Consider the following 274,250-nt stretch of genomic DNA (forward strand, 5'->3'; position numbering starts at 1 on the left):
GGATTCCGGAGGGGCTGAGCCCATGCCAGGTGGGTGCTTGACCCCTGACCTCTACCCCTCATTCACCCCTCCCCCAGCCTCTCTTGCCATCCCTGGGAGACTTTGCCAGCTTCCTCAGCAGGCGAGAAGAGGAAGCTCCCAGAGAACCTGACCCTGGAGGATGCCAAACGGCTCCGTGTGATGGGCGACATCCCCATGGAGCTCGTCAATGAGGTCATGCTCACCATCACGGATCCCGCGGCCATGCTCGGGCCTGAGGTGGGCAGCCCAACTTACGGACCAGTTGTGCTGGGGGTGGGGTGGTGGCTCACCACCTGAGACCCCAGCTCAACACCCCTCCTCTGGTGCCAGACGAGCTTGCTGTCGGCCAACGCCGCCCGGGATGAGACTGCCCGCCTGGAGGAGCGCCGTGGCATCATCGAGTTCCACGTCATTGGCAACTCGCTCACACCCAAGGCCAACCGGCGGGTGTTGCTGTGGCTCGTAGGGCTGCAGAATGTCTTCTCCCACCAGCTGCCACGCATGCCCAAGGAGTACATCGCCCGCCTTGTCTTTGACCCGTATGTCCCCAGGAGGGCCCAGCCCGAGGCCACCACACCCAGGCGCCTCCTCCTTGGCCTCCCCACTGCTCCCCAGGCCTCTTCCTCCAACCCTGGGCGATTCTTGCTCCTTAGTTCCCAGCACTGTGTACAGCTCAGGCCTCCGGGGTTGTTGTGGGCTCTTGGGGAGCATCTGGGGGACAGGTAGGGCCTGTGACCTGACCCCTCTCCCCTCAGGAAGCACAAGACTCTGGCTTTGATCAAGGACGGGCGGGTCATTGGTGGGATATGCTTCCGCATGTTTCCCACCCAGGGCTTCACAGAGATTGTTTTCTGCGCCGTCACCTCAAACGAGCAGGTCAAGGTGAGTCCGTGCCCCTGGTCCCAGCCCCATCCCACCCCCTGCTTCTGCTCTGGACGAGGTCAGAGCAGCACAATAGTGACACAGCTGCCCCCAACCCTTCTTTTAGTGGCCAGACAGTTCTTCACACCCCCACAAGGTGGCAGTTGTACTTTGATAACTGGATTAAGGAAACACCTGTTGACATATGGCACGCCAGAATCAGTAACACTTTTATTTTGTTTTCTTCTAGTTTTATTGAGATATAACTGTCATGTAGGACTGTGTAAGTTTAAGGTGTACAGCCTGATGATTTGACTTACTTACGTCGTGAAATGATGACCACAGTAAGTTTAGTGAACCTCCGTTATCTCATATAGTTACAAAATTAAAGGAATAGGAAAAAAAATGCTTTCTCTTTGTGATGAGAACTTTCCAGATGTACAGTAACACTTTTAAATGGGCCTGTATTTCTTTCGTCACAAGAATGTTCACATATGCTGGGGAGTTAACTTTTATAACAGCACCCTGTGCTGGGTGATAGTCCTGGTTTCTGTCCTTTAATTGTTACAGTAAACCCACTAGTAAGTTCCCTGGTTTTCCTGTTTTTTTTTTTTTTTTTAATAAATTTATTTTATTTCATTTTTGGCTGTGTTGGGTCTTCGTTGCTGCGCGCGGGCTTTTTCTGGTTGCGGCGAGCGGCGGCTGCTCTGCATTGTGGTGCGCGGGCTTCTCATTGCGGTGGCTTCTCTTGTTGCAGAGCACGGGCTCTAGGCGCGCGGGCTTCAGTAGTTGTGGCACACGGGCTCAGTAGTTGTGGCGCACGGGCTTAGTTGCTCCATGGCATGTGGGATCTTCCCAGACTGGGGCTCGAACCCGTGTCCCCTGCATTGGCAGGTGGATTCTTAACCACTGCACCATCAGGGAAGCCCTATTTTTTATTATTTATTTATTTTTTTAATACTCTTTTTTAAAAATATTTATTTATTTATTGTTTAGTTGGCTGTGTCGGGTCTTAGTTGAAGCATGCAGGATCTTTGTTGCGGCATGCGAACTCTTAGTTGCAACATGTGGGATCTAGTTCCCTGACCAGGGATCAAACCCAGGCCCACTGCATTGGGAGCGTGGAGTCTTAGCCACTGGACCACCGGGCAAGTCCCGTGTCCTGTTTTGTTTTTATTTATTTACTTTTTAAAATGTTGCAGCCACTTTATTTATTTATTTTTGGCCACGCTGTGCAGCTTGCAGGGTTTTAGTTCCCCCACCAGGATCAAACCCGCACCCTCTGCAGTGAAAGTTTGGAGTCCTAACCACTGGACTGCCAGAGAATTCCATGGTTGTCCTGTTTTACGTAACCCGGATCTGCATGGTGCCTCTTTGGTCCTGACGTGTGTGGAAGACAGTCTCTTTGGGGTTCAGATATGATGATGAGTCGGGCCCTTGTGATTCCCCTTCCCCTTGCCTCCAATTCTGAGGCCCAGGGACCGGGAACTAGCCGCCTGAGGAGCACAGCTTCCTGGCTGGGTTTAGATGGAGAACCTCCCTGCCATAGCTGGCCACCTGACTTGGACACATTTCCTAACATAGCTGAGTTTCAGGTGTTTTTCTGTAAAATGGAGGTAACGATAGCTGTTTCATGGGTTAACTTGAGGATTACTCTATAAAGAACCAAGCACCACACCTGTTCCAGAGTAAGCGCTTAGACGTCCAGCATCCTTCACTTTTCTCCCCCATAAACTCCCCTTCCTCTGCCAGTCGCCTTTCCTCCTCCCTGACTTGGATCCCCTGGCTATTCCCACCTCCTTTCCAGTCCGCTCCCTCCTGTCCCTGCCCTCCCCTCCCTGCCCTCCTGAGACCTCTCTAGCCGCAGGCCTGCCCCCTTCCCCTGCAGGGCTATGGGACTCACCTGATGAACCACCTGAAGGAGTATCACATCAAACACAACATTCTCTACTTCCTCACCTACGCCGACGAGTACGCCATTGGCTACTTCAAAAAGCAGGTGACCCTCACCTCACCCCGTTTGCCCACTGCCTGGGGACAGGAGTCATCCTGTCTCATCCCCGATGTGGATGGACTAGGAGTCCTTCATCTCCCCTGTTCCATCCCACACCTGCGGGGAAGTCCTTCACGCCTGTGTTCCTCCTGCTGCTGCTCCAGGGAAGGATGGGGTTCTCTAGGGCAGTTGGGCAGGCTGGGAGAGCTGGGAGGTTCTGGGGGTGAGTCAGATTCAGGTTGGAAAAGGCTTGCTGATGGATTGGTCGTAACTCTCCATGCCCTAGGGCTTCTCCAAGGACATCAAGGTGCCCAAGAGCCGCTACTTGGGCTACATTAAGGACTATGAGGGCGCGACACTGATGGAGTGTGAGCTGAACCCTCGAATTCCCTACACGGAGCTGTCCCACATCATCAAGAAGCAGAAGGAGGTGTGTGTGCATGTGCATGCGTGCACTCGCACATGCACGTCTCCATGGGGCTTTTCAGGAACGTGCACTCGAGGGTGAACACGTGTGGATGTGTACCACGTGTACATGCATGTGCGCATGTAAAGTGGGATGGGCCAGGGTCTTGGTTCTTGCTCTGCGTCTTAGGGGAAATTAGGGGGGCCTGACTGTGGCCTGGGAGGGTGGTTGCTGGAGCTGGGTTGGCCCCTCAGACCCTTCCTTCCCTCAGATCATCAAGAAGCTGATTGAGCGCAAACAGGCCCAGATCCGAAAGGTCTACCCCGGGCTCAGTTGCTTCAAGGAGGGTGTGAGGCAGATCCCTGTGGAGAGCGTCCCCGGCATTCGTGAGCAGGGGTCTCGGCTGGGGAGGGGGTATACTGCTTGGGGTGTGGACAGGCATTCTTAGGGATGTTCTCCCCACTCCCCACTTTGCAGGAGAGACGGGCTGGAAGCCGCTGGGGAAGGAGAAGGGGTGAGTGTTGTGTGCAGGGAAGGGAGGGAGGAGGGGGAGGCGGAGGGCCCGGGAGCCTCAGACTCGGCCTCTCCTGCCCCAGGAAGGAGCTGAAGGACCCGGACCAGCTCTACACGACCCTCAAAAACCTGCTGGCCCAGATCAAGGTGGGGAGACCAGGCTCCCTTCTGGGGGTCCCTGTGCCAATGGCTGTGGCTTTCCGACCCAGTGTGGGGGGTGGCTGTCTCGAGCTGGGCGGGGGCACAGTGGGCCTGGCCTCAGCCCGGCTCTCCTCTGCAGTCCCACCCCAGTGCCTGGCCCTTCATGGAGCCCGTGAAGAAGTCGGAGGCCCCAGACTACTACGAGGTCATCCGCTTCCCCATCGGTGAGGACCCTCCGTTCCAACTCCTTCCTCCCACACCTGCTCCGGCGCCCTGGGCCGTGCAGCCCCTGAAAACCGTGCCCTTCTCTCCTGCCGCCCAGACCTGAAGACCATGACAGAGAGGCTGCGCAGCCGCTACTATGTGACCCGAAAGCTCTTTGTAGCTGACCTGCAGCGGGTCATCGCTAACTGCCGCGAGTACAACCCCCCGGACAGCGAGTACTGCCGCTGCGCCAGCGCCCTGGAGAAGTTCTTCTACTTCAAGCTCAAGGAGGGCGGGCTCATTGACAAGTAGCCTGGCTGCGGACCTCGGTCTCAACCTGGAATGTCTCCACCTCGGGTTCTGATCTAATCCCTGGGGTGCCCTTGTGCCCAGGTCTGCCTCAGTTTGAGACACTCCAGCCAGGGGCCCTCCAGGCCCTGATCCTGCAGCCCTTTCAGGGCCCTGGGACACCCCCAAGCTTGCAGCTCTGTCCCACCCTTCATTGTGTCTGACCTCGGGACGGCGTCTCTCAGGTCTGGGGTTCCGCCCCTCTAAGAGTGGCTGGTGGCCAGAGGATGAACCCTGTCCAGCCCTGGTGGCCCCCAGTCCTGACCCCCCTTCTCCCCACCCCCACCCCCGCCACACACACGCACACACACACACACACACACACCATGCACACACACACTCCCCCAAGCTATGGAATTTTGGAGTCCTGGCCCTGGCCCTGGCCCAGGTCACTGTTCCAGGTCACTGTTTCCTCAAGGGCAGGATCGCCAACTTTTTAGCTTGAGTGAGGGGGCTTCAGGGGTTGGAAGTTCAACCTGGACTGGAGGGGCCATGCCCCACCCTGCACTGTTCTGTTTGTCCCCCAGGGGTGGGGGGCATGGGGACCATTCATTTCCCGGCATTAATCCCTTGGAGGGAACAATAAAGTTTGGGGGATTTTTTTCTCAGTGTGATTGTTTCTTCAGTAGAATCCCCGGCCTTAGCAGGCTGACCCTGTTCCGCCAGTACTGCCTGCAGGCTGGGGCTGCCCTCAGCAAGCCTCGTGCCTGTCCCGCGCCCCTGGGGCGATGGGGCCTGCCGGGCTGCAGCCCCCCACTTCTCCCTGCTGGCTGCTCCCGGTCCAGGTGAAGACTCCACTCCTGGGGGAGGGGCTAGCGGGACCCAGGAGGAAAGAGAGGGTGCCTTGCTGTCAGCAGCGCTTCTCCCCTCCCTCCACCCCTCACCCTCTCACTTGCCCCTTACCCACCGGGCCCCCTGAAGCGCACAAAGTTTTTTCTGTGGGGCAGCGAAGGGAGATTCCTAGGTTGATCTCTGCAGGGCTGGCTCCTCCCCTCAGTTTCAGTTTCCATTTCCTGCTCAGCGGAGCCCAGCAGCATCTGGGCTAAGCCGGCAGGGCTGCAGGTGAGACCCGGGCTGGCACAGGGCAAGTGTGGTCTGTGTGGTACTCAGCCTTTCCCCTGCCCAGATCGGTTTCCGGTAGGTCCCTGCCCACTTCTCCCTCAAGCTGAATGGAGTCCGGGGCACACGGAGTTTCCTAAGCAAGACTGAGCTGGCCAGGAGTGGAGACTGGCTCCGAGGGGTGCCGGGCCTGGGAGGAGGCCAGGAGGACCAGTGGTCTGAGCTCCCTGCCATTTCCAGAATGGAGCTGCGACCCTACCAGTGGGAGGTGATCATGCCTGCCCTGGAGGGCAAGAATATCATCATTTGGCTGCCCACGGGCTCTGGGAAGACGAGGGCAGCTGCTTATGTGGCCAAGAGACATCTAGAGACTGTAGACGGAGCCAAGGTGGTTGTATTGGTCAACAGGGTGAGTGTCCTGCCCGCCCCCCAGCGGCGTCTCCACTCCTCGAGTCCCTCTCAGGACCCTCTGGAACTCCAAAGCGGCTGTGACCGTCTCTAAGCTCACCTGTCTTTTCACCCATTCCAGAACTCAGCTATGTCCTGGGGGTCACCTTGCTCCCCCCATTCCCCAGGCCCCGTTCCAGCTTCCTCTCCCCATCTCATTCTCCACCCCCAGGTGCACCTGGTGACCCAGCATTGTGAGGAGTTCAGCAGCATGCTGGGCAGACGCTGGACCATTACAACCCTGAGTGGGGACATGGGGCCACGAGCTGGCTTTGCCCACGTGGCCCAGAGGCATGACCTGCTCATCTGCACGGCTGAGCTGCTGCAGAAGGCACTGACCAGCCTGGAGGAGGGGGAGCATGTGGAGCTCAACGGTGAGGGCTGGGGGCAGGGGGAAAGGGTGCACCCCTGAGGACCCCTGCCTGCCAACCCCAGGGCTCCTGTTCTAGTAAAGGTGTTGGGACATTTCATGGGATGAGGGGTTCCCCATTCACCAAACCCCAGCATACACCCCAGTAGAAACAGACCTGGCTAGAGTGCAGGATCTTGGGCAAGTACCTTCCCCCAGCTAGGCCTTAGTTTACTAATCTGTAAAATGGAGGTAAATCGTCCCTGCCTGGCCCATTCTCTGGGGCCCAGCTGCAAGCTGTGAAGGGAGGAAGGAATTCTCAGATGAGTTGTGGGGACTACATGAAACAGCTTATGGGAGGAAGGGCTTTGCAAGCTTAGGTAATAACCTTCTCTTGTGTGCCTCCAGCCTTCTCCCTGCTGGTGGTGGATGAGTGTCACCACACGCACAAAGACACCGTCTACAACGTCATCCTGAGCCGGTACCTGGAGCTTAAACTCCGGAGGACCCGGCCGCTGCCGCAGGTGCTGGGTCTCACAGCCTCGCCAGGCACTGGTGGGGCCTCCACGCTCGATGGGGCCATTGACCACGTCCTGCAGGTCAGCTTGGCCCCTGTGACCCTCCCACCAGAAACCTCCCTAACCTGTCCTGCCTAACCCCATGCCCATCAGCCCTCTCCAGACTCCCCAGGCAGGGTTCAAGGCGCTTCCCCACCTAAGCTCCAGCCTCAAATGACTTCTTGTCGCACTTAGAATAATCTCCCAAGTCCACTCTGGCTTACAAAGTCCCATGTGACCTAGGCCTTGCCTACCTCCCACCCTCATTTCCTGCACCCTTCCCCTCACTCCCACTATTCTGGCCTCTCTCTGTATCTTGAGCATGTCAGGCTTGTCCTGTCTCAGGACCTTTGCACTTGCCATTTCTTCTGCCCTGAATGCCTTTACCCTGCACTTTACTTGTCAGGCTCTTTCTTGTCATTCAGGGAGCAGCTTAAATGTCACGTCTTTTTTTTTTTTTAATAAATTTATTTATTTAATTATTTATTTTTGGCTGCGTTGGGTCTTCATTGCTGCACATGGGCTTTCTCTAGTTGCGGTGAGCGAGGACTACTCTTCGTCGCGGTGCGCGGGCTTCTCTTTGCAGTGGCTTCTCTTGCTGCAGAGCACAGGCTCTAGGCTCACGGGCTTCAGTAGTTGTGGCACGCAGGCTCAGTAGTTGTGGCTCGTGGGCTCTAGAGCACAGGCTCAGTAGTTGTGGTGCATGGGCTTAGTTGCTCTGCGGCATGTGGGAATCTTCCTGGACCAGGGATCGAACCCGTGTCCCCTGCATTGGCAGGCGGATTCTTAACCACAGCGCCACCAGGGAAGTCCCACTGTGCTCTTTCATATCATCCAGTTTTATTTTTAAAGAGCTAGTTAACACTACGTCTCATTCTGTTACTCTTTTTTTTTTTAGTTTAAATTTAAATTTATTTATTTGGCTGCATCGGGTCTTAGCTGCGGCACACGGGACACGGGATCTTCGCTGCAGCATGCGGGATCTTTCATTGCAGTGGGCAGGCTTCTCTCTAGTTATGGGGCACGGGCTCCAGACCGTGCGGGCTTAACTGCCCCGCGGCATGTGGGATCTTAGTTCCGGGACCAGTGATCGAACCCGTGTCCCCTGCATTGTAAGGCGGATTCTTAACCACTGGACCACCAGGGAAGTCCCTCATTCTGTTACTCTTTACTTGTTTATCATCTGTCTCCCCATCTCCAACGTAAGATGCTCTGTATCTCTGGTAACTAGAACAGCACTGGGCATAGAGAAGGAGGGCAATAGCTATTTGTTGAACACATGAGTCCCCACTCCCAATGGCCCTGCCTCAGCCCATCCTGCCCCAAAGCTCTGCCCATTGTCCCCACAGAACCCCCCATTCCAGTGAACCCCTCTCTGTTGCCCCAGCTCTGTGCCAACCTGGACACATGGCGCATCATGTCACCCCAGGACTACCGCTCCCAGCTGCAGGAGCACAGCCGCCAGCCCTGCAAACAGTACGACCTCTGCCACAGACGCACCCAGGTGCATGGGGGGAGAGCCGTGGCAGGGGGTGGGGTCTGGTGTGAAGTTAGGGCACCTGGGGTTGAGCTCTGACTCCACCCTCACTAGCTCTGTGGTTTCGGGTTATTTGCTTTTGTCTCAGCCTCCATTTCCCCTTTTTGTGAAATGGGGCAGATACAGCCCACGCCCTCAGCCTGCTGTTTTGTTTGACTCAGATGCCACCGTAGGCATCTCTCAAAACCCTGGGCACGCTTTGCAAACCGTAAAGCTGGGGCACTCTGTGCTGAGGCTGTTCCAAGCTCTCTCCTGCGGTGCAGACACTGTCTGGCGTCTGCCAGGACAGGGCTGCACAAGGACTAGACATCACTGTGCTCAGGCCAGAAGTCAAGGATTCCGACATAGCAGGAGCGGGGTGCAGGACCCCGACCTCTGCCTCCAGCCAGGACTCCTTTCACACCCCAGCCGGCCTCCCTCTGGGGCTCCCTCCTGTCCAGCTCCGATGTGCCGGCAGTAGCGGCGCAGCTTCGCCCGGAGATCAGCGTCCCCACTGGGTGCCCATTCCCCCGATGTGTGTGGGAAACCCCTCACACCCTCACTCTTCTCGTCCAGGAGCCGTTTGGCGACATGCTGAAGGAGCTCATGGACCAAATCCACGACCATCTGGAGATGCCCGAGTTGAGACGGGACTTCGGGACGCAGACCTACGAGCAACAAGTGGTGGAGCTGGGCCGGAATGGTGCGAGGGGCCGTTCTAGGGAAGGGCTAGGTGGCCGGGGCGGTCCGGGGCGGGGCCAGCCTGGGCGGAGCCTTTCGGGGGCCGTAGCCTAGGCGGAAGTGGACCCTGGAGGGGCGTGGCCACTCAGGCGCTGCGAACCCTGCCCTCCCTCAGCGGCTGAGGCGGGGCTGCAGGAGCGGCGGGTGTACGCGCTTCACCTGCGTCGCTACAACGACGCACTGCTCATCCACGACACGGTCCGTGCGGTGGATGCCCTGGCCACTCTGCAGGATTTCTACGACAGGGAGCGCACCACTAAGACCCAGATCCTGCGTGCCGAGCGCTGGCTGCTGGCGCTGTTTGATGGTGAGGCTCGCAACTGAACTAAAGGTCAGAGGCCAGCCAGGACGCAGGTGCCAACGTGGGTGGGGAAGGTGCCAACGAGGGTACTGGGGCCCGAATTTTCTAAGCAAAAGTCAAAGCCGTGGATATGACAAAAGATAATATGCCCTCATTTGTGAAGGTTTGCATAGATATAAAAACGAATTCATGTTTTTGACAGAGATTTTTAAAAAAACATTCAATTGGGACGGTCCTTGAAGGTTTCGGTTGTGTGGTACCTTTAAACTGGGAAAGTGAGGTGGTCAGAGAACGAAATGTAAGGCTAGAGGAGGCCGCAGCACAGGCTGGAGGGCAAGGATCTTTCTGAAGACCCGGGGAGCAAAGATCAGTATGAAAATGTCCAGGGTCATCCTGGTAGCTGGGTTGAAGAGGGGTACTGGATGAGGTATGTGAGCAAAGGATTCTACACTGTAGGCCCCCGACCTAAGGCTGGGCAGGCAGAGGGTATCCTTAAATGTGCTTCTGGTGCTGTTCAGGGGAATTAGGCAGGAGCAGGTGTCGTCAGGCACCCCCGGACCCCCAACTCCTGTAATCTTATCCCCATGAGTCCCCCACGCCCAACCCTGCCCACCTCCAGACCTGAGTCCTGCGCTTCTGCTTTGGGCTTTTCTGGCAGACCACAAGAGTAAGCTGGCCCACCTGGCAACTCATGGCCCAGAGAACCCGAAACTGGCGGTGCTGGAAGAGATCCTGCAGAAGCAGTTCAGGAGCCCTGACAGCCCCCAGGGCATCATCTTCACCCAGACCCGCCAGAGCGCTCACTCCCTCCTGCTCTGGCTCCAGCAGCAGCCAGGCCTGCAGACAGTGGACATCAGGCCCCAGCTGTTGATTGGGGCTGGGAACAGCAGCCAGAACACTCAGATGATCCAGATGACTCAGGTGTGGGTTCTGGGGAACGGAGCTGAGGGTGGGGCTTCCCCAGTGGAGAAAGGGAGGGGACACTCTTCAGCACAGAGCAGTGGGGGATGGATTAACTCCAGGCAGAGGGCCGAGAGCTGCGGGGGGAGAGGGAGACACTGAGATCCCCAGTGTTGAAGGTTCCCCCAATCTGGAGATCTCTGGGGGAAGAGAGGCAGAGGCTTGGGGATCTGCAGGGAGAGGCGAGTGATGTCCTCAGGACAGGGAATCAGGGGTCTGGGGTCCCTTGCATGAGGAGAATAGGTCCTGAGAACTCCTAGAGTAGAGGGGCAGGGGCCTTTAGGGACTCCTAAGGGAGACGGGGGTGAGACGGGTACCTGGGAAGATGAGCAAGGTCCTGGGGCTACTTGAAGATAGAGGTGGGGACGCAGGGTTCCTAGGGAAAGGGGACAAGATTGTGAGTAAAAGGGCTAAACCAGGAGAGGCTGGGCTGGCAGGAAGATAGGCCTCAACCGACCTCATTTACCATCCTCTTTCTCCTCCCCCACTTCCCCCCAGAGGGACCAGCAAGAAGTGATCCAGAAGTTCCGGACTGGTACCCTGAACCTCCTGGTGGCTACGAGTGTGGCAGAGGAGGGGCTGGACATCCCCCAGTGCAAGGTGGTGGTGCGCTATGGGCTCCTGACCAATGAGATCTCCATGGTCCAGGTGCCCAAAGCATCCCTCCCCAAAACAGCCCTCAAAGGATGCTGTGTGGGACCCCAGCCCCACTCAGGCCCCTCTGTTTTCTCTTTTCCCAGGCAAGGGGCCGTGCCCGGGCCAGCCAAAGTGTATACTCATTTGTGGCGGCCCAAGGGAGTCGGGAGCTGAAGCGGGAGCTGACCAATGAGGCGCTGGAGACTCTGATGGAACGGGCAGTGGCTGCTGTGCAGGAGATGGACCGGGCCAAGTACCAGGACAAGGTTTGTGGGCAGCCTGACTACCCTACGGGGAAGGGGACTGAGGACGCTCTGCCTAGAAGGTCTCTGACTGCACACACATACACGCCCCTGGTCCCCCTTCCTCTGGGGGCTAGCCTGGCCCGCCTGGGGAAGATTTGAATGAAGGGAAAGGTAGAGGCTGGGGGTGGGGCTTCCAGGGAAGGCAATGGCCGTTCTCCAAAATGCCTTGGAAACAGGCCTTATCCAGGGCTTTGAATTTATCCTCACCACCAAATATTTTGTGTATCTGTGAGAGCCGCCTTACAGCCCTTCTGGAACCAGGCAGCAGGGAAACAGACAGACACATCCACAAAATAAGCCCAGAACCAGGGCTTAAATCAGTTCCCCTGAGGCAGGGTCACCATCGTCCAGCCTTGTTCAGGATGGTCCCTATTTACTCCTGCTGTCCCAGCATAATTATTAATGATGCCCCATGTTAGATTAAAAGAAGCCACTTTGGGCTTCCCTGGTGGCGCAGTGGTTGAGAGTCCGCCTGCCGATGCAGGGGACACGGGTTCGTGCCCCGGTCTGGGAAGATCCCACATGCCGCAGAGCGGCTAGGCCCGTGAGCCATGGCTGCTGAGCCTGCGCATCCGGAGCCTGTGCTCTGCAAGGGGAGAGGCCACAACAGTGAGAGGCCCGCCTACCGCAAAAAAAAAAAAAAAAAAAAAAAAAAAAAAAAAAAAAGAAGCCACTTTGCACGAAATCCTCCAAAGAGGGAGTAAAGATCCAGCAAAAAGACTTGCCTTCCTCTCATATTTTTTTCCACCCCCATATTTTTTTCCACAGAGCTGCTTCTAAAAACTCCAGGGATGGTTGAGGAAGTCCCTTCTGGGTGCTAATAATCTGAGCCCTTTGGGAGCCCTTTGGCCCCCTGGGAGCATTCCTGGGGTCAGGTCTCTCAGGCCCCAGCCATGCCCCGTGTCCCCTCCCACCCCAGATCCAGGATCTGCAGCGGGCAGCCTTGGTCAAGCGGGCAGCCCAGGCGGCCCAGCGGGAGAGTCTCCAGCACAAGTTCCTGGCAGAGCACGTGCGGCTCCTCTGTGTCAACTGCACGGTGCCCGTGGGCTATGGGAGTGACCTACGGAGGGTGGAGGGTACCCACCACGTCAACGTGAACCCCAACTTCTCGTGAGAACTGTAGAAGGGGCTGTCGGGATGGGAAGTGGGGAGAGAAGAAGGGTATGATGGGAGATGGAGAATCCCTTCCATCCAGACAGTGCTTTGAGGGTTTGGAAAGTTAAGGAGTATTTTAACAACGACCAAGTATGCATTTTCACAGTAGTCTGAGGAGACAGGTCTTATCATCACCCCACTTTACAGGTGAGGAAACAGAGGCTCAGAGAGGCTAAGTGACTTGCCCAAGCTCCCACAGCCACTATGTGGTTGAGCAAAAGCTGGAATTCAGTATGCCAAATGCTGAGGGGCCACAGACTGGCCCCCTGGTCCTACCTACTTTGTTTTTGGTTTTTAATATTTATTTATTTATTTTTGGCTGCATTGGGTCTTAGTTGTGGCACTCAGGATCTTGTGTTGCAGTGTGTGGGCTCTTCGCTGTGGCGCACAGGCTTCTCTCTAGTTGCGGCACGTGGGCTCATTAACTGCAGCACATGGGCTCTGTAGTTGAGGCGCACGGGCTCAGTAGTTACGGCACCTGGGCCTAATTGCCCCGCAGCATGTGGGATCTTGGTTCCCCAACCAGGTGGTCCTACCTACTTTGAAGACATCAAGAGGGGCTAGTTGTCCCTGAGCCATCCCCTCATCTTCCACCCTCTAGAGGGTAACCTTTCCCCATCCTCCATCCATTCATTATTTATTAGGTACCTGCTATGCCAAGGATCTTCACACAGGTTCTCTCATTTGAGGAGGTAGCATTTCAACTAGGGCTTGTCTTGAAGGATGCACTGGGTTGGAATATGAGATGAGAAGAGGCAGGGATGATGCAACGGGAGTAATTCTGGTTGACTTGAGTGGAAGAGATGGTGAAGGATGAGATTCTGAAGGAACACAGACTGGTCCGTGGAGGACCTTGAAGGTCGGGCCTGAAAGTTTAGCCTTTGTCCTGTAGGCAATGCAGAGTCTTGGGGGGATTTTGAGCAAGGGAATGTCAGGGTCAGATGTACATTTGTAGAGGGTCACTCTGACAGTTGGTGGAAGGATGATGTGGGGTTGAGAGTAAGGATGGAATGGGATGGAAGGATGGGGCAGGGAGAGCTGTTGGGGGACTGTTGAAATCATCCAGGTGGGTAGTGCTGAGGCCAGCTTGGGCAGAAGAAGGTGCCGTGGAGGCAGCATAGGCAGAGTGTAACCTCTCGACGGGCAGGAAGGCCCAAGGCCCGGGCGCAGGCTCAGCAGGCAGGAGGGCATGAGATCTGGGGCTGGGGTTGGGGGTTGGGGTCCATGAGGGCTGTGGCCACTCCCATTCTTCTCCAGGATCTACTACAACATCTCCCAGGAGCCTGTGGTCATCAACAGAGTCTTCAAGGACTGGAGGCCTGGGGGTGTCATTAGCTGCAGGAACTGTGGGGAGGTAAGTGCTGGGGCCGTGGCCCTTAGCACTAGTCTTGAGAAGTCCTCAGTCTGAGAGAGGAAGCCCAGCCTCTGCCATCAGGGTGCCCTCACTGGGATGGGGGAGGCAGCCCTGCCCCAGGAGCTCCCAATCTGTGGAGAGGAGTTCCACCCCTGTCTTAGGGAGTCCACAGTGTGATGGGGGAGATGGCTCTCAGGCTGAGGTGGGAGACATAGGCCCAGCATTCATGAACTCCAGCCTGAGGAGAGAAGCCCAGTCTGAGGACAGAGATGCAGACCTGGCCATCTCTGTCCCACCCACAGGGCTGGGGTCTGCAGATGATCTACAAGTCAGCGAAGCTGCCAGTACTCAAAGTCCGCAGCTTGCTGCTGGAGACACCGCAAGGGCGGGTCCAGTCCAAGAAGTGGTCCCGCGTGCCCTTCACCGTGCCTGACTTTGACTACGTGCAGCACTGTGCCCAGAGCCTGGCTGACTTCTCCCTGGACTGACCGTCTTGTCCCTGCAGTGCCTGCTGTAGCCTGCAGGGGGCGGGAGAATCCACAGCAGCCTGGCAGACTTCTCCCTGGACTGACCATCTTGTCCCTGCAGTGCCTGCTGTAGCCTGCAGGGGGCGGGAGAATCCACAGCAGCCACCGTCTCCTGGGCAAAGCCTGGGTCCAGCCCCTCCCTCCGGAGTCACCAGCTCCAGGCTCCCGGCTGACCAGCCACAGAGGAACCCTGGGCACCCAGGCTGGCTTGGACTCCCACACTCAGGAAGCAGCTGGAGAGCCACAGCTCATCCCAGACCCCCCTTAACATGTACACAGACACCTTCGTATGCAATGGATGGAGCTGGTGGGGGGAAACTGAGGCAGAAGAATGGCCCCACTGTACTAGGCATCGCCAGTTTCCCTTGGCTTCAACATTCCTTCCCTGCCAAGGCCACTTGTATTCTTTGAGATTCTCCATAAATTAAAAATAAAGAAGTAGAACTCATGTAGAAAATGGGTAGTATTTTTAAAACAGATGTGTTGAGGTATAATATAATTGACATAACTGTACATATTTACAGTGTGCCATTTGATAAGTTTAACGTATGTATGCGCTTCCACAATCAAGATAATGAACATCACCATCACCCTCAAAACTTCCTTGCTCCCAATGTAATCCTCTTCCCTTTCCACATCCACCAATCTGCTTTGTGCTGTATTTCTCTCTTTTTTTTTTAGTTAGTTTTGTTTTAATTAATTTATTTATTTTTTGGCTGTGTCAGGTCTTGGTTACGGCATGTGGGTTTCTTTCTAGTTGTGGCACGTGGGCTTCTCTCTAGTTGTGGCTTAACTGCCCGTGACGCGTGGGATCTTAGTTCCCCGACCAGAGATCGAACCTGCGTCCCCTGCATTGGAAGGTGGATTCTTAACCACTGGACCACCAGGGAAGTCCCTGTGCTGTATTTCTAATGTTCAAAGCTTTAAAAAAATTTTTTTAACACCCCTCTTTATGGCTATCGTGTAACCTTGATTTGGAGAGAGCATCAAAAGTCTAAATTTGAGAGCCACTGAGAATGTGAGGCCTTTCTGCCTCCTCCACCCCATAATAGGCTCAAACCCCAGTGCCCCCCTCTCCAGCCTCTCCTAACCCCCAGGTCATCTCCCCTGGGCTGAGAAGAGGCTGAGATCCAGGATTTGAGGGGTAGGGCTCAGGTAGGCATGGGGGGTGGGAGAAGTTGTAAAGGCCTAAATTTTCTGTTCTCGTTTTAACAAGAAAGAAAGAAAAAGAAAGGCAAGATCTAGGTTGATTCTTCAGGGAAAGGGCTATTTCTGTAGTAAGCAGCCCAGCAGGCAGGAGTCACCTTCAAGAGGAAGGGAGGGGGCTAGGGCAGAGATTTGAGAGCAGGATGGCAGTCCTTCCTGCCGTCTAACCTCCTTCCCTCTGGCTACATCCCTGGTCCTGCCTAAGGGTAGATGGGAAATGATGCGCACTCCCTTCTCCCAGCATCTTTCTTCAGTCTGCCTCTTGCCTGATTGAAGGGTGACATTTCAGTACCAGTCTTTTTGGCCTCCACTCCCGCAGAGAGGGTACCCCTCTTTCCTAGGGCCTCTCTTCCTGCTATTCTCCGGTGTTCCTTGGCCGTGGCTCCAGGAGTCACCCTCCTCCTCCCTCCTGTCCCATCTCTGCCTCCCGGGGCCCCTTCTTCTGCCTCTCTGCTCCCCACTTCACCTTCACTTGTGATCTCTCCTGCCAGCAACGTGCCTTTTACAGGTCAATAAAATTAGTGACTGGGGGCAGAGGGAGGGGGGCAGGGGCCCAGGGGTGCTAAGCTCAATGGCCTTGAGTGTGGCTGGATGCACGGAGTCCGGATGCCTGTCATTCCAGGGCTAAACAGTGACAGCTGAGGGACCTGAGCTGGCGCTGAGGGCAGGGGTTGGGGTGGCGTGGTGTGTGTGTGTGTGTGTGGCTGTGTTGCTGGGAGAGAGATGGACTGAGGCTAAAGATGACCTGGGCACCTAATGGTCCCCTCGGTGGCCTGAGCCCCTACACAGCTGACCCCTGGATGGGGGGGCCCTGACTTTAGAGGACGTGTCCTATCGCGCACCCACCTTGCCTGGCTGGGAGAGCTTTCCTGAGCTCAGATGGAAGGGGGAACGCAGACGAGGAGGGGTTCCCGGGCTTGCTTCTTCGTGTGAGGGGGTCTTCATGTGCAGCCACTGCCTCCAGGGCACTTGGGTAAGGCTGCCTGAAGGAGGGCATTTCATGAGGTCCTCAGGACCCAGGAATCCTAACTCCCAGCCCTCAGAATAGCTAGAGCGCCAGAGCCTCCCTAGAGGCCCGGATGCTCCCCCCCCCCCCGCTTTATGCCCACCTGAATAAACCGGCCCGCTCCTCCCCGCGGAGACTCGGGGAGGGGCTCGGCCGCCGCTCCCCCAGGCCCCGCCCCCGCCCCTGGCCCCGCCTCCGCCTCGGCAAGCGCGAAGCCGCTGCGCTACGGAGCGCGGTGAGAGCAGGTGGCCGCGACGGGCTCGTCTGTGCCCCGCAGGTAAGTCAGCGACGCAGGCTGGTCCACGCTGAGGACCTCGAGGGCAGTGCGGGAGAACAAGGCAGCCCCTTCCACCTGTCCTGTGCCCTCGCCTCAAAACTGGGGGACCCCAAGGGGCAGGGAGGATATCCCTACTGGCTCTACGCACTGATGCTGGGCATCTAGGTAGCGGGTGAGACTAAACTCTGGAGAAGTTTAGAGGCTGGCTTTCCCTGATGCCGAGGCAGGCTGTGAGGGACGGACAAGGACAGAAACGGGCCTGAGGCGCGCAGCTTTCTGGAGGAGAGCAGGTTGCGGGTGGTGACTGCGGGGCTCCGCGTAAGAAACCTCACTGACTCAGAGTGCCCCGTGCCTCAGTCAGTGCAGCATCTTACTCCCTCCCCCCACTTAGGGGCTGATGGGGTGACCCAAACGGCCTCTGAGGGAAAATGCGGCAAGAGACACCGCATACCTGAGTTGGAGCCTGGGTTTTCCGGTGTGCCCCAGGGCACCTGCATCATTTCTTTACGCCCTGGAAACAGATGTGTGGGGGTGAAAGGGATGAGGGAGCAGGGGCTGGTCCGGATGGCCTGGGGAGCCCAGAGAGCCTGGGGACTGAATAGATCTTCCCTGCGTCCATGTCCCGGAGCCAGATGGGGGAGGTGATCACAGAAGTGGGCGTTATTGTAGACGTGGGTGCATTTGCACCTTGTGTGTTGGGATTTGGGCTGTAGGAAAGGGGCCCTACCTCCTAGGACCTCGAGGAAGGCTTCCTGGAAAAGGAGGTCCTGGGTTGACAGCTCAGATGGGATGCTTAGAGCTCTGAGCCACAAAGGAGAGTCAGACTTTGGGCCTAGCTGCTGTGTTAGGGTAGAGCAGGGGACCCCAGATAGTAGAATGGAGGGAGGTCAGGATATGCTGCTGTCTGGATCCAGCCAGGACCCCATGGACCTTCTAGAGATCATCGCAAGCCAAGAGACAGACCAGGACCCAACTCAGGTGGCGGGGCTTTCTGTGTCTGTCTAGTTTCCCCATTCCATTGTCTCCTCTCACCACATACACTGTCACTGTCAGGAAGTTCTCTCTCATATCTGACCTTCATCCCTTCTGCTTCTGTGCCAGCTTCTTGCTTCTGGGAGGCAATGTGCTGTGGTGGAAAGAGTGGGGACTCTGGGGTCACTTAGACTTGGGTTCTGTCACCTCTACCTACTGTGTGACCTTGGGCGAGTTAGTTCACCTATGAGTTCGCTTCCCCACCTGTAAAATGGGGATAATAATAGAACCCACCTCATAGGGTGGCTGCAAGGATTAAATGAGAATGCGCACATAGAGTGCTTAGCACGGTGCCTGGCGCCTGGTGAGGGCTCAACAAGTGCAAGTGTCCCCTCCTGTGTAGGACAGCAAAGCCGATCTGCCAGGGGTAGGGGTGGGGTTGGAGGTTCTTTTTTAAACTTGGCCGGAGAGAGCCGTGCCCTTCACCACCACCCCACCCCCCCCCACCCAGCCCCTGCTGGTCCCTGGATCTTGACTGGATCTGTCTGGGCTGCCCAGGTCCCCTCACCACCTTCTCCCTTAGTCACCCTGTTTTTTGTCTCCAGGGTGAGAAGACGGGGCAGGGACCAGTAGCAGCCCACTTGGGGAGGGCTATGCCTCAGGGGAACAAAGTGGCTTAGAGACCCAACCAAAAAAAAAAGGCCCGTTGTCATCACCTCTCTGCCCTCCCCACATCCAGAAATCCACAAGTTGGGATCAAGCTGCACTAAATTTTTCCAGGGAGATAAATAATACAAGTGACTGAAAGTCCTGCTTGGGGATTGTCCAAGCTGCCCTCCAACGGAAAGACAGCTCCAGTTCCTGGCCCGAGTTCTGGAGGCTGCCAGGGAAGTCTGGGTCTAATAAGTGCCCTTAAACCTGGGCGAGGGAGGGGTTGCCCATACCCTGGCTGGGTGCTTTCAAGGTCTCTGCTCTGGCCCTCCTCTCGCCAGCCCTCTCCCTGTGGGGTGAGGAGTAGTCAGCAGGGCCAAGGGGATGAGCCTGGGTATCCCCTTCAAGACCACATGCCCATACCTGTGACTCTGGAGGTCCCTGCCCAGAAGGTCGCCGGCTTGCTCCCAGCTATGCAAGCCTCTTCCCTGGGCCCGTTCTCCTCAGGGCAGGTCATGCCACTAATGTGTGCACCCCTAGACCTGAAGGACACCTGAAGATGGCTAAGGGACAGCTGTTTGCAGCGCATAAAGATGGAACCAGGTTGTGAGTTGAGGCTGGGTGTCGACCTCCATGCCTGTGAGTCCCTTGCAGTAGAAAGGGGGGCTGCTGGCGGGGCGCAGGGTGGGAGTGGAGCTGTCTCTCCCTATACAGAGTTGTTCTGCAAAACTCCCAGGAGTCAGAGACATCTAAATGGGAAGCTGGTCTTCCAGGACATTATGACAGTGTATTTGTCAAGGTGGGAGGTTAGAACTTACTTTTTATTTTATTTGGTTTGACTTTGGGCCGCACCACGCAGCTTGCAGGATCTTATTTCCCCAACCAGGGATCAAACCCGGGCCCTGGCAGTGAGAGCGCTGAGTCCTAACCACTGGACCGCCAGGGAATTCCCGGAACATATTTTAATTAGCAGGTTCCTAGCTCGATTTATAACTTTTAAATATTTAGACATGGGCAGGTGGGCCCTTATTTATCCTCCTGCTCCAGGCCCTGCAAATGTTCGAGGTGGGCCTGGCAGCATCTGTGACTGAAACCGCTATGTGGTGAATTCCCTTCCTGCTTTCTCTGTCCCCCAATAGCACCCCTGTAAAACTGGGCTTAGGACACGCCCACCTGGACCAGGAGGGAGTCTCAAGGTGAAATGAAGAGTGTCAGCTGCCACCGACAAGCAGTCCCCCCTTGGGCCTGCTGACCTCATTCTCCATGCCAAAACTGGGACATTTAAAACATGTCCTGCGATGCTTAAGAGGGAAGGGGTGAGGGGGAGAGAGGTTGCTTATCTCCTGACTGTGGGGCGGGTGTGGGCACTCACTGGACCCAAGGAGCAAGGAGGGAGTTCAGTGGGGCTGCAGCAGCAGGAGGGAGGGAAGTCAGACTGGGGGAAGATCAGGGCTGGACCATTTCTCCAGCTGCCTTTCTCAGAGGGCGCTGGACCCGCGGCCAAGAAGGGGGCCATGTGTCTGGAATGTGGGTCCTCCTCTAAGTTTGGATCTTGGGCTTTGGGTGAGGAAGAGTGTGGGGGCCAGCTGGCCAGGCAGTGGGGGTCATCCCCAGCAGGAAGGAATGGCACGTTGGTCTCGACCGTAGCCGAGTGCCCTGTGGCACCTGAACACACCGTCTGTTCAGAACAGGAGACGCGCAGCCTTCTCGTGGTCGTCTCTGACTCCCTCACGGATCCTGATTGGGCTGCTTGAGGATCAAACCTGCTGCCTTGGCCTCATTAGCGCTGTGAAGTGCTTGGTTGAACCGGACACACACACACTCGCATTCAGACACACACCCAGGCAAGCACGCCCACCTACACTAACCCACAGACGTCGCTGAACGGTGGCGCACCCCTAATCACCACTCCAAGTGCAATCCGAGATACAGATCCCCCGTGGACCCATCCTGACACGTGCCCTACACCAACTCCTTTGCCTTCATTACAGTTCACATTCCCTCTCCCCTATTGGTGACTTTTCATTCACCTTGGGTGACCCACCAGCTCCAGTGGCCAGGGCTTGGCTTACTTGAGGGTGGTTGGGGGCCAGATGCCTGCAGGGGTTCAGCGTTAGGGACAGGAGGCAGCCATGCCGCCCTCCTGGGACTCCCCGCAAACCCCGCCGGGCTCAACAATCGGCCCCTCTGTTTCCCCGCGGCTCGCAGGGAGTGTCTCCAGGTCCCTGTGTAGTTCTGGAAGCCTCTCAGCCTGTACGGGTGTCTGTCCCTGTGTCCCGTGTGCTCACTGGGCGGCCCTCCCCCTGCTCCTGTGCCTGTCATTCTCTGTCCTTCTCTGAGTCTCTCTTTTTCTGTGTGTCTTTCTTTATTCCTCTCCCCTTTTCTCTGTACATCTGTCTCTGTCTCTCTTAGTCTCTTTCTGTGTGTGGCTCTGCCCTTCCGTCTGTCTCTCTGGCACGGACGCATGTCGCCTCACTCTCAATCTCCTTCCTTGTCCCTTGGCTCTGTGTCTCTGATCGTGTGGCGTCTCACTAGTTCATCTTTCTGTGTCTGTTTGTCTTTGCCTCTCCCCCTCTTTGCCTGTGAGTCTAGGTCTCTGTCTCTCCCATCTCTTTTCCTCTCATGAGGCGTCCCAGGGAACAGGACAGCCAGGTGTCTCTGAGTGCAGAAAAAGGTGATAAAGCACCCCAGGCACTGCCATCACCTCTGGCCCCTCCAACTGCCAGGAGGGGGAAGGACTATCAGGTTCTGGGGAGGACGGCTGTCGGCCCACCTGCCCCAGCTCCTCTGTTGAGAACTTGAGAATTTGGGGGCTTTGGCTCCAGACGGAAATATTCAGCATCTTCTTCTGCAACAAGGCCCCGGGTCATAGGCCTGGGAGCAGGGCTGGGGATTCAGAGTGACGAGGGAGAGAGCCCCTTGTCTGTGGCCTTGAGCCAAGGGAAAGGTCTTGGGGACTAGGAGTCTTCCTCAGAAGCGTCACTGACCACTGACGGTTTTCGTTTTCCTCGAAGCAGCTAAGCTCAGCGCACCCACCCCAGGCCCCAGCTTCCAGATCCAAGCCTCCACTGTGCTCCCCGCCCTATTCCAAACATTTCTGCCAGCTGCCCCAGGGCCGCGGGGCCTGTTCAAACAGCCTCCCTGCCCTCTCCCCCAGCCTCCCCACTTCAGGGGGCCTCTCCTCACTGCCACGGCTTCTTGGCTTCTCTTACAGGAGCGGCTGTGTTGGCTGTTTGTTTATTTGACTAAGGTTTCCTTGGGTGGGGTGGGGACCGACTCCATAGGTGCTTTTTTTCCCCACTTCAGATGCACAGGCCAGAGGCCAGGCCGGGCCCTGCCACGCTCCAGCTGCCCTCCCCCAGCACCCCCATCAGCCTCTCCTACCTCCCCAGGCCCCAGACATCTCTACCCTCCTGATCTCAGGTCTGTTGGTTCCTACATCTGATGCCAGCGACCCCCTCCCACTGGCTGGACAGGAGAGGGAGCTATGACACAGCCCTGTAACCCCCATCCCTCACCTGGCGTTGGCGGAAATACCCTGAGAAGGTGTTGGGAACTGGATCCCTTGGGTCCTCTGGGGGTTCCCAAAGGGAACACATGGGGTGTAGTCTTCAGAATGTGGGAGAAGTCTGCCCACCTGCCTACCCACCCTCACTGGCTGAGCCTGGAGCCAGCGGTAGAACAAGACTTCAGCGGAGGAATGTTTCTCTAATGGGTTTGGGGCCCTTCCCAGGATTCATCCCAGAATGATCTCCCTCGGACCCCAAGGGTCATTCTGTCCCTGGATTTTGCATGGTACTGTACTGTGTACAGAACTACTACATCCCCCCCTGTGAAGCCTGGAGAGGTCATGAAGGCCCCATCCAGGCAGAGTCTGGACTCGACGCCAGGTCTCCTCATTCCCCACAGCTAGGCCTCCTCCCCGGGCTGAGCCAGAACTGCTCTGTGGGCAAAAAGGAGCCCAGGCTGCCTTGGCTGTCCCTGCATCTCACCCTCACCCACGCCTCCTCCATCTTCACGGGCTGCAGTGGAGACTCCTGGTCCCCACCCGTGTCTCCAGCTGGGAAGGGAGTGTCGGGGCACGAGTCTTGTGACCTTGTTCTGAGATCGGCTGTCCTAGTTAGCGGCTTCCTGAGGGGAGAGGGACACGAGAAGCTTTTAGAGATGGTTGCAGCCATCTGGGTGCTAATTGAGAATGCGACTGTCCCTAGGTTGAGGCTGGGGACAGCTATTCCGGGGCTGTGGGATGAGGTGTGGGAGCAGAGAGGCCAGAGGGGGGATCAGGAAGTTTCCCCAAATAGCCTGGCCAACAGCCAAATGTGGGAGCCAGGCCTGGGGGGGCAGGGTGCCTAGCCCAGCTGGGGTGGGGGTGGGGCCGCTGGCCAGTTGGCACATGGGCTTGGACCTTGGGAGGCTGGGCAAGGGGCAGAAATGAAGCAGAACTGGTACTGTCCCCTCCTTTGTGCTGAAATGGGCTTCTCCAGAACCTGGTGTCATGAGTAAGAGGGGGTTAGAGGTGGAAGACTGTTTCCTTGCCCCGTCTCTTTACTCTCCTGGGGCTTTTGTAAGCCCTAACCCATCCCCCTGCCCCTCACCCTGGTGCTACTGATTTATTCATTCATTCATTCATTCATTCATTCAACAAATATTTATTGGGACTTCCCTGGCGGTCCAATGGTTAAGAATCCACGCTTCCATTGCAGGGGGCACGGGTTCGATCCCTGGTTGGGGAACTGAGATCCTGTAAGCCGTGTGGCACAACCAACCAAACAAACAAATATTTGTTGAGCACCTACTATGTGTTACAATTTGCTAGGCCCTGCCCTACAATTTGCTAGGCCCTGCCCTGGGAAGTCAAGGAGGAATAAGACAGGGGGAATAAGAGAGCACATGAGGAGGCAGGAAGACATCTACCTTAAAGAAGGCAAGGAAGGAAGGCCTCTCACGGTATTTCAGCATCAGCCATGAGAAAGAGAGGTAGGAGTCAGTAGGAAAAGAGCGCTGCAGCCAGTAAGAACAGGTTCTGAGACCCTCCGAGGTGAGGGAGAGCTTGCTGTGCTCCGGGGAGAGAAAGAGCCCAGTGTGGCTGGAGTATCATAAGAAAGGCAGGGAGAGGTACGAAAACAGATCCGAGGGGCACAGGATATTTTGACCTGGACAGTTTGACCCAAAGGATGTTTTGAATGCAAACATTTTAAATCAAAACATACCAACACTGAAGACTTTTAGAAACTGTTTTCCAGTTTGGACTCTATTCATCCAGCTTAACTCCTTGATCACATTTTTCCATTTTTCCTCTACAATTAAACAAATTTCCTTTTTTTCCCCAGTCTATTTTAATTTTACTGAAATTATTTTCACTGGCATCAATTCTGTATAGATTTTGCCGCCGAGATTTGATTCACTGATCAATTTCACAACGATCAAAGACCCCAACCCTAGTCTCTGACGTTGCGTGAATGACTGGGTAAACTCCAATTTTGGAAGATTCAAATGTAAAAAGCGATTTGTGGTCAAGATTGGATTCCTGTGTCCACTTTGTCAATAACGAGTCTTCTTGTATCTGGTTCCTAGCTGTTACCAGTGTTACTTCTACCAGCCATAGCCTTAGGTGGAGGGTTGCATTTATATCTCAGTTAATCTGTGGGCGGGATGGTGGGTTGCAGAAGAGAAGGGTTTTCGGGAGATGGGTAGGGGCCAGATCTTCCAGGTGGTAAGGATTCTCTTAAAGTGAAGGAGGGACTTCCCTGGTGGTCCAGCGGTTGGGACTCTGTGCTTTCACTGCCATGGCCCAGGTTCAGTCCCTGGTGGGGGAACTGAGATCCTGCAAGCCGCACAGTGCGGCCAAAATAAAAAAAAATAATAATATAATAATAAAGATAAAAACCAGGGAGTTCCCTGGTGGCGCAGTGGTTTAGAATCTGCCTGCCAATGCAGGGGACATAGGTTCAAGCCCTGGTCCAGGAAGATCCCACATACCGCGGAGCAACTCAGCCCATGCTCCACAACTACTGAGCCTGCGCTCTAGAGCCCGTAAGCCACAACTGCAGGGCCCTCATGCCCCCACTTGCCGCGACTAGAGAAGCCCACGTGCAGCAAAGAAGACCCAACGCAGCCAAATAAATAAATAAATAAGTTTTTTAAAATAAAAATCAGATTTGATATTTAAATAATAATAATAATAAAATAAAGTGAAGGAGAAGCCTTTGGAGGTTTTAGGCAGGAGAGTGACAAGTTCAGATCTGCCCTTTTTTTTTTTTTTTGCGGTACGCGGGCCTCTCACTGTTGTGGCCTCTCCCGTTGCGGAGCACAGGTTCCGGACGCGCAGGCCCAGCGGCCATGGCTCACGGGCCCAGCCGCTCCGCGGCATGTGGGATCCTCCCGAACCGGGGCACGAACCCGCGTCCCCTGCATCGGCAGGTGGACTCTAAATCACTGCGCCACCAGGGAAGCCCCAGATCTGCCTTTTAAAAAGGCTCTTCTGGGGCCTCCCTGGTGGCGCAGTGGTTGAGAGTCCGCCTGCCGATGCAGGGGACGCGGGTTCGTGCCCCGGTCTGGGAGGATCCCACATGCCGCGGAGCGGCTGGGCCCGTGAGCCATGGCCGCTGGGCCTGCGCGTCCGGAGCCTGTGCTCCGCAACGGGAGAGGCCACAGCAGTGAGAGGCCCGCGTACCGCAAAAAGAAAAAAAAAAAAAAAAGGCTCTTCTGGCCACGTGGAGAATAGATTGGGAGTGTGGGAGGTGGAGGAGTGGAGGCAGGGAGGCTGGTGAGGAGGCTATGGTGCTAATCCAGGTGGTAAAGAGACGTGAACAGATTGCAGACAGAATAGGGAGGTAGAAAGGGCCAGGTAGTCCCATCCCACTCCCTGAATCCCACCATGGCCCTCCCCACTCCCCCAGAGTGACCTCCATGTCATTCCTCACACCCTCAGCTCCTGCCCCTCCCTTCCTCTGAGGCCCCAGACACCCCAGGGTCCGACCACTTGAAGTTTGCACAGGGTAGAGACCGAGAACTAGGGTGTTTTCCTTGGGGCTCCCTCCCAGTCTGTCTCCTGGCTGAATGTGGCGAGGGAGGGTCAAGGATGCCCTGCTGAGGTTGGGGTGGGGGGCTGGGAGGGGTGGGGCTGGCCCTCAGGCCCACCTGCCCAGAACACATGGCTGGAGCAGCCAGGGCGACCACAGATCTGGCTGTGAAACAGACCCAGACACAAGGCGCTTGTCTGGTCCGTGGCTCCGAGCTCTGGGTGTGACCCTGGGCAGGGGTACAAAGGGGCCTCTGTCGGTGCGGGGCACAGAGCCCACCTGGGCCAGGCCAGGCGGCTGAGGAGTAAGGGAGGTGGGCCTTGGGGTGCTTGAAGGGAGAAGGCTTGAAGGAACTGACCTGATCCTCAGTCTCCTCGCCTGTAAAATGGAATCTTAATCCCAGCCTCCCAGAACTAGTGCATCGTCAGGACCCACTTTGTTGATTGACTAAAGCATCACCTTCCTGGAATCGTGTAGTTTTTAAAAATTAATTAATTAATTAATGTTTTGACCGTGTTGGGTCTTCGTTGCTGCGCGCGGGCTTTCTCTAGTTGCGGCAAGTGGGGGCTACTCTTTGTTGCGGTGCGCGGGCTTCTTGTTGCGGTGGCTTCTCTTGTTGCGGAGCACGGGTTCTAGGTGCGCAGGCTTCAGTAGTTGGGGCACGTGGGCTCAGCAGTTGTGGCGTGCGGGCTTAGTTGCTCCGCGGCACGTGGGATCTTCCCAGACCAGGGCTCGAACTCATGTCCCCTGCGTTGGCAGGCGGATTCTTAACCACTGCACCATCAGGGGAGCCCGTGGAATCATATATTTTTAAATATTATTTAACAAGCACACAGAGTGTATGATGTACCTGTTTGCTAAACACTGTACAAATATTGACTCATTTAATCCCCATAACAACTCTCTAAGAAAGATACTATTTATCCTTATCTTACAGATGGGGAAACTGTGGCACAGAGGTGGCCAAGGTCCCACAGTTGGGAAGTGGCAGGGGCAGGATTTGAACCCAGTGTGGGGATATGGCTGTACTATGCTGCTTCCCTAAAGGGTGGGCATCCCTTAGGCCAGGCAGCTAAAGCATGACGGGTGGCGGCGGGGACCTGATTCTTCAGCAGGGATGTAAGGGGATTCTCTCCCATCCCAGGGCCTGGCCCTTAGGGCAGGGCTAAGAGTGTAGTGGGAGGGAGAGAAGTCAGATTCCACGGGAGGAGTCCTGGGATCAGAGACCCAGGACAGGAGAAGGGGGTGGAGCAGGGATTTCCAGGAGCAGGTCACAACCCTTCCACCTTTGGCCCAGTTGTGGGAGCAGCTGTGTCCAGCAGAGGCTGGGGTAGCTTTGGTACTCCTTCAACTAGGACGAGTCATACCTGTGGGGTGCCAGACTTGGAGCCACATGGTTGAACATGAAGCATGGACATGGAAACAGAATGGCGTGGGGGCTTCGGCCAAGAGGCTGAGGATGCTGGGGAAACAAGAGTCCAAGCCCACAGCGGTGGGGACCTTCGGTCTTCATGGTTAAGCCTAGGAGCATGCGCAAAACTTGATTGCCTGAGAAAGGAGGCGGGGCTTCCCGGGCTGAGGTCAAAGAGGTGGGTCCTTTTGATCCTAAGCAGCAGGGCGTGGCTCTGGGCAGGACAGTGCAGGAACTTGGTCTTCCAGACACATCTCTAAGCCTGTCTGCTCTTCAGAATCACCTGGGTGCTTGTTAAAAAGGCAGAGCCTGAGCCTCACTCCAGCCCCTGAATCCGAACCTCCGGGATTGGGGCCCAGCCCAGGATGCCCAACAAGCTCCCAGGTGATGTTCAAGTGGCCAGCCATTTGGGAAAACTGCAGGGTGAGGGGTTCTCACCCTTGGCTGCGCATGAGAATCACCTGGGCAGAATTGAAAAGTCCTGGTGCCCAGGCTGCACCCTGGACCAAGCTCATCAGAATCCCTGGGGAGGGGCCCCAGCATCATTTTCAAAGCTGCCCAGGTGATTCCAGTGAGCAGCCACAGTTGAGGACCCTCAAGCAGGCCTGTCCCTCATATCAGCCAGCTCTGGGCTGAACTGTCCTGTCCTCAGAGAAGCCTTTCCTGGCCTCTTGTTCTCCCTGACTTTGTGTGTTTATCTGCTTATTGACCTGACCATCTCCCTAGATTGCAAGCTCCATGAGGGACCCTTAGGACTTTTGTTCACTGCTGGATCCCCGGGGCATAGAATGGAGGGCCTGGCATATAGTAGGTATTCAATGAATGTTTATTGAGTGAGTTTATCGAGCCCCTACTCTGTGCCAGGCCCAAAGGGAGACACTCTCCATATATATCTCTTAAGTTTCCCAACAACCCTGCAAGGTAGATACTACTGTGCCCATTTTACAGATCAGAGGGGTGAAGCGACTTGCCCAAGGTCTGATGGCTCCTGAGCCCAGGCTCTGTCCTGGGCCCCGAGCTGCCTCCCAGCCAAGGCCTTCTGGCAGCCTCTACTGTGGGAAGCAGCTTGGCAGCCTGGAGGCTGAGCGGAGGGCCTGGGGGGCATAGGGCATGTTGACACAGCCCATCCCCAGGGCGTTTCTTGGAACCTCTCTGCTGGTTTTGAAAGGCTTCCTTCATGGCCTGCAACAGCCATGTGCTTCCACCCACCCGACTGATTTGAGAGGAGGACTCGTTGATGTGGTCAGCAGCTGCTCCCTGGCCAGCAAGGTGGACCGCGGCCACCCCACCATCTCGCTCAGCCAGTGGGCTTGGAGTCTCTCCCCTGGCCCCAGGTGACCCCAGATTCTCAGGGTCATCTTCAGCCTCCCCCTGCCTCCATCCTTCTGAGGTTAGGGTGCATTAGGTTCAGTTACTTATACTGAGGAAGAGGAGAGGACCTCAAGGTCCGGTGGGGTGGGAGCATTCTGCTGGACAAACTAACTAAATAAAAGCATCAGGAAATGAAGGGTGGGTTGGGGAAACTCAAAGATCTTAATTTCCTCAGGGTTGATCCTGGCTGGTAGTCAGGGCCTCTCCCGGCCTCTTCTGAATGCAGCTCTTTAAGTAAGAGGGAAGGTAGCCAAGGTCCCAGTGAGGACCCCTGGGCCCTCAGCCTTTCCTTCTCTTCCATGGGGCAGTATGGGGAAGTCCCCCCAGTAAGCTGACTGCCTTCTAGACTGCTGCTGTTGCAGTGAATATTCTGGGGAGGGGGCTACCCCTGCTGTGGACACGCCAGTTCCCAGCCTCCTCTCCTCCAGCTTCGGCCTCTCGTGCACAACACAGGCAGCTTTGCCAAGCTGAGTGAGGAGGTTGGAATAATTTCCATTGCGTTGGTAACAAAAACAAGTTGGATATAGCTCTGGGCTGGGAAAGCCTGGGGACGGGCTGATAGCCTCGTGAGGCAAGATGCCAGGCAGGAGGGGAGGGGTCTAGTCTGGATATGGGGAAGGGCACCCTGTGTTGGGAAAGGGGATCGTTGGTGAGGTTTTGGGGGTTCTTCCCAGGCCCGTTTGTCTTCCCTCTCTTTTGCCCCATTAGTTTCCATTGCACAGCTGTGAGGAAGTTCTTTCTGCAGTCTTACCACTGTCCCTCCTGCTTTAACTAACAGTGTCATCCCCTCACATCACAATGGCTCTTTATAGCCTGCAGGGTATTTTCTGTTTGTTATCTTATTTAATCTTCTTAGCTGCCAGCCTTGGGTTAGGGGTGTTATTATTAGTTACTGTTATTGTCATCCCCATTTCACAGATCAGGAAACTGAGATGTGGGGAAAAGGGCCGTGTTCCCAGTCACAGGTCAGTAAGTGGCAGAGTTGTACTTAAATGCATGTTTCCCTGATTCCAACTTACTCCGGTTCTCATGAGACTCCCCCAACTTACTTTCATAGACACACACTCATCCCCTCCCCTGGCTCCTCCCCTTTCCATCTCACCACAGCTCAGAAGCAGCCCAGGCCTGGAAAGGTCATCCTGTCCATTCCATTGCCTCTAAGCCAATGCGATGGCGCCTCCATGTGGCACGTATTTGGAGCTCATCTGGCCATGTTTCCAGGAGAGGGTGATGGTGGCAAAGTCGGGGGAGTCAAAGGTGTCAGCTGCTGCTGCTTCTTTTTATTGTTTGTTTGTTTTATTGCATTTATTTATTTATTTATACCGCAGGTTCTTATTAGTTATCTACTTTATATGTATTAGTGTATACAAGTCAATCCCAATCTCCCAAATTCATCCCACCACGACCACCGCCGCCCGCCCCGCTTTCCCCGCTTGGTGTCCATACGTTTGTTCTCTCCATCTGTGTCTCTATTTCTGCCCTGCAAACCGGTTCACCTGTACCACTTTTCTAGATTCAACATATATGCGTTAATATACGATATTTGTTTTTCTCTTTCTGACTTCATGCTGCTGCTTCTTTTTGAGCAAAGACTTTTAAAGTTTAATGTGATCATCTCATCCTGATCACTGAAAACTGAGGACCTCTTGCCGGTCCTAGAATCCCCTACCGACCATGCATGAGGAGCAGGGACACTGTGCTGGGCCCTCCCCACCTCCCCACCCCCATCCTCATGCATGTTGAGGCGGCTGAGACTTTTGGTTTGGTTTTGTTTTTAGTGGGAAGAGGTATTTTTAGATCATGGTAGGCATGACTTGGGCCTCCCTACTTCAAGACCTGGACCAGGGGATCCCAATCCTTCCCTTTTACATCTAAGAAGTTGATGTTCTAGGAAGGAACTGCTGGCGAGTCTGGGTGTGAAGCCAGTCAGAGGGCACAGAAACTCAGGGACCCAGAAGGTCATCACGTCTCCCCACCCCATCTTCCTGGCTGAGAAACCGAGGCCTGTGGCTGTTGTCTCCACATCATGCCTGCCCAGAAGTAAACCAATTAGCACCGTGTCTGGTTCTGGTTCCCAGCGCCTGTCTCATTATTTGGGGATTTATGTCTCGGTCACCGTGAAGGACAATTGTCCCGGCTTCCACTGGGGGGAGCCCGGTCAGCCATAGAGCCCGGAGGCAGCAGGTGGTGCCATCCTGCGGGGGGCAGGATGGGGATTTAATTTCAGAGGGATTTGCAACAAGTGAGGAGGCGCCCTGGGCACATGGTGGCTCTGGGCTATTTTAGGAGGCAAAGCCTGGCCCCGTGGGGGGAGGGCTCTCAGCCATTAGTGATTCTGCCCTTTCAGTGGGAACGGAAAGGACCCATGATGGACAGGGCAGGCCCACCTGAGGTTGGGGCTTCCCCCGCCTTCCTGGAACACAGGGGCCTAGAATTACTCTGTACCCCCAACCCCAGGTGGGGCCATGAGCAGAACAGGAGCTGCTGTCTGGGCAGGGGTCTTTGGCTTCTCTCCTGAGCCCCTTTGCTACAGGCTTTGCCTCAGCTGGGGCCCTTGGTGTTATTAGTAAGAGTGATTAGTATAACCATCTCCGATCTTTATGATAGGGGTTATATTTATTGAGCGCTCAGGGAAGGCCCTGCGGTGCAGGGAAAAGGGCACAGCCTTAAGGCCAGACATACCGGGCTCCCATTCTATATGGGCCACTTCCAAGCTGGGCATAACAGCTTGTGTGTGTTACGTAAGTCCCTTCACCTCTCTGAGCCCCGGCACCCCGTCTCTAAAGCAGGGACCATAACGCCTCATTAATGATACCCGTTTTATTAATTGGGCACATATGTCAGTCGCTCTGCAGGGATGATCTCACATCACCCTCTGCCATGTTATTATGTGTTCTCTTTTCCTTTCTTTAAAAAAATTTTTTTAAATAAATTTATTTATTTTTGGCTGTGTTGGGTCTTCGTTGCTGGGCGCAGGCTTTCTCTAGTTGCGGCGAGCGGGGGCTACTCTTCGCTGTGGTGTGCAGGCTTCTCATCGTGGTGACTTCTCTTGTTGCGGAGCACGGGCTCTAGGCACACGGGCTTCAGTAGTTGTGGCTCGCGGGCTCTAGAGCTCAGGCTCAGTAGTTGTGGCGCATGGGCTGAGTTGTTCTGCGGCATGTGGGATCTTCCCGGACCAGGGCTCGAACTCGTGTCCCCTGCATTGGCAGGCGGATTCTTAACCACTACGCCACCAGGGAAGCCCTATTACCTGTTAATTGTCCTGTTTTACAGATAAGGAAACTGAAGCTCAGAGAGGGAAAGTAACTTGCCTCAGCCCACACAGCCAGAGCAAGGAACCCGATCTATTTTTTGTGCCCACAGTGAGAGTTGGTTCATTCCTCAAATCCAGCAATATGTATTGGTTGCATTTGGTGTGCCAGGCACTGTTCTAGGGCTGGGGCTTCATCACAGACAAAACAGGGGAAGAGAAGATAATGTGATGAGACTGAGCAGCAGGGAGAACTGAGTGGCCCAACTAGAGACTCAGTAGCTTTATTTAGACTAAGGGTCATTTTTCTGGCGGCATTGGAGGGGGAGGGCAATAACTAGGGGCCTGACTCCCTCCTTGGATGAGTGATAGGTGGGAAAGGGAGCACCAGCACCACCTGGCACCTCCAGACTAAGAAGAGGTTTTCTGTGTTTTCTTCCTCCTCACCCACTTTTATAGGAAAAAAGTCTGGGTATATTGGGATAAGGCCTTTAGAGGCACCATTACATAGAGGAAAGAGGCCCTAGAGTTTAGAGTCAACCAGATGGGGTTCAACTTCAACCCTTTCTAATGTGTGACCTCGGGCAGGTAAACTAACCTCTCAGAGCTTCCCTTTCCTTATCTTTAAAGTGAGGAGAGAAATGCTGACTTTTCAAGGCTATTTGGGAGGTTAAAATGGATCGATAAAGCTGTGGGAAGGGTCTGGAAGGCAGAAGGCTCACAGCTAAGAGCAGTGTTTTGTTTGTGTGCAGGGTTGGAGTTCAAGGGTATGTTATCCCTGTGTATCTAGGTGAAGCCACGTCTTTGTGGTGGCACTAAGCTGGCGCTCGTGGTCCTCCTGAATGATTTCATCAGGCTGGGCAGAACGGGAGAGCCAGCAAGCCCAAACACAAGGTCTGGTGCTCATAGTTCAAGAAATCACGCTCTGGGCAACTAGATGGGGAGGCTGAACTTGCCAACATATCACGTGAAAATAGACATGGGAGGTTCCCTCAGGTCTGTATAGAGCTGACTCAGGAGGGCAGCAAAGCTAAGGGCTGGGCAGCATTAATAGAGGACAGGATGGAGGACGGGGGGAGGGGATCATCTCCTTTGCTCTGTTCTAAGCAGGACATTGAAAGCCTAGATAAGTTTAACAGGGATATGAGTGGGGTCATAAAACCTCTGGAGACAAATTTTTATTGAGTTGTGCAGTTCAGGTCACTGGATCACCGTGCAAGTGACTGAGCAGAAGGGACTGAGTAAAGGCCCAGAACTAGCCTATTCAGCCCAGTGGGATGGCTGGGGCAGGGTTTGGGGGACACAGTTCAATACAGTATGATAAGTGCAGTGTTAGGGCCCATACAAGATGCCCTAGGAGCATGTAGGAGGGGCTTCCTGGAGGAGGTGGCCATGTAAGGGAAAGGATAGTTGAGGGAAATAGGTCTATTTTGCTGGGAGAAGAGACCCCTGAGGAAGAGGCTGCCAGCCGTCTTCGGCGGGCTGTGGAAGGTGGGGTGGGCTTTTTCTACATTACCAGAGAGCAGCTCTAGAACCCTTGCATAAGCATTGCAGGAAAGCAACTTTCAGACCCCACAGTGATGAGCTTCCTATCCTTGAGAACCATCCATCAGTGGAACGGGCTGTGTTGTGAGAGAGTGAGTCATCAGTGTAGTCAAGCAGAGGCCAGAGGGTAACCTGTCAGGGACAAATTACAAAAGGGACAGGATGACCGCTAAGATCCCTTCCAAGTCTGAGCAACTGCAGTTCCCCATGGACAGACACAGGATGTGGACTGTGACGGAGAGAGATGTGACTGGATCAAGTTAGAGGGTGGGTGTGCTGGGGGATGGCGCGGTACCCGTGGTGGACCATGACTGTCAGCCCCACCCTGCACTGATGGATTTTTGAGTAACCACTTTATTGAGATATGTCACATAGCTTACAATTCGCCCATTTTAAAAATAATTTTATTTATTTTTGGCTGTGTTGGGTCTTCGTTGCTGGGCGCAGGCTTTCTCTAGTTGCGGCAAGTGGGGGCTACTCTTCATTGTGGTGCGCGGGCTTCTCATTGTGCTCCTCTTGTTGAGGAGCACAGGCTCTAGGTGCGTGGGCTCAGTAGTTGCGGCTCGCAGGCTCTAGAGCGCAGGCTCAGTATTTGTGGCGCACGGGCTTAGTTGCCCTGCGGCATGTGGATCTTCCCGGACCAGGGCTCAAACCCGTGTCCCCTGCATTGGCAGGCGGATTCTGAACCACTGTGCCACCAGGGAAGCCTAATTCACCCATTTAAAGTGTACACTTTAATGTGGATTGACTCTTAGAGTGGAAATGAATTCATGCATTCATTCAACGACTCTTTACATGGAGCATTTATTAGGTACGCATCGAGCTTTGTGTTGGTGCTTCCAATATCTGGGAAATAAAGGCCCTGCCCCCATGAGGGAGACAGGCAAAAGCATTACATCCTGGGAGATGTGCTAAGAGGGAAATTAACCAGGGGCTGGGATAAAGTATAACGGGGCTGGGGAAATGGGGTCCTGGGGAGGTGATATTGGAGTTGAGGCCTGAATGGCAAAGAAACAGCCCTGTGAAGGTCGGTTCCAGGCCGAGGCCACAGCAGAGGCCTCAAGACAGGAGTGAGTTGGTGGGTGTGAGAACCAGAAGAAGTGCTGGGAGGGAGCAGGCATGGCATCTCCAGGGCTCCCCACAGTGGGACCTCCTCTCTGGAAGGCCTCTTTCTCATGAAGCCTGCCCGGAGCATGAGGTGGGGTGAGCAGCAGTGGTACATCTTCTTTAGATACATGAGCCATTCCTATCCCCTTTTGGGGGGACTCCCCGATAATGGAATAATGGCAAGTGCTGTTAGGAGGTTATGCCCCTGGCCCCTGCCCTCCTCTGCTTGGCTTCATACTCCTGCCTTGTGCCCTGATGCAGGCCAGACCCAGTGCACTGATTCCCTGGGAAGAATCAGAAATGTCTCCCAGCCGCACACACGGGTGATACTTCCCCAGCAGGCGCACTGGCCTGGTTTGGTGCTCTGACCTCGGAGCAACCTGGCGTCTCCTTTTCGGTGCTCACTTCCTGAGTGACTTTGGGCCAGTTACTTAACATCCCCAATCTTTCATCTCCTGGTGTGTAAAATGGGAATGAAACCAATCTGAGCTGAGTTGTTATGGGGATTGGATGCCATCCTCCTGGCACCCAGGAGGTGCTCCATGAATGTCAGCTTCCTCCTTCTCCCTGAGCTTCCCTGAGAAGAGGGGCTGGTTTGCAAAGGGGTAGGGAAGGTCACAGCAGGCCACTGGGAGGTGACCACTATGGGGTCCCCTCCCCTAAGCTCCGGGACCCCTCGGAAGGCGGGGAGCCCTCAGGACTGGCCAGCCAGGGGTAGGGAGGATACTCACCCATGGGCCCAGCCCCGCCACCAAGAGAGCCCCTGGGTCTCCCCTCCTCTCCCTCCTGGGGAGCCCCATCGAGGGGAGCAGCCCCCCTCCCAGCCTGCTCGCCTGCCCTCCGTTCGGGGCGGCGTGGCGCCTGGCACCTGCTTCCCGCTGGCCGCCCAGGGGCAGGCTCCGGAGACTCAGCGGCTGCCCCGGGACGCGGGGGCCTGGGACTCACCCGCCGCGCACCTCTGGGAGCCGAGAATCCAGGTCGCCCCGGGTGGCTGCGGGCGGCTGGATGCGGCCCCGCTCCGGTCGGTCGGGAGCGCCCTTCAGGTAGGGGCGGGCGCAGGCCGTGGGACCGCACTCCTGGCTCCCCATCCGGGACCGACGCGCCGCTGGGGCTGAGCGCCCAAGGGGGCCCGCGCGCGGGGTGGCGGTTTTGGGGTCTCTGTAGGGCTGGTGGCAGCGGCGAGGACCCTGCCCCGCCTTGTGTTGGGGGAAGGTGGGAGACAAGAATCACGACTTAACCGGAAACAGAGGTTGGGAGCGGGGAACCCGGGTGATGGCCAGAAGGACTTCCAGCTCCCAGGAGGTAGGGGAAGGGAGGCTGGGGACCACGGGGCAGAGACGGTGAGGCTCTCATCCTAAAAAGGAAGGGACCATTCTCTGCAGACAGGGGGCTCCACCAAATAACCTACCTTCTTCGTCTAAGTTGTTTAGAGACTCCAAAAATCAACCCCCCCTTATCAGCCCCTGGGATAGAATAGAATGGAAGGGGTGGGGGGTGGGAGATCTGTTGTCTTTTGGGGCAGGGGTGCAGAGAGTATGCTCTCCACCCCCGGTTCCCATCCCTGTCATGCACCGTCTTTGGAGGCCTTCCTGCCTGTCCCTCCCCCTTCAAGCAGAATGCTTCCTCTTCTATCAGGGTCAGGCGCAGAGGTTGGCCCTCGTGGTCCACGGGGGAGGCAGGATTCTACCTCCCACCCACAACTCTCAAACAGTCCCAGGACGTCTCAACCCTCCTTCCTCTGGCCCTCAGGACGCATTCACTCAGCCCCAGCTTGGAAGTGCTGATAGGGAAGTGCTCCCCATTGTGGGACAATGGCGGTGGGGAGCACGGATTGGGGGAGCCACTGTTCAGTCTTCTGGGGAGTTGTGCTGGGCGAGCAGGCGGTGGATGAGGCTGAGCTGTGCCAGCGTCCTGGGCAGGCGGTGTGGAGGGTCTCCTGCACAGCAAGTAAGGTTCCTAGGCCTTGCCTGGCAGCAGAGGCTAGAACAGGGGATACTGAGGCTCATACCCCCTCCCCCACCCCCACCTTAGAGGCAGCTGTTCTGTGTTGCCACTGTGGACCCTGCAAGGATGGATGCAGCTTGGATCGCAAGAAGGACTTCCTTCCTGAGGGTGGCCTGAGGGTCTTTCAGGGGAGTCTCAGTGTCCAGGAGAGGCAGCCCTTATCTCTGGGGGTGTCAGGAGGGAAGGAGGCCCTCTGGGACTCCCAGCCAATAGGGGGTGAGGACAGATTGGAGGAGGAGAGGGTCGGGGGGGACGGTGACCTCATCTCTGGACCGTCGCTCTCCATCACCTCCCATGCCCCCTCTCACCCATCCTTGGAGCTGGAGTGTTGACTTTCAGCACCTCTTATCCAGCTCACCCTTGAAATCCCCAGCACCCAGTAGTCCCCAGGGAGAGGTGACCGGCTTCCTCTGTCATCACTTCGGGTGGGAAGACAGACATGGCTGTCTTGGCTTGCCCAGTGGATCCCCCCCCCCACTGCATCTGACACCTGGACCAGCTGTTGCCCAGCCCCAGGGCCTCCTCTTCTGGCAAAGCAGGGACGTGTGGGTTGGGGGTTGCCGTGGCTGCCCCCACTCGGGCCATCCCACTCCTCTAGGTGGGGGTCTCTGACTCCTTTGGGGAGTCTTGGGTGTGAGTGTTGAGAGACCCCCAGCTCTCTGGGCCATCCCATGGTGGGTGCCGCTCTATGGTGGCCACACAACTGAAGTGAGTTACTGCCCTTCCTCACCCTGCAAAGTGTCAGCCTTGGGAGAGTAGAAGTGGCGGGAAAGAGAGACCAAAATGCTCAGTGGTGGCTCCTTGGGGACACTGAGGGGGCAGCCAGGCCCAGGAGGGCTCACACTCCATTAGGACGAGAATGGATGAGGCCTCTCTTCTTCCAGGTACGATTCCACACTCGTGCTCATGACCCTGTGAGTGACGGGAATGGGGGCCACCACGGTGTGCACGCCCTGCCCCTGCATCATGGGATGGTACAGAACTGACCCTTTTCACCTGCCTGTCTTTTCGACTGTGAGCCTCAGTTTCCTCATTTGTAAAGCCTCACAGGGTTGTTATGAGGCTTAACGGGGGTGCTGTCTATACAGTGCCCAGAAGGCAATGGACACTCGCCATGGGGCGGTTCTTTCTCTATCCCCACCCTGCCTTTCTCTGGTGGCTGAAACAGACAAATACAACTTGGCTTCCCCCCTCCCGCCCCAACCTGAGTGACAGCTGCTCTGTGTTGCCACTGCCCACCTGCAAAGGACCTGAGAGATTAGCCGAGCCCCACCCTCTCTCTTTAAAGAAGGGGAACTGAAGCCCAGAGGGGCAGGAACTGGCCCAAGGTTGGCGGGCCAGCCAGGCTCCCTTCTCAGAGGCAGGGCCTGGGACCTGGCTCAGGGGGGCAGGAGGGTAGATATTGACAGACGTGGGGAAAAATACCAGAGTGTAGTTGGGTTCATTAAGGGTTTGGTGAGGGAGCCCTTCATGCCCTGCCAAAGGCTGGAGACAGGCCTAGAACCTTCTTCTCCTGTTAACCCTTTGGCAAAAGCAGCGCTTTCCCGAGGACACCCTTCCCCAGGCTGCGGCTGAAACAACTCCCTGCTCTGCACTTACGGCCTCCAGAGTTCTTTCTATCCACCCCTCTTTGGGTAGTGCAGTCAGAGAATCCCACGCAGTGCCCGAGGACTCCACTGAAACCTGGGGCCCTGGGACTTCCCTGGTGGTGCAGTGGTTAAGACTCCGCGCTCCTGGTGCAAGGGGCCCAGGTTCAATCCCTGGTCAGGGAAATAGATCCCACGTGCATTGCCACAACTAAGAGTTCGAATGCGACAACTAAGGAGCCCGCGTGCTGCAATGAAGACCCGGCGCAACCAAATAAATTAAAAAGAAAAAAAGAGGGGCTTCTCTGGTGGCGCAGTGGTTGAGAATCCACCTGCCAGTGCAAGGGGATACAGGTTGGGGCCCTGGTCCGGGAGGATCCCACATGCCACGGAGCAATGGAGCCTGGGTGCCACAACTACTGAGCCTGTGCTCTGGGGCCTGCGAGCCACAACTACTGAAACCTGCACACCTAGAGCCCGTGCTTGGCAACAAGAGAGGCCACCGGGGTGAGAAGCCTTCATACCACAACGAAGAGTAGCCCCCGCTTGCCCACGCAACTAGAGAAAGCCTGAGCGCAGCAACAAAGACCCAATGCAGCCAAAGCAAGAAAAAGAAAAAAAGAAACCTGGGGCCCTGAAGTCCACTGTCGCCCAGGAAGAAGGGATGGAAATGGGCCCTGGGGCCTGCCTGAGTGCTCCTTTCCGACCCCCTCTAGCTCCATATGGATGGACACACAGACAGACAGGCAGGCAGCAACCCTGGCCTCCATCCACTCTCCAGCGCTGCTTTGAGCCTGCCTTCAGGTGGGTGGCTCCCTCCCTGCTGCAGCCGCAGCCCATCTCTCAGGGAAGGTGAGAGCAGAGGGAGCTTTACCCGCTTCCTGTGTAAACCAGACAGACAAGACAGACACCTAGGTACACGCATGCTCTTTTTCTCTGCTTTCACCTGGTCTTTTCCCAAGTTCAGTTCAGTTCTCCCCCTGTCTTCACACCCCTTCCTCCCAGCCTCTCTGGCTCTGGCCCCCACTCTCCCTGCCCAGGGTGTGGCACCTCCCTGCCTGCCAGGTAGGGGCTGGGCAGCCCTGAGCCTCCCCAGAAGCCCTTCTCTGTATCCGTAGCCCCCCTTCCCACCCAGCAGTTCAGATCAGGACTTGGCAGGCTTTAAGGAGAGGTGACAGGGCCATGAAACCTCTCCATGCTTGTTCTCTAATCTATGAAATGGGATCATAGGTCAAGAATGGTGCCCACCTCATGGGGCTGTGAAGTTTAAAAGAGATCCTGTGTGTAAAGCACCTGGCACACAGTAAGCTCTCAGTAAACGGGTGTAATGATAAAGAAGAGGTGGTCTGGGCAGCTGAGTGGTAGAGGGGGAAGCAGGGAAGCTTCCAGAAGCAGTTCTTGTACTGCCTGTCCATGTACTTTGAAGCAAGTCCCCTCCCCTGCTCTGGGACTCGATTTCCTCTTCTGTTAAAGGCAGTGTGTCCTACCCAAACGTGGGTCCAGCGAGGGTGAGTCATGCTGGTTCTGAATAGGAGCCAGCAGGGGGTGTACTGACCTCTTGATGCCCACAGCAGGGGTTAGACCGACCTGTGTGTGCCCTAAAAATTGCCCACCCCTCCACATTTTCTTGCTGGGAGTCTTAGCTGAGCTGGAGTGGTGGAGCTGCCGAGAGGACAGCTGTGAAGCCGGGGTTAGGCAGGGCAGGCTGCAGCAGGCCCAGCAGCCTGGCTGGGGGGGCACAGTTAGCCCCGGAATCCAGGAGGGCTCTGTGAGCTCAGAGGCTGTATGTCACAGGGGTTTAATCAGCCCCATGGCAGATATTTGTCTGCTGTCTTGGACCATGTCCTGGGCCTGCCTGTCATAAGTTGCACTGAGATTTCAAAATATCCCTGTCCCCTTGCTGGTGAAGCAGGCAGCTCTCCTGGGCATGGCCAGGAAAATCTCATTCCCCTGAAGCCTCTTCCCCCTGGCTGGTTGGACCCACCTCCCAATACTTGTACCCGGTACTTTCTTCCTGCTCCTCTTTCCTGCTGGGAGAGTGGGGGAGGACTTGTAAAGGCAGGAGAATAGCTGTGATGACCTCCATCTAGAGGTGAGAGGATGTAGAATCTCACAAGGTGATGGAGTGACTTTCCAGTGTGCCCTCCGTGGGCAGAGCTGTCCCCTCGACCCCAGACATGGTGCCCAGGAGTTTGGCATGGCTCAGAGGGGCAACCGAGTTGCCTCAAGAGTGTGGAGGAGTGGGGTCCGCCCTGCCGGGTGGGGTACCGAGTTCCACCTCTTATCTTCCCGCTAGATGCTCCCTGCGCCACCTGGAGGCTATCTCTCATACTGCAGCCCAGCCAAACCACCGGGCACAGTGCCAGGGTCCCTCAAGTCACCAGGCACCTAGGACTGCACAAAGGTCAGATCCATGGTGTATTCGTTTTCTAGGGCTGCCATAACAAAGCACTACAAGCCAGGTGGCCTAAACAATAGAAATGTCTTGTCTCACAGTTCTGGAGGCTGGAAGTCTAAAATCAGTGTCATCAGGGTTAGTTCCTTCTAAGGGCTGAAAGGAAGTCTGTTCTATGCTGTCGTGGTCCGAACGCGGGTTGGAAAAGAATTTCCAGACACAAGGCAGAATGTAAAGAAGATAGAATTTATTAGAGGGAAGGGTCACTGCCAGAACAGCAGGCCAACTTCCTAATAGCCTGGGAGAGTCGAGCCCAAACATGTGCTACTGATCAGTTTTTATAGCCAGAAAACAAAAGAATGGTCCGAGGTGAAAATTTCCTTTACTGATTGGTCGAGGCACATATACTTTCCTTCTATAGGGTGGGAGTGGGACGGGGCATATGCCTTTCCTTATTTGGGACAGGTCCCGTTGCCCAGGTGGGCGTCTGCAGGGCATGCTTCTGGTGGCCGCCCCCAGGAGCCAGGCAGAAGTTCCGGCCCTTCCTGACTCTCACGCTAGGCCTGGTTCATAACCTGTTTCCCCTGCTGGCCAGCAGCCTGCTGCTCCTGGTCTCTCCCATGACTCCCATGTGCTGACGTTTATAGGACCCTGAGAGGCATTTTACATAGATCAGCTTGTCTAATCCTCACAGTGCCCTTATGACTTGGGAACTGTTCCTCATCACCCCCATTTTACAGATAAACAGATGAGAGGACTGAGGCTCAGGTCACACAACCAGTAAGTGACAGAGCTGAGATGTGAAACCGGGTGGGGGTCAATATAGAGCTCGTGCTCTTTTTTTTTTAATTTTAATTTTTTTAATTTTTGGCTGCATTGGGTCTTCGTTGCTGCACGCAGGCTTCCTCTAGTTGTGACGAGCGGGAGCTACTCTTTGTTGTGGTGCGCAGGCTTCTCATTGCAGTGGCTTCTCGTTGTGGAGCACAGGCTCTAGGCGCGTGGGCTTCAGTAGCTGTGGTGCGTGGGCTCAGTAGTTGTGGCTCGCGGGCTCAGTAGTTGTGGCGTATGGGCTTAGTTGCCCCGCGGGACGTGGGATATTCCCGGACCAGGGCTTGAACCCGTGTCCCCCGCATTGGTAGGTGGATTCTTAACCACTGCGCCACCAGGGAAATCCCAGAGCTCGTGCTCTTAATTACTGTGCCCCTCTGTTCCATTCACTCACAGTCCCCACACACGTCATGACAGCCCATTTTGTGGGAGCGTTGCCTGCAAAAGTGACAAGCAGCTTACGAAGAGCAGGGGGTGGGGTCCAGGGACTGCAGGCAAGGTTCTTGGCTGTGAACTTGAGAAATTAATTTTCTGTGTTCAGATGTGGGCTCCACTACTAGACGTGTGGTCTTATGGGAACGTTATGGCATCACTTGACTTCACTGGGTTTAATTTGCAAAATGAACACAAGTCTAAAGACACAGGAAATGTCTTTTAGGAGGATGTATTGGTTCGCTTAGGCTGCCGTAACAAAGACCCACAGACTGAGTGGCTTAAATACCAAAAATTTGTTTTCTCCCAATTCTGGAGGATAGGAGTTTGGGCTCAAGGTGTAGGCAGAGTTGGTTTCTTCTAAAGCCTTGTTCTTTTGCTCACAGATGGCCAACTTCTCCCTGTGTCTTCCCATGGTCTTCTCTCTGTAAATGTCTGTGTCCAAATTTCCTTTTCTTTATTTTTTTTTTTGGCCGTGCCACATGGCTTGTGGGATCTTAATTCCCCAACCAGGGATCTAACCCGGGCCCTCGGCAGTGAGAGCATGGAGCCCTAACCACTGGACTGCCAGGGAATTCCCCAAATTTCCTCTTCTTACAAGGACAACAGCCATATTGGATTAGGGACCACCCTAATGACCTCACCTTAACTTAATTACCTCCTTAAAGACCCTCTCTCCAAATACAATCACATTGTGAGATGCTAAGAGTTAGGACTTCAACATATGAATTTGTGGGGAGGGGGGCAGGATGGAGGTCACCAGACATAATTCAGCCCATACAAGAGAAATGGGCTCAGTCAATCCTCACTCAGGCCCTAGCCTTGGGGCTCCCCGACTCTGAGCGAGGGACACAGTCCCTGACCTCAGGAATTCTCTGTCCTGGTGAGGGGGACACCAGGCCTGCCCTCGGGAAATACCCAATCTGAAGCAGAGGCAGGAAGCATGCACACAGATTCAGGAAGAAAGTGAAAATCAACCCATTTCAGTCTGAGGAAGGTCATGGGTCAGAATAGAGCCAGTTAGAGGCAGAAAAGTCCGGTGGGAAAGGTTCAGAGAAGTGAGTGGGAAAGGAGAAGGGGAGGGGCCTGGAGGGGTGATGCCTGGAGGGGTGATGCACATGCTCTGCAGGACCCAGCGCAAGCGGGCCCCGTGTGTGTGTGTGTGTGTGTGTAAACACCAACGTGGGGCAGGGGTGGGGATGGCTTCACACACTGTCACCGTGTGTGCATGTCACCGGCACTGGGCACGAGGTGGTTGGGTTTCTGCAGTCATCCTCTGGCGGGCAGCTCCTGCATCTCCAGCAGGCACCACAGGCCTGCCTGTCCCAGCACTGTCAGCGCCTGGCCTGCCTTGGGCCAGGCTAGTGTCTCCACTAGCCTCTCTGCTGGCTCTCCCTCCACGTCGCCCGCTTTCTGAGAGCCCTGCTCTCCCTCTCAGCGCTTTGCTCTGAGCCCTCAGGTGTCGGCCACCCAGTGTGTGGCTGTTTCTGACACTCTTCCAGATACCCCCGCATTTTACTGCTGCTTTGTTTAAAACAGCCCCCCTTCTGCTCCCTTTTGCCATCCTGGCGTTGGGGCTTTCAGAAGGCCAGGGAATTTCAGCTGGGATACGGGGCACAGGCATCTCTGGGTCCCGAAGCCCTCTTGCTCCTTCGCCTTTGTTTACTTGTCTCCTTATCTGCCCAGGTATGAAGCGGCCACTGAGCCCATCTCCCCCGGGTGAGAAGGATCCCCCCGGATCTGGAGCTGCTGAGTGCCCCCCTCGGCCTCCAGAACCACCTAAGCCCAAGCGGGAGAGAAAACGGCCGTCGTACACCCTCTGCGACGTCTGCAACATCCAGCTGAACTCGGCAGCCCAGGCCCAGGTGCACTGTGGGGGGCGGGCCCACCAGAGGCGCCTGCGGCAGCTCAGCTTGGGAAAGACACCCCTGGGGCCAGGTCAGTGTGGAGGGGCGCTGTCCCACAGATTGGGTTCTGGGCCCCTGTGGGGGGCTCTGGGTCTGTGGCCTCTCTCTGTGGGGTCTTTTGGTCTGGGGTACCCTCAATGGGGTCTTAGAGTCTGAAGTTCCCCAGATGCCGTCAAAGTTTTCCTGCATCTTGACAGCCCTCTATGGGGTCTCTCAGGGCCTGAGGTCTGAGGCCTCCTCTGGATCTGGGGCTCTCCCTGTGGGGTCTTCTAGGACTAGGCCCCCTAAGCAGCATTTCTCCAACCAGGAGCCCCCTGGCAGATAGTTTTCCAGATAAGGGCCTCGCCTACGGGGCGTCCCGGGCTCCAGCTCTGGTCTCTGAAGGCCAGGGTCAGCGATGTGCACGACACTCCAGCTAAGGGCTGAGAGGTGGTCAGGGGAAGAGCGGGGAGAAGCCCCTCTCCCTTTGGCCACTGGACTCCTGGCCAGGATTTCGGCCTCTCCCTGGCTGGCATGACTCTGCAGAGGTTGGGCTGCAAGAGGACCGCTGACTGCAAGGCAGATTCTGGGCAAAGTGGGTGAATGGATTCGTGAGGATGATTCCAGCTGACAGGCACATGGGAGTCATGGGAGAGACCAGGAGCAGCAGGCTGCTGGCCGGCAGGGGAAACAGGTTATGAACCAGGCCCAGCGTGAGAGTCAGGAAGGGCCGGAACTTCTGCCTGGTTCCTGGGGGCGGCCACCAGAAGCATGCCCTGCACACATACCTTGCAGCCCAGGTTGGTAGCTTTGCCAGAGGGCTACACTCTGACCTCCTGAGGGCTGCCTGTTGTTTGGGTGAGTGTTTATGGGATGCCGTCCGTGTTCCCCGCACTGTGCTGGGGCCTGGAGACGTTCCAGTCTTACTCCTCCCCCCGCGGCCCCCGAGACTGAAACTGTCTTTTAGGCCGAGACAGACACGAAATGAGCAGATGAGTGTTGTGGGTGGTACGTGGGACATGCCCTCAGGGGTACAAAGGAGAAAAGGTGATTCTACCTGGGGGTACCACGAAAAGCCTCCCGAAGGAGGGGGGCTGCAGTGAGCTTCGGAACAGGGGTGAGAAGAGAAGGGACCTCGCAGGCAGAGGTCACTGCATAAGCAAAGCAGGGAGTGCTCTAATGGCTGGTACCATCTTCCCCACCTGAGCACTTGGGGCTGGACCCCAGGATGTGACTCTGAATAAGAGCATATTCAACTGTATGGATGTTTCTGCAGTGTGTGTGTGTGAGTGTGTTCAAAAGTCATTCATTAATTCATCAGATACTTACAGACAGCTTACCATGTGCAAGCTGCTGATTGGGGGTATTCATATTTTTATTTATTTATTTATTTTCTGTCGAAGTAGAGTTGATTTACAATGTTGTGTTAGTTTCAGGGGTACAGCACAGTGATTCAGAGAGAGATATATATATATATATATATATATATATATATGTTCTTTTTCAGATTCTTTTCCCTTTTAGGTTGTTACAAAATATTGAATATTGAGTATATTTCCCTGTGCTATACAGTAGGACCTTGTAGTATTTTTTCTTTTTTGTACTTTTTCTTTATTGAGATATTACTGAGATATAACAAATGTAAACTTAAGGGGTACAGTGTGATGATTTGATACATGTATATATTGTGAAATGATTACCACAGTAAAGCTAGTTAACACCTCCATCCCCTCACATAATTCTGAGCGTATGTGTACAGATAACAGTTAAGGTTTACTTTCTTAACAACTTTCAAGAGTATAAGGCAGTACTGCTAATTATAGCCACCAAGCTGTGCATTAGATCCCTACATCGTATTTATCTTACAGCTGGGACTTTGTACCCTTTGACCGGCATCTCCCCATTTCCCCCACCACCAGCCCCTGGCAACCACCCTTCTACTCTCTATGTCTATGAGTTCAGCTTTTTTAGATTCTGCATGTAAGTGAGAACATACAGCATTTGTCTGGGAATTTGTGCTTTTAGAAGGCAACAGAGCTGCCTGTCAGGAAAGAGCTGTCTAGATAACTACACGCAGACAAGCGTGTCCAAGATAACAGCAGGCTTCATAGATGTGGGGATGGGCTCCCTTGAGAAGTGGGAGGGAGTGGTGACTTGACAGAAGTCAGGGGACGCTTCAGAGAAATGACCCTGAAGGTGGATCTTGGTGGATCTTGTCTCCCAGGCAGGGAGACAGCTAGAGCAGCTAGAGCAGTGGTCTCCAGTCTTTTTGGCACCAGGGACCGGTTTCTCGAAAGACAATGTTTCCACGGACTGGGGGGCTGGGGGAATGGTTTTGGAATGATTCAAGTGCATTACATTTATTGTGCACTTTATTTCTATTATTATTACATTGCGATATATAATGAAATAATTATACAACCCACCATAACGCAGAGTCAGTGGGAGCCCTGAGCTTGTTTTCACTTGCCACTCACCGATAGGGGTTTTGTTTTGTTCTGTTTTTTAGTTTATTTATTTTGGCTGTGTTGGGTCTTTGTTGCTGTGTGCAGGCTTTCTCTAGTTGCGGCGAGCGGGGACTACTCTTCCTTGCGGCGTGTGGGCTTCTCGTTGTCGTGGCTTCTCTTGTTGCGGAGCACAGGCTCTAGGCGTGCAGGCTTCAGTAGTTGTGGCACGTGGGCTCAGTAGTTGTGGTGCACAGGCTTAGCTGCTCCGTGGCATGTGGGATCTTCCCAGGCCAGGGCTCGAACCCGTGTCCCTTGCGTTGGCAGGCAGATTCTTAACTGCTGCACCACCAGGGAAGCCCACTGATAGGGTTTTGATGTGAGTCTGCAGGCAATTGATTTATTGTGGTCTCTGTGCCGTCAAGCCTCTCTGCTAATGATGCTCTGTATTTGCAGCCGCCCCCCAGGGCTAGCGTCACCGCCTCAGCTCCACCTCAGATCATCAGGCATTAGATTCTCATAAGGAGCGCACAGCCTAGATCCCTCCCACGCGCACTTCACAGTAGGCTTCGCGCTCCTGTAGAATCTAATGCCGCTGCCGCTGATCTGACGGGAGGCGGAGCTCAGGTGGTAATGCAAGCAATAGGGAGTGGCTGTAAATACAGATGAAGCTTCGTTCACTAGCCCACCGCTCACCTCCTGCTGTGCGGCCTGGTTCCTAACAGGCCACGGACCAATACCAGTCTGAGGCCCGGGGGTTGGGGACCCCTGAGCTAGAGCAAATGCACCCAGGCCTGAGGCCGTGGCTTTGCAGGAACAGCAGGCGGTGCTGGGCTGGGCAAGTGGCTGGCGTGGCAGGAGGTGAGCAGGGGCTGCCTGTGAAGTCCTCAAAGCCAAGCTGGGCATCTGGCCTTTGTCCTGAAGGTGATGGGCATCACTGAAGTGTTTTGAGCAGGAGTAATTAGTGTTTTTAGAGGTCTCTGGTGAGGGGGAAGGGTAAGTCTTGGGGGTACATGAGAAGGAAGTGGGTAGGATGGTGGAACCAGATTCCGGGGTCTTTTCTGCAGGACTTGGTGACTGACGGGATGTGGGGCCGAGGGGAAGGGAGGTGCCAAGGATGACTCTGGCTTAGGGGATGCTGTGATGGACAGTTCCGTTATCAGAAAGGGGCCGCTGAGAGGGAGGCAAGGGTGGGTGGGGAAGGCCATTCCTGTGACCAGAGGACTTGGTCCCACCCCTGCTCCCCTCTAACTCTGGCTTCTCAGGCCTTCCTTCCGGGCAGTGGTCCTTCCTTCTCTCCCCCACCCACCATCCCAGTGCGGAGAGAGCAGGTGGGGTGTGAGAAAAAGGACAGCAGCACCAGACGCTGGTGGCCACAGACAGGCTGCCCAGAGGGATGGGGTCCCCCTTCACTTGGCTTCCCTTTTCTCACAGTCCTTATCCCCCGAGTACAGGGTAGGTTTGGGGGGGGGGTCACCAGGAGACACGATGCCTGGTACTCCCTCCCGAGATTGTTAAACAACACCTCGTAAGTCACTGGCCCTCCAGTCACCTGTCCTGCATCACCAGCCTTCCAGCCCTGCGCTGGCCCCGTGCAGGATGCTGGGATTCTGTACTGAGCAGTGCTGGGCATTCACGGTCTGGAGGGAAAGATAGCCACGGGGCCAGACCTTCCCCACCGCCATGCTAAGAGGAGTGAGCGGCACTGTGGGAGCATGCTGGGCCGGGGGGTGATGGCTGTGACTAGGGCGAGGATGTTGCATCCTCAGATTTCTGGGAACCCTGGGATCCCGGGGCTCCAGCGGAGAACCTGTGTTCCATTGGCCTGGTTATCTTTTTTTTTTTGGCCACACCAAGAGGCACATGGGATCATAGTTCCCTGACCAGGGATCAAACCCGCGCCCCCTGCATTGGAAGCACGGAGTCTTCACCACTGGACCGCCAGGGAAGTCCCTTGGCCTGGTTATCTTTGACTCTACTTCAGGTCATGACCCCCCAGCAAACCACCCCCTCCATGGACTCTCCTGTCTCCTTGGCCCTCTGGGAGTTGCGGGTGGGAGAGGCAGCCCAATGCTAGCAACTTCCCCCTGGGGTGAGGGGGTGGGGACCTCCGTCGTGCGGAAGTCCGCTTGAGGAGGCTGGACCAGGGCAGAGATCCCTGAGGGCACGGCTGACTGGGGCACCTCCGGAAATGGAGAGTCACGTCTACTTTCAGGAGGCTTGAGGCAAAGGAGCCCTTAACGCACGGCTTTGTTCCTGGACACCTGAGATCTCAGTCCTGTGGCAGCCAGGAGGGCCGCCCGTTCCCTGGGAGGGCGCTGAAGTGGTGGGGGTGACGGCCCAGTCATGCCCCTTCGAGGCTCCCTTTCTGGGAGGCCTCCTGGAGCTGTCACTCTGATTAGGGGTCTGGGGGGCTGGCGCCTTGCACAGTGACAGGCCGTCACAGGCAGTGAGGCGGGATCCTGTCTGGAGGATCCTGTCCCTGAGGCCGTCTGTGGGAGGGAGATACGGGGGGCGGCTCTCCCCTCTCTCAGCTTCCTCCCCAATGCCTGCGTCAGAGGCCGCCTTACTCAGCCTCACCCAGCTGCCCACCATGAGTCAGCCTGGAACACCTAGGAAGGGGAAACAGCACAGGGTGCGGAAACAGCAGGAACCGCGCCCTTCCCCAGCCCCTTCTCCAGGTCATTCCCCCACCTGCCCTCCTCCCGATCTGTCTCCCACACAGCAGACCCTTTCATGCTTCAGGAAGGAGCCATCTTTCACCCTACCTGCCCCCCATGGGAGGTGTGGGCACCAGGAACCTCCGCCTCAATGTGGCTGAACTCAATGACCCTATTGACCATCACACACACACACACATGCGCGCGCGCGTGCGCGTATCCCTAAACAATTTTAGGTAGTTCTTGAACATTGCAGAGAGAAAGGTTTGCTGCCTCAACCCTCCTCCCTCCAACCTCTAGTGTGGATGTTGGGCCAGCACCGGGCTTGGGGGACGGACACCAGGACCTGGACCTTGGGGAAAGAGCTGTGACCTACCCCCAGGGCCAATGAGCATGTGCTTAGGAGATGAACTGTTTGCAAAGCACTTCCACAAGCAGTACAGCATTCCCTCCTCACCCAGCCATCCCCGGGCGTAGCTGACTGGCATTCAGCCCTCACTTGAGAAACTGAGATACTAGAACTCAGAGAGTGTAAGCAACGGGCCTAAGGCCACAGCCAGGTTCAGATCCCAGCATCTCTGACTCTAAATCCTGTCTCTCACGTGCCTTCCTCACCTTGCTGCTGAGGAGAACAGCATACATTAAGAGAGATGGAGCCTTAATGTTTCAGGAATGGGGAGGAGGGATGGCCCAGCGCAGGCAGACCAGCTCCCATGACAGGCAGTTCAAATGCTCAGAACCCATGCCTTGGTGTCCTCAACTGAAAAATGGGGAGATGCCAGCCATCTCCCGCTCTGCTTAGGCTGGCTAGGGACAGGGAGGGGAGCCTTCTAAATCCAACTGGCTCCTCCCCCTGTCTCTTGGCAGGACTGACCCAGCTGCGCAATTTAGGGCGCATCCCCTGTTCCCCACCATTGCAACATGACACCAGAGGGGAGAGAAGATTTCAAAAATGACTTAAGCTCTGGCTTACCGAAATGGCCAGAGGGGACTTGGATGGGGAGCACAGGGTAGACACTAAGGGGGACAAGAAAGCGGAGACGGAGTCAGACTATATTGGATTTCAGGGCAAAGACGGCTGCAGCTGTACCAGACACCCCTGTGCCTTTGGGGACGGGAAGGCATCAGAGTGGCAGATGGAGGCTGTCCCCTGCCCTGCGCCCTCAGACCTCTCCTAGATCCCGTTCTAATCAGTCCCTCCATCTCCTCTCCTAGTCTTTGACTGCAGAAGCCTCTGGCTGCATTCTGAGCCCCAGAGATCAAAGGCCTTGAGCTTGGGTCACACCTGAGTCACGGGCTTGATGAGCTCTTCACCCTCCACTCCCTGCAGATGGATTAATTTCAGTCCCATCAGGAGGCCCCAAAAGCCCTCCAGCCTGTCCCCCCCATGGCTTCAGTATCTCCCTGGATTTCCAGTTCCTCCTCAGTGGCCCTCCCAGCCCATCCCGAGGCCTCTGGATGCCTGCTTCACCTTGGCTCCCCCAAGGCCACTAAGAAGTTCTTGGGGGGTCTAACCAGTGCCTCCTGAGGTTCTCCTTAAGTGGCAGGTGATGGCGGTGCCCTCACTCACCCCCTCACAGATGTGAACCTGACCATCAGCACCTCCCCCCAGGGGCCACCAGGAAAGGCAAGGCTGTCTGGGTGGAACTTAGGGGGCTTAGCTCAGATCCCTGCCCCCGCAGAAGACAAAGGTTCCGTCTGTGTCTCTGGGTGGGTTAATTAGCTCTGGGCTTGAGTTTCCGTCCTCTCCCCACACCAGCAAGCCCTTTCCCCCACAGAGCCTCTTCCTAACAAACCTGTTCTCAGGGGCTGCCGCCGCCACCCCCTCCCCAGACCTTCTTTGCAGCTTGAGAACTGGCTGCTGCAGAGATTACGGGTTATTGTCTGGTGGAGACAGGATGCTGAGGGGGTGGGGGGCTAGCGCTGGGACCCGGGCTTGGAATGCGAGACTGGATCCAGCTGTGGCTTGGCTGTCTCCTCTCCCGCATTCCACCCCCCTCCCGGCACCAGGTGCTCAGGTGAGTTAGGAGCCCGCAGGTTTCAGGAAGAGGCGGAGGAGGAAGGAGTCAAATAAGAAGAGAAAAGATGGGTGGGAGGGAAGGGTGCGGGCGGATGAGGGGCGTCAGAAGTTCTCGGTGACCGATGAACACCCCTTCCCCGCTTCCTGGCATCGCCCAGGTAGCAGGTCCGGCAGTCCAGGTACTGAACTGCAAGCCACCTGCGCTCCCTTCCCCTTCTCTGAGCCTCGGTTTCCCCTGCAGCAAAAGGAGGTTAATAAAAGGGGATGGGGGCAGAGGATACGTAAGGCTAGATAGGAGAACGGGCCCCCTGCGGCAGCAAGCCCTCAGGCAGGGCTTCAAAGTTCAGAAGAAGAATTTTCTGGCAGGCAGAGAAGGGGCTGGAAGCACCTCCTGTCCTGGAGGCCTCTGTGGGCAGGGTCAACTCTTCGCCTCGGTATAAGAGGCACTAGGCCCCGACACCCTCCCGCTGCCCCCATACCTTCGGGGAAGAAGTGCCCTGTGCTTTCCACCGGTGGTTGGGGTGGGGAAACCGGGGAACAGGCAGCGCCTTCCTGGAGAGGGGAGACTGGGCCCGGTAACCGTGGCTTCCCAGCAGAAGCAGGAGCCCCTCCCTCGCACCCTCCCCTCCTGTCCCTCCACTCCCCCACCCCTTCCCTCTGTCACTCTCCGGCTGGGTTTCATTCGCTTCGCACTCTGCGCTCAGCGGTTCCTCCAAAGGCAGAGAATGCTCTTGGGTGAGTGCTGAGGACGCCTGAGCTGGGGGCTTGGGGTGGGGGCTTCGAGCCGAGGGTGGGCCTCTCCCCTCTCCCCTGCCCTATCCTTTTCCTCCTGTTGTCGACCCGCCCCCCCCCCAGAGTCGTCTGTTTAGAGGCTCCAGTAGCCAGCGGACTCTTGGTACCTTTTCCCAAGTTCAAGGATGGGCAGGGGGAGCCCCCACTCTGGCCGGGAGCAAAGGTGGGGCAGGGGTGGCAGGAATGGTCGGGAATCTGGAGGTCCAGCCTGCAGGAATGAGGCTGCTGCACTTTGGGGCAGGTGTGCGTCCTCCGAGGAGCCCCCGCTACAAAGGTTCCTGGTATCAAATCATACCTTCAGCTGCCTCTAAGGGGCCGCCTGGAGGAGCAGGGCTCGGGGGTTAGAGGCAGTTGTCAATGAAGCAGAGAAGGAGAGAGCCAGGCGCCCGCTGAGGTCCAGCCATCGCGCTGGGGTCAACATCAACGCCCCCCGTGCTTTGTTCGTGGTCTCCTGGCTCACCTCCCCACACAGGGCTTGCCTGGTCCTTTTTGAGGGAAACAGCCATTACCCTTTAAGGATTTGGGGGATCCCCTTCCACAAGGGCAAGGGCTGGAGGCCGTGGGGCTGGGAACAGAGTTCCTCTTGTGACTGGGCTCGGGGGTCTTCCTCAGGTGCAGGGAGGGCGGGAGTCTGGAACATCAACGCCTCCACAGTGCTGGCCAGCCCAGGGTGGGTTGGGGGCGCTGGAGAATGTGGGGAGGAATCCTAATCCTAGCCGGGGGTGAGCAAGCTGGGGTCTTGGTTCAACCTCTCATTCCCTGCCTTTGGCTCTCTCTCCCTCCTGGACGCCCTTTCTTCACAGAGTTTTGGTTTGATTTGTGATAGAAACGGCAACTTTACTATTTGAGGGGTGTGTGTGTGTGTGTGTGTGTGAGCGCGTGTGCACGCTGCCTCTGGGAGGACCCTACCATCTGCCCCTATGACTCGAGACGGGGGTGGGAGGGGGACTTGGTTTGGCTACATGAGCTTGTGTGTATGTCAGATGCGTTTAATTTTGTCAGGGGTGTGTGTGTTTCTGTATATGGATCTTTGTGTACGTGCACCTCTCTGTGATGCTGTGTGCCACTGCATGCCTGTTGTTCTGTGTTGTCTGTATGTGCATCTGTAGGGGTCTGCGTGTCCTCGTGTGTGTGTCCCTCTGGGTGTATATGATCTGAGTGTGTCTTTGTTGCTCTTGCCTGTGTGTTCATGCATGCTCATGCGTGGCCTCTGTGCCCGCCCCTTGGCCAGCAGGGGTATCTGTCTGTCTCTGCGTGGGTACCACCTCCGTATGTACACACACACATCAGTGTGCATAGACGGTCTCACCATGGGGAGATGTGTGTGAGTGTGTGCCTTGGTGTCTGTCCCTGTCACTATCTGTGTGGATGCCTGTGGACCTCAGGGTGTGTGTCCCTGTGCTCTTTCGTGTGTATCTTTCCCAGTGATGGCAACACAGCAGGACGTAGCTTCCCCGGATTCTCTCCCGTGGATGGTAGGCAGGGTGATGTTATTTCATGAGACGCCAGCTCTGCACCCCTGCCCTCATCTCTGTTGGACCCCTGGGGGTGGCCTTTTCTCCGTCACTTAGTCTGGTTTATTCCTGTTCGATCAGAGTAACAACCCACCCTCTTGAGGCAGCCATCCAATGAGCCCTGGGTCCCGGCTGTGGACCCTTGGCCAGGGGTGGGGAGGGACTGCTCTGAGACACTTAGCCAGGGTGGCTGTTCTGTTGCAAGATGCTACCCGAGAAGACCCCCTAACACACACCTGACCGTTTTGGGGGTGCAGAATTCTAGACCCGTCAGGCTGTGTGGTGCCATCTTGGGACGGGGGTGGGGGCTGCAGCGTCTCCCTTCATCTGAGTGTACCCACAAGCCAAGTGGCCACACGTGTGTGTGCATGTGCCATGACTCGTGCGTCATCCCAGCGGCCCTGGGGGCCAGGGCTCACAGTGAATGTCAGAGGCAGGTGGTGGGCGGCTCAGAGCAGCGCTGCGTGAAGGGGGCTGCGGGGAGCTCCCAGCAACCACTGAAGAGGCCCTGACCTCAACGTGTGCCTTAGGCCTTGAGTGGGAGAAGAGTGTACCCAGTTGTGCGGGGGCCGGAAGGCATTTCCGGGTGACTTTGTGCTGACCAGAAGGGGAGACTGGGTCACCAAGTGCCCTGTACCGCCTGTGCAAACGGCCTCCACACCCAGCACCTCATTTGGTCCTCAGGCCCGTTCCTGTCCTGCTCCCTCCTCCTTACCCAGGTGTAATTCCCACTTCACAGGTGAGGAAACTGAGGCTAAGTGCTGGGCTGCCAAGGCCTCAGAGTTTGATGTCGTTACTGGAGCTCCACTGCAGGCCTCTAGGTCTAGGAGGGTGGGGTACCACCCACATTCCTCCTGCAGGGAAACCCACACAGGGGTGAGGGTCTCCTGGGTGTCTGAGAGTTCTAGGAAGAGGTCACTCCTCCCACCCACCCCATTTGTCATCCCTGTTACAAATAACTCATTAGATTAAAACACCGATTTCCTGGGAATTCCCTGGTGGTCCAGCAGTTAAGACTTTGCGCTCTCACTGCTGAGGGCCCGGGTTCAATCCCTGGTCGGGGAACTAAGATCCCACATGATTTTCTAGCTCACCCACCTCCCGAGGTTCCCCACAAGGCCGGAAGGTCAAAATCCCCAGCATTCACTGTAGAGCTTCCACACCTCTGTTCTACCTTGAGCTTTGAGAACCTGCACTCGACTTTGAACTTCACGATGGTTCCCAATGGCTCTGCCATTCCCACTGCTGAAATGCCCTTTGCCTGGTAAAATCTCACTCACTGACCCTTTTGTGAAACCTAATTGCCTCTCCAGGCTGATGACCTTCAGCTGACAGCCTGCTTCTCTGTGATTCCCAAAGCATTTTGTTCATCGCTCTCGCTCGGGGCACTTGCCAGAGTGTAGCCTCCCTAGCGCCCCGCCTGTTTGGGTCTCACCAGTCAGTTCTCACCTGTGAGCTCCTCTAGGAACCCACGGATACCTGTGGTGAATGAATGACCACTGTCCCTCCCGCTGGCGGGGAGCATCCTTCCTGCGGTCTAACCTGAGTTGCTCCTGCTGCAGCGCACGCGGTGGGGAGGGTGAGAGCGACGCCGGGCTAAGGGTGCGCCGGGCCAGAGCGGCGGCAGGCGGGCGCGGCCGGCCGACCCCCGGGGCGCCGCCGCCCTGCCCGCGACCCCGGCCCGCGCCGCCGCTGGCGCCTCTTTGCCCCGGTTACCGCTAGTGGCTGCTGTCGCTCAGTGGAGCCCAAGGAGACCGCGGCCAGAGCGTCCACCGCGCAAGATGGTGGCTCCCGAGACTCCGTGAGTGCGTGCGTGCGGGGGCCGGGGAGGGGAGGGGGCCGGGCGGGGCGCCCCCTCCAGGAACCTCCAGGCAGGGGGCGGCCACGGGGGCTGGGGCTCCTGCGGGAGAGGCGGCACGGCGCGGGCGGCACCCATCGGAGAGCTCCTGCACCACGCGCCCCCCAGAGGAAGTTCCCCAGCCCTCCGCATCCAGGCCCCGGGAGGATGGGCAGGGGTGTGCAGGGAGCCCCTACTTCACCGGGCTGCCAGGGGGGGAGGCTCCTGGCCCTACTCTGCCGGGAGCGTGGACTCCTCTTGCTGGGGTCCCGAAAGTAGGAGACCCAAAGAAGGCTGGGGAGGGGACTGGGGACCCCCATCCTGGAGCCATATAGATAGACACTGTTTGAGGCTTACGTGCTGGGGTGGAGTGGGGACCACCGGCCAACACACATCGCCCCAAGAGTCACGTCTTACATCCCGCCCCACCCAGCCCGGTTCCCTCAGGTTGAGGTAGGAGAATGTCAGTGGCTTTTGCCTGGTCTTTTAGAGCAGCGCTGTTCAGTAGAACTTTCTGGGATGATGTATATGTTCTCTCTCTGGGCCATCTAGTACAGTAGCCACCAGCCACACATGGTTATTGAGAATTTGAAGTGTGGCTCGTGCGGCTGAGGAACTGAATTTTAAAAAATTTAAAATTCTGGGGAATTCCAAGGCGGTCCAGTGGTTAGGACTCTGCGCTTCCACTGCCGAGGGCATGGGTTTGATCCCTGGTCAGGGAACTAAGATCCCTGCAAGCCACGTGGTGTGACCATAAAAAAAAAAATTAAAATTCTGATTAATTTTAAACAGCCACATGTGGCTGGTGGCTACCCTATTGGACAGTACAGTTTCAGAATCTCCATCTTCCCAGGCCTCCTCCCTCCCTACTCTTCTGTTCTTTTCTCAAAAACCCAGAAGGGTGTCACCTTGACTTTGCACCTCCTCTCCATTCTAAGACCCTTTGGGTGGTGGGCTAGACAAAGTCACAGAATCATGGGACCTTAGGAGGAAAGGATGTCAAAGGCAGCTGTTTGGGACTTCCCTGGTGGCGCAGTGGTTGAGAGTCCGCCTGCCGATGCAGGGGACACGGGTTCGTGCCCTGGTCTGGGAAGATCCCACATGCCGCGGAGCGGCTGGGCCCGTGAGCCATGGCCGTTGAGCCTGCGCGTCCGGAGCCTGTGCTCCGCAACGGGAGAGGCCACGACAGTGAGAGGCCCGCGTACCGAAAAAAATAAAAAAAAATAAAAAAAAAATCTTAAAAAAAAGAAAGAAACAGGAAGTTGTTTCATATAGCCAAAATAATCCTTTCATTCTTTTAAACAACCAGCTTTTGCTGAGAGCCATCTGCGTGCCCAGTCCTGTACAGGGACTTAGAGGTACAAAAATGAGCAAATGTGATCTTGACCTTCCAGGAACCAAGTACAGAGATACGTAGAGCATCCCTGCGTTCACCATATTGTGTTACAAAGACTCATACACGGGGAATTATGGGAGAATAGAGGACAGGTACCAGCCCAGGTTGGGGGGGATCAGGGTGGCAGAGGGGATGCCTGAGCTGCCCTCCAAGAATGAATGGGAAATAGCCAGGGAAAGAGGAGGGATAGGGAGTTCCAGGCTCAGGGGATGGAGGCAGGAGCAAAAATAACAGTAATGTGTGTGGGGCATGGTAAGCCTTTGGAGCTGGCTGAGCAGACAGGAGTGGGAAGGCTCTGGAGGTGTCCAGAGGCTGGGCGGCGGGGGGGGGCATCTCGCTGGCTCATGGTGAGGTATGTAGACTTAGGCAATGGGACATCACCAAAGAGGCGGAAGCAGGGCAGTGACACGGTGGGATCTGTGTGTGGCCTTGCTCTCTGACTGTTACGTGAGGTATGAGTGTGGGGGAACAAAGGCAGAGGTGGAAGCCGCTGCGAAATCCAGGTGAGACGGTGCAGGCCAGGGTCTCAGCATGGCCTGTGGAGTCAGGGGGACTTGGGTTCTAATTCCACCTCCGCCACTTACTGCTTGGCAAACCTCGGGCAAGTCACTTAAAGCTCCCGAGCTTCAGTTTCCTCCTGTCCAAAGTGAGGATGATACCATCCTCAGAGAGTACTTGCAAGAGGAATCTTGGTCTCCTGATGGAGTCACCGCAGTCCTGAGCACAGGGCCTGAGTCAGTTCGCACTCGGTAAATGGTAGGTACCACTTATCAGTAAACATGGAGAGGAGGGGCAGGTGTGAGAGATGATGAGGAAGCAGAGGTGGCAGGTCTTGGCCATCCACTGGACGTGGCTGTGGGGTCCTGAACTCCTCATCCTCGCCTCGCGCCTGGGGTGGTGGTGGAGTGTGGGAGGTAGAGGCAACCAGCTGGCTGCCTTTAGTCTGGAGCCCAGCCCCCGCTTCTGGGCTACCCTTCCCAGAACCACACAACTGGTGTGTGTGTGTGTGAGCGTGCCCATGCGTGTGTTTAGGGAAGGGAGTTCCAGAGGAAACAAATCCCATTCCTCATCCTGTGGCTCTGGGAGCTCAGCTTCGTGCTAACTTCCTTCTGATGACACAAATGACTGTGGCCTGATGGCCCCAGTTATCCTTTGGGCGAGGAGCCAGGATTCAGCCACGAGTCATTCGTGAGCCCCGAGAACCACTGTCTGTCTCGGGTTATAAAATGTGGCTGCATTGATGGTGCTAGTCTTTCCAGCTCTGAGCTCTGACATGCTTCAGCGGTCAAAGCAATCGATGCCTTGTCCTAGAGGCTGGGGCCCTCATACCTCTACCCACTTTGGATAACGCTTTATGGCCCACTGCCAGTAGCCCTTCCCCATTGGGTCCAGTCCACCCCTCGCCCGGGGAGTCCTCTGTGGGCAGTGTGAAGCCCCAGTGGATGCCTAACACCTCTCCCTTGTCTCTTTCACCTCCAGTCTCCCACCAGCGGAGTGGAAATAAACTTTCCGGGCTAAGTTAGATGGATGGTCCCCATTAGCCTGGCGGGCTGCCCCCCTCCTGCCTCCCCACCGACTCCCCTTGTCAGAGGAGGTGCTTCAGTGTGCGGGGCAGGCTGGGGGGGCAAAAGCATTTGGGTGGGGGTTGGAGGCGCCCTGCCCCTCGAGCAGGAATGGTGCCCCCGGGGAAGAAACCAGCCGGAGAGGCTTCCAACTCCAACAAGAAGTGCAAGCGTTACTTCAACGAGCACTGGAAGGAGGAGTTCACCTGGCTGGACTTTGACTACGAGCGGAAGCTGATGTTTTGCCTCGAGTGCCGCCAGGCCCTGGTGCGGAACAAGCACGGCAAAGCGGAGAACGCCTTCACTGTGGGCACCGACAACTTCCAGCGCCACGCCCTGCTGCGCCACGTGACCTCGGGGGCCCACCGCCAGGCTCTGGCCGTCAACCGGGGCCGGCCCACTTTTGAGGGCCAGGCTGAGGGTGGAGGGACCTGTCCGGGCCTGGCGACCACCCCCAGCTTCAGGGGTGTCAAGGTGGAAGCGAACCCGGCCAAGGTGGCCGTGCTGACCACGGTGTACTGCATGGCCAAGGAGGACGTGCCTGACGACCGCTGTTCTGCTCTGCTCGAGCTGCAGAGATTCAACCTGTGCCAGGCGCTGCTGGGCATGGAGCACGGCGATTACTACAGTCCCAGGAGGGTGAGGGACATGCAGGTGGGTGGCAGCCAGGGCTGTGGGGGAGGGATTGAGGAGGGAGAACATCGAGCCGTCTGGGCATGGCACCAGCATGCCAGGCCCCCGGGCAGCGGCCAAAGCACTTCATTCACACCTTCGCCCATCAGAGCCTTCACCGAGGGCGTACTAGGTGCCAGGCCCCTGGCCAGCTCCTGGGTGCCCAACAGTGAAGAGGCCGGACCAGGCCCTGTCCTCAGGGGCTCAGGTCTGCTCCCCTCACTACCTAGGTCAGAGGTTGCAAACTGGTGGCCTGGGAGCTTGACTGGCCCACAGATGTGTTTTTCACAGTGTTTTTAAGAAAACTTAAATTAGTCTCCAAGATAAACAAAAAACCAAGAGATTACATATAAAAATATGGATTTGTGACTTCTACTGAAAAGCTAGGTCCTGTGCAGTCAGGGCATGGAGTTCTGGAGGTGGAAAGCAGGGCATGGGCTTCCCTATTCCCTTTGGTTTATCCCTGGCCCACTTCAAGGTCAACATCACCCATGTGGCCCCTGGGGGCATGCATATTGCAGCTCTGTCCTAGGCACTGGCTGTATGAGTCCTGGGGGCTGGTAAGGGGGTGGGGAAGTTGGATCTCATCCCCCAGAGAGATGACAAACAGCACACAGCTGGGGCTCTGTGTAACTGGTAGGGAGTCAACGCGTCTATCAGTTAATCCCTGAGCAGCAGAGCAGAGGGAGACCCCCAGGGATAAGGCTGACAGGGGCAGTGCTGCAGAAAAACACACACACACAAAATGCCGTAGAATCTTTATGGTTCCTAAAGCATTTTTACACTTATAAGTACAACACAAAGTTACATCGATGGGAATTCCCTGGCGGTCCAGTGGTTAGGACTCCGCGCCTTCACTGATGAGGGCCCGGGTTCAATCCCTGGTCAGGGCACTAAGATATGAGTCACAACAACCTTTTGAGGAGCTTGGGGGCAGGTATCAGCCTGGTTTTAGAGCTGAGGAAACAGAGATGAACAGCGAGGTGAAATGATTTGCCCAAGGTCACACAGTCAGTAAGTGGCAAAGCTAGGATTAGTCCGACCCCAGGCCTGTGCTCTTTCTGTCACCCCACCCTGCCTGCCTCCCCTTCTCAGGACAAGCCTAACTCTGCCCTTCCTCCCTTTCTTTCCCTGGCTGTCCCAGGTGGCCATTGCCAGTGTCTTGCACACAGAGGCCTGCCAACGCCTGAAGGCATCGCCGTATGTGGGCCTGGTGTTGGACGAGACCAGGGACTGGCCTGAGTCCCACAATCTGGCCCTGTTTGCCACTTCGGTGTCCCCCTGCGATGGCCAGCCTGCCACCACCTTCCTGGGCAGTGTGGAGATACAGAAAGGCGAGGCCACCGCTGGCCAACTCCTGGACATTCTGCAGGCTTTCGGCGTGTCTGCATCCAAGCTGGCCTGGCTCAGCTCAAGCCTCCCCAGTGACCGCCTGGGGAGCGTGGGCCCGCAGCTCCAGGCCGCCTGCCCACTGCTCATGGAGCTACACTGCCTCCCCGGCCGGACAGATCCCAAGCCCCCTGCCTACCTAGGTGAATATGAAAGTGTGCTGGATGCCCTATTCCGCCTCCATGGTGGCCCCAGTTCCCACGTGGTCCCTGAGCTCCGGGCGGCACTGGACCTTGCAGCTATTGACTTGGCAGGACCACGGCCAGTGCCCTGGGCCTCCCTGCTGCCTGTGGTGGAAGCAGTGGCTGAGGCTTGGCCTTGCCTGGTGCCCACACTGGAGGCCTCTGCCCCAGCCTCACCTACAACCAGGGCACTGGCCCTCGCCCTGCGCCAGTTCACCTTTGTGGCCTTCACCCACCTCCTGCTGGATGCTCTGCCGTCCGTGCAGAAGCTCGCCCTTGTCCTGCAGCCAGAAGAGCCGGACTTGGCCTTGCTGCAACCGCTGGTGACGGCAGCTGCAGCCTCCCTCCAAGCGCAGCGCAGCTCAGGTGGGGCGCGTCTCCAGGGCTTCCTGCAGGAACTGGCAACCTCCAGCCCTGACTTGGGCCGTGGCCGCTGCACCTACCGCGGTGTGGAGCTGGTGGGCTACTCCGAGGCTGCGGTCCAGGGCTTGGAGCGGCTGCGGGGGGCCTTCCTGGACTCCATGCGGAGGGGGCTGCGGGACTCCTACCCCGGGCCCTCGCTGGACGCCGTGGCCGCCTTGGCGGCGATCTTCGACCCCCGCCGCTACCCGCAGGCACCCGAGGAGCTGGGTGCGCACGGCGAGGGGGCGCTGCGCGTCCTGTTGCGCGCCTTTGCCCCAGCCGTGGTGTGCCAGCGGGCGCTGGGCGACTTCGCGCTCTTCAAGCGCGTGGTGTGCAGCCTGGGGCGGCTGGGCCCGCGGGCCCTGTGCGCCAAGCTGGCGTGCGCGCGCTCTGAACTGCACGAGCTCTTCCCCGACTTCGCCGCCCTCGCCTCCCTGGCCTTGGCGCTGCCCGCGGGCGCCGGCCTCCTGGACAAGGTCGGCCGCAGCCGGGAGCTGCGGTGGTGGGAGCCGGGCGGGGCGGGGGAAGGCCGGGGCGGCCCCGCGGTGAAGATCGCGGTGGATGGGCCGCCGCTGCACGAGTTTGACTTTGCGCTGGCGGTGGAGTTCCTAGAGAGTGGGTGGGGCGAGGGGCTCCTGGGCTCGCAGCTCACGGGAGGGCGGCCTCCTCTCCTCTGTCCAGCCAGCCCGGGGCTCTAGGCTCTCTAAGGGCCAAGCCGGACTTGACTGGTGCACCCAAGCTGACCTCCTAGCTGTGGCCTCCCACCCACCTTCCCCGTGCTTCCCCTGCTCCACGCTGAGTACTAACCCAGCCCCGTGGGCTGTGGAGGAGGGGCTGGATCGGGGGCGGGGCTCGGGCCAGTGGGCAGAGGTGCTGGGGTCTGGGGCACCCTAAATATCACTCCTGACCTTTCCAGAGTTTGGTGAAGTAGCTCACCCCTTTTCCTCTGAACTCAGCCCAAATTTTGGTCCTAGAAAAGTTGAGGGGCTATTGGTTGGAGGAAGACCGGGTCTGCGCAATTCAGGGGTTGAAGGAGAGGAGACTGGGTCCTTGACTGTAGGCCCCCCACTTCTAGCAGCATCTCTTCAGATGTGACTGGCGAGCAGATGACCGCCCTTGTTTTTGACACACAGCACAGCACCCTCTCTGTGCACAAGCTAACAGTTCAAGGGAAGTGGTGGTGCCCTCCTCACCAGTAGGCTGCCTGAGGCTTTTCTCTATATGGCTGTGTATATCGACATACACATCTATAAATGTAAAATAAATCTATCCTATCTTTCACAGTGTTAATACATGAAATCTAAAAGGACTTCTTTTGGTTTTGTAATGACAGGGTCCAAAAAAGTCCCAGGTGGACTAAATTTATTTCTAATTTTTTTCTGCCTCGAAGTCTGGTTGCTCTCTAAGTTCCTAGCCTTCCCCTGCCCTTGCCTCAGACTTTTTTTTTTTTTTTTGGTCACGCCGGGATTTTAGATTTTAGTTCCTCGACCAAGGATTGAACCCGGGCCCTCAGCACAGAGTCCTAACCACCGGACTGCCAGGGAATTCCCAACAGATTTTTTTTTTTTTTCTTGCCCACTGCTTGGCTTGTGGGATCTCAGTTGCCTGACCAGGGATTGAACCCGGGCCCCTGCCTCAGACCTTTAAGACCAAAGACTGTAAAACCACAGTGCTGGACTGGCTGACTCCGAGGTGCAGCCTCTGGCCCAACGCAGGGATGTTGGAGGGCTTTTTGCCTCCTGAAGGAAGCAGCTGGGGCCTCACCAGAGCTGGGGAACACATGCTTTCAGATTCCAGTGGGTTTCCTATCCCCTCTGTCAGCCCTTGCTGTGAACCATGTGGGGATCTGGACAGGGTAGGTAGTGAGAGGGGAGGGGGCTGGCCTCTCCCCAAGCCTCCTGGATTTGGGTTTAATTTGCAATAAAGTGGAAACCCAGTGCATCGTGCAGTCTCCGTGGTGGTGTGTGTCAGGGGCCTGACTCCCTTGGCCTGACTCCCCTCTGGGCTTCCTTTAGGTCGTTATGCTGCCCCTATGGGTGGGTTGCTGGTCATCCTTCTGGGCTGGCAGCCTGGAACTGTGGACTCCCTGCTTCTGCTTCCCCAGTTGTGGAGAGGAGAGGCACAGAAATGCGCTGTCGTCGCCCTGGACTCGGCCAGTACTACTTTGTGAACAGGGAGACAGGGGCTTCTGCGCTCTCTCTACGCCCAAGAAGCCCATCAGCCTCGTGTTCTGGCTGCAGAGGGAGGAGTGAGCCCCGTGGCTCCCTGTTTCAGACCCTGCCCTTCTTCCTCCTGCAGCAGGCCCGGCCTCCAGCACCCCCAGCCCCCTGCTGGCCTCCCTGCCCCTGCCCGCCAGGCCTCTGCAGCCCCCGCTGGACTTCAAGCACTTGCTCGCCTTCCACTTCAATGGCGCCACCCCGCTCAGTCTCTTCCCCAACTTCAGCACGGTACGGGCTGGGCTGGTGGGTGGGGGGCATGCAGCCGAGCATGGGGGTGGAGGGGAAGGGGGGCTGCAAGGGCCCAGCTCTCAGAGGCTGGTCACCAGAGTGACCAAGGGCTCCTGAAATGGGGCCCAGCTCCCACTTAGGCCAGGGATCCAGGATGGTATCACCTCCTCCCCCAGCAACTACTGCTGGGCCCCGGGGGGGCCTGTGAACTGCAGGTTTCACTTGAGTTTCTCTATAGGGATGTCTGTGTGCACTCGGGGTGTGCCTTTCTGTTTTAGTTTGTCTCTATAGGACTTTGTTGTTCGTGGGTGTGAGTTTGTGCATGTGTGTTTATAAACTCTTTGCGCCTGGGTAGTTGTCTGTAATTAGTGTATGTGCCTGTGTATCTGAGTTTTTTTGTGTCTTTGTGTCGACTGTGTATGTGTTTGGTGTGTGTTTTTCGTGGTTTGGGTGACTGTAAGTTTGTGGATGCGTGCTGTTGGTGTGCATGCCTGTGTGTATCTTTCTACTTGTCTCTGTAATTTGTAACTGCCTGTAAGCTTATGTGCTGTGTGTCTGCCTACTAGTCTGTATACACAGAAACGTGTATTTCCATATGTGTATGTGTGTAAATATGAAATTTACTTCACTACATGAGCTATAAGGTATGTGCCCTTCTTTAAAAAATTTGGAAAATCAAATATAATCATTGATGAGCCCCACCCCATCCTGACAAGATGGTAGGAAATTCCGTCTCAGTCACCCTTGGGAGCTCCTTCCTTCCCACCCTCCACGGTTGTGCAAACGTCCTGTGGAGCCTGAGACATTTGGGGAGGGTCCTCTGGTCTTTGGTCCCCGCTGTCACTTGCTGACATGCTCACTGTTCAGGCATATAATCCCTAAGAGGGGGTCAACCCGCTGTCGTCTTCCTACTGGGGGCCCTGCAGGCCACTCTCCTCTGAAGTCCTGTCCTCTGCACGCCCCCGCTCTGGGTGCTGTGGGAGTTAGAGTCTCCTTCTCTTCTCAGGGAAGTTTCTCTCAAAGTTTCTGTTCTCCTCTCTCAGGAAGGTTTGGAAAGTTCCTCTTGACAAGCAAGCCCAGACAGCTTCTGCTTTGGGCCCAACAACCTAGCCCCTGAGAAAAGGGAACATAAAAGCTTGGTTTGATAGAAGAAAAAAAATTTATTTAAAATAAGGAAAAGAAAAAAAACACGCAAATTAATATGCCAGAGAAACGACCCTACTACTCAGGGAACCCTCCTCTGGCTTCCACTTGCTGCCCTTGCTGCCCCCGCCCAGCCCCCCACCGCGCCTGGGAGTGGCTGTCCCTCTCCCTCTCAGACCCGGTGACAGTGGCAGAGCTGATAACATAAGCCTTATCTCCCCCAGCCCGCAGGTCCAGCGCAAGTCTGGGTTATGGGAGAGGAAATTCCAAATTCCTTTCTCTGCTACTGCCTGCCCCCAACTGTCTGTCCCAGTAGTTGTGATTCTTGCGAATGAGAAAAAAAAAAAGAGACCAGAGGGGCGGCAAGAGATGCCAGTGTGATCACCAGCACATGGTTCTCTTTCGCAAGGTCATGGAGGTCATCCTGGCCATCCCCCTGCCTCTAAGCAGAAGCCTAGGCTGACAGAGAAGGTCAGCCAGGGAAGAGGCTGTTTCTTTCTCTCTAATATCCACAGACATGGGAAATTTCTTCCTCTGGGCTGATCCCTGCCCTCCTCAACAGTCTTAGTTTTTGGCATTTTGCAGTGCCCGCCCCCCGCCCTTACTGAGCTGACCCCAAAGTTACTGTGCACTCCCACCCCCTTCACAGATGGACCCGGTCCAGAAGGCCGTCATCAGTCACACATTTGGGGTTCCCTCCCCTCTGAAGAAGAAGCTCTTCATTTCCTGTAACATCTGTCACCTGAGGTTCAACTCAGCGGTGAGAAGGAGTAGTGGAAACAGGCTGGGGAGGGGACTGGACAGGGAGCGGGCTGGAGACTGGGCTTCTGGGGTCTTTCCTGGAGGAACAGGGGTGGCAAAGGGACTGGGGTCCGTATTTTCTGTCCTTTGTTGCAGAAGAGCCGCTCCTGGTCCTTTATCCATCCCATCCTCTCCTCTCTCCAGATTCCTCTGCCCCGTCCCATCCCATCCCCCTGGGATTTCATTTCCCTCCCCTGTGCCTCTCTCTTGTGTTCTGGAACCTTCTGCCAGAGAGAAGGCTGCCCTTACCTACTCCGGGTCCCAGGGGTCACCATCGGCTCTTGGTCCAGAGCTGAGTTCTTAATGCACCTGAGAGTTTCCAGCATGTGTTCATGCCCACCCTCTGAATGAGTTCTCATGATACATCTGTGAGATGGATAGAGGTGCTCTCATCAGCCCCACTTTTCAGATGAGGAAACTCAGCCTCAGAGAGGTTAAGTGACTTGCATGAGGCCACACAGCTGGTAAGTAGAGCTGGGATTTGAACCCAGGCCTGGCTGACCCCATAGTCCGCATGCTTTCTACCATGGCCTGCCCCTAGAGAGCGGACCTTCCCTGCTCTGGTGAAAGTGTCCAGGGAGGGGCCACGGGGGCCTGTCATTCCTACTTTTGGGAGCAACAAGAAGGGACCCCTAGTGGACAGGCCAGATTTGGAGGGTCCCTCCAGGCCTTCAGGTTATGTGAGTCATGCAAGTGATGGACAGAGAGACTTCACTCTGAGGGAGGAACCGTTATCTTCTTCATACCGGGCCCAGCACAGTGCCTGGCACATAGCAAATGTCCAATAACTATTTGTTGGAAAAATGTACAAAGGGATGAATGATCTGAGGTGCACATTCCCGAAAGTGTGGGGACTGCTCTGTTTTTCCACTTGTGCGTTTATAAACCTGTTGGTAACTAACATTCACTGAGCACCTACTGTTTGTACTAGGCCCTTGTCATTCATGTTCTCATTTTAATTCTCACAACTCTGTGAAATCAGTATTATCATCACAGAGCTTACGAGCGAGGAAACTGAGGCTCAGAGAGGTGACGGGACCTGCCCAAAGAGGCACAGTTAATAAGCGGCTAAGGCAGAATTTGAAGCCAGTGGCTGCTTGCCTGGGAGCTTGTATATGAGAATGCATTCTGTAAACCTCAGGGCCACACACATGCTGCGTGTGATGACAAGGATGCGCCCCCTGTGTGGCCGGAGCCGTGCCTCCCTCTGACCTGGCCCCTGCCCAGCGCCAGCTCATGGATGGGACAGGTGGACTCAGCCAATGAATGGTGACCCCATGCCCTCCCCTCCCCAGAACCAGGCCGAAGCACACTACAAAGGCCACAAACACGCCAGAAAACTCAAGGCTGTCGAAGCCTCCAAGAGCAAGCAGAGGCCTCAAACCCTGGCCCAGGATGGGACGCTGGTGTCCCCATCCCCGACTCCAGCCAGTGGAGCCCCTGAAGAGCCACAGAGCAAAGGTCAGTCCTGAACTTTTCTCCCCCCATCCCACTCCAAATCTGGCTTCTGACAAGGGGTTGAGCGATTTCTGCTTATTATTATTCCCGCTTGTGTTGGAGCAGTCCATACGCACAGGGAAAGGCACACATCACGTGTGTAGAGTACCACGGATTTTCCAGTCTGGATCTCCTGAGATGAAGAAATGTGTCACAGGCACCCCAGAAGCCCCTCCTTGGGTCCCCTCCCGGTCACTACCTTGTTGTTAGCTTCCTAGGGCTGTGATAACAAATGACCACAAACTGGGTGGCTGAAAATAACAGAGATGTATTTTCTCACAGTTCTGGAGGTCAGCAGTTTGAAGCAAGGTGTCAGCAGGGTTGGTTCCTTCTGGGGGCACGGTGCGGGGTGGGGGGAATCTGTTTCAGTCCACTCTTCTAGCTTCTGGTCGTTGCCGGCAATCCTTGGCGCTCCTTGGCTTGTGGATGCTTCATTCCGATCTCTGCCTCCGACTTCACTTCACATTTTCCCCAGTGCCTCTGTGCTTTCACATGGTCTTCTTATAAGGACACCAGTCATTGGATTAGGGCCCACCCTAGTCCAGTATGATCTCATCTTAACTAATTACATCAGCAAAGACCCTATTTCCAAATAAGATCACATTCTGAGGTTCCAGATGGACATGAGTTTGGGGGTGATGCTATGCAACCACCTACACCCCTCCCCCAGAGTAACTATGAGCCTGACTTTTCTCACCAGAGATCAATTTCACCTGGTTTTGGTTAATGATATACAGATGGTCCCCGACTTCATGGTGGTTTGGATTATGATTTTTGGACTTCACAACGGTGTGAAAGCCATATGCATTCGGTAGACACTGGACTTCCAATTTCGAATTTTGATCTTTTCTGGGCTAGCAATATACGGCAGTGGTCCCCAACCTTTTTGGCACCAGGGACCAGTTTCACGGAAGACAATTTTCCCGCAGACCGGGGAGGGAGGGTTGGTTTCAGGATGATTCAAGCGCGTTACATTTATTGTGCACTTTATTTCCATTATTATTACATTGTAATATGTAATTAAATAACTATACAGCTCACCATAATGCAGAATCAGTGAGAGCCCTGAGCTTGTTTTCCTGCAACTAGTTGGTCCCATCTGGGGGTGATGGGAGACAGTGACATCCGAAGTGTGTTGCTTATGTCCAGTCTACTCCGTAAGATGCAGCTTAATTGTCACTTGCCACTCACTGATAGGACTTTTTTTTTTTTTTTTAAGAAATTTATTTATTTTTGGCTGCATTGGATCTTCGTTGCTACGCATGGGCTTTCTCTAGTTGCGGCTAGTGGGGGCTACTCTTTGTTGTGGTGCGCAGGCTTCTCATTGCGGTGGCTTCTCTTGTTGCAGAGCATGGGCTCTAGGGCACTTGGGCTTCAGTAGTTGTGGCACATGGGCTTAGTTGCTCTGTGGCATGTGGGATCTTGCTGGACCAGGGATCGAACCCATGTCTGCTGCATTGGCAGGCGGATTCTCAACCACTGTGCCACCAGGGAAGCCCACTGATAGGTTGTTTTTTTTTTAATTAATTAATTAATTTGTTTTTATTTTTGGCTGTGTTGGGTCTTCGTTGCTGTGCATGGGCTTTCTCTAGTTGTGGCGAACGGGGGCTACTCTTCATTACGGTGCACTGGCTTCTCATTGTGGTGGCTTCTCTTGTTGCAGAGCATGGGTTCTAGGGCACGTGGGCTTCAGTAGTTGTGGCACATGGGCTTAGTTGCTCCGTGGCATGTGGGATCTTGCTGGGCCAGGGATTGAACCCGTGTCCACTGCATTAGCAGGCAGATTCTCAACCACTGCGCCACCAGGGAAGACCCCTACTGATAGGGTTTTGATGTGAGTCTGCAGGCAATTGATTTATTGTGGTCTCTGTGCAGTCAAACCTCTCTGCTAATGATGATCTGTATTTGCAGCCGCCCCCCAGGGCTAGCGTCACCTCCTCAGCTCCACCTCAGATCATCAGGCATTAGATTCTCATAAGGAGCGCACAGCCTAGATCCCTCCCACGCGCACTTCACAGTAGGCTTCGTGCTCCTGTAGAATCTAATGCCGCTGCCGCTGATCTGACGGGAGGCGGAGCTCAGGCGGTAATGGGAGCAATAGGGAGTGGCTGTAAATACAGATGAAACTTCACTCGCTCACCCGCCTTTCACCTCCTGCTGCGCAGCCCGGTTCCTAACAGGCCACAGACTGGTACCGATCCGATCCGTGGCCTGGGGGTTGGGGACCCTGATACACAGTAGGTGCATACTCTTTTGTGATGCTGGTCAGCAGCAGCCACATGCCCAGGAGGGTAAACAACTGACACACAACCATTCTGTGCCCATGCAAGCAATTTGTTTTTCCCTTTCAGCACACTATTCAATAAATGACATGAGATATTGAACACTTTATTATAAAACAGGCTTTGTGTTAGATGATATTGCTTAACTGTAGGCTAATGTAGGTGTTCTGAGCACATTTAAGGTCGGCTGGGTCAAGCTATGATGTTCTGTAGCTTAGGTGTATTAAATGCATTTTTTTTATTATATATATATATTTTATTATTATTATTATTTTTTTTTTATTAAATGCATTTTTAAAAAATTCCCTTCCTTTTAATTAATTGATTGATTTTGGCTGTGTTGTGTCCTAGTTGCAGCACACGGGATCTTTTGTTGCGGTGGGAGGGCTCTTTGTTGCAGGGCGCAGGCTTCTCTCTAGTTGTGGCACGTGGGCTCAGTTGCCCTGTGGCATGTGGGATCTTAGTTTACTGACCACGTCCCCTGCATTGGAAGGCGGATTCTTAACCACTGGACCACCAGGGAAGCACCTGCATTTTCAACTTATGACATTCTCAGCTTACGATGGGTTTATCAGGATATAACCCCATCAGAAGTTGCTGTTGTGTGTAGCTGTAGTTTGTCCTTTTTCACCGCCATATAGTACTCCATTGCACGATCCATCAACTCTTTTCACTCCTCTCCTGTCGACAAATATGTGGACAGTTTCCAGGTTTCTACATCTTCTGGGTGACTTCCACATGTTTAACAGTGTTCCCTAATGACTGGAGGCCATCAGGGCCGGGTGGGCTCTCTGACACCACTGGATCCAACTTTATCCTATCAGGTGGGAAAACTGAGGCCCAAGTCCGCCCAGCGATTTGGTGGGGAGTCTGGAATTCAGTGCTGGTCATCCCTGCACCAGGGACCCTTCCAATCTGCCATGCCACCCCCAGAATATCTGTGCTTAAGATCGTGGTCTCGAGAATCATCTTGGGCCTCACACTCTTACCCCACGCCTTCCATCTCCCCAGCAGTTCCTGCAGCCCCTCCTCCTGGTCCCAAAGTCCAGCCACCCCTGAGTCCGGAACCCACGCCCAGGGAGCCGGCCCACTCGGACCTCTTGGATACTGCCTCCTCTTCCTCCTCTTCCTCTTGCCCACCCTGCTCCCCAGAGCCTGGAAGAGAGGCGCCACGGCCTGAACCGGCGGCGGCTGCTGTGGAAAGTGGTGTGAGTGGGGAAGGCAGGGGCGAGAAGGGGCGCCTCTACTGCCCCACGTGTAAGGTGACCGTGAACTCTGCCTCCCAGCTTCAGGCTCACAACACAGGTCAGTGCGCCCCCCACCAGCTCCAGTCCCGGGGAGGAGATGGCCCTCACCAGATGTGGGCAGGGCTAGAGCTTCTGGGCACTTTGCTCCAGGGCTAGGTGACAGAGGCACTGTGCTCAGGTGTGGCTGGGCAGGCATTTCGGGTCCTCCCGGTAATGCCTGAGGAGGGAGGATCCGGAAGAAAAGTCAGGCAGCAAGAACTGGAGGGTCATCACAGAAGACAGGAGACACCCCCCACCTCTCCTTGCATCAGACCCAGGGGAATTGGGTTGGAATGAGTGCCAAAGGGAAGCCGACCTGTAACTCTGCAACGAGGCCTTCCTTGGGGGATGCTGGCATGAAATGAGAACAGCTGGGAGGACCTTTGGGAGGAAAGAGAAATCTCACATGGCTGGAGGGGCTGGCAGTGCTGAGCAGCCTGGAGGCTTCAGGGGGCAGCCAAACTGACCTGGTGTGGAGGGGGTCTCCGCGGCCCCTGAAGCCCCTCTTTGGTGCTGGCAAGCTGTCTTCTTTCCTCCCTCCAGGAGCCAAGCACCGGTGGATGGTGGAAGGTCAGCGGGGCGCTCCCCGCAGGGGCAGGGGCCACGCAGTGCCCCGGGGAGGAGCTGGACACAAGGCCAAGAGAGTGACGGGGGTCCGCGGGGGCCGCCAGGGGCCCAGGCCCCCTTTCCACTGTGCTCTCTGTCAGCTCCAGGTCAATTCAGAGACCCAACTCAAGCAGGTGGGGCAAGTGTGGCTGGGATTGGGGATGGAGCAGGGGTGCGGGGGGTGGGCCCAGTGCCAGGCGAGGAGGAGGGAGCCTGCAGGGAGGAGGTGGGTAGAGCAGAGCAGGGAGCAGTGGAGGAAGAGGTGCAAGGCTCCTGGAAGGCGAAGGCCAAGGCCAATTCTTACCTCCCCTTCCCAGGGCCACTCCAGGGCCATGTGCATTCGGTGTGTGAATTGTGGGTAGAGAAAGGATGAGCTAGCCTTAGTTTTGGGGTCCTTGGGGTCCTCATCTTGTTCCCAGTCTGTCTGTCTGTCCACTAGCACCTGAGCAGCAGGAGGCACAAAGACCGCCTGGCCGGGAAGCCCCCCAAGCCCTCCAGCCAGCACAGCAAGCTGCAGAAGCACGCAGCGCTGGCTGTGAGTATCCTCAAGGTATCTGTCTCCGGGCAACAGAGCTGGGACCCAGGTCCAGAGGGGAGAGGGTAAGGGGAGAGGGTAGGCCGGAAGGGAGGGCCAGCTGGGGGGCTGGGAGGAGGGGCAGGAAGGAAGCCACCCGCCTTGGAGGCTGCCTGGGCAGGCAAAGAGCTGGGGTTGGGTTTTTGGCTATCTGGGGATCTGCTCAGAAACAGTTCCGGGGGGGAGGTGGGCCCAGGTAGTAACTTCAGGGGCAACAGCGAGGCGTGGGCATGCATCTCCCGGAGACCATCTCCACCCCCGCTCCCCATAGCCTCCTCCCTCGGCCCATCTTAAGATTCTCCTCCCTCCAGGCAGGAAGGCAGGTGGTGGAGAAAGCCCTTTGGAATGAATGTTTGGGGGTGGGAAGGGAGGAGGATTTAGGTTTGGAATCCTGACAGTCACGTTTCCCACCCCCCCCGCAGCAAAAAGCCCAAGGAGGGGGCCCAGGGAGGGGACGGGATTTTCCTGGGGTCAGAGACTTGAGTCCTTTCCTCTCTTCTCTGCAGTCTAAACTGGCCTTGCAGAAACAACTCACCAAGACGCTGGCAGCCCGCTTCCTGCCCAGCCCGATCCCCACCGCGGCGGCAACCATCTGTGCCCTCCCAGGGCCCCTGGCCCTCCGGCCTGCGCCTACGGCAGCCACCACCCTCTTCCCGCCTGCGATCCTGGGCCCAGCTCTGTTTCGCACCCCAGCAGGAGCCGTTCGCCCTGCCACGGGACCCATCGTCTTTGCCCCCTATTAGCCCTCCTGGGGAGCCCGGGGCTGATTTCCTAGCAGTTGCCCTCCCCCTCCTCCTCTCCCCAAGATGCCTCGGTTCCCTACATCCCACAGGAGACTGCCTTTTACAGCCTAGGGGTTCCTGCCCAATCTAGGAAGAGCTGGGCTAATGCTAAGAGCCCTTCACTCAATCTGCACTGGGGATTCAACTAATGCCCCCCCACCCCGGCCCAAGGACCATCCATCTGCGCCCTCCCTTCCCCAGGCTTCTAGGGCTAGCCCTGGGCTCCCCTCCATTTCCCATCCTGATTTATGGGGAACAAACTGGAAAATCCAAAGATCTATGCAAAATCCTAGCCCCAGCCCTGTGGTGCTCTCATTCTCCCACTCAAGACCTACACCCATGTGGCCCGAGGTCCGAGGAACCGTACCTTCTCCTAGCCTGACCTCTATTCCCATGCCCTGGGGGCAGGGAGGGGAGGCCCTCGCCATTCACTGGATTCTCTAGAGAATCACTGGTGTTGAGGGGGCCGTCTCAAGGGAGAAGCTAAGGGGACAATCACAGCCATCCCAACCACAGGGTCTCAAGATGGAGTGGGTTCAAGGTTACCTGGACGAGCTGACCATTGGGGATGTGGCGGAAGACTGTGCAGGAGGAAGACAGCAGTGCTAAGTGGGGCAAAGCCAAGGGGTGGCTGGAACTGCAAGCCTCTGGGGCTTTTCATCCGCTCTGACAGGATGGGGTACAGATGACGGGGAGGCGAGGGTAATGTGCAGGCCGGGCCCAGTTTTTAACAGAGGAAGTGATCAGCCCCACACACGTTCTCCTCTCTTAGCCTTTCTTTGATTCCTCCAGAATCCCAGCTCTCGGGGGCTGGGGGGGGGTGGGGGGTGACACTGGGTCTCCCTCAGACTATGGATCCAGCTAACACCGAATCCTCCCAGGGCTCCCAAAGAGCTTTCCCTTCCAGCCCCTCACCCCAAACTGGCCCCTAGCACTCAATTCAGCTTTCCCTTCCCCCACGAGCACCCCAAGGCCCCCTCACTGTGACTCGCCTGAGTATTGGGACCCGCTCGGAGCCATTCTCAAGACCCGTTTTCATGCTGTCAGAATTAATGTCATAACCTCCATCCCACCCCAGCAGCACTGCCACCCTCATCCCACCATATGGGACTTTGCCAGTATCCACCTGTATCTTTTTTCTATTTTAAAGCTGTTTCCAATGGGAGAACAAGAAAAAGGGGGGAGGGTGGGAAACTTTTTGATAACAGTTGTGGTTTTATTGTGTCCAACGCATCAATAAATCAATTTAAGCCCGAGCCTGTACACGCCCTAACTCGCCCAGCCTGGGCCACCTGACCCTGCTCACCTCTCCCATCCTGGGGAGAAGGGGCGTGTACTGGAGGTCACCTGGCTGTAGTGTCTTCACCTATGCTAGGTGTGTACATCAGAAGCACGAAGTGGGCACGGGAAGTTGTGGGTTACCAGCTCACTTTACAGCGTGTTGGAAGCGTAACCACCCTTCTGAGCCCCCAGAGATCTGGCAGCTTCTGAGAAGCTGCTATTGGTCGGCTTTATTCTGTTCAGGCATCTGAGGTAAGAAGGGAGGGCTAGACGAGCACCTTGCCCAGCCTCCACCACGGCGGCAGGCATATAAACACAGGTAATTTATAAATAGAGGTCCAGCTATCAGCTGAAAACAACCATAGGAAAGGGTGACGACCAGTCCCCAGGGCTGTGAGGTCCGCTGACAGGGCACTGGGCAGTCACTCTGGCAACTAGAGTGGGTAGTGCACTCCTGCCCCCTGGTGGTTGGGGGGGGTGGGGAGCAGTGTCCCAGCCTCCAGGGCCACAGGCATAGCACCTTGAAACGGGAGAAGCTAGGGAACAGTGCAGCCAGCCCAACCATGGGCAGTATACAACCCACACAGGGCTGGAGAGGATCTAGATCATCTAAGCAACTGCCGTCACCTTACAGATGAGAAAACTAGAGGGGAAAGGCCTTGCAGGGCCACAAAGCCAGCTGGTGACTCCCAGCCCAGTCGGCATTCCACTCCACCTCAACCAAGGAAATGCTCCCTGAGCAGGAAGAGGAAGCAAAACAGCTGGGGGAAGAGTTGAAACAGAAAATTATGCTCCCAGGAGGCTAGCTTCTTTCAGCCCAGGAGAAGTCAGGGTGTTGGATGAGGAGGCACCCCGAACACCAGCACACACACGTGTGCACATCTACACACACACACACACACACACACTCTCTCTCTCTCTCTCTCTCTCTCTCTCTCTCTCTCTCTCTACCTGGATGCGCTTTCCCTAGAATCCAGGCCGGTGCCATAAGCATGTGGGTGTGTGTGTGTGAGATTGGCAGGAAACCCGGAGGTGTAAGACCCCTGCGATAGGAATCAGACCGTAGACTGGGCATTTCCACACACAGCTCTGCTTCCTGTCCAGGGCCAGTAGCAGGGACAGTGATCCAAAACCACCCTAGACCTGCTTAAAAGCAAAAACTGATCATGTCACTTCGCTGGCATAAATCCTATCAATGGCTTTCCATTGCTGTTAGGATACAGCAGGATGGGGGCTGGGGGGCTTGGGGGCTGCTAACCTAGACTATTTGCATTTCCCAGAGTTGGGAGGGAGCAAAAGTGACCTGAGCCTGGGACAGCCCAGCTGCCTAGCCTAGTGGGGAGCTCCCCCCTTGACTGGGAAGGACAGCTTGCCTAAACCCCCCCTCCCTTTCCCCTCAACCCATCTTCCAGGGCTGGCAAGGCAGCTCTTCAGCCATCCAAGGAGCCGCTCCCCTTGTTCTTGCGGCTGAGGGGGAAGGCAGACTTGCTCTGGGGCTGGGTCATCTTGCTGGCCAGGTAGACGAAGGGCTCCAGCAGTGAGCGGCGGTCAGCCACCGACACCTCCCAAAGCTTCACCTTCTCTGACTTGGCCCAGTGCTGAGCCACATCCGGGTCTACACGCCGCTGCTCCTGCAGGTCACACTTGTTGCCGAGGACCACGATGGTGACCTGGGGAAGAGGGACAGAGTAGAGGCCCGTGGCTGTAGCATGGACCTCAGGAATGGTCGTGAGGGCCAGTGACCACCTTGGGCTTTTAATGGAACGCCTGGAGGGGGTGCCAGATGGAGGCCAGAATTTGAACAGAGGAAGGAGAGGAAAAAGCAACCATTTCCACTTTGGAGTCCTAGGAGAGGGAAAGTCTCAATGGCTGATGTCTCATCTCTTCCTATGTTAGAAACTGTGGACAGGGGCCTCCATCTGGAGGAGTTCCATTACAAGCCCTGTGTCACCAATGCCTGATCATTACTGGCAGTCAGTTAGTTGCTGGCTAAGTAACCGGTGAGGAAGCGCTCCCAGAATGCCTGCAGCTTAAAGCGGGATTTGAGAACAAAAGGGCCTTCACAGGGGAGAGCACAGAACCATTATAAAGAAAGACTAGTGGGGACATCTTAAACTGGAGAAGCCTCTTTGGTTGAGCTGCTTCAACATACGGCCACCTCTAGGGGTGAAGACACCCTCCAGTGGCCTCCATCTCCGCCCTCCAGCTCTAAACCCACGTCCTGGCAAATCAGTGAAAAACAGAGCCTTTCCAGGCCTCCCAAAGCCAGCCCAGGGCCCACTCTCTCTCACCACCAGGGTTCCCCCACACACCTCCTTCTTGTCTTTGGATTTGTCAATCTCCTTCTTGAGCAGCTCCACGCGCTGAAAGGACTCTCGGCTGTCCGTGCTGTAGACCAGGACATAGCCATCAGTGCAGGAGAAGCAGTGCCGGGGCAACTCAGCCCCATCTCGGAGCCCCCGGGTGTCGTAGAAACGCACCTGCTCCCGCACCCCCCGGTCAGTCTCAATGGAGCCCACGTAGATGTCCTCCTGCGTCTCAATCATCTCAGAACCTGGGACAAAATGAGGAGAAAACTTGTTTCTAGGGAGAAAAGAGATTGGGAACATGAGTGACTGAATATATCCTAACAGGCCAACCAGACAGGGAGAGAAAGGAACATGGGGGCTGAGGAGAGAGGGCCAAAGACTGCGAGTCTGGCCAGACTGGAATAACTTGGGGGAACAGCTCTAATCTCACGCTGATACCTTGCTAAACACACTGTGACACGGAAGTTTTTCCTTCTTATCTCGGACATTGGGTTTTCTCTTTCCAGATGTCCTCAGTGTTGTAGAGTTGGGATCTTTCGGTGTAATGACCAGCAGCAGCGATCTTTAGCCTTTTCGTGTTGTGATCAAATCCTCTCCTCATTCTTCCACTTCCTCCACCACACCTCACGCCCAGCAACACTCACCCACTACGTGGTTTCCGTACAGAAGCTGCTCCAGGATTGAAGTTTTGCCCACAGAAGCCTGGCCACACACGACCACCTTGCAGCTCTTCCCCATGCTTAGCTTTCAACCTTGAAGAACGGAAGCACGCTGGGTGAGGCAGGATCAAAACAAAGGGCAAACTTCCCTTGACTGAGGATGCAAGTTCTGAAGTGGATGCATGGCCTCAGGGGTTCGGCCCTGTCTGCTGCCCTAGGCAGGGTGTACTGAAGTGATGTATCTATATCCACTACTGGACAGTTAGCTGTATGTTATTCATCTATTCCCAGTATGAGGCCAGTAACTGGCACAGAGCAGGTGCTCGGTAAGCGTTGCCATAAAGGGGGAAGAGAGTCGCTGGTTTAAAGGAATCACTAGCCAGGTTCCTTTCTGTGCAGAGGATGTGGAGGACCAGTTGCTGAAGGGAGCTCTGGCTCAGCTCCCTCTCTTTAACCATGACCCCATGGAGAAATTAGTAGGACTATTATTTTGTGTGGATCTGTCTTATACCACTCTTCCTGGGGAGAGTGAACAATTAGGAAGAACATTTTGCTTTCCCGTATGGCTTATCCAGACAATTAGTTCCCTCGAATTCCCAGTCAAGGCCATGGCTAAGATGAAAAACATCAGACAAGAAACAAAAGAGTGAAGGAATCTAAGGAAAAAAACGCTTCAGAAAAGAGAAAAATTTTGTTTCTCTTGGACTGACAAACCCAGATAAGGCCTAGACACAGAAATCCCTTCTCTGTTTGGAGGTCCCAAACAGAGATCTCCTCGAAGGCATCCCAAACACAGGTTTCCCAGAAGGAGCCCCAGACAAGGATCCCGCACCGCCCCCCCCCCCAGCCAGAGGAGAGATACAGAGATCACTCCCCAAAGGGATCTTAAACAGAAACCTCTCCAAAGGAAACTCTTAGTACAGATCCCCCTCCCCACGAGGGGCCTCATATAGTGAGCCCCGCAATTAAGGGATACCCCAAGAGAGACTGCTAGGCGGGCCTCCGGAACAGATTTCCCCACGAGAGGGCTCCCAGAGGGAATCGGAATCCTGCCACCTAAAAGCGTCCGGAAGCAGTGGTCGATCCCGGCCTCCCAGCTCCGTACCTCCTGGGGCCCTCGCAGCAGCCCGGCCGGGCCCCTCTACGCGCGCCGGGACCAGGGGTGGGGCAGCACGGCCGCAAACGCTCGGATCTTCCTCCCGGTCCATCCGGGCTCCGTCTGGCCCCGCCCCGTAGCTTCCATCCCGCAAGACCTATTTTGGCGGCGGAGAGCGGGCGCCAGCCGAACAGCGCCTCCAGAGGCCGGCGGGGAAATGACGGCCGGGACCTGGGCTGGGTGGTCTCCAGAGCACAGGGTTCTAGGCTCCCTAGACCGGCCGGGTGCTGTTTTGGTGCCTCAGATGCCCATATGTTCTTTCTCTAAAGGCTACTACAGTAACACTTTGTTTACTCAGTCATTTATTCATCCAATGTCTTCTGAGGTCCTACTCTGTGCCAGGTACAGGACCACGTGCTGAGAAAAAGCGGAGGAATTAGACACCGTTGCCGCCCATTAGAACGTCACCACCTAGAGGAGCTAGACATCTAAACCAACAATTACAGTACAGCATGGTAAGAACTATTACAGAGGTGCTATGGGAGCACAACTAAGGGCATTTAACTTGGGGGCAGTGGCCATCACGTTCTCTGCGGAACCTTCCTAGAGGAGGTCAGGTCCGTGTTGAAGTTTGAAGGGTGTGGGAGGAAAGGGTGGAGGAAATACGGCAAGAGTCATGGCATTTACCGTAACTACAAGTATTTGGGTTCATTACTGATGGTAGAAAGGAGCCAAATAATCAAAGGCCTGTGTGCTGGCCAAAGAGTTCAAACTGTATCCTAATAACAGCAGTGGAAAGCCATTGATAGGACTTATGCCAGCGAAGTGACATGATCAGTTTTTGCTTTTAAGTGGGTCAGTCACTCTGGTAAAAGAGTGAAGGTTGGAGAGAGGTGAGACTTGGGGTTAGTTAGACTATGGTAGTATTCCAAGTTTTCCAAAAAATGATGAGAATCTGAATTGGGATGGAAAGGAGATAGATTTGGGAGACATTTGGTAAGAGAATCAACAAGACTTGGTGATAACTTGGGAGTTTTAGATGCCGAGAACACAAAGGAGGAAGATGGTTAAAGACAGATGGGCCTCCTGCATTAGACTGTAGACCATGAGCCATTGGCAAGCAGGTTAGATGGTCTGAGTCTGCGCTTTCCCAACCCAGCACAAAGTAGGTACTTTGGAGAGGGCTGTTGAATGACTGGCTGGATGAATGACTTCTCTCTTCCAAACCCCTGAGCCTCTCCCATTCTCCGCTCCCCAGTGCTAGGTGTGATTTCAGCTCCCTCAGCACTGTGATAGGAAGAGCCATGCAAGCGGCCTATGGACAATGGCACAGACTGTTTTACTGGAGAAGCAAGCGAGGGCGTCGGGGGTCTGGGGGGCGGGGTAAATCCTTTTAAAATTCCCTTGACCCCTTCTTATTTTAGTACCCTTTAACTTTAAAATTTTAACCTCAAACTCCCCCAGTTTAACCTCAGGAAATCCCAATTTAATTCAAGTCCACAAAAATGATTGGTTTGGGTGAAGGGAAGTACTACGAAGGGCTGTGTCCTTGCCCTCTCTGAGTTCCCAATCCAGACTGCAATCGGGAAGACAAGCGTGCTGAGCACAGAGTTTATATGAGTGTTGGGAGCACTGAGGACACTGTAGAGCAGGGACCTCACCCCGCGAGCTGCCTTATAAACTCCAGGGCAGGGTCTGGGGTCCTGTGCCACCCTCCCTAGGCTTAATGCTGAGATGGCATTCCCAGGCGTCTGACATGAAAGCAGCGTCGTTAGGCGTGTTGAACCAGTTGGTGCTTGGAGATCCAGAGGGGATGAAAGGCGCGGTGTGAAGACGCCCTGCGCTCCCCTGGCTTGGTTGGTCAGGGTTTCCAGGGGCCGATGAACGCTGGGGAAACTGGATTCAGAGTGTCTCTTCTTGCCTTTCGCGGGAGGAAGCTGTGGACATACTCCAAGGTCGGGAAGGTGGTAGTGAGGGGCTCTTTCTCTCCGGGGTACTGGGTCACCGCGTCCCTACCCAACTCAGACTCCCTGAGCCTCACAGGAGACTCTCTAGGATTGGAAGTTGTTATGGCAACGAGGCTCTCAGCATACTGAGGAAAGCCAAAGCCTAGAGAGCCGACACCCTCCCGTATCCCCCTTCCGACCCACGGGTAAAGTGGCGCCCCCTATGCACAGAAACCGTCCTTGGGCCCCCGCTCCGGCGAGGAGACCACCTTGGACCTCCAGGGGCGGGAGGCCGCTCTGGCCCCAATCAGAGCCTCTCGCTGGTAGACGGGCCCGAGGGAGCCCCTCTGGGCGCAGCGCCGCCGAGCTGCTCGATGCTCCGACCGGAAGTGCTCTTCACCGCCGACCTCCCAACCGGCTCTCTGGTCCCGGCGGTAAGATGGCGGCTGCCGCCGAGTGCGATGTGGTAATGGCGGCGACCGAGCCAGAGCTGCTAGACGACGAGGAAGCGAAGAGGTAAGCGGGTGGCAGGGGAGGGGAAGGGGCGAGCTTCAGCTCCATGGCTCCGGGAACCCCGTCCTTGCCGTGGTGCAGCCCCTACAGAGGCGATGCCCCGCCCTCCGAGAATCCCCCCTCCCCCATCTGAGATTGAGTCCGGATGGACCCCCTGAAGGGGCGCTCTCGGAGGTTTGCCCTCCTCTCCTGCTTCCGCCTGGCTGAGGAGCTGAGGCATGGCGTTGTTGCCCAGCAGAGAGGAAGGTCGTCCTCGTTGTAGAGGCCGGGTCTCTTAGGGGGTCTCGGAGGTCTGTTGCGGGGTGGGGTGGGGGGGTGGGGCGGCGCGGCTGTGACGACGCCTTCTTACATCGCCCCCGACCCCTTCCTTCTCTTGTTAACTTCTGTATCTTGTGTCTCAGCCCTTTGCGTCTCCGAAGCTCTTGCTCTCCTCACCCCCTTTCCTCAGTAATTATACCCCAGCGAGCGCTAGTCTGGGCCCGAGGTATTGTGTGTGTCCATTATTGACCTAGTGGCCCCTCGGTTACCCCAGAAGTCGAAGGTGATAGAGAAAGAAGGGTGAGGGGTTTTGTCTCGTGCTCCACACGTCAAACCCTCTCCTTCCACCGTTTCTAAGATCCTCATTCTTTCAGGGCTGTTTCTTAAATTAAGCAGCAAGGAGGAGGGCAGCTGCTTGGGCGCTGTTGGCTCTGCTGGGCAGCCGCAGTGGCTCGAGATTGCCAGTCCGGACTCGGCAAGGGAGCTGCAGAGTGAGTGGTTTTCGAGAACGCTCTGGATTTTGGCTACAGCTAAGGCAGGTTATTGGAAGTGGGGTTGGAACACAGCTGTGGGTAGTCATACTTGTCCTAATTCTGGAGCAGAATTAACGAAAAGCTTCTGGAAGTTTGGAGCCCTGTCCTCATCAACCGCGGGTTAACTGACTACAATTCTCTCAGTCTCCTTCCCACATATTTCATGTCTTTATACCAAGCCCATTATGGCTTCAGTCTGGAGGATCCGAGGTGGTGATTAGTTCATGAGATCTGAAATCACGATTCCGAGAATTTTTAACTATCCAGGTTTGAAACATCAGAGGTACTCAAGGAGGCAGAATGAATAGTTATCAAGCTTAAGGGTAGTTACTACGGCCAGTGTCCCAGGTTCCTGACCTGTTGCGAGCAGAAGCTGAGGGCCTTGACAAAGTGTAGTAGGTCCCTGGGATATCAGAGAAGGCAGGAAACCAGAGCCTAGTCTCTGTCTGCTCCTGGTTTTGAGGTTTCACAAACCAGTTCTTTCCAGGTATTTAGAATTAAGCATCATCAGCATCATTAAGGAACTGCAAAACAGGACGCAGAACTCCCACCAGTACAGGCAGAACTTAAATTAATTGTAGGGATTTACTTGTGTTTGGAAGGAGTTCAGTGGTTCTTTGTGCTATAAAGAGGGAGTTGGGCTATATGTAATTTAAAATAAACTCAGCCTACTTAGTATAAATCTCTGACGTAGGCACTGTCCTTAATTCCAGTTTCCCTTCAAAGTTCCTATGTAAAGCAAATTTTTTTCCTTAAAAAATCAGCCCTTTTACGATATTCTATCATAAAAAACATAAAACAGGATGATGCCGTAATGTGACCACATCAGACAGAAAAAAACATACGGTATTTGGTAGCAGTAAACAGAATAAGGGAGGGTGTTGACTGATGTTAACTGCCTTATTTCATGGAGTTTTAAGATGTCATTGGTTGTAAAATGCACGGTGGTTTTCTCTGCCACTAAGAGAAAAAAACTATAACTGAAAAACACATTTTTATGAAATAGACTTATATGTAAAACATACATAGATCTTTTTTAGACATAATAAAATGTAAATGTTTATTGTATACCACTTATGTGAAAAAATCAAAAGGAAAATACAGTGAAATAAAAATATCACCATTTGACTTTCCGCCATATAAGGCATCCTTATGGCGGAGGGTAAATACTGGGCTCTGTTAGTAAGAAAAAGCCTTGTTTATGTGTCGCTTTCCAATGCTGAAAATGGAGTGGTGACTTAGAAGTTTTGGAGGAAGATTGTTTTACATTTTTCACATATCCTGGAATCCTCCTGTGTAGCCACAGCAGAGGGCAGGGATAGGCACATCTCTTACAAATGCCCTTTACTATCTGACTTGGTTAGTTATTTGGCCAGGTTCGTGTCTCTTGTTACAGTCCTACTCCCAGTTCACTTGGGGACACAGGAGTTGATGGGTCTCGGGTTGTTTTTGTAAAGTCCAGCAAGGAGTCCTTCCTTGCATCGTGGCCCAAGGGCATCCTGCTGCTGCTGCTGCAACTGTCACAGTCCCACGGGAGGCAGAGTGAGAGGAACTTTCAAGAAGTTGGACCTCATGGTTGTAGCATTTTAAATGGCTACATGTTTTATTTTCTTAGCTTTAGAGTCTCTACAGAAAAAGAAATGGGGGGCTTCCCTGGTGGCGCAGTGGTTGAGAGTCCGTCTGCCGATGCAGGGGACACGGGTTCGTGCCCCGGTCTGGGAAGATCCCACATGCCGCAGAGCGGCTAGGCCCGTGAGCCATGGCTGCTGAGCCTGCGCATCCGGAGCCTGTGCTCCGCAATGGGAGGGGCCACAACAGTGAGAGGCCCGCGTACCGCAAAAAAAAAAAAAAAAGAAAAAGAAATGGACTTTAGTTTTTTTGCCTGTCACTCTGGACAAAGTTCTTTTTCCCTCATAGCAGCTGAGAAGCTAAAATAAAAGATGTGTTAGTTGGCACTCCAAAATAGATCGGGGTTCTGGACATGAAGATTAGTATTTCTCTTTGCCCACCAGAATAGATAAAGCTGCTTGGGGAGTCAGAGGACTAAATTGCAGAGGTTTTACATTTCAGCTAATTTAAGACCTTACATTTTCCGGGGAAGTTGCTGATTGTTTTACCTAATACATGAATGCCTGTCTTTTTTTTTTTTTTTTTTTTTTTTTGCATTACGCGGGCCTCTCACCGCTGTGGTCTCTCCCGTTGCGGAGCACAGGCTCCGGACGCGCAGGTCCAGCGGCCATGGCTCACGGCCCTAGGCGCTCCGCAGCATGTGGGATCTTCCCGGACCGGGGCATGAACCCGTGTCCCCTGCATCGGGCAGACTCTCAACCACTGCGCCACCAGGGAAGCCCCCATGAATGCCTGTCTTGAGTGAAGGCTCTCTGGTCATTTTTCCTGGACTGGGGAGCAGTTTTGTCTCCGTACGTGGTCTTTATTACCGTAAAATCGAAGGATTTCAAGTTGCTAATCAATAGAGGAAGTACTTCTGTGTCTCAGCATATATCTGGCCTGACTGGGCAGTGAGGTCCAAAAGAGCCAATGGGAGCCATCGATTTAGGAGCCAAGGGCATCCTTACCTGATTCCTTGGGTTGATAATCTTAACTTCTCAGTGTCTGTTGTCCTGGTGGCGGAGAGCAAGGACAATTACTAGTAGGCCCTTTCTTGGTACCTAGGTATTGTAAACTCTTTCGGGATTTTGCCTTTTATTTTTCTATGAATATTGTTGGTGGGAAGCACTGAACCCTGAATCCATACCCCGGAGGCTGCTGTAGTTGCTATTAACTGCAGCGTCTTGGGGTGTTTTGGAGTTTGTGGCCTTAACTGCAGAGCTTGTGGGATTACTTTTCCCCCTTCTTCCCCACTCTGTTTCACATTCTTAGGTTTGTGTCCCCCTAAACTTGCTCTTGAAGTTCGAGGGCAGGCAGCTAGACAGAGCCTGCAAGCTGATTGGGAATTTGTCTTTGACCTTGAACCCAAATCAGTGAGAAACACTGCTTTCAGCCTTCACTTTCATTTTGGTATACCTTAAGTGTGGGGTCACAGATGAAGAAGTGGGACAAATAAGTCACGGTTAAGGAAGGGATAAAGCTAGGAATACAGAATCCTGAATACCAGCAAATAATCGATTGAATTGAACCCTGGTATTAACAAGTGGCAAAACTGTTAATAGTCTTTACTGGAGCAAAGGTAGAGCACAGAGAAAGGGTCTCTCTGTTCCTTGCTGGTTTAATTCAGATTCACGTATTAACTGAAGCCAGGTAAATTGAGCGATTTTAATAAAACGTTGGGCCAAGTGAGTGGCAGTTGCTCTAGTGTGTAGTTCATTCCCAACGACCAGAACTCTGATTGGCTTAAAGATCAGCCTTATTGCACATTCCAACCAATCAGGAATTGGTTTAGTCTTTGAAGCTAGTATTTTTTAAGTTTTTAAAAGCTGCATACTGGGCACTTGCCTTTGGTTTCTTTCTCTAGGACTTTAGAAGATTGGAGAACAATGGTCGGTGGCCTAGGTGCCTTGTGGTCTGATGCAAAGTCTCTCTGAGAGCCCATTTCTCCCTTACTCCACTAATGTTTGGTCCCCTTTCTCCAGTGCTGAGTGATGTGGAAGTTACTTAGAGGTCGTTCCAGGTATTCTTTTAAATTGTCTGGATTTCAGCAGTAAGAACAGCATTCAGCATGCAAGTTTTTCCAGTAGTTGATTCATTTTATTGGATTGACAGTTTTTTTCTTTCCCATGCAGATCCAAACAGCAGTTTCTGTGTTTATCCCACCATGGCAGGGGTATGAGTGTTTGAGGCTTTTGAGAATGGTAATATGATCAGGAATATTTGACTTTCAGAGTCTGATTCTGAGACCTAATACTCTGTTGGCCTGTGACTTTGTGTGGGGTGGCCAGATTGTCAGATAAGCAAAGTGTTAACTGTCTTTTCTGATTCTAATATTAGGCTTTTGGGGAGGGTGTGTGAGGCAAGCAGGGCCCTCTCTTATTAGAGTTTCTGTCCTGAGAATTCTTCCTCAGGCAGTTTGCTCTGAGACAGTGAACCACCTGATGAACTAAAGAACCACAAAAACTTGGGAAGCAAAATAACAGTTGACAGTCTAGACTCCTGACTCTAGTTCCCATCTCCATCTCCTCCCCTCTCTCCCCCACCCCCACCAAAAAAAAAAAAAAAAAACTCAGAAAGCAACCTTTTTCCTAATTATAGTTCCTCAGTTCTAGATTTTTTTTTTTTTTTTTTTTTTGGCCGCACCATATGGCTTGTGGGATCTTAGTTCCCTGACCAGGGGTCACACCAGGGCCCCCGGGTGTGAAAGCACAGAGTCTAACCACTCGACCGCCAGGGGATTCCCCGGTTCTAGATTTTTGATGAGTCCTAGTGTCCCCGTGAGGGTACTGCGAGATGTCACAGAATGGGAGATCAAGGAATAGAAAATGGTGGGTTTGGGGAGATAATATGAAAACAAGTCTCTGACTAATGCCCAAAAGCCAGTGGCTTGTGTCCTCAGAGTAGCTTCTGAGAAGCTTGTTTCTCAGAAGCAACTTCTTGGTTGTGCCTCCTGTCCCCAGGGGTAAATGAAGGTTAAGTAGATGCCACAGATTGTGACACCTCCCATTTAAGGAACTAGCAGAAGTTTTTAACACAGTTGAGGCTGCTACTTCTGTGTGAATATCCTTCTGCCTGCAATGATGGAATTTCCGTCCGGATTGCTTGCTTGCTTGCTTGCTTGCTTGCTGTTTTTCCCCACTGAATAAGACAGCCACCTCCAGTGCGTTGCCTGGTGTCCTTCCCTACTTGAGCAGTAGGGAGTGCTGCTGCCTTGGGTAGTCTGTATCTGTGACTGCACTTGGTGCCTTTTGGTCTCTTCTGGCTTTGCCCCTGTTGAGATTCCCTTAGTGTCCAGACGGAGGACAGTTTGAAGTGGTATATTTTTTTCATCTTCATCTCCTTCTCTTTTTGGGGGGAGGGTGGGTGTTTTAACTGGGCTTTTAAGTGAAAGCAGAAGCTGCCTATTCTATGGGAAATTGGGTAAAGGGAGCTGGGTAGTCCACCCTTACCAACAGGTAGAAGTTGGATAGAGTCCGCCCTCTATTTTCTCTGGACCTTTATGAAGTCTTTATTTGCTCTCAACATCTAGCGCCTTGCATTTAGCCAACACTCTGTCTGTGGAATTGTTCCCGGTCATGTATGGCTTCCACCTATCCATGTGAAACTTAGATTGTTAGAGGATAAAAAAGAAAGAAATCGAATAATATGCATTTGGTAAGATGGAGTAAAAGTTAGGCTCCTGGGCTCCTTTTACTTTACTCTCTCATGAAGGTCAGAGAGAGTGCAACATGAAACAGGCCCTGTGACATGCCTTTGGGGACAAGAGGTCTTGTACTGTGGGAAGGAAGAAGGAATTTCTACTCTGAGACTGGCCAAGATCCTGTAAATTCTGAAGGGTGGAGGGCATTCCTTGATCAACGGGCAACTAGTAAATTTGACTGAATAAAAGAAATGGGTGCAACAATCTAGAGTAAGGGTGACATTTTGGAAGTAGTAAAGGATATTTGACTCGTTGGCAGTATAAAGTATTATTATTAAAAGCCTGAGGGTAAAAAAAGGAAAGCTATCTTTCTCTAAAGTTCTTCCTGCCAGTAAAATAGTCTCCAGGTCAAAGGCCCCTAAACACTCCTCTGTTCTAACAAGAAATTACGTTGTCCTGCGTTGTAATTTTAGTAGATTTCTCTTCCACTTCTGGAGTAGCAGACTACATCAAGAAAATGCAAAGAAAGAGAAAAAAAAGATCTCATTCAAGCTGCTGCGTCTGTTTTGATTTAAACTGGTATTAATGGCTATTGGAAGAACGGAACTTTATTAAAAATACATTATTCTAGCCAAATACTTGAAATAAATAAGAGCACTGTGGTTCACCCCCCGCTTCCCACCCTGCCCTTGGTCATTCAAAAATCTAATCAGTATTTCCTCAGTTGCAAATGGAGAATAGTGAAGCCATGTTAGCCTTTATTTTTCATGCAGTGGGGTAGAATAAATCTAAAAATGGTACATTACAAATAGACATGTGAAGTAATTCCAGAGAGAACCCAGAGATGTTGAGACGTTTTTTAAAAAAAACTACTTGCCAGTGAATCCTGCATTAGTGAGAGTTGAGTAAAGTTTCTAAATACCTCTTTAATTTCTAGACGATAGACTAGTTGGCCTAAGGCAAAGATATTGCTTAAGTGTTCAACTTGGAAGTATTTAGAGAGAAAATGGAAGTTTTTATAGAGCATCTAATTTGGGGCACATTACGATTTCAACTGTGGTGTTTTAATTTGTTTTGAATTTAGCTGTAAATGTGCAAAGTTGGCTGGTGATCATAAGCCCAAGTTGTCTGATTTGATCACATGATGCTGAGCCCTGCTAAGACCTGTGTGATACCAAATGATTCCCTTGGCAGTGTTTGTTGGAGTACTTAGCATCTGTGATGAATGAGTGCTAAATTGGGAGAGAGAGAATGGAACTGTGTGATCAGAGGATATACAGATTTTTCACGCACATGTAGTGTTAGAAGAGCAGGTTTTCATACTGCAGTTTTCTGATTGATGAGGTTATTTCTGAAAAATAAATACATTTTAAAATAGCAAAGCAGAGCAAGAGTAGAATGTATTCTCCTTACCTATGTCTGTCAGAGAGAAGGCCGGCCTGGCCCTCTGGCACGGATCCCGTTGTGGGACACCCTCCCATCATACATCCAAAGAGGGCAGAGTTTTTGGAAAACCTTTCACGAGCTGTTTTCACAGGAATTTGTTGCTGGCTATTCAAGTGAAAGGACTGGTCTGGTAGAGGTAGTCATTCCCAGCATCTCTTGGTGAATCAGAGACGTGAAGCTTTTTCTGCTTAGAGTTGATCCAAGGATTGGGTGGGGAACTGGATAAATTAGTTTTAATCCAGAAACCTTGCCACTCACAGGATCTAGCGGGGAAAACATGGGACTCTAAGATTTAGTAAACCTGTGCAGCCACCTTGGGTGCCTCACTAGCTCTTCGTCTGTTGGAGGACACGTGATATTATCACCATCACCACTTCAGAAGGCCGTTGTGAAGACCCTCCTTGGAAATGTTTTGAAAATTTGAAAATGCACTAGGGATACAGCGTCTGTTAAAGCGTCATCGGGTCAGTTATGGCCAAGTCTATATTTTCATGTGGTGGTATATTTCAGGGTTTAGTCTGAATTTTATTTTGTGGCCACAGAAAATAATCTGTAGTTTAATGTAGTGCCTTTTGGAATCTGTTCCTTTTTTAACCTAATCCAGGTGAACTCAGTTAATCCTAATTCTTCCTTTCTTAGTACCGATGTTTTTTAGTTAGGTACTTGTTGTAACCTCGCTTGGTTCTCAGATGAATTGACCGGCAGTGAGTGGAGTGACAGATGCCACCTCCAGATTGCCCTCAATTCCAGTGTTAACCAGCTCTTCTCCTTCTTTTCCAGTCCTACGCCTTTGACATCTCATCCTTCAGTCCCTTTGCTGTAAGGGCAGCTTGAACACGCTTCAGCCCTTTCTCAGACTCCCAGGCAGGACTTGAATGGATTTGGCCCTGGAGTTGTTCCTGATGCAGCCTTGTTCAGTTCTTGCTGCTGCCATGCTGGATTCCAAAGATCCACTCTTTCCTCGGCTGGTCTCGCAGGGTCAGGCCCATTGGTTAAAGCTTGTCGTGTATTTGGTGGGGAGGCTCAAGATGACGGAGGGACTCCACTTTGGGCGTTGGACCTGGAGGCAAAAAATAAGCTTTCAGTCTAAAAGCACTAAGTGCCCATTGTTTAGGCAGCTGTTAATCAACCATGTTTCTATGAAAATAAGTCCTTTTCATGAGGCAGTTGTGTGGGAATAGCTAATTCTGGCCTGATGCTGTGCAGTGTGAGGTTAAAAACATGGTAACGTGTCACAACACAATTCTTCTTGTTCTCTCTGCTGTGGGCTGACTCTACATTACTCGCTTTGTTTGCTCTAGAATGGAATCTACTCACCATTTACTAAAATGAAATGCATTTCTTGGGGGAGGCAAAGTCCAGTTCACTAGGTCTTGCATCTTAAAGGGAAAGGAGCCCTACTCTGTCTGTGACTGATTGTTAGGAATGTCATTTGGCTTGTTTAAATCCAGATTGCAGTTCTGGAGTTGGATTTTATACGCTGCGGCTATTTTGTGTTTTAGTCGAAAGAAATTCATATTCATTGTTCTTAGCAGTACAGATTAATTTTTAAAGTCGTAGGCAATAGGTAGAGGTGAGCATTAGAGAGAAAGAGCTTAGCATAGTAGATAGGGCACAGCTGTGGGATCTGCAGGTCTGGGTTGACACCCTGACCCTCTGGACGGTTTTTAATCTCTAACCCTTAATTTCCTCTGTTGAAAAATGGGAATAATGAAACTCACCTGATAAGATAATGTATGGAAAGTACCTGGCCTCAGTAATAATTACTGATTTTCCACAGAAGTCATCCTTTACACTTTTGCTGGAAAGCCAGTGCTGAACTCATGGCCTCCATTGGAGTGAGTGTTTCAGGAAAGAAAGGGCATCTCTCTGTATTTCTACAGATTGTTCCACCTTTGACTCACAAGCTTTATATGCTGATACAACGTCTATCCAAGTGCCCAGATGCCTTTGGTTTTCCTCAAGGATTTGTGTGGTCTTAGCCACTAGCTGAGTGAATAGAAGGCTGGATCTTTTCCGGTACAGTTTGGGCCTGTTGCCTTTGAATTTACTACTCCATTTCTTCATAGTGGTTTAATTCAACTTCCGACATCCAGTGTTGGGGAAGCCCCTTCTTCAAATCTTCTGGCATGTCTGCTCTTAAAGGATAGGTTCTTCATAGTTCTTATAGTGCCCGGCTTAATTCAGAGTTGTTCGGCATGTGGAAAGACTGTGCTTGGTCTTATAAGTCTTGCAGTTGGGGGATCCGTCTTGAGAACTTTTAATAGCAGATGGCCTCTTTACAGCATTGTGACAGTTGGTGTAATAAAATTACTCAAATCCATCACAGTTCAAATCTGTCAACATTTATAGGTCATTTCCATTTTCCTTCTCCCTTTTTTTTGGCCATGCCACACAGCTTGTGGGATCTTAGTTCCCCGACCAGGGATCGAACCCAGGCCCCCTCAGTGAAAGCGCCGAGTCCTAACCACTGGACCACTAGGGAAATCCCCCATTTTCCGTCTCCTTTCTGCTAGCGGACTTTTCTTGTTAATAGGGCTTGCCAGGACAGTGATGGAGAAGAATGGAAAGGGAGATCGCCTCAGTAAAAGGAGGGTAGTTTTACCAGTTTGTAGTTTAAAATATGTGAGTAAATAAAATCACAAATCTCCCCATTGCCGATGTCCATGGAATCAAGCTGTAAACTCCTATACCATCACCAAGGTTAAGAACTGTATTTTTGTCCCCACTTCAGGCAGCCCTTGAACTGGGCTTTTAGCATGTGTGGAGGACAGAAAGAGAAACAGATTCTTCCTTATAACAGAAATGCCAGATATTTAGCTATGTTGCAGTAATCATTTCGGTAAAGAATTATCTTTGTCACTCAAGTTGGTCATTAGAGTGATTTTGGGTATCTCTGATAGAGGTTACAAGTTTGTTCTTTGAGACATTGTTGGTCATGTCTGATTTGATTCTAGTTCTTTGGTCAAGAATATAATTTGCAATTATATATCATTGTTTCTTTTGGAAGGTACAGTTTGTCTCATGCACAGCTTCAAAAAAATGGATCTTGGAGTAGGGCAAAATTTTTGATATTCATAACCACGCCATTGGGTGGTTATACAAGGTACTAGAGGGATGGTTGAGGAGGCAGTTAAGTATCCACATCGATGTGACGGGCGGAGAGCATCGGTAGGTGGGTACTTGTTAGAGCATGGCACTGGCAGTCTGTATTTTGTATGTCCCTGTCGTCCAGGTTCTTGGTCTCTGCTGTCACTCGACTCTGTCCTCCATCTTAAACACCAATATGCTATGCTTTTAACACCTTTGCCACCTGCTTTTGCTCTGCTTGTCCTTCCAGTGACAAACGCATGAGCCAGTTTCCAAGAGAATAAATCATTAAAACTCCAAGAATATGACCCATTTCACATTGAGAAATCAGTTGCTCCTGAACGGCATTACCTATAACTGACTTTTTCTAAGTTTGCTAAAGAGGCAGAAGTTGTGACACAGTGGAAAGGAAATAAATATAAAAGTTCCGTCTCTGTGAGAGAATGTCTAAATTTCCCTGTCCTAAGGGGAATGATTACAGGTAGGAGTAGTGAGGAAAGGTCAGGCAACATCAGAGAGGTTTCTGGATTTAGTTTGAATGTATCTAAGTGACAAAAAATAGCATCTGAAGAACTTGGATTCGTTCATTAGCACCTCCTTTTGGTCCATCAGCCCATCAAACAAATCTATAAATTCCTTCAAGTATCACATTAACTTTCAGCTCAATGTGCCGGGGGCTCTAGACCAAAAGATTGTTCCCATGAGATGACAGGGGTTATTCCCTGGGTATAGTATAGTAACGTGTTTCTCTTTCTCTTTCGTTTTCAGGGAAGCAGAGTCTTTCAAGGAACAAGGAAATGCATACTATGCCAAGAAAGATTACAATGAAGCTTATAACTATTATACAAAAGCCATAGGTGAGAAGGGATACACTGGAAAGTAATTTGCCAAATGTTGTTGTTGTTGTTGTTGTTGTTTTAAATTTTTATTTAATTTTTTGGCTGTGTTGTGTCTTCGTTGCTGCGCGTGGGTTTTCTCCGGTTGTGGCGAGCGGGGGCTGCTCTTCACTGCCGTGTGCCGCCTTCTCATTGCGGTGGCTTCTCTTGTTGCGGAGCACGGGCTCTAGGTGCCCAGGCTTCAGTAGTTGCGGCACATGGGCTCAGTAATTGTGGCTCGAGGGCTCTAGAGCGCAGAGTCAGTAGTTGTGGTGCACGGGTTTAGTTGCTCCGCGGCATGTGGGATCTTCCCAGACCCTTCCTGGACCAGGGATCAAACCCATGTCCCTTGCATTGGCAGGCAGGTCCTTAACCACTGCTCCACCAGGAAACCCCCCACCAAATACTGTTATAAATAGCTCCTCTCTAAGAAGTAGCCTCTCTGCTTAGTGGGTTGATAACTGTTACTGTGTGAAGTCTTTCGGGTTTAATGACCTTAGTGGCAGTGGTCCTCAACCTTTTGGCACCAGGGACCAGTTTGGTGGAAGACAGTTTTTCCACGGGGCGGGGTGGGGGGGATGATATGGTTCAGGCGGTAATGCGAGCGATAGGGAGCGGCAGATGAAGCTTCGCTCACTCACCCGCCGCTCACCTCCTGCTGTGCAGCCCGGTTCCTAACAGTCCGAGGACCGGTACTGGTTGGCGGCCCGGGGGTTGGGGCCCCCTGTTGTGAGGGATAACTTTTTCTAGCTCAAGCAGGTAGTTCTTCATTTGGCAAATTAAAGGCAGTTCTAGAAATTCTAGATAATATGGCAATAAGATACCCACCTAAATGCATCTCAGCCATTGCCAATTCATTTACCATCTTAGAAAATGGCCTTTGTAGATATTAACAAGTCTTAGTTACCTCCATGCTCAATTTGCCAGTATGTTTTAATCCCATGCCAGCATTTTTCTCACCTAACTTGTTTACAGGCTCCCCACCCCCAGCTCAACAAATGCAAATTCATTTTCCTGTCTTATTACATAAAACACAAATCATTAAGAAGACAAATATACTAACCCCTTAACCCATAAAGGATAATCAGTGCACTTTAAAGCTAAGTATAAATTATTTTTAAATAACTTGTCTTTGTAAAGTGGTTGCACCATTGCTGCTGTCCATTTGTCCAAGTAGTCAAAAATTTGGCTGTGAGTATGTCAGCATTCCTGTTATAGTTTGATTGCCTTGATATAGTTCTGAGGGAGACGGCCCCTGAGTTTTTGAAGCAGTGACCCATGCTAAACTTCGTTTCACATTCTTCTGCCTTTCCTGTAGATATGTGTCCTAAAAATGCTAGCTATTACGGGAATCGAGCAGCCACCTTGATGATGCTTGGAAAGTTCCGGGAAGCTCTTGGAGATGCACAGCAGTCAGTGAGGTTGGATGACAGTTTTGTTCGGGTATGTAATGGCGCTGTTTGGGGGGGGTCTGAATTGCTGTAGTTGAGTTCCTCTAGCCCACGGTTTCTCAGTTTTGACACTGTTAGTTAACATTTGGGGCCAGATAATTCTTTATTGCGGGGAACTATCCTGTGCATTATAGGGTGTTTTCAGTAGATCCCTGACCTTTAACCACTAGATGTGAGCAGCACTCTCCTCCCTTCCCAGTTGTGACAACCAAAACTATCTTTAACGTCGCTGAATGTCCCATGGAAGGTAGAATCACCCCTGGTTGAGAACTGCTGCTCCATCCCTTGTTGGTTTTGTATGCGTGTTGCTGCTGTTGATTTTCTTTTGGCTTGGCCAATCATGATTCCTTTTCTTCCCTCTTTGTGTTTCTTCTAGGGACATCTACGAGAGGGCAAATGCCACCTATCTCTAGGGAATGCCATGGCGGCATGTCGTAGTTTCCAGAGAGCCCTAGAACTGGATCACAAAAATGCTCAGGCACAACAGGAGGTATGGGTCTGATGCCATCAGTATCAGAAGAAACAGCAGGGTGGTATATTTGGGAGGAATAGTGACTTGAGAATCAGAACTGAAATCTTGTCTCACTCCTGCCATCAGCCACACCTGGGTGACGGTGTGCAAGTCTCATAGTCTCTGAGCCTCAGCTTCCTTATCTGTAAAAGGAATTTTGAATATGATTTACAGCTTTGAAAACCTGTGAAATTTGGAGGGTTTCTGAGATAGCTGGGGGGATGGGCAGATGCGTCAAGGAACTGATTTGAGTGAGGTTAAAAAATTTGAATTCAGATCCTGATTAAATTGGTAGCAGCTAAAAGATGTTTTAGTTGCATCTTCATATGTACCCAATTTACTCCTAGATGCATTTAGCGAGAATCTCACTGAACCTCTGACAGTGCCTTTTATTTTATGTATGTTATGTCATGGCTCCTTTGTTTCTGACCTTAAGTTCAAACTGAGGGTAAAGGTTGGGCCTTAACCTTTCTGTTAAGGAGTCTCGGCTACATCTTCACCAAATTGATTTGTGAAAAGTCTGTGGTTCTGATTTTCTTGAAATAAACTCATCAAGTCCTTGTTGGTTTTTCTGGTTGTTGAATCTGCAACTTCCTTAAAACTCTCTTATATGATTTTTCTCGTATAGTTCAAGAATGCTAATGCAGTCATAGAATATGAGAAAATAGCAGAAACGGATTTTGAGAAGCGGGATTTTCGGAAGGTAAAGTACAACTGTGCGGAAGTCTCATGTACACTTTTCTCACAAAGTTCTCTGTGTGTGTGTGTGTGTGTGTGTGTGTTTTAGGTAATTAGAGGAGTAGTATGGTACAGAAGATCTAGAATAGTAAGTTATCACTCTAATTTGGCATTGACCTTTTCTTTCCCTATTTTTTTAAGACTTTTATTTATTGTTTTTAGAACAGTTTTAGGTTCACAGCCAAATTGAGAGGGAAGTACAGAGATTTCCCATATATCCCCTGCCCCGCACATGCATAGCCTCTCCCATTATCAGTGTGTTCCCCAGAGGAGAATTCCAGAGGTACATTTTGTTACAACCAAGTTTTTGGCAATTATGAATAAAGCTGCTCTGGATATCTCTGTGCAGGTTTTTGTATGGATATAAGTTTCAACTCTTTTGGGTTAATTCCAAGAAGCACAGTTGCTGGATCCTATGGTAAAAGTATGTTATGTTTTGCAAGAAACTACCAAACTGTCTTCAGAAGTGACTGTATCATTCTGCATTCCCACCAGCAATGAATGGGCGTTTCTGTTGCTCCACGTCATCAACATTAAAAAAATTTTTTTTGTTAAGGTTCTTATTTTCTTAATTATATTTCGCTTTATCATAAAAAGCAGTATGAGTTTGTTACTCGAGTTCGTTCCTGTTTCTGATATAAGGTATGCTGGTTAGTAGAGGAAAAGCCAGTTGGAATTAAATATTAGGTTTGGATAACCCATTTTTATTAGAATAATGAGAGCTAGCTTTAACACCTGCTTTGTTTGATCTAGATGGAGCTATAAATAAAAAACAGAGGCCCCTTTTACATTTTTGAATAGTGTACGTAACCTGTCGTCATACCTTTTTGATGTTAAGCCTTTCCACAGAAGCACACTACTGTCCTTTATGGAGCTGTGTGGTAGTACATGAAAAATGTACATGCCAAAGGGATTGACCTATGTGAAACATGGGAAAGGTATCAAAGTCCCAGATATCTTTGTAAGTCTTGTTTGTAGTGGTTATCTCTCATCTGAGTAATTCCTGATTCCCTTCTTTAGATGGACTTGGAAGTAGCTTTCACTAGAGTTTCAAAAGGGGAGGTAAGTGGCCCCCAAAAGGCTTCCAAACCACTGATCAGGATCAGCTTTCAGGATCAGTTAAGATTGTATCATCCAAGGACTGGAGTTGTTACTTCACATGTGGGAATTTGCTCAGTGCTTTCTGTAGCAGGTACTCAAATGCTTGATAAAAGGGTACAGTTAAGAATCATTCCTTTTTTTTTTTTTTAATTTATTTATTTTTGCTGTGTTGGGTCTTCGTTTCTGTGCGAGGGCTTTCTCTAGTTGTGGCAAGCGGGGGCCCCTCTTCATCGCGGTGCGCGGGACTCTCACAATCGCGACCTCTCTTGTTGCGGAGCACAGGCTCCAGACGCGCAGGCTCAGTAGCTGTGGCTCACGGGCCCAGTTGCTCCGCGGCATGTGGGATCTTCCCAGACCAGGGCTCGAACCCGTGTCCCCTACATTGGCAGGCAGATTCTCAACCACTGCGCCACCAGGGAAGCCCAAGAATCATTCTTAAGTCACAAACTGTGACAGTCTTTTATTTGGTAATATCTGATTAGCTTATACAGAGTCCTAGCATTAACTTATTAGCGTCCCTCTTCTGTCCATTGGTTTTAATAACCACAGTGTCTTTGTAGTGCAGTTCATACTTGGTTGTGTGTGTGTTTAGAAAGCAGTTCTGCCTCGTGTCACATTTTTAGAGGTTTGCATAGGCAAAAGCTTTGTCTCAAAAGGCGGTCTTTTGGGTTTCTTTTCTTTCTTGCTCACCCTGGAGCCAGAATCCCTAGTCTGTGACAGAATCCTCTGTTTGTGACATCCCAGCACCCCCACTGTAGTTCATGGTGATGTCACAAATGAAGAATTATGATCCTGGCTAGGGAAACAGATGAACTTGGAAGAAACAAAGATCTTCTTTGCCTGCAGCTGTCCATAGTCATGGGGAGGTGGGGGTGGGAAGTGAAGCCCTGAGGCTCCAACTGACACTCCCCACCATGAGCTGAACCATCTCTGTACAGAACGTCACAAAGGCAGCAGGTTGTGGCTGCTTACATTTTGACGGACTGCTCTCCTCCCAATTCTTTTTCTGTTTAAGGAGGGGAAGATTAGCACATGACTACCCTACTCAGTACCTGCATTTTCATATTGTCCTTAGAACATAAGCTGTGCCATTCAAGGAAAGGTGTCCCCACCACTGCTCTGTGGACACTGCGGAAAGCCTTCCCAGTGCAACAGCTCATGGTGTTTACCTACTTCCCTTTACTTTTAAATTTAAATATTTGAGTAGGTGCTGTTCTTGGTTCAAAAGCTAGAAAGTATAAACAATTACTCAGTGATAAGTGCTCCCCCCAAACTTGTCTTCCATCTGCCTATTTCTCACCCTTTAGGGTAACCACTGTTCTTGTTCTATTTACTGCCACAGTTTTGTTCTACATAAACAAATACAAATACAGAATTTTTTTTTTTTTTTTTTTTTTGGCCACGCCTCATGCCTTGTAGGATCTTAGTTCCCCGACCAGGGATTGAACCCTGGCCCCAGCAGTGAAAGCACCAAGTCCTAACCACTGGACCGCCAGGGAATTCCCAACAAATACAAAGAGAGATTCTTAATTTTCTTTCTTTCTTTCTTTCTTGCATGAAAGGTAATAACGCTCTGCAAAGTTCTGTACCTTGCTTTTTTTTTTCCCACTTAATAGGCCTTGGAAGTCTTTCCATATTAGTATATGCAGAACTTCTTCATTCTATTTTAGATCCACATAGTAGTGTTCTAGTATATGAATGTCTACATTGCCTAACCAGTCTCCTGTTGATGGAATTTGAGTTATTTCTGCTTCCAGTTTTCAGACTTCATCTCTTCCTGATCCCTATGACCAGATTCTTAGAGGGAACGGGTATCCCTTAACTCCAGATTTCTCCATTGGGTCAGTTTTTCTTGGAGGAGAATATGATTCAGGAAGGATTTCCCAGGAATAACAGATAAACCAAAGTGAATGCTCAGAGAGCAAACTCAGAAAAAATAGGAATATATGGAAGTCTTTATGAAGCTGAAAGACTGAAATAATCTCAGCTGTGTGTGTGTGTGTGTGTGTGTGTGTGTGTGTGTGTGAGAGAGAGAGAGAGAGAGAGTGTGAGAGAGAGAGAACCTTTTTGGTTTGTATAGCAATGTGTTAGGTATAGTTTAGGACTATTGAAAGCAAATTAATTATTAGATATTTCTGTACTAAAGTGGAAGTGGAAGAGTGGCCACCATGTGAGGCTCATGCCACAGGAAGGAGGGAACTGTGAGCAATTTCAGTAATACAGGGAGCAATGATTCTTTATCAGGTTCTCTTTTTGGTATTCCTTGTCTTACTTAGTAGGCTAAGCATGATGAATTATGCAAAGTAGCAAATAATGGTATTTCTACTAGAAGAATGTGAGTTTTGATCACAGTCACTATCTATATGATTCCCTGTGGAGGCACCTTAGCATGGTGATTCAGGTTATAGGCTCTGGAGTCTTCGTGTCTAAGATCAAATTCTATTCCTGTTTGGTCCAAGGTCCAAGCTTTGGTGACCTTGAACAAGTTACTTAATCTCTGTACTTTAGTTTTTTCATCAGTAAAATATGGGTATTAATATTACCTGCTTCAGAAAATTGTTGTGGGCATTAAACGGGTTAATATATAAAGTACTCAGTAAATGTTCGCTGTCATCGTTATCATCTGGAGCTGCTCTCCTCATTTTCAGTGGTTTAATCAAATAAATTAGGGTGTGTGTGTGTGTGTGTGTGTGTGTGTCTGTGTGTCTGTGTGTGTGTCTGTGTATTGTTTTAAACAGGTATATTCTTAAACTCTGGTATTACGTCCCTTTGAATCTGTTGCCTGTGACCAAACTAAAGTCAAGACATTTTCTGGAGTCCAGGATGAAGAACCTTATTTGCTTTCTTCTTCCCCATAGGTTGTTTTTTGCATGGACCGTGCCCTAGAATATGCCCCTGCCTGCCATCGCTTCAAAATCCTTAAAGCAGAATGTTTAACAATGCTGGGTCGTTATCCAGAAGCACAGTCTGTGGCCAGGTATGAAGTCAGGCCAGTTTTTTTTTTTTTTTTTTTTTTTTGCAGTACGCGGGCCTCTCACTGTTGTGGCCTCTCCCGTCGTGGAGCACAGGCTCCGGACGCGCAGGCTCAGCGGCCATGGCTCACGGGCCCAGCCGCTCCGCGGCATGTGGGATCCTCCCAGACCGGGGCACGAACCCGTGTCCCCTGCCTCGGCAGGCGGACTCTCAACCACTGCGCCACCAGGGAAGCCCAGGCCAGTTTTGTATTAAAGTGCCAGATACCACTGGACGAATGCTGTCTGGCAGTTCTCTACAACAGGAGTTAACATATTGTCCTGTAGTAGGCCAGCCAGGGTGATCAGACCTTCCTGGGACTTAAAGCCAAAGGTTAGACTGGGTATTATACCGAAAATCCAAAGGTATTTATATAGGAGTTCAGTAGGTACTTGAGCTATATGTGAAAGAAGAGATGTGTAGATTTTTTTGTGTATTTTTGTTTTTTTAAATGTCCGTTTCTTTCTACTCAAGGGGTTTGTGAACTCTGAAGGGCTGGATAGTAAATATTTTAGGCTTTGCAGGCCATGTTGTCTCTGTTAACAATGCAGCTCAGTCACTGTAGTGTAAAAGCAGCCGTAGATAATAGATAAACGAATGGTGTGGCTGAATTTCAATAAAACTTTATTTACAAAAACCAGCAGCAGATAGGATTTGGCCCTGTGGGCTGTATTTACCAATCCCTGATCTAATAAAGATTGTGAGACACAAGAAGTATATAAGGATAGATACAGGTGATTTATTTGGGGACAGGTTGGGAAGAGTGCTTGGGAATCTACCTTTGGATATTACCTTTCCATATTAGACACATGGTCAAGAAAAAAACTGGCCAAATGATAGTAATGGTGGGGGAGACCCAAACCACAGCTGAATGTGCCCCTTTCTGGCTATTGCAGTGACATTTTACGAATGGATTCCACCAATGCCGATGCTCTATATGTACGAGGTCTTTGCCTTTATTATGAAGATTGTATTGAGAAGGCGGTTCAGTTTTTTGTCCAAGCTCTCCGGATGGCTCCTGACCATGAGAAGGCCTGCGTTGCTTGCAGAGTAAGTTCTAGGCACCAGATCTGGGTAGGAAAGAAAGCTTTCTTTGTGAGCCTTTAAGAGTTAAGGTGGAAGGTTTTAGAATCACAGGGAATGTGGTAGCACTTCCTCCCTCCTTGCCAGGACGCTTGATCCTTTCATGAGAAATTATTTCAGGACAACTTTTATTTGCCTAAAGGTAAATGTGATCTATAGGGTCAGATCCTTTTAATATATCTAAGTGTGTTTTTTCTTTTTTTCTTCCTTCAGTGAAGAAAAGATAGTAATGCTTATCCTGGGGAGTGGAGGTAAACCCTGGGTAACACAGGTCTCATTGGTATTCTTTTATAAATCTTGGTTTCCCCTGTCCACTCTGTAGGAAGCACCAATGAGCAACAAATAGCCCAGGTGGTGGGGTTGGGTAGGGTGGAGGGCTATGTGATGCTAAACCGCTGGGATCTAAGAAATTGAAAATAGATTCTGGCCTCTCTGTGCAGTGGCCTCTCAGATGAGGCTTTCTGGATGTGAACTGACCTCCCCTTGCTTTTCTCTGTAGAATGCCAAAGCACTTAAAGCAAAGAAGGAAGATGGGAATAAAGCGTTTAAAGAAGGAAATTACAAGCTAGCATATGAACTGTACACAGAAGCCCTGGGGATAGACCCCAATAATATAAAAACAAATGCTAAACTCTACTGTAATCGGGGTACGGTTAATTCCAAGGTAAGCACTTGGTCTGGGGCTTGGGGCCTATGGAGATATTTTTAAGGGCCAACAAAGAGGTCTTGGGAAATTTGCCCAATGAGGGTAAGCCAGATGAGAAAAGGCTGATATTTCAGCTTGTTAGGAACTTCCTTCTGAGAGGCAAGCTTTTATTTTTTCTGTGGAATTTAGGGGCACTTGAGGGACAGTTTGGAAGGATATTCCCACCTGTTCTTCAAGTTTCTTTCTTCCAGTAAAAGAATGGCTAGAGGCTTTGGGACAATTTTTAAAGCAAGTATTGCTTCTTTTTGCCTAAGCAAGTGATTATTTCTTTTTTAGGAGTGATTTGGAGGAAATTCGAGTATGAGGCAGGCTTAGTTTTTTTCTCCAGCATAACTGATGGTCACCACGCTCAGCTGAAAATGTCCTAAGTTCTGTCCCACACAACTGTCAGAAAGAAGGACAGGCTCCTTGCTCTTGCAGAGTCCTAGTAGTTTAAAAGTCACAGTAATTCTGGTCCCTCCAGTTGGCCTCTGGAAGAACAGGAGGCAAGAACCACCCTTACTCTTCCCATGTCTTGGCTGGGCACTGACCTGGAATGGTAAGAGGTGGTTTATCCTTGCAGATAAGTGTGCTTTGCTTCCATCATTTAGAAAAGACACCAATTTTGAATGTGGTGTCCTTAGCCCTATGAGATACTGGCTTTCCAGTGACCAAGAATGAGTGTGGCGGTTAGGGGGCCAGCATGACTGATCGATCCTCTTAGAATTTTGAAGCCATGCCCACAGCTTCTGGGCTCCCTCAGTCACCCAAGATGTGAAGTATGACTGCTCTCTTTTTCCTGAAGCTTAGGAAACTAGATGATGCAATAGAAGACTGCACAAATGCAGTGAAGCTTGATGACACTTATATAAAAGCCTACTTGAGAAGAGCTCAGTGGTAAGTTCCTCTGGTGGGTGGGGGGAAGAGGGAGTTGCTGCTGGCCTGCCAGGGGAATTGCATTATGGATGATGAAGCAGACCCAGGGATGTTGTGAGGTCATTTGGTCCTTCCCCCTGCCTCTAGGTGGGATTGTTCCAGCCCTAGACTATCTTTATAGACCTCCAGCGAAGGAGATTGCACAAGCTCCCTCAGTCTCCCATGCCAGTGTCTTACGCCCCTCACGGTCAGTAAGTTTCCTCTGATGCCTGACCCAAATTCCTTTTGTTAAAGTTCAAATCCATTTCCTTTGGAGATTTTATTTTGTGTTGTACACTTTTGCTCTAACTTGGCATAGTGCTTGGTGCTTGGCACACAGTAGGTGCTCACTCAATTAATGTTTTGTTGAATGAATGTATGGTGCTTGGAAGAGGAGGAATAAGGTATCTCTTGTGATAGTTGAGAGTTGTGCCTATCCTGTATGTTCTGGGTTAGGGAAGACAGTCTTTTGATAGGAAGGGATTTAATCTGGCTCAGCCTCCCAGCAGTATATGGAAGCCCCTTTGGAAATATCCTTGTCCTCACTAGGTGATTTATGAGGCAGGATATTCCTGCCTAGATCTAGTGCTCAGATTTGCCTTCAGAGTCAGGTTGCTCCCCAGCATACTTGTTCATTTTATTCTTGACCCCACTAGACTCTTTTCTCCGGACCGGAACATGAGCAGGGGCTAGGAGAGACCTCTCCCCCAAATCCGTCTTTTCTTTTTTCAGGTTAATTTCCCAGGCGGAGAAGAATGTCCTGTCTTTAAAGTTCCTAAAGGAAGACCTATTTGTTGTATACCTGTCCTCCAACACCCATCCCGTTCCTTGTCATGAAATGGCGTAGCCAAAGAACAGGCGCTGTTACTGCTACCTGATGAGCCCATAGTTCTTCGAGCTCCCCAGTCTCACCACTGGTGCAGAGCATGGGCTACTCGCCAGTTAGTTTTTCCCAAAATCATCCACGTTTGTAAAAAACAGGAAAACTCCTGTGGGTAGTGCTTTTTTTTTTTTTTAAGTGAATTTCTAAGTAGATGACTAAATCTGTCCAACAAACATACACGGAATTATATTACAGATTCTGTGAGACCAACTGTCAGTCATCTCATCTTTTCAAACCACTTGCAGACACACATGGAAGACGACAGCATACCCTTTGACCCAGCTAAAGACTTATTTGATCAGACACAAAGTGCTATATACATGTTTACTGCAGTGTTATTGTAATAGCATAAGGGGAGAATCTCACCTAGATGTCTAGTGGGAAGGGGGTGGCTGGATACATAATACTGTATCAGCTCAATGGAACACTCTGTAGTGCTTGAACAGGGTTGGGAAGAGAACAGAAAATTCTGGATTTGTTCGGAGGGTAATGGGATGAAGGATTTTGTTTCTCATATGTGCCATAAATAAAAATCAGGAATTGCTTTCATCAGATAGCTCCTTATCTTTGTGTTCTCTGAGTGGCTCTGCCATGAGATCCTGCCGCAGAGGACAGCGTGCACTGTTGGGCACAGTCGGCTGAGGGCTGGGCGGCAGTCCCCTCAGGCAGCTGGGATGGACGAGAAGGACTGGAGATGAGCTCAGGCCAGAGCCTTACGAGAGCCCTGACGGCTGCCCCCGTCCGCCTCAGCTCGCCCCTGTAGGTGGGGAGAGGCCAGATCTTTGCTACAGTTCCCATGATGGGCTGGAGTTTTCCGTTTGCCCTAAAGCTCTACTTTTCTACTTTTTCTTCAACTTAAAAAAAAATAATGTAAGGATGTCCTTGAATTACAAAAAGTGTGAAGTAAAAATGCAAATCACTAATACAAGCTTATTGAGTACATTATGTAGGGCCTGGTAAGTCCACCAGGTAGCTTGTTTCTCACATCATTTCTATACCCAGAGCGGTCAGTTACTAGTTTTCTGTTACTTCAGTTTATGTTATTATACTCCATCCTGCAAATGGGTTCTCTGTACTCCTAGTAGCATTCGTGCCTTGCGTCTGTGGGGCATTGGTTTTGTCACCATTTTTTAAAAGTCATTAATCAAGATGTGGCCAGAAAATCAGAGATGCCTAAGATGTTGGGCTTCACTTTTGCCAGCCACATCGGTGATGCTCCCCCTGCTCTGGCCTCTAAGCCGGGTGGGGCTCTGTGATGTTTGCAGAGATCGGCTCGTGTGGCGGCAGTGTAATAAATTGAACCTCTTTGTGCAGTGGCTAGCTGCACTGCATGGTCACTTGCCCCTCCCCAGCTGATGGTGACTGTCTGGAACGGCTACCAGAGTCTGTTTAATCGGTAGGCCAGTCTTGGAGCCAGTGATATTATCAGGAAAATGCCACTTTACTTCTGTGGAGGAGACACTTAAAAGGTCTGGCGATCAGCCTGTCAAGCTTGTTTCCTCCCATCTTGGGCCAGGGGCCCTCCATTCTTCTGTGCTATGGAAATAGAAGCAAGCCTGTGTTTACAGTCTCCTTTTCTATCTCATTAACCTACATCTCTCAGATGGATTAGTCTTAATGGAAGCATTTGCCAGCAGCCACCACCTTGAACTTGATCCTTCTAGTGGCCGACGAATCCTACATCTACTCTGGATTGGAGCTGGCCCCGCATGTTTATGGCTCTCTCTGCTTCCAAGCTCTTCCATATCCATTGACCTCACTTGATAGTTTTTCTCCTGTGTTTCAGTCCCAAGTAGTCAAGTAGGTACCTTCACATTTGTCTCTCATGAGGTGATCCAGATGCCTCTCGGTGGCTCTGAGTGAAATCAGAAGGAACTTTCTCCCCTTGGTTGCTGTCTGCTCAGAGCAGAATATAACTTTGCTGGTTAGGTGCAAGTGGCATGAGACCTCTCTCTCTCTTTCTCTTGAGGAATTGGTAGTTCATTTTTCTCATGGCTAGCTTAAGGACTCCTGTTTCATGAAGCATCTCAACCAAAAGTGTGTGTCTCTTGCTTGAGCCGTGCCTCTTCCCCTGGACTGATACTGACGGCCATTGCTATTCATGTCGCTGCACTGCCCTGTGTTTCCTTCTCAGTTATATGGACACAGAACAGTACGAAGAAGCAGTACGGGACTATGAAAAAGTATATCAGACGGAGAAAACAAAAGGTAAAGGAGTTGGAGAGCATGTGTCTCAGGGAACTGTGTGGTCTGACTTGTAGGTCCTAAAACTGGACATAGGAGTAGTTTGATTCAGGGATGAACCTGGAGCTTATTTGAAGAAGTGAGCAGAGACCCCGAGAGTGGGACAAGGCACCTGTTTTCTGGTCCCCAGTCCTCCCTGTCACTTTCACTTCCTTTTCTGTGTGATGAGGCCAATGTGAAGAACATACCTAGGAGTAGATTTTTTAATCTCCAGAAGAAAACACCGTAAAAGCCCGTGGTATGGTTAATGAGGCTCCTGACTCCAGGGCATCTGGCCGGGGCCTGGTAAGGGAAGCCAGAATCAGGTGCGTCCGTTGACGCCAGATGTCTTCCTCCAGAACACAAACAGCTCCTAAAAAATGCACAGCTGGAACTGAAGAAGAGTAAGAGGAAAGATTACTACAAGATTCTTGGAGTAGACAAGAATGCCTCTGAGGACGAAATCAAGAAGGCTTATCGGAAACGAGCCTTGATGCACCATCCAGGTAGAGCGGGTGGGGAGGGGGCTCAGTGGGGAGAGCAGGGTGGGCCGGCCGCCGCCAAGCTCAGTCCAGCACGAAAGCCTCAGAGAGGCTGCTGAGCTGGAATAAGGTGTTGCTCAGTTCCATACCCTCCAAATTTGGGAAGTACCAGATTCTAAAATCAGGCATAATGTGGTCTTTCTCTCAGACTTTGTTTTCTTGAGGCTCTGAGTTCTTCCCATACTCCTCCCTTTAGATCGGCACAGTGGAGCCAGTGCTGAAGTTCAGAAGGAGGAGGAGAAAAAGTTCAAGGAAGTCGGAGAAGCTTTTACCATTCTCTCCGACCCCAAGAAAAAGACTCGATATGACAGTGGGCAAGACCTGGATGAAGAGGGCATGAATATGGGTGGTGAGTTGGGAGTTGGTTGGGGCAGCCTAGGATGAATCTGACAGCTGCGGAACGTTGACGTTTTTTCTAAAGACACTCCAGAGGGAGAGAGTCTTAGGTAATCAGCCAGTGATGCTCCACAATTTGTAAAGTGCACTCTGATGAGTACCTGTAATGTGTGAGGTACTCTGACGGGTGTGGAAGATAACAAAGGTGAATCAAACAGATTCCCTGACGTCCGGGAACCCACAGTCCAGGGGTTTGCAAACTCTGGCCCATAGGCCAAGTCTGACCCCTGGTCTAATAGACATGGAGTCCAACGAGGGCAGTAAAGTATAGCAGGTGTCAGGGGTGCAGAGTGGGTGCCAAGGAGGTCAGCACTAGCAAGGGAAGGCTTGGATGTGCAGAAAGCATAGCACCTTGTGGGAGCTGCCAGGGGCTCGGCTAGGAGGATAGAGGGTGCTCGAGGCACAGAGCCGTGGGAACTGCACAGAAGCTGGGTCAGACCTCAGCAGGCCTTAGAGGCTACAGGAAAGGATGTGGACTTGTCCTTCTGGCTGGAAGTTCTTTCTTCCCCCACTGCAAAGTGTTTGCTGACTGATATTTATGCGTCTCACAGATTCCTGTAAGCCCCCACAGACTTCAGTTTCCCCAGAAGACTTAGAATGTAGTGAAGCGCAGCCGTGAGCATCATTGCCCACTGAGAGCTTAGCTGGAGATAAAAGAAGCCCTGAACTATGCAGTTCTCAGACCACTGCCTCTGATGCCAACCCTTTCTCTTACACTGAGAAAATCTATTGGAATTTAAAATAAGGTTGATGATGCTATACAGATAGTTCTGACCTTGCCAGTTGTGTGTGTGTGTGTGTGTGTGGATTTGGACTTCCCTGGCGGTCCAGTGGTTGGGACTCTGCGCTTCCGCTGTAGGGGGCATGATTTTGATGCTGCGAGGTGCAGCCCTGCCCCCCCCCAAAAAAAAACCCCTAGGTTTACCAATAATAAACATTGCTCTGCCCAGCAGTTGAGAAGAGTTGTAAGCAGTCGAAAGCTGTTGAAGGGATATAAGTCGGGGAGCCATGGACCTGATTTAGGCTCTGGAGATACTTTTGTGATGGCAGTGAGGCGAGCTGGTTTGGAAAGGGTGAGGAGGAGGGAAGACACGATCACTAGGAGAGAATCGGAGGGTACAGTCGGGAGACGGCGTGAGAATCACCAGGAGAGAATCAGAGGGTACAGTCGGGAGACGGTGTGAGAATCACCAGGAGTGGCTGCGGAACATGTTGGAAGAGGCAGAGGACGCAGTCCAGAGCGGCTTTGGCCCAGCCGACCTGATGGGGCTGTTCCCGGAGCCGGGGGACCCGGGAACAGGAGCAGATACACAGGCAGAGACAGATGCACTTTTGGACACGATGTGCCTGTGGGTGGGATTGGCTGGTGGAGGTAAATCCTGTGCAGCTTAGGGAGTTAGGCAGACTGGGGATGTGAGACCTGCTGTGGCCTGGTGAAGAAAGCACGGCGCTGGAGGCATACAGGAGTTGGCAGTGTTGTTTTGTTGCTTTCACTGGCCACGTGATCTTGGGCAAGTTACTTGAGCTTCTGCTTAGGTTTTGTTGAGTATAAATTGGTACTCAATGACATAATGTATGCAAAGTACCCAGCACCGTGATTGGCACCTGGTAGGTGCTTAGTAAACTATAGCTTTCTTTCTGGCATACAGTGTAGACAGAGTATGGCATCAAACGCAATAAATCATAGGTCTCATTCTTATATACAGTCTTAGTAGCACTGAAGTGGAACATTTTAGCCCTTTCAGTAGCAGCCCCAGCATTATAGGGAGACAGTGTGGAGAAAGTCTTACGTCGTAAAGCGCACATGGCATTTCCAGTTGTTGAGAAGGCTCAGTGAAGTGGGTTGAGGCAAAGAAAGCTTTCCTTTGGGACCATGCTTGGAAGAAGGGAACACATCCCAGGAGTGGGATCGCCTCTCGTCGGTGAAGTTTGGGGAGAGGAGGGAAGTGATGTTATCTGGGAAAGCTTTGGAGACCCATTAGAGAATGGGTCTCTCGTAAGTTCCTCTTCAGACACTTCTAATTTTTTCACCTTTTTGTGCCTTCTCTGCTTCTCACTTTGCTCCGCAGATTTTGATGCAAACAATATCTTCAAGGCATTCTTTGGCGGTCCTGGGGGCTTCAGCTTTGAAGGTGGGTGTGCCTGAGTTCCCATACCACAAACCGACACAAGGACTCCCCAGTTAGGCAGCACTAGGGGCCCAACAGTGGAGGCAGCAGAATTCTCGTCCAGCAGGACAGCAGGACAGGGTGCTGCCGAGGATGGAGGAGGGGTTTGCGGGCACACCTGCACAGGGTCAGGGAGACGTCTCTAAGCTCCCTAGTACCGGAGCTTCTCTGCAAGAGTGACGGTGTTAGAACTACGCACGTACAACCTGCTTGCATCCTCCCTCCTACACCCCAAGGCCCAGCCTGTTTGATACCCTTAGAGGTTTTTCTGTTTGAAGTAGCCCTTAAAGACTCTCCATAATCAGGGCAAACTGATCTTCCCCCAGAAAATTCACAGAGCCAGCTAACAAGCTTTTCTTTTCCCTACAGCATCTGGTCCAGGGAATTTCTTTTTTCAATTTGGCTAATGAAACCATCCAGAACCCAGAAAATGCAGACTTGCTCAGTTTAACCTCGAATGTGGACACAGTTCACCTCCTCCCTTCATTATGATCCACGTACTTAGAGCAGCTTCGTTTTCTCAGTTGGATACCCGGTGTCTTTGTGAGTGGGGTGAAGGAAAGGGAGCCAGCGCCGAAGACTGCGGGTAGGGGAGGGAGGTGGGGGGTGGACAGGGCAGCTTGTGAATTTTTGTTTTACTGTTTATTAAAAAAAAAAAAAAAATTAAGAGAATAAAATGTTTTGACCCTTTCTGGCACTTTGCTCTGGCAGCTGCTTTGTGTCACTCCAGAGTCAGTGGGCCAGAGCTGAGCCCCCAGCACGGAGCTGATGCCCACGTGGACTTTAGGCTCAGCAAGCCATCCCACGAGGGGTGAGGGCACCTGGGGGCAGGTGGGGTGCTGGCTGCCCCCAAATCGGTTTAGCACGGGAGTGCTGAGCAGGCCCTGGGGATGCTGCCGTGCCCAGCCTGATGTCAGTCATGGGGCAGCGAGTTCAGAAAACACATTTTACGGTAGGGCCACCAGAAATCACTAGAAGCTGCATGTGTCCGAAGTGGGTGCCAGGTGTCAGACTGGGCTAACTCAGAGGTTTACATGGGCTCTCAGAGTTCCCACTGCTTGAGGGCGATGGTGACAAGGACAAAATCCTGCCTTCTTGACCCTCAGACCCCTTCCAAGTGGGACAGGCAGCTCCTGGGCACAGGGATCTGGGCGCTAACATCAGCTCACTTAGCTGGAAACACCATTCTTGGCAAACGCCCCTTGCCTTCTCTCCACTGGTGTCCCTTCCTGTATGGGAGGCAAGCTGGGGGAGGAAGCAGTGGTATATGTCATGCTGTTCAGGTCAAGCTTTGTGTTTGTGGTGAATAATCTCAGTTCCAGGTAGACACACTTGAAGCTTTGGCTGAAGCTCAGATTTTGGGTGCTTTGGTAAGTAGAGATGGCTGGGTAAGGACCTTGGCCCAAATAGCTGTTTCTCGTCCATCTGAGCCTCTGCCCTTTCTTTTCAGTCTTCCCCCTTTAGTGCCAAAGCCGCGCTGAAATGCTGACTGCATTAGGCCTGGGAAGTTCCCATGTGGCCATCCAGGCCCCTGTTGGCTCGGAAGAGTCAGCTCTTCCCTTGTGTTGGAAGTGGCGCTGATCTTAAGGTGGCCTTCCCTAGAGAACGCAGGCACACCTGTGGGCCTGTGCCCAGTTGCTGGGGGGTGGCAGCTCTGTGCTCCGCGTCCCTCACACCAGCCAACTCCCGCTGCCTGTGTGCATCCAAGACCAGCCTCTCTCCCTTCTGCCGCCTCATGAAAGCCAACACTGTTCCACTGCCCAGCCTCGCCACAGCTGTGCTTGGCCCGCAGAGGGGAGACAGGACCGACGGCCCCAAGCTGGGGGACAAAGGCAGTCCTGCCCTTGCCCCAGGGAAGACTGAGCTGGGCATAGAGGGTGAGAGAGACTGCACGCAGCTAGGATTAACACGATTTATTTCATTATCAGTCTTACAAGTTGCTGAGGTTGGGCAAAGCCAGGATAGTAACTAAAATCCTGGGCACTTCTGTCAAGTGACAACCCGATTAGCAAGGCCCTGTTACTGAGCAGAGGGCAGCGGAGGGCACCCCAGGAACCACAGCACCTGCAGCGATGTTAAAAGCCCCTTCCCAGAGGCACCGGGTGGGGCTTGGCGCGAAACAGCCGGGGGCCACTCCACTGGCTCTTGGTACCCACTGACCCCCTTTAGTGGAGGCACAGAGGCCTCCGGAGGCACCAAGGAGGCAAGACGGGCTGCGCGGACAGCGAGATCGGAGCTTTCCCACCGAGGCGCTGTCTCTGGCCCTGATCTCCCCGCCCACACGGCAGAGCTACGCCCCTGGAAGGATGGCAGCCCTCCCGCTTCCTGGGGTGAGACCTGTAGCCAGCCTGGGATGTGGCTGCTGCTTATTGTTTTCTCCCCTAGTATCAAACTGTTACCTCGTTACAGTGTGAGGAGGAGGGGACAGGCACTTAGGACCAAAGGTGGAAGGTAAAAACCCCTTTTCTACCCCGGTAAATAGCCCAGGCTTCCTAGGGCTACACTGATTAAGAAATGGGGTCAAAGCCCAGGGATCATCCCGTCTCAAATCCACCACTAGTCTTCTGTGGCCGTGGTGACCACCCCGCGAGTACGAGCAGCGCTGGGGTGTCCCTCCCCACTAGCTGGCCCTGTGTGGGGCAGCGGGCCTAGGGGCCCAGCAACTGTAAGCGGGGCTTGGGGTTGTGGCTCCGGTACAGGCCCAACTCGGCCCAGCCTCGTCAGCTTTGGTCCGGGTTCCTGAATGGCGCCTACCCACTCCCTTGTGTTGAGAGCTTGAGCGTTAGAGGGGAAGCGGGTGGGCAGGAAAAACGAGCAGTTATTTTACAAGTGTTTAAAAAGTTACAAGAAGGTTAACTCTGAGTAAAAAAAAAAAAAAAAAAAAAAAAAATCTTAAACCAAAAATAAGCAGAGGGATGCTTCCCTCTCCTCCCCATTCCCTTGTAAAGAGCAGGGGCCCGTGGCCCGGGAACACTCAGATGATGGTGCAGGACTGAAAGGCACCACCCTTGCGGCCGCCCCGTGTGGGCACAGCCTTGCCCTTCCCGTAGTACCCCGTGAAGATGGCCCTGACCTCCATCTTCTTGGCCAGGTTCAGCATCCAGCGCCCACTGCCCAAGGAGTACAGCTTGCCCCGGCTGAGCTCACCCACCTCCTCGCCGCGGTTACCCCCCTTCTCCTGCCTCACAATCTCCAGCAGGTCAATACCCGTCTGCACGGCCTCCACATCACCCGCGCAGCCCAGGGTGATGTGCGCGCGGCTGCCCCGCGACAGGCTGTCCGAGGGGGACAGCTTGTCCACGTCGTTCGGCCACAAGGCCAGCTGCTGCTCGCTCAGCTCTACCCGGGCTCCCGTCGTCTTGGGTGTCACAAAGAGGGCAGAGATGGTCAGCGTGAAGGCCTTGCAGTAGGATTTCTTCACCACCTGTGGAGAGAGGACAGAGGACTGAGCTGGAGGTGGCGGCATCGAGAGAGGGACAGTGAGTGCCACCGAGCAGAGCCCGCAGACCTCCACATCCATGGCCGTGTGCCGGGAGGATGTCTGTCCACTGACACTGTCCAGGCTGCTTGAAAAAATGAAGGTGCCAGAGAGGCAGGAGAGAGCAGGCGTGAGACGCAAGGCTTCCTGAGCTCAGGCCGGGCTCCCCACCCCCCAGCTTCAGGGCTCATTCACCTGTAAGAGAGAGCTGAGGCTAGAACCTTCCTCAGCGTGAGGACTAAAGAAGAGCCTGGCGAGGGCTGTTGTCGTTACTACTAGACTCACCCTGTAAAAGCACCCTGGTATCCAGGCAGTATCCTGGAGGGTGGGGTGAGGTCAGAAATAAAGGACTTTGATCAAAATCTACTCCATACACTTTGGCTTAATTATATCTGATTCTCTGAAAAAGCCCATCTCTCCGATTTTGACCATAAAATCTTCCCTATTTTGCTCACAACCGCTGGTCCTAACAGTGTCTACTGCATAACAGGTGCTTAATAAACATTGCTAAATGAATGAACAGTTAGAGATGGGAGTGAAAGTGCTGTGTTCATTCATGCAGCTGTGGTAGGTGCTAGGGATACAAGGTGAACCACACTGTAAATAGTGCTGCCCTCAGGGAGCTTCCATTCATGCGGGAGGAGACCCATGAATAAACAAGTAAAATGGCTGCGTTAACCTAGGCAGAGAAGTGGGGGAGCTGGCAGAGGGTCAGGGAGGGCCTTGCTGTGAAGGCAACCTGGAGGAGGCTGGAGTCGGCCACGCCCGGTGGTTAAGGATCCCATGTCAGAGGCTGTGGGTGGGAGACTTGGGCTGTGTGGCAGGGATGGGGCTGGTACCCCTAAGCCAATAAGCCTCCCTGTCGACACTCCCCACTTGGGCACAGCCAGGCCTCAGACTGGGGGTAAGGGACTTCTAGCCTTTGGAACTGAACACAGGCTTCGAGGCCAGAGGAGGAGCTGCTGCCAACCAGCATTCTCTGCGCAACTGCAGAAGGAACAGGCTCTGATGGGCAGGCCCTGGGGGGCACTACACAGGCTGCGGCGAGCTGGGGATGGAGCCGCCTCTTTTCCTGAGAGGCTGGCTGGTTTGTGGTCCCTGCCTTGAGCCGGTACCCATCTCCAGAAGGCCCTGCCCTCTCCCCACCTCAGCCAGCTGTCCCCGAGGAGCACTCACATCCTGCTGGGCGTACTCGTCTGCCCCAGCGGCCTTCCCATAGTCACAGAACTTGGTTGTGCAGTGCAGCACGCCCGGGGGTCTCTTCCCCAAGTAGGTGACCAGTTCAATCTTCTCCCTGGGCTCGTCCCCAGAGACAACTGAAGGGAGAGAAAGTGGGGCAGTCAGGGCGGGAGAGCAGGGGCACTGCGACATCTATCACCAAGACCATGGGAGACCCAGAGGAAAAAAATCGGACATTAAGTATAAATGTGCAATCCACTATAATTGAGCAATCCACTACCATTCATTAGTTGGTCAAATTAATAGCAACTTTGGAGCTATGAATAGGTGTTGATATAAGTTCCCTGCTTTATGTTCTGCAGATTTTTACGTCTCTTACCCAGACGTGAAAACTAAGGCACTTGTAACCCAGGGGTAGGTGGCATATGCCAAGGGAATCTGAACTTCGCTAGCTACACATCTGAAAAGAGGGAAGCAGGTCATGAAAAATGGGGTAGAAAGAAAAAAGAGGTTGGGAACTGTGTGGTATAACGGAAGGAGCCAGAAACAGCATAATTAACATCCAGCCCACTTCCAAGCCTGTGGACCTGGGGCAAGTGATTGACCCTAATCTGTCAATCAAATACAATTGGGGGTGACCACACATCCCAGTTTTCCCAAGACCACCTAGGTAACTATTAGTCGTGCCCCATTTCACTCAGGGGCCACTTGAACAAGAAGTTACCTGGTCACTCTAGTAATACGTAGCTTACAGCCTCGTTTGGTGGAAGAAAGCCTATAATGGGCCTGGTGAGATAACAGGATGACATTATGTGGCTGGTAGTTTCGATGAGACTTGGGGTATCTGTGATCTCAATTTCCAGACTCTAAGCCTTGTGGCTAGCTTCAGAGTCGCTAGGCTTTTCCTGTTTACCCCCAGGGTTGAATCCCTGTGAAGGACGTGGCTCACCCTCCACAGGGGAGGGAGACCTCTACTCTGAGGGCAGGCCTTGTTTGTGGCCCATTACATTTCTCCTGCTGTGTCCTGGGCAGAAGGATCCCAGTTTTTAATGGTAAAAGCAGCTTCAAGAGGCAATCTCCAGGGCAGAACCAGCTCTAACTAGGAGCCCTGCCTTGGGAGCTTCTCTGTCACGCTATTCACAGGTACAGGGCTCACGCCCGGCTGGTGCAGGCACCACAGTTCCCCTGGTTTCCCAGCATTTGAATTTTAGGAGCCGAGATAAGAGTTCTCTGAGAACTTATACCGGCACAAATTACCTCTGACAACGCAAAGAAACACGGGTGGGGATATTTCAAGTATGAAGATAGTCTAAAATCAGGGGGAGCTAGGAATGAGTTAAAGGAAGTAACAGATGATTAGTGGGAGTGGGTGACATATTCCCCAATGGGCCACTGGAGAGGGAGGGCCACCAGGGTCCTTCCCTATCCCAAACCTCCCCTCTCGATGGAGCAAACAGGCCCTGCAGGAGCGAGCCCTGGTCCAATCCAGTAAGGGGAGGCCCCTCTAGAGGCAACTGAGTTGAGCTCTCACTACAGCTTTGGGCAAACCTCGCAACCCTTCTGGGCATTTTCCCATCTGCAAAAACGAGGGGCTAGACTAGGGAGACTGTTCTCTGGAGCTGTGGGATGCCACAGGAGGTGCGCTGGATAGCTCAAGGCCTGGGAACCATCGCCAGTGGAGTCACAATAGTCCGAGTTGTAATTTTTCTGCAGCTTAGGGCTGCATGGCATATTCTATTCTAGAAAAGTTCTGCTGCTAAAAATGAGTTTGAAAACATCGGACCAGATTCTCCCTCCAAGTTTTTACGAAATGTTGATGTACTTCTTGCTATGGCAGTAAGTAATTTGTTTTTCCCACCTCTAAGACGGGGTCAGTGGCCTAGATCCAGGCTGGGAGAGCGCAGATGGGGAGCAGAGGGCAGGAAGGGGGCGGTGAGAGGCAAGGTGCCTGGCAGACGCCTCTCCCATAACCCACGGAGCGTCCACCACCCAAAGCGGCCTCTGCCGGTACCAGGTGAGCCCCCTGCCTCCCCCAGTGCTTTGAGAACAACGGTCCCGTGCACGCAGCACCCTGTGCCCAGCAAGAGGGGCTTACGAATAAGGCTAACTGCCCCCACCCGCCCACCCCGCCACCTACAGTGTCGCAGCTCCTTCTTGAAGGCCTTGTGGTTGCCCAGCTCCTCGAGGAAGGCCTGGCCGGCTTTGCGGAGGCCCTCGGAACTCTTCCTGGTCAGGAACCAGCCGAAGTAGAGCGGCAGGAAGTCCTTCTCCAGCCCAGGCTTCAGCTTCTTCAGATCGTCGGCTGACAGCTGCCACTGGTTCTTCTCCTTGAGCTGGGCACAGTCCAGCCGCCACGCCGTCTTGGGCTCCACCAGCACCACCTGGTACTGGTACTGGTCGGCCATCTCAAAGAGTTGTTCCAGCCGCTCCCGCTCGTGGTTGGTGTCATCCAGCACGAGGACCCGGACGTCCCGGCGGCAGTAAGCAGCCAGGTCCTCGTCCAGCCGCTTGTACTCCTCGGAGAAGGCCCCCCGGGCACCGGGGGTGATCTTGTAGGTGTCGGCGGACACCATCTTGGTGCCGTCCCGGTACCTGTCCACGATGACCCGGGCCAGCGTGGACTTGCCGCTCCCGGGCAGGCCGCGCAGGATGAAGAGCGTCTTGCATTCCTGCAGGGTGGCCACCGTCTCCTCGTCCTGCAGGAAGGGAAACTGCAGCTCTGGCTTGTCCTTGGCCCCTGAGGATGACATTTTGCGGAAGAAGATCTTGGGCAGGAACGTTTGGCTCTTTCGGGAGAAGCCTCTATTCTGTGTGAGGAGGGGGAGACAGACATCAGCCAGGTCACCCGGGGCCACCCCGCCAGCTTCGCCTCCTTGTCTCTGGCCTCGTTCTAACCGGGAACCCCAGCTGGCTCAGGTGCTACGGCCCTGATTGACAGGCACCCCTGGTGCCTTGGGCACCCTCCCAAGCCTTGGGTTGCTGGACCGTCTCTCCTCGCTCCTTGAGACCCGATGGCTTCTGGCTTTGCAGGGTGGAGAGAGATGCTTGTCTGAGCGCTCCTAAACTCTTCGCTCTCGTGAGGACCGTAGCCTCAAGGATTACCCTCAAGGATCGCCCACTGCTGCTACCTCGAAAGGAAAACGGTGCTGGAAGTGCGTGCAGGGGAGGGCCTGAAGCCTGCGTTTCTAGGAGTGAACCCTAACTTTATATTCCTGGCACTTATTAAGGATGACCTCGTTGGAGGTGGGGGGCTCCATGTCTGGGCAAAGCCACAGCAGCCGTGGCCCCGAGGGCACAGAGCAGGGTGAGGGTGGAGAAGGGTCACCCAAAGACCGCCTCCCTTCCCCCAACAATGCCAGCGACAGATAATACTCTCTTGTCTGGGATGGGGGGACAATGGTCCCACAGAAGGGCTGGCGGGGGGCAGGGCAGGGGAGCGCTAGACAAAGGGCTTCATTCAGCACGCCTGCCACCTCCTCCTCCTCTCCCTTGGGCCCCCCACAAAGCCGTGGTCTTTGTGCCTGCCCCAGGACTGGGCGGTTCAGGGCACCTGCGTCCAGGGCCTAGCTCTGCTCGCCCCTTGCTCTGTGTCAGCAGCACCTCTCTGAGCCACTTGTTCTCCTGCCTGCTAAAACCCACAGGTGACAATAGTTTTTACTGTACAGCGCCTTCTCCTCTAAACCGGGAGGCCCCACCTCCCGCCAGCACCCTGAGTGCTCAGCTGGCGTACCTTCATCTCAGACAAGGCCCTGGGCAGGGAAGGGCGCCGAACGCCGGCCCAGCGCGGGCCCAGCGCACGCTACCCCGGCCCACCCGCCAGCCGGGTCTGCTCCGGGGCAGCACCTTCCGCAGAGCGGTCCCCTTCCTCCTCCAGCGCCGTCCGCACTCCCCACTCTCCCAGCACCACCCCTACCTCAGGCCTGTAACGGACAGCCAAGAAAGCCCCGACTCAACTCCGGAACGTCGGGTCCTCATTTGCATACCACTGCCTCTCCCCAATTCCCCAATACTCCCGTTTTCCATTACGGTGCCACCCCGGCCCGGTCCGCTTACTCCCCTCCCGGCCTTCCCGCGCCCGCTCACCATGATGAGGAGGGGGCGCCGCCGTCACAGCACCAGCTCTCCGGGGCCGCCCGCCTGCGCGGAGGGACACGGAGTGTAGCGGTGACGCGACCCCACTGGGCGCCGCCTTACATAGCCCGGGGGCGGAGCGCGCGCAGGCGGGCCCCGGGTGGGCCGAGCCCGGCCCCCTTTGCGCAGGCGCGGCGAATCGAAACCCGAAACTGACTCGGCGCTGGGGCGTGGCGGCCGTGCTGCCGGCCGCCCTCCCGCACGCCCGCCGCATGGGGCACCTGGGCTTCGAGGCACCTGTGCGGCGGCGGCGGAGGCTGGGGGGTGGGGAGCGGAGGGCTTGTGCGGCCTCTTCTTCTTGTACAAGGTGATGATGAACTCCTTGAAGAGGCAGGCAGTCACCCCTTCCGGGTCCCGCGCCGAGATTAGGTTGAGGCGAGGGAGGCAGGGTCGTGCAAGTACAAGGTCGAATCCTGTCTTTATTTTAAATTTTGATATTTTACTCATCATCGGGTTTTGCATTAATTTTTTTTTACAGTATTGCGTTAAAATACTTTCTCTTCCTTACTGAGTTTTTTGGCCCTACGTTCCTTAAAAGTTGCATCTGAAATGCCTCACTTGCCTCCCCCTAGTCCGGCAGGTCCCAGCCTCTGCCCCAACCAACCCCAGTCGTTTCAGGAATTATGGAGACGGGACTAGGATGGCAGTGGCCAAAGAGACAGATGAATAACGTAATGAAATCCTAACTCGCGTCCTCAGCTGCTCAGCCACCCCCTCTGTGAAACCACTGAAAGCTCAGTGGGTGGGTATTCAAGAGCTTCCTGTGCACCAGGTGCTGTGCTAAGCACCCATATAATCTTTACACCAGTCACTGAGGCAGGTACTCGTTATACAGAGGAGGAGACAAGCTGGAGGAGCCTGGTTTACTTGACTGTACCGCCCGGCCCTGGGGTGGCACAGGTGGGTCCAGCTGCAGCTCCTACTCTCGGCTGCTCCCTGTTCTTGGGCAGACACCTTCCTTCTCCCTCTGGGCTCCTAGAGCCCCACCAGTGCCAGCGTGCACTTCATTCTGTTTTCAAGGCTTAGGGGTTTACAAGTAGGTCTCCCTCACTGTGGGATGGCTGGGGCTGTCCCATCCTTATTTCTTCCAGAAAGCCTCCCACAGTGCCCTGCACACAGTAGGTACTCAGCAAGACAAACCAATGGCCAGCAGCTGGGCAGACATACCTCTACTCCCAGGCCTTTCTCTTTCCTCCCCCCTTTAAGCTTTTTGAGCTCCTTGGAGCTCGTCTGTTTCTTCACTCTCCTGAAACCCTTTCTTCTTAGCACCTTTCTCATTTCTTCCATGAGGTCCTTGCACAGGGCCTGGGGAGGAGGACCACGTTTCACACCTTGGTCACATTCTGGGTCAGGCCTTGTTTGGGGGTCTCCGTGTTTCTCACCTAATCAGAACATCAGAGTTCTGCTAGGAAAGTGGTACCCCATGCCCGCTCGTTCATTCTCTAAGGCTCTTCTGAGAATGGGTGGGGGTAAGGAGGCAAAATGACAGACTCAGGGTTTGTAAGAGTGAAAGATGCACATTTAAAGGGAAAACAGTAATAGAAAGAGACAGAGGTGACCTGTGGGACCCAGTCCACATGTTTTCCTATTAGAGACAAATCTCAGCTTGAAGGTCCAGTTTAACAAGATCTCCGTGGTCCCTGTGAACACCAGCCTCCTGATCCTAATGGCTACTTGATGGCTTCGTCTTCCTTTTCATCTTTCTCCACTTTTTCGGAATTTTCTGTTATTTCCGGTTCTCTTATTTCTCCTGATTCTGTTTTCCCCAGTGCTTCTGACCCTCTTCTGCCGATTTCTGAAAGGGTCTTCTCTAGTCCTTCGGATTCCCTTCTGCTTGATTCTTCTGAGAGGTTTTGGTCCAGTTCTGAAGGCCTCCTGTAAATTTCTCTTCTTTCCCCTCTGTTCACTTCTGTTAGTTTCCTGCCTGCTTCTCCGGATTGTCCCTTGGCAACATCTCCTGGACCTCCCTCCATCGCAGCTGGTCCTTTACTCCTTGAGGGGCTGGCTTTTTCTACTTCTCCTCTCTGCCAATGTTCTTCTGGTCCACTAGCTGTGATCCCCAGGGTTTCCTTAGACAAGTCACCTTCGGTCTCTTTCTCACTCTCCATTTGCTCCCGCTCGCACTGCTTCATCACCGTCTCGGGTTCATCTCTCATTCTCCTCATCGTTTCCTTCTCCTTTGCCATCACTGTTACACTATCCAAAGTAGTGGCATCTTCTGAAAAACAAGAGAAAGGAGGGAAGAAAGGTAGAAGTTTGTCCGTCTCCGGGCCTGGGGGAACCCCAGCCTGTGGGGGCCTATGCTTCTAAGAGACAGCACTCCTTTCCAAAATGAGAACAGGGATCATCATTTACTGAGCACCAGCTCTGTTCCTGGCATCACGTGAGCGGCATAGATTATACCGTTCGGTCATCAAAAAATTGCATAGTGGGGCTTCCCTGGTGGCGCAGTGGTTGAGAGTCCGCCTGCCGATGCAGGGGACACGGGTTCGTGCCCCGGTCCGGGAAGATCCCACATGCTGCGGAGAGGCTGGGCCCGTGAGCCATGGCCGCTGAGCCTGCGCGTCCGGAGCCTGTGCTCCGCAACGGGAGAGGCCACAGCGGTGAGAGGCCCACGTACCGCAAAAAAAAAAAAAAAAAAAAAAAAAAAATTGCATAGTGTTACTGATTCGAGTTTGCAATCAAGGGACCTGAGATTGATAAAGGGAAAATCACAAACGATGGTTACATTGCAAATAAATAACTGGCAGAGCCAGGATTTGAACCCAGGACAGTCTGCCCCCAGACCACATTCTTTTTCCCTACGAGAACTAGCACAGGTGCTGGGAAAGGACGGAGGCTTCTCCTCCGGCATCGCCATTCTGCATTCCCCTTCGTCCCCGGGAAGCATATTCATCATTTGTTAGGAGGTTCCCCGTAAAAATGTGAGCAGATTGTGGTGGAAGTTCGGATGGAGAGCAATTTTACAACCCAAGGGATCTTTGCTCGTTGTTTTTACCAGCTACAGAGAAAAGTTACCAATCCCTTCCTGAGTCTCCTCCACATTCTCTTCCTGGAAGCCCTGGTTTCTAAGCCGCCTATAGGGGCTCTGGGTTCAGAGCAGGAAAGTGACGTGGTTTGGCCAAGACACATGCAATGCTGCCACCTGCTGTCCGGGAAGGGAAGTGCCCAGCAGCTGCCGCTGGCCTCAGGGCCTTCCAGAGGAGTTTTCAGGATGCCTTTCCCAGCACTCCGTCGGCCAAGGGAGGAGGATGCTTGGAGCATCTGCCATTTCCCTGCTGTACCCTTCACATTATTGCTCCTGTGGCTTCTGAGAGCAGTTCCAAGGGTGTGTGGAGGCAGAGGCAGATCCTCTCTGAGGGGATCTGGTCACCACGTGGCAGGTGCTGGATAATAAAAGGCTGTCATCTGGCTGCTCAGGTGCCCAGAAACCCCATGCCCAAATTCCCGCTGCTGTACCTGGATCAGAGAGGGTTTCAGCCTCGGTGCCTGCAAGGGGCTCTGTCCCCCGAGGAGCCCGGAGCCCCGGCCCCAGCTCCCCTTTACTGCGATTTGGCTGGAGGGAGGGCCCCTCAGAGGGGCAGCCAGAAACTGCAGAAGCATGGGAAAAGCATGGGTTCCGGAGGTAGGCTGCTGGAGACTGGAAACCGCTGTGGGACTTTAACCCCTCTGCCTCCATGTCCTCATCCGTAAAATCAAGCATGAAATACTTATTTCTTAGTGCTCTGGGAGGGATCAGATGAGTCGGCATGTATAAAGCTTAGACGAGTGCCTGGCATGCAGGAAGCACCGAGTGGAGGTCAGCTTCTCTTATCATCCCTGCCCCCTCTGGGGCCCGTCCCTGGTCCCTGTCGACTCCGTGGGGCCTGGAGTCCCAGCCACTTCCTCTTCCCTCACTCCTTTCATGGGAGCCAGTCAGACAGCCTAGAGCAAGCGGGGGATCAAAGGCCTCTGTACTCCCTGGAGCCCTCGGGAGAAAGAATGTGATAAGGGCTAGACCGGCCAGCAGGAGCACAGCCCTGCCACCTATGCACCTCAGCTGGCCCTCGGGTCCCCTGCCCCGACCCCTGCGCCGCCCACTGCTGGCCCTGAAGAGCAGATGCCGGCAGCAGGGGAGCGTGTGGCTCTGAGTCGGACTGCTGTGTGACGTGGCTCCACTCAGGCTCCAGTGCCCCCAGAACAGCACCTACCTCCTAGGTGGTGAGGACCGAGGGAGATCCTTCTGTCTAATGCTTAACCCAGCGTCGGGCCAGCGGTTGGAGCCCCCGCAGTGTCAGCTACTGTTATTCCACCTCTGTCTTTGCTCCTGCTGTTTCCCACCGGAAATGCCCTCAACCTTCCATCTCGTATCTGGAAAATGCTTGGGCATCTTTTGGAGGCTGAAGCGGAAGATTCTCCCTCTTGGAAGCATTCCCTACCTCCCCACAGAACTGGGAGCGCCCCTGCCCGGGCTCTCACAGCACAGCACTGTCCCCCTGCACAGCAGGCTCCGGTGCAGGAGCCCTGGTCGCCGGCAACTCTAATTGCCTGGCTTTCCCACTGGGCTGTGGGCTCCTCCGGGGCAGGGACTGAGCTTCCGTCTCCTCCCAAATCTCACACCTTCCTGGCACGTGACAAGCGCTCAACAAAGAGTTGATGAACTGATTAAAGAAATATGGGAGTACTGAAGAATCAGGGCCGACAGCACGGGTTCTGACCGCAGCCCGAGGTCTCCCTCTCCCGTCCCGAGAAAGGCTGGGGTTGGTGGCGGCACTGAAATCAGAATGCTCGGTGAGCAGTGCCAAGCCCCCGACCGACCGAAGGAGCGGCAGGAAAGCGTGGCGAAGACTGCCAGAAGGAAAGCAGAGGGAGGGTTCTGAGGTTGCCGTCTTCGGGGCCCCAGTACTCACCTTTCTCCTTGTCTTCGAGTATCTCCCTGTAGCTGGTTTTCTTCAGCTCTTCAATGATGCCCTTGTTGGCATCATCCAGGGCCTGTGGGTGGCAGAGGAGCTGGTGAGCTCCCGTGTGACCTGTCCTTGCCCCACCCAAGCCCCAGCGCCAGGAGGTAGGGCTCCTCTGACCCCTGCCCCCTCCCCTTTCCCCTGGCTCCTCTGACCCCTGCCCCCTCCCCTTTCCCCTGGCTCCTCTGACCCCTGCCCCCTCCCCTTTCCCCTGGCTCCTCTGACCCCTGCCCCCTCCCCTTTCCCCTGGCTCCTCTGAACCCTGCCCCTCCCCTTTCCCCTGGCTCCTCTGAAGACTCCCGCCCTGAGGTTAGCGGATACTATGCACTTGGAACGCCCCACACTAAGTGGTATGACAGATAGCGTGGCTGGCAGGCAACTCAAAACTCATTTCCCTCGGGCTCAGGCCTGTTCTGGGGGGTTGCGTCTGTCTACTGAGTCCCACCTTTTAACCTAAAGCTTCTCTTGGCTTCAGCCAATGTAAAAGAGACAAGGCAAGCCCTTCAGCCCTCAGCCAGGCAGCAAGCCACAGAGGGGACTCAGCCACACACTGTGGCTGGGGGCTGGCCTGCCTTCCGAGGGGCTTCCACGGTGTCTGCAGGACCCCCGGGGACCTGGAACTCAGCCCGTGTGCATCTTGAGGGCAACCCTGCCCTCTTCGTCGCAGCCCTCCCCCTGACCCCCCCGGGGCGGAACACCACTAGACACTCAGGAAACGTCTGCCGGGCCTAGACTCTCTTGTGCAGTGTTGGTCTGCCCCCCTCGTACGCTTTCCTGCCTGGAGATGCCATTCCAGGGGGTGAAAGGTCAGGGACCTGGTCCCATGACGAGCCACTTAGGGCCGTGGGTCCATTTGGCTTGACAGGCGCTTCTCTTTGCCTCCTACTTTCAAAACCTGCCCAGCCTCCAAGGCGACCTCAAACCCTCCTTGAGGGGAAAGGCCCAGCTCTGCCTACCCAGCTGAGGCTCTCACGCTGAATCCCCTAGTCCCTGTTGCATGGGTCAGGAATGAGGGCGTTGTGTTCTAAGCTTCCTGTAGACACCACACTTCCTGAGGGCCGGGACCACGGTCGTCACCTTTGGTGCAGTGATGGGAAGACTTTAGATCTGCACCGTGTGGTACCAGAGGCCTCACGTGGCTATTGAGCACTTGAAACATGGCTGATGTGACTGAGGAACTGAACTGTAACTTTTACTTACTTTTAGTTCCTCTTACTTTAAATGGCTGCAGGTGGCTAGCGGCTGCCTGACCAAGCAGCGCGAGTGAGGCAATCACACTGATTTCTTATTGACTCCTGGGGGTGGGTGGGGGTTTGGAGGAGCTGGTACTTTTCAAACTGCAAGTCCTAAAATCCGCTTAGGAGGGCTCAGCCAGCATTAAAGAAAAGGAATGAAAAGAAAATAGAATAGAGTAGGAAATATCAGTGTACATAGTAAATGTAAATATGTTTTGTAAAACTTTCTATTTTTTGTCTGTTTTTTCAAATAAAAATATGTGTATTGAGGTGAATTCCCTGTCAGTCCAGTGGCTGGGACTCCAAGCTTTCACTGCCGAGGGTGCGGGTTCGATCCCTGGTCCGGGAACTAAGACCCTGCAAGCTGCGCTGCAAGGCGCGGCCCAAAATAAAAAGTTCACAGTATGGGTATTGGTTGGGTTGCTATATAAACTGATGGCAGTAACAAACAGTGGAAAGCCACGGCCCTACCCAGAATGTGCCCTGCGGTTGGGGGGTGATAAATATCTAGGGCTGAGGGCCCATGGGCCCACCCAGCCCCAGAGCCGGCCCAGTGGGGGAGAGGCTCACGTTGATGATGGCCTGCTGTGCCTGGTTGTTATGGACGAGCTTCGCTCTCTCCAGGGCCTTCTCAAAGTTGTTCACTGCCGACTCGAAGTCTCTCAGCTTCACTGAAGAGCACGAGGGAGACAGGAAGATTGTGACATTGTGTGCTGCACGATATGGCTGCCCTGCAGGTGCCAGCGGCCCTCGGGAGCAGCCCCAGGCGGGCAGCATCTGGGCCTCCCAGCACCACCCTTTCCAGACATTCCTGGGTCCTCACCACTAAGGACCAGAACCTGAGAAGCTGAGCCTTGGATTTCAGGTGCAAAGAGTCAGTGAGGGAAGGGGTCTGTGCCCACATCATGCGTCTCCAGGGGGACAACTCCATCTTGCCCCATCTCTAGATTGTTCCAGAAAAGGAGATTTTTTTTTTTTCTTTTTAATGTTCACTCAAATTTGTTAAGAACACTGTGGAGACCAAACACATCTGGATGGGCTGGCTGTGACTCGTGGGCCAGCGGCTGGGACATCAGTGCCCACGCTGGTACAATCCGAACCCAGAGAGGAGGCAGCTCCCCCGAGCTCACTCACTGGACAGGTTACTGCTGGGCCAGGGATGATGGCCTATGGACTGATTGACTGCCCTTGAAAAGAGGTTAATTTCAGGAAGGAAGGAGAAAAGTGCTCACCTGCCAGGGTCTGGGAACACCACACTCCACTTTCTTTACACACCACCGCTTCCTCTTATAACTGAGTACCCCAGGATCCAACCCCCCCCACGATGAACTACTTTGGGATCCCCGGGGAAAGAAGGGCCTTGTGTCCATAAGTCAAACTGCAAAAGGCATTATATCCGAAAAGCAATTCTAATAGAGTTCTGAAAGTCTGTGGAGTCACAGTGAATGAGGTCAATACACATTTCTTTTTCAAATACACATTTGAAAAGAAGGAAAGTCACTGTAATCCCTCAGAGACCACCCTGAATAAACGTCAATGTCATTGGGACACCGCAGGTCGGAAGAGGAGTCATAACACTTATGGGAGTGAAGCAGTAAAGGCCATTCCTTTTAACTGAATCTATAACCTGAAGTTATCTTCATTCTGGGAGCCCCTTTCCTCTTCTTTTCCCCGCTGTGTATCCACAAATCTACACATTTATATTTACATTTTCGTTGAGCCATAAATCGACTTTTCTAAGGACTGTAATTGTTTCCCATCTGTGTTAGAAACACTTATGGGAAGCTGACGAGAGGGCAGGAAGGAGGGAATGAGTATTTCTGGAGTGCTCACTATATGCTAGTTCTTGTTCTAAGTGCTTACACGCTTAGGTATTACCTTATTTCTTCACACCAATCCTCTAGGTACATACTATTGATATAATTATCCCTATTTACAGAGGACGAAACTGAGGCACAGAGTGGCACTTGCCAGGAGGGCCCAGAGCCCAAGATCTGCCCGCTCTGGCTGTGTTGCCTCTACAGCCCAGTGGCTCTCGGGCTGCTGCACTTGATTGGATTTTTCCACCCTAGGGTGGGGAAACTGAGACCCGCAGTGAGTGGCCTGTTTCTCCAAAGGCCCTCAGGGCCTAATAAGACCTCCCAGTGGTTAGGACTGGGCGCTTTCACAGCCGGGGTCTGGGTTCAATCCCTGGTTGCGGAACTAGGATCGCGCAAGCCCTGCTGCACAGCCAAAGAAAAGTCCTCACGGGAACAGGGAAGAGGTCTAGGAAAGGCCACAGTAATCATGTCTTCGCCAGTTTACAGTTTTCAAGTGGTTTTCTCTATGTTTTTAGGAAAGGATCTACAATATGTAACGAGGCCCATGAGGCCCTGTGGATCTGGCCCCTTACCAGCCTCCTCTCTCCAGACTTTCCTGGCCCCCAGGAGCTTGACACTGGTCTCCTTCAGTTTCTTAAACCAGCCAAACTCCTGCCCACCTCCCTAAATGCGGTCCCTTTGGCTGAAAAGTTCTGTCTTCAGGTCTTGGAACAGCTGGTGCCTTTGCATTCTTAATGTTTCTGCTTAAAAGTTACTTCCTCAGGCATGGGGGCAGGAAATAGTTACCAGTTTTGCTCCCTACTGTATGCCCAGCCTTGGTGCCTAGAAGGTGCCAGGTAAGCATCTGTGATGTGAATAAGTGAATGTGTGATAAGGCCCCTGATCAGAGCACCTATCATGCTTCCTCTTTCTCTGGGGTCAGCTGCATGCCCGGAGCAGGGCAGCTCAGCACAGTGATTAGGAGCCCGAGCTCCCCTGCTTACTTATTACTGTAAGCTGTTTTTTGGGGTTTTGCGGTACACGGGCCTCTCACGGTTGTGGCCTCTCCCATTGTGGAGCACAGGCTCCGGACGCGCAGGCTCAGCGGCCATGGCTCACAGGCCCAGCCGCTCCGCGGCATGTGGGATCTTCCCGGACCGGGGCACGAACCCGTGTCCCCTGTGTCGGCAGGCGGACTCTCAACCACTGCGCCACCAGGGAAGCCCAAGCTATTTGTTTTTAAAGTTCATATTATGAAAAATTTCAAATATACAGAAAAGTTGAAGGAATAGTATCATGAGCCCCCATTACTCATCACCCAGCTTCAAATATCATATGATGTCACTTATATGTGGAAGCTTAAAAAATGATACACATAAACTTATTTACAAAACAGAAACTAACTCACAGACTTAGAAAACAAACTTACCAAAGGGGAAAGGTTGGGGGGAGAGATAAATTAGGATAAATTAGGAAGTTGGGATTAACATATACACACTACTACATATAAAATAGATAAGCAACAAGGATCTACTGCGCAGCACAGGAGACTCTCCTCAGTACTCTGTCATAACCTATATGGGAAAAGAATCTGAAAAAAGAATAGACCTATGTATATGTGTAACTAAGTCACTTTGCTGTACACCTGAAACTAACACAATATTGTAAATCAACTATACTCCAATATAAAATTTAAAATTTTTAAAAATACCAAAATATCACCAATCTTGTTTCATCTGCTCCTCCTCACCCCTGCCCCTTGCTGTTTTTTAACAACTTTATTGAGATGTAATTCACTTAGTATAAAATGCATCTGTTCGTAAGTATACAGTTCAATGATTTGGGGTAAATTTATAGGCTTGTGCAGTGATCAGCACAACCCAGTTTTAAAACTTTTCCATCACCCTAAAAAGTTCCCTCACGTGACCTGGGGCAATCTGCTGAACCGCGCAGAGTCTCCGTTTCCCCAACTATAAGAGGAGGACAGGGCTTCCCTGGGGGCGCAGTGGTTGAGAGTCCGCCTGCCGATGCAGGGGACACGGGTTCGTGCCCCAGTCCGGGAAGATCCCACATGCCGCGGAGCGGCTGGGCCTGTGAGCCATGGCCGCTGAGCCTGCGTGTCCAGAGCCTGTGCTCCGCAACGGGAGAGGCCACAACAGTGAGAGGCCCGCGTACCGTGAAAAAAAAGAAAAAAAAAGAGGAGGACAATAATGCCTCCATCACTGGCTTGCACAGTGATTAGTTATAAGAAGGCACATGTAAAGGCTACCGAGGCAAGAGGAGTGGAGCTGTTTTGATGACAACATGACACTGTGCTGGTCTGCAGATGAGCTCCTCAAGGGCAGGGCAGTTCTCAGGGGCCCCCAAGCCCTAACTGGGCTTAGCTTAAAGTAGGCACTACATACGCTGGTCAAAATGCAGGGGTTTATCCCCACTCTCAGAATCGGAAGTCTCAGCACAGGGATACACTGGGATGGTAAGTTCAGGCCACAGGATTCCCGGCCCTGACATGGGAAAGGTAGGGTGGTCCTCATGGGGCCCATACCTTGTGCCTGTGCCACCAGAACACTGGCGTTCAGCTGCCACTCGATGTCCCCTTCTTCCTCGGCGCACTGCAGGGACTTCTCACCGTAATTCTGGGCCTGCCAGGCCTGGTCCAGCTCCAAGTAGCAGCGGCCAATCTCGTGGAACAGCCAGGTCTTCTCCAGGGTGCTTTTGGCCAGAGGGATCTTCTCCTCCCATCTGCGGACACAAGAACCAGGGTCACCTCCTTCCGCTCAGACCCTGCACTCGGCCATAGGAGGCCGGGCTTCCTACTGGTGGCAGAAGAAAAACTGTTCTCCAACTACCAGTCCTTTTAGAAACAGGGGTGGAGCTAACAAGCATTAACATATTTTTAAACTACCAAAGCTATTTTGGTACATCCAAAGAGATGGACCGAATTCTCTTTGGACTGGCTTTGATGATACAAGAGTTGAAAATAATGTTTGTAAAACAGCATTTGAAATAACATAATAACATTTAAGAATATTATTAAGCACATGTAAGAGAAAATCAACACAGAAAAAAGATTGGAATGAAAAAACAAAATATCAATAAAAGTAAGAGCAGGATTAGAATTAGTACTTGTCTTTGGGTGGTGGGACTGAAGACTTCTCCTTTTACTTTTCTATATTTTCCAAATTAATATTTTAACATTAAGCACATTTACTATAAAACATTTTATTATAAAAAGATACAGGGATTGGTTCAAGATGGCGGAGTAGAAGGAGGTGCTCTCGCTCCCTCTTGCGAGAACACCAGAATCGCAACTAACTGCTGAACAATCAGCAACAGGAAGACACTGGAACTCACCAAAAAAGATACCCCACGTGCAAAGACAAAGGAGAAGCCACAGTGAGACGGTAGGAGGGGTGCAATCACAGTAAAATCAAATCCCATAACTGCTGGGTGGGTGACTCACAGACTGGAGAACACTTATACCCCAGAAGTCCACCCACTGGAGTGAAGGTTCTGAGCCCCACGTCAGGCTTCCCAACCTGGGGGTCCGGCAACGGGAGGAGGAATTCCTGGAGAATCAGACTTTGAAGGCTAGTGGGATTTGATTGCAGGACTTAGACAGGACTGGGGTAAACAGAGACTCCACTCTTGGAGGGAACACACAAAATAGTGTGCGCATCGGGACCCAGAGGAAGGAGCAGTGACCCCACAGAGACTGAACCAGGCCTACCTGCTAGTGTTGGAGGGTCTCCTGCAGAGGCAGGGGGTGGTTCTGTCTCACTGTGAGGACAAGGACACTGGCAGCAGAAGTTCTGGGAAGTACTCCTTGGCATGAGCCCTCCCAGAGTCCGCCATTAGCCCCACCAAAGAGCCAGGTAGACTCCAGTGTTGGGTTGCCTCAGGCCAAAAAACAAACAGGGAGGGGACCCAGCCCCACCCATCAGCAGACAAGTGGATTAAAGTTTTACTGAGCTCTGCCCACCAGAGCAACAGCCAGATCTACCCACCACCAGTCCCTCCCATCAGAAAACTTGCACAAGCCTCTTAGATAGCCTCATCCACCAGAGGGCAGACAGCAGAAGCAAGCACAATCCTGCAGCCTGTGGAACAAAAACACATTGACAGAAAGATAGACAAGATGAAAAGGCAGAGGGCTATGTACCAGCTGAAGGAACAAGATAAAACCCCAGAAAAACAACTAAATGAAGTGGAGGTAGGCAACCTTCCAGAAAAAGAATTCAGAATAATGATAGTGAAGATGATCCAGGACCCTGGAAAAAGAATGGAGGCAAAGACTGAGAAGATGCAAGAAATGTTTAACAAAGACCTAGAAGAATTAAAGAACAAACAAACAGAGATGAACAATACAATAACTGAAATGAAAAATACACCAGAAGGAATCAATAGCAGAATAACTGAGGCAGAAGAACGGATAAGTGACCTGGAAGACAGAATGGTGGAATTCACTGCTGTGGAACAGAATAAGGAAAAAAGAATGAAAAGAAATGAAGACAGACTAAGAGACCTCTGGGACAACATTAAACGCAACAACATTTGTATTATACGGGTCCCAGAAGGAGAAGAGAGAGAGAAAGGACCTAAGAAAATATTTGAAGAGATTATAGTCTAGTCAAAAACTTCCCTAACATGGGAAAGGAAATAGCCACCCAAGTCCAGGAAGCACAGAGAGTCCCATACAGGATAAACCCAAGGAGAAGCACGCTGAGACACATAGTAATCAAACTGGCAAAAATTAAAGACAAAGAAAAATTATTGAAAGCAGCAAGGGAAAAACGACAAATAACATACAAGGGAACTCCCATAAGGTTAACAGCTGATTTCTCAGCAGAAGCTCTACAAAGCCAGAAGGGAGTGGCATGATATACTTAAAGTGATGAAAGGGAAGAACCTACAACCAAGATTACTCTACCCAGCAAGGATCTCATTCAGATTCGATGGAGAAATCAAAAGCTTTACAGACAAGCAAAAGCTAAGAGAATTCAGCACCACCGAACCAGCTCTACAACAAATGCTAAGGGAACTTCTCTGAGTGGGAAACACAAGAGAAGAAAAGGACCTACAAAAACAAACCCAAAACAATTAAGAAAATGGTCATAGGAACATACATATTGATAATTACCTTAAACGTGAATGGATTAAATGCTCCAACCAAAAGACACAGGCTGGCTGAATAGATACAAAAACAAGACCCATATATATGCTGTCTACGAGAGAACCACTTCAGACCTAGGGACACATACAGACTGAAAGTGAGGGGATGGAAAAAGATATTCCATGCAAATGGAAATCAAAAGAAAGCTGGAGTAGCAATACTCATATCAGATAAAATAGACTTTAAAATAAAGAATGTTACAAGAGGCAAGGAAGGACACTATTTAATGATCAAGGGATCAATCCAAGAAGAAGATATAACAATTATAAATACATATGCACCCAACATAGGAGCATCTCAGTACATAAGGCAACTGCTAACAGCTGTAAAAGAGGAAATGGACAGTAACACAATAATAGTGGGGGACTTTAACACCTCACTTACACCAATGGACAGATCATCCAAACAGAAAAGTAATAAGGAAACACAAGCATTAAATGACACAATAGACCAGATAGATTTAATTGATATTTATAGGACATGCCATCCAAAAACAGCAGATTACACTTTCTTCTCAAGTGTGCACGGAACATTCTCCAGGATAGATCACATCTTGGGTCACAAATCAAGCCTCAGTAAATTTAAGAAAATTGAAATCATATCAAGCATCTTTTCTGACCACAACGCTACGAGATTAGAAATCAATTACAGGGAAAAAAATGTAAAAAACACAAACACATGGAGGCTAAGCAATACGTTACTAAGTAACCAAGAGATCACTGAAGAAATCAAAGAGGAAATCAAAAAATACCTAGAGACAAATGACAATGAAAACATGATGATCCAAAACCTATGGGATGTGGCAAAAGCAGTTCTAAGAGGGAAGTTTATAGCTATACAAGCCTACCTCAAGAACAAGAAAAATCTCAAATAAACAATCTAACCTTACACCTATAGGAACTAGAGAAAGAAGAACAAACAAAACCCAAAGTTAGCAGAAGGAAAGAAATCATAAAGATCAGAGCAGAAATAAATGAAATAGAAACGAAGAAAACAATAGCAAAGATCAATAAAACTAAAAGCTGGTTCTTTGAGAAGATAAACAAAATGGATAAACCATTAGTCAGACTCATCAAGAAAAAAAACGGAGAGGACTCAAATCAATAAAATTAGAAGTGAAAAAGGAGAAGTTACAACAGACACTGCAGAAATACAAAGCATCCTAAGAGACTACTACAAGCAACTCTATGCCAATAAAATGGACAACCTGGAAGAAATGGACAAATTCTTAGAAAAGCACAACAAGTGGGTAGGTGAACACTCACAGGCCTCTGTCTTTTGGCACCTAGACACCAGGGGCCATTCGGGAAACCATATGACGTGGAATAGAAGGCTCTGGTGATCAAGTCTATTCCAGTCAAGCAACGAAGGCCTGAAGGACAATTTCTCACTGTGTGGTCAAGCCCGCCCCTGAGTCTCCCTGGGGTTGAGTCACCCCACTGGAGCAGGTCACCAGCCCCAGGGCTGGACATCTAAAGTCCAGCAGTTAAGCCCTCTGGAGAGCTCAGACTCCATTCCCAGTGACCCCACGAGACTGCACAGAGTGACAGAATAACCTCTGAAGAGCTCCCAGAAGTCAGTGGTCCACCTGGTCCTGAACTTGCCCAAAGTAAGGGTCACCTGGAGTCCTTGTTAAAGTCAGATTCCTGAGCTCTAACCCAGACCTGTAGAATGAGAATTTCCAGGAGAGAGGCCCAGTAATTCATACGCTTAACAAGTGTCCTCGGTGACTCTTGTCACTGGGAAATTTGGAGAAAATGCTGATTCTATTCTATTAATTAATTTAACTGATGAGCCACAGAGTTTACAAAGTGGCTTGCCCCTGGTCACTTCGCACAGCCAGGAGCCAAACTCGGGCCTTCTGATGCCTCTTTGCCTGACATCCTGCCCCAGTCTGGGAGTCCAGTGGGAGGGTGGGATGTCCTGGCCCCAGAGTAGGGAGGGGACAGTCCCGGGTCACTCACGTGTCAATGGCTTGCTGGAATTTCCCAACTCTGGCAAAAACCCTGCCAATGTTGTCCAGGGCCCTGGACTTGGCATCAGGAAGATCACTGTGGGGAAGAAGCAAGACAAGGCCATTCTAGGCACTACGGAAACTGGAAAGAAGTCAAAGACGGGCCAGTTGGAGGGACGATGCCCAGGCTGGCAAGGCTGCGGTACCCAGGCCCTCTTGAGCCCTGTGGCCGGGAACGGACATTATCGGGACTTTTCCGGAGGGCAAACAGGCAACAGCTTGCAAAGATATCCCTTTGGTCCAGCAACTCCCCTTCTAGGAATTCACCTCCAGAATATAATGTGACAAGGACACTCAATAGAGTGTTGTTTGTAGTAATAAACAGTGGAAGCAATCTGAATGCAATCAGTGCAATTTTTTGTGTACGAAAAAAGTCCCTGATATATTAAGTTAAAAAGTCAGATTATGGGAGCACATACAACGTCTGTTGCCCCATTAGTGTTAAAAGTGAATGTGCGGGGCCTGAAGCAGAAGCTGTGCTCAAAGCTCTGACGATGGAGGAAGGGGCCACGAGCCCAGGAGTGCAATAACTGCAGCTCTAGAAGCTGGAAAAGGCAAGGAAACAGATTCTCCCCAGAGCCTCTGGAAGGAGTGTGGCCCTACCAACACCTTGATTGTGGCCAGTGAAACTGCCTTCAGACAGCTAACCCCCAGAACTATAAGAGGATAAATGCATTGTTTTAAACCACTAAAAAATAAGTAAATAAATTAAAAAGTGGGCATTTTAAAAAGAAATAGAGAATGTAAATCTAACTATTAACAGTGATTACCTAAGGGAAATGAGAGTATGAAGGAAACTTCTAATTTATCCATAGAATCTACATATTTTTTCAGTATTCACGTGTCATCAGAAAAGCGATGAATATATTTCCATAAATAGGGGTGGGGGAGGGATGGAGGGGGAGTTTGGGGTTAACAGATGGAACTATTATGTATAGAATGGATAAACAACAAGGTCCTACTGTATAGCACAGGGAACTATATTCAATATCCTGTGATAAATCAAGTGGAAAAGAATATGAAAAAGAATGTATATATATTTATAACGGAATCACTTGGCTGTACAGCAGAAATTAACACAACATTGTAAATCAACTATACTTCAGTAAAAAAATTTATACCTTAAAAAAAAAAGATATTTCGGGGCCTCCCTGGTGGCGCAGTGGTTGAGAGTCCGCCTGCCGATGCAAGGGACACGGGTTCGTGCCCCGGTCTGGGAAGATCCCACATGCCGCAGAGCAGCTGGGCCCGTGAGCCATGGCCACTGGGCCTGCACGTCCAGAGCCTGTGCTCCGCAGCGGGAGAGGCCACAGCGGTGAGAGGCCCGCATACCACACACACACACACACACAAAAGATATTTCCATAAGGAAAAGGCCACCACTCCCCCCTCCACTGGCTCTTTACTATTACCATATGAACATTCTGATCTGTTAAAAAATACCTCCTTCCCAACAAATAAACCAAGAAAGCCCTCCCCCAACCGCAGCCCCACCCCCAGCATCCCTCCCCGACTCCCTCCCTCCTCAGGCAAGCTCCCTTTCTTCCCTTCGCCCCTCAGCCCCTGGCCCACAGTGGCAGACTTCCTTGTCTTCCAGGAAGTCTGCTCTGATTTACTCTCCCCACCGCGGCCGCGCTGCCTTTTAAATGCAAACCTGACCAAGGCATCCCTCGACCCGCAGACATACCCACATCTGTCTGCAGTCTCACCGAAGCTGTGTGCGTGCCGGCAAAAGGGAACAGCCTCGGTGTCGGTCCGCAGGGATGCAGTTCCCTACGTGCGTACTGTGGGCGCTGAAATACCTTTCGATGAAGCCATTCGAAGAGTGAGACGTTCCCTTCCAAGGCACGTTCTTTTTTAAAAAACCGCAGAAGTGAGTCACTTCTGTTTTAAAAATCCTATGTATGTGTACACGTACATAAATATGTAGGTAAATACGTTGAAAAGGGGGCAGGGGGACACACCTCAACGCGGCCCCAGGGAAGCGAGGGGAGCGTGGTGCTGGGGGTTGTGGGGAGCCGTGAGCACCACACAGTTCTGGGTCGAGCACCAGGCCGCGGACCGGTGTGAAAACAAAGCCCTCCTCGGCCCTCACTACTTCCGGCCAGGTCCTCCCTCCTCAGCGCGGCCTCCTCCCGTCCTCCCACTCCCCACAGGTCCTGGCCCGCCCTGCCCAGCCCACGAGCCGCCGTTCCCCCAGCCCTCCACCCCTGCCCTGTCCCTCTGCCTACGGAGCCACCCGCCTTGTCCTATCTTTTCCTTCCCTCCTCTCTGAGGCCCCCTCCGCTCCTCTCTCTCCGGCCTCTGGGCCATGTTTGCTGCTCTGATGTCAGCCTCCCCTTCCAGAGTGGGTGCTCTTTTCCGGTGTGCATAGGCACGCTGCAATATGTTACTGTGTTCCTGACAATAAGGTGTTCTGTTATCTTGGACAGTAATGGGGCTGTGAAAGCCTGCAATCAAGTCACCCACAGAGTAATCAGAGAAAGGAATTGAGGGCTGGGGTCACTGAAGAAGGTGCTCCGACAAGTCGGGATTTGAGCTGCGCCTGGAAGGCTGGTGGGCTTTGGAGGTGGCGGCGGGGCTGATTCCACTGAGGACACCCGTGGGGCACACAGGTGAGACTCATGGGTGAGACTGGAGGCCCCGGGACTTGCCTGGTGGTCCAGCGGGTAAGACTCCAGCGCTCCCAAGGCAGGGGACCTGGGTTCGATCCCTGGTCGGGGAACTGGATCCCGCATGCATGCCGCAGCTAAAAAGATCTCACATGCCGCAACTAAGACCCGGCGCAGCCAAGGAAAAAAAAAAAAAAAAAAAGACTGGAGGCCCGTTTGTGGATGTTGCAAAGGAACTAAGCTTGTTTAAGGAACACCTCTGTTTGCTTAATCAGCCACTTAGCGCACATCCATCACATGCCCATTATGTGGCAGATGCTGGGAAGAGAAAGGGAGTAGAAAAGTCCAAGGTCTACAGGGCAGGCGAGAAACGTTATGGCGTGTGGAGAGGGAGCACGGAGGAGGGCCGCTAAGTCACTCTGGGGCGCATGGTGGGCTTTCCCCAAGAAAAAAACCACTTCTTTACAATTTGAAGGATGGGGAGGAGGGAGCTGATGAAGAAAGGGCTGGCAAAAGAGAAGGCTGAACAGAAGCAGAGCTGAGAGGTGCTGGCCAGGGCTCAGGATGCCCAAGGGCCCCGAGAGAGCCTGGTCAACTGAGGTCAGGGCAAGTCAGGTCAGGGAGGACGGTCTGAGCTGAGCAGACCCGGGCGCTGGAACTGCCTCCCGACCACTGGCTTTGTTTTGCACAGAAGGGCCAGCTGGGTGGCAGGAAACCCAGGTCGGAGGAAACAGGCGAGAAGTGAGTAAGGTCTGGACTGAGTTGTGGGAGGGAAAGAGACAAGGGAATGTTCTTTTTTTTTTTTTAATTAATTAATTTATTTATTTTGGCTGCGTTGGGTCATTGCTGTGCGCGGGCTTTCTCTAGTTGCGGCGAGCGGGGGCTACTCTTCGTCATGGTGCACAGGCTTCTCATTGCCGTGGCTTCTCTTGTTGCGGAGCACGGGCTCTAGGTGCACGGGCTTCAGTAGTTGCGGCATGTGGGCTCAGCAGTTATGGCTCGCGGGCTCTAGAGCGCAAGCTCAGTAGTTGTGGCGCACGGGCTTAGTTGCTCCACGGCATGTGGGATCTTCCCGGACCAGGGCACGAACCCGTGGCCCCTGCATTGGCAGGCAGATCCTTAACCACTGCACCACTAGGGAAGTACGGGGAGGAAGTATGTTCCCTTGATGGCAGGAGGCGGCGTGGATGGGCCATGGTGGGCTGGCGTGAGCAGTGAGGGGAGGGAGGTGTCTGGGAAGCCACCTTGGCTCCTTCCTGGGGACTGAGTAGCCACCAGTGCCATCTTCACGGATAGGGGGCCCTGAAGCAAGAGATTTGGCAGGAAGATGAGGTGTTCCACTTTGGACATGTTAAATTTGGGGCTCCTGTGGGACATCCAAGTGGAAATGCCTTGGACTCTGTTGCATATGCAGGTCCGGAGCTCAGAAGGGAGGCAAGACATAAAGATTTATGTCTTTAGGGCACGGGAGAAAGTTGGATCCAAAGTACTGTATATACTTATTTAATCCTCAAAATCCCCATGAGTTGGTATTATTATGCCTTCGTTAGAGATGAGGAAACTGAGAGGGTCAGCAACTGAATCAAATCCACACTGCTTCTAAGTGCCAAAGGCAGGAATCAAATTCAGGTCTGTCTCCAAAGCTGGTTGTTGTTTGCTTGTTTTCTACTCTTGGAATGGCCAACATGCGAGATTCCTGCTTGGCACGGGGAGGGCAGGTGAGAAATGAGCTGGGAACGGACGGACGGCTTCTAGGACTCGGATGAGCAAGGGGGAGAACACAGGTGGCAGGCGTGTTCAGCAGATCCGGTTTGGCCCAGAAGGGTGGACTGACATTGGAGGGCTGTGCAGAAGTGGGTTCAGAGAGGGCCCTGAGTGCCAAGTGAAGGCATTTGCTTTTTTTGTTTGTTTGTTTTTGTTTTTTTTTGCGATACACGGGCCTCTCACTGTTGTGGCCTCTCCCGTTGCGGAGCACAGGCTCCAGAAGCGCAGGCTCAGCGGCCATGGCTCACGGGCCCAGCCACTCCGCGGCATGTGGGATCTTCCCGGACCGGGGCACAAACCCACGTCCCCTGCATCAGCAGGCAGACTCTCAACCACTGCGCCACCAGGGAAGCCCAAGGCATTTGCTTTTAACCTGCAGGCAGTGAGGGCCCAAGGCCTGTGTGTCAGCAGTGGAAGCACAGTCGACAGATGAAAATCAGCATGTCTCTGGAGGTGACGTGTGGGAGCAGCTCGAGGCAGGGAGAGGTGACGGCTGACCTGAGAGGAAGTGGGAGGATGGGAGGGACTCCCCTGGCAGTCCAGTGGCTAAGACTCCGTGCTCCCAATGCAGGGGGCCCGGGTTCGATCCCTGGTTGGGGAACTACATCCCGCATGCCACAACTAAGAAGTCTGCGTGCCACAATAAGAGATCCCGCATGCTTCAACTACGACCCAGTGCGGCCAAAATAAATAAATTAATTAAATACGTTTTTAAAAAGTTAAAACAAAAATGGGAGGATGGGAGACAGAGAGGCTCAGAACTGTGGGGCAAGTAGAATCGGGCAAGAGAAGGTCACAAATGACTCCAGAGGTTAGAACCAGGGTGCCCAGAAAGCGATGGTACCCCTGAGAGGGGCCATCCAGTCTCGGGAAGAGTTGGTTCCCGAGAACCAACACAGGAGTCATCACGGATACGCAGCGCTGTTCTGAGATCTTCATGTCGCCCTCCCTTCTACCCTATCGGATAAGGGCTACCGTTATGTCCATTTGACAGAGGAGACCCAGGCTGCAAGAGGTTAGTTAAGTGCCTGCCTAAGGCCCCACAGCTGGGAGGTACAACTTCGAAGCCCAAGCTTAGTCAGTGCCATGGTTTCCGAGGCCCTGCTTGATCCAACCCCTACCTGCTTGGTCCAGCCTCCTCTCGGCCTTAAGCTCCCTCTTGCCTACCTCTGGGCCCTCCCACAGGCCAAGTGTGTCCCCAACACCCAGTCAAGTCCTCCTGGAATACACTTTTCATAGCACCAGGTCCTGTACTTTTTCCTTATGACACTTAGCACAGTTGCGATTTATTAGCTGTGTCACTTTTTGTTTTATCTCTGCGGGGAAATGAGCCTTGTGTCTGGTCACTGCTGTGTTCGCAATGCTAGCAACATCTGGCATGTCTGGAGTTGACGAATGCTTGTGGAGATGACATAAAAATATCCCTAAGAGCCAAACCACTGGGAGCTTTTTGGAGTCTGGGGCCACTACCTTCCTTTTGTGGCAAAAAAAAGCTGACAGTCTAGGTGTGCCCTTGTCCTGGGTAGATGACTCCTCCCTCTGGGGGAATCCACCTCAGGCACGCAGGGCAGAAAGTGGGAGCTCGGCCACCAGCAGCCCTGGCAAAAGGCCGAGACGTAGTCCCCGCCCCAGGCCTCGGCCGCTTGGCCTTCCAAGCCCTTGCAGGCACTCACTATTCCTTGGCGATCTCCAGGTCCTTCCTGTGGCTCTGCAGGGCTGCCACCATCTGCCCCAGCTCGATCTGGGCGTTCCCTATGCAGCTGTGCAAGTTTCCGACCAGTTCGTCCTTGTTGGGCACCTCCTCTTTGTTCCATTCCAGAACCTTCTTCAGCACTTTCTCAGCTTTCTGAAGGCTGCCTTCAGCACTGCCGCTGGTCAGCACTGGGAAGGGAGAGAGGGGATATGGAGCGGGGAGCAGCCCCCCACAGCTGACAAGGGAGCCCACTTCCCCCTCCAGATTCCATCCACAGGCCAGCGAAGCCAGGGACTCCGGCTGCCGAGAGGCTCTGTCCCCACCTGGCCACAGGCCCGCCCTTCTGAGAACACCACCCACACATGTCAATCTCCTCCAGGCTCTTGAGGATGTAGCGGGCCGTCTGTGAGGGCCGGCGTTTGCGGTGCCGCAGCCACTTCTCTTGCGTCAGTTTCCGGTCCCGCTCCCTGGCGTAGATGGGCTTCTGCTGCTCCCAAAAGTAACTGCGCCTGTCCAGGTAGTTGATGCCCGTCATGATGAGGTCCTCCATGGTCAGGCCGTGCTTGATGGTGCCTCTGATCAGGTCTGTGGGCAAGGGTGTGGGGAGGCATCTAAGGGGAGTCACCTCCTCTTGGCTAAGGGTCTCCCTGTGGGGACCTCTCCCTGGAATTGGGGGACAGTAATGAAAGCAAGAGCACATAGGTGGGAGAGTGGGTCTAACTGGGTGCAGACGAGGCCAGAGCCCCCCTTTTCAGGCACTCGCATGGCACAGGGCTTCAGGCATAGGCCTCTTACGGCAAGACATGAGGAGCTAGCAGAAGCAGCAGCTGGTGGATAGCTTTCTGAAAAGCTCCCAGCCCTCGGGGCTCCCTTATTTCAAGCTGTGTCCTCAGAGAAGACAAAGTAGAAATGCACAACCCAGTCCAGGTTGCCAGTGACAAGCGAGTCCCCAGGTGCCAAGTGTGCCAGTGCAAGCTGGGACTTGGAGGGGCATGCCCGAGCTCTGCCCACCTGCCTAACCAGAGGTCAGAGCTGGGAGCAAAGCTGCAAGGCCACTTGGGTAATGTTCCGGCCACCTCTTCCTTCCATGGAAGCTCCTCTGCAGGGAGGGAAGCATCCAGGCCTGTTACAGAGGAGTTGTGCCAGCTGTGAAGCTGCCCCTGAGACGCAACCTGCCGGGAATCCTACACAGGACCTTGGTAAGTCAGTTCTGGAAAAAGGCATTGGCTTCGAGGGTGATCCCTGCTCAGGCTCAGTAGCTAAAGGCAACACTCCCACCACCCATGTTTATACGAGACAGTCATATAATGAATGTCTAATGAGGAAACAGGCTCCGTCCTATTTCCTCTCCCTGCCAGCATGGTGTGGTGGGAAGAGTGCTGCTCTGGAGGTTAGGAGGCCTGGGCTCTGCTGTCAACCCCACCACTAGCTTGCTTGCTCGTCACCTTGGACGAGTTACTCCCCATTCGGGGTCTCTCTGATAAAGGAGGGATGAGGTTTTAGGACATTACAGTTCCACGGTCCTAGGATTCCTCTTCTAGCACCTCCAAGCTGGACTGCTTTGCCCTCTACAGGGGATTGACCTGTACAGACTGAAGGCTCAGGGGATACCCCTTTGGGGACCGCAGTGGTAAATCTTCAGCGTTCCCTCCCAGGGTACCATAGCACTTAAGAGCTCTGGTTCAGAAACTGGACTTCTTGGATTCAAATCCGAGAGCCGTGTCACTGAGTTACTTAACCTCCCTACGCCTCAGTTTCCTCATCTGTAAAATGAGAATGGTAGCAATACCTTTCCAGAGGAACGTGTCGGCAAATATCCTTTGAAAGGCTCTGCCTCTGGCTTATACGTTAAGCATCCACCCCAGATTTCCTTTGCCCCGAGTTCCCTGTTGCAAAAAAAGTGTCTGAAACCTTCATCCAACAGGAGCTTCTCCAGATACTCCCTGTCCACATAGAGCTCGCCCAGGAGCTGTCGGATGATCTTCTTGCTCTTGAGCGAGCCCTTCTGCTTGGACTCCCTCTTGGGATGGTGTACGAGCTGTCTCACGGGATGAGGCTTCTGCGGGGCTTGCATGCTCTGGGAATACGGAGCAATACCCAACAGAGCCTCAGAAAGGAGCCTGGAGCACCCAGCCAAGGTCCCCTGAGCCTGTGATCCCAGACCGTTCCCTTCAGGACCACCGTGGGCTGAGAACCATAGAGTGTGTCTGGTCCAGGAACAGCTACACTCCCAAAACCCCTCAGGAGCTGGGGCAGAATCTCATGACTGCCGGCACTGGCCAGGAGCTCATCACTCCCGGGCACGAGGGCCATTAAGACTTGTTTTTTTTTATTGGAGTATAATTGCTTTACAGTGTTGTGTTAGTTTCTGCAGCACAGTGAAGTGAATCAGCTCTATGTATACCTATATCCCTTCCCTCTTGGGCCTTCCTCCCAGCACTGCCCCCATCCCAGCCCTCTAGGTCATCACAGAGCACCGAGCTGAACTTCCTGTGCTCCTCAGGCACGTGTGGCCTCTGCCTTCCGAAGGAGATGATGTCAGAGCAGCCGGGGCCCTTACCTCCGCCTGCTGGCTTAAGAAGGACAGGTCCCCTTTGTTCTCCAGCTTAACAGAAGAAGGACCTGCAAGGACAAAAGCTGGGGCTCAGGTCGGCCGGGCCCCCAGGCACCATCTATCACATACTTTGGCAGGAGGATGGTGGAGGCTGGCTAGCAAGCAAATGGTTCAACACTCTCCTAGGAGCCAGGCAGCCCCCACTAGCCTAAGGCCACAGCAGGCCCTGGGCACCAGGGGTGGTCTCCATTTCCACACTCTGCCGCCCACAGTGGCAAGCTCTCCACCCACCCCCACCCCCACCCCCACTAAGCTGATGGGCAGAGCCAGCCCTTGGTGCGTATGAGGTAAGGGAGGAAGCCAGGGACCGGGGAAGGCTGGGCTCAGGACCCCATTCTACCCTATGACACCAGGCCAAAAAGAGGCCTACTCGTCTGTCTTGGGGTGAGAAAAATGGTGCTTCTCATCTGGCTTTGGAGAGAACCAGACACTGCAGTGCTCAGTACAGTGGATCGGGGACTGGTCTTCCCAGTGGACAGTTCCTAATCCTCAAGGAAATCACGAGCAGCCAGATCCAAGCTTGGGACTCCCTATAGCCCTTCCGGTGGTGGCTGCTCACCCAGTGCACCTCGGGCCTTCCCCCAAACCTAAGGATTCCAAGAGCCTCCTGGATAAGGGCATAGGCCTCATGGTCACTCACTTCCCACTGAATTGTTGATGGCTTCCTGGGCTTTCTGAATTCCAACTTTGAATTCCCGATCGGGCCTCAGCTTGTAGCCTCGATGATAGAACACCAAGGCAAATTCAAAGTCTCCCATGGTGTACAGGGTCTCCGCTTTTTGTAAAATCCCCTGAAATGAGAGGAAGTCAAATCAAGGAGAGCAGACAAGGCCTTCTAGGACTCAGGTGTGGTGGAACAGAAGGGTCCCTGGGTTGAGGATAAATGTTGGGATACAGGGTCAGAGAGCCAGGCAAGTAACCTATGAAGGGAAACTCCAGGCAATAAACTCCAGGCAGTCTGGCTGGTTCTTCAACCAGTACTAATCAGAGGCTGCTGCAGGCGGTGGCAGTGTTGAAGAAAAAGTGAGTCCTCCCACCCTTACGGTCACCTTGCAGAAAGTCGGGTCACCCTGGAGTGAAGCCTCAGCATCTGCCAGGGATTTCTCCAGCTCTCCCGTCTTGAGGAAGCATTTGGAGCGGGCCACCAAGCAGTTCTTATCTCCATTCTGAAGGTGAAGAGCCTGAGGAAGAAACCACTCAGATCAACAGGCATCAGGCAGGGCGAGGTAAGAAGCCTAAATGGACACAGCAGCCCAAACCCTCCTGCCAGAGTTTCAAGGGGACTCCACAGGCCAGCAAACAGGTCTTTGGATCTTTTCAGACTAAAAAAGCAGCACCACACTGATCTCTGCTCAGTCAACTAGGTTATCTGCATCTGGCTCATCTGGAACAAGGTAAAATCACAAGCGATTGTGGAAACCACTGGTTGAGATGTGAGAATATACTACCCTGTGGATATTCGGAATTTCTCCTAGTGTCTGGGATGCCTCCAGCCCACTCAGAATCATAGGGTGTTCAGTGCATCAAAATTCAACCATGGGGCTTCCCTGGTGGCGCAGTGGTTGGGAGTCCGCCTGCCGATGCAGGGGACGCGGGTTCGTGCCCCGGTCTGGGAAGATCCCACATGCCGCGGAGCGGCTGGGCCCGTGAGCCATGGCCGCTGAGCCTGCGCATCCGGAGCCTGTGCTCCGCAACGGGAGAGGCCACAACAGTGAGAGGCCTGCGTACCACCAAAAAAAAAAAAAATTCAACCATGAACCTGTAATGGCTGCACAACACATTCAAAATACTACTTGAAGGCTAAGCATTCTGAAGGCTAACAAAATGGATTTTAGACAATCTGCAACTTGGTTATCCATTCCACGAGCCCTCTCTTTTTACATAGCTTATTGAGAATGAATCACTATTTCAGGGGATTAAGATGAAAGTGCTGGGAAAATGGAAACTGTGATTTGGGCCCTAAAGTGGCAGCAGAATGCTTCCCCTACTCCCCATGTCCTCTCTTCTCCTGTTTAAGATCATTACCATAGTCTGCAGTGTATTGTCCTTCCTGAGGCATCAGACTGTACCCGCCCCTGTCTAAGACCTTCACACATTCCCAGGAAGAAGTAGCTACTTTCTTTCCTAGAAAAGGCCACTTCTCACCTAAAGCTATAGGCCCTCGGGATGTTCTTTTCTCACTACCTGAGCTTCTCCAGGATGAAACAGGATCCAGAAAGAGGAGAATGCGCGGGGCAGGGCTCCTGAACTTAATTGTTGGCCCATCCGATCAATTATTTTTGGTTTTAGGATGTGGTTGGTGATCCAAAGGGCCAAAAGACTCTAGGTAGCAGTTGAGAAGCTTGACTTTAGGGGGAGCCTTAGGACTGGTTACAGGGCTATCCTACCACTCCATTTGTAACAAGCGGGCTATTTGTTATAAAAGAAACAGTCATAAAAACATACAAAAGCTTATTTGGGAGACAGTACAGTAGAGTATGGTGGTTAGCACCTCAGCACTGAAGTCTGAGTGCCTGAGTTTGAATCCTTCCTCTGCCACTCGTTAGTTCAGTGATCTTGGGCGTTACTCAACTTCTATATCAGTTTCCTCAACTACAAAATGGCGTAATAACAGCACCTCCCCCATAAGCTTGCTAAGTGGCTCATACTGCTAAGTGGCAGTATGCCTGGTATCCTAAAATAGCACTCAATCCCCTTAGGGTAGGGTGGAGCTATTTATACTACAGTAAAGTTTTATGATGTTAGTTATTCACTGACCACCTTCCAGAAGCAACCGAGTGCCAGAGACTTCACTTCCGCAAGCAGCCTCCCAGCTAATCTCCCGGCCAGTTATGTATGGGAAAGGAGGCCAATCGCGAAACATTTGAGTAAAAAAGTAGGAGACGAGGTCACTGTTAACACAGAGGTTGGTTATAAACAACCAGGCAGAAAGCAAGTGGGAATTGGTAGAAAACGGCCAAACAGGGGCTTATCTGTGACAGATGTGCACCAATCAGTAACAGTGGAATAATGGAAACAATAGGGTGGTTCAGGAATCATCAGGACCTCAGTGATGGGTGGCTGATAGGTTCGGAGCGCGACTCACGTTGCTGAAGCTATGGGCGGCTTTAGCGAACTCCCCGCACAGATAGAGCCGCTCGCCCTCCGCCATGTAAGAGGGGAAGGTGCTTCGCAGGCCTTCAGTTTCTGGGTCCTCCATGGTGACGCAATTCGGAGACGATGAAGCGGAGAATGGGAGGAAAAGAAGCCTGAGAACGTCTGTCTGGCTTGTGGAAGCTCCGTCTCTTAGCAACAGGGAGACGTAGAGCTGCTTCCGGCCCCGCCCCTCGCGCGCAAGGCTGAGTCCCGGGCACAACCGCTGCCAGCGTGCGCATGCGTCCAGGCAGCCGCGCGTTGAGCGGGGCGAGACGAGCGCGTGGCCAGCAGCTGCAAGGCGCCTGCGAGGCGGGAGCGCTCTGTAATGTTGGCTGTTGCACGCTACATCGGTTCTTCCTGGCGTTGCGTGGCGTTCAGAATTTACAGCCAGGAAAACAGAAAGAAGATTGGGGGCAGAATTCCAAATAGGGGTAAGGCATGCGTGGCAAGGATATGTGCACGTGTACCACCATCAGAGGGAGAGAGCCCAGGACTTCGGAGTCGGAGTGCTAGGTCTGTGTACACTCACTGCGTGACCCTGGGCCAGGCACCTAAGGGCACTAACCTTCAATGTGACACATTTAGTGAGCACCTGGCAGGCCCTCACCCCCTCCAGGCGTTTCCTGATATCCTTTCCCATACCACCACTCCCCCCCAAAAAAGGTGGACTAGGTTCTTCTAGGTTCCAATAAACACCCTGCATTTGCTACATATATTTTTTAAAGATTTATTTATTTTTGGCTGCGGGGGGTGCTTTCTCTAGTTGCCGTGCGTGGGCTTCTCGTTTCTGTGGCTTCTCTTGTTGTGGAGCAGGGGCTTCTGGTGTGCGGGCTTCAGTAGTTGTGGCACAAGGGCTCAGTAGTTGTGGCTCGCGGGCTTAGTTGCTCCACGGCACGTGGGATCCTCCCAGACCAGGGACTGAACCTGTGTGCCCTGCGTTGGCAGGCGGATTCCTAACCATTGTGCTACCAGGGAAGTCTCTACTACATTACTCTAGAATGTCAACTTCCAACACCAATGAGACTGCAAGGGTCTTAGCCTTGTATTCATAGGGGGAGCTAAGAACAAACAAAATCATTGTTAAGGTTTAAATAGCAAAAAGATACCCTTAACTACGCACAACTACACACCAATGAGTACGTGTAAAGGTGGCGAAACCTGAATAAGATCTGTGTCTATTTTCTAGTTGAGATATTGCACTAAAGGTTTTCAAAATGTTACCATTGGGGGAAACTGGGTAAAGGGTACATGGGATGTCTTTGTATTATTTCTTAAAACTGCATATGAATCTGTAATTATCTCAAAATAAGTTTAATTTTAAAAAAGAATACCTTTAGTACCAATATAAAAAAACAACATTTTTTTCCTGGAAGAGTTCTGTCTAGCCAGGGAGAGAGTTGCATAAAACAATAATGACGGGGCTTCCCTGGTGGCGCAGTGGTTGACAATCTGCCTGCCAGTGCAGGGGACACGGGTTCGAGCCCTGGTCTGGGAAGATCCCATATGCCGTGGAGTAACTAGGCCCGTGAGCCACAACTACCGAGCCTGCACGTCTGGAGCCTGTGCTCCGCAACAAGAGAGGCCGCGATAGTGAGAGGCCCGCGCACTGCGATGAAGAGTGGCTTCTGCTCGCCGCAACCAGAGAAAGCCCTTGCACAGAAACGAAGACCCAACACAGCCATAAATAACTAAATCAATAAATTTATTTTTAAAACCCCCCAAAAAACAATAATGACTACACAAAGTGATATTGTTATTCAAAGTTCTGTGTGCCTGTGAGGGAGATGAGGACACACTTACTTTAGAGCTACAGTAATGGCATTAGCATAAAGATCAATATATAGATCAATGGAACAGAATAGAGTCCATAAATAGATCCACACATATATGATCAATTAATGTTGCTAAGGAAACTCACTGGGGAAAGAATAATCTTTTTGACAAATGGTGCTGGAACAATTGGATGACCATATGCCAAAACAAAGCAAAATAAGCAAAAAGCTGACCCTTACCTCATACTACATACAAAAATTAACTCAAAAGACTTAAATATAAGAGGTCGAATTATAAAACTATTAAAAAAATAGATGAAAATAATAGAGCAAAAAAACATGAAAAAGAAAAAATAACTTTGATGTCATCAAAATGAAAATCCTTTGCTCTTCAAAAAGACACTTAAGAAAATTAAAAGGCAAGCCACAGACTGGGATAAAATATTTGTAAAACATCTATCTGACAAAGAACTTGTAAGTACGATAAGTAAAGAGCTCTTACAACTCCATAATAAAACAAATAAATAAAAAAATGACCAAAAGATTTTAATAGTTATTTCATCGAAGAAGATATGTGGAAGGTCAATTAGCACATGAAAAGATGCTCGATGTCATTAGGAAAATACAAATTAAGAACCACAGGTACGGGGCTTCCCTGGTGGCGCAGTGGTTGAGAATCCATCTGCCAAGGCAGGGGACACGGGTTCAAGCCTTGGTCCGGGAAGATCCCACATGCTGCGTAGCAACTAAGCCCGTGCGCCACAGCTACTGAGCCGGCGTGCCACAACTACTGAAGTCCACGCTCCTAGAGCCCGTGCTCCACAACAAGAGAAACCACCGCCCACTCACCGCAACTAGAGAAACCCCGTGCGCAGCAGTGAAGACCCAACACAGCCAAAAATAAATAAATAAACAAATAAATAAATAAAAAGAACTACAGGTAGACACCACTACACACCCGCCATAATGGTTAAAGTGAAAAAGACTGACTTTACCAGGTGTTGATGAGGTCGTTAAGCAACCAGAACTCTCACACACTGCTGGTGAGAATGTAGAATGGTTTAACCACTTTAGGAAACGGTTTGGCAGCTTCTAAAAAAGTTCAACACACTTACCATATGACCCAGCCATTCTACTCCTAGGAATTTACCCAAGAGAAATCAAAACTCTATGGGAACATTCATAGCAGCTTTATTTGTAATAGCCCCAAACTGGAAACATATCCATCAACTGGTGAATGGATAAACAAATTGTAGTTTATCCATGTAATGGAATACTACGCAGCTATTAAAAGGAAAGAACTTTTTTTTTTTTAAAGAAGACGTTGGGGGTAGGAGTTTATTAATTAATTTATTTTTGCAGTGTGCGTCTTTGTCTCTGTGCGAGGGCTTTCTCTAGTTGTGGCAAGCGGGGGCCACTCTTCATCGCGGCACGCGGTCCTCTCACCATCGCGGCCTCTCTTGTTGCAGAGCACAGGCTCCAGACGTGCAGGCTCAGTACTTGTGGCTCACGGGCCTGGTTGCTCCGCGGCATGTGGGATCCTCCCAGACCAGAGCTTGAACCCCTGTGCCCTGCATTAGCAACCACTGCGCCACCAGGGAAGCCCAGGAAAGAACTATTGACACATGCATAACATGGATAAATCTCAAAGTAATTAGGCTGAATGAAAGAATTCGTACAAAAAAGACTATATAATTCCATTTATATAAAATTCTAGAAAATGCAAACTTAATCTATATTGCCCAAAAGCAAAATGGTGTCTCCTGGGAACTTGGAGGTATAGGGCAGGGAGGGATAGATTACAAAGGAGTAGAAGGAGACTTTTGCGGGGTGAAGGATATGTGTATTACCTTGATTGTGGTAACATTTTCATTGTGTATGCATGTGTTAAAACTCATCAAATGGTACACTTTAAGTATGTACAGTTTATTGTACTTCAATTATATATCAGTAAAGATGTTTTTTTAAATTCAATAAAACAGCAACAGTAACGTGTGCTTTTTGGCAGTTTACAAAACACTTTGTGATATTCACAGCACCCAAGGGAGGGAGGGAGCCAGGCAGTACTTTCCTGGTTTCCCAGATGAAACACTGGGCCTGAGAGAGGTGACAGGGTTTGCCCCAAGCCACAGCACCAGGATATAAGGGAACTGAGCTGGGACGCGTGTCTTGGGTTGGATTGGTAGGGTAAAAGGCACTGGAATTGGACCCCAACCTGTCCCAGCCATTTACTAGCTGGGCTCCTTATGTTACTTCTTTATTTCCTCATTTACTGTGAATTAAAACATAGGTATAGGGCTTCCCTGGTGGCGCAGTGGTTGAGAGTCCGCCTGCCGATGCAGGGGACACGGGTTCGTGCCCCGGTCCGGGAAGATCCCACATGCCGCGGAGCGGCTGGGCCCGTGAGCCATGGCCGCTGAGCCTGCGCGTCCGGAGCCTGTGCTCCGCAACGGGAGAGGCCACAACAGTGAGAGGCCCGCGTACCGCAAAAAAAAAAAACAAAAAAAAACATAGGTATAGAAACATCACTGAAACATACATGTACAGTTTAATAGATACTTATAAAATGAACACCCATGCATTCATCACACAGGTAAGTCAAGAAACATATTGCCAACGGGGGCTCCCTGTGAGGCCCCTCCCCAGTCGCAACCCCACCCCTGCACTGCCACCCCTACCCAGGTAACCACCACCTTTCCAGTTACTGCTCTGGTCGGAGCCCCCACGGTCTCTCTCTTGGATTAATGCAAGATCCTTCCAACTAGGTCTCCGCCTTCGACACTTGTCCCCTTCCTTCTCAACACAGGAGTCAGAATATTCCTTCTAAAATATAACTCAGATCATGGCACTCTGTTTAAAACCCTATAACGGTCTCCTATTTCACTCAGAATAAAAGCTACTCTCCCCATCACGCCCTGTGCTCCAGCCGCCTGGCCTCCTTGCTGTTCCTCATGCAGGAAGACACCAGCTAGACTCCTTCTTTAGGGCCTTCTCTTGGCCTGTTCTCTCAGCTCCAAAGGGCCTGGGACTGGGCTGGAATACTCCCTCCCCACCACTTAACTGACACTTTCCCCTTCTTCATGCATTTGCTCAGACTCTCCTTTGCAACGAGGCTAACCCTGCCCATCCTCTATAATACTGCAACCTACTTGCCCTCAGCTTCCAACGTGGGAATTGTTTACTCATTTATTTTTTTAACTAATTAATCTTTTCATGGAAGTATGTTGATTATAAAATTGTGTTAGTTTCAGGTGTACAGCACAGCGATTCAGTTATACATACATATATATATTCAGATTCTCTTCCCTTACAGGTTATTAGAAAATATTGAGTAGAGTTCCCTGTGCTATATACAGTAGCTCCTTGTTGGTTATCTGTTCTATATATATAGCAGCGTGTATATGTTCATCTCAACCTCCTAATTTATCCCTCCCTGATTTGGGAATTCTTGAGCCTCTGTGCTTTTCTTTTTTCCATAGCACCACCTTCCAATATACTATTATAACTTCTTTATTTATTTTATGATTGTTTATTGCTGTTTCCCCTGATAAAAGGTGAGCTCCCCAGGGTGAGCACCTTTACTTGTTTCATTCACTGTTGTTGCTCCAGTGTCCAGAATAGCATGTGGCACATTGCAGGAGTTCAGTAAATACATATTAAATGAAAGAACCACTGTCCTTTTTTTTTTTTTCAGTAATCATTTCCTTGCTTTTCTCTGTGGTTTTTCCACCTATGTATCCATTCCAAATAATACAATTTAGTTTTGCTTGTTTCAACTCTATGTGAGTTGAATCCTACCATAACTGTTTTTATGGTCTGCTTTCTTTTGCTCAATACTTGTTTTTTGAGACGCATTCATGTTGCTGTGGGTAGCTGCAATTCATTCATTTTCCCCTGCTCTCTGTCAAGTTTTTCCTTGTATGAATATACCACAACCCATCCATCCATCCAACTGTTGATGGGCATCTGGGCTCTGTCCAGTTTTTGGACAATCTTGCATGTGTGTCCTCGCACATATGTGTGTGAGAGTCTCCGGGGTACATACCTAGGAGTGAAGCTGCAGGGTCTTAGTGTATGTGACTCTTTAATTTTATAAGATAAATGCCAAATGGTTTCCGAAGTAGTTTTTTTTTTTTTTTTTTTTTTTTGCCCACGTGGGGTCTTCGTTGCTGCGTGTGGGCTTTCTCTAGTTGTGGTGCATGGGCTTCTCATTGTGGTGGCTTCTCTTGTTGTGGAGCATGGGCTCTAGGCATGCGGGCTTCAGTAGTCTTAGCACACGGGCTCAGTAGTTGTGGCTCGCGGGCTCTAGAGCACAGGCTCAGTAGTTGTGGCGCATGGGCTTAGTTGCTCCGCGGCATGTGGGATCTTCCTGGACCAGGGATCGAACCCGTGTCCCCTGCATTGGCAGGCGGATTCTTAACCACTGCGCCACCAGGGAAGTCCCCCAAAGTAGTTGCATCAATCTGCCCTCCCATCTGCAGTAAGGTCACCTCTTTGGACCTCAGTTTCCCCTGTATTTCCTTTATAAAATTAGAGAATTGGACTAGAGTATTTCTGAGGTCTCTTTTGGTTCTGACTTTCTATGAATCTGTCATCAAGGAGCCCTGAATAAGCAGCACTTGGGGCTGTGCATCCTTGCGACCACACCTAAGTTGTGAGGGAGAGAGGAGAATGCAACCTGTGCTTGGGATGAGGCCTCCAAACATCCCAGGATATCTCTTAACATTGGTGTCGGGAGACTTCCCTCGTGGTCCAGCGCTTAAAACTCCTCGCTTCCAATGCAGGGGGCCCGGGTTCGATCCCTGGTCAGGGAACTAGATCCCGCATGCCTCAACTAAAAGATCCCATGTGCTGCAACTAAAAGATCCCGTGTGCTGCACATAAGACTAGGTGCAGCCAAATAGATAAATAAATATTAAAAAAAAAAAAAAGATTGGTGTCAGGGTAGAGACTTTGGCCCTGATGGAGCTTGAAAGCTCTTATCTGTACACCTTCTACCTGCCCTTGAGAGAATTCCCCAAAATGGAACGCAAAGAGAGACAAGAGGCAAAAGTGACAAATTCACTCAGAGATAAGGTAAAACATGCCAAGTAAAGGTCAAGCCTGAGTGATCTGTTAGGGAGGGGGCATGCAGGCTCTGTCTTGGAACAGAAAGTGGTAAACTGCCTTCCTAGGGGAACGTTTCCTGAAAGAAGGGGGAATTTCACAGGAAAACACCTGGTGGGGAGGAGCCAGCAGCAATTTTTAAGACAGGGTGAGGGTAAAGTTGGAGGTGACTAGAAAGAGGCCAGCCAGGAATTGGATGGTCTGGCTGGAAGATACTTCCTGAGTACAGATGCTGGCTCTGGTGGACCCTCCCTGGGGCACTTCTCCAGGGCACACGGGCCCTCGGCTCCAATTGGTGTTGGGAAAACATTGAGTGTTGCAGGAGTGAGAACTCCCCCTGGTTTTCCACAGGGTGGAGGACGATGGGTCTGTGCTGTAAGCCCCTGTCTCTGGCTGTCACAAGAGAGAGGTGGATTTAGAACTGCACACTCCTGTAGACCCTCCTCCTGGCTGCATCTCCTCCCTCCTCCCCCTACTGTCCCCCCATGATTTCTTTCTTTCGTTCACACATTCATTCCAGCGTATATTCAGTCATATATACAGTGAGTGCCTAATATGTGCCTAGCCCCATGCTGGGCACTGGGGATGCCATAATGAACAAGGCACATTCCCGAGTCTTGAGGAGCTTATCGTCCAGTGGGGAGATGCACTGGATATGATTATCTTTCCCTCCTCTTCACCTGCAGCAGGTTGTAGTGGACTAGGCAAGGGACCTGGTGGCAGAGGGTCAGTTGCTTATCTGCAAAATGATGATGACACTTCGTGCAAGGGGTTGCTGTGAGGAGTATGTGCTAGCTAGCACTCGTGCCTTTCACGTAGTAGGTGCTCAATGAATATTAGCCAAAATGGATTAAAACCTAGGAGGGAGTCATTAGGTAGTCTAAGGCTCCTGAAACTGAGATAGAATGCCCAAAGCCTGGGCTCAGAGATGGTACCCAGTGACATGGACCTGTCCTCTGCCCAGTCTAAAAGAGGAGGGAAGTGATTCAAAAGGGAAAATCAAAAGAGAACAGAAAGATGAGAAGATGGGGCCCAGATTGATTAATCTGAAGCAGAGGGAGCCTCTGTGAGGGCATGGTGAGGTAATGAGGGAGTCTTCCCGGGCGAGGTTGGGGGTAGGGCCTGGAATGGGACCACTGAGAGAACTGAAAAACCTCAGTGATTGGCTCATGGACACTCTGGCCAGCACCTCTCCTCCCTCACTCCTTGGATAGTTACTTTCTTGTTGTCCTGCCCAGGACTAGTCAGACTTGGGTGCAGCAACATCTAGATGGGGCACGTAATCACTCAGCAAATATTTATTGAGCATTTACTATGTACCAGGCCCCACTCAAAGCGCTGGAGAGACGGCAATGAAGAAAACATGTACATCTGCAAATATATCTGCAGGATAAATTGTTAGAAGTGGAATTGCTGGGGCAAAGGGCATGTGCATTTAAATTTTTTCTCCACATTGTCAAGTTGATATACAAAGTTTGTTACAGTTTATGTTCTACTTGGATGCCTGTTTCTGGATGAGTATTTTGTTTTTTTTTTTAATTTTGTTGAAGTACAGTTGACTTACAATGTTGTGTTAATTTCTGCTGTACAGCAAAGTGTTTGTTATACATATATGTATTCTTTTTAATATTCTTTTCCATATGGTTTATCACAGGATATTAAATATAGTTCCCTGTGCTATACAGTAGGACCTTGTTGTTTGGATGAGTGTATCTTTCTAACCAGAAGGATAATTGCTACGCAGTTGATTCCCCCTGACTGCAATCTTCCCACTAGCCCATGAAGATCCTGAGTTGCTATCCACGAAGGCCAGAAAAGGAGTACCTTCATAGGAAATGCTTTCTTTTTTTTTTTTTTTTTTTTTTTTGGCGGTACGCGGGCCTCTCACTGTTGTGGCCTCTCCCGCTGCGGAGCACAGGCTCCGGACGCGAAGGCTCAGCGGCCATGGCTCACGGGCCCAGCCGCTCCGTGGCACGTGGGATCTTCCCGGACCGGGGCACAAACCCGTGTCCCCTGCATCGGCAGGCGGACTCTCAACCACTGCGCCACCAGGGAAGCCCAGGAGATGCTTTCTTTAGCTGTGATGAGGTGATCTTTCTCCAAGATTGATGCCATTTGGGGAGATTCTTGGTAGGGGTGGAGCTCACTCCATGTAGGAGTGGAAGACTTTAGTTTTTAAAAAATTTTTTTAGCGGTACGCGGGCCTCACACTGTTGTGGCCTCTCCCGCTGTGGAGCGCAGGCTCCGGACGTGCAGGCTCAGCGGCCATGGCTCACGGGCCCAGCCGCTCTGTGGCATGTGGGATCCTCCCGGACCGGGGCACAAACCCGCGTCCCCTGCATCGGCAGGCGGACTCTCAACCACTGCGCCACCAGGGAAGCCCAGAAGACTCTTTATGACCAAGAGGAGAGGGGAGTTGAGGAACTGCTATTTCAAAAAGATGCCCGAGGGAAGGGGCCGGAAAGTGACATCAACAGGGGTCACTTTGTTCAGGCATGGGCAGCAAGTTTAGCTGCCCCATTCCTGGCTATGACTGGATTGCAGGGAGAAGGGTTTGGCAGAGTTTTTGTGCACGAGAATGTCAACATCGTTACAGTGTACAGTGTATGACCCCAGTGCTTGGCAGGGACACGGCCATGCGGATTCTCTGCACACTGGGCTGACCCCTTCACCTGAGCTGTTCAGCGCATGATCCTCCTTCCTGGAGCTAGACAGCTGTTAGGGTCAGGGAGCAGCTCGGGAGACCTAGAGGACTGGGGTGGACATAGCAAAGCTCCAGAATGTTGCAGCAGTAAATATATGTCTTGGTTTCCAGGACTGTCTGATTTCAAAAATACTGCCCCACAAGTTCACCAGCACCTGTCAGGCCGGGTGTCCCAGAGTTTGACTTGGAAAATATAGTCTGTCTCACAGGTAATGGAGAGGGGGAAGGCAGCAGTCCGTTCATTGCTGTGTCTAAGCGTGGGATTGTGGGGGGAGGGGCGGGAGCAGGAGACCAGCGAGATGGGCCCAGCTCTGTGCTAGAATCTCCCGTTGAATTCTCAGCTCTGCGCTGAGGTGAGCAGGTGAGTAGGACGCAAGGTGGTGTGATTGACGCCTTTCTAGCCCCACCTGCTCACCCAGTCCTCCGCCCTATCCCACGCACTTTGGGAGGTCTAATCTATAAGCCTCAGCTCTCTGCCTCGCCCCACCAGCTCAACGAAGAAGGTCCACGTGCAAATGGGAAAGCAGTCTACCACGGCTGCTTAAATACCTGGTCTAAGCACCTGGGTTCGGTGTGGCCGATTTCAGGCTGCGGGGATACGGACGTCAGTTTCTCCCCCGGGGAGACAGGAAGGAGACTCCGGGTCCCCAAAGCTGCTATACAGCCCTTTCGGTTGACACCCCAGCCCCCCTCCCCAACTCCCCCATCGCAGCGGCGGTCCGCCCACCTCCTAAGCGATCAGGCCACTGCCCCCAGCCTCCTACGTTCTCCTCCCAGTGTAGCCCGGCCCATCTCCCCACCCGAGGCCCCGCCCCCGACCCCTCCCCGTCCTGGCAGGCTCCGGAGAGGCGGTGCCGGCCAGCGGTCTGGGACAGACGCACCAGCGGGACTACAAGTCCCAACAGCCACTGGGGCCCGGCCTCGGGGGCGGGGCTATGCCGGGCAGCGAATTGGGAGCAGCCCTGGAGCTCAGGCTAGGGAACGCGTATGACCAATCGCCGGGCGGCTCGCGCCGTGTGCCGATGGGGGCGGGGAGAAGCCCGCCAGGGCCCGGACAAAAGCCGGATTCCGGGCGGCCGCGGGAGGCTGGAGCGCTCGCTGTAGTGGCGGTGTTCGGGGTCCTGTAGACCGAGCGCCGCGCACAGGCTTTCGCAGAGTGGTGAGTGGCGGGCGACTGCTTTCGCGAGATGGACCTCACCTGGTCCCGGAGCTTCCTGCCTCCCTCCCCCAACCCGGAACCGCCTCCCCAGAAGCCGGCTTCGGGCTCACGCGCGCTCCCTGCACCTGCTTGGAAGTTTTGAGGGTCTTAAGCTTTAGGTTAGCCCTCGCCGGGATCCCGGCTGGTTGCCTCGTGTCGCCCCCTCCCCCCCCCCACGCCTCCACATTCCAGTTCCTGGGAGTTTGCACAGGGCTTGCCGCCGTCCTTGCCTGTCTCCCCTCCGCCGAATTGCATTTGCCCCTAACTGGAGCCCCTCATCCCCACCCCCCGGGGCCAGTCATCGAGCCTCGTCGGGCTTTATCCGGCCACCTCTTTCCCCCATCTGGGTCCCTCCCACCGGATGCCGGGGACGGGAAGTAGTGGCTAGTTTCCCCACTCCTACCCCTCATAAGCCGGGCTCAGGCCCTTCCTCTTAGTTCTGTGGAGTCGACTGAGCCCCGCGCCGAAGTGGAGGGAGCGAGCGGGGCACGCAGCCGCTGCGGGCCACATGGGGCCGGGCCGACCCAGGCCTCGCCACGAGGACCTAGCCTTGGATCGGCGGCGCAGGAAAGACCCTCCTAGCTCTGGAGGTGCCGTCGGGCCCAGCCGCTAAGCGACAGATGGCCGGGGTACCCGTCTCCCTCCCCACCCTTGGCGTTGATGCCGAGCTTGGTCGAGGCAAGGTCCTCAAGGGGCTGGAGGATGCTGCCGCCGCCCTCCTGTTGGGCTTGGCCGAGGGCCAGTCGCGGCGCCAGCTGCCCTCTCCAACCTTGGCAGATACTGTGAAGTGCCAAGGAGTTCTGCCATTAGGTGGTCCTCCGGAGTCTGCCTGGGAAGAGGATTTTGGGGGTGGGTGGGAGGGGAGCAGTGCATAGCACAGTTTGGTCAGCCAGCCCACAGCCCGCTTCTCTCTCCACCCTTTAACTTTGCTCTGGGTTCCAGCCAGCTCAGATCATTGGGTTTCTGAAATTCTGAAATGTTGGGTGAAGGACAGCTGGTCGACCCAGCTGCCCGGAGGGTTGTTTTCACCTTTTAAAGAGCTGCTGCTGCTGCTGCTGTTGTTGTGTTTTTTGTTGTTTTTAAGCGCTCCTTAAGCAGCTTGGAGGATGGTGATGGGAACAGCCCTCAGACACTGAGCTGGGTGGTTGGTGCCTCCACCCCCATTCTCCACTATGTTTGCTGCAGTAGGGGACCCCCAGAATTCTGCCCCTCCTGTTACTCCAGGGATTGCCTGTCGTTTAAAAAAAATCCCAGTCCTACGGATACTAACCTTAAAATAAGTGCTCTTTGTCCTTCCCACAGAGACCATAAGTAGCATCCCCAGTGGTTCCTCTCCACTGGCTGTGTCCCAGGGATACAGTCCTGGGGAACAGGCTCCTTTCATTCATCCTTCTCTGTGGGCCGCTTCTGCCCTCGGTGGCTGCTGTGGATGAACTCAGTTCTGGGCCACTTATCCTGTCTGCAGAAAAGACCCCATTCTGCTCAGAAGGTCCCTCCTTTGGATTGAGAGAGAGAGAGAGAGAGAGTGTGAGTGTGTGTGTGTGTGTGTGTGTCTGTGTCTGTGTGTATGTTTTCAGGTTCCTTGGCATGATTTCTCCCACATTTAGCTAAGTAACAGTTTCTGGGACTCTAGAGTGGAGCCCTGGGGTCTTAGCTCTGCCCTGAAACCGTCTCTCACCAGTTTGATAGCACATTCAGTTATTCAGTTCCTGAGGAGGCAGCCCAAGACTCTGTAGTGGTGTGTGCGTGTGTGTGTGTGTGTGTTGTGTTGTGTCCCCAGCCCAGACTGGTATACACGTTAAGTCCTATTGTCACTTGAGCAGATGTTCTCAGCTCTTGGTCTCTGGGCCGTCAGATCATGGTCATAGGTCACCACCTTGAAATGGTATATGCACAACTGGGTATGTGCACATTTTTCTGGGCTTTTCTTCTGGTGCTCAGAAGAGTCTGAGACCTCAGATAGGTTAAGAGCCACTGCCCTAGAGAGACCCTACTGAATGATTAAACTTGTGGATTTCTTTCCACCCAGTCCACTCCCTGGCTTTGTGAGCCTTCTTACCGTGTCTTGAACACGCAGAGGCCAGATTCTTTCCGTGCTTTTATTCTGTCTGTAAATTCTCTGTCTGGGCTTTGAGAGGGCCTTCCCCATCTAAGCCACAGTGCTCTAGTGGCAGATCTGTTTGGGTGAACTGGCAAAGCTTTTCTATCCTGTATCATCCCCTGTTGTCTTCTCTCCCATCCCCTCCCGAGGATTGGTTGAAGCTGAGTTCTTGGATCTGAGATTTGAACAAGGGCTCAAGAAAATTGTGATTTTTTTTTTTTTTTTTTCAGCTGCAGAAGGTCCCGTTGCTCATCCGTGTTCTTTCCAAAGTTGGGTCTCTGTTTGGGGAGGTGCCAGGTTTGGGGGCTTGTTGTTCTGGGAGTGCCCTCTGCTGGAGAGGCTTAGCGAGGGGCTTCCTTTCTCCTGGAATCTGTGATCTGCCGGCGGCTGATGTGTCTGAACTGCTAAGGGTGGTCAGCGGCTGCCCCCTCCTTTCTCTGCTTGATCTGCCCTGGGCTGCACTCTGTTTGGGAGGGGGGTAGGGGCACGTGTACCCATCTGATCTCAGGACCAGTTTTTCTGGTCTGAGTCAAGGAGGTTGGGAAATGGAGCTGGAGTGGGTGGGGGTGGAGGGCTGTGAGGCTGTGGGGCTGGTTGAGGTACCTCCTTCGGAAACTGATGCTGAGAAGGAGCCGGAAGTCATCCCAGGGAAAGGTGAGACAAGGGAACGTCTCCTTTGAGCCCCTTCCCAGCTACCCGACTTTGGGCCAGACACCAGACTGAATGCACCCATTGTGCCGAGCTGGAGACTAGCTGGGAGGCTGAGGGAGCCAGCCAAGCCAGGGTGAGAACCTGAGGCCCAGCCTGGCTTTTGGGAGGGAGGTGCAGAGTGGCCCCTGGAACTGGGAATGGAGACCAGCTTTCCTGAGTGTGTAAACCAGGCAGGCCTCAAGTTCCACCCTCCTTCATTTACACTTGACTTTTCTCCCCCAGCAAATTCAACAACTTCAGTTCTGGGTCTTTGTTGGAGAGGCAGGAGTGACTTTTCCTGATCTGGCCAAGCTCTTGGCACGAATCACTTGGTTTCCTTTCCCTCCCTGTCTCCCCACCCTTTCTCTCCCCAAATCGCTCCTGGCACTACCAAGGGAGAATGGGTGTGTCAGGACAAAGCGATGGGGAGGGAATATGAAGAACTTGTCATCAGAGACTCTTCTGTGAGGTGAAGGTAGGGGAAATGGCCTGGTCCTTGGAGAACTGGTCTTTTCTCTAGGGCTGAGGTGTGGGTTTTCTGGGGACCAGGAGTGAGAGGGTTTGGGTTCAGGCCTTGGGTCCCGGACTTCCCTGGTTTGGCAGTGGTTAAGAATCCGCCTGCCAATGCATGGGACACAGGTTCTAGCCCTGATCCCAGAAGGTCCCGGAACATCCCGCATGCCGCAGAGCAACCAAGCCCGTGCACCACAACTACTGAAGCCCATGTACCTAGAGCCCATGCCCTGCAACAAGAGAAGCCACCGCAATAAGAAGCCCGTGCACCACAACAAAAAGTAGCCCCCGTTGGCCACAACTAGAGAAAGCCTGCGCGCAGCAACGAAGACCCAACACAGCCAAAAAAAAAAAGCAGGGGACCTAAGGCTTTTTTTTTTTTGGCTGCGTTGGGTCTTCATTGCTGCGTGTGGGCTTTCTCTAGTTGTGACCCGCGGGCTTCTCATTGCGGTGGCTTCTTGTGTTGCGGAGCACGGGCTCTAGGGCTCAGGCTCGGTAGTTGTGGCTCACAGGCTCTAGAGCGCAGGCTCAGTAGTTGTGGTGCACGGGCTTAGTTGCTCCGCGGCATGTGGGATCTTCCCGGACCAGGGCTCGAACCCGTGTCCCCTGCATCGGCGGGCAGATTCTTACCCACTGCACCACCAGGGAAGTCCTCCCCGCCCAACCCGCTTATTAATTAGGCTTCTTGGACAAGTTATCTGAACCCCTCTGAGGTTTTATTCCTCATCTAAGAAACAAGGCCATAAATCTCCATGTCCCTCCCAGGGCTCACATACATGTGACTGAGGATGATTTCTGCCTCTTCTCCCAACTCTGGCTCAGTTAGAAGTGACCAGTATGGGTGGTCCCCAGAGAGGCCTCTGTTTTGCTCTAAATTAGTAGCTGGATGACGCAGTGGGGTGGGTGGGATGCACTGAAAGTCACAGTTCCCCCAGCCTGTTTCTGCTCTGAACTTGGGTAGGAGTCTAGTGTCCTGGGAGAAATGGGCTTTGACGTGACTCTTCCTCTTTGCTCCTTGGGGGCTTGGTCCTGCGTGAGGCTAAGTAGACTTGCTTGCCCAGCCTTCAGGCTGGTGATGTGTATAAGAGTGTGAAGTGGGTGAGTCTGGGTGTCGGGGAGACCAAACGTGGAGGGCGTGTAAGGCCAGCATTGCGCAGTTTGGCCGTGTTCCCCACAGGTCACAGAACCAAAGGGTGTGTTTCAGTGTCTGTATGTCCACCTCGGGTGGGACTAGCACTCAGGTTTGGGTCACATCCCTGCTCTTCCTGGTCTCCCCATCCGGCTTCCTCTGTGCCAGGGTGACTGTGGTCTCGGGTGAGCTAGTTTTCCTAGAGGGGGTGGAGGCCAAGAGTCCCTGGGGAAATAAATGCCACCCATGTTTTTCTCCACCATCATTTCCCGATCCTCCTCCTATGATGTGAGAAGCGCTGTTTGAGATCTCCCTTCCATCCCTCCCCCTGGGGCGGCCCTCTTCTCCCTCGGAGAAACGCTGAGATCGGGTATTACAGTCTGGGGGCAGCTGGGCGTGGGTCTGCCCTGCTGGAGAAGATAGCACCTCCATCTCCTCACCCCCTCTGACCAGCCCCTCTCACCCCACCAGGTAGAGCAGGGCCCTCCGCAGCCATGTCGGCCAAGGCGATCTCCGAGCAGACAGGCAAAGAACTCCTCTACAAGTACATCTGCACCACCTCGGCCATCCAGAACCGGTTCAAGTATGCCCGGGTCACCCCTGACACTGACTGGGCCCACCTGCTGCAGGACCACCCGTGGCTGCTCAGCCAGGTGAGCCTGCCCCCCGGCCTGAGCCCCTTCTCCAGGCCGAGAGTCCCAGGAAGAGAAAGCAGCCGGTTTGCTGGAGATGTCCCCCCGGGGCATGTGATGGCAGCCGGTCTGCATGGGTGGGCAGGGTGCAGGGGGCTGAGCACGTTTTGTGTTTGGCCCCGGGCCCTGCATGCTGAGGTCCCCTGGCACGGCGTACAGAGCCTGGACTGGAACTGGACAAACCGGAGTTCAGATGGCAGCTCTCTACACGTTAACCTTGTGGCCTGGGGCAAGCCATTTCACCTCGCTAGAGTTTTAGATTTCCCATCTGTCAAATGGGCATAACACTCAAACACTGAGTTTAAGGATTAGTAACAATGTCTGGAAAGTATTCAGTGTGCTGCCTGGCACTTGGTAGTTGCTCACTGAAAAACATCCACCCTATTCAGGAATATGTCAGGGCCATGAGGAAGTGTGACGCCGTACTTAGGGTAGAATGGCTGATGGGATCCACCCTGGACTAGAGGCGCCTCTCTGTAGATGTCTGCAGGGCTGTGGTTGGGACGGTGTCTGGAAGCTTAGACTTCTTTGGCAGGTCCCAGAGGGCGGGACTGGGACCAGTACGGGGAGGCGCTCAGGGAGGCAGGTGCCCTCCCACCATGAGGCAGCCCAAACCACAAAGCAAGCTGCCTCCGGAGGCGGTGAACTTCCTGGTCCTGGAGGTGTGGGAGCAGTGGCTAGGGGCTGCTTGTTGGTCTTAGAGACAGGGTTCAAAGCCTGGGATCGGGTTGACCAGATGTCCTCAAAGGTCCTTTGTCACCCCAAGGCTGTCTCTGTTCCTTCTTTTGAAACACAGGTGCTAGTCCACATTCTGAGGAGTTGAATGCAGCTAAGATACCACATAGGGAGGGTAGGGAATCACTTACCCATTCAGCACGTATTCAGTGAGCACCTGCTCTGCCAGACCCCATCCTGGGCGAGGGTGGCTTTGGATTCCTGGTTGGTAAAAGAAAGATACTGGGCCTCCCTGGTGGCGCAGTGGTTGAGAGTCCGCCTGCCGATGCAGGGGACACGGGTTCGTGCCCCGGTCCGGGAGGATCCCACATGCCGCGGAGCGGCTGGGCCCGTGAGCCATGGCCGCTGGGCCTGCGCGTCCGGAGCCTGTGCTCCGCAACGGGAGAGGACACTGCAGTGAGAGGCCCGCGTACGGCAAAAAGGAAAAAAAAAAAAAGAAAGAAAAAAAAAAAAAAGACAGATACTGGCCGGGGTAGGTGAGGGGAGCTTCTGGGAGTTGACCTTGAAGGTGGGGTGTAAGTCGCTCTGGGGCTGGAGTGGGTTGGAGGCCACCAGGCTACGCTGTGCTTTGGGTCCCCAAAGTGTCACCTCTTCCTCTCCCCTGTCCTTCCTTCGCTGTAAATACAAACCCCTCTTACTCCAGAGCTTGGTGGTTAAGCCAGACCAGCTGATCAAACGGCGTGGAAAGCTGGGCCTAGTTGGGGTCAACCTCACCCTGGACGGAGTCAAGTCCTGGCTGAAGCCACGGCTGGGACACGAGGCCACAGTGAGTCTGGGTGTAGGGTCGGGGTGGATGTGCTGTGGTAACAGAAGCAAATGTGGTCGCCCCCAGATCAGCACTGTGGCTCACCCCCACAGCCGGTCAGATTGCAGCCTGGGGAAGGCAGGAGCCCAGCAGAGCTGCCTTAGGCAGCAGGGCCGCCTTGGTGCTCGTTCCCGGCTCCCCCGTCGGGGAGTGGCAAGGTGTGCTGTACAGGTAACCCCAGTACAGTCTGAGAGCCAGGCGGAAATGGTCTGTTTCTTGGACAACAGTCGCGGAGATGGGACTCTGAGAGCTGTTCCGGGAACTCCTTTCTTTTCAATCTCCAGAAAGGGTAGGGTAGCTTGTCACGACCTGCGTATGTAAGCGGGTGGGTAAAAAAAAAAAAAAAAAAAAACTTGAAGAAGGGAGATGCAGAATCATTTAGGCAGAGACGTTCTTGGGCCAAGAACCTAGGAGGAGGAAACAATAATACTGAAGTGTAAACTTAACTCTTGCCTTCCCCCAGCTCGTTGATCCATTTCAACTCTGTAGATGAGACAGTTAAAGTGAAATACGGCTTAGGAAGGCTAAGTGATGCCCAGAGATAAAACTGCATTTCTTTTTCTTCTCCCAGAAGGAGCTGGAGAACTGAAGGGAGGGAGGAAGCTGAGGCTTGGCTTACACTGGGGAGGAGGTGCTGTCCATACCTGGCTTTGTCGCATCTGGGGTGACCAGGGACCAGGGTTGAGCTCTTCTCTAACTTGGTTGCCCAGGAGTCGGATGAAGATGGTGATGGAGCCATCTTCCTTCTTACTGGCCTTCCTCAAATGGGCTCTTCCTGTTAATTTCCCAGTTTCTGGCTCTCGTGGGTAAAGAGGGATCCTTGACGTTATACACAGGCCCCGGGGCAGAGGGATCTTGACCTTTGCGCCCCCAGGCCTCTGGGGAGAGCGCAGCAGGGTTGGGGGCTGAGCAGTGTCCCCAGGGAGGTCCTCGTGCTTCCTCCTCCTCAGCTGTCTGTCGGGAGGGGGACGTCAGGGACCTGTGAGCTGGCAGCAACGGTGACCCCGGCAGGAGCAGCTCGTTACCTCTGATGGATCACTGTCTGGTCCTGACTCAGCAATGACGCACGCATGGGTGGGCGGGGGCTTCGGCACATGCTGGGAGGGATGAGGGCTGTCTCGCCTCGGCTGCTGCCAGGGACCCACTCAAACTGATTAGCTCTGCAGGCCTGTTGTCCTCAGCCTGGAAAGCCTGTGTGGAAAAGTTTTCCCTGTCCAGCTCCCCTCTCTCCCCACTCCGAGCCATCCCCTGCGCCTAGACTCCTGTTCTGGGGCTCGGTCTCCCTGCCTGAGCTCTGGGATAGATCGCCTTGATTTGTCTGAGCGCTTTAATTTGTGGCACAGCAGAGGGGGAGATGCTCCTCATCTCTGCCTTTGGGGGCGGGGTGATGTTGCAGCTCATTTATCATCCTCCAGAGGAGGCAGGAAAGAATGTGTGAGGTCAGCGTTGAAGTGTAGCTGGCACGAGGCGGTGGGTGGAAGAGGAGATCTCACGAAGACCTCTTGAGCCCATTGCCCTGGTTTCTGGAAAGATCTCTTTCTGGCAGGTGTCCTGTCAGTAGTGCCTGGGCCCCACCTCTGATGGGAGGGCGAGGTGGAGGGACCAGAGGGCGATCCTTCCTCCTGCCCTGCGAGCAAGACATGCCTCCTGGTCTAAGCTTTATCTCCCTCAATCTCTAGGTTGGCAAGGCCAGAGGCTTCCTCAAGAACTTTCTGATCGAACCCTTTGTCCCCCACACTCAGGTATGTGTGAAGTGGCTCCCAGGTGGGTCTTCTCCCTCTGGGAGCTTTGTGTCTGCTGACCCTAAAATGATGAAGGAGAAATCAAGCTGCTGGAGAAGAACCAAAGGGACCAGAGTCTCTGACGCGGTGCTAAGGGTTTGAGGGTGCTGCGGAGCAGGGAGTCCAGAGATGAAGGAAAGGGCTTAGTTTGCAGCAGGAAGGAATCAAGGCTGGTAACAGAGGGGACTTCCCAGTGCTGGGATGAGAAGGACTTGAAGGCAGGACCCCTTCCCCCAGAGCAGGTCACGTTGGCTCAGTCTGGACCGTCAGCCAGCAAGGCAGTGACCGCTTGTCTCTTGTCCTCAAGGGGAAGATGGTGACCTGCTCTTACCTGGTGAGAGGTGTCTACGGGGTTTTAGAAATGATACCACCGGGGTTGGGCCCCTCACCCACGTGGTGCTCTCTTCCCCCGTAAGGAGGAGGAGTTCTACGCCTGCATCTATGCTACCCGAGAAGGGGACTACGTCCTGTTCCACCACGAAGGCGGGGTGGATGTGGGTGACGTGGACGCCAAAGCCCAGAAACTGCTCGTTGGTGTGGACGAGAAGCTGAATCTTGAGGGCATCAAGAAACACCTGTTGGTCCACGCCCCCGAAGACAAGAAAGAGTTGAGTGAGGGATGGCAGGGAGGTGGCAGCGGAGGAACGGGGAAGGCCGACAGCTCTGGGCACAGAGTGGGGAAAGCAGAGTGGTCTTCCGTGTCTGGGCACCCACTGCGCCGCCCCAGCATCTGGCCGGAAGGTGGGGAGCAGGAGGCAGGCACCGCCACTCCCTGCCCCCAGGAGGGGTGCTGCGGGTGGAGGGGAGGCCGGCTCAGACTGAAACGTGCGTCAGCGTCCCTCACCTCCGTGCCCTTGCCTGTCTGGCGCGTGTCCTCCGCCTGCTGCATGCCAGACAGCTCCCTTCCGCCTCAGCGGCTGAAGAGTGATGTCTGGGGAGCGGGGTTTGGAGCGGAAAGTGAGGGGTCAGCGGGGTGGGTGTTGGCAAGTGGAGCTGTCAGTGACAGTGAGAGATTGCTACTGAGCCACTCCGCCACGGATTGACAGTCCCTCTCTGCCTCCCCCTGTAGGATTCTGGCCAGCTTTATCTCCGGCCTCTTCAATTTCTATGAGGATCTGTACTTCACCTACCTCGAGATCAACCCCCTTGGTAACTATCTCTGCTGGGGTGGGACAGGGCAGAGTCCCAGTACCTATGGTAACCCTGGCCTTGACGTTCCGAGGACCAGACCCCCACTTGCAGGGGGCGGCGCAGACAGCTGTGCGTGGGCGGAGGGATCTCCAGGCTCCTGTTCCTGAGCTCGCAGGAGGCCACAATCATTCCTCTTTTCGCCAACTCCAGTTTCTTTCTTCTGTGATGGGGAAGTCCTGGTTATGATCTGACTCTGCTCTGTGGCTCTTCTGCCAGTGGGTTAGGCTGTCCTACCAGGAGCTGAGCTGCCCCTGCATCCGCCTGACCAGTCAGACCCTACCTTCCTCTTGGTGCCTCGGAGACCCCCGCCCCGCCTCCCCCTCCAGGACTTGGTCCATCATTGACCCCCAAGGCTGGAAAGATCTGGGCGAAGCCTCTCACGCTGTGAAGGAGGCAGGTGGCGTGGGCTGGCTCTGGCCGGGGCTTCCGTAGGGCAAAGTCCTGATTCAGATTCCAACTAGGGAATGGACCAGATGGCTCTGTGCTGACTTAATTAGCTAAATGGCCCTGGGGGAAAGGGAAATGGACTCCAGTGAGGTGGCAGTGAATGAATCCTGCTGGCTGGGGGGCCCAGTGAGCCCACGGCTTCCCACTTCTCGCCGGACCCTAGGAGACCCTGGTGTGTGCACCCAGGGGCCTTAGCGACTGTGCCTCAAACACTTTTTTGGTAAATAGCAGGGTTGTGGTGGGTGAATAGTTAGACGTTTAAGGCATGGAGGATAGCATTTTGTAAAAATGCTTAAAAATTGCCATGGCAACTGAAACAGACGTTCCTGCCCTATTACCTACAGCTCAGGGAGCGGGGACTGGTCTCGTAGAATTTGTTTTTCCTTGAATGGGGGAAAAGCTGTGTCTCCATAAGGACCAATCTGGTTTCTTGTTGAGCTAGAGAGTCGTTAGGCCTGGGTGGTCCCCCATGGGAGCGGTGTGTGGGGAAGTCTAGAGGGGGTTGGAGGTTGATGGTCATCTCTGCTAGGGCCCATGTCTGATTGTCCCTTCTTTTCTTAAAGTAGTGACCAAAGATGGCGTCTACGTCCTTGACTTGGCCGCCAAGGTGGACGCCACTGCCGACTACATCTGCAAAGTGAAGTGGGGTGATATAGAGTTCCCTCCCCCCTTCGGGCGGGAGGCTTATCCAGAGGTAAGGCTGGTTTGGGGAGGAGATGGAGAGTGAGGGGGACCGGTGGGGTGGGGGGGTGATTGATCTCCTGTGAGCATTTGGCAACCCTTGTGGGCTATGTATTTGGCAGGAAAGGAAGGCCAAGAGCCATTTAATTTTTTTAAAACCCTGGAGGAGGAGGGTGTGGGGGTCAGCCAAGCCTCTGACTCCCGGCCGGAGATCCTTTTAGACTCTCCTCTCAATCAACCTCCCTGGGCTCATGACCTGATTTGTTGTTTCTCGGTAATTCTGAGTGGCTCCCCGAATCCTGTCAGGAAGGTAGTTCTCTCGGCCGCTTGCTGAGAATTTTAATTGCTCCTTCCCACCCCATCCTCTGAGAGGTCCTCGCCACAGGATCAGGCGTGTGTGGCAGAACCCAGGTCAAGGGAAGAGGCTGGGCTGGGGGGAGGGATGGGGCCTTGGGGGATGAGCTAGGCAGGCAGATGCTGGGAGTGGGGGCCATGCTAGAAGTAGAGTGACATAGCGAGGCCCGGGACTTGGGCAGAGAGCCAAGGACTTGAAGTCTGAGAGAAAGGAGTTGGGAAGTTTGTCTCCAGGCGGTGACTGGCTGTGGGTGGTTTTGGTACTTGGAGACGGCATCACGTTTTGTCCCAGGCACATGAGGCCCTGCACAACCCCTTCTCCCTGACGTTGCAAAGGCAATGGAGGACCTCTTCATATGACTCCAGGAGAAGGGGAGGGGTCCTGGGATCTGTGACCTGGTGAAGGGTGTGCCCCCAGGGCCCACCTGTTGCTGTCTGGCCCCTAGGAAGCCTACATCGCAGACCTGGACGCCAAAAGTGGGGCAAGCTTGAAGCTGACCTTGCTGAACCCCAAGGGGAGGATCTGGACCATGGTGGCCGGAGGTGGCGCCTCTGTCGTGTACAGGTGACTGAGAGGGCTGCTGAGGGGATGGCGGCCGGGTCCACCTAGGCTTCCCACGTGTGGCCTGGATCAAGTCGCTTCGCCTCGGGGTCTCCAGTTTCCCCCCTCGGTGCAGAGCAGAACTCGGGGGGCATCCCAGAGGGGCCTACACAGTGTCTCTGCAACCTTCTTCTTTGCTTCAAAATGAAGTTATTAGTTATAATTCTTATAATTAGTGATATGTGCTCCATGCAAAAGTACAACAAATAACGGAAAACGAACCAGAAAGTGAATGTTGCTTGGCTGTGTCACCACCCCTCCCCCTACGGTCACCACGGTGTGTGTCCTTCCAGGTGTCGTAGTGCCTGTATGAATAGTCATACTTTTACACTTCGTAGAAGTGTTGGGTAGGGCTGGGAGGATGCCCCCCCGCCCCGGGGAAGTCTGATGCAGGACAGTTAACCTTCAAGTGTGACTTGTTTGGGGCTTGAGGGTCTGAGGTCCGAGAGGTCAGTTCCATAGGCTGCCCATCGTCAAGCCTTCAGGGGCGTCTGCGTGGCCTCCCGGGCACCAGGCCGCCACCCTCTGCCACTCAAGCTGGAGCCAGCACTGACTTCCTTGTCTCCCTGGCAGTGATACCATCTGCGACCTAGGGGGTGTCAACGAGCTAGCGAACTACGGGGAGTACTCAGGTGCCCCCAGCGAGCAGCAGACCTATGACTACGCCAAGACGATCCTCTCCCTCATGACCCGCGAGAAGCACCCCGATGGTGAGACATGCGCTCCTTCCCCGGGACAGCCCAGCGTCCTCGGTGGGAACAGCTTTGGCTGGGCTGTGAGGCACCAAGGTTTTCCTGGTCCTTTGCAACCTGGGACTAGTTATTTAACTTCTGGACCTCAGTTTCCTATATAAAGCCCTATGAGCAGGTGCACGCGGGGAGGCGGTGGTGGCATGCTTTTGCTGACTGCTAGAACGCGGTTCTTAGCGACTCACTCACACATTTACTGTCTGGGCTGTGTGATTCCCAGCTTTCCTGTATCACCTGTCCTGTGTTTTGGGACTACAGATACCAATTCCCCTTCCCTTGAGCCAGATAAGAGATTCCCACCAGGGGTATCCACATGCCAAGCTGGGTTTCTAGATGCCAGCTAGGAATGATGTAGAGATTCTGTGGGTTCGAGGATTCCCTGGCTGTCCAGTGGTTGGGACTCCGCACTCTCAATGCCAAGGGCCCGGGTTTGATCCCTGGTCAGGAAGTGAGATCCCACAAGCTGCGTGGCGCAGCCAGAAAAAGAAATTGAGATTTTCTGGGCTTGGATTAACCACCTGCTTGGTGGCATAGGTTATGGAGAGTTGAGCTGATGACACTGAACAGGCATCAGAAGAGACCAGCTTGCTCCCCCCGCCTCTGCACTGGTATCTCCTAGCAGCTGGGGGACGCTCACTCGGGAGCCAGCACTCCCTCAGCTGGATTTCTGGTATGATGCCCAGGTCTACCTTTCTAACCCTGTTTTGGCTTCTCTTGCTCCAAACCCAGGCAAGATCCTCATTATCGGAGGCAGCATTGCCAACTTCACCAATGTGGCCGCCACATTCAAGGTAACCAGCTGCAGGGGAATGTGGCGGGGGGGGGTGGTTGGGAGCGGGGAAGGGAAGTTTCTGTGCAAGTAGGTTTGAGACAGAAGCAGGTTCCCATGAATTACCCAGTCCGGGGAGGGGCTTTTGACCCAGGGATGCACAAGACACTGGGATGGATCTGGGTCCAAACCTGTGTGTCTCTGGGCAAGCAGCCGACCCTCGCGGGGCCATAATTCTCCCATCTGAAGTGTGGGGAGAAGGGGGATTTCTGCCTTCCCCGCTTTCAGGACCAATCCTTCAAAAACTGGCTTGACTGATCTCATTCCCAGCACTCCACTGTAAGACTCTGGCTTCTCTGCACCTCCTAGTGGTTTTGTTTCCCAGTCATCTGCCCGTTCTCCAAAAGGTTGGCATGAGGAAATGTCTGATGCCCTGGGGCTCCTGCCCATCCAGCCAGAGGCCCGTCAGCCTGGGTCCCTGTGCACAGGTCAGGGGCGTGGGCCCCAGTTTAAAGAAAGTGTGACTGCCGGTCAAGAAGGATGACAGCTAACGTGTCTCGAGACCCCTCCCCTTCAAGGGGGCCGCCTCAGGAGGCCCCTTATCCCGTCCTGTCAGGTGCTCACTGAAGCCCTTCAAAAGAGTGTCTTCCATCTGGTAGTACCACATAAGCTTTGAAAATAATGCGTAGGGCTTCCCTGGTGGTGCAGTGGTGGAGAGTCCGCCTGCCGATGCAGGGGACGCGGGTTCGTGCCCCGGTCCGGGAAGATCCCACATGCCGCGGAGCGGCTGGGCCCATGAGCCATGGCCGCTGAGCCTGCGCGTCCAGAGCCTGTGCTCCGCAATGGGAGAGGCCCGCGTACCGCAGCGTAAATAAATGTCAGTCTTGAAAGTCTGAGCTCTCGAGAAGGAGGGGACCAGGACAGGACCAGGCCTCGCCAGTCCTGCCTAAAACAGGTCCCTAATTGGACCTGATTCAACAAACAAATCTGACACAGGTGAATCTCAACAGCTTTGTTTTAACTTCTGAGCAGCCTGTAATAAAGGCAGTGCCGTCGATAAGGGCGGTTACGTCTGGAGCAGGAACTGTGGGTAGAGCTTCCCGTGAAATGCCGTGAGCGACAGAACTTAGACTCAGTAAACTTGCCCTCCATCTGGAGAGACAAAACTGGTCCACACCTGTACATGCTCCCACGTTTCCACAGTTGATACCCATTGCAATGCTTTTCCCCCAGATCACTTGAAGAAGCTTTTGTAGGACTTCGACATTTAAGTAGACTATGTCCTGATCACCCTGACAACTCTTGCATAGGACCTCGGTATAGAGTTTCCCCCAAAATTGCAATAAGAGAACAAGAACAACTATAGATGGGTTAAGAGAGACCAGCAAAGCCCCGCTGGCGTTGGAGGCCCAGCACCCTGCGCATCGAGGGGTGTCACCGCTGGGTGCCCCATGTTCTCACCTCAGCACCATTAACACTGGTTGCTTGTCCTGGGCCTTTGGGTCGCTTGTGTGTGCAACACGTGTAAAATTCTTGAGTGCCAGGGCCTGCTGTGCTTTGTGAGAAGCCGCCCTGGTTTTTTCGTTTTGTTTTGTTTCTGGCTGTGCCGCACGGCTTGTGGAATCTCAGTTCCTCGACTAGGGGTTGAACCTGGGCCGCGGCAGTGAAGCCGCTGAATCCTAACCACTGGACCACCAGGGAACTCCCAGCAGCCCTTGTAATCTACGCCCTGGGACATTTGTTTCCCGTAGTTATAAATGCTTGCTTTATGGCTGCGTTCACTCTAGTCACATGTCTGTTGTCCCTCGGTGCTTCCAGGGCATCGTGAGAGCGATTCGAGATTACCAGGGCCCCCTGAAGGAGCACGAGGTCACGATCTTTGTCCGAAGAGGTGGCCCCAACTACCAGGAGGGCTTACGGGTGATGGGAGAAGTCGGTAAGATGGGGAACCTTTTCTGTCTCTCCCACCCTGAGTGTCACGCCTCCTCGGGATTCCTGAAAGAGTCAGTCTTCCTTCCAATGCCTCCGTGCCTTCCCACCCACCTCTGGAGGTGCAGCTTGCTTCTGCTGCTGTTCTGTGCCCTCCTGACACAGAGCACCTGACCAAAACCTAAATTCAGAATGGGCAGGAAGGCATTTTCATTCAGCTGTTCGTCTAGCAAATAATTGTGGAAGGTCTGCTGTGTGCCGGGCCCTGTGCTGAACCCTGGAGTCACAGCCACATGGGATAGATGACGGGCAGCAAGCCCTCGTGCGGTTGAGGACGGTGCGGTGATTGCAGCGTCAGGCGGCATGAAGGAAGACGAGCAGGGGGAAGGAGGGGACATCGGTGCATCTAGCATCTGTGGGAGGGGACACGGCAGTTTTAAATGAGGCAATCTTAAATGAGGCAATCGGAGAACGCTTGACCAGAAAGGTGGCATTTGAGCAGAGACCTGGAGGAGGGAGCAGTCAGTGGTGACTGTCTGCCGAGGAAAGGGCAAGTCCCAAGGCCCTGGGGTAGGACCAGCTGGGAGGGCTGAGGGACTGGGGTCGGGAGAGCGAAGGCAGGGAGTCCGGGGATGGAGGCAGAGAGGCCGAGGGAGCAGATATGCGCGGGGCTAGAACAGGTCTCGTGGGCACTTGACTGTGACCCTGGCAGCGGCTGGAAGACCGAGCAGAGGAGTGACACCATTTGACTTAGGTTTGAGAAGGTTGTTTAGGCTGCTGGGTGGAGACAAGACCGGAGGGCAGCCAGGTCAAAGCAGGGGGACCACCTAGGAGGCTGCGGCAGCCTCCAGGGCAGAGTGGTGGCCTGGACTGGGGGACGGGGGAGGGAGACAGTGGTAAGTGTCCAGGCCCCGACCGCTGGTGGCCTGGATGGAGGGAGGGGTCCGGTAATTGATCGAACCGGAGGGAGTTGCCCCTCGCTGAGCTGAGGACAGAGAGGGTGTGGGTCCATTTTGGTTTCCTTTCTTCCTTCTGCATTTTGGGCGTCTCCTGCAGGCTCCTGAGACCTCAGACTCAGAGCTGTCAAGAACTTGGGGACCACGTCACGTCAGTGAGGACTACGATTGGGTCTCCCTGAGTTGACCTGATAGAACCAGCAGCTTTGGTGTTGAGTGCAGCGCAGCCCCGTTGCTAAGAGCAGTTATGTGTGGGGTGGGGGGGTGAGGGTGAGGAGGATATGAGACACTTCTGCTCGGTGATCACGCCCTCTAACTGGAGAGACAGAACCTTTCCACCTTCCCATTTTCCCAAATCTGATATCCATGGCAAACACTAACCCACCTCGATCACTTGAAGTGGTACCAAGTCCTCGTTTTCACCTAAAACCGTGGACCTGCCATGGACGTAGCCCTCGGAACAGCACGGTGAATGTTGCTCAGTCATGCCTGGGACGTTAAACTCACGGGACAATGAACAAGTAAACAGCGGCTGGAACAAGAGGCTGTTTGGTGGGGACCCACAGGCAGGGCGGTGTCGGGGGGAGCGATTGTCGAGGTCAGGGAAGGCCTTTCCCAGGAGGTGGCGCTTGAGCTGAGCTGAGTGACAGCCAGGTGACCGCTCCATGCAGAGGAAGGAACAGGGCCAGAGCCCTGGGGAAAGGAGCCCGGCTGTTGGGGAACAGAGGCCGGGCCTGGGTGGCTGCAGTGTGGTGGCCACGGGCGACAAATCTGGAGGGGGTTGGAGAGCCGGGGAACGGGAGGGGCGCAGGCTCTCATGATACCTGTGGTCACTGGAGAGTGTCTGTAAGGCTGTTTCTTGCTCTTATTGGCAGGTGACCTTTACAGAGTTTTGTTTGGTGGTGAAGATAATGACCACCAACTTCTCCTGGGATAATTGGGCTTGCGCAGAAAGCGCCAGACATCGGGCGGGCTCTAAAGGGGCCTTGCCAGAGTCATGTGGCCTTCCTTGCCAAGGCACTTCTTAGGAGACTTGAACCACGGATGCTTTTCCGTCCCTCACAGGGAAGACCACTGGGATCCCCATCCATGTCTTTGGCACCGAGACTCACATGACGGCCATTGTGGGCATGGCCCTGGGCCATCGGCCCATCCCCAATCAGCCGCCCACGGCGGCCCACACTGCAAACTTCCTCCTCAACGCCAGCGGGAGCACGTCGGTAGGTGTCAGTCTTCCTCTGCCGTAAAGCCTGCAGAGTCATCTTTGTCGCCCCTCATATCCCATCCCATCCTGGGCACAGTCCCCAGCTTTTTGGGGGCATTGGGGAGGTATGGGGAGAAGGTAGTATGTGGTTGGTTTCTGTATCTCTGCCAGTTTTTTCTGCCCTATCAAGGTAGTGTAATGGAAAGACCAGGGATTTTTTAATCAGACCTGAGTTCAAGGGAGGGACCTTGGTGGGTATCGCCAAGAGCCTCAGTTTGCTCACCTATAGCTTGGGGACAATACTAATTCCTATCTCGGAGGGTTGTTAAAATAGTCCTTTTGGAAGCAGCTTGTAGAGAACAGAGCTGTGCACAGTTCTTGTTACCTGAGTTCTTTGGGGCCTTAATGATCGGTAGCTTTTCTTCCAGCTGTTCCCTGCGACTGTTTCTCTCTCCTTGTCCCCCCAGACTCCAGCCCCCAGCAGGACGGCGTCTTTTTCTGAGTCCAGGGCTGATGAGGTGGCACCTGCAAAGAAGGCCAAGCCCGCCGTGCCTCTAGGTAACTCCCAGCAGGTTCAGGACCCTCCTGTCCCCTTCCCTTCCTGGGCCCCGCTGGGCCAGCAGAGGTGGGTGGAAAACGGTTTGGGCTTTGCTTTGGGGCATGGTGCCTGGGATGGGAACAGACACGAGGAAGTGGTGGCTGGAGCCTTCCCCGTGGGCTCTCCTGGTGCTGAGGGCCCACGCTGCGCCTGGGTCACCCCACTCCCCATTGTCTTCCCCTCCGCCCCCTCCTGTGGGGGGTGTGAGCTGGGCAGGGAGGCTGCGGAGGAGACAGGCTTACAGAAATGCCAGGTGGGGGCAGGGTCCCTCAGACTCTCGTCCTGAGTGGACGGCAGGAGCCCAAAGCTCAGAACGGCAGAGAACTCCCGCGCCCACGCCCCCAGCCGTCCTGGGGCTCTTACCGGGACATTCCCTTCCGGTGAGCCCACCGCAAGGGCGCACATTGTCTACCAGCCCGTCTGTGCTTTGCCTGCTCGTCTGTCCCTCCTGTGATTCATCAGAGACATGACCCCTGCCCGCCAGCCCTTGCGACCAGCACTAGGTAACCTGTGTTACTTACCGCTGGGCTGACATGGCCTGTGCGGCCCCTTCCTGGGACGGACAGAGCGTGCTTAAGGCATCTTGTGAAATAGTGACGCTGGCTCCAGGCACTCCAGATTGGAAGCCGCCGCCCTGCAGTCCCCAAACCGGCAGCTTTGTCCACAGCACAGAATGACAGGTCCAGTCCCTCGGCCTAATCATCTCCTTGTGCTTCCTAGGGACACAACAGGTTGAGAGGGTGGGACCGGGCCCGCTGTCCCTCTGCAGGGCCTGGGCCTCTGGTGTTCAGCCCACCCTCCGAGCCTCGGTGCTTTTGCTCCTCTCTGCGCTCTGTGGTCCTTCTCCCCTTCTCGCCTCCACTCTGCTCATCGGGGGTCTCTCTTCTGTTGGCCTTGCTCCTGTCTGTTGTGAACAGACAAGAGACGGTGAGCGCAGCAGCCCTGCAAGGCTTTGTCCGTGGACCCCTCCCTGTTCCCACCCGCTCCCTCCAAAGCCTCCAGCCATCAGCGGGTCACTCAGTTGCCTTGGTCATTTTCTTTGACAGATTCAGTCCCAGGTCCAAGATCCCCGCAAGGTAGGATGCCCCCAGCTCCACGTGTGGCTTGTCAGCGGGTTACAGTCTTACGGTGCGCCTTTGTCTCCCCGTCCCCGGTGGGTTGCAGTGTTGTCTGGTCTCCTTTCTGTCCCTGCCGTGGTGTGGCCTGCCCCAAGTCCTAGTCTTCGCTCTCCTTTCTTTCCCACCCCTGCTTATTTCACGCCCCCGCTTTCCTTGCCGCGGGGCTGTGACTCCATACGTGGGAGGGGGTGGAGAGCGCAGGAGGGGCAAGAGCCAGGCCCACAGCCTTGGACAGTGGGGTGGAGCCGAGCAGGGAGGGTCCTCCTGGGAAAGAGGGAGCCATGGAAACTGAAGGGGGCGTGGCAGAGCCAGCGGGCCAGGCGGGGAGCCACTGACCACCTGGTTTTCATCTACATCCCATGATGTCCCCGTTTTCTTTTCCCACCTCAGCCTCGCCACCGCCGACTTCATCCCAGACTCCCGGCACCAGAGACAAGTTTAGCTTTCTCTGGGATTTGGGTGGAAGACAGAATGGAGAAGGAGAGAGAGAGACCCGGAAGGGTGTGCAGTAAAACTGGAGGAGGGACTGGGCTTTGTCTGGTGTGTGGGGTCACTGTTTAGCGGGGACAGTTTCTGTGTGTGTTCACATACACTTGGACACGTTCGTCTATTGCCCGAGGTGAATAGGTGAATCAGTTCAAAGTGTCAGGGCCTTCATTTACCTTTTTGGCATTGACAGCGGTGAGAGATCCCCCGCTCTGGGGAAGGGGGGTTTCGTAATGATGACCTCTGACTCCTTGCTAAGAAGAGGAAAGGGGTAACTAGGCAAGGTCGAGCAGCCCTTCCTCCCCTACCTCTGGCAGCTTCCACTGTTGCCTAAAAGACCAGACCTGAGGCTGAGCCCTGCGCAGGACAGAAGGGATGGGGGCAGACGCTCAGTGAGAGTTCTTGGCTGCGGAGGCTGGAGGTGGGGTTTAGTCTTACTGTCCTGGGCGGTGCCGAGACGTGGGAGAGGAAGGATGGCGGTGGATCAGGAAGGGAGGGTAGACTGGGCCTGGACAGCAGGGCCAGTGGAGGAGCCTGGTGGGGGCTTAGCCCCGGAGCACAGGTTCTCTCTGGGGCCTCCACCTGGGCTGCTGCTGGGCTGAGGATCGCCACCTTCAGCTCTGCCGTCTCTGTGCTCTGAGAGCTCCAGTTCCGCCCCCTTTCGAGCTGGAAGTGCGGGTGGGTTCGTAGAGATTCCAGGCCTTGTCCCGAGATTTCTGTAGCCTCTCGGGTGGACAGAGGGGTGTATGTGCACATGCGCGCGTGCTGACTCTTGGGGGTGTGGGCTCCCCGAGGAGGGGGAGTGGTGGGCCGGGCTGGCTTTATATCCCTCCTCAGTTGCACAGTTGAGTTCCTAATCTCAGGTTAGGACAGAATCCTGGCTCTGATGCTAGGTGACCTACAATCTTCATCATTTGGCAACCCTGGCCTTCAGTCTTCTGGGACTGGGAAGTGAGGGAAGTGGATTAGGTGGCCTCCCTTGTTCTGTGAGCTCATGTCTCGTTGGAGCCCAGATGGGTCCAGGGCACGGTAAATCCCGGGTGTTTGCACCAGCAGGAGCCTTCTGTCGTGAGAAGCTTATGGCTGTGATGGAAGAGGCAAGGCTGCGTAGGGATGAGAATCTTACGTGCCTTGGGAAACTGGTCTCTTTTACCCAAGCCTGTGCTAGTGCAGTAGGTTAATTAATACCAATGCCCCTGAGCTCTCTGCATTATTTTCCTTGGGGGAGCTGAGAACGTCCCCTGTGGGCTACGTTTCTCCAGCAGAAAGCAGGAGGGTCAGGTGACCTGCCTGTCTGGGGTGACAGCTCAGGAATGCACTTCCGCCAGCTCTTCTTGTTCCCCTCACCCCTTTCCTGACGCTGCTGTGAGCAGGAAAGAGCCACCTGGGAGGAGGGTGTGGGGAGAAGGTCATGTGGAAGCTCAGGTAGGATCAGGCTATAGCAGACCTCTTCATTGGACCTACGCTGACCTAGAATCAAGAGGATTCAGATCCTGTCCCGAGCTGGCTGATGTCCAAGTTCACAGGTGATAAGGATTGTTGGGGAGCTGTTTGAAGTCTGGTGGTAGACAACAGGGTCCTGCTGTATAGCACAGGGAACTCTATTCAGTGTCCTTTTATAAATCATAGTGGAAAAGAATATAGAAAAGAATATATATATGTATAACTGAGCCACTTTGCTGCACAGCAGAAATTAATACATCATTGTAAATCAACTATACTTTAATTTAAAAAAGTCCAGGGGACTTCCGTGGTGGTCCAGTGGTTAAGACTCCATGCTTCCTAAGTCAGAAAGAGAAAAACAAATATCGTATATTAACGCATATATGTGGAACCTAGAAAAATGGTACAGATGAACCAGTTTGCAGGGCAGAAATAGAGACACGTATGTAGAGAACAAACGTATGGACACCAAGGGGGGAAAGCAGTGGTGGGGTGGTGGTGGGATGAATTGGGAGATTGGGATTGACACGTATACACTAATATGTATAAAGTAGATAACTAATAAGAACCTGCTGTATAACAAATAAATAAAATTAAAAAAAAAAACCCAAAAAAACAAAATGACTCCGTGCTTCCACTGCAGGGGGTACAGGTTCAATCAATCTCTGGTTGGGGAACTAAGATCCTGCATGCCCACGCCCCCCCACCAAAAAAAAAGTTAAAAAAAAAAAAGTCTTTCCGTCACCCAAATTGGGAGAGCTTAACATTTTTTTCTGGTGACTTTAAAAAGAATTGATCAAGCCGTCATTTGCATATACACACCTTTCCTGTGAAGTTGAGCAGGTCCTGTAGGAATTCTGCTGTCTGTGCACTGCTGAGCCCTTTGCCAGCCAGGCAGGTTCCCTCAGTTCATTTTGCGCTCTCTGCCACCTCTTTCCAGAAGAAATCTAGGCGCCTCTTCCCCCACGTTGTCAAGAGTTCCGTCTTCTTGACATTCCTTTGCAGTTTTGACGCGGCGCCGACGTGGGGCGTGGAGGGGTCTGGCAGGCAGCCCCCGGGGGGTGTGTTCTGGGTGTACTCGCTGTGTCTCTGCCCCCCCAGGAAAGAGCGCCACCCTCTTCAGCCGCCATACCAAGGCCATCGTGTGGGGCATGCAGACCCGGGCCGTGCAGGGCATGCTGGACTTTGACTACGTCTGCTCCCGCGACGAGCCCTCGGTGGCTGCCATGGTCTACCCTTTCACGTGAGTCGCGCACAGTAGGGAGGCTGGACGCGGCCGCCTAGCAGGATATCCTCATCCCATCTCCTCCAGCAGCAGCACAGAGCTGGGCGAGCCCTGGCTTGTCCCCTTTGCCCGAGAAGCATCTGCCCAACCCAGACGGGGGCGGTCGATGTTCCTGGGGGATCTTTTTCCCCCACAGACTAAACTCTTTGAAGGCAGACCCTGCCTTTCTGCCTTCCAGGTGAAGCCCCTCCCGAGCCCTGGCAGGTTAAGAGTGTCCTGACCCCTCCTCTGCCTTCCTCACAGCGGGGACCACAAACAGAAGTTTTACTGGGGTCACAAGGAGATCCTGATCCCCGTCTTCAAGAACATGGCTGATGCCATGAAGAAGCACCCGGAGGTGGATGTGCTGATCAGCTTTGCCTCCTTGCGCTCGGCCTACGACAGCACCATCGAGACCATGAATCACGCACAGGTAGCTCACTGCGCCCTGGGGCGGGAGGCAGGGGCACCCTGAGTGGCGTCCGCAGCGACAAAGGCCTTGGGACTCGGGACTGGCCAGTGATTTGGGGGATAGTGGCTGGAGACCTGATCTTCAGGAGGCAAGGCGGTCACCAAGGGTTGGTGGGCTGCTTACCCAGGCTGGCAGAGAGTCAGTCTGGGGTCGTCTGCCTCCACCAGGTCCTCTCTGTGCTGAGACTGGCTTTCAAAACAGGATCAAAAGCACTTTTTTTGCTTATTGTAAAATTGTTACGTATTTATTATAGAAAAGAATTAAATGCTGATAGTTAGAAGAAGAGGGTAAATACCTCAAGTCTCATTTCCCAGAAATATGGTTGCTGACGTTTGAGTACATCCTTATTCACACCTTTTTCTGGGTTTGAACAAATGGAATAAATAACGCTGTATCTATTTTATAATCCTTCAGTGACTCTTTCCACATCAATACTTACCAGCAACGTCATTTTCGCTTTTTCAAGTCTCATGATGAGCATATATCCTTAATTGGTTCCCCAGCGTAAATGTCTCGAAGTCAAACTGCTGCATCAGAATGTGCAGATTTGAAAGCCTTTGATCCATCCTGCCCAGGTGCCCTCCAGAAAAGTCCAGAAATGGGGACGTAAACTCCCATCACTAGTTTGAGAATGCCTGTTTCTCTGTACCCTTGCCGACACTGAACGCTTGGACGTAAAGGACGTATATACTTGACAAAATGATAGGCATTCTATTTAGTTTGCATATCTTTGATTATTAACTAAGATGAGCTTCAAAAATATGTATTGGCCATTTGCATTCTGTGACATGGCCTCGCCTCCTTTTTTTCTTTTGAGGTGTTTATCTTTTTTGTTACTGATTTGTAAGAGCCCTTAGGGATTAAGATACTGATTTTTCTATTCAAAATTATTGTCTGATCCCAGACTGGCTTACTTCAGTTTATGACTGAAGTAAACTTGTTTTGATATCTCGATGAAGCAAAAAAGAAAACACGTCTGCTAAAAATGAGTGGCTTTTCTAGTTTAGAACAGAGGTTGGTGAACTACAGTGCAAGGGCCAAGCCCAGCCCCCTGCCTGTTGTAAATAAAGTTTTATTGGAACACAGCCATGCTCACTCATTTACATATTGTCCGTGGCTGCTTTTATGCTGCAGAGGCAAAATTTAATCGTTACCACAGAGACCACATGACCAACAAACCCCAAAACACTATCTGGCCCTTTATAGAAGAAGTTTGCCTTGGATCTTTCCCACCACCCCCTCTGGCTTCTCCCTCAGCCCACTCTCTGGTCCACGTGTGGAAGCAGCTTGTTTCTATCAAGGTTTTGTCCTGTGGGGTTGTAGAGTCAGAGCCTCAGAGGGCACAGCAGGGATAGCCCTAGACAGCTGCTTTATGATCCGGCACCTGGACAGGTGGGAAACAGGTGGGGCTGAGTCTCATGAGTTTTTGGATAGGTGAGAATATAGAAGTTTTGACTACAGCAAGTTTTCAGAAACATTTGTTCCACTTGGTTACTGACTCACTGTGGTGTTAACCAATGGAGCGCAGTTTTGGTTGCCTCTCTTTGGGGGGAGGGTTGAATGATCAGGGTAGGAACAGAGGCCTGTGGGAAGAAGGGGGTGCATATTGTTATCGTTACTCCTGGAAGGGGCCCTGGGAGAAGGGTTCTGGAACGGTCACTGCCTCGACATCTCAAGTGGTGAAATGATAACGGGAACGGACTATCCTCGTGCTCTAGATCCGGACCATCGCCATCATAGCTGAAGGCATCCCCGAGGCCCTCACGAGGAAGCTGATCAAGAAGGCGGAGCAGAAGGGAGTGACCATCATTGGACCTGCCACTGTGAGCATCCCTTCCACTTCTGGGCCCGTAGGAAGCTCATTGCTGACTCTACTGACTCCCATCTAGTTTGAAAAGATTGAGAGAGTACCCGTTGAAAGTCAGTCTGTCCATTTCCAGTTAATTTTTTTTTTTCTGGCTGCGCCGTGCGGCCTACAGGATCCTAGTTCGCCAACCAGGGATCGAGCCCAGGCCCTGGCAGTGGAAGTGCCGAGTCCTAACCACTGGACCACAAGGGAATTCCCTGTCCGGTTCCAGTTAATTTTTTAAAGGGCTCTCTCCGCAGACCATATCACCTTTACAGTTTCGAGGGGCTAACAAGATTTTTTTAAGTGTCCACCCTCAGAGAACCATAGCGTGGTCTTTGATTATTCCTTCAACTGTAAACCAAAGAAATATCTACCTAGGGACCTTATTTTTGACCCAAAGGCCTTTACATAAGAAAAAATTGCCCCGTGAATGTTTTTTGTTTTTGTTGTTTGTTTTTATTTAGTTGCATTAAAAATTTGGCTGAAGCTAAGAATTTTTTTTAACATCTTTGTTGGAGTATAATTGCTTTACAATGGCATGTTTCTGCTGTATCACAAAGTGAATCAGTTGTATGTATACATGTATCCCCATATCCCCTCCCTCTTGCCTCTCCCTCCCACCCTCCCTATCCCACCCCTCTAGGTGGTCACAAAGCACCGAGCTGATCTCCCTGTGCTATGCAGCTGCTTCCCACTAGCTAGCTATTTTATGTTTGGTAGTGTATATATGTCCATGCCAATCTCTCACTTCGTCCCATCTTACCCTTCCCCCTCCCCATGTCCTCAAGTATAAGATTTTTGAGCTAAGCAAGGGACCTGTCATCTTGGAGGTAGAGGGTGATCTTGAGCAGAGGTGCACACTTGCATCAGACACCTTTACTGGGTGCTGTTGCCCTTTTGGAGCAAAAGAGGCGACCTCACTCTGAGTATACACCTCCAAATCCGCAGTCATAAGCCACGTTTTACCAATAAGGCTCCCTTTTTTCTGTGTGATGTCTCTTGATGGGGAGAAGAGAGTCTTCCTCAGCAGGAAACCCGACATACAGGTGCCGGCCAGGGTGGGCTGGGCAGGTAATTCCAGGCTCTGTGACCACACCCCCACCCCACCCCCACCCCCTAAGCTCTATGGTCAATCAGCCCGCCCTCCTCCCTGACCACGGTTTCCGCCCCTGCAGGTTGGTGGCATCAAGCCCGGGTGCTTTAAGATTGGGAACACCGGCGGGATGCTGGACAACATCCTGGCCTCCAAGCTGTACCGCCCCGGCAGCGTGGCCTATGTCTCGCGTTCGGGCGGCATGTCCAACGAGCTCAACAATATCATCTCTCGGACCACGGATGGCGTCTACGAGGGCGTGGCCATCGGCGGGGACAGGTGATCAGCTGAAGGACAGGGCGCTGGGTCCTCTGTCTCTGCTCGCCGCCCACCGCTGAGTTCCAGGCACACAGGGATGTTGCTTAAGTCCATAAAATGGGGCATCTCTTCTCCGTCTCAGGACCAACATGAGCATAAGATCAGAAAATACAGAGAAAAACACAGAAAGGTGTTTTACAAGGTGTTTGGGCCTTGGGGGTAATTAATCCGCCTTGTTGTCTGAGTTGTGGCCGGAGGGTGGCGGCAGAGTGCAGTGCTTAGCAGGGCTCCTTCTGAAGTCAGACCCTGTGGGTTCAAATCCCAGTTTCCCTGCTTGCGGGGGCGGGGTGGGGGCAATCCTGGGCAGGTTACCAACCCTCCCTAGACCTCCATCAACCTCACGTAGCAAACAGGTAAAGTCATAGTCCCTACCTCCTGGGGTTGTTGCAGGATTAAATGAGACTAACACAGGGCCTGGTGCTTACTTAGTACTCGGTGCTAGTTGTAGTTAATAAGAGTGAAAGGAAACACCGTTCCTTTCCTCACTACCGTACTCATACTTCTGGCCACAAATGTGGCCAGATTTTCCCACACCAAGCAGTTCTCTGATTCTCTGCAGATACCAGCTGGAGGTCCTACAATTCGGTTCAGTTCTGACACTCTACTTCGACATAGCATCATAGCGTCAGGTCCCACAGGTTCAGGGCTCAGTCCCACAGGAGTGCCCCCAACTTCATACGTCCGTCGCAAGTCCAGCCCTCTGGTTCTTCTGACCACCAGCTATAAATCGGAGGTTCCCATGACCCCCTCCTCGAGTTTGATGATTTGCTAGAAGGGCTCACAGAACTCAGGAAAAGTTTGCTCACTAGCTTACCGGCTTATTACAAAGGGATGCAACTCAGGAACAACCAGGTGGAAGAGGTGCATAGGGCAAGGCATGTTGGGTGCGTGGAGCTTCCCTGCCTTCTCTGGTGAACACACCGCAGGAGCCCTCCAAGAGTTGCCTCGTGAGAACCAAAGACACTCCTATCACCCCCATGACTAAGGAAATGACAAAGTTTTTAGGAGGGCTGTGTCAGGAACCGGTGTCAGAGACCAAATATCAGCACAAACGATGCTCCTAGCACCCTTGGTCACTCAGAAGATTACAAGGGTTTTCAGAGCTCCGTGTCAGGAACTGGGAGCAGAGACATATATGTATTTCTTATCATTTCACAAATAGTGTCCTCATTATTTTTGTTAGTAGGAACAGTAATCAGTAGGTCATCAATTGAGTAATGTCTTAGAGCAATGCCTGGTACTTACTACCATAATAAGTGTTAGCCATTACTGTTTACTCTTATTACTGCTGTTACTACTGCAACTGTTTGGCTTAGAAAGCAAAAGCTGTTGGGAGAGTGAGTCACCTTGTCAGTCTTCCTGGCTCCCCCAAGTCATTTCAAATGGAACAACTGCATGAGAAGGGACTTAATGCTGAGGTCTTCAGGGAGGTGGCCCTGGGACCCCTAGTCCCCAGGTGCTCCCTGACGAAAGGCTCTGGGTCAGATGCGTCTGGGCAGTGCTGCCAGTTATACTGTCCTCTTGGGATTTAAATGCTCCTGAGCACATCAGAAGCACTCGAAGATCTACAAGGACCTTGTAGATCTTAAGCCTACTTGGCCTTAAACAACTCTTTTGCAAACTCGTGACAGTAGAAACTCTAAAAAAATATTTTGGCCGAGACACAGACCTTCTAGCGATCGCCTAGGATGTAGCTTGGTACACTGTATTAATTATCTTTTGCTGTGTTTTAAAAAAGTCACCCCAAGGGCTTCCCAGGTGGCGCAGTGGCTGAGAGTCCGCCTGCCGATGCAGGGGATACGGGTTCGTGCCCCGGTCCGGGAGGATCCCACATGCCGTGGAGCGGCTGGGCCCGTGAGCCATGGCCACTGAGCCTGCGCGTCCAGAGCCTGTGCTCTGCTGCGGGAGAGGCCACAGCAGTGAGAGGAAAAAAAAAAAAAAATAGTCACCCCAGAACAAAGTGGCTACAAACAACAATAAATGTGTATCCTCATGGTTCTTGTGCGTTAGGATTCAGGGCTCAAGTTGGGCAGTTCTGGCAGGTGGGCTCCCTGTTGAGGTGGTCAGATGTGGCACGCGGGAGGTGGCCCATCCATGTGGCTGGCAGGTGGTTCTTCTCTGTGGGCTTCTGCACAGGCTGCTGAGAGTCCTCAGGACTCGGCGGCTGGCTTCCCCTAGAGCAAGCGATTCAGGGGAGAGTGCTGGACAGAAGCTATTTTTTTATAACCCGGCCTTGGAAGTCAATGTCACAGAATGACTTCCTCCATATTTTGTTCCTTAGAAGCTAATCCTTAAACTCGACCCAAATTCAGGAGGAGAGGCATGAGTTTCCACCTTTTTCAAAGAACTTGTGGACATATTTTAAAATCACCCCACATGTGCTCTCGAGGCATCTCTTACTGCCGTATGCACTTCTCTGGGCTCACTACTTCCTCTCCCTTCCCTTCCCTTGGACCCCATTTACTACCTCCCCCTCCCCCATTGTTCCTAAGGCATCTCTGGACCCTCACTGGGCATCCACACCCACAAAAAACCCCACAGTGTTCTTAGTACAGGTGTACTTCCCACACCTGTACACACACCTCACCTCACCGAGTCTCCTGATCATGAAAATCCTCCCTGCTCTCACCAGGTACCCCGGCTCAACGTTCATGGATCACGTGTTACGTTACCAGGACACTCCAGGAGTCAAAATGATTGTGGTTCTTGGAGAGGTGAGTTATTTTTAAAAAATGGTTTTACAGCAGAGATTGACACAACATGGTAAATCAGCTATACTTCAATTAAAAAAGAAAAGGTTACTTGATTATTAAAGTTAAAAAAATTTTTTTTCTGATTATAAAAGTAACGATGATTTTAGTTTTAAAAAATTCATGCATTTTGGTTATCTATAACTGAAAGTGACAGTCCCTGGTAATCCTACTCCCTAGACACTGGGGCTTAGAGGCTATCACTGTTAACACTGCCGTGTGTGTTCCCAGGAGAGAAGTTCTTGCCTCTCGGTGGCACAAGATATTTTAGTGCCAGCAGAGGAGAAGCTTCCACTGGCTGGCCCCAGTCTGTCCCTGGTGGGCAGTGGATAGCTGGAGTCAGAGAGCCTCTCTTACTTGTGCCCCTGATAGGTCTGGTCCTAAATTATCTCATACCCTTAGATCAGGAAAGGGGAGTTCCGGGGACTCTCCGAGGATACCCACTGCCCTTTAAAAATTCTTCCTTGCATCCAATCTCGATCTTCCAGGCCAAAGCCCATGTCCCCTCATTTTCTAGCCAAGTTCTAACTCGGGACACCTGATGACCCTGGCCCCTGCCTGATTTGGGACAGATTTCCTGCTGCATTGCTGCTCTAGGTGCAACTCAGAATGGGTTCCACTGACTTGGGGGCTTTTTCTTGTTCCCTGTTCCCTGGCAGATAGGGGGCACGGAGGAATATAAGATCTGCCGGGGCATCAAGGAGGGCCGCATCACCAAGCCCGTGGTCTCCTGGTGCATCGGGACCTGTGCCACCATGTTCTCCTCCGAGGTATAGCCGGGACAGATCCCTGCTGGGCAGGGAGGCCGAGAGAGGGGGCGTCTGAGGGGAGCCATGTGGTCATCTTATGAAGCAGCTGGTTCCTTCGATAAACATTTATTACCTGCTTGGTTCCTACAGGGTCCAGCTGGGGCCCTGCTCTCTAGAAGCTAAAAGCCAGTTGGAAGAGACAAACTCATAGCCAGATTAAGGCCAGAACAAGGCTCTGAGTCCCTTCTCAGAGTAGGAGCAACTTACTGCCTGGAGGAGTTGAGGTGGCTTCCTGGAGATGAGCTGCTCCTTAAGGAATAGGAGGAGTTTGCTGAGCGAGAGGGAGGCCTGGGAGGGAGAGGACACACCCTAGGCTCAGAGCTGGGGAGGGCGGTGGTGGGAAGTTCTGCTCGGGGAGAAGCTGTAGAAGAAACCCTCTGTATGTATGAACGTGACCGGATGCCTGTGACAGTGCCTGGGGGCAGAAGTAGGTACAGCCTGTAGTGGATGTTAGATAGAAAAGCTCTGAGCTGCCCGACTCCTGCTGGGTGGGATCGGCCAGACCTCAGCCCCTGTAGTCCAGCTTAGACAATCCTCTGTCTCGAAGATGGCCCACCCGGTGAGGATGAAACCGAGGAAACCACCACCTGTCACCCATCAGTTCATCAGTAGCTGAGCAGGCTCTGAGTGTAAGGCCTTGACCTCTGCTGTGTGTATATGAAATAAAACTTGGCCATCAAGGATTCCTGCAGCAATGATAATCCCTATGCTTAAACCCTCAATTCTTCGAGTTAGCCTGTCACCCTATCCTTTCCCCCTGGATTGCTTGCCTTTCCCCTTCAGAGTCCCGCCCACCTCCAAGTGGCAGTATTTGTCCGGTTGTAAAATGCACCTCTCTTTTGAACCAGCAGTTCCATTCCTGCAAATTTACTCTGTGGGTCTGCGTGCAAAAATATTTCAAGGTATGTGTACAAGGATACTCACTGCAGTGTTGGCGATGGCAGGAAAAGGAAACACCCTAAACGCTGGTCGGGAGGGCACCGTGTCCTCATGGCGTGGCTGTGTAATTGGAAACCAGGCAGGAGAAGAATGAGGTGGATTTTGAGATGTCGACATAGAGTTCAAGTCATGTTGACTCTAAGAAGGGGCAGGGTGCGATACATGCTTATCATAGGATCCATCTGGTGTAACTGTGAACTGTGTATGTGTGCGTATCTGTTTTCTAAGTAAGTGAAACGGCAGGGAGCAGGTCACGGAATCCTGCCCATCCTCCAGGGCTGAGCTCCACTCTCACAGGCTTGAGAATCAGCTCTTGGTGGATCTGTGTGACTGGGGCAAGTCGTTTACCCTCTCCTTACCTCAGTTTCCTGAGCTGTAAAAAGGGGATGATTCGGGATTGTTGCCTGACTTACATAAGAAGGTAATGGTAGAGGCCTGCCACATACAGGTCTTAGCAAATACTCATTTCCATGCTTCAACACACCTGTTCCGTGAAGCTCTTCCTGAGTCTCTTTCTTCACGGCTGCTCTCCCCTCCACCACAACAGCCAAAAATAATTCCTCCCTTCCCTCCAGGGTTTCTCTTCACCAGCTCTGCTTTACAAGAGCCCCCACCTCCCCACTCCCATTATGCCGAGGACATCTAGAGGGCAAGGACCCTGCTCTTCTGTTTCTGGACAGGTGCTCGTCATCGCCCCGTGGGTGGGGCAGGTCTTCACGGTGTTCTACTTTTGCTTTTTTTTTTTTTTTTTGCGGTACACGGGCCTCTCACTGTTGTGGCCTCTCCCGTTGTGGAGCACAGGCTCCGGACGCGCAGGCTCAGCGGCCATGGCTCACGGGCCCGGCTGCTCCGCGGCATGTGGGATCTTCCCGGACCGGGGCACGAACCCGCGTCCCCTGCATCGGCAGGCAGACTCCCAACCACTGCGCCACCAGGGAAGCCCCTACTTTTGCTTTTTGATTCGTTTTTTTTAACAACTTTCTTTGTGTAGTTTCAAGGATATGCAAATGTAGAATAGTACCTTGACAGGCCAGCTAATAAGTGCTTTGTGATTTCTTGAACAGGTCATCTGACCTTGCAGAGCTTTCTGCCCTACAGAGGAGGAGAGATAGGTATACAACACGATATCCTCGGTTCAGTGCCTCGGGGAAACTGAACTGAGAACTGGGGTATGGGAGCAGAGACAAGGGGACAGTGGTAAGGCGACATTTTCCCAAAACACTGGTCCTGTAGCAGCGGTCCCCAAAACAAAAACAAACAACGGGAAGCTTCTATAAATTATGAACATGCAATATCATCTCTCTCCCTTCTAAAAGCTTTAGTGTTAGCTTTGAGAAATCTGAGTTACACTTGCTTAACTTCCTTGGATACAGTGTTCTCTAAGTTTATGTGAATGCAGAACCTCCTTCCCACCCCATCCACCCATGCAGATTAAACCCTACAAAGAAGGCATTGGGAACCCACTTCGAAGCATGTGTCTTCAAGCCTCGCTAACTGGAGCAGCGGCTCCTACCCTTTTCAACACTTCAGCCCCTTTTGTTATATGCCGTGGTAAAGAGCACAGTGAGAGGCCACATTGCCTGGTTCAAATGCTACCACATACTACCTGTGTGACCTTGGGCAAGTTACTTTACCCCTCTGTGCTTCCATTTCTTTGTTGAGAGGAAACAGTCGTAGCTACTGAATGATGACATTTGTAAAGCTCTTAGAAAAGCGCTTGGACACTGTTATTTAAACAGGGAAGGTATTGTTATGATTACCCACCACACCTGCCCTAATCAGGGTTTTATACCACATTTCATTAGGTTAATTCCTTTTCCTTGTTGCTTAATCAGAGCCAACAGGTAACACTTGGCTCTTCTGATGGGTTTTTCTCTTTCCTCTCGCTCCCCATAACCAGTTACCCCTCCATATTCTGTTGAGTTTATAGTTTAATCTTAGTTCATGCTCAGGTGGAAGGGGGCAATAGCTAATTGGTTCCCTGTGATTGTTGCTAAGTGGGAATACAGTACAGGCCAAATGGTGCAAAATCTGACTTTCTACAAGAAGCTGGAAATTTGTTGTTGTTTTTAATTAATTTATTTACTTATTTTTGGCTGCGTTGGGTACTCGTTGCTGCACGCAGGCTTCCTCTAGTTGCGGCGAGCGGGGGCTACTCTTCGTGGAGGTGCGCAGGCTTCTCATTGCGGTGGCTTCTCCTGTTGCTGGGCATGGGCACTAGGTGCGTGGGCTTCAGTAGTTGTGGTGCGCAGGCTCAGTAGCTGTGGCGCACGGGCTTAGTTGTTCCACGGCATGTGGGATCTTCCCGGACCAGGGCTCGAACGCGTGTCCCCTGCATTGGCAGGCGGATTCTTAACCACTGCGCCACCAGGGAAGTCCCATTTGTATTTTTAATGATATCTTCTGGTGTTCTGTTTTGCTTAATAAGGGTACATCCTTTATACAAAGTATGCACAGGACAGTCAGATCACGCCTATGAGCTCAGCTTAGCTAAGGTTGGCAGTTTGTGACGTCTCACGGTTGCTCGAAACTAACGGCTGTTCTCTGTCTCCCTACCCCCACCCCAACAAGTGCCCCACGGGAAGCCAGATGAAGGTGTTTGTGGAGTTGGGCGCCAGGCTTGGTGTCCTGGGTGTAGTGCAGCAGCTGTGTGACCTTGAGTAAGCTCCTGAACTGCTGGGTGCCTCAGGTTCTCATCTGTGAATGAGGGTCAGCCATCATGCCTATTTAGCGAGCCTTCTGGAGGCTTGAAGTGATTCACATAGAGCATTGAGTGGGGTCCGGCCTACAATCAGTGCCGATGGTCCCAGGAGCCTTTGTCCTCTCTTTCGGGGGATTAACAGGCCTGGTAAAGCCGTTCTCCTTTGCCTTCCAGGTACAGTTCGGCCACGCTGGAGCTTGTGCCAACCAGGCTTCTGAAACTGCAGTAGCCAAAAACCAGGCTTTGAAGGAGGCCGGAGTGTTTGTGCCCCGGAGCTTCGATGAGCTTGGAGAGATCATCCAGTACGCGGAGCTGGTGGAGCATGCCACCTCCCTGTCCCTTTCCCATTCCCTCCCGAGGATAGCACCCTTTCCAAAATATAGGTGTCTGATATTCCTGGACCCTCTCAGGTGTCTAAGGCAGCTGTACGGATGGTGCAAAATCCTTTCTTTTTGGCTTTCATTTTGTTTTGTTTCTAGAAGCAGCAGTTACGCGCCGTTCAGACTGGTGTTAAAACATTCAGTTTCTGAGCCTACCTAGTTGGCGGGCCATAAATGAGAGAAGGGCATAGAAACACTAGAAAATGTCATCTCAAACCAACTGATAAAGAGCTGCTAGATAAGCTGTTGTCTCTTCCCGTTCCTTCCCTCTGGCCTTCCATGGCCTCCAGATTCTCAGCCTTCTCTAAAGCCCCATTCAGAGACGGTGGGGCAGGCCTTGGCTAGAACCCGTTTTCGTTTAGTTCTCGGGAATCCACCTGGTAACTGCTGACGGGAGGGGATACAGAGCTGGGAAACTCTGGGGTAAGAGGGAGGAGCGTTCGTGGGACAGCTTAAAGAGCCCAGAAGAATAAAATCCACATGGATGTCTTTTCTCCTCCCCTTCCCCTGCCTCCCAGGTCCGTGTACGAGGATCTCGTGGCCAGAGGGGTCATCATACCTGCTCAGGAGGTGCCACCCCCGACGGTGCCCATGGACTACTCTTGGGCCAGGGTAGGTGCCACGTGTGTCCCTGACTGTGTGGGCAAGGTGCACTGGAGCTTGTGAGGTGGCCCCTTTTGACCAGCAGGTGAAATAAATGCAGGGCCCAGGAGGGCAAGGGGCGGCGTGTATCTCCCACAGCTGTGTGGCCTGACCTGGGAACGGGGGCTGGGGACAGACGATGTCCTCTAGAGCTGTTTGCACCTGCTAAGAGATTTCAGGCTACTTGTCTAAGGCGGGGGCATAGATAAAGAGCGAATTTTCTTATATACAAGAACTCTTAGAAATCAAATTTTAAAAAAATTATTTCTAAATTATTTACTTATTTTTGGCTGCGTTGGGTCTTCGTTGCTGCACGCGGGCTTTCTCTAGTTGCAGCGAGCAGGGGCTACTCTTCATTGCGGTGCGTGAGCTTCTCGTTGCGGTGGCTTCTCTTGTGGAACACAGGCTCTAGGCGCGCGGGCTTCAGTAGTTGTGGCACACGGGCTCAGTAGTTGTGGCTCGTGGGCTCTAAAGCACAGGCTTAGTAGTTGTGGCACACGGGCTTACTTGCTCTGCGGCATGTGGGATCTCCCTGGACCAGGGATCAAACCCATGTCCCCTGCATTGACAGGTGGATTCTTAACCACTGCGCCACCAGGGAAGTCCCTAGAAAATCAATTTTTAAAAGACCAATACCCATTAGAAAAATGGATAGGAGATGTTCTTTCAACATAAAGAGATGCTCAACTTCACTCTTTATAAAAGAAACCAAAGTAGAAACTGTGACACCAATTTTGCTCTACAGGTCAGCAAAGATTAAAAAAAAAAAAACAGTTCTCTGATACGTTGTTTGTATGGGTGTGAGGAGGCTGCTACATTCATTCACTGGTGGCGAGAGTGGAATTGACACAGCCTTTGTGAAAGGCAGTTGGGTAATGTCAATCCAATTTAACAGCGCTCCTACCTATGGCCCGGCCGTTCCAAGTCTGGAAAGCTCCTTCAAGGAAATGCTTGCGTATATACACACTTGTTCGAGCATATTTTTCTAGTTGATGGTCATCAGTGGAGGAATGGCCAACCTGTAGGATTGTCATATGAGGGGATACTCTACAGTAGTTAAAAGGAATGAACTAGATCTACATATGTGCTGACATGTGTAGAGCTCAGATTCATTGAGTGACCAGCACATTATAGGACAGTATTTATATTATGATTATGAAAAATGTAGGCACGCAAAACACGGTTGTCTCTTCTCCACGTGTCTATGCATGTAAATAAAAGTGGAGAAAGAAAGGTCCAGAAAGATGTCCACTAAACTAACAAACACGAAGGCAGAAAACCAAGATGGGGCGGAGGTCAAAGGCAACATGATTTTAGCTGTTCTAGTGTGGATTTTTAAAAATCCACATTGCTTCTATAATTAAAACATAACTTCCAGGTTGCTTCTATAATTAAAACATAACTTAAAAAGCATTTCTTGAGTTCACAAGGGATACTTGAAGAAATGGGCTTGGAGAGAGTTAGCTGATGCTACCCTTGTTGTGCCCCAACTCTGGAAACGGAGGATTCAGGAGCTCAGTCCCCTCCCCCAGGGAAAGGACGTGTTGAGGGGATTCCCCATTTTCCCAGCCATGGGCCTCATTACATTTTACTGGGGGACTGGTAGCTGTGTGTAGAGTATTTTAAAAATTGTCCCTTTGGATTCGTTCTTCCATTTCTTAGCCAGGCGACCTGGGGCTGGTTACTCCGTTTGTGAGGTTAAAATGAACCCCTGGACTTCAACAGCTTAGCGAACTGCCTGGGCCCGCAAACGCTTGGTAAAGACCAGCCACAGTGCCCAGGCTGAGTGGGTGCCAGGGCATGACTGCTCCTATTTTCTACGCCCCACATGATCTAATAAAAGGGCTTTTGCGCTTCCTTCTTGGGAGGACTTTGAGAGCCGTTGCTTGGCCGCCAGAATTTAAGACCTGCCTGGGACACTGGTTCTGGGCACAGACAGTGGGGCTGTTGTGGGAAAATCTCTGTGGTCACCACAGCCCTGCTTGCCTCTGCCCCCATCTCTGCTCAGGAGCTGGGCTTGATCCGCAAACCTGCCTCGTTCATGACCAGCATCTGTGATGAGCGAGGACAGGAGCTCATCTACGCGGGCATGCCCATCACTGAGGTCTTCAAGGAGGAGATGGGCATCGGCGGGGTCCTCGGCCTCCTCTGGTTCCAGAAAAGGTGAGGCGTGGAGGGCAGACGATGGCAGGGCCCTGTGACTCGGAGTTAAGTTTCTTCCCCTGACAAGGGAGTGAGGGTGGGCAGCCTTGGGGACCATGTATGTCCAGGGCCACTCTTTATGGCCACAGATCAAATGAAAGGTCAGAGAAAAGAGATAAAGGCCATTCCTAAGTCTTCCAAGGACACAAAGGCCAGCCTTAACCTAGAGAAGTAGAAAGCAATGACCTCATCAGGGATTTTGGATCAGCGCCTTTGCCATGGGAACTTTTAAAGAAACGGGCCAGAGTTGAAGGCAGGCCTCTTGAGAGAAAGGCAGGGGTTAGCAAAGGGGAGGGCTAGAGGCGTCCAATAGCTTGAGTGCAGGCCTGCTGGAGTTGCTGAACCGGCACAGTTAAAGTACCTTGTACTGTGTCCTCTGTACATTTGTGTCTCATCAGCCTGCATGGAGAAAAAAAATTGGTTTTCTCTGCAGTTCCCAAGCTTAGCCCTCCCCTGGGACTGACAGTTGGGCAGGGAGGCCGATGAGTACCTGTTCACAGAGCCCTGGCCTGGAGTGGCTCTGGGCAGAAAGCCAGGTGGAAGTCTTGGTTGGTGTCCTGCCCTCACCTGAAGAGAGATGGGTCTTGGTCCTGCTTTGGACCCTTCCTGGGAAAAGTTCAAGGGTTGTAACACCCAAGCAGTTTTCACTGTGTGTGCTCTTGCGTCCCCACGGCTCCAGACTTTGGTTTTTGTTTGTTTTTCGTTTTTTTTGTTGTTGTTTTTTGGGACTTTTTTGGCTGCACCGCTCAGCATGTGGGATCTTGTTTTTTGGGTTTTTTTTTTTTTTTGACTGCGCCGCACGGCTTGCGGGATCTTAGTTCCCCAACCAGGGATTGAACCCGTGCCCTCGGCAGTGAAAGCATGGAGTCCTAACCACTGGACCGCCAGGGAATTCCCCAGACTTTGTTCTTAATCATCAGCTGGGAGGTTGATCACTGTGCACCGTGAAAGGCACAGGGATCTCACCTCCTCTCTGTCTGGCACGTGGAGAGTAGTAACCACAAAAAATAATGTCACATCCTGTCACAGCAACTCAGGCTGAAAACTGCCTAAAGAAGAGATTTCAAACCCTGCTTGCTAACCTCAGTTCTAAAAGCAGTATTTGATCTCGGCAACATCCAGAGCCCCTCAGGAATCAGAAGGTGCTGCCTTGGAGTTGTAAGATAGTATTAGGCCTGGATTGGGAGGTTGCTGCCTTTCTTGAGCTTGAGTGACTTGTTCAAGGAGACGGGAGACAGGAGGACCGGGGCCTTGTCAGCGTATCTCCTGTTCAGCCTCTGCCTTTGTTCCAGCTCTCCTGTCCTCTCCCCTTTACTCCTTTACGCCCTCCTCCAGGTTGCCCAAGTACTCCTGCCAGTTCATTGAGATGTGCCTGATGGTGACGGCTGATCACGGGCCAGCCGTCTCTGGGGCTCACAACACCATCATCTGTGCTCGGGCCGGGAAGGACCTGGTCTCCAGCCTCACCTCGGGACTGCTCACCATCGTGAGTACCGTCATCCTGGGAGGTGAACAGCAGGGACACCAGGCTTTAGCATCCTGCCGCTTGGCTGCAGTGGGGTCGTAGAGGGAGCCGTGGAGTGTGACACTCCGTGCTGGGGGCTGTTCGGGGCACGCCGGATTGGCCTGCGAAGCTGAAGGAGACTCCGACAGCTTGGGGCGACATGGGCTGGCTTCTCCTATAGGGTGACCGGTTTGGGGGTGCCCTGGATGCAGCGGCCAAGATGTTCAGCAAGGCCTTTGACAGTGGCATCATCCCCATGGAGTTTGTGAACAAGATGAAGAAGGAAGGAAAACTCATCATGGGCATTGGTCACCGAGTGAAATCGGTAAGTTGTCGCTCTGTAGGCCCTGGATCTACAGGGTGGATGAGGATGAGAGGGCACTGATTTAGCTGGGCACAGCCGGGCTCTTGGCTCCCAACATGAAAAGCTTTGTTGACAGATGCCAGCACTGAGGCAGCCGTTTTTTCCATTATAATACAGACTGCCCTTAAACAGTTTGTATTGTGTTCAGTTGTGGTGTGAAAATATGATGAGCTGGAAACTTGGTAACTTAGCTACCCAGGTGAATCTTAATAGAAAGGACTAAGGTCAGGGTTAAGGGGACACATTGGTCTCAGGCTACATAATGCTGCAGGTTGTGGTAACAAACAACTCCGAAAATCTCAGTGGCTCACAGCAGCAGAGGTTTGTTTCTTACTCATCCTCCATCCACTGTGGGTTCGCTACGGCTACGGCTCTGTCATCTCCACTGAAGGAGCAGCCCCTATCCAGGAGGTGCTGGTCTCATGTCAGAAGGAAAACAGCCATGGCCGAACCACAAGAAAGCTCTTAAAGCTTCTGCTTGGAAGTTGCACAGCCCCCTTTTTTTTTTTTTTTTTTTTTTTGCGGTACGCGGGCCTCTCACTGTTGTGGCCTCTCCCCGTTGCGGAGCACAGCCTCCGGACGCGCAGGCTCAACGGCCAGGGCTCACGGGCCCAGCCGCTCTGCGGCATGTGGGATCTTCCCAGACCGGGGCACGAACCCGTGTCCCCTGCATCGGCAGGTGGACTCTCAACCACTGCGCCACCAGGGAAGCCCACAGCCCCCTTTTTTTTCACTGACGTTTCATCGGCCAAAGCAAGTCAATGTGGTTAAGCCTGACACCACTGGGGCAGGAAGAGTAATAAAATCAGGGCCAGCCCGATTGGGAGAGGCCAGCGTGACTATTCTAAGTAATTAATAGAGTTTCTCACAGGGCAGGTAGTCCTCTGTGTGTCCCGTGTGAGCTGTGTTTAGAAATCAAAGGCAACGAGAGAAGAGGAAGCGGCAGCTGCTCGGGGTCCTTGGCTCCGTAGCTCCAGAACCCTCACTCTGCTGCTCTGAGCAGGGTGTATGACTCACTCACATTAATACAAGAGGGTCATGCATGTGATCCCGGCATCCCCATGCTGGGCCAGCTCAGGGTAGATCCAGAGGCAGCTGGATGGCAAAGACTGAACCAGGGACAGTGGTTCCTTCTGAGGGACGTTGCACCTGGGCTCACAGAACTTGGCTCAGCCATCGCCACCTCCCAGGCAGATGGCACACGCACAGCACAGGGCATCTTCCCCAGCTAGCGGCAGGCCTGCGCTGCCATGCCCAGTCTTCGGGTGCCTTCCTTCCTGGACTCCATCCTGACCTTGCGTGTCTTGGCCAAGGGAGGAGGTCCCTGTGGTATCGGGACTTGGCGGGCGCCTAACCTGTCTCAGTACCCCCCCACCCCCAACAGGTGATCGCTTAGTGTGGGTCTCTGAACAGAAGATTCATCTCCATTCATCTCAGGTCCAGACGTTTTCCTGGAGTTTCAGGGATGCTTTGCTGCTCCACTGCCAACACGTGCTTGCTTAGTTAAAAACCTAGAACTTGGTTACAGCTTGACTACGTTGCCAAGCTGGTGGGCAGTATGGCTAGCGTCTAGAACCTCAGACTTCCCGTTGAGGGTAGGCACCCCAGCCCTGCTGCCTGACCCCATGGCTGACTTACCCAACGTCGCCACATCTCAGGTGGTTTTGAGGCTCAAATAAGATATGGGAGGACATCAAAAAACCTTAAGCCCCACAGCAGTGTCGTGATCTGTGCTACATGGAATCATACATGTGGATCAAGTCCCTGAAACACACCTCCTGGATATGACACATACAGTTGTGTCCACCTGTGTGAGACACAAGCATGAACATATCTTTTTTTTTTTTTTCCCCCTTTGGCTGTGCCACACACATGCAGAATCTTAGTTCCCCAACCAGGGATCCAGGCCCCAGCAAGGAAAGCGCAGAGTCCTAACCACTGGACCACCAGGGTATTCCCAGGAACATGTCTTTTAACAGCAGTGTTAGAGTGGGTTCCTCTGTAACTTTGGGTCACTTTCTAGATAAACAACCCAGACATGCGCGTGCAGATCCTCAAAGATTACGTCAGACAGCACTTCCCTGCCACACCCCTGCTTGACTACGCACTGGAAGTAGAGAAGATTACCACCTCGAAGGTAAAAAAGAAAATGTCCCTAACGCCCGAATCAGAGTTTTGGCTGAATTTCTCGGGGAAGATGAGAGCCAGGTTACATTTTGACTGTGCAGCTAAAATTGAACCTGGTTTTCTGGAAACTTTTGTTCCTGTTGCTTAACTAAGTTCAACAGGCATACTAAGTGTCAACGAGGGGTTGGGTCCTTTGCTAGACATTGGGAATTAAGTAAGACACTGTCTCTCCTAATCAACTGGGATGTTTTGGTGGGAGCCTTTTAAATGGTGGTCAGGAATTCGTAGTAATAGTTGTCATAGTAATAGTGGAACATTACGAGGAACAAAAATGAGTAATAATGATAAATACTTGGAATTTTTTTTTGCCTTCCCAGAAACCAAACCTTATCCTGAATGTAGACGGTTTAATTGGAGTTGCATTTGTAGACATGCTCAGAAACTGTGGGTCCTTCACTCGGTGAGCTTGCGGCTATTTTCTTCTTCCTAATGCTTACTGATTTTTCTTGTTTCCTCCCAACTCTAAAAGCAATGCATGCTCATGAGAGAGGATTTAGAAACTATGGAGAGGTATAAAGAAGAAAACAAGTGCCTCTACACCTACCATCCAGAACATCCCTTTTTTCTACTCTGAGTTCAGAGAGAGCTAGCTTCTCATTCCTGGGCAGAAATTGTACTTTCTGTGGGGAGGAGGGCAGTCATGTGAGCCACTGTAAAACTACAAGTGGATTGTGTGTTGCAGGGAGGAAGCTGATGAATATATTGACATTGGAGCCCTCAATGGCATCTTTGTGCTGGGAAGGAGTATGGGCTTCATTGGTGAGTTGGTAGTAAGAGTTTTGTGTGTTTGTTTTTGTGTTTTTTGTTTCTGTTTCTGTTTTTGTTTGTTTTACCCCATCGTTCAGGTATACCACTTAACCTGTGTGGCCAGTTTCTGTAAGAGAGATGACACATTGCCTTAATCACTGTTCCTAATCCTTCCTTTCTTAAACTTCTGCCTTATCTTTATCTTTGTTCCTTTGCTCTTGGAAATGAGTTTGATTGCCAGCCCAGGAAAATAGAATGAAGTCCAAGAGTTCCCTTTTACCAAGGCTGGCATCTGCCTGTGGGATGGATCTGGGTGTCCTTCCCCATTTTTTTTGTATTAAGATTTCCCTTCCTTATCTCCTCCCCCTCACCAAAATTTTAAAAACTCACCAACTCTTTTTTTTTTTTTTTTTTTTTTTTTGCGGTACGCGGGCCTCTCACTGTTGTGGCCTCTCCCGTTGCGGAGCACAGGCCCCGGACGTGTAGGCTCAGCGGCCATGGCTCACGGCGGGTGCCCAGTCACTCCGCAGCATGTGGGATCTTCCCGGACCGGGGCACGAACCCACGTCCCCTGCATTGGCAGGTGGACTCTCAACCACTGCGCCACCAGGGAAGCCCCACCAACTCTTAACAAAAAGATGCGTTTGCTTCATTTTAGGACACTATCTTGATCAGAAGAGGCTGAAGCAGGGGCTGTACCGTCACCCATGGGATGATATTTCATATGTTCTTCCGGAACACATGAGCATGTAATGGAGCCAGGAACCCTGCCACAGTAAAGTGAAGACGAGAATGCCTCCCCCCTGGGAAATAGCCACAGACAGCTGGCACTGGAGCTTGCTTAAAGGATGGGTCTGGAATGTAAACAGCCACCAGTGTACAGGCACCGAAGACCAACACCCACAGGCTAACACTGTTCAGTCTACACAAAGAAGCTTAATATTTTTTTTATAAGCATAGAAATAAGAACCCAGCCAATACTTGTAACATTTGCTCTGCTACCTGCTGTATTTATTATATGGAAGCATCTAAGCACTGTCAGGGTAGTGTTTTTCCTCATTGTAGGGTGTTACAATGTTGCTTTCTTTTTCCATTAGGTAAAAAAAGTGTTTTCCCCTTGAAGGAAGGGAATGACACTTTTAAGACCTCAAGATACTCCATTTAAAGGACCCCTAATACGTTGTTTTTCCTTTTCGCTTTTCTTCCTCCTCATATAACCTGAAGAGCATTGTATTAATCTGATTTTTTTTTTTTTTTTTAGGATCTTTTCGTATGTTGTGTGTTAAGAGTTTGTTTGGTATCCCCCTGAAATGTTCCGTGTTGCAGACTGATGTCAGGGGGACAGGACCATTGCATCCTTAGCCATTGTTACAGATATGTGGAGCAGTAATTTAAAATGTAAAGTTGTAACATACATATGTTTAAAGTGGAAGTGCAAAGCAAAAAGCTGTGAAATGTCTTGTGTCTTAACATTCTCTGTATTTATGCAACTGACTTGTCTGTTACCGACTTGCCTTCAGTTTGCATTTGTAATCCACAAAGATTCTGGGCAGCTGCCACCTCCGTCTCTCCTCTGTATTATAGTTTGGTTTAAATAAACTATATAGTAACAATGAAAACATACTGCTATCTCCTGTCATCCATTTCCTTTCATCTGCATTCCTTTGAAGTGTACTTGCTAATAGTTTGACTACATGTAGTTTTAAAAATGTTCATCTCTTAAAAAAAAAAGAATCAAAATACTATCTTCAAAATAACCCCACTATCTTCTCCCGTGAATCGGTACCTTCCGTTTCTCAGTGAATGGGAACCAAAGCTCTCCTTAGATACTCAAGCCAAAAGCCTGCCTTCACTTCTCTGGTTGCCAAGTCCTGTCGATTTACCCCTCTGATCAACCCATATCTGGTCTGATAACTTAGTGCCCTTAGTTCCACTTTTTTTTGTCCCCTTACAGTCCATTCTCCACACAGCCACCAGCGACATTTTAAAACAGGCATCTGATTGAGCCACTCCCTTGCTTAAAGCCCCAAAGTGGCTTTTATTTATCTTTTTAACAAGTATGTATGGAACAGTAACTGTGGACCAAGCACTATGTAAAACACCTGACAAGCATCTCATTTAATCCTCACCGCGATTTTCCAATCTAGATAGTATCCCATTTTTAGCAAGATAAATTAGTTCAGAGATCATAAGTAACTTGCTCACCCGCATCCACTTAACTGGGGCTCAGTCTCGAGTCTTTTTCTTTTTTCAATTTTTACTCCAAGGCCATTCTAAACCCTTAAATAAAAATCCAGTGTTGCCACCCAAGACAACACTGGGTGAGGGTCTAAGGGGGCTTTTGCTTTACAAAACGATCACGAAGAGCACGCTGCTCTCTAAGGGGATGGAAACAGCCATCCTCCCAAGGGCGTGTGGATGGGCGGCCCCCGGGGAGACCGTCATAACTGGGGAGCAGTACGTTTGCACCTTACCTGAGTGGGGACGCGCTAGGTCGGGTGGGGGGGCGCATGCGCAGACCCAGCGGCGGCCGGCTCCGCCCCTCGCCCACTATTTATTCCCAGAATCCCTCTGTCGCACCAGAGCCGCCGGATCTTTCGGAGACTGCGGGGTCGGGGGCGGCGTCGTCAAGATGGCGGCGGCGGCGGTGGCGGCGGCAGCAGCGGCGGCCGCGGCTGCATCTCTGCAGGTGCTAGAGATGGAGAGCATGGAGACGGCCGCTGCCGGCTCGGCGGGGCTGGCCGCCGAAGTCAGAGGCAGCGGCACGGTGGACTTCGGGCCTGGGCCTGGCTTGTCTGCAATGGAGGCGAGCGGGGGCGACCCGGGCCCGGAGGCCGAGGATTTCGAGTGCAGCTCTCACTGCTCGGAGCTGTCATGGAGGCAGAACGAGCAGCGGCGCCAGGGCCTCTTCTGCGACATTACCTTGTGCTTCGGCGGTGCGGGAGGCCGCGAGTTCCGGGCCCACCGCTCGGTGCTGGCCGCCGCCACCGAGTACTTCACGCCCCTGCTCTCGGGCCAGTTCTCCGAGTCCCGCTCGGGCCGGGTGGAGATGCGCAAGTGGAGCTCCGAACCCGGGCCCGAACCCGACACGGTGGAAGCCGTTATCGAATACATGTACACCGGGCGCATCCGCGTCAGCACGGGCAGTGTGCACGAGGTGCTGGAGTTGGCCGACAGGTAGGTGGCGGAGGCGGGATGTGCAGGGCCGGGGTGGGGATGCTCGCCCACCGAGGGCCGCATCCAGGGAGGGCGCAGGAGAAGGCGGGGAGGGCAGTGCCCAGGGTGGGCTCGAGTGAGCCCTGACGAAGTGCATTCGTTTGATACTTACTGAGCGCCTGCTGTGTGCTGTGGGGCCGCCCCTGCGCTGGGTGCTGAGGTTGCAGCCTGCCAGTCCGGCGAGGGCGCCCTGTCAGACTCCAGGCGAAGGGACAAAGGCAGTGAAGAAGAAGGTCCGTATGTAATGAGTACTGTGTGGACATTTAAAAAGGATGAAAGGATAGTGATTGCGTAGAAGAAAGACCTTTCTGAGGAGGTGACCGTTAAACAGACCTTTAAACGGCAACGGAGTACTGGCCATGCAAAGATGGGGAATGACCATTCCTGGCAGATAGCGCCGAGTCCCTCGGGCGGAACCTCATTTGGCTTAGAGAAGAAGTAAAAAAGGAAAACTCAGTGATCTAGTGGGTGAAGGGGAGAAGGGTGTGTGAAATGTGTTGGAAAAAGGAGTTTGGATTTTACTGGGTGATGGGAAGCTGGCTAAAGAAATGATCTGATTTAAATATTTTTAAAGATGTTTGTGCTGCTGGGGAAGATGGATTGTAGGGGGCCCAGATGGATGTTCCAGGGACTAGGTAGGAGGCAGGTGAATGCAGTTTGGAGATGGGGAGGAGTCTTTTGGGGCAGCATTATGTTACACATTCGTTATTTGAACAAATACCTATTGAGTACCTATTATGCATCAGTTCAGACACTGGGATCTAAGCTGCTGGGAATTCAGCAGTGAACAAAACAGACAAAAGTCCCTTTCCACATTGCACTTACATCGGTAGATGGACAATAAATAAAACAGCATGTTAGGTGATTGCTAGAGCTGTTTTGAAAAATAAAGAATGGTGGAGCATATAGAAAGTGCTGGTGTAAAGGAGCTGTTTTTTGGGGGGTTTTTTGTTTTGTTTTGTTTGCGGTACGCGGGCCTCTCACTGTTGTGGCCTCTCCCGTTGCGGAGCACGGGCTCCGGACGCGCAGGCTCAGCGGCCATGGCTCATGGGCCCAGCCGCTCCGTGGCATGTGGGATCTTCCCGGACGGGGGCACGAACCCGCATCCCCTGCATCGGCAGGCGGACTCTCAACCACTGCGCCACCAGGGAAGCCCTGGAGCTGTTTTTAAAATTGGATGGATAGAGAAATCCTCGTGAAGAAGACATTTTGCAAAGAACCGAAGGAAGTGAGGTTAAGGGTGTTTCAGGTTGGGGACACAGGTGCAGAGACCCTGAGATGGTGCTTGTCCGGGTGTTAGAGAATAGCAGGAGGCCAGTGTGGCTGAATCAAAGGGTTGCAGGGTGAGAGGAGTAAGAGAGGCCTGAAGGTGGTAATGGGGATGGATCCGGATCCCACAGGGCCTTGTCAGCCTGTGGAAGGACTTGGGCTCTTACTCTGAATGACGTGGGAAGGTTCGGGGTGGAGGAGTGATGCGGTCTGATGTGGAGAATGCTGCTGTGTTGAGAAAAAGGATGAGGTGGTGGGGAAGGGGCTGCAAGGGCAGAAGCAGAGAGACGAGTTTAGGAGGTTGTGGCAATGGTGGTGGAGGTTTCGATTGAGGAGGAGAAGGAAAATTGATGAGAAATGCTTTGATTCTAGACATATTTTGAAGGCAGAGGAGATGAATTTGCTGATGGATTTGATGTGGGGGGTTAGGGAAAAGACTGCTAGTTTTTTGACCCACTGGAAAGATGGAGTTTGTTCATTATTTATTAAGATGTGGAAGACTGCAGGAAAGTGTTTGGGAGGAAAATCAGGAGTTTGGTTTTTGGTCCAGGAAATGTCTAGTAGGCAGTTGTATAGAAGAGCACTGGGAGCTACAGATTGGAGGGAAATTAGCATACAGGTGGCAATTAAAGCCTCGGGACTGGATGAAATTACTTAGGAAGAGAGTGTAGATAGGAAAGAGAAACAGCGGGACTGAGCCCTGGGGTTCTCCAGAATGGTAAAGAGGAACCAGCAGAGGAGACTGATCCCATGGAAACCTAAAGTGTGTCAAGGAGGGAGTAGCCAATCATGTCAGCTCTGTCAACTGTAAGTGATCATTGGATTTGGTGATAATAGAGGTCCTTGATGGCACTGACAAGAGCCATTTCAGTCTGACTGTGAAGAGGATCAGAAAAGTGATACACGTGGACATGTGTGGAGAGGAGTCCAGGAAGTTCTTCCCCCCCGCCCCCAAGATAGGAGATAGTGGAGCATGTTTGTGTGCTGATGAAAAATGAATCTGTGGAAGAGGAGAAATTGATGTTACAGGACCAAAGTCCTTGAAACCAAGAAGGGGATAGAATCCGTATTAAAAGTGGAGAAGTTGGACTGGGAAGGCAGAGTATAGCGTACAGCTGTTAGGCAGACAGATTGGATAGTGGGAGAGAATTCCCCGGCAGTCCAGTGGTTAGGACTAGGTGCTTTCACTGCCGGGGCCCGGGTTCAATCCCTGGTCGGGGAACTAAGATCCTGCAAGCTGCGAAGTGTGGCCAAAAAAAAAAGATGGCGGGAAGATGAAGTTTTTGCCTGACTGCTTCTGTTTTCTCAGAGCATGAGATTGGGTCATCTATTTGAGGGTGCGGTTGGGTGGGTGGATATAGGTCTGAGAGAAGAGAGGGAGGTTTGTTGAATGCAGATGGATAAAGAAGGGTCATTGCACTCATTCAAGCTACGTTTGCTTCTGTCATGTGAGCTTGTGTTCTTTCAGATTTACTGCTGCTTTACTGGAGAATTGGGGCGAGGAGAGGAGGGAACACCGCAGACAGTTGACTTAAAACTTTGACTTCTCTCCTTATGTCAGTTGCTGAGCAGCTGCCTTGTGTTTGGCATTAAGTGCCCTGCAACTATGAGATCCAGTCTGGCCCGTCAGCTCTGAGGCAGGATTCCTTTACGACCTCCCCACCTCCCCCCATATACTCTTCCTGCTGATCGTACCTACCTTGCAGGCACTTACAACCTGAAGAGATACTAGGAAGTGCCCAGCATGATGCCTGTCACATGGCACATGCCTAGTATACAGCAGCTGTTATTTTCATGGAGCAGTATTTCCAAATACCTGTCCAAGGGAATACGTGTCGGCTTACCTGGAGTGCCTGCCAAAAGTCAGAAGCCGGGGGTGGGGCAGCCCCGGAAGGAGTGACGCCGTCACCCAGACATGTTTGAGAGCCGCTAGAGCTCTCACCACTCAACCTTGTCTTTGTCTTATGTCTGAGATGGTGTGTTCTCTGGAGAGGGTGAAGGGAGCCTGTCTTGAAATTCATCTTCATGTCGCAGTCAGTTATTAAGCACAATAATCATAATAGCACATGGTTACTGAAGTGAGAGAGGCCTGGACTGATGAAGGCATTCCTTTTTTTTTCTTCTTTGGCCGTGCCAAACGGCCTGTGGGATCTTGGTTCCCCAACCAGGGACGGAACCCGCGCCCCCTGCAGTGGAAGCACGGAGTCTTAACCACTGGGCCCCAGGGAAGTCCCAGTGAAGTCGTTCTTACATTATTTCATGTTCTCAGTTCTGAGGACTTACTCTTTAGCAGTGGTCTCAAATTGGCCACCCTTGGGGCTGAATTCTGCCAGATTAATTTATGTGAGCAAACAACATCTGGTCAGCTACATGCCAAACTACTTTCTTTACTTTTTTAACGTGGACCATCCTACACGTTTTCTGTTGTTGTTTTATTTCCTGGCTTCTTCAGATATTTTCGTTTGCCTTGCCTCACCTGCTTTAATGAGAACCCAGCTCAGGACAAAACCCCTGAGCACCACCCCTGCCCCCACCCCTGGGCTACTCAGGGAGAAAGCTCTGGTGAAGAGAAGATTAAAACCTCTGACACAAAGCCTGCACCGCCATTCCCTCTGAGAGCTGACCAAACAGCCTCCCAGGAGTCACAGTTCCTGTACCATGTAGCTGATGCTAAAGAAATTCCCTTCACTGAGACCCAGCCTCATCTAAGAAGAGGCTGGTTGCTGGCAAAGGACTAGGGCAGGATGGCAGAGACAAGACTGGATTGGGATTTGCCTTTGCCAAGGGCAAGTTAAAGTGGAATTAAAGTATGGGACTGTTGTACTTTATTAATGGATATGTTCTGAAACACCTTACATGATCAAAAACTCTGTTTTGTGTGTGTGTATTACACATACTTTGTATAATATATAATACATATAAACTATCTAATGGAAATAATTTAAAATATATAAAGATGATTTTTATGTATGCTTTTAAACCTACTTCTCAGCACAGTCCTTTTTAATTTGGGAGGATATGCTTTTTTCAGTTGTGCATGAAGTGAGATGAAGCTTACATTTCAGTTTGTATAATTCAGATGCTCTCAAAGTGCAGCCACATAAAATATGCACATTTGAAAATTCTTTCTCTTTTTCTTGATTTTAGGTTCCTATTAATTCGTTTAAAAGAATTTTGTGGAGAATTTCTCAAGAAAAAACTTCATCTCTCTAATTGTGTGGCCATTCATAGTTTAGCTCACATGTATACTCTAAGCCAACTTGCTCTGAAAGCTGCGGATATGATACGGAGAAACTTCCACAAAGTAATTCAGGATGAGGAATTTTATACTTTACCTTTCCACCTCATTCGAGACTGGCTGTCGGACTTGGAGATTACAGTTGATTCTGAAGAGGTTCTATTTGAAACAGTTTTGAAATGGGTTCAGAGAAATGCTGAAGAGAGAGAGAGATACTTTGAAGAACTTTTTAAGTTGCTCAGATTGTCCCAGATGAAACCTACTTACCTTACTCGTCATGTCAAACCAGAGAGGCTGGTGGCCAATAATGAAGTTTGTGTCAAGTTAGTGGCCGATGCAGTGGAGAGGCATGCTCTTAGAGCCGAGAATATACAGTCTGGCACGTTCCAGCATCCCGCTTCTCATGTCTCATTATTACCTCGCTATGGGCAAAACATGGACGTGATCATGGTCATTGGAGGCGTGTCAGAAGGAGGGGACTATTTAAGTGAATGTGTGGGATATTTTGTCGATGAGGACAGATGGGTAAACCTGCCCCATATTCACAATCACCTTGACGGACATGCTGTTGCAGTAACAGAATCCTACGTGTATGTTGCTGGGTCGATGGAACCAGGGTTTGCTAAAACTGTGGAAAGGTATAACCCAAACTTGAATACCTGGGAACACGTTTGTAGTCTGATGACAAGGAAGCATTCTTTTGGACTAACAGAAGTCAAAGGGAAGCTCTACAGCATTGGAGGACATGGCAACTTCAGTCCTGGTTTTAAAGATGTGACCGTTTATAATCCCGAGCTTGATAAATGGCACAACTTGGAATCAGCACCGAAGATTCTTCGAGATGTTAAAGCACTAGCCATTGAGGACCGGTTTGTGTACATCGCTGCCCGCACTCCTGTGGACCGGGACACTGAAGATGGGTTAAAGGCTGTCATCACTTGTTATGATACGGAAACTCGACAGTGGCAAGATGTGGAATCTTTGCCACTTATTGACAATTACTGCTTTTTCCAAATGTCTGTGGTCAATTCAAACTTTTATCAGACAGCCTCATGCTGCCCCAAGAGTTATTCTTTAGAAAATGAAGAGGCAGTAAGAAAAATTGCCAGCCAAGTTTCTGATGAGATCCTTGAGAGCTTACCTCCAGAAGTCCTAAGCATCGAAGGCGCGGCCATTTGCTATTACAGAGATGACGTTTTCATTATTGGAGGCTGGAAAAACAGTGATGATATTGACAAACAGTATCGGAAGGAAGCTTACCGATATTGTGCCGAGAGAAAGAGGTGGATGCTTCTGCCTCCCATGCCACAGCCTCGTTGTAGAGCCACGGCCTGCCATGTGAGAATCCCATACCGGTACTTGCATGGCACTCAGAGATATCCTATGCCTCAAAACTTAATGTGGCAGAAGGACCGGATCAGACAGATGCAAGAAATACATCGACACGCCCTAAACATGCGCCGAGTGCCAAGCTCTCAGATAGAATGCTAGGTTCTCTGATATGTGCAGCTCAAAACAGTTATACCTGTTCACGAGGCTGAAGATACCCAGACTGTTACTTGAAAAAGTATGTCGATGACTTATTTTCTACATGAACTGATCATCGCCCCAAATAAAGGAAATACAGTCAAAAACTGAAGAGTGGGAAGATCAATTCAATACATGGTAATTTTTGTTAGTTTGCGGTCTTTATCCATTTTTGGTTTGTGTGTGTGTTAGCTGAATAAGATCTTATTAAAGATAAGTGGAAAAACCAGGTGCAGTTACTTGACTGTCTGCCAGCAAGTTATAGCTCCTTTGTCTTAGGGTCTTATGCTTTGAACATGCTTTAAGCACCAGTTATATTTGCACATTTACTTTGATAATCTTTTTCATTTTTTTCCCGCATGCTTGGTTTTGACAAGATCAGAATTTATGTATTGAGCCGTCATCTACAGGAGGTATGTGCAATAGTGAGATTGAAATTTGAAGGAAAAAGCACCATATTTCAGCAAGATGATTTCAGAATGTTTGCATTGATACTTTTTTGTATTTGCTTATCTACAGATGCTGTCTTGTTTATTTCTAGAAGAGATGATTGATAAGAAATTTGTGATTGGCTCATGTATTTTTTGAGTATTTTTCATTTCTTCAGCAACTATGTTATAAACTTCAGGTCATCACTCTGAGACAGGGGTAGTTGGCAAGAGCACTGATCTTTAGCTGATGGACTGAATACAGAGGAAGTTATATCTGTGAAATTTGTTTCTCTAAGAAGAAAAGTATTGTTAGTCTAGAGTAAGAAATCAAAGGCACTGAAAAATTTAAAACCGCTTTTTTCGGGAGTTGCGGGCTTATTTGAAGATAAATTAATGAGTGTAAATAATGCCAATGACAATCGACACAATGCCTTCAATTTTAAATTCTGCTCTGATGCATATTGTCTGGAATCCTTACCATTCCTTTCTAAAAGAAACTTTTTTCAAAATGGGAAGGAAGTAACAATTTAGAGAAATGTTGCTAAAGAGAAGCCTTATTATTTCTCAGCCTGGATTATTACGGTGTTTTATCCAGTTGCCCTAGACTTTCATTGGAACTTTGCCTGAGCCTAGAATACTACATTTGGGTGCATAATTATGGCTCTTAAAAATTTATCACCTATGGTTATCTTTTATTTATTTTTATGCATTCTTCTGATACTCTTATCTGTGCCCAGGCTTTATGCAAATTAGCACTTAGGTTGACTTCTGGCACTCAGTTAACATAAGGGACTCCTGCTCTAACGGTTTGAAGTGTGGGTCCAGTATACTTTTCTTGTTTCTTTCAGAATGTCTCTACCTTCTTAGACATTCTGGAATACCATTCTAGAAGGTGAATTCCAAGTACAGTGATTTTTTTTTTTCCCTAGTCCATTATAGTTAATCTTACTAGTTGGATCAAACATCAAAAGGAAAAAAAGCACAACCAGGAATTTTGGCTCTCAGTGTGCTGTGAGACTATTAATGTTTAGCCCTTGGACTCTATACTGAGAACTTAACTGAAATTTCTGAATTGGTGTCCCTGCGTAGGACAAAGTTTTTCAATACTGTGTTGGAAATCTGCTTTAAGACCATTTAATTTAGGCTGGGGTAGGGATGGGAGACTGCAAGTCTATTTCTATATGAGGGTATATTATCCTACCCCACCTCTACTGTTTTCTTAATTTCCATTTATTTGTAGTTATTTTAATAAAAGCTATTTGGATTCTGAGAAGTGCTAAGTAGTTGTGAGAGGTCTATGCAAGTAAGACAGAAGAGTTCATTGAATGAAGTTCTCATTTCTCTCTGATAGACTGTGCTAGCAAACTGCCTTTTCTTGGTGCTGTTGAAATAATTTAGTAGCTCACTAAGGTGCCAGTTTCTCTCCAGAAGGGTGTAAGGTTTTTGATTGCCCCCTTTTTTTTTTTTTTTTTTGTCTCAGAGCTGTCTTCTAAGACAGTCATTACCAAGTTATATGTAGGGTTATCTTTTTTTCACATGATGTGGCGGAAGTCATAACTCATAAGATTTAGGTATAATCTGGTTTTGAAAACGTGATTGAAACTGTTGTTTTTTAACTCGGCAGGCAGCCTAGGCCATGGCTGGAAAGAGAGGGTAAGTCCTTCCTTGCATGATGATGTGTGCAGGGTTCCTGACTACTGAATTCCTAATTTTCATATTTGAATTCACATGTGTGATTTCACATCAGTAACTTGTGTTTCTGAAATATCCTAACTAACTTGTTAATAAGGAAAGAAACCAGATTTGCTTAAGTCTGTTCAAGGCTGACATTCTGAAATTCTAAACTGGAAATAACTTCCCGCAGTATTTGGAAAGGTTCTGATTATGATGACCAGCCTAAAATGGCTCTTTGGGAAAGAAATTTCCTTTTTGATGAAAACTTAAAGATTGTGTTTGATAATTTAAGCAGTTAAAAAGACAGCTTTAAAAAGACAGCTTAATATGTATTCAAGCAAACCTCTTTTGCTTTTGTTTTTGTTTTGTAGAAGGAAAAGAGAGGAATTGATTATACCAAAAAGTAATAACTATACATAACTTTGAGTGAGGCTACTTATATCTTAGAATGGATATCCTTTAACTAGACCTACCCCACCACGGTTAAAAAAAAAAAAAAATCAGTGTATATATTGAGAATGTCAGTCATGAGCTTAGTGTTTAAGTAATACATCTCACTTGCAGTTGTTTGCATGATTAGTCTTGTGTATCTTGATACTCAACTTTGCTTTTGCTGTGCCAATTCAAAACTACTTTGCTAAAAAAAAAAAAAAACCCTCAGAATTCATTGACATCAGTTTTGTCTTGATTACTTGATTTTGTATTGTATTTCTGGGACCAAAAAAATTTTGAAATCTTTTTTTATGTAGGACAGAAGTTTGAAGAGATAGAAAGATAGTGTTTATGGCAGATTTCTGTTCTTTTGTATATTAAGCTCTTCAGGCTGCTGGTAAGGCAGTTTCTAGGGCACACTTTTTTTCCTCTTTATGTTTCTTGCTAGTGTAGACGTGGTATGTTTAAATACTTCATTCTCTGCTTCATAATTCTAATATGAACACTATACTATTGGTAGACACATAAGCTGAATTGTATGTTTTAGTTACTTGGCCTAATCAAGCATAACCAAAGGGAGGTTTTTTTTGTACGTGCCTCAAACTAAGTGTATCGGCCACATTTCATGTCTTTCCCAAATATGTAGAATTGTGAAGCAAGTTCTCTGCCTACACTAGAAACATAGGGTGTTTATAGGTTGTCATTTAAGTGTAGAATATTTGGAGAAACAGTTCAGTCTCTCCTCTTTTAAACTGTTAAACATTCTGTCACAGTTCATCACTCCAGTTTGTTACTTTCTTGAGAATAGTCCATTTTTGTTTTTGTTATAATGCTTACTATTATAATATGTTTTGGTCATTGGAAACAAAACAGCTCATAGTCGTGATGTAATACAGTAACAATAACATAATAGTCATTTTGCTTCAAGGAATTTAATTAGATAGCCAAATAACCACTCTTTGTTGATTACCTTTGTACGGCTTTTGTCTTACTCTCCATGACCATTACTGGAAATGTCTGACAGTGAAGCACATACAATAGAGCACTTGTTAACTTAATCCTCCTGCATAATGCACTCATGAAAAGTAGTGCTTGCTACATGGTTGAAGATCTTATGATCCATGTGCTGGGGCTCTTTGAGTTATTCGTAAAATAAATATTTAGTTCCAGTTGATAGAGTGAGTTTTCTGGGCTAACAGTATCAAGCCCCTATCTACTGCAAGTATAATCTTGACTGCCCCCCTTTAAGTCAGAGGAGATGTAGAATTTAGGACACTTTGAGACATTACATTGTAAAATCGCTTGTTTTATGTTCCTAAAGCTATCTTGTTCTGTGTTATAGCTACTAATCATCTCAATGTAAGTTTTAAATAAATGTATTTCTTTAGAGCTGATTTGCACTGTGATTTTTCCTTTTTTTAACTCTGCACCATTGAATATAATTGCTTTCTTCCTCCCCTCTTATTCCCTTCAGTCATGCAACCCTTGGCTCCCTTAAGTTGAACACTTTCCAATACTCTTACAAGTTTAAACACTGCATTTATTTAAAAGAAAGAATTCTTGGGCTTCCCTGGTGGCGCAGTGGTTGAGAGTCCGCCTGCCGATGCAGGGGACGCGGGTTCGTGTCCCGGTCCGGGAAGATCCCACATGCCGTGGAGCGGCTGGGCCCGTGAGCCATGGCCGCTGAGCCTGCGTGTCCGGAGCCTGTGCTCCGCAACGGGGGAGGCCACAACAGTGAGAGGCCCGCGTACCGCAAAAAAAGAGAAAGAATTCTTATTGCTCAGACGTTTTATTAGCTAAATGAAGAGGCTTATACAGGTAGGGTACTTGTCGAGGCGGAATGCTGCACTTCATCACACAGTGCTAATCCTGTGAAGTTTCGTCTAGCTGTGTATTCCCCAACATTGGCCAGCCCTGGTACCACACAGCAGCTCAGAGCACTGCGGTACATACTCATGTCATGAGCATCATACCACTCTTCGGTCTTTTCATCATAGCACTCCACATTAAAGGTGGTGGTAAAGCCATTAAAGCCACCCACCACAAACAAGAGGTCGTCTACCACCTCGATACCAAAATTGCTACGAGGATTAAACATAGTGGGGATCATGTGCCAAGTATTAGCCACTGGGCTGTAGACTTCTGCACTCCTAAGCCGACTAGCTCCGTCAAAGCCGCCTACCTGTGGAAACACAGCTGGCTGTTAACCATCGCTTCTGTTTGCTGAGGATGCCCTCTTTGGGGGGGGCGGGGGGGACCAGTGATTTCATACCTCCCTCTTCCACTATCTTCCATGGAAAAAAGCTTTCAAATTCTTCCCAGTGGTAGTGTAAACCTATTTGCTAACAGAAAATCTAGGGCTATAATTTTTGTTGTACAAAAGGAACTCACCGCATATACGTGTTCTCCATAAGCAATTACGCCTATTCCACTCCTCCTGCTTCTCATGGGTGCTATGACTGTCCACTGATTATTCTCAGCGTTGTACACTTCTGCTGTAAACAGGCATTCATTTCCATTAAACCCACCACATATGTAGACCTGTGCGAAGAGAGTTCCAAGATTATTAAAACGGGGGAGTAGAAAGAAAGGGTGTGTATGTGGTGGTGGCTGGGGGCAGGGGACACTTCTGATGCCAGTCTTCAGTCTGATTTTCTTTTCTCCACATGTGCCTGCATTGCTTTTTAATAAGTAAAATCAGAAAAGATAGTTACAAAGGGCCACTTAGCCGTTTGCTGAGGGAGTTAGCGTTGCAAAGCGAATACTGACACTTCCGTTTTCCACCCACTGTTTCCAGGCTTGTCTGCTTTTGCGCATCTCCTAACCCCACCTTCCCCCGGGGTCTTACCCTTCCATGGAGCGTTGTGGCACTCGCATCACTCCTCTGTTCATGCATGGGGGCAATGAGTGTCCACTGGTTGGTCTCTGGCTCATAACGTTCAGCAGTGTTGAGACGCACATAGCCATCAAATCCTCCCATGGCGTAAATAAAATTACTGAGGACTGTCACGCTGACATAGCAACGCCTGGAGTGCATCGGGGCCACCTGGTGCCACGTTTTCTCGACTGGGTTGAAACGCTTAACACTATTGAAATAGTCTACGCTATTGAACCCCCCAATGATATAGACGTAGCCTTTCAAATAAGCTGCCCCGTGGTAAGCACGAGGACTCTCTTCCTCACAAATGACAGTCAGCCATCTGTCTGCCCGAGGATCATATGCCTCAATGACATTGACGGGGCTCCCACCACTCCAGCCACCAATTGCGAATAGGATGGCGTAGGGCAGGCGGGGCCTGGTGAGTGGGTTGGTGAAGTCAGAATTGGAAGGTCCGTTCATGTTTAGGTCATACATGGCCCTCAGTGCATTAATGATGACTGGCTTGCATTCCTCACTGTCTCTGACATAGTCATTCATCTTAACGTTGTTCATGAAGTATTCAGCATGCATTAGAGCCAGGCGAACCTAAGAAGGAAATACAGGAAGTCATTCAGGTGAGGTATGGTGCCTGGAAAACCCATGTCCTTAAGCCCGCAGCTTTAGTCTCCTCTGAATGCAGTAGGATCATGTTTTGTTTTGTTTTTGTAATTTACAGCTCACCGTTTAAATATTTGTGTTTTGGAGGTGGTATACATTGGATGCTGAGAATGAGCGAGATAGAAGCCACCTCAAATGGTCACAGAGCTAGTCCATTCCTTGGCCCCTGGACAGGACTATTAGACCAGAAAAAGCTGTGGTCATTGTTCAGTAATTGGATATCTATGTCTCTATATGTAAAATAACACGAATTAGCACCAAATGGCTACAATTGAATGCAATACTCATGATCTGGTTTCTTGTCCAACTCCTATTTTGGTTGGGGAAACTCACAGAAGGAAAGGGGTGAGAGGAAGACCCTTTAGAATTCTTTTGAAGGCCTGCCCTCTCCTTCCCCCACTATCAGGGAGAATCTTGGTCAAAGAGAATATAACTGGGGCTTCCCTGGTGGCACAGTGGTTGAGAGTCTGCCTGCCGATGCAGGGGACGTGGGTTCGTGCCCCGGTCTGGGAGGATCCCACATGCCGCGGAGTGGCTGGGCCCGTGAGCCATGGCCACTGAGCCTGTGCATCCGGAGCCTGTGCTTCGCAACAGGAGAGGCCACAACAGTGAGAGGCCCGCGTACAGCAAAAAAAAAAAGAATATAACTGGAGCAGAAGGAACTAGCAATGCCAAGGGCAAAGAAAATTGCAAAATTCCAGAGAATAGCAGGGGATGCCTTCTGTAGATGTACATATATAAGTATATGTAAGTATAACTACAGCCTTGGAATCTGTCAAACATCTGAGTATGGCTCTTGGGACAATCCCTCTGGGATAAATGAGTCAAAAGTGAGCAATTAAGGAAATTCTCTGGCAGTCCAGTGGTTAGGACTCTGAGCTTCCACTGCAGGGGCATGGGTTCGATCCCTGGTTGTGGAACTAAGATCCCACAAGCCATGTGGCACAGGCAAAAAAAAAAAAAAAAAAAAAACACAATTAAGCATCCCACAAAAGAATAACTAAACGACCTTGGGTAGCAAAACTGAAATATGCTGCTTCCTATTTTGGGGGTCATGAGAAATCCATTTTAAAATGGCCTCAAATACAGCATCTTCTTGTTTGACGTTGAGCTCATCTTTCTCAATGATATCCTTAAGTTCAGTGACTGAGAGCTCTAAAAACTCTGCTGAGACTTTCACCATCTCCTCAAAGTTGTGCAGGATGAACATGTAGGCCTTCCGCCTCAGCTCAGGGCAGTAGAAGTAGTCTGTTAACTTGCAGATGCCGATACAATTTTCCAAACACAGCTCCGACTTGAGGAACTCACAGCAACCCCTGACAATACCCATGATGTTAAATTGGTCTGCAGCAGCCAGCAGCTTCTCCACGTTGTCTGGTGTGATGGGGATGGTCCGGGTGTACGCATATTCGATAATTAGCTTCATCATGTCGGGGGAAATGCCAGGGATGTTGTATACCTTCTTTTCAGTGTTGTTCCAGTTACTTGTAAACAAAGCTCTGGAAGAAAGAAAACTAGCAGTCACTGAAATATTTCTCTCTAGTTTGCCATGTTCCCTCCCCCCACCACCTTCTCTTGTTGTGGAAAATTTGGACATTTTCCAAATAGTGTGCACAATAAGTAATTTGGAAATAAATTGGCGTGAGGAAGCGGGGGGAGGAGGGTAGGTTTTATACAGTTGTCAAGAGAACCTTTCCAAGAACTTTGACTTTGGTCACTTTTATTCCTATCTTCATGATAAGTAGCCTTTTTCCCATTTTGTGGATGGAGAAACTGGTATCTAGAGCTGGGAGTAAGACCCAGGTCTTTTTCTGTCTCAGCCCATTGCCCACCAAATTCTATCTTAATTAAGGAAATTAAACTTGAGCAAATACACTTTTAAAACAAGTATTATTCAATCAACACATATCCAGAATCTGATCGCTTCTCACCTCTCTCATTGCTACCTTCTTGGTGTGAGCCACCACCAGCTCTTGCCGAGATTATTGGGAGTAAACCTCCCAACTGATCTCTCTGCTTCTGCTTTTGATACCTCCAGAGTTTATAGTCTTATCCCAGACACCAGCATGATCCTTATGAGTTTATGCTCCTCTTCCGCTCAGAACCTTCCACTGACTTCCCTGGTTACTCAGAGTAAAATACAAAGTCCTTACCAGGGACTACAAAAGACCTCTGAGATCTGGACCATGAATACCTCTCTAACCATATTTCCTCTCACCTTCCTCCTCACCTTGCTCCAGCCCTGCTGGCCTTGCTTTCCTTGAATACACCAGAGATGCTTCCATCTTTGCACTTTGCTTTGTACTCTGCCTGGAAGGCTCCCCCAAGATCTCTGTTATTTCCCAAGACCACAGCCCCTTGAAGTCTTTGCTCAAACGTCACTTTGTCAGCAGTGATAATCCTATTTAAAATTACCACTGACCACTCTCTATCTTCCTTGTTTTCCCTAGCACTTATGATCTAATATGTATTTTATTTATTAAATGCCTGTTCCCCCTACTGGAAGGTAAACTTTACGAGAACAGGAATGTTTATACATTGTCTTATTTCCAGTACCTGTCACAAAATAGGCACTCAATAAATAATTATTCAATGAGTAAAATGACTACTATTCCACAACAACTTATTGGGTCCCTACTATGTAGCTAGGTACTTCTCTAGGTGTTGCAGAGGACAGAAGTCCCTGCCCTAATATATTTTTCCTTCCTTTTTCTAGGAAGTTTAAGGGAATGTGGGCTCAGAGATCAAATTCTCTAGAGAAGAGGTCTGAAAACCTACAGCCTCTTGGCCAAATTCAGCCCAACTCTTGTTTTTGTACTGCACATGAGCTAAGAATATTTTTTACATTTTTAAATGGGGAAAAATATTTTGTGGCACCTGGAAATTAAATTCAAATTTCGGTATTCATAAATAATTTTATTGGAACACAGCCATACCCTTTCATTTAGTATTGTCTATGGCTGCTTTCCTACTAAAGGTAGAGTGGAGTAGTTGTGACAGAGACTGTATGGCCTGCAAAGCTTAAAATAGTCACTATTTGGTCTTTTTGTGTACCCTGCTCTAGGTCTAGATGAATGAGAATTTTTAGCAACGGGTGGCACGCACTTACCATATCTTCATCGGAACCGAGTACTCAAATATTTTCAGCTCATGAACAAAATAGGTCTTTTACTTCCTGGGTGACAATAGTTCTGGCTCAAACTCCCTTTTTCTTCTGAAAAATATTTCCTTGGTTCTTTCCCCTCATCCCCCTTCCCATGCTCTCAGTCCTTGTTAATTTGTCACCCTGTTTGAGATAGTCTCAGATAGGGGCTTAAGGGGTGGCTGAAGTGGCATTGTCATCTAGGTTTAAGTAGGAAATCCACTACAGGTGTCCAACCTTCCCAAAGTTTGCTTTGGGTGAAAATCAAAGAAAAAAAGCCTCTGGCCCACCAATAGTTGGTTGAAGTCTAGTTGAAAACGAGACAGAAGAGGCTCTGGCCCTAGCTGTGCCTCTTCAGAAGACAAAGGAGCCAGTCTACAGGAGCCCAGGGCTTTGACAGTGTCCCTAAACTTAAGATAATGGGGCGGGAAATATGGAATGAACCAAAATGTCTCAGAATGAGCCCCATCCCTCCTTTTGGCTTAGTCCAGCAACCCTGTTATACCTAAAGTAGGAACTGCAGCTACAGAGGATGTTCTTGTGGGCATTGAACTCAAAGCCATTGACCTCGATGACCACGTCGCAGAGCTTGCCCTCTAGCCTAAGCTCGTTGAAGACCTCACAGGTCATCGCACTCATCTTCCTCTCCATGTGAGGCTGGTGGAAACGTGTGGAGGCGGCGGCGCTCTCCATCTCCATGGCACCCTGGGACAAGCGGAGACAGGCTGCTCTCCTGGGATGTCGGGGAGGCTTGTAGGGGCCCTTTAGCCAGCTGCCACTCCTTCTTCCTATCACATCTTTCATACAGGGCCCAGCAGGCAGCCCAAGTTCCAGGATCCTGGGCCCGCAGTGAGGTCACTCTCGGCATTGTGCTGTCAGGTTCTGGAACTCTCTCCTGTCCCTGTCCTCCCCCACCTCCCCCAAGGCATCACTCAGGCTGAAGACCACCCCACACCTTCCGCAACCAACCAGGAGCAGGACGTGACCACCAACACCACATAAGACTTCTGATTCACTCTCGCTCCTGCTGCCCACTTCCGGTGCTCAGCTTGGCGTCTCTGTAGCAACCATCTACCTTCTTCCGCAGCTTGGCACTTGGCTCCCGAGACACTGAGTTCAAGGAAACCGAGTCAGAGGAGGCAGAAGGGAGAAGTAAAGCTGATGGGTTTCCATTCTGGCCCAGATGTCCAGGGCCCTCCTGCCCTCTGGACTGAGGCACTCATCTTCTGTGATGAGGAGCGAGCCCCGTGAAGGAAGCACCTTCTGGAATGTTCAACAGAATTCACTTATGGCTCCTTCACACCCCCTCCCATCTGCGGCCTTTTGGTCATGCAAACCTTAAGCCTCGAAACGTCCATTACGGTTAGGGTTTTTGTTCTAAAAAGAGTGGCACCCACCCACGTAACCCCAGCCTCTTGGGACACTCCCCGCCCCGGACCCGTTCCCCGTCCCCCCACCCCGCCCCGCCCCGCCCCGCCCCGCCCCGCCCCGGCGGAAGCGACGCCTGCGCAGTCGGGCCGCGGGGCGGTCTTTGTGCCCACGCCGCCAACCGGCCGGCAAGCGCCATGGCGGAGGAGGTGAGGCGGGAGGAGGAGACCGGCGTGGGGCGGGCCCCGAACCCCCGGGCGCTCCGAGACCCCCACCGGGCCGCCTGGGCCTCGCCGCGCCACTGCGGCCCGTAGGTGCCCAGGCCCGGCCGGAGCCCCCGCTCGTCCCCCGCGCCCCCGGCCCGGCCTCGCCGGCCTCCCCTTGGGCCCAGCGCGGTGCCGGGGTCAGCGGTTCTCTCGGGTCCCGGGACAGGTGAGCACCCTGATGAAGGCCACGGTTCTGATGCGGCAGCCCGGGCGGGTGCAGGAGATCGTGGGCGCCCTCCGCAAGGGCGGGGGAGACCGCTTACAGGTACCGCGGGGGGGCTAGGGATGTGGCCTGCCCAGTGCGCCTTCCCGCTTTGCTGCGGACACCTGCAAGCATGCTTTCAGCCCCTAGAAATGACCAGGTGCCCGAGGGCAAGCCTGTTTTGCCTTGAGGGAGAGCCCACCTGCCCAGAAACCTAGATTTCAAATTTCTCAGTAAGGTCGTGCTCTAGACAGAAAGCACCCCCACACCAGGCCTCCGGGTCTTGTTGTCCTCACTAGCCGAGGTTGGTGGGCTCCCCAAGAAGGCGCAGATGTGTAGATGGGCCAAAAGGTGGGGGCATCTTAGGAAGGACCAAGGCATTGAGATGGGTGCTACTGAAAGAGTGGAAGGGGTCCTGATTCTGCAGTCCCCACCCCCACCCTCAGAGAGGCTGGCTCTTCTCTGGGTGAGCACAGGTACTAACTAGGATTAGTTCTTCCTTCAGCGCTTCCTAACTCCCCCAGGGCTTTGCCCGCAGACTGGCACTGAGCTGTTTGGACTTCCATAATCATCCTCTCTGGCTGGCACAGGGCCACCCTGGAAGGAGCCTGTCTAGGCATCTCTCTTTTGCATTTTAGGTCATTTCTGATTTTGACATGACCTTGAGCAGGTTTGCCTATAATGGAAAGCGATGCCCTTCTTCTTACAGTAAGTCACATACTAGCTTGCTTTATTGGGCTCGACAGGATGATGGCTTCTAAGGGGCAAGTAAAAGGAGTTCTGTGTTTTTGCAGATATTCTGGATAACAGCAAGATCATCAGTGAGGAGTGCCGCAAAGAGGTGGGTTACTCCCTTCTTTGCTCAGAAATGGCTATCAGGGCTTCCCTGGTGGCGCAGTGGTTGAGAGTCCGCCTGCCGATGCAGGGGACACGGGTTCGTGCCCCGATCCGGGAGGATCCCAGGTGCCGCGGAGCAGCTGGGCCCGTGAGCCACGGCCGCTGAGCCTGCGCGTCCGGAGCCTGTGCTCCACAGCGGGAGAGGCCACAGCAGTGAGAGGCCCGCGTACCGCAAAAAAAAAAAAAGAAATGGCTATCATATATGACTTCCAGTGGTTCTTGGTTAGGACCAAAGGTTCCAGGGTTGAGACCTTAGAAGATGAATTTTTAAAAAAATTGTTGTTATGCTCAGGTGGAGCTAGTCTTAATACACTGAGACAGCTTTTCCTTCTTGGCCAAGACATGTGATGATGGATGGTTGGAATAGGCTTACTGCTATCTATAGAACTTAATAGGAGACTTCGATGTGTGCTGTGTAACCCTCCCACGACTCCGAGAGGTGGACAGAATCATTACTGTCTCCATTTAGCAGATGGGAAAACAGGCTTGGAGAGGTTTGAGCAACTGACCCAAGGTCATACAGCAAGATGCAGAGCTTGGTTTTCCCATAGATCTGATTCTGTTCCCGAACTCTTTCCACTCTAGTATGCTCTTGCCTTGATGGTATACATTTTCTTGGTAAGGCAGCAGGTACCAAGAAAGACTTCTGAATTAACGTCTCTGTATGAACCTCCTGTTTCCCTAAGACGCATACAGATACTGTAAAGCGATCCCTGTAGCCTTGGAGTTCATCTTACTTTGCTACGCGCTCTTCCCATCAGTGTCCTCTCTGCCAGAGCAGAGCTGTGCTAACCCTTCATTCCTCTGCAGGTTGCTGAGCTCTTTCTGCTACATAGCTGTATCATGTAGTTCCACCTGATCATGAAGTTCACCACATTGGTTACTAAGTGGGCTGTTGGTCTGCCATATTGGTCAGATCTTCTAATACTCTGTCATGATTACTGGTTATTAGGATGGACAGTGATTATAGATAGCTCTTCTGTTTCTACACTTGTCTCTCGGGTGATGCCACTTGCAGCTTAAGGTAGATTCTGGCTGCACCACTGATTACCTTTGGCAGGTCACTTCTTTTGGTTCCTCACGTCCCTGATCATAGCAGCTTCCAGAGAGCTACGTCCACAAATAAGACAATAGGTTTGGATGCCCTCTCTAGGATAAAGAAGCTAGAGAACATTAAGATTTGTGGCATTGATGGGTTCCTGAAGAAATTAATAAAGCAAAATTTATGTAAGAAATCTTTTTTCTTTTTAAAAATTTATATTCTGGGGGCTTCCCTGGTGGCGCAGTGGTTGAGAATCTGCCTGCCAATGCAGGGGGCACGGATTCAAGCCCTGGTCTGGGGGGATCCCACATGCCACGGAGCAACTAGGCCCGTGCGCCACAACTACTGAGCCTGCGCGTCTGGAGCCTGTGCTCCGCAACAAGAGAGGCCGCGATAGTGAGAGGCCCGCTCACCGCAATGAAGAGTGGCCCCCGCTTGCCGCAACTAGAGAAAGCCCTCGCACAGAAACGAAGACCCAACACAGCCAAAAATAAAATAAATAAATTTAAGAAAGAAGAAATGTATATTCTGTTGAATTCTGTTATACTTTCAGAAAAATGTTCTCACACTCAAGAAAACATTGAGAATCTTAACACATTTTAGGAGCTTTCTGTCTTTGTCAGTCTTTGTATTTAACCCTCTTTTGGACTGATGGTCAGGGACTCCATTTGATCTCATAATATTCCGAGACCATGCACGTATTAAAATTAAAAATTTTTTTTTTAAATAAATTTATTTATTTATTTATTTTGGCCGCATTGGGTCTTTGTTGCTGCGCGCGGGCTTTATCTGGTTGTGGCGAGCGGGGGCTACTCTTCGTTGCGGTGCGCGGGCGTCTCGTTGCGGTGGCTTCTCTTGTTGCAGAGCACGGGCTCTAGGCGCATGGGCTGCAGTAGTTGCGGCACGTGGGCTCTAGAGCACAGGCTCAGTAGTTGCGGCGCACGGGCTTAGTTGCTCTGCGGCATGTGGGATCTTCCCGGACCAGGGCTTGAACCCGTGTCCCCTGCATTGGCAGGCGGATTCTTAACCACTGCGCCACCAGGGAAGCCCAAAATTAAAATTTTTTGCTCAGTTCTCATTTTTATTGGGCACCGTTACTGACTGAGCCCATGCGACACATGATCCCTGAAGCAGCCTACCTAGATTGTGGAAGGTCCTGGCATGTGGAAGGTGACCTTAGCCAGAGGAGGTGCACAGAGATGCTCCCCGTGAGATTGTCCACCTGACGTTGGCAGTGCGATGAAGTTATCCCCTAACATGCTGTGTCCCAAGCTTCAGTCTTCTAGTTCACTTGAATGATTTTTGCCAGATCTGTGTAAATTACCCTGCTTTTAAAGATCTGGATGCAGTTAACTTGCAAAAGAAAGAAGCAATCTTTATGAAAGCATGAGTGTGCTATTCTAGTTTTTTTTCTTTTTCTGACATACATTAAAATGAATCCCAACCAACTAAAATGAAAAGTGTTTTTATCCATGTACCACCTCCCAAAGTTATCTTGCCTACCACCTGAGAAAATGTACCACATTTTGGGAAATAGAGCGTTAAATCAGTTCTTACTGATTAAGCGGGAGTGCAGAAGGATGGCCAGCTCTGCAGCTCCAGTCACTCCCTTACATGAAGTTGCATCTTCTAGGTGACTTTGTTCTCATGCTGGACTGTAGGACTCTGCTGGGGAAAACTTGATGTGGACTAAATGGCTTTTCTCTTCCTTTGGATGTCACAGCTCAAAGCGCTCCTCCACCACTATTACCCAATTGAGATTGACCCACACCGGACCATCAAAGAGAAGTTACCTGACATGGTGGAATGGTAAGTGATGGTGGTGGTGAGACGCCCCTGGCCCTCACGATGCTTGGTCTGGACGGGGGTGTATTTTTCCTGAGCTTTGGTCAGATGCAGGCTCCTTTACCTTACTGAATGCTTAACTGAAGGCCACAAGCCCAGCTGCTAGAACAAATTGTCCGGATACAGCCAGGCTACGTGTGGCTACTGCTAGAATAGAGGGCTCACCAAGTATCCTTGGAATGAGTTAGAAGCCCCTTAGTTTGGGGCAATAACCCTCCTAAGGAAACCAGTCTCACTGGGCAAAGCCCCAGTTCTCCATAGCGTGGGGTCACAGAGGAAGGGATTCAGAAGAGCTCTGACATCAGCAGCAACTTGCCCAGCTCTTGTGTTGCTGCTGTGTTGCTGTTTCACCCTCTTCCTTTAGGGACAAGCAGGGTCCTTCAGGAAATGGCGCTGGGGAAAAGGATGAGGCCCCCGCTGTCAGTACTTCCAGAGGAGACTCGGCCCTGAGATGAGAAAGGTCACTTAGTGGTTTGAATTTGGGGTTTCGTGGGGTGTCTGTTTCCAGGTGGACCAAAGCGCATGAGCTCCTGTGCCAGCAGAAGATTCAGAAGTTTCAGATAGCCCAGGTGGTGAGAGAGTCCAACGCAATGCTTAGGTGAGCTGCCTGCTCTGGAAAAGGTTTCTGCCAGACTGTTTGGAATGGGTTTGCTCACAAAAGAGAGGCTGGGAAGGATCGAAGAGGAGTCAGTTGCCGGGAGAGTCAGAAGCGATCTAGCACCATGAGTAGCTGACGTGGAGAAGGTCTTGCTTTTCCTCTCGGGACACAGCCAGAGAATTTTCTATCCTTGGGTGTGTCCTAGGATGCAGTCTGCTGGTAGTGGATGTGGTATGAATATGACCAGGGCTCCATCGCCTAGAAGAAACAGCATCTAGCTCATTTTTCCCAATGATAAAAAGACTTTTGGGGTCCCCATGGTGACTGGTGCTCTTTATCCAGACATGGGAGTTGGCTGACCTAGGACCCTTGATCATCCGTAGCCTTCACAGTGCAGCTGTCTGCTGGAGCGTTCTTTACTGGAGGAGGGATGAGGGCACGTAGAGGAAGGAGTCAACACGGGTGCCTTCCCTCAAGGATTGTGTGTCCTGATTGGGGAGAGACGCTAGCTCGTGGAAAGCCAGGAGAGTAGACACGTGCAGACCCAGTAAGTGCCTGGGTGGGTTGGAGGTGTTCCCCAGTGAAGCTCCCTCAGGATAGCTGCCTGGTTGTATTTTGCTCAGGCAAAATAATCCAGAAACAAACAAACAAACAAACAAAGAATGTGGTTATATGGTGTATATGAAGTTCAGGGACAGGGAGAGCAAATCAATGGTGATGTGACGTCAAAATGGGGGCGATGGCATCGACTGGGAAGGAACATGAGGGCATCTTGACCTGGTCAGTAACTACATGTGTGTGAACATGTGTAAATATTAACTGAGCTGAACACTTAAGATTAGTGCAGTTTAATAATTTACTCTATGTATTTTATACCACAATTGAAAATGTTTTTAAAAAAATGTTAACGATGTAACCCAAATAGAAAATAAAGAACAGTCGCAGAGACAATGCCGTTTCAGAACCGTTCATGTCACTTCAGGGATGGATACAAGACGTTCTTCAACACCCTCTCCCACAACAGCGTTCCCCTTTTCATCTTCTCCGCGGGCGTTGGGGACATCCTGGAAGAAATCATGCGGCAGAGGAAAGTGTTCCACCCGAACATCCACGTCGTCTCCAACTACATGGAGTTTGATGAAGATGTGAGCTGGGGCTGGAAGAGGGGTGGGGACCGCCAGCCAGGGTGCTTCACCCTAAACGTTAACCTTGATGGGGGAGCGGGGAGGGAAGGCAGGCCGGCTTCTTTGCCCTCAGCAGTTATTTATTTACTGGTGCCAGCTAAAGACAGTCGCTTTTGAAGGACCCACTCTTGGGTGTTTGGCTGACAGTCGACTCTGCCAGGGAGGACCGAGTTTAGGGCTCAGCCAGGCCCCGTGTCACTGTCATGGCTCGTGTGCCATCCTAGGTACTCAAGGGCTTGGACTTGGACTTGTTTTTCTTGAGCCAGAGGTGGGCTGCTCTGACTCACCCGTGTTCTGACTTCTTCCCCTTAAAACCAAGGCTGGAATTTTCATCCCTTTGACCTGTGGTTAGGGTGTGGCCCACAGCTGAAGTTAGCGCACATGTAGCCAGGCAGTGCTTGTACCACGGGCTTCATGCTTTCACCAGAGTAGGTGATCAACAATATTTGATGGTTCCTATTAGTTTAAACCAGGGGTTGTAAACTTTTTCTGTAAAAGACCAGGTAGTAAGTATCTCGGGCTTTGTGGGCAATATGATCTCTGTCACAACTACTCTGTTACAGAAAAAAGCACCCGTAGACAAGAGGTAAACAAATGGACCTGGAGGTGTTCCAGCAAAGCAGTTTACAAAAATAGGCCAAATCTAGTCCACAGGCCCTAGCTTGCTGACCCCTAGTTGGATCACAATGAAGTTTTGGCATTATCTGTGGCTTTCAGGATTCCCTTTCCTCTGTGGCAGAGACAGTGGAACACTGGTCCTGAATGGGTCCTTGTAGCCCTTCTGTCTGTCTCTTGTCTTGATTATTTAGGGCTTCCTAAAGGGATTCAAGGGCCAGCTGATACACACCTACAACAAGAACAGCTCTGTGTGCGAGAACTCTGGTTACTTCGAGGAGCTTCAGGGCAAAACCAACATCCTCCTGCTGGGAGACTCCATGGGGGACCTCACTATGGCTGATGGGGTTCCTGGCGTGGAGAACATTCTCAAGATTGGCTTCCTAAATGACAAGGTAGGTAGGAGACCCGGGTTCTTCATGGCTGGCTTCTCCTTCATTCCTGTTAACGAGTGCTTATTGAACACCTTCTGTGGGCTAGACCCTGTGTGAAGTATGAGAGGCACAGAGGTCAGACACAAGCCATAGTCTCATAGGAAACAAAAGAAATACCCAGTGGTTACAGCTGTGCACGAAGCACACGGCGTGACCCAGAGGTCAGAGCACGTCATCAGAGCCCACACTTACCGAGTGCTCACCGTGTGCCGCTCACATTAACCCAGTTCATCTGTACAGTCATACTCTGAGGTAGTGACTGTTATACGCAGTTTACAAATGAGGAAACTGAGGCAAGGGGGTTAGGTAACTTGCCCAAGGTGACATAGTTTAGAAGGTGGTTGGGCTGATTACCAGTCCTCCGAAATCATACCAGTAAGGCATGAATGAGATGGGAGATGTTGGTATTCAGGATGTGGGTTTATAATTTAGAGAAGGAGAGCATAGGAACAGACCAGAGGTTGACAGGGGTGAAAACCTAAGGTCACAGAGGGGCACAGTATGGCATCAGGCTAGAAGGCCTCCAGTTCTCACCCTCAGCCAGTAGGTGCTGAAGCCTTGTGAAGATTCAATCCAGATAGATGAGAGGTAACATCTGATATTTCTTGTTTCTAATCGTTGTGACGGTCCTTTTGGCACTGACCCAAAGGTTAATTGTGGCAGCCTGCATCCATGGCCATCTGTGTCTCCAAAGGGCAGTTCCCGGTAACCTTGAACTCCTCCTGGGGAGTCGCAGCTTGAATGCCCTCTTCCCCAGCCCCAGGTGCGCAACAGCGGGCAACGCGGAGGGCAGGGTGCTGGGGGACTCTCGGTCTCTGCTCCCCGGGCAGGTGGAGGAGCGGCGGGAGCGCTACATGGACTCGTATGACATCGTGCTGGAGAAGGATGAGACGCTGGACGTGGTCAACGGGCTGCTGCAGCACATCCTGCAGCAGAGGGACTGGACAGAGATGCAGGGCTCCTGAGGGCGGGCCGGGGTCAGGCCCCGCGGGCTGTGATGCAGACGGGCTTCACCGGAAGGCTACTCTGCTCTGAGCACTGCTCCTGCCTGTGCTGCAGAGAAGAGTCCGGGCGGCCGGGAACTGCTGGCCCACGCCCCTCCCTCCCCCTTTCCCTGGCTTCGTGGTGTGTGTTCTCCAGAGCCTTGAGGGAGCCCTGCCAGCCCGGAGGGCAGCAAAAGCCATTCCAGCTGAACTGTGGACCTACACAGTGTTAGCACTTTAGGAATCATTTGGTCCATGGAATCTTTTTTCCAGTATTTTTTAACATAGGAAGCTGCTCTTCAAACAAATCTAATATGTGAAACAGATCAAAATAAAAAAAGGAAAACACAGAGCTGTTCCGATTGGGGTGGGGTTGGGGCAGAGCCTGTTCCTCCTGGTTCTGGAGGCGCAGGAACCTCCGAGAAGCTGCTAGAGCTCCACGGAACACAGTTTGAAAACCCCTGAATTAGCCCAGGAGACTCTGAGCACAGCGAGCGCAGCCTAGTGTGTCTGTGGGCATCACGGTGGGCGGGCAGGGCTGGAAGGGTGTGTTCCTGACCTGGAGTGGTTTGACTTGATTCTCATGCAGCCGTTAAACTTGAAATTCAGCTGAGATCAGCTGAATCTGGCTGGCCCTGTATGCAGAGCCCCCTCTTTATGGGTCCCTAAAGTGATCCATCTGAGTGTGGATTTTCACTGGTGCCCTTGGCTCCTGTCCTTCCTCCTCCTCCACGGCCACTGAAGTGGATGACTTAAGGGCGGTTGAGTCGGGACCTGAAGGGAGCAGGTGCTCAGGGTAGTCGGATTCATTCCCTCATCTGCCTGCCTGGTGGCTGGTAAGTTGTGTTTGTCTGCAGCTCAGCAGAGAAAGTGATGGGAGTGTTGACTGAGGGCCAGCTGTGTGCACCCAGGTGCTGCAGGTGCCGTTTCACCCTCACAGGGATCCTGCAGGAGGTATGGGTCCACTTAGAAAGGACCAGTCCTTTGCCCAAAGGCCAGAGCTGGGAGCTCGAGCTGGGGTTGCAGTGTTTCCGACAGAGCCAGCCTTCTCTTCTGCATCACGCTGCCTCCACACGGACTTCGTTCAGGCTGTCCTGTTAGGCTTGGGGGAGGGTGGTTATCCTCTGAGGTTGTCACCTCTGTCGACCCCGGGGTGCTCTCTGTGCTTTGGGACCAGGGAGTATCATTCACTGGCGACCATGGGGAGCAGCTCCGTCTCTCGGGGGATCTTGGGCAAGAGCTTGGTGCTTGGGGGGGCAGTTTGGGGTGTGAATCCAGTCATCTCTCCCAAGCATCCCCTCCACCCCACCCCCTTGGATGGCTTGGGTCATCTCTGTCGCACTGGCCAGAGTCCAGCCAGGCAGGTGAGGGCAGATGGCCTGATTAGTGGCTGAAGCAACTCCTTCCTCAAGACACCAGAGGTTTGAACTCAATAACCTTTTTTTTTTTTTTTTTTTGCGGTACGCGGGCCTCTCACTGTTGTGGCCTCTCCCGTTGCGGAGCACAGGCTCCGGACGCGCAGGCTCAGCGGCCATGGCTCACGGGCCCAGCCGCTCCGCGGCATGTGGGACCTTCCCAGACCGGGGCACGAACCTGCATCCTCTGCATCGGCAGGCGGACTCAACTACTGCGCCACCAGGGAAGCCCTCAATTACCTTTCTTTCTGGCAGGAGGGAGAAGCACCAGGCAGGTGGTCACAGCTGGCGGCCAGGAGCAGGGAGAGGTGGGAACATCGTGGTATTAGAAACGATCTATGTGAAAGGGGAATCTGACCTGTGTGGTTTAATTTAACCCTTGAGCTTTGCATGTCGTGTTTGAGTTCAGGGAACTTGTTTTTCCATTCAGCTGGGACCTTTAGGAGATCAGGATCATGTCTCCAGGCCTCCCCTGCAGGCCCCTCTCTGTGGACACTTACCCCCCCAGCCTCCCTCCATGGTGAGGGCCCCAGCTGGGCCTCAGGGAGGCAGGAGGCTGAAGGGCCATGGAGGTGGCCTGCTTTGCTCCCTTTCCTCCCAACACTTGGGTCTAAGCTTCCCGCCCCCAACCAAGAAAGAACACCTCCCGAGGACTTTGGTTTCGGACGTGTTTTATTTGGCACAAGGGAGCAGGGGGTCTGACACCAGTTTAGCCTTTTGAGTGTGCAGAGCTCTTCCCACCCCCCTCACCCCTCAGTAATGAGCCCCTTTTCCACGTTCATCTCAGCCCTGAACAAAGGATTTCATAGCCCTAAGGTCCACCCAAGTAGGTTTCCTCATACCACCCCCCTTCATTTTTCTCTTGTTCTTTGGTCCCTAGAGAAGGCAGCCTTCTTTAGGGATAAAAGGTGACACAAAGCCCAGCCCTGAAGTGCAGCACCCTAGGGGCTCTTCAGCCACCACTGGACAGCAGCGAGGGGGCATGGGACAGGTGAAGGGAACCGGACAGGTAAGGTAGGGCTGCCCCCCCGGAACCGTCCCCTCCCCTAGGAACCAGCCAGAGCTGAGGGAGGAAAGCTGGGGGTTCATGTTCCTGGGGAGCTGCCAGGACAGAGGAATGGGGGCTGTGGGGGGGGGTGGGGCGGGTCGAGGATGGTGAGGAAAAGTACAGGTAAAGGCGAAGTTTGGGGAAATAAGGAAATGATGAGCTTGGCCTTGCTCAGTGTCTGGTGACACGGAGGGGAGGTCTGAGCAAGGGGCCAGCAATGACCCCAGCCAACCCCCAAACTCCACCAATCCCCAGATTGGCTTTGTAATTCCAAAACTTTTAAGGAAGGGGTTTGGGGCTGGGAGAGGAAAACCAAATAGAGATCTGCGCTGTGGATTTTACTCTCGGGCAGTGGGAAAACCAGAGTTGTCCCCTCTGACCACTTTCTAGAAACTTCCAGACCTCATCCCAGCAGAGGGCAGGGTGACTTGGGAAGTCAGCCCCCTGCCCACTGTCCCCCGAGACGACCTTCGCATTTGGGCCCAGGCCTCTGCCCGTCAGAGCTCCTCGTGGACCCGCTCCTCATCTTCGTCCGACTTCAGCTTGAGTTCCTCGGCGGTGATGTTGCCATCCTGGTTGCGATCCTGATTCTGGAACATGTCTCCTATGGTTTTCTCAGGGTCCTGGCCAGGCAGGAGGCGTCCTTTGCCCTCACTGACTTGAGCCTTGATGAAGGTGGAGAACTGCGGCCAGGAGAGCCAAGGGGAGGGGGAGAGAGCGTCCTGCCTGAGCAGCTGTGCTCACCTTGGGCCGGGGCCCCCAGGCGGAGGCCTTCCAGTGAGGGCTGAGGAGAGGAGCTGGTGCTGCGTCCTGAGGGGGGCGGGGTGGAGGGCATGCCCAGGGTCAGGCAGCCACGGCGGGGAATGGGCTGCATGTGCCAGAGGCAAAGGCGGGGATGAGGGGCAGGGGCAGGAACACGGGTGCAGACAGGATGGTGGACACACACTGTGTTCTCGTTAGATGCCACCGTGCAAGGTGGCTCCTGCCAGGTGACAGCGTGCGAGGGATGACTAGGAGCGAACTCCTCACCCACCTCCTCCGGGGGGACCTCGCCATCCTTGTTGAGGTCCATGTCTTCAAACAGGTTGGCAGGAGGGTCTTCGTGCCACACAAACAGGTAGCCTTTGGGCAGCCCATCCTCCCGGGACACCAGCTCCACCTCAAACAGGAGCACAGCACTTCCAGGAACCCCCCGGGCTGGAGGGAGGGGAGGAGGAGAGAGGGAAGGGTCTGGGCCCGGCTTCACTGCCTGCCCAGTGCGCTCCCAGCCTACAGGCCTCAGTTCCTGCCTTGGGGGCTGGAGAGTGGGGCACGGAATGGGAAGCATTGGGAAGGCCTCTCTCACGCCTGCCAGCAGCCATCCAGGCTCCAGGTGGCGGGGCAGAGGGGAGGAGGAAAGCCATCAGGCCAGTTTCTGCTCACCTCCGCTCTCTCCATGTGCCAGGTGCGGGGGGACCACCAGCTGCCGCCTCTCTCCCACACACATGCCCTGCAGGCCCGTGTCCAGGCCTTCGATCACCTTGTGGGCGCCCAGAGTCGCCTCCTGAGGGGCCCCGTAGTCGTGGCTGCGGGGAGAGCAGATTCCTGGGTCAGTGCTCATCCTGGTCCCCGGCAGGCCCAGGGCAGGGTGCGGGGGCCCAGCGGTGCAGAGGTAGGACCCATCCCCTTATCTCGTAACTGCCCTGCAGTGTGGCCGGGGGCTCATCTCTCCCTGCTCGTCTCCCTCCACTGAGTGGAACTATAGCAGCTCCCCTACTGCTTGCTTCACCCTCCCTCTGCCTGTGGACTGAAGAATTTCAGCTTAGACGGGAACTTAGGGAGGAAGGAGGAGTCAGGGGTGCTGCTAGGAGGACTCCCCACGCCTGGGCCCACCCACCTGCCCAGCCCTGGCCCTGCCCCGGACCCACGAGGAGAAGAGCTTGGTGCCATCCAGCAGAGAGCAGTTGTAGTGGTAGCGAACAAAGTCCCCAAGCTTGGCCGTCTCGTTGCAGGTCTCCGGGGGCCGGGACAGTGTCTTGATTTCCACTGGATCTGCAGGGTTGTGGAAGTCGACGATGTGGACGTCGAAGATCAGCACAGCAGAGCCAGGGATCTTGTCTCCTGGGGCCAGAATGGGGGCGTGGATCAGCTGGAGTCTACGAGGGGCTGCTCTAGGTCTCCATGGAGGCCGCAGACCTTCCCCGTCGTGGGGTTTTAAACAAGGATGGGATGGGATGTTTGTCCACATGGTCAACTCCTGTCATATACTCTGTGGTGGTGAGGAGGCAGGGGAGGGGAGGGGCACGCCAGCTGGAAAGCCTTTTCCACATGTATCTTGCAACCTCCCAATAACTCACCCTGCTGGTCGATGTGATTAGTTCCATTTTACAGGTGAGCACACAAAGCCTTCCAGCAAAGCTGGCACTCAAATCCAGGTCTCTTTGCTTCCCAGGGCTCTGCTGTTTCTGTTCTTCCATAACCGCCCTCCCTCCCCGAGCTCAGGAGTCGGCTGCCTTTCTCCAGTGTGGAAGGGGAGAAGTGGGGGACTGCCCCCTGGAGAGAAGGATGGAGTCCTTGTGGCAGGAGTTGGCTGGGGGACCAGTGTTTTCGAGGAGAGGGGCAGAGCGATGGCTGGAATCCGCCCCCTTCGCCCCCGCCCATCAGGGGGAAGGTCAGGAGGAACTGAGGTGTTGGCCTGGGGAACAGGAAGCACGCCTACCAGTCCCGTTCTCCCCGTAGGCGAGGTGGGGGGGGATGGTGATTCTCCGGCGCTCCCCCATGCACGAGCCCTGCAGCCCCTGGTCCATCCCTGGGACGATGTAGCCCTGCCCCACATAGGTATTGTAGGTGTGGTTTCGGGAGTAGCTGCAATACAAGGCGGGGAGGCGGGCAAGGGAGTCACAGCGGCCCCACCCTTCCCGAAGCACAGAGCTGCCCCCAGCCCCCACCGTCGTCCTCAGGACCCCCCCCGGACCTGGAGTCAAAGAGGGTGCCATCCATCAGGGAGCCGTTGTAGTGGTAACGCATGAAGTCCCCAGCCACGGCTCTCCGGACGCAGCCAGGTGGCAGCTCCAGTGTCTCCAGCTGGACCGTGTCCTTTGGATTGTGCACGTCAATCAGTAGGACGTGGAAGACCAGGGAGGCCTGCGGGGGGATCACAGTCCCTGGGGAAGGGATAGGCTTGAATCATACACGTGGAGAGCAAAGCAGGGCTGCTTCTCCACTCAGGAAGGCCTATGTGAGCACCGTGCAAAAAGGTGCTAACCCTGCTTTCCAGAGCCTTTGACGCCCATCAGCAACCCTGCTTCTTCCCCTGTGAGGCCTGAGCTGAGCTTTCCCCAGGGCCACCACCAGCCCACATGAGCCTTTGTGTGAATCAGAATAAAGCACCTTTATTTTTTTGGTTTTTTTTTTTTGGCTGTGCTTCGAGGCTTGCGGAATCTTAGTTCCCCAACCAGGGATTGAACCCGGACCCCAGCAGTGATAGTGCCGAGTCCTAACCACCCAAGCACCCCTTCTTAGTGAGGTGATCACCAAGGGCTAGATTTCATCACGACTTGCCTCCCTGGCTAGGTGTCCTTGTGCAGTACTCAACCTGAACAACTGTATGTGGCAGCCCACCTCTAGAGAATCCCCAAGTCCCTGCTGCCCTCACCATAGCCTTTCTCGCCATAGGCCAGGAATGGAGGCATGACGATCTTCCTTCTCTCTCCAGGACACATGCCCAGCAGCCCCTGGTCCATGCCCTTGATCAGCCAGCCAGAGCCCACGTAGGTGTCGTAAGTGCCACCTTTACTGTAGCTGCAGAGAATGAGGTAGGGGTGAGGCTGCTGTTGGTGGGAGAGGCAGGAAGGCCCCCGACTCTCCCGCTGCATGCCACACTCCCTGGCGCCCCAGGGCTCCTTCCAGCCCTTACCTGGTGTCGAAGGCAGTGCCATCCAGCAGCGTCCCGTTGTAGTGGTAGCGGACAAAGTCGCTGTCCTGGACCATGCGGGGGCACTGGGGCGGGCGCAGCAAGGTGCTCACCTGCACAGTGTCCGCCTTGTTCCACACATCCAGCAGGACCACATCGAAGTAGAGGGTGGCATCCGGGGGAATAAGCCCCGCTGTGTTTGGTGCAGCCCCCAGAGTGGGGGGTGGAGTGGAGGTCTGAGCATCCTGCTTGGCCTCCCCCTCCACCACCCTTTGTTCCCCTTCTCCCAGGTCAAGCTAGGATCCTACCCAGGGCCCTATTATTGCCCTTCCTCCCGCCCCAGGGGCAGGAGACAGAAAAGTCTAGTCCCAGACCTGCCGCGCTATTCACTCTGCTGCGCATGCAGTGTGACCTTGGAAAGCCGCTCTCCCTCTCTGAGCTTCAGTTTTCTGGCCCTGGGCCCTTGCTTCTGCCTCCTGGTCTCCTCCACCCCCATGCCTGGGCCCCAGCTCTCCTCACCCACGCCGATGCTGCCATAGCCAAGGTGCGGAGGCACAATGAGACGTCGCCGCTCATTGACGCACATGCCCATGAGGCCTCGGTCCATGCCGGTGATGAGGCGCCCCACGCCCACCACGATGGCCACCAAGGTGTGGCGGTCATAGCTGGGGAGGGAGGGGGCAGATGGGATACAGTGGCCTCTGCCCATGGTCACATACATGCACGGGTGCACGCAAGTGCGCACACACACACACACACACACACAAAACATCCCCCTCCCTACACAAAGGTGTAGACCCACAGGCTCCTCAACTCTTCAAGCCTCCCTCCTAGGTGGGCCGTGACTCCCACCTTAATAGGATGGGCTGTTACAAAAGGAAGTCCCAGGAGGCCAGGGGCTTTTATCTGCCCTGGGATGGGGGGATGGTGCCAGCAGTCCTATCTGCTGACAGAAAAGGAGCGGGAAGTGCAGACCCAGGGCGGGGGGTGTGGGGAGACCAGTTATCCAGCACTTAAATGATAAGGCCGATAAGGCTTGGCATTTTGCATTCATTATCTTTTTTTTTTTTTTTTTTTTTTTTTTTTGCGGTACGCGGGCCTCTCACTGTTGCGGTCTCTCCTGTTGCGGAGCACAGGCTCCAGACGCGCAGGCTCAGCAGCCATGGCTCACAGGCCCAGCCGCTCCGCGGCATGCGGGATCCTCCCGGACCGGGGCACGAACCCGTGTCCCCTGCATTGGCAGGCGGACTCTCAACCACTGCGCCACCAGGGAAGCCCCATTATCTTTTTTAAAATATTTATTTATTTGGCTGCGCCACGTCTTTAGCTGTGGCACTTGGGATCTTCGTTGCAGCATGCGGGATCTTTTAGTTGCGGCATGTGGGCTCTTAGTTGTGGCATGCGGAATCTAGTTCCCTGACCAGGGATCGAACCCCGGGCCCCCTGCATTGGGAGTTGGGAGCCTTAACCGTTGGACCACCAGGGAAGTCCCTGCATTCATTATCTTATTTAATTCTCTCCCCTGTGAGGTGGGCATTATTCTTATTCTTATTCTTATTCGCCACACCATGCAGCTTGTGAGATCTTAGTTCCCCCACCAGGGATCAAAGCCGGGCCAAGCCGGGCCACAGCAGTGAAAGCGCCGAGTCCTAACCACTGGACCACCAGGGAATTCCCGAAATGGGCATTATTGATTTCATTTTTCTTACGAGAAAAATTGAGACTTGAGAGACCAAATGACTTGCCCAAGGTCACACAGCTAATGTTTGGTCTGTTGCACTCCAAAGCCCACGTTTGGGCCACTTCACCATCAATTCACAGAAGAAGGGAAGGGGAAGCAGAGCTGGCTGGGGATAGGGATTGGTTTTCAATTCTGAAAAAGCCTACTCTAAAATTGCCATGGCTTTTACTTGTTTTTAGTTATAGTTTTAATTTTAAGTTTTCAGAAGTTAAGGAAAAATGGGAGATTATTATTTTGATGGAAGGTGTCATGGGTTGTGAAAGTTTTCCAAGCTCAGCACTGCTTGGATCCAACCTGGATCCAAGAGTCCCCATCAGAATCCCCGATAGGGAGGTCACTCCCCAACTCCCAACCCCTCCTCCACTCCTTGGTGGCCACAGGCTCACAGCTGTACTCCTGGCTACTGCCTATGCCTCATTTTGCCCACTGAGCTGGTTGTATGGCCTGCTTCCTCCACAGTGCCGTTGTGAGAGCCCAAGCATGGCAAGAAGCTTCTACCAGTTAAACACGACCAAAGTTCTCCCCAGAGTCAAGGCTAATGTGTACTGAACCTGCTTGCAGATTGTAAGGTACTGTGTGAAGTTCACTTTCATTCATCGTCTTGAGTCCTAACATCAGCCTTAGGAAGCAGGGATGCAGTTTTTCAGACTGTTTTTTAATCTCCTTTTTTTCAGATGAGGACAGTAAAGCTTAAAGAGGCAAGGCTCCTTGTCCATGATCACAGCCTGGGTTTGAATCCAGGGTCTTGGTCTCAGGAGTTCGTGTTCTTACCCAATAAACTGCCTGCCTCCAAAGCCACTAATTTCTATAGGCCGAGTTGTGTGTGCGACCTGGACCCAAGGTTTAACTGAGGCTGGCCTGGCCTACAGCCCTGCCCCCACCAAGAAAAAATGGACTTGCCAGAGCAGACGGAAAGCCTGGACACAGACCAGGAACCCATCTCTCAAACCCCAAGGCTGGCAACATGGGCGGCAGCACTGACCTGGTCGAGCTAAGATGGAGGGAGATGAGGGTGCGGGATCACGGGGAGAGGGAGGCATGAAAACCCTCGGAGGAGCCCAGGGTGGCATGTGTGCCTGTGTGACATGTAGGCAGACAGGGTCCCTACACCAAGCTATGCCCTGCACTCCCTGATCCATCCTGCTGTCTTAGAGTGCCCACCAGCTTTACCCCACCGGCTGCTAAAAACCCCCTCCCCCTCCCCCCAAAACTCTACTTACTTCTTCTTCTCTAAACACAAAGGCACTGAAACCTGTGGCTGGAACCAGAAAGGGAGTCAGGGTGGATGGAAAGGTAGAGGGTGCTGGGCTGAGACCACTGGAGGATTCACATGCAGCAGGGACCATGCCCTTCCCCCCACCTCTGTGGACCAGAAACCCCCCTCTACGTCTTTAAATAAAGCGCTGGTAAGTAAATAGAGCAGTTGATTCTCAAGCATTCTGAGAGACAGGGAGTTTGTGTGAAAGAAACAGGGGTCTTCTGAGAGGCGAAGGTTTGAAATTGAGGGCAGGGATGTCTGGGGAGATGGACGTCTAGGAGTCCCCCCACGCAGGGTGCTGTGTTTGAGGTTAGCGGATCACGGTGTGAGTAGGGAGCATGCAGACACAGCTTAAAAGCAGCAACGAGGGAACCCCAGGACTGAGAGAGCTTGGTCCCGGGCTCCGGGAAGGGAAATGGTGAGCCTGGGGGCACCCAAGCCATTACCTCGAGTCAAACTTCTTGCCGTCCTCGAAAGTACCGTTGTAGTGGTAGCGCACAAAATCCCCCATCTGCACTTCCCGGGGACAGGCCCTGGGGATGTGGTATCTCTCGATGACCACATCTTCCAGGGGGCTCCCGGCCGGGCTGGCGCGGCCCAGCCCCCTCCCCACGGCCTGCAGCAGCAGCAGCAGCAGCAGCGACTGCAGCAGGGGAAGCCGTAGGACGGTGTGGCTGGGGCGCCCCGCGCGGAACATGGTGCCTGGAGCTGGGACGGCCGGCAGTGAGGGCGAGCGAGAGAGCCACCGCCGCCGCCAGACTCCTTCCCCCCACTCCTCCCAGAGCTGGCTCCCCCTCTTCCTGTCCTCCATCCTCACCCCCGCCCTGGCTGGTCCACGTGGAATGGGGGCTGGGGAGGCTGAGCTGGCGGGGCGGGGTGGGGGGGAAGGGGTGTGGAATAGGAGGAGGAGGGCCAGGCTGATAGCGTTAGAGTACGAGGAAAGCGCCACCAAGCCCTCCAGATTTTCCCCCACCCGCACCCTGGGGCTGAGAGACCTGGGAGGGGCAGGGAAGTTCCGGAAAGTTGGGAAAGTCGGAGCCGACTTAAAAAAAAAAAGTTCGGAGTCTTTTTTTCTGGAGCCCCCCGGGTCCTAAAGCCGGACTGAGGCATCCCTTGTTTCTTTGGCTGGCAACCCCAAATCTAGGTCTCTCCGGGTGGCTGGTGAGGCTCCAGAATCGGAGGGGTATCTCAGTGCTCCGTCCCACCCCTTCTGCCCCAGGGACGGCCTCTCCAGGGACGGGCTGCTTTGTCCTGCAAAAGCTGGACTGCCAGAGGACTTTCTGACGTGGGGATGGAGATCGAGTGGGAGGTGGTGAGAGTGGAGGATGTGCAGGGTAAAACCTGGGGTGTGCCTCCCCGTCGCGGGCTGGGGGGACACTTGGAGGAATCTCTTCGGGGCTGGAAGTGGGGAGTGAGCAGAAGGACCGCTCTGATGGAAGGAAGAGCAGGTTCCAGGGCTTGGGTAAAGTAGAGAGAGATGGCACGTCCCTCAATTTCTCTATATTAAGGTCTGGGGGAGGGGGGGCTGTTTTTGTGTGGGAGGGGCTTTCTGGGCTCCGCATCCCTGCGGGAATTGTTCCTCCACCCTCTCACCATCTGCCAAGGGGAGGACCCCCAAGGGCAGGAGGTCGGGGACTCAGGATAGTGTTGGCTTTCTGAGAAGAGTGGAGACACAGCCCTCGGCCCCTCGGGGGATCTGACTCAAGCCACGACCCCGCCTCGCTGCCCCCGGTACCAGGCGCTAAGACCCAGCGGGCGCGCCGGCCAGTCCCGGGCCCCAGAGCCCGCCAGCCTGCCCGGCCGCTGGGCCGGGACGCCAGCTCGCGGAGGGAAGAGACAGCGGCGCGGAGGGGGCTATGGGTCGGGCGGCGTGGGGGCTGCTGTGGCTGCTGCTGGGCAGCGCCGGGGCGCAGTACGAGAAGTACAGCTTCCGGGGCTTCCCGCCCGAGGACCTGATGCCCCTGGCCGCGGCCTACGGGCACGCGCTGGAGCAGTACGAGGGCGAGAGCTGGCGCGAGAGTGCGCGCTACCTCGAGGCCGCGCTGCGGCTGCACCGGCTGCTGCGGGACAGCGAGGCCTTCTGCCACGCCAACTGCAGCGGCCCCGCGCCGCCCGCCGCCGCGCCCCCCGAGCCCGCGCCCCCCGGCCCCGACGGCGGCCGCGGCGACGAGTGGGCCCGCGAGCTGCGGCTCTTCGGCCACGTCCTGGAGCGCGCCGCCTGCTTGCGGCGCTGCAAGCGTTCGCTGCCCGCCTTCCAGGTGCCCTACCCGCCGCGCCAGCTGCTGCGCGACTTCCAGAGCCGCCTGCCCTACCAGTACCTGCACTACGCGCAGTTCAAGGTGCGCTCCCAGCTGGCGGCGCCTCCCAGTCGGGTCGGGGGGAGCGCGGCTCCTCGCGTGTGCTTGGGGCTGCGGGCTCTGGCCCTGCTGACCGGCCCTGTCCCCACGCCGCAGGCGAACCGTCTGGAGAAAGCGGTGGCCGCGGCCTACACCTTCCTTCAGAGGAACCCAAAGCACGAGCTCACCGCCAAGTATCTCAGCTACTATCGCGGGCTGCTGGAGGCCGCCGACGAGCCCCTCACGGACTTGGAGGCCCAGCCCTATGAGGTGGGGTGCCAGGGTAGGGCCAGCCCTGACGCAATTCCCTGAGTCCCCCCATAGGGCCCGTGGGGGAGGGGAGGTGTGGGGGTCCCCCTGAGCCCTGTGCCGCGTCCCCTCCCCCTAGGCCGTGTTCCTCCGGGCTGTGAAGCTCTACAACAGCGGAGATTTCCGTAGCAGCACCGAGGACATGGAGCGGGCCCTGGCCGAGTACATGGCCGTCTTTGCCCGGTGTCTGGCTGGCTGCGAGGGGGCCCACGAGCAGGTGGACTTCAAGGACTTCTATCCAGCCATAGCAGGTATCCACCCCGGTGGGCATCCCTTTCATCCGCAGGGCCCTGCTTCCCAGAACTCCTAAGGCACCTTAACACAAATATTCATTCCATACACATTTATGGAGCGCCTACTAAGTGCCTGGGAGGCGGACAGGCATAAGGTGTTATACCGACCCTCAGACCCTTCAGTCGGCGTTGGCTGCAGAGGGGCCAACAGAACGCCTGCCACTGGGTGCAGAGGGCTGCGGTAGGGAGTGTCCAAGGTGCTGGGCATCGGTGCAGAGAGGAGGTGACATCCCAAAAGGGTCTGGGGAGGTTGGGTTCATGAGTCTTCCAGGCAGAGGGCAACGCAGGTGCAAAGTTGCTGAGGTGGGAAACGACCCAGCAGGTGTGTGCAGAAAGCAGTTTGTGGCCAGAAATCACACCTAGTCTGGGGATCCCTAAGGGCGGAGTCCCTCAGCAGGGGCAGAGGGGACTGTCCTGAGCTTCTCTCTCTGGCCTTCAGTCCCACCTCCAGGCCTCACCTGCCAACCTCCCAGTGTGCCCTGGCTTCCTCTGGCTTTGGGGCGCTGGGTGAGCTGTGGGGGTGATAAGTCAGCCCAGGCCACTGTAGGCTTCCGCAGCATCCCTTGTCCCTCGACTGTCTTGTGGGATCAGCAGGCAGAGCTGGGACTGGAAGTCATCGGCCGTCATCCCCATCAGCGGGATGGAGCTGTTCAGCACACCAGCTCCTCACCGCTGCCACCCCCACCCCCAGATCTCTTTGCAGAATCCCTGCAGTGCAAGGTGGACTGTGAGGCCAACTTGACCCCCAACGTGGGCGGCTACTTCGTGGAGAAGTTCGTGGCCACCATGTATCACTACCTGCAGTTTGCCTACTACAAGTGTGAGCCTCCTGGTGGGCTTGGGGTTGGGGAGAGCACTGCACTGGGAGTGAAGCCGAGCCAGAATTGAGGACCCTTGGTGATGGGAGGGAAGGCTGGGGGTGGTGAGGCAGGTGAGAAGCTTGTGGCGGGGAACAGAGAGCAGCCTCAGGGGAGAATGCCAGGGCCTCTTGGGTAAATGACTAGATAGTCAACAACTGCACAGCACTTGATAGTTTACAAAGCCCTGCCACATCTGTTTATCTCACTTGATCCTCTCACAAGCAACCGGTAGCTGGCGTTAATGGACCCATTTTTCAGATGAGGAAACCGAGGCTCACAGAGGGTAAGGGGCCATTAGTTACATGGCTAATAAAAAGTAGCACCAGGACTTAAGGCTCTCCTCACTTAAGGGGGATTCTGGCATCAGCCGGGGCTAAGGTGGTCAATCTCCAGGGTCTCTGCAATGCAGAGATGCCAAGATTCAGTCAGGCTGGAGTTGGAGAGGAGGAGCTGAAGACCAAGGGCCAGGAGACCCTTTGTGTTCTAGTTGGCAAACAGGTTGAGGGCTGGGCCACCGGCTTCTGATTCCCCAGAACCATCATGCCATCATTCTCCAGCTGTGTGAGCTCAAGCAGTTTACCTGACCTCTCCGTGCCTCAGATTTCTTATCTGTAAAATGGGATGACAGTAAGAGTGAGGCTTAAATGAGTTACATGGGGCATAGGGTAAGTGCCCACTACATTCTAGCTTGTATTATTACTGGGTGGGGTGAGGCACCCAACAGGTATTCTGGGAGGCAGCTGGGGAACCAGGGGCACTGGACTAAATTTTGGGAGATAGGGGTGGGTTAGTTGAGGGTTATCCCTGAAGGTGGGGAAGTGCCAGGGCCACTACTCACTCCTGTCCTGCCTGCAGTGAACGACGTGCGCCAGGCCGCCCGCAGTGCCGCCAGCTACATGCTCTTTGACCCCGAAGACAATGTCATGCAGCAAAACCTGGTGTATTATCGCTTCCACAGGGCCCGCTGGGGCCTGGAGGAGGAGGACTTCCAGCCCAGGGAGGTGGGCATCGCCGAGGCATTCTTAGGATATGTGATTTGATTTTTTTTTAAAAAAAGGGCTTCCCTGGTGGCGCAGTGGTTGAGAGTCCACCTGCCAATGCAGGGGACACGGGTTCGTGCCCCGGTCTGGGAAGATCCCACATGCCGCTGAGTGGCTGGGCCCGTGAGCCATGGCCGCTGAGCCTGCGCGTCCGCGTCCGGAGCCTGTGCTCCACAATGGGAGAGGCCACAGCGGTGAGAGGCCCGCATACCCCCCAAAAAAACAAACAAAACAAAACAAAACCCTGCCTTCCTCCAAAGGCAGGGTGAGAAATAAAAAGAAAGAATTTGGGTTGTAGTTGGAGTCCTAGGTTCAAAGCCACCAGCTGTGTGGTCCTGGGAACACTACTGGCCTTTACTGAATCTGTTGCCTCACCTGCAAAATGGGGGTGGAACAGCCTACGTCTCCAGCACAGTGCCTGGCATGTGGGAGGTAAAAAATATCTGTCCCTGCCTGCTCCCTTCCCCACTCTTACCATGCTCACTGCTGGCCTTTGCCCTTCTTCCCCAGGGACCCCATAACCTGGACCAACTGAGGAACCCCTTGGAATTCTAGGGCAAGACTGGCAAATATGGGGCACGTGGTGCCACTCCCCACTTCCTTGTCAGTGGCAGACATTGCGAATCGATTTAGGCACTCTTTCTCACTGAGCCCTCAGAATCCTTCTTAACCCGGCACTTCAAGCAGCTGTGATTTTTCGACCAGCATGTGAACTGATACCTGTTCCCTGCTCCTCGAGCTGTAAAAGGGCCAGAGGGCCCAGATCCTAGGAGCTCTGGCTCCTCCACCATCTGGCAGCAGGGCCTGGCTCACCTCACTTTCCTTCCCTCCTCCCAGGAGGCCATGCTCTACCACAACCAGACAGCTGAGCTTCGGGAGCTGCTGGAGTTTGCGCACATGTACCTGCAGTCAGATGACGAGGTAGGTGGCCCCTTGCCCTCCTGGCTTGGGTGGTGATGGACACCCCTTGATCCTCTTCCTGGGGCCGCTGTGCCAAATCTCAGCCTCAGCTCGTGGCAGTCAGCCATTGTGAAGCAGAGAGATTTCACCTGTCCCTTGTTTACACCTGCCCTCCTCTCCCCACTCCGTGTTCTCACACCCCCCTTCTCTACATGTCTGAGTCTCGCTTCTCCTGGGCCCAGCTCTGGTGGCGCCTCCTCCAGAAGCCCTTGCTGTACGTCCTGGCTCTGTCTTCTGGGCTTGCAGTGCCTACTCTGACCGTCTGTGCCTCCCTGGACCGGAGTTACTTACAGCCCTCGTCTGTCTCACCCCGCCCCTTTCTCCAGCCAGCCTCCTAGAGGACTGGGCTCCAGGACAGGGACCAGGTTATTCCCAGCTCTCCCACAGCACCTGGCACAAGCTGGCCCTCAGAAACTGGGATTGAAGGAACCAGTGAGTGAATGAAGGAGCCCAGGACGCCAGGAAGGAAGGACCACAGTGTGTTATTACATTGATTCTAAATGAGGGTTTGAGAGCCTGAATTCTCTGAGGTGTTGCTGCCCAGTGCTTATTTATCCATCCCCTCCATTGTTTGTGCACCCATGCCCCCCCTCATCAAACAGGGGGCCAGGTCTGCCCAGTGAGCCCCCAGGCTTTGGTGCTTACCAGACTTGGCTCCACCATTTCCCAGCTGGATAGCCTCCAGGCAAGTGTTAGGTAACCCTCTAACTTCCATTTCTTCATCCATGGAACGGAGAGAATAACGGCCATCTTACACTGTTGTGGTGAGAATTCAATGAGATCTAGTATGTAAATCACTTACTGTAGAGCTGGCACATAGTAGGTGCTCAGGGGGTGGTAGCCATTTTGATTACTGTTATTTGTTGCTTGCTGTTTGCCAGACACCGTGCTTGGGGCTGTGGTCAATTGATGAAAGGCACAGTCCCTCGCCCAGTCAGCTCACCGTTAGTTCAGTGCAATGGGAGAAGTCAGCACGGGGCACTGGACGAGGCCTCCAGACCCAGCCAGGGTCACCAGCAAGGGCCGCATCCTGGAGCTGATGCCTGGTGTTGGAGGGATAAACAAAAGCTATCCAAGCACAGGGGAGTACAGGTGTTCCTGGCCAGGAAGCAGCATGAGCAGACAGTATTCATGGACTAGCAGTGTGGCCTGTGTATTTATGCTTAAAAGGTGGGCTGTGGAGAGGAAGAAGGTTACACCAACCCTGAAGCTCTGCTGGTGGAGCCCCAAGCATCAGTTCATTGAGGGGGCAGTTTGGGAACAGGACTTAGGGAGAAACCCTCCAGTCTTTCCTGTGTGAGGTCTTGAGTGTGACTGGGAAGGAGGGATTTGGGACCGAGATGGGATGGGAGGGTCCCTTGGCCAGGAAGGGAGCTGATCTGGGTTTGTGCCTGCTATGACTTGGTTTATCCTCCCATCCTGGGGCTGCTCTAGATGGAGCTGAAGGAGACAGAACTGCCCGTGGAGCCTGCGGAGCCCCCGTCTGATGCCGAGTTTGAAGGGGAGGGCGACTACGAGGAGAGCATCTATGCTGACTGGTGGCAGGAGCCAGATGCCAAGGGCGACGAGGCTGAGGCCGGTCAGTGACTTGAGTCCTGGTGGAGGGGCGGGGATGCAGCCTGGGCTGGACGTTAGGGACAGGAGGATCCAAGCACTGGGCTGCAGAGGCTGTGGAGTAGCTGTGCTGGGTGCTGGCGCCCCTCTTCTGGGGGCTTCCGGCCTGTTAGCAACCTCTGTCCCACCTGGTAGAGGGGTGGGGGTGACATCCTTCCTGGAGCAGGGACCAGCTGAGACCTGTTCCTGGGGACCCTCACTCCTGTCTGCGCCACCTCCCCGAGGACAGCACCCAGAAACCTGTTGGGGATGGGAAGCTAACCCCAATGCTCTGTCCTTTCATTTTTCAGAGCCGGAGCCTGAACTAGCATAAGAAGAGGGCCCCCGGCACCCCTCAAGAGCTTTGGGAATCCCGGGCCCAGTGGCACCACCCCCACCAGCCTGGGCAGCAACAACAACTATTTATTAAACATGTAAATGGACATAGCTGACCAGGCCCCATCCTGTCCCAACTGTGAGCACTGCTCCCCAGACCCCTCTTGCCTCCTCTCTGGGTCTCTGGACCACCGGATGATGGTGCTGCAGCTGCTGACGGCCTGCCCTCCTCCCAGCGTCCTCCCCACCCAGTGGGGCAGTCTCCTGGAGGAGAAGATGCTAGCTCTTCCTAGTTGGGGGTCTCAGCCTGAATTGCAGACACAGCAGAGGGGCAGCTGGCATCACAAAGAGCACTGGACCAGGAGTCCAGCGGTTCCTGGCACACTGGCAATTGGTGCTCAATAAACATTTCTTGTTGAATGAATCACAGCATTAGGGTCCAGACCCCCCTGGGCAGAGTGGTGAGGGTGCAGGTCCTTCCCTCCCTCCCTCTGCACCCATCTCCCCTCATCAGTAAATGTGGAGACAGGTGAGGGGCCACAGTTTGGCCTCTGTGGACCCTGGGTGTTTGCGACCACGAGGAGCATCAGCCTGCCATTGCAATCTGCCACTAGGGGGCGTGAGGATGCAGCTCTGCCTGAGTCCTGGCAAGATGGTGGTTTCAGATTTCTAAGGTGGTATGTCCTGTATTTTCCTAGTTCAGCATCGCTTCCCTCAGGGAATGTGGGGAGGGGGCCAAGGACACTTACTTCCGGTTTTTACTTTCCAAGCGTTTACTGAGTCAGAGCAAGCATGCCCTGCGCTGCCCTCTCTGCCCATTCTCCCATTCACTGCATAGCAGGGAACAGACCCTCTTAGTGGCCAGAGGGACCCTAGGGATACGGCTTGATAACATGAGACTTTGTGGTGGCAGTGGGACTGCCAGACCATCTTGCCCAATCTTGCATTGGCTCTGGGGGGCAGAGAATTTGGAGGTGGCTACCACCCACCCTGTGATTCCCCCCCACTTCATGTTCCAGAGCAGGGAAGTAGGGGCAAAAGGGGTCACTCTGGGGAGGGACACCGGGCTAGGGCCAGCCAGGTGACAGTTCTGGCCCACTGCCCCCATTTCTGTTCTCCCAGCGGCAGGGTGGTGGAGGACCTTTCTCCTCTTATGGAAGGTGGAGCGGAAGCTGGTAAGCCCAGTTGTCACCGTCCACACCCCTGCCCAGATGTGCCAGCTGACGTGGCCTGGGCCCTGCCCATCGCTGTGCCCAGGAGGACTCCCTGCCCTACCCCATGCCCTTCCCCTGGGCCTTTGGTGAAGATGAAGAAAGGAAGGACGGAGTCGGAGTGTGGAGCACGGGCGGGGTCAAAGCTCGGGGCGCTGGTGACCTCACGCCTCCCTCCCTCCCGTAGGTGGGTCTGCAGTCGCAGGGTCTCCAAAGAGTTCCCAGGTACCAGGGCGGCCCTGCCCCACCCCACCCGTCTCAAGCTGCTGTGTTGTCAGCTTCCACCGAGGCCCCGCCCCCTGTTTCTGGGAGGGGCTGCCCTCCGGAGGGTGGGGAGTGGGGACGTGCTCCAGCATGCCTGCGTGAGTAGGAGCTCTGGAATCTGCACCGCTGGGTTTGAGTCTGAAAGCGCCTGTGTGCGGGAGCGAGAAGGCCTGTGTGCTTGTGTGTTGGTGTGGATGTGAACGAGTGCCTGCGTGCACGTGTCTGAGAACGTCCGTGGCAGCGTCGTGGGCGACAGCGGGTTTGCGCATGCGTCCCTGAGCGTGCGCGCATTCGTGACCCTAACCCTAGAATATGTGATTGTACTCAACGCTTATCTATTGGGCACCTACTACGAGCCGGGTACGTCGCAGGTGCTGGGCATACAATAGTGGGCAAAGCAAGCCAAGCACCCCCTGCCCTCCTGGAGCTTGCATTCCAGCGGGGAGACAGGCAGTAAACAATAAATGTTATAATGAATGAATTATCTGGCTGTGTTACGTAAGTGCGTTGGAAAAATAGAGCAGGGTGAGAGGATCGGGAGAACAGGGCGGGAATGGGGGTACGGTTTAAGAAGTGTGTTGATGTGTGTGTCCAAGTGTGCATCTGAGGGTGAGGGGGTGTGTGTGTGTGTGCGCGCGCGCGCGCGTGTCCTGAGAACCGAAGGCCGCCCCTCTCTAGGTACTCACCCACATCCCGGCGTTAGCCCAGGCCCACCCCTTCCAGTGGGCCTTACTCAGCTTCTCCATCCCTGGCAGCCACCAGCCACTGCCACCTCTCTCTGACGCCAGCGTCTCCCCATTGCCCGGCCAGCTCCCCAAACCGGTGAGACCGAGTTCTAGCGAGTCCCAGCGTGGGCCCTCTGAGCCCTCCAGTCCATTCTCCCAAGCCCACCCAGCCCAGACGCCTTCACCTCCTCCACATCTCTGTCTCACTCGGTCCTCTCCTTACCCCGCTCCCAAATACCCACCCAGCACCTCAGCAGCCCTACCATCTGTAGCAAAATGGCTAGAAGGTTAGAGACAGCCAAAAAGGCGCTGGGGATGATGACCTCACACAATAGGGCCAGACTCAGATGTCACAGAGGCGTCCTGGACCCAGAAAGACCCCGTCCCAAGCAAAGCATCACTGCTACAATGTATTGAATACCCACTGTGTGCCGGGCACTTGGCAGGTTCTTTACAGGCTTCAAAACAGTCTTCCGGTTCCTGGACTTCCCTGGCGGTCCAGTGGTTAACACTCCTTGCTTCCACTGCAGGGGGCAAGGGTTTGACCCCTGGTCAGGGAACTAAGGTCCCGCATGCGATGCGGCCAAAACAAACAAAAAACAGTCTTGCAACATAGATACCAATTCCCTTCTGCCACAGGTGAGGCTGAGGAAGGAGAGCAACCTGTCCAAGGTTCCTCAAGGTGGGGGGTGCCTGAGCTGGGTTTGAAACATTTCTCCCTAAATCCATGATGCTCAGAGAAGGGAGAGAGCAGAGAACACCCTGGTCTCCTCTCTCTCGTCCCCAGAGCTGGCTTTGTCCCTTTATACTGTCAGCTGGGGCTGAGGAGAGGAAGGTGAGAACCAGATGTGGAGACAAAGCCCATACATTGCCACAGCTCACCGAGGGAGGCAGAGAGTTCCAGAAGGAAGGGAGGAAAGCAGGAAGAGGAGGAAGAGCAGGCAGTCGAGCCTCACTCTCAGGCCTGATTCCATAGTCCAGTCCCACTTCCCGCTGTTGGCTCCCTGGGATTGGACCAGATGTTAGAGGGCCTGGGGACAGACTCGCTGGGGTCATTTAGACCAGCCTCTTCTTGAATCCTGAGAGGTGATGGCCAAGGGAGGCGGGGGAGGGAGGGTCCTATGGGATTCCCCCAAATTCTTGTAAATTCCAATGGAAGAAATTCCCCGCTTAGGTTTGAGAACTAGTTCTTGAAGTCTCACCCTAGTGTTCTCCTCCTCAGGGAGAGTAGGGTCCCCCTGACCCCCTCCTGTGTCCGAAGGCTGTGTCCAGTTGGCACTGGGGCCAACCTCATAAGCTTCCTGGGGAGTCCTGGCAGCCGCAGGGCCCAAGCTCTATGCAGCTTCCCAACTCAGGGGCCTTCATCCAGGCCTCCTCTTGCAGCTTCTCTCCAAGGATGGCTCCAGCAGATGGCCCCAATTTCATGGATGGGGAAACTGGGGCCCAGAGAGACTAGATTGGACTCCCAGGGCTGCATGATAAAACTCCAAGATGACTTGGGGATTAGATGGGAGTATGCTGAGTGCTGGGGCTGCCCACTGGAGCCAGCCCCAGCCCAAACTGGGGACACATCACCCCATAATCACCACCTGCCTGGGTGCCACCTGGCACCGGGGTGCCTGGATAGCATCTCTTCTGACCCCCAAAAAGCCTTTGGGGTGGGAGCAACTTTCATGCCCATAACTCAGGTGGAGAAACTGAGGTAAAAGGAGGACATGGCTGCTTGTTTACCCCCCTCCCCCACCCCATATACTTGATCCTCTGAATCTGTGGAAGAACTCACTAAGGTATGTCCCTTGGTAAAGAAGAGGCCAAAAAAAAAAAAAAAAAAAAGAAGAGGCCAAGAGAACTTGACATTTTCTATTTGGGGTCATCTTTTCAGCTTTCCTTTAACACGAAGAGTGCTATGTTATGTTCCTGGAGCAAAGTAAGTGGTGGCCATTTGAGATTCTTTTCTTTTGAGCATTTGGCTAAATCCTGGTGGCTTTCCTGGAGGAGGAGGCTAGGAAGGAGTGAGGTTCAGACAGTCTAACTGGGGAGTCTGGCCTCTTTCCCTGGCCCGGGGTGGGTGTGGGGAGCAGGGGGTCTTTTTGGAGGTTTCACAGCCATGAAGGAGATAACATAAATTTTTTGTTATCTCCAAGTGAGGTTATGCACACAGTGACAGAGACACAGGAATGAAGTCAGAAAATGCTCGTCATGTAACTTTGATAACCCTTTTTTTTTTTTTGGTAATACCTTGATATCCTCAAAAATGGAAATGTCCCTGGTCTTGGAGCTCCTCCCCGGCCCCCAACACACACTTTGGATGGAGCTGGCTTCACAGCCGGGTCCAGGCTTCACCCGCCCCCACTCTCCCTGCCCCTCCCCCTCACTACTTCCAGGTTCTCTGCTGGGGCCATAAATTATCCATGAGCTGTAAGTTGGCTGCTTCTTCAACTGCAGGCTGAAGTGCTGATGAAATATTCAAGGATCTCAACTCTCACATTCCCTGGTGGCCGCAGGATGGGACTAGGGAAGCTGGGATTAATGTACAAGGATAGAGGCCTCCAAACCTTGGCCCTAGTTCCCACCGAGGTGGAGTCCAGGTCAGGGAGACCGGGAAGGCCAGTGCGCGGGAGGAGGTGGGGGAAGGGTCTCTTTGTATAATCGATGGCGGTGGGCCTGTGTAGGGCCCTCGCCGGCTTAGAGGGTTTAGAGGAAGTGAGGGGAAGGTACTGATTTAGTCCCTGAGGAGGGCCGGCCAGCCCCGGGCTGCCCCACCCCTCCCCCAGCCTTGGCTCTAATCCGGAGGTTCGCCTGAAGTCACACCTCCAGCTGACTTCTCCCAAGGTTGGTTCTCATCTGCCCCCCTCCCCCCAACTGCCAGGAGTTTGCTTGTGTGACCTTGGGGAAGTTCCTGTCTTAGCTCCAAATTTAGTGTCCCCAAATATACAAGGAAGGGGGCTCTGATTAGAGTTCTCCTCCCTCTTCCCAAGGATTCTCAACAGGTCGGGGAGAAACTCCAGCCGTGTATGCGTGCGCGCGCGCGCGCTGACACGCACGCACGCATGCGGGCCGGGGAGGGCTGGCCTCTCGGTGGGAAGGGTGCCTGTCGGGGCAGGCATCGCCCCTGGCTTGTTGTGGGAGGGAGGGGCACGCAGGCTGGCAAGGCGGGTGGGGCCCCAGCTGTGTCAGCCTGTGAGTGGAGTCGCCCAGGCCAGGAACAGGAAGCGGGGTGACTCAGGCGGCAAGGCCTCGTCCCCTCCCTTCCCCCAACCCACTCAAGACGGGCATAAGGTTGCTCAGAGACCCAGGGAGACCCAGCTCCAGAATAGAATTCTGATGCTTGGGGCCCTGCCTTTTGGGCTCCTGAAGCCCTGAAATCGTACTTTGGGACGGTTGAGGTAGGGGAGGGGGGAGGAGGGGGCCGCTCGGAGATGGACATTCTCTGGAGAGGTCCTGACCCTCCTTCAGCCTTTCCGTCCACCACCACTGGCCCCTGGTATCTCGCCCTCGCCTGTGCTATTTCTGGCCCATCCTATCTCTGTTTTCTTGTCTCCCTGTTTTCCCTTTGACATTCCATCCCCGCCCACACACCTCGCCTGGCTGGGAAGTGTGGCTGGAGCTACCTCTGCTATTAAGAGCCCTCCCCAGGCCGGCTGGGCACACACCCACTGGGCCAGGCCGTGGGCAGCCTCTGGCCTCGAGGTTCCTCCCCTTGGACAAAGGGGAGCAAAAATGGCAGGAGCACACCCACCCTCACCTCTGGGGCCTTGCACGGTCCTGCCCTGTTCCCACTCCTGGCGATGCTTGGGCCCACTCCAGCCAGAGCATTTGGGAGACTCTTCTGTAGCCAATGTCCTCTCCCCAGGCCTGAAGGGGTCACCCTGAGCAAGTCCCCTCACCCCAACGCCAGGGGCAGAGAACAGGGGCAACAGTGCAAACGGAGTTGCACATACATAGATCTACATAAGCTACAAGTCAAGCTAACTGTTCAAAGCTACACCTTATTACTGACAAGGACCTACTGTATAGCACAGGGAACTGTACTAATTTTGTGATAACCTATATGAGAAAAGAATCTGAAGAAGAATGAATATATGTATACGTATAACTGAATCACATTACTGTACACCTGAAACTAACACAACATTGTGAATCAACTATAATCCAAAAAAAAGAAAAAATGGATACGTGAAAATGCTTAGAGAAAATGCTGGAAATATATACAACAAAATATGAACAGAGATTATTTAACTATGATGGGAATATAGCTGATTCTTTTTTTTTTTTTTTTTTTTTTTTCTTTTTGCGGTATGCGGGCCTCTCACTGTTGTGGCCTCTCCCGTTGCGGAGCACAGGCTCCGGACGCGCAGGCCCAGCGGCCATGGCTCACGGGCCCAGCCGCTCCGCGGCATATGGGATCCTCCCAGACCGGGGCACGAACCCGTATCCCCTGCATCGGCAGGCGGACTCTCAACCACTGCGCCACCAGGGAGGCCCTAGCTGATTCTTTTTCTCTCTTTTTTTTTTTTTTTTTTGCGGTACGCGGGCCTCTCACTGTTGTGGCCTCTCCCATTGCGGAGCACAGGCTCCGGACGTGCAGGCTCAGCGGCCATGGCTCACGGGTCCAGCCGCTCCGCAGCATGTGGGATCTTCCCGGACCGGGGCACGAACCCGCGTCCCCTACATCGGCAGGCGGACACTCAACCACTGCACCACCAGGGAAGCCCTCTTTTTCAGTAATAAGGAAGAGAAGAATAAATGTTCTTTTGTTAAAAAAAAAAAAATAGATACACCTTGCCAAGTATACCTCCACCGTGACCTGAAAGCCAGGCTGGAATTCAGACTTCTAACTCCTCAGAACATGGAAGCCTGCAGAAAACTTCTCCCTGACCCCCAGCCCCTGGGCCATCTCCCCTCCCCTTCGCAGCCCTGGCTTCCCCCACACCACAAAGGGCCTCCAGCATGTGGGTGCAGGTACCCAGCTTGCATGTCCCCGCTGTGCGCATCCCTTACCCATAACTGCCCCTTGTCGCCCCTTGGCCTACTACGCTCACACCATGCACAGTGCTGCTATCTGAACAGGAGAAAGAACCTGAGTAAGAGACCCACAGGCCCTAGAAGCAGGGTCAGTGCTGGGCACATACCCGTAGTGTGATCTCCAAGGGCCAAGGCATCAATCTGTGTACGTTCATGCCCTTGGCTCTGTGTGGAGGGACGCAACCGCAGAAGGACCGGAGCAGGGGCCTGGGTGTGAGGAGGGCTCTGCCCCTTTGCCTGGGACTGTGCCACCTGGGAATGACTTCCACTCGTCCGTGCTCCTTTCCCGCTGCTGTAACGCCAGGGGAGAGCTGCTGGGTGGTGGCAAGGGACCGTCATCAGCCTGAAGTTTAGCATCCCGTCTGTTTACCTGGTCTTCCTTTATGGAGGCGGCCATCCCTGAGGCCAGGCAGAAGAGGAGGGAAGAAGGCCGTGTGTATTTTTTGTTCGTTTGTTTTGCTGTACGCGGGCCTCTCACTGTTGTGGCCTCTCCCGTTGCGGAGCACAGGCTCCAGACGCGCAGGCTCAGCGGCCATGGCTCACGGGCCCAGCCGCTCCGTGGCACGTGGGATCTTCCCGGACCGGGGCACGAACCCGTGTCCCCTGCATCGGCAGGCGGACTCTCAACCACTGCGCCACCAGGGAAGCCCGGCCATGTGTATTTGAGTGTACTGGGGAGAGAGTGCTGACACGGCTGGGGTTTGTGTGTCTGAATCTGTGCCTGTGAGTGTATATCCCTGAGGTGTGAGCATGGAAGGTTGTGTGTGAGTGTGTGTGTGTGTGTGTGTAACGTGTGCAGATCTAAATGTCTACTTGCTTCTGTCTGGGGAAGGGGCCTCCACAGAGAAAGGACTGATTGTGAACAGACAACAGAGACTCATGCACCTCCTTATATGGCCCAGAGGCCCCGTGGAGGTTGAGAAGAAGGGAGAGGAGTTGAGGGGGGCAGCCGGGCTTCCTCGGTCACCTTTCTCCAGGGAAACACCTCCCATCCTCCACCGGCTCCCCTCATCAGACGGGCCCCTCTTTGCCAGTAACTCCTGTCTCTGGGGTGACTTGGGAGGGGCCCCTTGATGCCCTTTCCTTCTTTACTCTGAGGCCCCACAAATCTGCAAGGTTGAATTAACTTTATGTGTTCTTGGTGGCCCAAAGACTCTGCTTCCACTCAGCTCTGGGCAAGAGAAATTAGTTTAAACTGCAGGGATATGAATTAGGGCTAGACACCAGAAGGAATTTGCCAGTGTTAGAATAAGGAGACAAGAGTATTCATATAAGGGAGGCTGGAGAATCTCCTTTCCTGGAGATTTGTCAAACAGAGAAGTCCCTGCCTTTAAAGGCTTGGAGGCAGGGGACTGGGTAAGATGGTCTTGTGGCCTTTCCTTCAAGTTCAAGCTACAGAGGAGACTGTGGCCACAGGGACTCTCATCCCTATCCCTAGGCACCTCCTTGCCCCATGAGACCAAATCCCCTATACAGACAGCTGATTCTAGTAAACATCATTTTCTGATTCTTTTCTGTATCCTACAGATGAATCCTCAGCGCCTAGCAGGCAACAGTAGGTGCTTCATAAACATGCAGAAACTCCCTTGATGTGGGAGATGCAGCTCTTCGCCCAGTCTTTCCTGCTGCTGTGGGTGGTGATGCCTCCACCCAGTCTCAGGCTGAGTTTTGGGGCCAGCCTGTTGCAGCATGTTCTAGGCTGACATGCAGGGAGAATTCTGGGGACACACACATAAACACACAGGCTTTATTCTGAAGCCTTATTTCTGTCTCTCCACCCCACCCAGGCTTCTCCACCCCTTTGCAATCAAACAACCTACTGAAGCCAGGAGAAAGGAAGGGGTTAAGCCAGGCTTAGGTCTGGAAGGGTGTGTCCGTGTGTTGCCTTGTGTGGGGTGTGTGAAGTGGGCAGGGGAAGATGGGAGGTGGGAGGGGAAGATGAGAGGTGGGAGAGGAAGGAAGAGAAACCCTGGAGGGGGCAGCAGCCTAGGATTGGGAGCTCTTTTCCTCCCAAGCTGGGGGCTGGCTGCTGCATGGCGCGGCAGGGTGGCAAGCAGGTGGGTGGGGCACAGGGAAGGTAGGGAGAAAGAAGTTGGGGAGTAGGGGAAACAAAGCACAGGGCAGTGGCCAGGGCATGTGGATGGTGACTGGCTGGGGATGTTGATGTCTCCCTGGCCCCTTCCAGGAAGACTTGGATGGCACAAGCCTCAGAAGTGAGACCGTTTGGCCATCATGCCTTTCTCTGGTAGAGAAAGTGGTCAAGGATGGACCTACCTCCATGCAGCCCATCCTGAGGGCTAGCTTTGGGGATATAAAGGTTTTTTGAGCGGGGGATCCTTTCCTGAACAATCACCCCTCCAACACCAACACACGCAGAGTGGCTAAGATGACCTGTTTACACTTGGCCCTCTGGAAGCCCTTTGAGGGTTGGGGTCATTTTGATTTTCTGTGTCACCAGGGTCCTACCCAGTGTCTAGCATACAGTTGGTGCTCAATACTTGTGTTTTTTAAAAAAAATAAATTTATTTATTTTTGGCCGTGTTGGGTCTTCATTGCTGCTCACGGGCTTTCTCTAGTTGCGGCGATCGGGGGCTACGCTTCATTGTGCTGCGCGGGCTACTCATTGCGGTGGCTTCTTTTGTTGTGGAGCATGGGCTCTAGGAGTGAGGGCTTCCATCGGTGCAGCACGCGGGCTCAGCAGCTGTGGTTCACGGGCTCTAGAGCGCAGGCTCAGTAGTTGTGGTGCACGGGCTTAGTTGCTCTGCAGCATGTGGGTTCCTCCAGACCAGGGCTCGAACCCGTGTCCCCTGCATTGGCAGGTGGATTCTTAACCACTGCGCCACCAGGGAAGCCCAATACTTGTGTTAATAAATGAATATCTGTAAGACCCTTGGCACACTGTACAGCAGGCATTCATTTCATCAACCACAGAAAGACCCTTGTCTTCTCAACCTACCTACTGGGAAGTTGTTTCTTTTTTTAAAAAATTTATTTATTTTATTTATTTTTGGCTGCGTTGGGTCTTCGTTGCGGCACACGGGCTTTCTCTAGTTGTGGCGAGTGGGGGCTACTCTTCGTTGTGGTGCGCGGGCTTCTCATTGCGGTGGCTTCTCTTGTTGCGGAGCATGGACTCTAGGCATGTGGGCTTCAACAGCTGTGGCTCGCGGGCTCTAGAGCGCAGGCTCAGTAGTTGTGGTGCACGGGCTTAGTTGCTCTGCGGCATGTGGGATCTTCCCGGACCGGGGCACGAACCCGTGTCCCCGGCATCGGCAGCCGGACTCGCAACCACTGCGCCACCAGGGAAGCCCGGGGAAGTTCTTTCTGATAACTAACCCAGACTCTTCCACTACTGAGGAGCCTGCCGCCCCATTTCTTTTATGCCAGGGTTGACGTCCTTTAGATCTGCTGCCTGGCTTTTTCCAAACCCGCCAATACTTTCTCTTTGACACACATCGTGGCTCTTCTGTCTCTCCCCAGAATATTCATTTTTGCCTTTTCCCCAGCCCCTCCCCACTGCTTTTTTTTTTTTTTTTTTTTTTTTTACTTTTTATTTTATATTGGAGTATAGCCGATTAACAATGTTGTGATAGTTTCAGATGCACAGCAAAGGGACTCGGCTATACATATGCATGTACCCATTCTCCCCCAAACTCCCCTCCCATCCAGGCTGCCACATAACATTGAGCAGAGTCCCCTGTGCTATATAGTAGGTCCACTGGTTATCCTTTTTTTTTTAAGTTTATTTATTTATTTTTTTAATTAGTTTCTGCTTTATAACAAAGTGAATCAGTCATACATATACATCTGTTCCCACATCCCTTCCCTCATGCATCTCCCTCCCTCCCACCCTCCCCATCCCACCCCTCCAGGCGGTCACAAAGCACCGAGCTGATCTCCCTGTGCTCTGCGGCTGCTTCCCACTATCTATCTACCTTACGTTTGGTAGTGTATACACGTCCATGCCTCTCTTTCGCCTTGTCACAGCCCACCCTTCCCCCTCCCCATATCCTCAAGTCCATTCTCAAGTAGGTCTGCGTCTTCATTCCCGTTTTGCCCCTAGGTTCTTCATGACATTTTTTTTTTAAATTCCGTATATATGTGTTAGCATACGGTATTTGTCTTTCTCTTTCTGACTAACTTCACTCTGTATGACAGACTCTAGGTCTATCCACCTCATTACAAATAGCTCAGTTTCGTTTCTTTTTATGGCTGAGTAATATTCCATTGTATATATGTGCCACATCTTCTTTATCCATTCATCCGATGATGGACACTTAGGTTGTTTCCAGCTCCGGGCTATTGTGAATAGAGCTGCAATGAACATTTTGGTACATGTCTCTTTTGGAATTATGGTTTTCTCAGGGTATATGCCCAGTAGTGGGATTGCTGGGTCATATGGTAGTTCTATTTGTAGTTTTTTAAGGAACCTCCATACCGTCTCCCCACTGCTTTGACATTTTATGTCTATGCTATTATTCCACCAGGAGAGCATGTGGTTTGGTGGACCTTGAAGTTAGAAAAGGGTTCTAGTTTAGGGTGTGCCATTTTCTAGTTTTGTCATCTCTCTGAAGCAGTTTCCTCATCTTTGAAATGAGGACCATTTTATTGCCCTAACAATTTTTCAGAATTGTCATGAGAATTTTTTTTTAAACCCATCATTAATTTAACTTTAAGCTTTAGCAGTTGTCCAAGTGACTTCACAAAACTTCCTTCACCCCCATGAGAGAGAGATATAGCTCATAAACCCATTTTACAGGTGTGGAGAAACAGGGTGAAAGACAAGTAATTTGCCTAAGATCATATAGCTACTAAGTAGCAGAACCCGAATCCAGGACTTCTAATTGTAAAGCTCATGAGCACTCCATCTTTGGGGGAAAAAAATCCCAACCCAGAAAAAAAAGCCTATGAAATGCTATACTAATATGTTATTACCACTTTGCGGCAAGGGTGAATAAGCCCAAAGAAGCATCATGCCTGACGCTCAGTTGGCTGGCCAGTGAAGGCGTCTGTCCTTTCCCATAGCCCCTCCTGACTCACCTGTTGGACAGGTAGGGGGAAGGGGAGAGTAATCATTCTTACCTGCTCGGAGGTAGGGTGGGACAAGACACACCCCATCCCTTCCATTGGTTCTTTCCTTAGTCTTACTGACAGTTCCTTGCCCAATCAGGAGGAAGTAACCCTCAATCTGCCAATAGGTGAGGAGTTAGGATGGAACCTCAAGTTGGAAAACGTCCCTAGGGCCGAGTGGCAGTCCCTGGGGCCAATGGCCAGCGGATAAACAGAGGAGGCGGTGAAAGGGGACTGGGCGCGAGGCTCCGCCTCCCCATAGGACAGTCAGGCCAGGCAGCCAGTAAGCCCACATCAGCGGGTGGGCGTCTCCCTCAGGGGCGGAGCTTCGAGGGGGCGAGAGGCGTGGCTTGGCTGTCAGGTCCTTTCGCCTTTTGTTCGGTTACTGAGTTGCTGCCTTGGCCAGAGTCCGGAGCAGCCACCGCCCGAGTGCGCTGATCTCAGTTCGCAGCCCGCGCCGGCTCCTATCCCGGCCCGACCCCTACCCAGCCCGGCCAGGCTCCAAACCCAGGTGAGGACGATAGGGGCAGGTATCGCTGGGGCGAGGGAAGCGGGGCGAGCGGACGAGAGACCGATCCCCGCCGTCCCCGGGCAGGTGAGGGCGGGAGCCAGGGAGAGCCACCCTGCACTGGCGGCAGGGGGCGCGCTGGGGTCCTGGGCGCGGTGACTAAGTGGGCGCGAGGTTCGCGCGGAGCGCGACTGGGGGCTCCGAGAGCCGGTGTCTGAGAAGGGTGGGGAGGCATCAGGGCAGGTGCCTCCGGGTCGCGCCTCCCCCGGGACCCGCGGAGCTCGCTGGGCGCCGCGTCCCTGACTTTGGCCCTGCCTCTTGCGGGGGAGACTTTAACCTGCTCGGCCTGCGTCCCAGCGCTCACTCTGTAATCAGAAATTTACTGTTTGCGAAACTTGCTGCCGCTGGTCTCTTTGGGGCCACCGTCACCCCACCCCACGCGTTATCCTCGCTTTCCCTCCCTCTCTACTCCCCCAGGCCTGGGTGGGGCCCTATTGTCTACGCCCGGCTTGCCCAACTGTGAGGGCTGAGCGCACATTTTCCTAGAGACGCGGGCCCCACCTGCCGAGCAGGTGAGCACACGGAGTCCCGAGGCCCTGCCTTCCAGCTCTGCGAGCCTGGTCGGGACTGTACCTGCGGCGCCTCTCTCCGCTCCGTTCGGGTGGGTGCCGGGCTCTGGCTCCGCCAGCGGAGGCGGGATGGGATGGCAGGGGGATTGGTGCTGGGCCCGGCTCCGCGCTCAGCCGGTGTCTGGCACCCGAGGCTCAAGATAGGGGTCTGGGCGGAGGGGTCGTGCACGGGTGGAGAATTCACCGGCCCAGTTTCCAGTAGCTGCGGCTTCCAGAGTGTTGATATGGGAACAGGACTACCCTTCCTTTCTATCCTCTTCTTGGAGGAAAAATCACCCAGAACAAACTTTCCAGGAAGGAGTATTCACGGCAGCTTTCTCTGGGGGTTTTCCTGCCTCCTTGCCCGGGGCTTCCCGCAGGCTTTAGGGGTCCTTCTCGGAGCAAAGCCCCCTCCCCCAGCCGGCCAGGCTGAACCTGGGCAGTGCCTGCGCTGTGACCCCGTCCTCCCAGCCCCCACCTCCATCCTGTTTGCTGGGCCCCTTGGGGCCTGAGGGGGGGCCGGGGTGGGGGGCCGGGCCAAAGGGGAAGCAGCTTCTTCCTTGTCTTCCTGTCTCCGGGGACCACCACACCCCCTCGCAGGAGGCCTGCCCTACAGGCTCTCTCCCGAGCTCTGCCCCCCTCCCCAGGAATGGGGGTGGGGCAGGGCCGGGCCAAACTGACTGAGGGTGGGGGGAGCGATTGTTCTGGGTTTTTTTTCCCCCTCTATCCCATCCCCCACGTTATTTAGCTGGCTGGGGATTGAGTCCGAAGAGCGCGGAGCAATGGGGCTGGATTTCCATCTGATTTCTGGGTTTTGAAGGTGCATTCCTTCTGGAGGCTTTTGAAGTCCTTTTCCCACCCACCCCCTTTCCGGAGGGACTTCGATGGGGAAGGTGGGACTGGAGGAAGGCTTCAGTGCGGAAGGTTTCAGGCAGAGCTGCGTTAGCGGCTGCCCTCCCTACTCCCCCCAACAATTTCCTGAGAGCCCCTTCCCTGGCCTCCTTGGGGAACAGAAAGGGGGAATGTAACAGTCAGGTTCTCCATTCCTGAGATGAAGGGAAGATGGAGGGGATCAGGGTTGCTTGCCCTGACTCACTTGGGAAGACCCTTACCGCCCTACAACTCTACCGTGGGGGGTAGATGGGAGAGTGAGGGCGGAGGTCAGACCCACCCCATGGAGTGCCCAGGGTCAGGGGGAGCCTGGGTCAGGGGGAGCCTGGGTCAGGGGGAGTCCCATGCCTCTTCTGCTCCAGTGGGTGTCACAAGGGCAAGGAGTTTGGGCAAAATAACCTGTTTTCCCTTTTCTCTGTGCCAAAGTGGAGGAGGGGAAGGCATTGTTAATTACACTGGTTAAATGATTAGGTTAGCTAATCTGGTTCGTGGCTTCGATGAAAAGATAATACTGAGGAAGTATTGTTAGGAGGTGCAAACTGGCCACTTACTGGACTGGAGGGAGAGGGGGAAAAAAGTAGGATCCAAGTGGTCATTTCTTGCTAAATCAAGCTTCAGCTTGGGTGACATGAGCCCTCTCCATGCCTCCACCTGGTCCCACCCCACCCCAGTTACAACCCCATTTCCTCTAGAATCTCTGTTTGGGCTGCCAGGGATGAGGCTTTGAGAGTGCATTGCACGGGAAGGAAGGGGTACTGACTGGGCAGGTACAGGTGACGGGGGTCTCTCCCCGGCCTGGGAGGGCTTGGGGAAAAGAGCCACCTTAGAATGGGGATGGGGCAGTTGACTTCTCTACAGAAGGGCTATTGTTTGGACAGATGTTATAGTGGGGCAGTTCTGAGCATAGGGATTTAGGCTTGGACTGAGCTAGGTTTGATTCCCAGCTCTGTCGCTCGTTACCTGTGCAGACTTGGTCAATTCACTTCACCTCTCTGAGCTTCAGTGACCTCCTGGGCAAAATGGAAATAATAGTACCAACTACCGAATAAGTACTTGATAAATGGTCACTTAAAAGGTAAGAGACTACTTACAGATTCCAAACACTTGCATTAACTGTTCTCACTTAATCCTTATGGCCATCCCTCTAGGCAAGTATCATTACCCCATTCTACAGGTGAGGAAATGGAAAGGAAACTCGGGGAGTTCAGTAACTTGCCCAAGGCTGCACAGTGAGACCCAAGCAGGGCCAAGGCTGGCATTTGGGTCCTTTGGCGCCAAGCCCAGGTCCCATCTTGCTGTATCACCCCACCATGGCTCTGGGAAGAATTTTTCTGCCATCCCTTTTTTGAGAGTCTCTGCTTAGGAGTTTGGGGAGAAGAGAATTCCAAAGGGCCCAGGGTGGTGTGTGTGTTTGGGGAAGGCGGGGGCAGGTTTCCCAGGTAGGGGTGACTCACGTCCCAGCCTCCTGCCCTCTGAAACCCCTGCCCCTCCCATGGCTTGGTGTTTGGTTCCTGGTGGAGGGGGCTGTCTCCCCAAGGCCAGGGGCCGTGGCGGATGTGTGGAGGAGGTTTTGGCAGGGAGAGGAGGGAAGGGGTCAGAGCTGTTGCCGCCTCCTGGCTTGAGCTGGGCCGAGCCATGGACTGTTCTGGGCTTCTCCCTGTATAGGAAGTGGGAGTTGTCTGCTTTGCTGGGGGCTGGAGCTGGGCCAAGATAAAGGGGGGCCTGTCCCCTGGGGAGTGGAGAGAAACAAGAGTCAGATTTAGGACCGGACCAGTGTCCTGCTGGACTCTACCAGTCAGCACTACCAGGCTGCTCTTGGGCGGGGAGCTGGCTGTCCTCTGGAGCTGGGAGCCCTGGGGGCTGGGAGTAGGTTTTCTGCTGCTGAGGAGGCCTTTCCGGTGATTGGGGTGGGGTCAGCAGGGCCTGGGTCCTGGAGGGAGGGGCTGGTGTCACTGTCCTCAGACCTGCCTGGTTCTGGCACGTCTGCCTACTGGGCACCTGACACCAGAATGGGCCTGGGAAATGGGGCCTCTATCTGTGTCAGTACAGCCTGGGTACTGAGCCTATCAACACGGGGCTTCCAGATCCCTTGAGGTCAGGAGGGGACCCTAGGCATGGGGAGTTATTGATCCTGGAGAAGAGAAGGCCGAGGGGACTTGATGTGACAAAGAAAGAAAGGGAATGAACTCAGTCCCGGGTGATTGCTGTGAAGAGGGTGACAGGCTTGCAGTTTTCCAACAGCCCTGAGGACACAAGAGCGATTGGGACTCTTATGGAAGGAATGGAGGCTAGACGGGAGGAAAGACTTCCTGCCTGTTAGAGATGAGATCTTGAGTTGATGAGTAAGAGGGAGATCCTGGTGGAGGCTCAGGGTTGACCCTTCTCTGAAGAGGATGAAACAGGGTCCCATCCGTGTGAGCTGGGGGAGAGCCAGCCTGCCCCAGGAGAGAGGGCAGGTAGGAATCACTACCCTTTGGGGCGAGTCTGAGGTCTGTTGGGGTCCCTGGGGAAACTTAGTCTTGTGTCTTTTGGGAGGAGAGACCTGGCCATGTGAGAAGCAGGTAGCCATGAGCCGCTGGCCCAGTGACCCCTATGAAGAGAAGGAGCAGTGTGTCTGGGGCGAGTCATCAGGGTTTGTGTCTCTGCAAGCGACACCATGAAGCCTGCCTCCTGGGACATGGTTGAATCTGGTGGAGGTCTGGGGGGTGTGGACTGTCCTGATTTCCAGCAGCTTCCTTGGCTAGGCTGAAGAGAAAACTCACTGACCACTCCCCCTTTGCTCAGCCTCCTGGCCCCTCAGGCTTTGGGGGCCCTCAGGGCTGGAAGCTCAGCTTTCTATGACCTGCAGAGTGTGGGTTAACAGGTCGACTGTCTTTCCTCACTGTGGAGACAGAGGATTCTTGTCTCTGGATTCTTGTCTCTGGTGAGTGGCAGGGACAGGGGAGAATTGGGACGGGGCTGGGCAATCGATACACTGCTTATTTGGGGGTGAGTGGAGGTTGCACTCACTACGCGACTCCCCTCCCACTTGATTGAAAATGTAATATCTGATCATTTTACAAAACAGTTGGGAAGTTTAGGAAAGTTTCCAAGAGAAGAAAAAAGTCACCCGTAATCCTGTTGAGGCATCTAACCATGAACCTTTCCCTTCTCTTTTCTTAGCGTCCTCTTATTTCTCAGCCTCACTCTTGGATGATCTTATGCTCTGTATACAATAACAAATTTTAACCAAATCTTTATCCGAACCCTAGTGTTCTCCAGCAAATGCTGAACAGGGAAGTAAGAGCTGGGTCTTCCCTGCTTTTCCAGGAGAGGGCCAGGCAGCGATCCATGCAGAATGAAACCCTGGGGAATCACACCCTGAGGAGTGGACATGAGCTGGGGTCGGACTCCCCAAGCCCCCCTGGATGGGGGTGGTCAGGTGGGGACAGCAGGCACTTGGGTATTGAGATACGTCACCGACCCAAGTGAGTCCTTAGCTGTTGTTTCCTGAGGCTGGTAAAGTGTTTTCCCATTCCCAGGAGTCCCGGTTTAGGGTCATCTGCCGGTTTGGGATTTTTGCCCACCCAGGGTCCCCAGCAGGGAATGGCGCTGCAGCTGGAGCCCTCTCCAGGGGAGCCCGGAGGTTCCCAGGGTCCAGCCACCTGGCCAGGCATTTCCCTCTCCTCCAAGTCCCCTTCATTTTCCCACCCTGGTTTGTTTGCTTTGGGCAGGAGCCCAGAAGGAAGAAAATAAACAGCAGCTGGGTCGGCCTGACCTGAACCTCCACCCGCAGCCAGTGCTGGGCCACAGCTCAGGCTGTCCTCCAACCTGGAAGTGAGGGGTTTCCTCCGGAAGCTCAGGATGGGCTTCTGTATCTTCTCCCATCCCCAGGACCCTGGCCACGCATGGTACCCGCTTCAGTCCCTGCCCGTTTGGAATGACCAGTCTGATAGGGGAGACCACAGTCTCTGCCAAGGAACATCTAGTCTGCGGGTGGCGGACGTTTCTCCTGGAGCCACCCGTCTGAGGGGAGAGGCCTAGATGGGAAGCCCCAGCCTGATGGGGGAGACAGGGCTCTCAAAGGATGCAGTCCTGTCTGTCTCTGTACTTTTCTAGAGTCTGTTTCCGTCCGTGCTTGGGACCGCTCGCCAAATCTCTGCTGGAGCCAGAGACAGAGTGGGGAAGGGTGGTGGCTGGTGACACTGCGGAGCCCAGCCTCTCCCCTGGGGCTGCTATGTGGGGAATGTCCAGGCCTGACTGGCCTGCCGGCCCCCAGCTGCAGAAGGCAGCACGTGTGACCGGGGAGAGAGGCAGCGCCATGTCTCCACCTGGCCTCCCCTCCCAGGACCTGGCATAACGCGTCCTCCCCGGCCACACCTCCCCCGACCCCAGGGGCTCTGGCCTAGGGCCAGGAGGCAGCTCCCCTCCTAGCCTTCATCTGAGGTGTCAGGGAAAGGAAGTCTGGGTCTTGCCCTGAGTACTGGGTCCCACAAAGCAGGCTGGCTACCGGCTACCTTGCCAGGCCCATCTCTGCTGGCTTCCTCCTCTGCCGGCTTCCTCCTCTGCCATTTCTGTGCTTCCCTAGTAGAAGGACGCTTGCCTGGGCCTTTCCTACCAACAGAGGCCTTGCACAGTCATGGCTGTGTACCATCCACACAACACACAGCTGTCTGAAGAAAGGAGTGTCTTGATTGTCTCTACTTTACAGAGGAGGAATAAGGCTTCAGGAAGTTGCGTGATTTGCCCAAGGGCACACGGCCAGTGAGTGCGGGGGGCTGGATGGAGCCTTCCCCTGACCCCCATGCCCTCCCACCCTGCCCATGGCCCCCTTCGTCTGTCATTGTCTGAGCCTGTGATCCATGTCTGCACAGGGTGCTGGCCACTGGCCCAAGGAACTTCTGGAGGGCCCTGACTGCTCTAATGCAATGTTTCTGAGCCGGTTCCCAGCTCACCTCTCAGGCAGCCCATTCCTGTCCTGGTCTCCTGGTGTCTTACTGACACTTGGCTTCCTGCAGCCCAGCCCAGCCCGTCACTGCGGCAGGTGCTGGCAGGGGGAAGAAGCCTGATGTAGCTCTGGTGGGGGTTCTTTTTATTTATTTTTAATTTTTAATTATTTTTGGCCGTGACGCATGGCATGCAGGATCTCAGTTCCCCGACCAGGGATCGAACCCGTGCCCTCTGCAGTGGAAGCACGGAGTCCTAACCACTGGACTGCCTGGGAATTCCTGGGAGTTCGTTTTTTTTTTTTTTTTTTTTGCGGTACGCGGGCCTCTCACTGCCGTGGCCTCTCCCGTCGCGGAGCACAGGCTCCGGACGCGCAGGCTCAGCGGCCATGGCTCACGGGCCCAGCCGCTCCGCGGCACGTGGGATCCTCCCAGACCAGGGCACAAACTCGTGTCCCCTGCATCGGCAGGCGGACTCTCAACCACTGCGCCACCAGGGAAGCCCCCTGGGAGTTCTTTTTAATGTCAGAGCTGGGCCACACTCTGCCAGGACAGTCTTAGATTTAGGGTGCCTGCTGCCAGACCCCTGGGTCGGCCACATGGAGGAGGAAGCAGGAGCGACAGGCAAGGTGGGCCCCAAAGCAGCCCCCTTGCTTGCCTGCAGACTCCGGGCCAGTGTGGACCAGTGGGGGAAGGATCCTTCGCACACCCTCTTCAGGGCCCCTGTCTTCTCTCTTCCTGTCCCTTGCGAGGTCCCCCACCCCACCCAGTGATCTCTGAGCTGGCTTCTTCCTCCTGCAATAGAGACTGCTTGCTAAACAAAGTGCCCCCATTCATCTCAGGGCCCCGCCCTGTGTCTGGCTCTGCCCGGCTCCCGCCAGGGTGCAGGGGCAGGGCCTGTGACTGTCTCGCCTCCTTCCACCCTGGCTCTGTCCAGGGGCATTGTGGCAGGTCTCACTCCAGGTCCAGGGCGGAGAGGGACAAGACTAAACCGGGTGCGGCCTCCTCCACCCTGCAAACTGCAAAAACAGCACTTTTGTTTCTTGTGAAAGAATTCCCCTGGGGCTTCCCTGGTGGCGCAGTGGTTAAGAATCTGCCTGCCAGTGCAGGGGACACAGGTTCGAGCCCTGGTCCGGGAAGATCCCACATGCCACGGAGCAACTAAGCCCATGTGCCACAACTACTGAAGCCTGCGCGCCTAGAGCCCGTGCTCTGCGACAAAGAGTAGCCCCGGCTTGCCGCAACTAGAGAAAGCCCGCGTGCGTCAACAAAGACCCAACACAGCCAAAAACAAATAAATAAATAAATTTATTAAAAAAGAAAAAAAGAATTCCCCTGGTTCTCCTGGGGAGTCGGTGGGGAGAAAGGCGGGGCTGCTTGACAGCCCTGCCTGAGGTCTGACTTACATCTTGCCTGTGGCGGGAGTAGCTTCCCACCAGCATCCTTTCTTCAGGAAGAGTTCTGGTGCATGTCCTCTCTGGACTGCTTTCTACCTCTGACCCTGCCCACCCTCAGCCTTTTCTGGTCTGTCATGGGAATTCTGACTCTTTATTCCTAGAATCTTAGATATCAACTTTCCTCTGAGATCACCTGGGCTACGCTTTCTGAAGATGAAGCACAGAGAGGGAAAGCTGTTGCCCAAGGACACCCAGCAAGTTTTGCAGCAGAGGTGGGACTAGAACCTGGGACTCCTGATTGCCGAGCAGCAGGTGCTTGGCTCCACCTGTGCCCCTCCTGCCCCTGCCCCTCACTCTCTTCTGCAGCAGGGTGTCTGGCATTCTCTCCTTGGTGGGCTGGAGGCTGGTTGGCAGTGAGGCAGATGTGGATTTGAGCAGAGCGCCACTGTTTTTCAGCCGGGAGCTTGTTTCCTCACCTAGAAACTGGGAATAATAAAATGCCGGCCAGGGTTGCTTCTAGGGAAGCATGAGATTCATTCGCTAGTTAAGGCTCTCCCCCCGCCCCCCCTCCCCCGCCTCCCCTCCGCCATGGATCCTTTGACCTCTGAGGGCTCTGTCTTACCCTGGGCAGCTGTCCAGCCCTCAACTTCTCTTGGCTCCAGGCCTGGGCTGGCGGGGGTGGTGAGGGGCCTGCTGAGGAAACGCCCCTCCTACAGCCAGCCTTGACCTCGGTGGTCCCTTTGGATATGGGGCTGGTGAGGGGATTGTCCCTGAGGTTCCGGCCAAGGCCCGTATCCCTCTCACTTGGCTCAGAAGCATCAGGGTAGGCGGTGATTTCTACCGGGGAGCAGCTTTTTCTGGCTCGGGTGGGGTGTTTTTACTGATAGGGCTGGAGATGTCCAGTTTGTCCTAAGCGAATCTGACTGAGGCTCGGCAGCCAGGTGTCGGCTCAGCCCTCTGCCCGGCAAAGTGGCCTTTACAGGGTTAATGCAACTGTATTTACTGACACAGTTTCATCTTCCTTCTCCAGTGCTTGGATGTCCAAGGCCTCCTGCCTGAATTTTCTCCCTGGGGCTTCTGCGACAGGCTTTCTCCTCCCAAACTCTCCTGTATTCTCTGTGTCTGTCTGTCCAGGGAAGGCAGGAGTGCTGGGCAGTGTGTGGTTAGGGCGGGGCCGGGGGGAAGGGCTCCCTCTGAAATAGCCACACTTGGCCGGTGCCTGGAAAGCAGCTGGGCACATCTGGAGGCACCGAGCCTGCTTCTGTGTATCAGCCTGAAACTCTGAGTCACTCGTGGTTTGGGAGGAGGAGAAGGAGTCTGCGGGGAGCTGGTCTGGCTCCTGCCTCTGCCGGTTCCAGGTGTGCTCACGGCAGGGGAGGAGCTGGGGTCGCCATAAAAGGCGGGGAGACATGAGGGATTTTTGTCATCCTCCCGGAGGGTGGCACTGGGGCCGTCCCTGAAGACACATCGTCCTTGGTGATCTTTGTTCCCGGGGTGGGACCAGGCTCACCAGCCACTCCAGCCTCGTCCTTAACTGGTCTCCCAACACAATGGGACAGTGGGTTTGAGGTGCTGGGTGTCCCCAGCCTCACGGGTGGACCAGCCTGGGGTCTCCTTGCCATCTGAGGCCACAGACTCGGGTGTCACTCACACCTGGGCCTGGGCCTGGCTCTGTCATGTCTCTGCTATGCCTCCTTACTGGGCGGAGCCTCAGTTTCCCCATCTGTAAATGCGCGAGCAGAGCATGTGCTTCAAAGCCCACTTGTGAGGACGATGACCTTTTTTTTTTTTTTAATTTATTTATTTTATTTGTTTTTTAAATTTTTGGCTGTGTTGGGTCTTCGTTGCTGCGCACAGGCTTTCTCTAGTTCCGGTGAGCGGGGGCTACTCTTTGTTGTGGTGCCTGGGCTTCTCATTGCAGTGGCATCTCTTGTTGTGGAGCAGGGGCTCTAGGCACGCGGGCTTCAGTAGTTGTGGCACGCGGGCTCAGTAGCTGTGGCTCGCGGGCTCTAGAGCACAGGCTCAGTAGTTGTGGCGCACGGCCTTAGTTGCCCCACGGCCTGTGGGATCTTCCCGGACCAGGGCTCGAACCCATGGCCCCTGTGTTGGCAGGTGGATTCTTAACCACTGCGCCACCAGGGAAGCCTTCTTGAAGGACACCAGGAAGGCCCTCACTGTGGCACAGCCTCCCTTGCCCGTCCTCCCAGCTGCTGGACTCTGGAGGTCAGCACCAAGACGGGAGCCGGACAGACCAAGTGGGAGTCACCACCTCCCTGGTACAGAGTCAGGCCCAGCTATTCATGGGCCTCAAGTGGCCCCAAGTCTCTGAATAGCAGTGACCACCCCAAGGTCTGCCCCACCCCGAGGGAGAAGCAGTACTGATATCTGGCCATGGTCACCAACATTGAACACCTACTGTGTGCCAGGCACCAGGCTGGGTCCTTTACGAATCTGGTCCTCACAACAGCCTACGAGGGAGGTGGTGCTACCCCATTTTACAGATGAGGACTGAGGCTCAGCAGAGCAGTGAGATGCCGAGTAGTATGTGGCTGAGATTTGAACCGGTTGGTGGGATTCAGAATTCTGGGAAAGGCTTCTAGAAGCTGGAGTGCTGGAGAGATGGGGTTCTTAGGGCCTGAGCCTCTGGGGTCACGTGTGATCCTGCCCCATCTGCAGGAAAGTGAGATCTTGGAGTCTCTGAGGCTTCCCAGAGAAACCTGTCTGGCTGCTTCCCTGCCCCACCTGGTTTCCTGCCCAGTGCCTGGGGTGTAGCTGCCTCACCTCTACAGTGCTTCCCAGGGGGCCCCAGTGGATGGGGGTGGGTCTGCGGGACCCTAGAAGCTGTTGAAGGTCCTGAATGCCTTCTCCTGCTCTGGGGGTTTGGGGCCGGGACAACAAGGTGAGTGAGCTGAGGGCTGGGTTGGGGCATCTGGCTCTTTATGCCCCTCCCACCATTGGGTTCACCCCACCCTGGGCTGGAGGTCAGAGATGCAAGCCCAGGACTCACAGACAGGTGTCCCATCCTGGCAGTCCCCCCCGGGCTTGGTCTCTCCTGTCTCCCACCCTCCTCCACAGCCTGCTGACGGGCTTGCAGCTGTGGTGCGGGTTAGGGGTGATGGGCAGGGCCTGGGGAGAGGCTGAAGGTGGGGTCTGGGCCTGGTGATGAGATGTCTCACTGTGGCCAGCTAATTTCCTGCCCTTCCTTTGTGTCCCCAGCAGCCACCATGGATGTGATGAACCTGATCGAACAGCCCATCAAGGTGACCGAGTGGCAACAGACGTACACCTACGACTCGGGCATCCACTCGGGGGTCAATACCTGCGTGCCCTCGGTCAGCAGCAAAGGTGTCATGGAGGAGGACGAGGCCTGTGAGCGCCAGTACATGCTCAAGAAGACCACCACCTACACCCAGGCGGTGCCCCAGAGCCAAGGTTGGGATCCCTGGGGACTCTTCCATGGGAATATTCCAGCCGAAAACCAGGCTGGGCTTTGGAGGGAGGTCAGGGTCAGAGGAGGCAGACTTTAGGGGGCTCCCGGTCTGAGGAGGGAGGCACAGCTACTGTTTTTTTTTTTTTTTTTTAATATATAAATTTATTTATTTATCTATTTATTTTTTGCTGCATTGGGTCTTCGTTGCTGCGCGCGGGCTTTCTCTAGTTGTGGTGCACGGGCCTCTCATTGCGGTGGCTTCTCTTGTTGCGGAGCACGGGCTCTAGGCATGCAGGCTTCAGTAGTTGTGGCACGTGGGCTCAGTAGTTGTGGCACGTGGGCTCTAGAGCACAGGCTCAGTAGTTGTGGCGCACGGGCTTAGTTGCTCCGACGCATGTGGGATCTTCCCAGACTAAGGCTCGAACTCGTGTTCCCTGCACTGGCAGGTGGATTCTCAACCACTGCGCCACCAGGGAAGCGCCACAGCTCCTGTTCTTAGACTCACCAGTCTGAGGGAGGAGGCACGGCAACTTCAGAGCGCCCCCATCTGGGAGGGAGGCAGATTCCTCTTCCGTGAACCTGTAGTACGGAGCGGAAGCATAGACCCTGCCCACCAGTCTGAAAGAAGAGGCACAGTCTTTGCCTTCCATGAACTTACAGTGTGATGAGGAGGCATCATTGCTGCCTTCAGGGAATTCAGGGACTGTAGGGAAGACACAGTCCTCTTGCTCCAGGAGCCTCAAATATGCCGGGGAGCCAGAGCCCAGTTCTGGGGCTTAGTCAGGGGTGGGGATCTCCGCCAGCCCAGGGTGCCCTGCCTCTGGGGGAGAGGAGTATCCAGTCCTGTCTGTAGTCCACAGATGCCTCCAGGGCCCTGAGTGTTTCAGCCCAGAGAGCTACGGGAGCTGGGGAGGGTGCAGGGTAGGCAGCTACGGGAGCTGGGGAGGGTGCAGGGTAGGCTTTGGCAGCCTGGGCCACGGCAGAGCTCAGCCTCTGCACCCTGGGTAGCTCCTCCCACACAGCAGGCAGAGGCCTCTCAGCTTGGCAGGGCCAGGCATTGTGTTGGTAGCTCAAGTACAGCATCCGGGTGGGAAAGTCATGTGGATGGTCCCTCCTTCCCGACTGATTGGAGGGTGGAACCTCTGCCTCCCTCTCTTCGGGGCTTTGGGACACTTGCCAGGGCAGGGCTGCCTGGGAAGCCAGGGCACCTGTTTGTGGGACTCCCAGACCCGCCAGGGGGTGGAGCCTGGACTCTGAGCTGAGAGCCCCCCTCTTGCTTGCTGAAACCCACAGTCTGGACTTTCCCTCTGATCTGCTCTCTTCTACTGGGTGGCCCTCTGGGCCTCTATTTGCCTGCCCATATAATGGGAGAGTTGTCTCCTTTGGGGAGGATGAGGGTATAATTAGAACCGTGAGATTTCAGGGTTGAAAAGAGACCGAGGTTGTCTCATCCTACCCCTACCTGGTGGTTAAGGGAGGGGCATAGAGTCGGGGTTGGATTCTGGAGTCAGGCTGTCGGAGTTCAGATCCCAGCTTGGGTTCTTATAACCTCTCTGTGTCTCAGTTTTCCCATCTATAAAGTGGAGATAATAATAGTCCTTACGTTCTAGGATTGTTGTAAGATTAAATGAGAAAAGTATAAGGAAAGCACTTAATTCACTGCTAAGCACATAATAAGTACAGGCACACCTCGTTTTATTGCACTTCCCTCTATTACACTTCGCAGATCCTGCGTTTTTGACAAATTGAAGGTTTGTGGTAACTCTGCATGGAGCAAGTCTATCGGTGCCATTTCTGCAACAGCATTTGCTCACTTCATGTCTCTGTGTCACATTTTAGTAATTCTTGCAATATTTCAAACATTTTCATGATTATTCTGTTTGTCATAGTGATCTATGATCAGTGATCTTTGATATTACTACTGTGACTTGCTGAAGACTCAGATGACGGTTAGCATTTTTTGGCAGTATTTTAAAATTGAGATATGTACATTTTTTAGATCTAATGCTATTGCACACTTAATATACTACATACAGTGTAAACATAACTTTTATATGCACTGGGAAACCAAAAAATTCATGACTCACTTTATTGCAATATTCACTTCATTGCAGTGGTCTGGAAATGAAACCGCAGTATCTCCAAGGTGTGCCTGTACTCAAAAAATGTTAGCTATTCCTTTTAATGATAATAATCTCTGAACTTTTTTTAGCAGTATGTGCCAGGCACATGCATCCTTTCTTCTTCTTTTTTTTAAAATTAATTAATTTATTTATTTTTGGCTGTCTTGGGTCTTCGTTTCTGTGCGAGGGCTTTCTCTAGTTGCAGCGAGTGGGGTCCACTCTTCATCGCGGTGCGCAGGCCTCTCACTGTCGCGGCCTCTCTTGTTGAGGAGCACAAGCTCCAGACGCGCAGGCTCAGTAGTTGTGGCTCACGGGCCCAGTTGCTCCGCGGCATGTGGGATCTTCCCAGACCAGGGCTCGAACCCGAGTCCCCTGCATCAACAGGCAGACTCTCAACAACTGCGCCACCAGGGAAGCCCCCCGCCATCCTTTCTTTTAAGAGCAATTCACAACTTTTTAAAAAAGATTTATTTATTATTTTATTTATTTTTAGCTGCGTTGGGTCTTAGTTGCGGCACGTTGGCTCTCCATTGTGGTGCGCGGGCTTCTCTCTAGTTGTGGCGTGTGGATCTTCTATTTTCTAGTTGTGGTGCGCAGGCTCCAGGACGTGTGGGCTCTGTAGTGGCGTGTGGGTTCCAGAGCGCGAGGGCTCTGTGGTTTGTGGCACGTGGGCTCTAGTTGAGGTGTGTGAGCTCAGTAGTTGTGGCACGTGGGCTTCGTTGCCCCGTGGCATGTGAGATCTTAGTTCCCTGACCAGGGATCAAACCCACGTTCCCTGCATTGTAAGGAGGACTCTTTACCACTGGACCACCAGGGAAGTCGCAATTCACAACTATTATCTCATTTAATTCTCGTAAGAATTCCCTACCACGGACAGAACAGGTGGTGCCCCATTTTACAGATGATGTAACTGAGGTGATGATGCCCTGCTCAAGGTCACTGGTTAAAGGTAGAACTATGAGTGGTGGTCTGGGAGGCAGTCCAGAGGACCCAGATGGGATGCCTGCTCCCCATTGTCCCCCTGCCTGCATCCTGCAGCTCAGTCCCTGCCTGTTGGCCCCCAGGTGACATGGATTACCAGATGTCCACGACAGCTAGAGCCAAGCGGGTGCGGGAGGCCATGTGTCTTGGTGTGACAGGAGAGGACAGCTCCCTGCTGGCCACCCAGGTGGAGGGACAGACCACCAACCTGCAGCGGCTGGCCGAGCCATCCCAGCTCCTGAAGTCGGCCATCGTGCATCTCATTAACTACCAGGACGACGCCGAGCTGGCCACCCGGGCCCTTCCTGAGCTCACCAAACTGCTCAACGATGAGGACCCGGTCTGTGAGGGGTCTGGCCGGGGTGGAGGCAGGGCAGGGAGGGGAGAGGTCAAGTGTCTGCAGGAGAGGGCCTTACCTGGGGTGGAGGGAGGTCATTGACCCAAAGCCCCATCGGTGGGAAGAGTCTGACCCGGCTCTGTCTGAGCTTTGAGGAGGGGTCTCCTGGCCCTTCCTTCTTACAGTGCCAACCAACCTGGCCCATCTGCTCAGATCCTCCCATCCTCCCCCTTCCCCCCCCAGGTGGTGGTGACCAAGGCGGCCATGATCGTGAACCAGCTGTCGAAGAAGGAGGCGTCTCGGCGGGCACTGATGGGCTCACCCCAGCTGGTAGCAGCCGTCGTGCGCGCCATGCAGAACACCAGCGACCTGGATACAGCCCGCTGTACCACCAGCATCCTTCACAACCTCTCCCACCACCGCGAGGGGCTGCTTGCCATCTTCAAGTCGGGGGGCATCCCTGCCCTGGTCCGCATGCTCAGGTACCGACCCCTACTCACTGCGGGAGCCTGGGGCTTCCCCTCCCTTGGACTCCCCACCCTGCCCACGTCCCTGGGCTTCCGTACATTTATTGAGCACCTACTATGTGCCAGGTGCAGAACCACACCCAGTCTTGGTGCTCAGCTTCTCACAGCCTAGCAGGGGAGACAGGCATGTAACTCGCAGGTTAGTTATCAGGATACAGTATAGATGAGGGCAAAGGTGTGTCCAAGATTGGTCAGCGGAGCTCCAAGAAGCTGTTCACTCTAATGGCAGGGGGTTGACGGATGAGTGGAGTTTGGCTGGTGTAGATGAAGGGAAGAGTATTACAGACAGAGGGAACAGCATGTGCAAAGTCCCTTGCCACCTTTATCTTTCCCAGCCTTGCAGTGTTGATTGGCCTTTTTCCTTACATCATATTAGGCTGCGAGTTACCTGAGGGTGGAGATACTGACCTTATTCCCCTCTGAGTCCCTTGCAGGGCCTCTCTAGTACGAGGCCTTCCACATGGCAGTTACTCAGTAAGGACAGGTGTTGAGGGGACCAACCGTACGTTTAGCACCCAGCCGGGAGCACAGAGCAGGAAGAGTCCTGGTCCCAGTGGAGAGAGGAGAGGTGCTGTGTGCTTTGTGCCTAAAAATGGGGCTGGGGGGGCTTCCCTGGTGGCGCAGTGGTTGAGAGTCCACCTGCCAATGCAGGGGACACGGGTTCGTGCCCCGGTCTGGGAAGATCCCACATGCCATGGAGCGGCTGGGCCCGTGAGCCATGGCCGCTGAGCCTGCGCGTCCGGAGCCTGTGCTCCGCAACGGGAGAGGCCACAACAGTGAGAGGCCCGCATACCGCAAAAAAAAAACCCCCAAAACAAAAAAATAAACATGGGGCTGGGGGACTTCCCTGGTGGTCCAGTGGTTAAGACTCCACGCTTCCACTGCAGGGGGCATGGGTTTGATCCCTGGTCAGGGAACCAAGATCCCACATGCCACATGGTGTGGCCAAAAAAAAAAAAGTGGGGCTGGACCCAAGGGACAGCATTGGGGTGTCAGTACTGGGAGGTGGCCCACGTTCACCTGGGACCTGACTCACGTGAGCCCCCTACCCCTCCCCCAGCTCCCCCGTGGAGTCGGTCCTTTTCTACGCCATCACCACGCTGCACAACCTGCTGCTCTACCAGGAGGGCGCCAAGATGGCGGTGCGCCTGGCAGACGGGCTGCAGAAGATGGTGCCCCTGCTCAACAAGAACAACCCCAAGTTCCTGGCCATCACCACCGACTGCCTGCAGCTCCTGGCCTACGGCAACCAGGAGAGCAAGGTGGGCCACACCCCGCCCCCGACCAAGACCTGCAGCCCTCATGGCACCACCCTCCGTCCAGTGGCAGCTTCAGGACACTGCCTTGTTACCCTTTTTAGGTTAAATATATATGTGTATACAGATGTACATGTTTCACCATATGACTGGATATTTTGAGGACAAGGGAAAGAAAAAATTCATTATCCTCATACAACCATGTGCTTCTCCAGTGCTTTCCTGTGGGCATATTTGTACACAGTTGTAGTTATAGCAATTTACAACTTTGCGTCTGTTTTCTGCATGATATTAATTTTTTTTTTTTTTGCTAGACTGTCCTCAAAACCACCCTCTATAACAGCAAATAGCATTTCATTTAAGTGGAGGCCCCAGACTTTATTCTGAGGGAGGGCATCTAGGTTGCGCCCGATTTTCCACCTTTATGAACGAACGATGCTGTAATGAACATATTCAAGTACACAGCCTTTCCCAGAGAGTGGGAGAAGTTTTTCATCAGTGGGGTTGAGGATTTTTAATATCTCTAAGCTTTTACTCAGAGCTCCAGGTACTTTCCAAAAGGACTGCATTATTTGCAATGCCATCAGTGGCAATGTATGTCAGTAGTTTCACCTCATCCTTTCCAGCATTGTGTATTACCTTTTTTTTTTTCAACATTTTGGCTTATTTAATAGTCACAAAAGCTATTCAGGTTTTAGAGGAAGCACAGTAATAACAGCTCTGTCACACCCCCCCCCTTCCTTCTTTGTTCCCTGTCATAGTCCCTATCTGTCTCACACTCATTTCCCCTCTCCTTCCACAGCTCATCATCCTGGCCAATGGAGGACCCCAGGCTCTTGTGCACATCATGCGCAACTACAGTTACGAGAAGCTGCTCTGGACCACCAGCCGTGTGCTCAAGGTGCTGTCCGTGTGTCCCAGCAATAAGCCCGCTATTGTGGAGGCTGGTGAGTACTGTGGCCGGTGAGGGTGGCCCATGTGGCCGGGCAGGCGCGGGTGGGGCCCTGACCAGTGACCAGGCTCGGTCAGCAGTGCTCCCCTGTGGCTGACGTGCCCCCATCTCCCACCCCAGGTGGGATGCAGGCCCTGGGCAGACACCTGACGAGCAACAGCCCCCGCCTCGTGCAGAACTGCCTCTGGACCCTGCGCAACCTCTCGGACGTGGCCACCAAGCAGGTGAGAGAGGTCGTGGAGCCCGGGTCTGCCTCTTCAGCCACCTCGTCCTTCCATCTTACCGTGTCCAGCCTCCTGCCTGGGAGTCTGACCTTAGGAGCTGGGGAGGCCTGAGGCCTCTGTATCTTGTTCCACTGTGGCTGGGGATGGAAGTGCCCTGTAGCCCCTCATCCCTTTAGGCTCAAGGCTCTAATCCCTGTTAGGGATTCAGAAAGGGGACTAGATGAAGGAGGCTGATGTTTCTTGGCTGGGGTTCAGGTGGTGTCAGAGGAACAGTTCTGACCTAGACCCTGGGCAGGGAGCAGTAGTGTGCAGGAGACGGCTTGGGGGCCCCCGGTGCCTAAAAAGAGCTTAAGGAAAAATGCAGTTTCAGGACAAGTCTTCTGGTCTCTCCTTCCAACCTGACTGTCATTGCTAAGAATTGCATCAATCGGCTGCTTGTTGAGCACCTGCCATGTGCTGGGCTCCACTAGACACTGGGGACATTGGCTCCTTTACCCCTTGCAGTACTTGGAGGTAGAGTGTGGGGCCCATCATTAGATGAAGAAACAGAGGCTCAGGTGGTACAGATACACAGTGGAATATGACTCAGCCATTAAAAAGAATGAAATAATGCCATTGGCAGTAACACAAATGGACCTGGAGATTATCATACTAAGTGAAGTAAGCCATTCAGAGAAAGACAAATATCATACGATGTCGCTTATATGCGGAATCTAAAAAAAAATGATACAGATGAACTTACTTATAAAACAGAAACAGACTCACAGACTTAAAGAACAAACTTATGGTTACCGGGGGGAAGGGTGGGGGGAAGGACAAACTGGGAGTTTGGTATTACCGTGTACACACTGCTATATTTAAAACAGATAATCACCAGGGCCTGCTGTATAGCACAGGGAACTCTACTCAGTACTCTGTCATAACCAAATGGGAAAAGAATCTGAAAAAAAATAGATACATGTATATGTATAAGTGACTTTGCTGTACACCTGAAACTAACACAACACTGTAAATCAACTATACTCCAATATAAAATAAAAAATTTAAAGAAAAAAGGAAGTTTTCACAGAAAAATAGAAAAAAAAAAAAAGAAACAGAGGCTCAGGGAGTTAAGGAATGGCCCTTGGTCACAGCTAGCAGACAGCAGAGCTGGGATTTGAACTCAGGACTGTCTGTCCCCAGATCCTGGGGTCTTCCTGTTCTATCACAGGGCCCACATGGCTCCCCTTGGGAGAATGAGGCTCCTGGGTTAGGGATGTTTCCTGAAAGCAGATTTGGCCTGAGGACCACTGAATGGGCAGCAGCTAAGGCCCAGAGAGGGGAGAAGCGTGTAAAAGTGGGTCAGCTGGGCCGTGGAAGCATGGACCTCCTCATCAATTTCCTTCTGGCCTAGGGGCCTCCCTCAGCCTGAGTAGAGCTCTGTTGGGTCTGAGGACAGGAGCGGGTGGAGGAAAGAGCGTGGAGCTTGGAGACAGGCCTGAGTTCAGATCCGGCTCACTAGCTGTGGGTCTGTGGGCAAGGCCCTCAACCTCTCTGGGCCTCAGCTGCCCCACGACCACCTTCTCACGGGTGTTGGCAGGATCACGGGGATGAACACACACAGGCAGGGCCCATCGAGTATGAGCTGAGTGGGCTGGAGACCTCCGTAGGCCATCCGTTCTCCCGGGTACCCTTGGGAAGACCCTGCGTTTGGGAATCTCCCTCACTCTGCACTGACTTCCCCGACCCCAGGAGGGCCTGGAGGGCGTGCTGAAGATTCTGGTGAACCAGCTGAGCATGGACGATGTCAATGTCCTCACCTGTGCCACGGGCACTCTGTCCAACCTGACCTGCAACAACAGCAAGAACAAGTCGCTGGTGACGCAGAACAGCGGCGTGGAGGCGCTCATCCACGCCATCCTGTGTGCGGGTGACAAGGATGACATCACCGAGCCCGCCATCTGTGCCCTGCGCCACCTCACCAGCCGCCACCCTGAGGCCGAGATGGCTCAGAACTCCGTGCGCCTCAACTACGGCATCCCGGCCATCGTCAAGCTGCTCAACCAGCCCAACCAGTGGCCGCTGGTCAAGGTACCACCCACTGCGTGGTGGGGAGGAGGGGAGGAGCTCTGAAGACAGGATTAGGCGTTGTATGGGTTCAGGCAAAGCTGCGGTAACAAAGAGGCCTAAAATACAGCGGCTCCGATAAGACGAAAGTTCACTCCTCTCTCAGTGTTCCGGTTTAGACCTCCACAGTGGCCCTGCTCCTGAGACCCAGACTCCTTCTACCTCGTAGCTCAGCCATCTCCTAGAATAGAGCTTCAAAGTTTAACATGCACAGGACCACCCTGGGCGGTCTCATTCAACTGCGGGCTCTGATTCGGTGGGCCTGGGGTGGGCCTGAGAGTCTGCATTTCTAACAAGCCCCCAGGTGATATTGGTGGTCCATGGAGCACATTCCTTATGCCAGAGGGTCTGGTCATGAGGGTTGTCCTCACACAAACAGTTGGACTACACCATCCCCATAGGTGCCTTTTAACCCTGGAGAAGTAGGGAGGGCTAGCAGCGACCAGAAAGTGGGACACATCACTTCAGCCCATACTCTGGAACTTGGTCATTTGGCCACATCTGGATGCAAGGATGTTAGCACTGTGTTATGTGTCCTGCTCAAACTCAGGAGGGTTGCGAAAAAGACAAAGGGTAGAGAGGATTCCGGGGACACTTGGTGTCTGCTACTGGGAACCAGGGTGGAGCCTTCTTCTCAGGAGGCTGCCTGGGTAGAGCAGAAATGTGTATCAGTTCCCTGTCACAGGCAGGGGAGGTGAGGGTGAGCCAGGGCAGAGCTACCGGTGTGTGTGACACCTGGTGCCAGAGAGTGAGGAAGCTGCCATAGACTGGGGTCTTGTCAAAGGGCACAGGAGCCAGCTGGCAGGGGCTCCTACTGACTACATTTTCAACAATATAACAGTCCAGATAAGAATGACTCTAAGTGATTATATATATTGTATTTTAAAGAAAGGGCAGGGCTTCCCTGGTGGCGCAGTGGTTGGGAGTCCGCCTGCCGATGCAGGGGACGCGGGTTCGTGCCCCGGTCTGGGAAGATCCCACATGCCACGGAGCGGCTGAGCCCGTGAGCCATGGCCGCTGAGCCTGCGCATCCGGAGCCCACAGCGGGAGAGGCCACAGCAGTGAGAGGCCCGCGTACTGCAAAAAAAATAAAAGTAAAATAAATAAATAAATAAATAAAGGGCAGCACACGGTCCCTCCCCTCCTTGGTCTTGGTCTGCAGCACAAGCTCGAGGTGGGCAGAGGGTTTGCACCCTGACCCAGCAGCTAAGTTGACAAGTGACCTTGGCAGGTCATCCACCCTGTCCTCATCTCCCCCATGATTTTCATCCCTGCCCTCCTGGTTTCTGGTTTTGAGGATCAAATAAGATGATAAATTGCTCCCCAAGGAGCCCTGGGAGGCCAGAATGGCTCCTGGGAGTTGGAGGACCCTGGGGCAGAGACCTCTTCCCAGAGCCGTCTGCTGGGGATTGATTACAGTGTGAGCGTCGCCAAAGCAGGAGGCTTCGGGGTCAACCCTAGTGAGGACTCCCTCTCCCTGATAATCAGGGTCTTGGGAACTATCAGAAAAGCAAGACTATGTTGTCTGTGAGTGGGAGGTAAGAGAGAGGGGACAGGGGGCAGTGTCAGGGCCTGGGGGCTGATGGAATATTCTGGAATGGGGTATCATTTTAGCAGGGGCTCTAAGAGTTAGACATGAGGACCCACAGATCGTATGGAATAAGGGGCATGGACTGGGGATGATCTCATTCTCTGGAGATCTTCCAGCATGTCTGTGGCTGGCCTCGGGGACAGAAGAGATGAGAGGGGAAGGAGGAGATGATGCTGGAGAAGTGATGCCCAAGAAATGGCCCTTGATGAGTGTCCCTTTTCTTGCCAGGCGACCATCGGCCTGATCAGGAATCTGGCCCTGTGCCCAGCCAACCATGCCCCACTGCAGGAGGCAGCGGTCATTCCCCGCCTCGTCCAGCTGCTGGTCAAGGCCCACCAGGATGCCCAGCGCCACATGGCTGCAGGCACACAGCAGCCCTGCACGGTAAGTGAGCTGCAGGGGCCTGTGACCCTCTACCCGGGGAGTCAGAGTGTCCCCTCTGTGAACGTGTGCGCATGCGAGTGTGTAAATAGGGAGGCAAGTTGCAATTGATGCCAACTCCAAGGACCAGTGAGGTTTGCCAGTGTCATGGGGGGGTGTGACCACTCCCAAGGGCTACCTGTTGCTATGCCCCAACGGCTCCTCTTGTACAGGATGGCGTGAGGATGGAGGAGATCGTGGAAGGCTGCACCGGAGCCCTGCACATCCTCGCCCGGGATCCCATGAACCGCATGGAGATCTTCCGACTCAACACCATCCCCCTGTTTGTGCAGGTGAGTCTGGGGCAGGTGGGCAGGAGAGGTTCCCCCAACCCCTGCTTCTCCCCACTGCTGAAAGGGGAAGGTTG

At 52.9% G+C, this 274,250-nt stretch overlaps 15 protein-coding genes across 39 annotated transcripts in view; 10 read left to right on the plus strand and 5 right to left on the minus strand.

The window, feature by feature from the left end:
• KAT2A (lysine acetyltransferase 2A) overlaps positions 1-5,095 on the plus strand; it is an 8,609-nt gene extending 3,514 nt beyond the window's left edge. For 2 of the 5 annotated variants that reach the window (XM_081220505.1, XM_081220507.1), the window contains exons 8-18: positions 1-29; positions 119-258; positions 352-560; positions 777-903; positions 2,771-2,881; positions 3,162-3,305; positions 3,553-3,667; positions 3,759-3,795; positions 3,878-3,941; positions 4,075-4,159; positions 4,258-5,095. The exon at positions 1-29 is cut by the window's left edge and continues 82 nt beyond it. In XM_081220505.1, the coding sequence (XP_081076631.1) occupies positions 1-29; positions 119-258; positions 352-560; positions 777-903; positions 2,771-2,881; positions 3,162-3,305; positions 3,553-3,667; positions 3,759-3,795; positions 3,878-3,941; positions 4,075-4,159; positions 4,258-4,451 (1,255 nt within the window). In that variant the 3' untranslated portion in view covers positions 4,452-5,095. Of the gene's footprint in view, positions 30-109; positions 259-351; positions 561-776; positions 904-2,770; positions 2,882-3,161; positions 3,306-3,552; positions 3,668-3,758; positions 3,796-3,877; positions 3,942-4,074; positions 4,160-4,257 lie in introns of all 5 variants that reach the window. The other 3 variants (XM_081220506.1, XM_081220508.1, XM_081220504.1) reach the window with 2 other exon arrangements.
• A 435-nt stretch (positions 5,096-5,530) lies between these two features.
• Positions 5,531-14,877, plus strand: DHX58 (DExH-box helicase 58). 3 transcript variants are annotated; one of them, XM_081220659.1, is made up of 13 exons: positions 5,531-5,549; positions 5,787-5,955; positions 6,166-6,367; positions 6,751-6,941; positions 8,287-8,403; positions 8,992-9,118; positions 9,272-9,463; positions 10,116-10,378; positions 10,916-11,065; positions 11,158-11,319; positions 12,278-12,468; positions 13,771-13,867; positions 14,170-14,877. In XM_081220659.1, exons 2-13 carry the CDS (start codon positions 5,788-5,790, stop codon positions 14,353-14,355), a joined length of 2,046 nt encoding a protein of 681 aa, XP_081076785.1. In that variant the 5' UTR covers positions 5,531-5,549; position 5,787; the 3' UTR covers positions 14,356-14,877. The 3 variants fall into 3 exon arrangements, with proteins under 3 accessions (XP_081076785.1, XP_081076787.1, XP_081076786.1); XM_081220661.1 differs by lacking the exons at positions 5,531-5,549; positions 12,278-12,468 and having other exon boundaries at positions 5,566-5,955; positions 14,170-14,307; XM_081220660.1 differs by lacking the exons at positions 5,531-5,549; positions 8,287-8,403 and having other exon boundaries at positions 5,567-5,955.
• A 28,268-nt stretch (positions 14,878-43,145) lies between these two features.
• ZNF385C (zinc finger protein 385C) lies at positions 43,146-71,592 on the plus strand (the record flags this gene model as incomplete). Of its 7 annotated transcripts, none has more annotated exons than XM_081219359.1 (8): positions 43,146-43,401; positions 62,512-62,660; positions 64,453-64,563; positions 65,900-66,065; positions 69,395-69,688; positions 70,213-70,409; positions 70,715-70,825; positions 71,356-71,592. In XM_081219359.1, 8 exons carry the CDS (start codon positions 43,146-43,148, stop codon positions 71,590-71,592), a joined length of 1,521 nt encoding a protein of 506 aa, XP_081075485.1. The 7 variants fall into 7 exon arrangements, with proteins under 7 accessions (XP_081075485.1, XP_081075486.1, XP_081075482.1 ...); XM_081219360.1 differs by having other exon boundaries at positions 43,146-43,395; XM_081219356.1 differs by having other exon boundaries at positions 43,146-43,395; positions 69,398-69,688.
• Positions 54,566-60,911, plus strand: LOC308607673 (uncharacterized protein C17orf113; the record flags this gene model as incomplete). Its single annotated transcript, XM_081219827.1, has 3 exons — positions 54,566-54,578; positions 57,486-58,222; positions 59,385-60,911. Exons 2-3 carry the CDS (start codon positions 57,680-57,682, stop codon positions 60,909-60,911), a joined length of 2,070 nt encoding a protein of 689 aa, XP_081075953.1. The 5' UTR covers positions 54,566-54,578; positions 57,486-57,679.
• Positions 71,593-72,826: 1,234 nt separating the features above from the next.
• On the minus strand, positions 72,827-77,100 carry NKIRAS2 (NFKB inhibitor interacting Ras like 2). Of its 4 annotated transcripts, XM_081218355.1 has the most exons (5): positions 76,986-77,069; positions 75,866-75,973; positions 75,225-75,466; positions 73,864-74,582; positions 72,827-73,831 (listed from the first exon to the last, which is right to left on the minus strand). In XM_081218355.1, the coding sequence occupies exons 2-4, from the start codon at positions 75,957-75,959 to the stop codon at positions 74,343-74,345; spliced, it is 576 nt and encodes a 191-aa protein (XP_081074481.1). In that variant the 5' UTR covers positions 75,960-75,973; positions 76,986-77,069; the 3' UTR covers positions 72,827-73,831; positions 73,864-74,342. The 4 variants fall into 4 exon arrangements, with proteins under 4 accessions (XP_081074481.1, XP_081074480.1, XP_081074482.1 ...); XM_081218354.1 differs by lacking the exon at positions 75,866-75,973 and having other exon boundaries at positions 76,986-77,100; XM_081218356.1 differs by lacking the exons at positions 75,866-75,973; positions 76,986-77,069 and adding an exon at positions 75,660-75,849 and having other exon boundaries at positions 75,225-75,495.
• A 2,058-nt stretch (positions 77,101-79,158) lies between these two features.
• Positions 79,159-107,298, plus strand: DNAJC7 (DnaJ heat shock protein family (Hsp40) member C7). Of its 2 annotated transcripts, XM_081220323.1 has the most exons (15): positions 79,159-79,438; positions 87,701-87,739; positions 90,779-90,867; positions 92,204-92,328; positions 92,713-92,826; positions 93,476-93,550; positions 97,545-97,663; positions 98,595-98,748; positions 99,281-99,445; positions 100,272-100,363; positions 103,399-103,472; positions 103,847-103,993; positions 104,226-104,378; positions 106,495-106,557; positions 106,963-107,298. In XM_081220323.1, exons 1-15 carry the CDS (start codon positions 79,362-79,364, stop codon positions 106,998-107,000), a joined length of 1,524 nt encoding a protein of 507 aa, XP_081076449.1. In that variant the 5' UTR covers positions 79,159-79,361; the 3' UTR covers positions 107,001-107,298. The 2 variants fall into 2 exon arrangements, with proteins under 2 accessions (XP_081076449.1, XP_081076448.1); XM_081220322.1 differs by lacking the exon at positions 87,701-87,739 and having other exon boundaries at positions 79,305-79,438; positions 106,963-107,296.
• Positions 107,299-108,491: 1,193 nt separating this feature from the next.
• CNP (2'',3''-cyclic nucleotide 3'' phosphodiesterase) lies at positions 108,492-115,469 on the minus strand. Of its 2 annotated transcripts, none has more exons than XM_081219972.1 (4): positions 115,334-115,469; positions 113,388-114,057; positions 111,248-111,387; positions 108,492-110,017 (listed from the first exon to the last, which is right to left on the minus strand). In XM_081219972.1, the coding sequence occupies exons 1-4, from the start codon at positions 115,334-115,336 to the stop codon at positions 109,568-109,570; spliced, it is 1,263 nt and encodes a 420-aa protein (XP_081076098.1). In that variant the 5' UTR covers positions 115,337-115,469; the 3' UTR covers positions 108,492-109,567. The 2 variants fall into 2 exon arrangements, with proteins under 2 accessions (XP_081076098.1, XP_081076097.1); XM_081219971.1 differs by lacking the exon at positions 115,334-115,469 and adding an exon at positions 114,981-115,132.
• Positions 115,470-115,599: 130 nt separating this feature from the next.
• On the minus strand, positions 115,600-142,505 carry ODAD4 (outer dynein arm docking complex subunit 4). Of its 2 annotated transcripts, none has more exons than XM_081219970.1 (12): positions 142,311-142,505; positions 140,275-140,406; positions 139,866-140,016; positions 139,172-139,233; positions 138,523-138,688; positions 136,972-137,196; positions 136,592-136,799; positions 130,493-130,579; positions 125,901-126,097; positions 122,127-122,227; positions 120,271-120,352; positions 115,600-117,596 (listed from the first exon to the last, which is right to left on the minus strand). In XM_081219970.1, exons 1-12 carry the CDS (start codon positions 142,422-142,424, stop codon positions 117,052-117,054), a joined length of 2,070 nt encoding a protein of 689 aa, XP_081076096.1. In that variant the 5' UTR covers positions 142,425-142,505; the 3' UTR covers positions 115,600-117,051. The 2 variants fall into 2 exon arrangements, with proteins under 2 accessions (XP_081076096.1, XP_081076095.1); XM_081219969.1 differs by having other exon boundaries at positions 115,600-117,599.
• A 10,444-nt stretch (positions 142,506-152,949) lies between these two features.
• ACLY (ATP citrate lyase) lies at positions 152,950-195,956 on the plus strand. Of its 3 annotated transcripts, none has more exons than XM_081220662.1 (29): positions 152,950-153,101; positions 158,045-158,226; positions 159,644-159,766; positions 161,485-161,547; positions 162,003-162,193; positions 162,656-162,735; positions 163,788-163,918; positions 164,706-164,824; positions 165,434-165,570; positions 166,339-166,400; positions 168,197-168,314; positions 170,329-170,483; positions 170,935-171,025; positions 172,112-172,141; positions 175,214-175,355; positions 175,641-175,809; positions 177,567-177,671; positions 178,873-179,069; positions 181,741-181,822; positions 182,518-182,628; positions 186,482-186,609; positions 187,206-187,299; positions 189,338-189,492; positions 190,867-191,017; positions 191,217-191,360; positions 193,423-193,536; positions 193,904-193,986; positions 194,269-194,345; positions 194,992-195,956. In XM_081220662.1, the coding sequence occupies exons 2-29, from the start codon at positions 158,068-158,070 to the stop codon at positions 195,084-195,086; spliced, it is 3,306 nt and encodes a 1,101-aa protein (XP_081076788.1). In that variant the 5' UTR covers positions 152,950-153,101; positions 158,045-158,067; the 3' UTR covers positions 195,087-195,956. The 3 variants fall into 3 exon arrangements, with proteins under 3 accessions (XP_081076788.1, XP_081076789.1, XP_081076790.1); XM_081220663.1 differs by having other exon boundaries at positions 163,791-163,918; XM_081220664.1 differs by lacking the exon at positions 172,112-172,141.
• A 965-nt stretch (positions 195,957-196,921) lies between these two features.
• KLHL11 (kelch like family member 11) lies at positions 196,922-204,687 on the plus strand. Its single transcript, XM_081218877.1, has 2 exons — positions 196,922-197,510; positions 201,966-204,687. The coding sequence occupies exons 1-2, from the start codon at positions 196,966-196,968 to the stop codon at positions 203,545-203,547; spliced, it is 2,127 nt and encodes a 708-aa protein (XP_081075003.1). The 5' UTR covers positions 196,922-196,965; the 3' UTR covers positions 203,548-204,687.
• A 3,243-nt stretch (positions 204,688-207,930) lies between these two features.
• On the minus strand, positions 207,931-213,689 carry KLHL10 (kelch like family member 10; the record flags this gene model as incomplete). Its single annotated transcript, XM_081218917.1, has 5 exons — positions 213,306-213,689; positions 210,668-211,157; positions 208,969-209,586; positions 208,512-208,661; positions 207,931-208,302 (listed from the first exon to the last, which is right to left on the minus strand). The coding sequence occupies exons 1-5, from the start codon at positions 213,602-213,604 to the stop codon at positions 207,931-207,933; spliced, it is 1,929 nt and encodes a 642-aa protein (XP_081075043.1). The 5' UTR covers positions 213,605-213,689.
• A 589-nt stretch (positions 213,690-214,278) lies between these two features.
• On the plus strand, positions 214,279-222,584 carry NT5C3B (5'-nucleotidase, cytosolic IIIB). Of its 4 annotated transcripts, none has more exons than XM_081220666.1 (9): positions 214,279-214,377; positions 214,601-214,699; positions 215,275-215,344; positions 215,431-215,477; positions 218,299-218,384; positions 218,929-219,018; positions 220,001-220,163; positions 221,012-221,212; positions 222,009-222,584. In XM_081220666.1, exons 1-9 carry the CDS (start codon positions 214,366-214,368, stop codon positions 222,117-222,119), a joined length of 879 nt encoding a protein of 292 aa, XP_081076792.1. In that variant the 5' UTR covers positions 214,279-214,365; the 3' UTR covers positions 222,120-222,584. The 4 variants fall into 4 exon arrangements, with proteins under 4 accessions (XP_081076792.1, XP_081076791.1, XP_081076793.1 ...); XM_081220665.1 differs by having other exon boundaries at positions 222,082-222,584; XM_081220667.1 differs by having other exon boundaries at positions 221,901-222,135.
• Positions 222,585-224,303: 1,719 nt separating this feature from the next.
• Positions 224,304-232,378, minus strand: FKBP10 (FKBP prolyl isomerase 10). The gene is made up of 10 exons (XM_081219976.1): positions 232,035-232,378; positions 229,109-229,254; positions 228,593-228,782; positions 228,332-228,477; positions 227,651-227,840; positions 227,396-227,541; positions 226,605-226,797; positions 226,120-226,262; positions 225,731-225,894; positions 224,304-225,380 (listed from the first exon to the last, which is right to left on the minus strand). Exons 1-10 carry the CDS (start codon positions 232,283-232,285, stop codon positions 225,195-225,197), a joined length of 1,755 nt encoding a protein of 584 aa, XP_081076102.1. The 5' UTR covers positions 232,286-232,378; the 3' UTR covers positions 224,304-225,194.
• A 760-nt stretch (positions 232,379-233,138) lies between these two features.
• On the plus strand, positions 233,139-239,739 carry P3H4 (prolyl 3-hydroxylase family member 4 (inactive)). The gene is made up of 8 exons (XM_081219977.1): positions 233,139-233,927; positions 234,042-234,194; positions 234,313-234,484; positions 235,218-235,346; positions 236,242-236,387; positions 237,264-237,347; positions 238,821-238,965; positions 239,291-239,739. The coding sequence occupies exons 1-8, from the start codon at positions 233,445-233,447 to the stop codon at positions 239,311-239,313; spliced, it is 1,335 nt and encodes a 444-aa protein (XP_081076103.1). The 5' UTR covers positions 233,139-233,444; the 3' UTR covers positions 239,314-239,739.
• A 12,235-nt stretch (positions 239,740-251,974) lies between these two features.
• The window catches only part of JUP (junction plakoglobin), a 27,200-nt gene continuing 4,924 nt past the window's right edge, over positions 251,975-274,250 (plus strand). The window contains exons 1-10 of one of the 2 annotated variants that reach the window (XM_081219974.1): positions 251,975-252,118; positions 263,156-263,368; positions 266,554-266,810; positions 267,051-267,289; positions 268,395-268,596; positions 269,393-269,537; positions 269,663-269,766; positions 271,498-271,836; positions 273,692-273,847; positions 274,057-274,176. In XM_081219974.1, the coding sequence (XP_081076100.1) occupies positions 263,161-263,368; positions 266,554-266,810; positions 267,051-267,289; positions 268,395-268,596; positions 269,393-269,537; positions 269,663-269,766; positions 271,498-271,836; positions 273,692-273,847; positions 274,057-274,176 (1,770 nt within the window). In that variant the 5' untranslated portion in view covers positions 251,975-252,118; positions 263,156-263,160. Of the gene's footprint in view, positions 252,119-263,152; positions 263,369-266,553; positions 266,811-267,050; positions 267,290-268,394; positions 268,597-269,392; positions 269,538-269,662; positions 269,767-271,497; positions 271,837-273,691; positions 273,848-274,056; positions 274,177-274,250 lie in introns of both variants that reach the window. The other variant, XM_081219973.1, reaches the window with a different exon arrangement.

Source organism: Mesoplodon bidens (genome assembly GCF_964165515.1).
Source record: "Mesoplodon bidens genome assembly, chromosome: 19".
Taxonomy (NCBI): domain Eukaryota; kingdom Metazoa; phylum Chordata; class Mammalia; order Artiodactyla; family Ziphiidae; genus Mesoplodon; species Mesoplodon bidens.

Excerpts from the sequence above, each read along its gene's own strand:
- FKBP10 (XM_081219976.1), bottom strand. The coding sequence starts at position 232,285 with ATGTTCCGCGCGGGGCGCCCCAGCCACACCGTCCTACGGCTTCCCCTG. Across the intron at positions 229,255-232,034 it reads GGCAAGAAGTTTGACTCGAG|CTATGACCGCCACACCTTGG; the intron begins GTAATGGCTTGG and ends CTCCCTCCCCAG. Across the intron at positions 228,478-228,592 it reads GGCACTGCCTTCGACACCAG|CTACAGTAAAGGTGGCACTT; the intron begins GTAAGGGCTGGA and ends CATTCTCTGCAG.
- NT5C3B (XM_081220665.1), top strand. Across the intron at positions 214,700-215,274 it reads GCGGGGGAGACCGCTTACAG|GTCATTTCTGATTTTGACAT; the intron begins GTACCGCGGGGG and ends TTTGCATTTTAG. Across the intron at positions 215,478-218,298 it reads GTGAGGAGTGCCGCAAAGAG|CTCAAAGCGCTCCTCCACCA; the intron begins GTGGGTTACTCC and ends TGGATGTCACAG.
- P3H4 (XM_081219977.1), top strand. The coding sequence starts at position 233,445 with ATGGGTCGGGCGGCGTGGGGGCTGCTGTGGCTGCTGCTGGGCAGCGCC. Across the intron at positions 234,485-235,217 it reads CTTCTATCCAGCCATAGCAG|ATCTCTTTGCAGAATCCCTG; the intron begins GTATCCACCCCG and ends CCCCACCCCCAG. Across the intron at positions 236,388-237,263 it reads AGGACTTCCAGCCCAGGGAG|GAGGCCATGCTCTACCACAA; the intron begins GTGGGCATCGCC and ends CCCTCCTCCCAG.
- NKIRAS2 (XM_081218354.1), bottom strand. The coding sequence starts at position 77,088 with ATGGACCGGGAGGAAGATCCGAGCGTTTGCGGCCGTGCTGCCCCACCC. Across the intron at positions 75,467-76,985 it reads TGCTGCGAGGGCCCCAGGAG|GTTCTGAGATGATTGAGACG; the intron begins GTACGGAGCTGG and ends ATTTTGTCCCAG. Across the intron at positions 74,583-75,224 it reads AATCCAAAGACAAGAAGGAG|GTCACCATCGTGGTCCTCGG; the intron begins GTGTGTGGGGGA and ends CCTCTTCCCCAG.
- CNP (XM_081219971.1), bottom strand. Across the intron at positions 111,388-113,387 it reads CAAGAAGGAGCTGCGACACT|TTGTCTCTGGGGACGAGCCC; the intron begins GTAGGTGGCGGG and ends CTCTCCCTTCAG. Across the intron at positions 110,018-111,247 it reads ACGAGTACGCCCAGCAGGAT|GTGGTGAAGAAATCCTACTG; the intron begins GTGAGTGCTCCT and ends CTCTCTCCACAG.
- DNAJC7 (XM_081220323.1), top strand. The coding sequence starts at position 79,362 with ATGGCGGCTGCCGCCGAGTGCGATGTGGTAATGGCGGCGACCGAGCCA. Across the intron at positions 92,329-92,712 it reads TGGATGACAGTTTTGTTCGG|GGACATCTACGAGAGGGCAA; the intron begins GTATGTAATGGC and ends TGTTTCTTCTAG. Across the intron at positions 100,364-103,398 it reads TACTTGAGAAGAGCTCAGTG|TTATATGGACACAGAACAGT; the intron begins GTAAGTTCCTCT and ends TTTCCTTCTCAG.
- ODAD4 (XM_081219969.1), bottom strand. The coding sequence starts at position 142,424 with ATGGAGGACCCAGAAACTGAAGGCCTGCGAAGCACCTTCCCCTCTTAC. Across the intron at positions 136,800-136,971 it reads CCTGGAGGAGATTGACATGT|TGCTGACCAGCGGCAGTGCT; the intron begins GTGGGTGGTGTT and ends CTCCCTTCCCAG. Across the intron at positions 122,228-125,900 it reads TCTGGTGGCACAGGCACAAG|TGAAGCTGAGAGACTTCGAG; the intron begins GTATGGGCCCCA and ends CGTGCTCTTCAG.
- DHX58 (XM_081220659.1), top strand. The coding sequence starts at position 5,788 with ATGGAGCTGCGACCCTACCAGTGGGAGGTGATCATGCCTGCCCTGGAG. Across the intron at positions 8,404-8,991 it reads TCTGCCACAGACGCACCCAG|GAGCCGTTTGGCGACATGCT; the intron begins GTGCATGGGGGG and ends CTTCTCGTCCAG. Across the intron at positions 13,868-14,169 it reads GCTGCAGGAACTGTGGGGAG|GGCTGGGGTCTGCAGATGAT; the intron begins GTAAGTGCTGGG and ends TCCCACCCACAG.
- ACLY (XM_081220662.1), top strand. The coding sequence starts at position 158,068 with ATGTCGGCCAAGGCGATCTCCGAGCAGACAGGCAAAGAACTCCTCTAC. Across the intron at positions 179,070-181,740 it reads GTGGCCATCGGCGGGGACAG|GTACCCCGGCTCAACGTTCA; the intron begins GTGATCAGCTGA and ends TGCTCTCACCAG. Across the intron at positions 193,537-193,903 it reads AGAAGATTACCACCTCGAAG|AAACCAAACCTTATCCTGAA; the intron begins GTAAAAAAGAAA and ends TTGCCTTCCCAG.
- KLHL11 (XM_081218877.1), top strand. The coding sequence starts at position 196,966 with ATGGCGGCGGCGGCGGTGGCGGCGGCAGCAGCGGCGGCCGCGGCTGCA. Across the intron at positions 197,511-201,965 it reads GTGCTGGAGTTGGCCGACAG|GTTCCTATTAATTCGTTTAA; the intron begins GTAGGTGGCGGA and ends TCTTGATTTTAG.